The sequence below is a fragment of the Haliotis rufescens genome, unplaced genomic scaffold (genome assembly GCF_023055435.1).
Source record: "Haliotis rufescens isolate VD_foot unplaced genomic scaffold, xgHalRufe1.0.p SCAF_1, whole genome shotgun sequence".
NCBI classification, from domain to species: Eukaryota; Metazoa; Mollusca; class Gastropoda; order Lepetellida; family Haliotidae; genus Haliotis; species Haliotis rufescens.
In genome coordinates this window covers 12,667,097-12,912,159 of record NW_025963779.1, presented here as the reverse complement: position 1 = coordinate 12,912,159, position 245,063 = coordinate 12,667,097, and the positions used below count along the sequence as shown (strand labels likewise).

General features: G+C 40.0%; 9 protein-coding genes across 12 annotated transcripts; 8 read left to right on the top strand and 1 right to left on the bottom strand.

Annotated features, from left to right (window-relative positions):
- Nucleotides 1-10,996: 10,996 nt before the first annotated feature.
- LOC124148144 (cholinesterase 1-like) lies at nucleotides 10,997-31,648 on the top strand. Of its 2 annotated transcripts, XM_046519114.2 has the most exons (13): nucleotides 10,997-11,344; nucleotides 13,064-13,213; nucleotides 15,685-15,841; nucleotides 16,679-16,864; nucleotides 18,033-18,238; nucleotides 19,351-19,516; nucleotides 20,950-21,128; nucleotides 22,696-22,822; nucleotides 24,323-24,485; nucleotides 25,016-25,197; nucleotides 27,278-27,425; nucleotides 28,262-28,306; nucleotides 28,981-31,648. In XM_046519114.2, the coding sequence occupies exons 1-13, from the start codon at nucleotides 11,084-11,086 to the stop codon at nucleotides 29,051-29,053; spliced, it is 2,043 nt and encodes a 680-aa protein (XP_046375070.2). In that variant the 5' UTR covers nucleotides 10,997-11,083; the 3' UTR covers nucleotides 29,054-31,648. The 2 variants fall into 2 exon arrangements, with proteins under 2 accessions (XP_046375070.2, XP_046375077.2); XM_046519121.2 differs by lacking the exon at nucleotides 28,262-28,306 and having other exon boundaries at nucleotides 10,998-11,344.
- A 4,757-nt stretch (nucleotides 31,649-36,405) lies between these two features.
- On the top strand, nucleotides 36,406-58,407 carry LOC124148136 (transcription elongation factor B polypeptide 3-like). The gene is made up of 12 exons (XM_046519102.2): nucleotides 36,406-36,507; nucleotides 39,370-39,426; nucleotides 41,683-41,983; nucleotides 43,039-44,978; nucleotides 46,185-46,278; nucleotides 48,967-49,044; nucleotides 49,338-49,391; nucleotides 51,359-51,456; nucleotides 53,487-53,588; nucleotides 54,313-54,394; nucleotides 55,641-55,820; nucleotides 57,574-58,407. Exons 1-12 carry the CDS (start codon nucleotides 36,433-36,435, stop codon nucleotides 57,636-57,638), a joined length of 3,126 nt encoding a protein of 1,041 aa, XP_046375058.2. The 5' UTR covers nucleotides 36,406-36,432; the 3' UTR covers nucleotides 57,639-58,407.
- A 5,782-nt stretch (nucleotides 58,408-64,189) lies between these two features.
- On the top strand, nucleotides 64,190-93,802 carry LOC124148124 (cubilin-like). Of its 2 annotated transcripts, none has more exons than XM_046519090.2 (20): nucleotides 64,190-64,463; nucleotides 67,028-67,091; nucleotides 67,474-67,601; nucleotides 69,979-70,119; nucleotides 71,308-71,392; nucleotides 73,517-73,635; nucleotides 75,115-75,246; nucleotides 76,924-77,008; nucleotides 78,179-78,303; nucleotides 78,846-78,995; nucleotides 79,468-79,549; nucleotides 80,611-80,729; nucleotides 82,673-82,834; nucleotides 83,839-83,926; nucleotides 85,160-85,284; nucleotides 86,894-87,052; nucleotides 89,329-89,419; nucleotides 91,215-91,345; nucleotides 92,833-92,985; nucleotides 93,331-93,802. In XM_046519090.2, exons 1-20 carry the CDS (start codon nucleotides 64,403-64,405, stop codon nucleotides 93,441-93,443), a joined length of 2,313 nt encoding a protein of 770 aa, XP_046375046.2. In that variant the 5' UTR covers nucleotides 64,190-64,402; the 3' UTR covers nucleotides 93,444-93,802. The 2 variants fall into 2 exon arrangements, with proteins under 2 accessions (XP_046375046.2, XP_046375037.2); XM_046519081.2 differs by having other exon boundaries at nucleotides 67,471-67,601.
- An 11,146-nt stretch (nucleotides 93,803-104,948) lies between these two features.
- Nucleotides 104,949-106,569, top strand: LOC124148122 (calcium-dependent protein kinase 1-like). The gene has a single exon (XM_046519069.2). It carries the CDS (start codon nucleotides 104,992-104,994, stop codon nucleotides 105,859-105,861), a length of 870 nt encoding a protein of 289 aa, XP_046375025.2. The 5' UTR covers nucleotides 104,949-104,991; the 3' UTR covers nucleotides 105,862-106,569.
- A 5,723-nt stretch (nucleotides 106,570-112,292) lies between these two features.
- Nucleotides 112,293-135,546, top strand: LOC124148112 (deleted in malignant brain tumors 1 protein-like). Its single transcript, XM_046519056.2, has 20 exons — nucleotides 112,293-112,425; nucleotides 113,013-113,079; nucleotides 113,522-113,652; nucleotides 114,873-115,013; nucleotides 115,285-115,375; nucleotides 116,948-117,069; nucleotides 117,938-118,069; nucleotides 118,849-118,933; nucleotides 119,862-119,986; nucleotides 122,524-122,673; nucleotides 123,111-123,192; nucleotides 123,614-123,738; nucleotides 124,211-124,375; nucleotides 125,851-125,929; nucleotides 126,680-126,804; nucleotides 128,599-128,757; nucleotides 132,107-132,197; nucleotides 132,855-132,985; nucleotides 133,494-133,646; nucleotides 134,544-135,546. Exons 1-20 carry the CDS (start codon nucleotides 112,368-112,370, stop codon nucleotides 134,663-134,665), a joined length of 2,334 nt encoding a protein of 777 aa, XP_046375012.2. The 5' UTR covers nucleotides 112,293-112,367; the 3' UTR covers nucleotides 134,666-135,546.
- Nucleotides 135,547-142,669: 7,123 nt separating this feature from the next.
- On the top strand, nucleotides 142,670-159,969 carry LOC124148103 (deleted in malignant brain tumors 1 protein-like). Its single transcript, XM_046519045.2, has 11 exons — nucleotides 142,670-142,826; nucleotides 153,457-153,538; nucleotides 154,123-154,235; nucleotides 154,424-154,588; nucleotides 155,177-155,261; nucleotides 155,409-155,533; nucleotides 156,238-156,396; nucleotides 157,481-157,571; nucleotides 157,896-158,026; nucleotides 158,538-158,705; nucleotides 158,885-159,969. Exons 1-11 carry the CDS (start codon nucleotides 142,769-142,771, stop codon nucleotides 158,998-159,000), a joined length of 1,293 nt encoding a protein of 430 aa, XP_046375001.2. The 5' UTR covers nucleotides 142,670-142,768; the 3' UTR covers nucleotides 159,001-159,969.
- Nucleotides 159,970-168,396: 8,427 nt separating this feature from the next.
- Nucleotides 168,397-173,339, bottom strand: LOC124150333 (mannan-binding lectin serine protease 1-like). Its single transcript, XM_046522320.2, has 5 exons — nucleotides 173,162-173,339; nucleotides 172,248-172,320; nucleotides 171,444-171,568; nucleotides 169,642-169,800; nucleotides 168,397-168,907 (listed from the first exon to the last, which is right to left on the bottom strand). Exons 1-5 carry the CDS (start codon nucleotides 173,325-173,327, stop codon nucleotides 168,648-168,650), a joined length of 783 nt encoding a protein of 260 aa, XP_046378276.2. The 5' UTR covers nucleotides 173,328-173,339; the 3' UTR covers nucleotides 168,397-168,647.
- Nucleotides 173,340-182,864: 9,525 nt separating this feature from the next.
- On the top strand, nucleotides 182,865-206,114 carry LOC124148093 (deleted in malignant brain tumors 1 protein-like). 2 transcript variants are annotated; one of them, XM_048385151.1, is made up of 23 exons: nucleotides 182,865-182,965; nucleotides 189,771-189,837; nucleotides 190,518-190,648; nucleotides 191,717-191,857; nucleotides 193,505-193,592; nucleotides 194,758-194,876; nucleotides 195,288-195,425; nucleotides 195,942-196,023; nucleotides 196,572-196,699; nucleotides 197,326-197,475; nucleotides 198,076-198,157; nucleotides 198,435-198,547; nucleotides 198,951-199,121; nucleotides 199,352-199,433; nucleotides 199,806-199,918; nucleotides 200,563-200,727; nucleotides 201,531-201,615; nucleotides 201,783-201,907; nucleotides 202,567-202,725; nucleotides 203,762-203,852; nucleotides 204,731-204,861; nucleotides 205,452-205,619; nucleotides 205,732-206,114. In XM_048385151.1, exons 1-23 carry the CDS (start codon nucleotides 182,908-182,910, stop codon nucleotides 205,875-205,877), a joined length of 2,733 nt encoding a protein of 910 aa, XP_048241108.1. In that variant the 5' UTR covers nucleotides 182,865-182,907; the 3' UTR covers nucleotides 205,878-206,114. The 2 variants fall into 2 exon arrangements, with proteins under 2 accessions (XP_048241108.1, XP_046374990.2); XM_046519034.2 differs by lacking the exons at nucleotides 198,076-198,157; nucleotides 198,435-198,547; nucleotides 198,951-199,121.
- A 5,114-nt stretch (nucleotides 206,115-211,228) lies between these two features.
- LOC124148082 (cubilin-like) lies at nucleotides 211,229-244,856 on the top strand. The gene is made up of 26 exons (XM_046519023.2): nucleotides 211,229-211,491; nucleotides 218,996-219,077; nucleotides 222,414-222,538; nucleotides 223,757-223,906; nucleotides 224,513-224,597; nucleotides 225,181-225,308; nucleotides 226,286-226,429; nucleotides 227,693-227,777; nucleotides 228,122-228,252; nucleotides 228,533-228,679; nucleotides 229,602-229,695; nucleotides 230,168-230,289; nucleotides 230,747-230,890; nucleotides 231,546-231,636; nucleotides 231,783-231,913; nucleotides 232,561-232,743; nucleotides 233,062-233,152; nucleotides 234,477-234,604; nucleotides 235,043-235,192; nucleotides 235,688-235,757; nucleotides 238,293-238,423; nucleotides 238,818-238,964; nucleotides 240,877-240,967; nucleotides 241,375-241,499; nucleotides 241,728-241,898; nucleotides 242,543-244,856. The coding sequence occupies exons 6-26, from the start codon at nucleotides 225,251-225,253 to the stop codon at nucleotides 243,193-243,195; spliced, it is 3,087 nt and encodes a 1,028-aa protein (XP_046374979.2). The 5' UTR covers nucleotides 211,229-211,491; nucleotides 218,996-219,077; nucleotides 222,414-222,538; nucleotides 223,757-223,906; nucleotides 224,513-224,597; nucleotides 225,181-225,250; the 3' UTR covers nucleotides 243,196-244,856.
- Nucleotides 244,857-245,063: the final 207 nt, after the last annotated feature.

Here is a 245,063-nt window from a genome sequence, read left to right as displayed (position 1 = left end):
GTAGAGAAGGACATGATTATTCATTTAGCGAACACCTGGTGTCATAACTGATTTTCACAGCTATGTTGCCTTTTACACCCAATGGGATCTGTTTCGGCATACAGCTTAGAATTCGTTGTCGTAAGAGGCGACTAACGGGATCGGGTGGTCAGGCTTTTTTTATGCATGTCATCGTATCCCACTTGCGTAGATCGATGCTCATGGTACCAGCTAATGGCTCGTCTGGTGCAGACTTGATTATATACAGACCGCCGTCATATACTGTAGCTGGGATATTGCGGAATGCGGCGTTAAACAACAAACAATCAATCAACGTTTCGGATGATGGTCGAGACTGGAGTTGGAGTTTTAGATCAATTTAAATGTACAGCAGTGTTTTAAGTAAGTACTATAAAATAGCAATTAACAGAGAGAGAAATCAAAACCTTTATAAGCAAACTCAGGCTCACCATGATCATTAAGTTTAAACACTGGATGTTCTCGCTGGGTGTATTTCAACAAATATCCTCATCCACATTACGTAGAGGCATTTCGCGTGGTATTGAATAGCTTTAACATGTTTAGGATTGTGTTGAAATCCTAAACGGAATAAAGGTTATAGTCTTACGTCTATATTTCCCAGTTGTTTCGGTACTTTCAAAATGTCAGGTCACACATTGTTATTTAAGCTAAGCTTTTCAATCAATGTTTCATCGCCGTTCAGAAGGTTTATGGTAGAAATTCAGAGAAATTTACTAATTTTGACAAGTTGCTTATCAAGATGATGCGCAATGCTGTCCCACAATATGGCCCTTTTACATGGGTTTTCATCGCTGAAGACCCGGGTTCGATTCCCCACATGGGTACAATGTGTGATGCCCGCAATATTGCTAAAATATTGCTAAATGCGGCGTAACACCATACTCACTCACACACTCCAAGCTCGATACGGACATGTTTCCCTCCGTATCAAATACACCATCCGTATTAACCTGTGGATATAACTACGGTCAAGTGTAAAGTAAATACGTATGCGTGTCACGGATACGGAGGAGCAAAACCCCGGACAGGTGTGATCCCAAAGAGTATTCAAGATATAAAAGCAATTCCGTCTCCATACTACGTTTTCCAAACTCTGTAGTACAAACATATTGAACGGTTGTCAGGGAACTATTTTAAGGCCGCTTTGATGACTTGATGACCGTACAAAATGGCTGTCCCTTCTCTTTAAGATACTGAACACCTTCTTGTGAATACATCTGTCAGCGGACAAACAACCCCTCTATTTAGACCTGAGTATGATTGGAGGTCTTTGTTAGCAATTTGACTATGTTATACATGTCATCTTTACTCAATATTACCACTGACATCTTCCATACAATGATGCTTTTCAAAGTCAATATAATCAATTTCTGAGGTGAGGTGAGGTGAAATGGGGTTTAACGTCGCGTCCAAGATTATTGCACTTCTTGCAGTGTAACATGAATATCCCACTCAGACACAGCATACTGACTCCGAGCCGACCAGTCCTTGTTTAACCCTTTAATGCCGTGCTCCAGATAGGGTGACAAGTACAATCTTTTAACGTCTTTTGGTATGATGCGGCCGGGGATTGAACCCCGGACCTTTCGACCTTCTCTCCGGGCGGACGCTCTACCACTAGGCCACGGAGGCGGTCTCAATTTCTGAGAAGGGTTGGACATGTCTTCAGGTATGTTGTAAGGAGGCAATTTCCGAATTGGAACGCAGAGGATAACCCAGAAACCAGTACGTACAGAACTAAACTGCAACATCAGAACATGACTCACAATATCAATGAATAATCAATAATAAATCACATACACACGGTGTTAGGTTTACAGTAATAAATGGCAATACAATTGGTCCAATGAGAAACAGGCCATTTAATTAATGTTTGTGCACTCACAAATGTTTACAATACTTCCATTGTCAATGTGACTGTCACAGTTGACTGTCTTCAAAGAGGCATGTCTCTTTTCTTGAATGCAGAATAGTGTTCTCGACTATTCAGTGTTTCCAAATTGGTATCCAAACCGCACTTGGTAAGTACATCAGAAACAAGAGCTCGAAAAGGCCTCGAATCGCCCTCTTGGCGCTCTTATAGATCCACCCATCCTTTTAGAAACTGCCTGTCCAGAAACTTCCAGAAAGATCAAATTCACGTACACAACAAGGGCAGATAACCCTAGTTGTAGCACATAATCATTCTGGAAAGCTCCATTCGCTGCTGTTGACTGTTGTTCAATCCACAAAACCTCTCGTCACCACACGCCCCTTTTCGTAACCCGCTTTTCGGCTTGTCCCGAAATAACACGAATTGGTCACGAATGGCACAAAACCATTCTGGAAAGCCTGCTGTTGACTGAATCCGCCAATAACAGCACTTTATATTTGTTCTAGTAGTTCGATCATTTGCTGTTTCCACGGAAACAAAACACATAACAATATTGTTCATGCTTGTAAGATGTCCTTTTCAAAGATGGAAGTCAAGAATCCCGAGCTAAAGGTCTTTTCATATTTACATACAATGCCTCGCAATTTGGGACCAACTTATAGTCGAGATAACTCTGAAAACCAAAGTCCAACACTGGTAATCATCATAAACCGAGGCTTAGCTTTCGTCCGGTTTTAGGTATAATTAGCTAGTGAAAGATGTCCCTTTCATCTTATCACTGTTCGGATATTGGCGAATGATACCTCTGTCATTTTACATATCATGCTGGTCGTAAAATTCGAATTTACCAAGTATCTCAGGGCAACGTGAAACATAACAAAGAACGTAACATGCTAGCAGTACTAAGAGGCACGAATAATGACAGAGATACGCGGTACACAGCAATAAAGTTATTTACATAATATACTGAACCGCAAAAGAAACGTCACCCCAAGTAACAATGCATGAAAAGTTGTCATTTAAATATCTGGGTAATTTTTGTCAAAGTTTCTAAAATGAAACATTAGCTTGTCCGGAAAAATGAAATTTGATGATAAAAAAACAAAGCAGATGACAATAAAACCGATCGTCCAAACGCATCACGGCAACGGCCATGGTAACCCGATGCACGTGAGTTCCGTGCAAATTGAAATGCACATGCGTTCCCACATTTCTCGCCCTATAAAAATCCACCCAGATCGGATAACATTTATTCGTTATTGAATTGCTACCATATGCCAAGATTGACAAGAAATCAGCGACACGAAGTTCACGTAAGGACCATAAACAGGCTCCAGCAACGGTACCAGACCTACAACACTACAGATGACCGACCACGTTGTGGAATACCAAGGGTCACCTATCGACGTCAGGATCGTCGGATTGTGCGACAGCATCTTCAAGATCGCTTTGTTACTGCTGCGGAAACTGCTCGACAGACCATGGGGGCACACCAGTGACACATTAGTGCGGACACCGTGCGTACACAATTGACGAGCAGACACCTCCACTGTCACAGGCCACACCGAGGACACATTCTGACACCACGTCATCGGCCTGACCGTCTTCAGTGGGCAACACAGCACCAGCATTGGCGCCACCAGCAATGGAGAAGAGTCCTCTTCTCAGACGAGAGCCGCTACTGTATCTCAACATCAGATGACAGAAAATTAGTCTGGCGACGCCGTGGGAAACGTTATTTGGATGCTTGTGCTGTGGGGTGGTCCGGGCATCATGTTGTGGGGTGGAATTGGTCTTGCACAGAGGGTCGGCCCTGTGGTCTTCCAGAACATCGGTCCAAGGAGAGCCAATGGTGTCACAGCAGCTTGGTACATTGATCAAGTCTTGAGACCACACGCCATACCTCATTTTGCACGTCGCCGCAACCACGAGTTTCAGCGTGATCACGCCCGTGCCCACACTGCGAGAGCAACAAGAGACTTCCTCCAGCAGAATGGCATCAGAACCATGCAGTGGCCTGCCCTCAGTCCCGATTTAAATCCCATTGAGCACCTGTGGGACGAGATTCAAAGACGGCTGAATGACGTCCGACCAAGGCCGATAACTGCAGCTGAACTGCGTCAGGCGTTCCTCAGAGTGTGGGCTCAAATGCCTATGGCCTTCATCAACCGCCTCAGCCATTCCATGTATCGACGTTGCACGGCAGTCATCAATGCACATGGCGGACACACGAGACTGCCTTCTGATGCCATTTTCTCAGAGACTAGTGTTGTGTTTCACTTTAAGAACATTTGACACTTTAATATCAGCCTTGATGATCAGTTTGGCCAAGCTTCATCTCTTTAATATGTCTCAAAGTATGTTTACAGTGTTTGGACAAATAAGGTTTATCATATATCTATCCATGGTGACGTTTCTTTTGCGGTACAGTATATTTATTTCATGCCTGATTTTCAAACTGACTGAGAAACAATGGGGGTTATATTTTTGTTTCTTTAGTGGGTTACACGTCAATAGAAGTAAAATTGATTCTTTTGTCACCTCTAAATAAAATGGACGAAATAATTTCCATAATAATAAATGAGAGCGACAAAACCATTTCTACGATCATATGAAATCTAACAGAAGAGTCCATGGTACTATTCCGATTATTTGATAAGCATTACTTATGAATCACTGTCAAATAATGATGATACATGGTGCTTCCGAAAATGAGTCCCAAGTTGGTTTCAAATAACACTTTTTAATCAAACCATCACATTCTATGTACAACCACACAAATTTAAATTCGGTTCAATTTATTTAACATCAGAAAAGGGATTGAAATTGTATCTCTTCAACTGTTCACTACTATATTTGAGCACGGAAACCGATTCTTCATTTGTTATAATGGTTCTCACCGCCCATCTTTTCAGGAAACCAATTTTCGTCTCCTAAAGACATCATCAATTCTTTAGTCAAGATATATTTATGGTTTTCTTGAAAACGTTTTGATTGGCTGTCAGTGTCTTCACAGGTGAGAAGACGAACAAAGTCGGTACCTGTCTGATCACAGTTGAACCAAATCCTTGCCCAAAAAGGTTCAGATGTTATGTTAACTGTTGAATAATTTGATGTCACGTTTATTTCCTTACCATTGACAGCAAAAACAATGCAGTCGATTATAGACCTCGAAGTGTCAATTATGATTCCAATGTCCAATTCTTCACTGTTGCCTTTTCTTAACATCGGAAGTGGAATATCATTGTGGATTCCAGTCAAGAAGATATTCGTGTTCTTCTGGGACAGACTACAGGCGTTTGTGATGGGCTCGGGACCTGAAACGTTAGTGTTGTTCATACAACAGCTGATAACGAGAATGTGTCTATCACGGGCTGGTTCGTGGATCACGATTTTAACTCTAATCATTGCATGATAAATGATGTTGTTGGAGATGACAGGTTTGAATACAACGTTAATATAGCCCTTTTGTGGTTCGGAACAGGACCTTTCCCTGAGACCTGATAAGTAGTAGACGCCGGGGTCAAACAGACCTGAAAATAATGAATACATGAATATATGAGATGACAACTACATAGTACCTCACACTCGAGCAATGTTGCGATGATTTACATTTTATGTACATATTCTACATGGGTTCATAACATAAAGCAGAAGACTGTATACATGGTAGCGAAGTTTACATACGAACAGGGTGGACTTAAGTAGGTAAAGAGAGGTATCGTATATATCTTTCAAGGTAAGCTTAACACATCACAAGATTACATGCTATACACATATATGCTTATAACGAAGGGCGGTTATAACGAACTAAAATAAGTTGTCCCTTTGAGTTCGTAATAATAATTTACTGTACCTGGTTTGAAGAATGGTCCACAGACCCAAGACATCATAGGCTATAACTTACATTACTGTGCCAACGTCACAAAGACACCCTCAATGACTCTTTACCACATAATAGGCTTCGAACATAATCCATTACTGCATGTCAAACAAACATTTAACCCCAGCTGATTATTCTTTCATTTAGGGTGAACATGACCTTCAAAACCATTATTGTAAAAAGTATATATTTTCAAACTCACATTATTAGTGATATTCCTATAGTTCCTTTGGTTTCAAATTTGTTTTTTCCGTGTTATTTCAATAGTGAAAGAATAAAAGGGTTTCACTTTGTAAACATAACATTTGAACCATATCTTGCGCCAAATACTATGAATTGATAAAAACGTCAACTCTTACACGTTGTGTTTCCTGCTACGGGGTATGAAGGCCTGTGTTTGGCAGCTGTATTTGTTGAGGCTTTGATTGTGTTGACCACCCCTGTAGGCGCACACACTCGACCCTTGGTCCTTGACGTTAGGCACCTGTCTCCCACGGCACAAGGTTGGACACACAACATTGAGGTAAATTACAAATATGAAACTATTAAATATTTCATTAACAAAGAAAATGTAAATGTTGTTTCGAATCCAAGATTATATTATATGTAACTCTGATCTGCCTTAAATAGTTTTCAAAACGTGTTAAGCACATCGCCTCTCTCACTCCCACACTCTCTCACTGTAATCACCTTATCTGAGCTTGTTTTCCTGATGCACCAACCCTGCAGGTCTCCGGGTTCAAGAAGCTGACACAACAGTTGCTCTCGGTTGTATCCTATCTGCACAATCTGGAGACACAAGTCCAGACACTGCTTGATCCCCAGTCTACGTGTCTCGAGGACTTGGTGTTTTGTAGTGTTAGCTTCAGTTAATGGTACGAAATTAGCAAAAACCAGTATGATTAAGAAGGTAGATGAGTTCATTTCCCCTCTGTACATTGCCGCTCTGCTCGCTGTACTGACTATCTGTATAACCGATGTTGTAAGTTATCTGAATCACGTACAGGAAGTCGTCGAATTCCATTGTTATATCTATACATCATGCATATGATACATTGTGTACATAACTCTAGTACGACCGCGCATTACCTTCATTGAAAAACCTACATTGCTATAAGGTTGCAGATACCATACACCGATTTACAAGAACTGTCGTCAATCATTGTTTTTTTTAATTGTAGGTAGGTCAAAAGTGCAATGACATCTTTACAGAAACATATATATATTAATATATTAATGTCAGTGTACATTTGGGACAATATAGCATTACCCACCCTGTTGATATCAAGGGACAGAAAACTGTTTAATTAATCGGTCATGTATTTCAAAAGGTAATGTCTTTTGATGTATGACTGGAATAAAAATGGAATTAAAAAACCCACACTATACAGCTTCCAATGTAACAAAAATGCTGCCAATGCACATTTGCTTTAATCTTCTCTGGCATTTAAATAAAAACGGCAAAGCCCTTTTCCATATGTACGCGTTCGACGTCATCATGAACATGTGTTTATAAATCACTATTATATAATAATGATGCCAGGTGTTCGTGAAAGGGTGCTTGTATTATTGTCTCATTCTGTTCTCATTACAGACTGTTCTGTAATAAACAAATATCTTTGAGAAACATTGACAATAATAATCCAAGTCAAATATGATAAGGTATGCATGATATTTAATATAGGTGTGGGTGGGCGTGTGTATGCCATTGGCAGTCGTATTCCTTGAAAAATTGTATATTGTGTCATATTTTGTGTTTATATTTTCGTCAACCGATTTATAGGACCCAGGCGCGAATTGTGACGACATAGCTTCGCGAGCTATGTGTACAGTTTATTCCACTTCTCCATTAATGATGAAGTGAAATGGGGTTTAACGTCGCGTTCAAGATTATTGCACTTATATATCGACGTGCATGCAGGTGTATGTGTGGCTGCTTGTACTAGTCCGGACTGATGCCGATTTATAGTGCTAGACCACTGAGATACCATGCTGCGGTTTAACATGAATACCCCACTCAGACACAATATACTGACTCCGACCCGAGGAGTCCTTGTTTTAAGCCCTTATACCGCGCTATGCATGGTAACAAGTGCCATCTTTTAACGTCTTTTGATATGACGCGGCCGGTGATCAAACCCGGACCTTTCGCGCTACCACGAGACGATGGAGTCGGTTCTCCATTAACAGATTCGTCTGCACCATACCCGTATGTTTGACACGATGCCAGCTAACGCTACAGGGATGACATTCTGGCTGTGTACGTGAGACCATATGCAGGTGCAGTCGGACCGGACTTCATCCTCAGGGACGAGAACACACAACCTCATCGTGCCAGGGTCATTGATGTCTACTTAGATCAGGAGACCATTGTCCGCATGGAGTGGCCAGTCCGGTCACCAGACCGCAATCCTATCGAACATGTGGAACCAGCTGAAGATCGCCCTCTCACGAAGCTCTGTCCTTCCGGCATCTCTACGAGACGACGGTGCCAGGCTGTGTCGCATCAAATGGATCACATACGCGCTACTGAGAGTTTGTATTTTAGGACAATAAATGGGGGCACGGGTGGCCCAGTCGTCTAAGGCGCCGCGATTCGCTGTGTAGTGTTGCGTCCCTTGGGCACGCCAGAAACCTATGATTGTGGGTTCGAATCCCGGTTCGCCCCGATTATGTTTCTAGGTTTGTCAGCACCATACCCGTGCTCGTGGGTTTCACCGAAGTGGTACACGTCTAAGACCTGCATCACTTCGGGCTTTCCTCCCACGTTAAGCTGACACGCCGCGATATAACTGGAATACTGTTAAAAGCGGCGTTAAACCAAAATCACTCACTCACTAGAACAATAAATTTGTGTTCATGATTATTTTATGTTTCAGTTTTGGTCAGATACTCTCATTTTGGCGAGTGATCTGATTATTGGTCATGTGCTGTTTGTTTGGCATCATGTGGCACATGCCAACGGAATTGAATATACATGTCTTCACGCAATGTTGCCTTTGGCTATTTCAACAGATGCACACAATTTGACGTATTAAATTTTACAGTGGTGATCACTAGCAAACGTTGGGGGCGGCGGGGTAGCTTAATGGTTAAAGCGTTAGCTCGTCACGCCGAAAACCCGGGTTCGATTCCCAACATTGGTACATTCCGGCAATATCACGGCGGGGGACACCAGAAATTGGATTTTACACATTGTAACAATGTGGGAGATCGAACCCGGGTCTTCGTCGTGACGAGCCAACGCCTTAAACACTAAGCTACCTCTCCGCCACAGAGATTTCTGTCTCATTATCATGTGTGTGTGTGTGTGTGTGTGTGTGTGTGTGTGTGTGTGTGTGTGTGTGTGTGTGTGTGACGTACTAAAATTTTGTAAAACGAATATCGAAATGTGGCTATTTCCCGAGTGAGTGAGTTGGTTGGTTTGTTGTTTAACGCCGCACTCAGCAATATTCCAGCTATATGACGACGGTCTGTAAATAATCGAGTCTGGACCATACAATCAAGTGATTGACATCATAAGCATCAATCCACGCAATTGGGATACGATGACATGCATCAACCAAGTGAGCGAGCCTGACCACCCGATCCCGTTAGTCGCCTCTTACGACAAGCATATCGAGCGAGTGAATTGGGTTTAACGCCGCTTTTAACAGTATCCCACTTATATCGCGGCGTGTCAGCTTAATGTGGGAGGAAAGCCCGAAGTGATGCAGGTCTCAGACGTTTACCACTTCGGTGAAACCGACGTGCACGGGTATGGTGCTGACAAACCTAGAAATATAATTGGGGCGAACCGGGATTCGAACCCACAATCATAGGTTTCTGGCGCAACTCTGCACAGCGAATCGCGGCGCCTAAGACGACTGGGCCACCCGTGCCCCATTTCCTGAGCGAGAACGATGGGACTACATCTACTTGAATTCTAGCACGAGTACAGTAAAATCTTTATGATCGACGCACGGAGGTAAGAATTAATTTATAACACACACTTATCCCATATCTGTGTTATTTATTAATTTATGGACAGTTACAAGTAATAACCACGATTAATGCATAGTTGGGGCATGGTGCTCCTTCTTTTACAGGGGCTTCTATGTCCGGTTCTGGTCGACAGAAAGCATTACTACATGAATAAGAAAGAGATAATTGTTAAATTCGTGTGTCAGACCGACGTGATATAGATAGAACATTGCTTTAGCAGCAGGGTATGAAACTCCAAAAAATTTCAGCCAGACCACAGGACTGGCTAGCTGAAATACTTGCCAGCCCTGACCAAAACCTGCCTGCCCACTATAATCATATGTTTCTCAGGATAATTTAATTAAAACTTTAAATCGAATTCATTGAACATGAAGTAATGCAAGAAAAGAAATAGCAAACACTTTTTAGGTTAGATTTGTATTTAATATCCTAGAATACATCATGTAAATAATGCTTATCATCCGGAAATATTTAGAATATTTTTACATATGAAATATAACCCGACCGTCGGGCAGGGGGATTTGAAAATCTGACAGCCCGAGTTGAAATCAACCCGTCTCGGACGGTCGGGCAGGCAGGTATTTCGAACACTGTTTAGCATTCACTCCCACACACACTTTAAATTGGAACTAAAATCAGACCAGTTGTACGTAAAATGTTTGATTAGTATACCCCCTTTCCTGGTGTGTATCAATCGATCTGTTCAACAGACACTTTCTGATGTCCACACAACCTCTAGACCTAGACTGGAAATCAGCACTACAAACTACACATGTATCTTTCATAATCACACTAATTCCAAAGTGTCGTTTTTGAGAGAATGTACAGTGTACATCAATATCTTCAGCATCCGTTTAGTTTTCACAAATATTACGATTCATTCTATAAGTTTAACGGAAAACGAAACTACAGTAAAGTACGGTTATAACGAACTCAAAGGGACTACTAATTTTAGTTCGTTATAATCGTAGTTCGTTATAAGCATATATACAGCATAACTACAGCAAATAGTCGGGACTAAAAAAGTAAGTTCGTTATATCCGTCAGTTCGTTATAAGCGTGTTCGTTATAACCGTAGTTTACTATAATTCCATAAATAGTTATTAATAACGACAAACTTATGTAAACTGGTTAGCGAATACGAACAACTGACATTGAGCTGAGTAAAATCGGAATCAGATCGCACATGAGTTATCGTTCTTGACACACCTGAACACAGGTGTGGAGAAATACCTTGATCACGTGACACCTTTAAGCATAACAGCCATATTCGTTTGTGACACGAAAATGGCTGCCCAAACGCGGAAGAGAGCAGAATAATAATGATACGACTGGGCATGGGGCCCGTTGGGGCCCTAATCTTGTTGTTTGTGATGTTAATGGGTGTGGTAAAAGTGAACTCCGCCTATAGTTACAGCGGAGACTATGTAACCACTGACACTGTATACGGTAAGGTGAAAGGGGTGAGAATAAAATCCAGTCTTGGGACCAAGTTCAACTGGCGCATCAACATGTTCCTGGGGATACCCTACGCTAAACGTATCGAACAGTACAGTGATTGGCGAAGAGAGTTCAGATTTAAGGTATTTACCTGTTTATTACCTGTTTTTATTAACACTCGAGAATGTTTGTAACATTGTTACGTGATTGTATATTAAGGTACTACAAGTAATTCGGAGTAATATTTGAAATGATTGGCTAATAAGTTAAAGATACCACAGTCGGCAATATTTCACCGGGTGACAAGCGGAGATACACCTTTTGGAAGGATGGGATGGACTTGCATTTAAGATCAATGGATAAACAGTTCGTTTTTGTGGGATCAGGTTAAAATGACACCGCTTTAGTCATGTTAGAACGGTGCAAACCATGCCTGTGGACAAAATGTATGACACCAGATTTCATTGGCTACGACAAGAACACATATATGTGTGTGAGAGAGAGAGAGAGAAAAGTATTGTAATATGAAAGAATCAGGTTTTCTTTAACTTCTTTGAATTAGCTACTTAAAAGTTAATCTGGAGTGCAGGTTTAAACGGCACCTCAGCAATATAGCACTGATTTTCAGGCGAAAACAGCATCCCATTGACTTAATACGGCTACTAATTTTCGGGCGAAATAGGCACCTCTATATTTAATAACGATAATCATGATAATAACGATTTATGTTGTAGAATATGTTTTCCTTGAACAGGGACACAGTCTGTTATCCACAGAAACATTTTTGTGATGTCGGCTGCCGACAAAAATGATATATACGAAATATCTATAAAATTACTATCTATTTCCTACTTACTAAAATATATATTAAAGTCCTGAAGTCCAATTTATTGACTTTTCTGCCAGACTCAGTTTCAGCTTGACATTGAGTTAATTTGAGTAAAGGTAATTAAAACTTCAAAGCACATGATGTGTTCAAAATAAGTTTCGTTGCGCCTCCCAGTAAGAATCGGCAAATAAATTGGAGTGGAGGCTAATTTCTAATGTAAACTTGTTTTAACATTTCACAATTATTTGTGTTTGCAAGCATGGCAAGTGACCATGTGAGTTTAATTTCATTTATTTTACTTCAAGCATGTAATGTTTTCACAGTAAGTTTAGCTGCACCTGCCAAAGAGTCAGCAAGTAAATTGGAGTGGAGGCTAATTTCTAATGTAAACTCATTTTAACATTTCACAATTATTTGTGTTTGCAAGTGACCATGTGAGTTTAATTTCATGTATTTCAGTACCAAGGTAAAAAAATAATAAGGTGCCGTTTTCACCGGGCAATAGTAGCCGTTTTTGCTTTAGGCGAGGTGCCTTTTTCGCTTGGTGCCATTTTGCTGAGGTGCTGTTTTAGCTATAACCCATTTATCTGTCATGCCTGGTGGGTATTGCATTCCATTAGTGGGTTTCTTTAACTTGTTTTTATCAGTGTAAGACTTACCTGTTTGGGTGTGATATATTGTATACTGGGAGCATGGGTCGTTGCTGAAACCCCACTTAACCTGGCCTATATGTGATTGTTTACCAGTTTAAAGGCTGACCATGGTCACTGCTGTGAGAACCACATTTGCTCATACCAGAAAAACGTGGTCAATGCAGAGTGAATTTTAGTGAGTGTGTTTATCATGTTAACATAGACCATGTGTAGACAGTCGCATGCTACAATTCAAAGAATATGATTCCAGCTTATACTTTGGCATGTGTGGTATTAAACTTTAAGCATATGACATGTTCTTTCAGTGACAGTCTTGTGCTATGTTGCAGTTTGACCATAATGATTCAGAGGAACTGGCAAGTGTATGTTTTTCTGTTTAGAATGCCGAGCCCCCCTCGTGGTATGGGATCTGGGACGCCACCTACCACCGGCCGGCCTGTCCCCAGCAGTTGTGGCTCATCAGGGAGACCCTCCCCCAGTACAGCGAGACCAGTGAGGACTGTCTGTACCTCAATATCTACACACCTGATGTAAGAGACAATTAGTTAGATGATAAAATGATTTACATTTACCATTGTTTCTTCTGTTATTGAAGTGTTTCTTCTGTTATTGAAGTGTTTCTTCTGTTATTGAAGTGTTTCTTCTGGGCAGCGAGAACGTAGAGGTGGCAACACTAGTCCTGGAATGAATTGCTGTTTTATATTAACATGAGTACCTGATAATGAATCCTAATACCTGTAGATATTAAGCAACCTTTGTTGTGACCATAACAAGTACGTTGAGTTTTCCTTCATGTCGATCCCCGGGCCGCATGATACCAAAAGACGTTAGAAGATGGTACTTGTTGACATGGTTGATACCCTGTCTGGCACTCGGCATTAAGGGCCATAAACAAGGACTGGTCGGCTCGGAGTCAGTATACTGTGTCTGAGTGGGGTATTCATGTTAAACTGCGGCATAGTATCTCAGCGCTATAAATCAGCATCAGTCGGGACTAAAGTACTCATGGAAATGAAAAAAAACTGTTTTGCTGGATTTAATAATCAACACAAAGCATTACGTAGATGTAAATACGAAATAACAAAACAACTGGAAAAGTACTAGACTGGATTTGCTAGTTTTATCTCAGTGCTCAATACAAAATGTACTTTACAGAAGGTAATTTGTAGGCACCTTCAACATTCAAAAATAAAACTAAGTCCAAATTGACATGGCAGAAACAGGCTATAGGTATTATGCAAACTAGCCTGGAAAAAAGTTATCAGAACAACAATAAAAGTAACAGCTATGTTTATGTACATAATAATAATGACATGTTAGTTGTTGTTTGAGAAGGGAATATGTTACTTTTACGTACTGATATTTTGACGATGATTCACTATCCCACAATGCCACTCACAAATCACTAACCACTGACAAATAACATGCACATGGGTTTCAAGCACCTGTTTTCACCTGTCGTCAAGGTGTCATAAGTCATGGACATTTACCTTGATCTACTAACACCTGGTTATGCTCAGTTTCACAATAGTCTGTTTTGTTCATATTTTTACACACCTTTACGTGTAAAAAGACATAAAAACCTTTGATACGCTGTATTTGTGCCAAGGCCAAATTAGTATTAATTGAGTTGTTTGAATATTTATATATTTTGTATATTAACTGCATTTATTTAAAATCTGAGATTGAAAAAAAAGTGTTTTTTTTTATTTCCGTGAGTACTTTAGTATAAGCAGCCACACACACATTTGCTGTATATGTGCAATAATCTTGGACGCGACATTGAACCCCCATTTCAACTCACCTCAGCTTTATGCTGATACGGCAGTTTGTGACACGTTAAGTACTGATATAGGCAATGCTGTGCTAATACGCATGAAAACATTTCTTTCAGACTAGAGAACTATTTGGTCTTAAATATGTCAAGTTGTAGCCATATTTATAGATTGATTATTTGATTTTCATCAACATTCAAAAAGAATGTGATCCTGGAGGCATTTGTTAATAAACAAACTGGGCATCTCAGTGTATTAACTACCCACAGATGTGATACATATGAAACATGAATGTTTGGTAGGACTATATGTAAAGTGTATTTAATCAAGTACAGCAAAGACATATATACATCTGTATAAGTCTTTGAGTAAAGGGGGGCACGGGTGGCCCAGTCGTCTAAGGCGCCGCGATTCGCTGTGCAGAGTTGCGTCCCTTGGGCAGGCCAGAAACCTATGATTGTGGGTTCGAATCCCGGTTCGCCCCGATTATGTTTCTAGGTTTGTCAGCACCATACCCATGCTCGTGGGTTTCACCGAAGTGGTAAACGTCTGAGACCTGCATCACTTCGGGCTTTCCTCCCACGTTAAGCTGACACGCCGTGATATAACTGGAATACTGTTAAAAGCGGCGTTAAACCCAACTCACTCACTCACTCACTCACTCACTTGGAGTAAAGCAAGAAGGAACTACATGTGGTGATTGTATTCTGTATGTCCTTATCATGCTTATGGACAATATAATAATGTGAGTAGTGTTCAGTAGTGAGGTGGTAGAGAAGTGACTTTAATAAATAATACCTGATTTCCTGAACATGCGACCCGTGAAGATTCCGGGGTAGAATAGGTCTTCAGCAACCCATGCTTGCCATAAAAGGTGACTATGCTTGTCATAAAAGGCGACTAACGGGTTCGGGGGGTCAGGCTCGCTGACTTGGTTGATGCATGTCATCGATCCCAATTGCGTGGATCGATGCTCATGATATCAACCACTGGATTGTCTGGTCCAGACCTGATTATTTACAGACCGCCGTCATATAGCTGGAATATTGCTTAGTGCGACCTTAAACAACAAACCAAAAACCAACCAACCTGAACATTCTACAGTAGTCTGGTATATTGCTGGAACTCTGTAAGTAATTTGTATTAATAATATATCTGTCAGTGTCAATAAAGTACAAACTGAAGCTGTTTATTTACAAACATGAATTTTTATTATTTTTCTTCAGAAAATTGATGATTTTGGAGGAACTAACTTGTACCCAGTGTTGGTGTTTATCCATGGAGGAGGCTGGACCATGGGGTCTGGACAGCAGTACCCTGGCATGTTCCTAGCAGACAGATCAGTCGTCGTGGTCACATTCAACTACAGGCTGAATGCTCTAGGTTAGTACAGCGGTATCGTGGTAGTTCCTGGCAGACAGATGAGTCGTCGTGGTCACATTCAACTACAGGCTGAATGCTCTAGGTTAGTACAGCGGTATCGTGGTAGTTCCTGGCAGACAGATGAGTCGTCGTGGTCACATTCAACTACAGGCTGAATGCTCTAGGTTAGTACAGCGGTATCGTGGTAGTTCCTGGCAGACAGATGAGTCGTCGTGGTCACATTCAACTACAGGCTGAATGCTCAAGGTTAGTACAGCGGTATCCTGGTAGTTCCTGGCAGACAGATCAGTCGTCGTGGTCACATTCAACTACAGGCTGAATGCTCTAGGTTAGTACAGCGGTATCTTGGTAGTTCCTGGCAGACAGATAAGCCATAGTGGTCACATTCAACTACAGGCTGAATGCTCTAGGTTAGTACAGCGGTATCCTGGTAGTTCCTGGCAGAGATCAGTCGTAGTGGTCACATTCAACTACAGGCTGAATGCTCTAGGTTAGTACAGCGGTATCGTGGTAGTTCCTGGCAGACAGATCAGTCGTAGTGGTCAAATTCAACTACATGAATCCGCATAGCTGATTCTTACAGAAGCCTGCACATTTGCTGTTTCATTCCTTCTCAACCTTTGATCTTAAATGGACAATGAATATGCATGAATTTCGATAAATGCCCTGTGCATGACGATACATGTGAGCAGAAAGGGAATTCCCTCGACTGCAATATTGGGATTCCCAGACATTCATGTTGCCAGGATTCCAGAAAAGTAAGGTGACCTACAGAGGTGTTTGGCTCTCTTTTGTGTCAGTGTGTCAACATTTCTAATCAGCATGAAACATTTACAGGGTTTCTCAGCACTGGAGATCAGCATGCCCCTGGAAACTATGGGATGTGGGATCAGATTCGAGCGCTAGAGTTCGTGAAGCGGACAATCACCGCATTCCGTGGCAACCCCAACTTGGTGACCATCATGGGGCAGAGCGTGGGGGCCGTCAGTGTGGGGCTCCATCTGCTGTCCCCCAGGAGTGGGAGTAAGTTGCTGTCATTTGGTGCTGCGTTAACTATTTATTCATGTGTATGTACAGAGTTGTGTCCCTTAGCATTGCCAGTAACATGGAATGTATTTTGAGCACACTCATCCACTGATATGTCAATTTGTCATTTGATATATAGTGATGCCAGTGACATGGAATGTATTTTGAGCACACTCATCCACTGATATGTCAATTTGTCATTTGATATATAGTGAGTGTCAAATTCATTTCAACATGCCTGTTCTGTAGAATTTTTTGTTGTAGTTTTGTCATTTTTTTAACCTTTATGTTTGTAAAGGCTGTTGTGTCTATTGATTTGTCGTTGTGAGTATACAAAACACTTAGGTTAGCTTGGTTAGGGTCAGGTGAGCTATTTTTCAAAATATTTTGCCTGAGATCTTGTGTTCCGACAGAAAATGTGTGTTCTGATGGTAAAAGTGTTTTCTGACAGGAAATGTGTGTTCTGATGGTAAAACTGTGTTCCGACAGGAAATGTGTGTTCTAATGGTAAAAGTGTGTTCCGACAGGAAATGTGTGTTCTGATGGTAAAAGTGTGTTCCTACAGGAAATGTGTGTTCTGATGGTAATAGTGTGTTCCTACAGGAAATGTGTGTTCTGGTGGTAATAGTGTGTTCCTACAGGAAATGTGTGTTCTGATGGTAATAGTGTGTTCCAACAGGAAATGTGTGTTCTGGTGGTAAAAGTGTGTTCCTATAGGAAATGTGTGTTCTGGTGGTAAAAGTGTGTTCCGACAGGAAATGTGTGTTCTGATGGTAAAAGTGTGTTCTGACAGGAGATGTTTGTTCTGATGGTAAAAGTGTGTTCTGATGGTAAAAGTGTGTTCTGACAGGAAATGTGTGTTCTGGTAGTATGTTCCTACAGGAAATGTGTGTTCTGATGGTAATAGTGTGTTCCTACAGGAAATGTGTGTTCTAATGGTAATAGTGTGTTCCTACAGGAAATGTGTGTTCTGGTGGTAATAGTGTGTTCCTACAGGAAATGTCTGTTCTGGTGGTAAAAGTGTGTTCCTACAGGAAATGTGTGTTCTGGTGGTAAATACGTTATTCTGATTGTTAGCATGTCTTCAGATGGTAACTGTATGACCTTTAGGTAAATGCGAAGTAAGGTGGTAAGAGCGCATTCTCATGGTGAATGTGTGTTGCAGACTTGTTCCACCGTGCCATCATGATGAGTGGGTCGGACCTGAGTGAGTGGGCCATCATGCCCTCTGACGATGCCAAGAACTATGCCAAGGCCCTCGGCTATGAGGTTGGCTGCCCCACTAATGACAACCAGCGTCTCATGGAATGTCTGCGGATGTATCGTAGCTACAATGAAATCGTCAACGCCTCTGCTCGGGTCATGATGAAGGTTAGGATTGAACCATAATTATGATTCTCCAGCTATAAGTATAAATTATGATGGATGTGATTTTATAAACAGTAAATTATTCTGAACATTTTAGCCTTGGCCATATTGGCAGTCCCATCACTAATCACAAGAATTAGAATTGGTCTTCAGCAACCCACTTTTGGGTGACTAACTGGATCGGATGGTCAAACTTAATGATTTGGTTGATGTATGCTACTGTATCCCTGTTGTGTAGGTTGATGCTTATGATGTCAATCACTGGATTGTCTGCTCCAGACTCTATTAGATACAGGCTGCAGCGCATAGCTGGAATATTGCTGACTGTGGTGTTAAACAACACACAGACAAACATTGGTACCTTCTCCTAGCACAAGCACTTTTTTGTACTAACATTTAGTCACTTATAAAGAGTTTGTCAGCAAAATAATTCAGGGAGTTTTGATATTTATGAGACAGACATAACACTTTCTGTTGTGGTGTTATTTATTGTCTGACATTACCAAGGCCGAGGTGACTGTATGTAATGTTGACTTGTGTCCACAATAACTTGTGAATGTGTTACATAAGGGTAAACGTTTGTGTCTTATAACTTATGAATAAACTTCACTAGGGTCTGTGAACATTAGGTGACATTGTACATGTTCGGTGAAGATGACTACATTTTATCAGTATCAGCTTCGACAGATGTTGCTGTTGTAATCAGATATTAGTAGCTACACATTCCAGCTGTCTGACCATGACTTGTGCAATGGTAAAATCAAATCTTAGTTCTCGCTACCGCTAAACAAAGATCTGAGGACATCCCATTGCAGGTCATGTCAGAATGACCTTTCATCTGACCAATCAGAGCGTCGCTTATCAGATCATGAAAATGACAGTTGGAATGTTAATTCTGATCATGCAACCTCGAAAAATGTAACACCGGGTATCCAGAACGATACTTATGGGCTTTATGACTGTATTCATACAATCTAGACCATCTGTTAGCCATTCCAGAATGTGCCTTTGCTTGTTTTTGTTCAGGTCAGTCTGACATGACCCGTAATGGGAGGTCCTCAGATCTTTGTTTAGCGGTAGGTCTGATTTGAATGGGATTGTGACCTGTGTTTCAGCCTGGCAAGGTGGGGAACCCGTGGGGTCCCGTGGTGGACGGGCAGGTGCTCGGGGTGGATTACTCCTTCCTGCCTGACCCCCCAAACATCATACGCCGCCAGGGACGTTTCAAGAAGATGCAGGTTTTGGCAGGCCTTGTCCTGGATGAAGGCTCATTTTTTATCCGTAAGTACTATAATGCATTTTCTTTGTTATCCCCATTCAAACATTTATTGGTAGGGGATATAGAAATGGACTCCATTCATCCATACTTCATGTTTCATTTCTGGATCATAACTTGTAACCTGTTCAATATGTCTTGCTGAAACGTCATGCACACATCACTTAACCAGTGCCGTTTGATACTGTGTTTTTCTTTCAATTATATTTTTTGTGTTTCCGAGGCAACAACTTGGACATAGGTTCACTGTGGATAGGGTTTGTTCACAAACATCAGGCATGTGCTAACGTAGCTGGTGCCTTTTGATGTTCAGGAAATTTGAAGTATTTATTTTTTTTAGTTTCCAGGGCATCTTCCTGAGGCAAGGGAGTTAACTGACTATAAAAGTCCAGTTTCCACCCTTGCCGAACAAGGCTAGAATTTCTGGGCTCGATCGTAATGCCACCAATAGCGATTAAAAGTTATGTCCAATCTATGTCCCTCCTATAGACCAATCAGATTCCACCTCTCATAATACTTGCATTTGATTCCAACAAATTGGCAGCTCCGAGACAAGACGATCTGATCGATATTTTAAAATCTATATGGTGATAAAATGGGTCTTACTAGTGAAGTGCATCAAATCAGGTGAGTACCTTCATTGGAAACATGAAAAGATTTGGGAAATATATCTTGACGCCGAGTTGACGGCAAACATGCTTTGCAAATCTTGCAATCAACCAAAATCTGCACGGCAGTTTACGAACATGATGTTGATTTCGTTATGCAAGTTTGATTGGACTATGCATAGACTCATTAGTCCAGCCAAAATATAACTCATTAATTCCAGCCTAGTTCAGCAAGGGTGGAAACTGGACTTTGATGGTCAGTTAACTCCCTTGTCTCAGGAAGATGTTTCCAAGGCAAAAAGTTCAAATGACATTCAAATGAGGTTAGGGTGCATTTCCAGAGTATTGATTCATAAATCATTTAACATCTCCTGGTGAAACTTTTATTCACATCAGATGTCATACATCAAATGTCAATTCTGGAGGTTTAAACAAAAATTCTTTTTTATTGTGGAAAAATCATAATCTAGAGTCTCTATGATGCTTTGTAATAATATTATCAATCTCTTTTGAATGAAAAGTTCTGTCTATTGAAAAGTACCATTTCTGGGTCACTTGATTTGAAGATATGGAGAACATACAACATGATGAAAAGCAGTGAGGAGCGTTACTGTTGACACTTGATTCTGGATCCATCAATATCGATCACTTGTACCTACTTACAAGCTTTAGGACTAACCAGTGTTGACTGGTATAATCAGACATATACATTATTACATACATATGCTTGTGATTGTGATTTTTATAGACATCATTTAATAAAGAGGGGGTTGATATTGAAGAGTTTTATGTTTGTTTTGATACATCTTTTCTTCTGTTACCAAATGCAGCCAACCTACAAAATCTCCTGGATGGTGTGACTCCAGACCAGTTCGACAATATCTTAAAGGAATTTCTTCGTGACCGAGGTATCGTGGACATGTCCAATGCCATTGATGCTCTTTCATATGAATACACGTACTGGCCTGAGCCAAAGAACTACAGCCAAGTCAGGCAGATGTTGACAGATGTAAGTCTCCTCTCTTGAACTTATTTCTGTCTTGTGAACATTATAATAAATATAAGCTACAATATTTAACCATAATCATAAGCATCTTCTGCTAAAAGCGTAGTCCATTGTATGATTCTGAATATATCAAAAGCAAATGTTTGCAAATCACTATCAAATACTGATGATACCAGGGCCCATTTGCACAAAGCGATCTTAGCACTAAGACTATTGTAAGCCTATGTTAAAGTATGGGAGTTAAGATCATCTTAGCGCTAAGATCGCTTTGTGCAAGTGGGTCCAGGTGTCAATGAAAAGATGAGGGTATTCTGTACCGCCGGTTGCACCCCATCACTTGTAATTACCGATATCAATAGAACACTTCTGTGTATTTAAGGTACATAATATCAAGCCAAAGATATGTATTATTTATATGATTGATCAGACTGCTTCAAGTTTTGTATAGTTGAACAAATTATTTTGCATGTTTTTATTTCAATGGACAGTTCCTTAGAAAATTAGGGCCAGGTTATGGGGTGGTTTGATTCAGTTTACTCATGGGATAAGTCAGTGATCCAAGAAAGTACCTGGGAATGTTTGTCTTCAAAATTCATTGAAAAACTATCTGACAGAATCTTGTTAATATATACTACTCAAAGTTTCATAATATCAAAAACTCATCTAAACAAAATAACAATGGAAATATCCAGGTACATAAAGATTGGGTAATCCCTATAGAACCTCAATTTCATGCTGAACGGACAGAGGCTGGTATCACCTGATATCTCAGACAGGCATGTTTGGATTGGGCTGAAAATCACATCACTTGGACAGACCAGCACTTTTCTCAAGATACTGTCTTGACCTCACAGATTGTCATGCCCAAGTGTGGTGTACAAACGTAGCTGAACATGACTGCTATGGTGGGGGCTCAGTCATGATTTGGGGTGGGATCAGTAGAGCTGGGAGAATGAATCTCCATGTTCTACAGCGGAGCATGATGACAAGTCTGCGCTATAGGGATGACATTCTGGATCTATTCGTGAGACCATATGGAGGTGCAATCTGCCCGGACTTATCCTCATGTACATCGCACAACCTCATCGTGACAGAGTGGTTGATGCCTTCTTAGAATGGGAGACTTTTGTCCGTATGGAGTGGCCAGCCCGGTCACCAGACTGCATCCCTATTGAACACATGTGGAACCAGCTGCAGATCGCCATCTTACGGTGCCCTGTCCTTCTGGCAACTCTAAAGGAACTCGCAATGTCTTACTGTGTTTGGGGGGACAATGAATTTGTTTACATGATTTTCTGATGTTTCAGTTTTGGTCAGATACTATTATTGTACATTGTGGGGCACATGACAATGGACTTTTGTTCATTAAACATGTCTTCACACAATATTGTCTTTGGCTATTTGAACAGATGCACACTATTTGACATATTACCTTTTAAGGCAGTGGTCCTAAGCAAACTTGAGTAGTATAAATGTAGAGTATTTCCGATAATGCTGATCTGAAATGTATTTGTTAAAATATTTCCATCAGTCTTGTAATTGATCATGGTAACTGTGTGATGGTTTTCAGCTGATGTCGGACTACATGTTCGGGACAGGTGTCAATGAGATGATGCGATCCCAGGTTATCTACAACACAACCTATTTCTATGTGTTCAAGTATAAGTCCTGGAACGACTTCCTTCCACCATGGAGAGGTGAGGTCGTTTGTGCTCTTCTTGGTTAGATTCATCTTTCAGTAACTAACTTGTTCAAAACTTGTGAGATAAGATTAGAAGACTTAGTAAAGGTTCAAGGAGTCAATTATATCCAATTGATTTAGGCCACAATTAAATATTACTAGCTTTTCATCCATGCCAGGCTCACCCCCCAACACCCTGCCTCCTATAATTCTTTTTGTCCCAAAGTAAGTAAACTTCGTTTATGACGAACATGCTTACAACAAACTGACAATATGACAAACTGTTTCTTTTGTCTCAGCCATTTGCTGTATATATGGGGTATATATGCTTATAACTTATATTAGTGGTCCCTCTTAGCATGCTTAGTTTGTTATGGGGGGCATAGGTGGCCCAGTCATCTAAGGCTCCGCGATTCATGAATCCCAGTTTGCCCTGATGTTTCTAGGTTTGTCAGCACCATACCTGTCTGAGATCTGCATCCCTTCGGGCTTTCCTCACACGTTAAGCTGACATGCTGTGATATAACTAGAATACTGGTAAAAGCGGCATATAACCCAACTCACTCACTCACTCACTCACTCACTCACTCACTTCGTTATGCCTGTAGTTAACTGTACCTATGGACCAAGAAAATCGCTACATGTGTACTTTATGTTTAATGAAATTATTCAAATAATGTCAGGTATGATAGCAATCAACAAGCAATAAAACATTGACCATTCTGCTCCACCTGATAATCAGGACTTAGCCATGTTAACTGCATTTCCAAAAACTGTTACACGTCTGTGTTTGGAATAGATTTGTCAATAGATAGTTGACAGTTCACATACATATTTGCCTTGTGCAGTTTAATTAATCAAAAATAACGTCCAAAATATATGTATGTAAGAAAAGATACCTCCCAACTCATATTTTGTAAATAACTTTATTAAAATCTAATAATTTATTGTGGTGTGCTGAATCTCAATTTGTGTTGGTGCCTGTTGTCTGGTGGTTTGGGATTCAGAGCATAAATAGGGTACTTAGCACCCAATGTTTGTCATAACCAGCAGCTACAATTGAAGATTTAATGGTCACATTGACATATAATATTTGAGTTAAGGACCAAGATGACAGATCATAAGACCTAGCTGATTTTGACCCGTGAAGATTCCGTGTTAGAATAGGTCTTCAGCAACCCATATTTGCGTAAAGGCGACTAATGGGATCGGGTGGTCAGGCTCGCTGACTTGGTTGATACATGTCATCGATCCCAATTGCGTGGATCGATGCTCATGATGTCAATCACTGGATTGTCTGGTCCAGACTCGATTATTTTACAGACCGCTGTCATATAGCTGAAATATTGCTGAGTGCAGCGTTAAACAACAAACCAAACCAAAAAACCTAGCTGATTTTATATTCTGGAGCCCAAATGTCTGTCCTGTGCTGGATTTCTTGCAGACTACAGTAATAAAGTTGATATGGCACACAAAGTAAAACCCAACTCACTCACTCACCATTTTGGTGCTTCAGGTGTGGCACATGGACAAGACTTGCAGTATGTATTTGGGCTGCCATATTTCAACGAGACCTACATAAATATGACCGGTCTGAGACCTCGGCAGGAATATGACTTGAATGACCGCAACATCAGCGAATACATGATCAACATGTTCACTAACTTCACAACCAGAGGGTGAGTGTACATCGCACCACAATCAGCCAATCATCTACAGTTATCTTCATTTTATCACAACTGTCACATGACAGTCATCTACAGGTATCAAATGACTCTGACAGTCATTCATAGTAAGTCACCACATAACAGCCATAGCCAATGATTTTAGAACCCCATGAAGACCTGTGTTAGCATTGGCCCTCAACAGCCCATATTTGTCGCCAGAAGCATGTAACACAATCAGGTGGTCAGACTCACCCACTTGGTTGATGCATGTCATCGTATCAAACTAGATCAATGATGTCAATCACTTGATTGCTTGGCTCAGACTTGATGATGTAGACTGCCAAATTATAGCTAGAATATTGCTTAGTGTGACATTAAACAACAAATATTTCCGGATATCACACCAGTCATAGTCAATCATCGTCAGCCTTGACAACATTCATAATTTTCAGACTTCAGATTAGCTTCACAGCCAGCCATTGATAACAGTGTTTACCATGTTTAAGTTGTCCTGAATGTTAATCAGTTGTGTTGTTTTCCAGTGATCCAACCCCACGTGACCGTCCCATCAAAGACTTCCGCAATGCCACATGGTTAAGTTACAACCCCAAAAACCATAGTTACTTGAGTATTACCAACAAGTCTGAGAACCTGACCAACTTCAGACAGAAACAGTATGCCTTCTGGACAGAATACTTCCCTAAAGTCTCAGGGAGAGATTTATGTGAGTATAATGGACAACGTTTGTATGTTGGTCAATGGATGCCAGTTAACCTGAAAGTCTTATTACAAGCCTGAATAGTGATAACATGTATGGACACACCGCCAAAAAAGTTTGAAATTTTACTAGCCCATAGGATACCTTTAACATGAGACAAACTGATTTGTCCAATGACCAAGTGCCAATTTGCACCCCTGATTGGTACATGAAATGATCAGGGTTAGGCAGTGAACAATAGATGATATTGTTTCAAGATGTATGATTATCAGGTTTGGCAGTAATATAAATGCTTTTAACTGCATTGTATTCCAGCTTTTTAGAGTCAATGAATCTGTAAAAGTACTTATATGAAATAAAATGCCCCAATGAAATAAAGTTCCTTCAGATTGCCATTTGTCATGGTAAGCAAGGTTCGTTCAGATTGCCATTTGTCTTGGTGAGCAAGGTTCCTTCAGATTGACATTTGTCAAGGTAAGCAAGGTTCCTTCAGATTGACATTTGTCATGGTGAGCAAGGTTGCTTCAGATTGACATTTGTCTTGGTAAGCAAGGTTCCTTCAGATTGACATTTGTCATGGTGAGCAAGGTTCCTTCAGATTGACATTTGTCATGGTAAGCAATGTTCCTTCAGATTGACATTTGTCTTGGTAAGCAAGGTTCGTTCAGATTGACATTTGTCATGGTAAGCAAGGTTCGTTCAGATTGACATTTGTCTTGGTAAGCAAGGTTCCTTCAGATTGACATTTGTCATGGTGAGCAAGGTTCGTTCATATTAACATTTGTCATGGTAAGCAATGTTCCTTCAGATTGACATTTGTCATGGTAAGCAAGGTTCGTTCATATTGACATTTGTCTTGGTAAGCAAGGTTCCTTCAGATTGAGATTTGTCATGGTAAGCAAGGTTCCTTCAGATTGACATTTGTCATGGTGAGCAAGGTTCGTTCAGATTGACATTTGTCATGGTGAGCAAGGTTCGTTCAGATTGACATTTGTCATGGTAAGCAAGGTTCGTTCAGATTGACATTTGTCTTGGTAAGCAAGGTTCCTTCAGATTGACATTTGTCATGGTAAGCAAGGTTCCTTTTTAAAGCCATTTGTCTTGGTAAGCAAGGTTCGTTCAGGCTGACATTTGTCTTGGTAAGCAAGGTTCCTTCAGATTGCAATTTGTCATGGTAAGCAAGGTTCGTTCATATTGACATTTGTCATGGTAAGCAAGGTTCATTCAGGCTGACATTTGTCTTGGTAAGCAAGGTTCCTTTAGATTGACATTTGTCATGGTAAGCAAGGTTCGTTCATATTAACATTTGTCATGGTAAGCAAGGTTCCTTCAGATTGACATTTGTCTTGGTAAGCAAGGTTCCTTCAGATTGCAATTTGTCATGGTAAGCAAGGTTCGTTCATATTGACATTTGTCATGGTAAGCAAGGTTCGTTCAGGCTGACATTTGTCTTGGTAAGCAAGGTTCCTTCAGATTGCAATTTGTCATGGTAAGCAAGGTTTGTTCATATTAACATTTGTCATGGTAAGCAAGGTTCCTTCAGATTGACATTTGTCTTGGTAAGCAAGGTTCCTTCATATTAACATTTTTCATGGTAAGCAAGGTTCCTTCAGATTGACATTTGTCTTGGTAAGCAAGGTTCCTTCAGATTGACATTTGTCTTGGTAAGCAAGGTTCCTTCAGATTGACATTTGTCATGGTAAGCAAGGTTCCTTCAGATTGACATTTGTCATGGTGAGCAAGGTTCCTTCATATTGACATTTGTCATGGTAAGCAAGGTTCGTTCATATTGACATTTGTCATGGTAAGCAAGGTTCGTTCAGATTGACATTTGTCATGGTAAGCAAGGTTCCTTCAGATTGACATTTGTCTTGGTAAGCAAGGTTCCTTCAGATTGACATTTGTCATGGTAAGCAAGGTTCCTTCAGATTGACATTTGTCATGGTAAGCAAGGTTCGTTCATATTAACATTTGTCATGGTAAGCAAGGTTCCTTCAGGCTGACATTTGTCTTGGTAAGCAAGGTTCCTTCAGATTGACATTTGTCAAGGTAACATGGTAAATGATGATAACTCATTGTTTTACAGTTGCCTTTGGGACAACAGTATCTCCAGAAGCAGTACAGACATCATCATATGAGATCTCAACCTGGGCCCTGGTTGCAGCAGGGGCTCTCTTGATCATCATCATCATTGCCGTCTGTATTGTCCTGGCCAGAAAAACAAGGACTAAAAAGTATTGATATTGTTATCTATCTGCCTTGATAATTGTGAAGTTTGTTCACATCAGAAGTGATATTTGTCAACTATTTCATTTCATTTTTATTCTCTACTTTGCATGTCTAATTTATTTCTTATGACTGAAAAAGTATATTCCTCTAATACCATAAGTTTGAGGAATCTTTAGTATTCCCTTTTTCATTTGTAGGCTTCAATGGGTCATATATATAGTCCTGTGGATAAATTGGATTTAAATATATCATTTAATTACGTACTTTGTTTCTTCATTGTTCATTCCATCCATCTGTGTGTAGTTCCTCTTAGATTGTTTTCTGCAATGATAATGAATAAAGATAATGAATTATTACAGTGAATTCAGAGCTGCCCAATGTTTGTGCTTCCTAACCCCACATGCAAGTCGACTCATCTGTGAACTGAGTTTATTGCAGAACATAGTTCATAATACATTGTCTACTTAATAATTTTTATTCTACTTCTTATCTCAAGGTGTTGCTATCGATTAAATCATTCTAATTCTCATAGTGGGATCCTTTCAAATATCAGGATTCAATACTACAGATAAAAAAATAATTACTATTGGCTTCATGTAGCTGGTACATATCATCCTGTCCAAAGAAATCATTGGTGTGGTAACATGTATTCATATCAATATGCAGATCTTTAGATCTTCAAGAATGATATGTTCATGTACCTTTGTATCTGTGACTTACATGAGACATTGTAGAAACAAATATTGCAGTTCACAGGTCTGTCTGATTAGTGCTTTCCCTCCAAGCATTTTCCCCTCTGTTGTTACTTGCTTAAGAAGGTCCTGTGGCTTTCTTTCTTTAGTTATGAGACGAAATATAGACCAGCTAGAACCAGAGAGGCAGACAGGTAAGATTGACTTCAACTGATGCTTTAACACAGTGCTAGCTGGGGCAGGATTGTCTCCCTTGGTTCTTCCATCATGGGGCGTGTTTTAGAAGGATGAATGTGTTATGAGGAACCTGTCATCATATATCTGAAATTTCATTTGATGTTAGATAATAACATTCAAGCATTGAAGATGACATTATTGTGGTAATTATGATGTATGAGTGTCTCATCCTGCTGAACTAAACTAAACTAAAATCTGATTATTACTTTGATAAATTTTTGTGATATATTTTCAAGAGAGAATTCAAATTACAAATGATTTACTTAAAAAAGAAATGATTATCATAAGAATTCTATCCTCAAATAACTTACACCATGTCACCATTTCCTCTGTTACTAGTCTTTGTTTTGTATGGTAACTTACAAATGTGTACAACATAGATGAAAGCATAAGTGATATCAATATGAATATTTTAAGGAAGTCATTTTTTTTCAGGTGGATCTAATGTTTTCAACATTGATAGAAAGCACATGTCTTTCCTAATTCTCTTGTGAGGGCAGCTCTGAATGCCAGTTTAACATTTGTTAGGATTTATAAAGGAAACTAATCTGAAACAGATGTGCTTTGTTTCTTGATTTATACTTAATATTCTGTTTTTTGAATGACGACCTCAATTCTTGCATCATTTCAGGTACGATAAACGTGGTTACGGAGGATCGACAAACTCAAAACTTAGTAGCATGACGAATGTGTCTCGGTGCTGAGCTTGCTAAGATGCCTTACCTGCCCACCTACCTCGCACCTGTGTCGTCTCCCCTTTTACACATATTATTGATTACAGATATGCTTTGTGCAAGCAGACTTGTTTTTGCCTTAGATTAATTGATATTTTGAGCCAGACAAGTTAAAGCATGCATGTATTGTAAGATAAGACATTCCTGTTCTTTGGTAGAACTTTAGCCCATCCTGAAAACCGGAATTCTTTTTGGGTGTGTTCTCTTTCATATTTTTTTGTTCTACAAAATGCTTCAATTTTGGTATGTACTTTATCTGATGTGATGAGATTTATGAACATTCATTCACCTTTGCCTTCTGTGGAAGACATTAATACTTTATGAATTTATACGGTTGTCTCCTGCTCTGCATGGCTAGTCCACACTAAAATGTGGTCCTTGCCTTACAGTATGATACATAATGAAATGTTAAAATTATGTAGATGAAACCTGCAGATTTTGTTTTTAAGTATTCAGTGTAATATGATAATTGTTGAAGTAATGAACAAACAAATAGGCATAAATTTGCTAGTGCTGTTATTTCAAAATCTGTTTTACTTAAAAGTAGTTTGTTCATACAGAATGAGTAGATATAATTGCTCTGCTGACGTTTTCTTTCTCATTTGTTATTGTGTAACTATTACTACTGCAAGACTGTAAGGGACCAGAAAAGAAGTGTTCAGTTATACTGAACAGTCCAAGTAGTTAAGGCAGTTGAGAGTCCTATAAGAAATTGAGAGACAAGTGTGAGAATTATTTAAGTAAGACAAAAAGATTTTGCATGACATTTTTGTATATTTATCATAATGACAATTTGAATTTTCTATGAAACTGAAGTTTATAGTTGTTGCAGTAGATTTTCTATGTATCAAATTGACTTCCGATGTCATTAATACTTAGATCTTTATTTCTGACATGATACCTATCTGCATGAAGATAGGACAAACCCTCCATAGGAAGTTGTGTCAGTTGAACCCTGAGAAAACTTTGGGCTGATCTAAAATGATTTGACTTCATGTCTTTTCCACTATTCAGCAATTTTGATTTTAACAAAAGCAAACCAATATGACACAAATATTTTTTGGAAGGTACTCCATTTTGAGCCAAGATCCCATGACACATGGGAATGACTGAGTGTATTAAATATTCACACTAATATATCAGCACAGCTTTTATTGTTTCCATTCAGAACTTCTTGTTTATGTTTATATTCAAAATACAGAAATCATGCTCTGAATGCTTAGCTGGCTAGATAAATTAGAAGCCTAGATGGTGATTGGCTGATTGGAATGTCCATCAAAGGTGACCTCCTATGCAAGTTATGTCAGATCTTCATGCAGAGATGTATTCTATCATAGTAAAAGATCAGATTCTAATGATATTGACCGACTTCAAGTAAGGAAAGTTGTCAGGGGATAAATTGAAATCTCGGTGTCTTTACCTGTCAGGGTGTAAGGTGTACATGTGAATTGACTCTGTCAACTCCATGGACTGCAGAGAAATCAGTATTTATTTCCTGTACTGGTTAGGATAATTGTGTCATGAAATGTACAAATTACATCATTTGATACCCATGTCCACCATGGCCTTTTTGTATATAAAATGATAATGTAAATATTGATGACATTGATCAGTCTTTTTAGAGTAGCTGCGGTTGAGGTTGTCATTAATTGTTAAAGACACCGACAACAGGAAACTTATCTCTGAAGTGTTGCTACCACATCCATCATTGAGCCAGATTACGGGGCTATAGCTGGCTCTTCAGCATTCTCAGTTCTAGAACACTCTTTACAGTTCAGCAATCTTGAGTCTGTATCGTTGTCATATTAGTGTATTGTTTTACTTACACTTCGAAAATTAATTGAAAATATATAAGAGCAATAGTTTAAGTAGACTCTTTAGCTTCACTGTGTTATCTATACCTACATAGTTGCAATCTCAGTTACACTGATCATTTTGATTGTGATATCATTTGACGAAAAGTTTGATTTTCAATGCAGCTGTTAATGATCATGTAAATATATATGGCAGCACAAGATCATCTCATATGTTCTTTGTATTTCTCATCCAGTCCAATTGTGTTTTTTTATGAATTGTTCCTTTTTTAATTGTGTGCTGGATACAATATGAATACCCCTCTACCTTAACATTTTTATTATTTGTTCTGAGAAAACATTCCATTTTTAATATGATTTATGAAATCTTATTTTGACATGTCATTTTTCTGCTCAGTTTCACTTATTCAAAGCAATATTCATTTTTGTAATGATTTGAAAGTTATTTGATCTGCGATTAAATTAGTGACCTGATGAAAAGTCAGTGATATGAATATTGTAAGCTGAAAATGGATTGAGACCTGATGAAAACGTAACTTGAAAAACGAAAATTCTGAAACAGTATCGCAAGACAGGAAATTTTGCCTTAGAATCAGTTCATAATCATTGCTCTATACAGTGTTGGTTCCGTTATAAATATATTGTTACCAGTGTTAATTTCTACAATGTGTTTTCTTCGATACTCATGTGTATATAATTCAAGATAATTTCATAGTTTGTACATTGTCATAATAAATTCATCCTTTTGTAATCGTTGTCTTGTCATACATGACTTTAGTCACATCTTGTTCTTTGCTGTTTTCCAAGGGTTGTGGGGTAGCCAAGGCATTAAAGCATTCGCTTGTCACACTGAAGACCCGGTTCGATTCCCCACATGGGTACAGTGTGTGAAGCCCATTTCTGGTGTCACCCGCCCTGATATTGCTGGAATATTGCTAAAAGTGGTGTAAAACCATACGCACTCACTTTGCTGTTTTCCAAGGATTTACCCCGTGGGGTTCCTGGGTTAGAACAGATCCCAGCAACCAATGCTTGACCTATGATGCTACTTTTTGGTTTTTGTTGCAGCGACCGAAAAAATATCCTATCACAATTCGAGTATTCCTTCCAGCAACTCGTGGGCGGTCGGGTAGCCTAGTGGTTAAAGCGTTCGCTCGTCATGCTGAAAACCCGGGTTCGATTCCCGGCATGGCATATGCCTGTGTTATTGTGCTATCCACTGAGATACCAGTTTAATATGGATACCAGACTCAGACACATATAATACTGACTCCGAGCCGACCAACCTTGTTTTATACGAATACCCTTTTTACTAAGCGCCAGGAAGGGTAACAGAAAGTAACATATAGTTTAACCTCCTTTGGTGTGACGCGACGTGGATGGCCCCACCATCCGCTCTCCGGGAAAACGCTCTATTTACTACACCACTATTTATGAATAGATTACCGATTTCAAACTTACAATGTATATTTTTTAAAGAGGTTGGTGTTACACTTTGTGTGTGTGTGTGTGTGTGTGTGTGTGTGTGTGTGTGTGTGAGTGTGTGTGTGTGTGCGTACGGGGGTATATTGCAATACGATCACTCCGTAGAAAAGGGCATAGCTTAGCGAAACTGGGTATGCAGTCTTGTTGATAATTCACTGTCCACTCGTGTGTTTCATCTCTCCCTGCTTCTTTTTAGATCTGTCTACGCGGGAAACGCTAATTCCACACCTAAAATGATGTCATACTCTGACCATGCTCTTTCTCATCTCCAATACGACTTCAACCCCCAAAATAAAATCACGAAAAATTCGCATGTTTTTAGAAATTTGTCACAGTATCTACTATTTCACTTCCATTCACAACATTCTAGATTCCCGTTCCAATATCTAGCAATTGTGTATAAAGTGTGAGTACACCAGTTGCGATTCTGTAAAACTAACGCCAATCAAAACTTCAACGAAAGTTAATTCATATAATATAATGTCATCTATTTTTTTCTAAATTGAAATGGCTGACTGCATACTATTTCTAAAGGGTGCCAACAAATCCCAACTGTTATGCGAGAGTATGTGTAGGTTTGTATAAGTCGCAGTCCACACTATTTATGTCACGGTTGCCTGTAAATAACCAATAGTGTGTTCGAGGCTTACTCTAACTGGGTACCAACGAGGTTTGACCAGTGAAGTTCCGGTTTAGAATAGGTCTTCAGCAACTTATGCTTGCCCTAAAAGGCGACTATGCTTGTCGTGAGAGGCGACTAACGGGATCGGGAGGTCAGGCTCGCTGACTTGGTTGATGCATGTCATCGTATCTCAATTGCGTGGATAGATGCTCATGATATCAATCTCTGGATTGTCTGGTCCAGAGACAATGATCCACACCGTCGGGTCACGATGACACACGTTGAGGCAGAGAACACGTTGTGACCACGTGACCCTCTCCAATCGCAGCAAACTACAAGCACGAGGTATTGGGAACCCATTCTGCCTAGGTATCCTTAACAGCAGGAACACATCGACGAATGTTGTTGTTGCTTTAAGTGTTTAAGAGGTCGCCTTCTGCCCTAGCGATTTCGGCTGACCTGTCCTCCTTTTGAAGTCTGTGTGTGAGTAGGGTACACATATCCATTGTGAGTTTTAGTATTGATAAAATTGCTGTTTTTTTGATAAGATTAATAAGTTCGGATATTGGTACAATTTCATTCTTTTATCTTCGGTTGCCCTGTTTATATACGTTCGAGTAGCTGTTCATCTCAAACAAACCTAGAAACGTTATCGGGGCGAATAGGATTCGAACCAACAACCATTGGTTTCTGGCGTGCCCAAAGTACGCAGTTCTGCACGGCGAATTGCGTCGCCTTGAGACCTCCCCCAACCCCCACCCACCCCAACCACCCACAAACGCACACACATACATATGATATTATCAGAAATAGAGTTAGTTTGGCCCTCGCTACTGTGTGTGTCTCTTGGCTTCAGGAGATATACGACAGATAGCGGATCTAACTGCAATTCTTGTTTTAAACGAGCCCGGCCTTGAAATTCCAGCAACGAGTGAGCATTTGGAATCAGGTTGATTGCAAGATGGGCATACCTTGTCATGACGCTTTTTGTGACCGAGTCTGAGGCGTGAGATGGCTAATTGAATTTTGTGTAGAAATCTGCCATTCACTTCCATTCATAACTTTCTAGATTCCCGTTCCCATATCTAGCAATAGTGTATTAAGTGTGAGTACACCAGTTGCGATTCTGTAAAACTAACGCCAATCAAAACTTCAACGAAAGTTCATTCATATAATTTAATGTCATCTATTTTGTCCTAAATTGAAATGGCTGACTGCATACTATTTCTAAAGGGTGCCAACAAATCCCAACTGTTATGCGAGAGTATGTGTAGGTTTGTATAAGTCGCAGTCCACACTATTTATGTCACGGTAGCCTGTAAATAACCGAATCAAGACCAAGACGATTGATTGATATGTAAGAGTGAGTGAGTTATAGTTTTACATCGCATCGGCAATGATATGTAAGAAGACACCCGATCAACCTATAGCCACCGAGCCTGACCACCACATCCGGTTTAGTCACTTCTTATAGTGAGTGAGTGAGTTTGGTTTAACGCCGCTTTTAACAGTATTCCAGTTATATCGCGGCGTTTCAGCTTAATGTGGGAGGAAAGCCCGAAGTGATGCAGGTCTCAGACGTTTACCACTTCGGTGAAACCCACGAGCACGGGTATGGTGCTGACAAACCTAGAAACATAATTGGGGCGAACCGGGATTCGAACCCACAATCATAGGTTTCTGGTGTGCCCAAGGGGCGCAACTCTGCACAGCGAATCGCGGCGCCTTAGTCGACTGGGCCACCCGCAATAGAGTGTTCGAGACTTATTCTAATTGCGTCGCCTTGAGACCTCCCCCCATTCACTGGTATATCTGCTTTTTCATTTCCATGAATAGCTATGCGAGTCGGGATCCAACAAAGCTCCACCTGTTGCCCTTGGCCCGATAGTTTTGTATATTCAGGTAGAATATTATTGATTGTGTTTGGTCTCGAGTTGAGTTTCGGCCGCTGATATAACTTGTGGTGCACGTGGCGAGTGATAGGACGACTGCCTTTGCTGCCGGTAGTTCCGGTATGAGTTTTAGTGCATGATGAATTGCCTCCAATTCAGCAGTGAATACTGACTGACCGTTAGGCAGGCGGGCCGAATGTGATTGTGGTTTGGAGCTTCAACGACTGTGTACAACAATCAGAATAAGAGTCCACATATGCGGTTTAAGGAAGGATATATACTATGACAAATATTTTTTTCTAAGCCAATCAAATGACACGGAATCCCTTTCAATATATAATTATATGTTAATGAATCTCGGGAGATTACTGGTTGTAAAAACCATTCTCTTCTTGTGGTTTCTTCCAGGAATATTGTCCAGACCTAGACTGGAAATTAAGCCTATACAGTCTCCCCTGTGAATGTGACTTCTCACAATATCTCTATATCATCAATGACTATGACAATACTTTATTATCCGAAAAGGGAATTCTGTGTACAAGTAAAAGCACTAATACGTTAAACACATAGGGTTCAACATATACGATATTTAAGAACGTCAGAAAGGATCAAAAGACAGACAGTCCTAGGGTTTAACAATTTTCAAAAGATCTAAGAGCTATGTTGGTTTCAAAACGTGGCAAAAGGTATAGCCGACCTGAAAGTAGAAGTGGATACTCATTACTTTAAAAGTGTTCAGGTCTGTTAAAACTTTATGAGATAAGTTTACAATACGTTTTTCGTATAAGATTGTACGTCGTGATTTATAATGAAGTCGCAGAGCTCCATACCAACACGAAAGGGAAAAAAGTTAAAACACTTTCTGAAAACAAAGACATGAAAATGTCTTAATTTGCATATAAAATGTACTCTTAAAGTATGTTGACATTTTAAGAAAAAATCATCAGTGTTCACATTCCAGATTAATGTATTATCTATAAACGTTCTCACATAGTTATATTCTTTTACAACTTCCACAGTCCTGTTGTTCTCATACTGACAGGTATTGGTCGTCTTTTGGTGTCTGACGTCAATGGTAATTTCTTTTTGTCTTGTTTTCATTCAACGGGAGATAATTGTCCTCACGCCACATAGGTACGTCCCATATTTTGTCTGTGTAGTGTTACCCGTGTTCTCTTATTAGGCCAACCAAAGCTGCGTCGTCACCAAACTTGACAGTGAGACAACAGGTTGCTAGCTCACACAACCATTTGTCTAGGGAATGAACGCATCTTGTTTGTTTTCACGGTTTGTTTTAAGAAATGTTCGCAAAAAGACTTTTAACATCAAATTTATAGAACAACAAAATATAAACCTTTTACAAATGACGAAAGCATAGTCACGGGTAATCCGTTCGCAAGAACACTTGTTCATCTGAGTGCAAAAAATCGAGCACGGGCATGGCTCATAGGTCATAAAAGTAAACGAAGCGGCTGTATAAGTTTCTGAGACCGTTACCGGTGAATTAGAGTTATCTGCTCTTAGTAGACGTATGCAATGGCGGATCCTGAAACTTTTCACAAACTGAAGAAATATAAAGCGTATCTAGAGTCACATCCATACGGGAATAAGGTAGCATAAACATGTATGGTCGTCTCCCTCATGCACGGTGCAATAACTACGAACCAAGTATATCGATGCTAAACAGCAATTAAAAGCCACTGCACTGAAATAATCAGCGTCTATCAGCTGAGCTAAGCAAACCAAGAAACAAAAGCAAGGCTAGCAAAAAAAAAACAACCTTTACGGTTGAAATGAGTTTTTTTAATGGTTTTATGGTAATCTTCCATTTTTGAAGAAGGAATTGAGATATTCCTAAACTTCAATGGTGGTTTGAGAAACAAGCCAGGGATAAGCAGCTGATAAATGAAAGTTTGTTTTCCTTCATCTAGAAATGATTAATGATGGTACTTTGTAAACGTCGGTTGTGTGCCATTTGGAATGAAGAGTGAACCATTGAAACACACTGATTTACAGTCAAACCGATGAAAACGTAAACCACTTTACATAATGCAAGGATTTACTGTAAATATAGGCCCATAATACATGATCATTATGATAAAGACTGAGTATGTTTTCAACCGTTTGAGATAAAAGTATATAATTTTTCAGTAGCATGATATTAAACTGATTTCTGTAAATTTAAATATCATAAGTTTAATTTTCTTTTGTGCTTCCCCTGCCAACAAGCCATCCACACATTTGTTTCCCTGCCAACACATGCCATTACTGTGCCATTTTGCTGTCACTGTCTCACCGAAATTAGTATGGCGAGTAAATGTAAAAGTAATCTAAGATAACAATAAATATTAGACACCAGGGCCCACTTGCACAAAGCGATCTTAGCGCTAAGATGATCGTAACTCCCATACTTCAGCATAGGCTTACAACAGTCTTAGCGCTAAGATTGCTTTGTGCAAGTGGGCCCTGGATAGTTCAAACGATGATCTAAAAACAAAAATTAGGAAATTCAATGATCACCAAATAACAGTTCAGGGTGCCGTTCCACAAAGCGATGATAGCGTTGAGACGATTGTTAGCTCTCTACTTAACATAGACTTACAACAGTCGTAGCACTAAGTTTGTTTTGTGGAACGGGGCCCAGAACCAGCTGCCACATGAACATAATCTTCGTATTGTGCAAACTTACCTGTAATGGTTTTTACATAACTCCAACTGGCCAATCTGATACCTAGATTCTTTAGTGGGTAATGATCATGTTTTGACCATATAACAATACTTATGAAATAATGAAACAAGATCATTCCCTTTAATAGTTACAGTCCTAGGTCACATCCAGAGAAGCTGGTTTATCTGATTACAGCAACAGGCTCTCATGATATAGTCATAAGATGCCATATCATTCCTCATAAAGAATCCAGCTCTCTGACTGGCCAGTGACCATCATACACCTTGGCTGACTGGTCTGAAGATATCACGTAGTGATTGTGTTGATGTCATGCCGCTTGCTTGTCATGTCACAACTGACCCCATTCTCACTTTGAGGCTCCGCACTGAGAGCTCAAGGTCACATGCAGATCTAAATATCATGCACAAATGTTTCACAGAACATGGATTTGTCAGTTGTGAACCTGAAATGGGAAATTAATTACACATGTCACTTGCAGGGTGTATAGGAATTTACCAGCTTAAATGTTGGTTTTGTGGTTTACAAATCATTCAGCAAGTTCTATTTGTAAAATCCTATTTATTAGAGGTGTAATAATTCAGTGGCAAAATGATACCTATGCTGATACTATGGGTGCAATACGATTCATATTCCAATACAGTACTTTATTTCATAAGCTGATATGCTTTCTTTTGGCAGGTGAATCACAACCCTGAAATATTTGTTTTTAACTGTAGAAAATTGAATATGGGATAATGTAGATAATAGAGAATCTGGATAAGCTGGTTGCTAAACAGTTTCTGTTATTATTCACAAGTTTTTACACCCATATAACCTGTAATGTAATGTAATGTTTCGCATGTATTGCAGTACAGGGGTTGTAGACTAACGCTTAGTCTCTGAAAATATATAATTTTGATGGAAAGAAATAACTCCATTTAAATTGAAAAAGAGCCCCATTGAGAAGGGTGATTCAGAACCTGAACCATTAAGAATCATTAAGAGATTTTGCATTACAGAAAGAGCTGGGTGGAAGGGAAAATTATATGGTTCAGGGACTGTGAGTCAGACTACAGGGGTTGTAAATGGATGTATTGTATTGTGGGCTTCGTATCGGGATACAATACTGTTACACCACTGCTGCTCACTGCTACTGACACATGTAAGTGAAACCTTCTTTCTTTAATCCATTGGGGGCACGGGTGGCCCAGTCGTCTAAGGCGCTGCAATTCGCTGTGCAGAGTTGAGTCCCTTGGGTACGCCAGAAACCTATGATTGTGGGTTCGAATCCCGGTTCGCCCCGATTATGTTTCTAGGTTTGTCACTCACTCACTCACTCACTCACTCACTCACTCACTCACTCACTCACTCACTCACTCACTCACTCACTCACTCACTCACTCACTCACTCACTCACTCACTCACTCACTCACTCACTCACTCACTCACTCACTCACTCACTCACTCACTCACTCACTCACTCACTCACTCACTCACTCACTCACTCACTCACTCACTCACTCACTCACTCACTCACTCACTCACTCACTCACTCACTCACTCACTCACTCACTCACTCACTCACTCACTCACTCACTCACTCACTCACTCACTCACTCACTCACTCACTCACTCACTCACTCACTCACTCACTCACTCACTCACTCACTCACTCACTCACTCACTCACTCACTCACTCACTCACTCACTCACTCACTCACTCACTCACTCACTCACTCACTCACTCACTCACTCACTCACTCACTCTTACATCCATTCCTTGTAACTGTTTTCTTTCATTTCAGGTGCTGCTGGTTCTCAATAAGCTGTCCGTCCTCCAAGTTTCCATATCACTGTTGCAGGTCAGTCGAAGGGAGTGTGTCCAGTATGGGTAGTATTGAATGTGTGCTGCCATATGTCATGTATTGTGATCTGGAGCCAGGTCTGTAGCCTGTAAATCAAAGGGTATGAAGACTCGCACTCAGATCAACTGAAAATCCTATATTATCCTTCTTGTGTAAGGATTCCATCAATGAATTGCCAATGAGTAATTAACCTATGGATCTAAGCCATTCATCATTTGTATGCCTGTAAGATATGTACTTACGTCAGGTTTCGTGGAGAGGGTTTGATTATTGGAATCAATTACATCAAGGAGGTTGCTGGGGTGGCCTAGTGGTTAAATCCTGCACTTATCACGCACTTCCCCAGTCCAGATTCCTACCTTCATTGTCCCCCATCCCTGATTTCACCCATCATTGTCCCCCAACCCAGATTCCACCCATCAGTGTCCCCCACCCATCAGTGTCCCCCACCCCAGATTCCACCCATCAGTGTCCCCCACCCCATATTCCACCCATCAGTGTTCCCCAGTCCTGATTCCATCCTTCATTGTCCCACACCCCAGATTCCACCCATCATTGTCCCCCACCCCAGCTTCCACCCATCAGTGTCCCCCACCCCAGATTCCACCCATCAGTGTCCCCCACCCCATATTCCACCCATCAGTGTTCCCCAGTCCTGATTCCATCCTTCATTGTCCCACACCCCAGATTCTACCCATCAGTGTCCCCCACCCCAGATTTCACCCATCAGTGTTCCCCAGTCCTGATTCCATCCTTCATTGTCCCCCACCCCCCCTGATTCCACCCATCAGTGTTCCCAAGTCCTGATTCCATCCTTCATTGTCCCCTGCCCCAGATTCCACCCATCAGTGTCCCCCCCCCCAGATTCCACCCATCATTGTCCCCCACCCCAGATTCCACCCATCATTGTCCCCCACCCCAGATTCTACCCATCAGTGTCCCCCACCCCAGATTTCACCCATCAGTGTTCCCCAGTCCTGATTCCATCCTTCATTGTCCCCCACCCCCCCTGATTCCACCCATCAGTGTTCCCAAGTCCTGATTCCATCCTTCATTGTCTGCTGCCCCAGATTCCACCCATCAGTGTCCCCCCCCCCCAGATTCCACCCATCATTGTCCCCCACCCCAGATTCCACCCATCATTGTCCCCCACCCCAGATTCCACCCATCATTGTCCCCCACCCCAGATTCTACCCATCAGTGTCCCCCACCCCAGATTTCACCCATCAGTGTTCCCCAGTCCTGATTCCATCCTTCATTGTCCCCCCACCCCCCCTGATTCCACCCATCAGTGTTCCCCAGTCCTGATTCCATCCTTCATTGTCCCCCACCCCAGATTCCACCCATCAGTGTCCCCCACCCCAGATTCCACCCATCAGTGTCCCCCACCCCAGATTTCACCCATCAGTGTTCCCCAGTCCTGATTCCATCCTTCATTGTCCCCCACCCCCCCTGATTCCACCCATCAGTGTTCCCCAGTCCTGATTCCATCCTTCATTGTCCCCCACCCCCCCTGATTCCACCCATCAGTGTTCCCCAGTCCTGATTCCATCCTTCATTGTCCCCCACCCCCCTGATTCCACCCATCAGTGTTTCCCAGTCCTGATTCCATCCTTCATTGTCCCCCACCCCAGATTCCACCCATCATTGTCCCCCACCCCAGATTCCACCCATCAGTGTCCCACACCCCAGATTTCACCCATCAGTGTCCCCCACCCCAGATTCTACCCATCAGTGTTCCCCACCCCAGGTTCAACCCATCAGTGTTCCCCACCCCAGATTCCACCCATCAGTGTCCCCCACCCCAGATTCCACCCATCATTGTCCCCCACCCCTGATTCCATCCATCTGTGTTCCCCAGTCCTGATTCCATCCTTCATTGTCCCCCACCCCCCCTGATTCCACCCATCAGTGTACCCCAGTCCTGATGATTCCATCCTTCATTGTCCCCCACCCCTGATTCTACCCGTTTAGTGTTCCCCACCCCAGATTCCACAGATCAACGTTCCCAAGCCCTGAGTCCACCCATCAGCATTCCCCATTCAGTGTTCCTCACCCCTAATTACCCCCACCAAATGGCAATGTTTCCAACCTTGAATCCAACCACCAATGCTCCCCACTCCCCACTCCCCACTGCTTGCTACCTACTGTTGTTTGTTTTCCAACTCCCCATTCCATCAATCATTGTTCCCTTTCCTGGAACTAACCTTTGTAAACAGTGGTTGTGATATAGAAAATCACCTATATTTACAGGAAACTGGACTAGGCAAGCTAGTAAATGGATTCCGCAAGAGAGACACTGAAATAGGTGCCAGGGCAAGAGAACTGGTAGCCAGATGGAAGAATCAAGTTGCCGATGAGGCCAGCACCTCGAAGAAGAAAGGTTCCTCCAGGCGTTCACCCACTCCACCCCCCTCCCCGTCCCCCGAACGATCACCCTCCCCCTCCCCTGAACGTTCACGCTCCCCATCCCCTGAACCATCACGCTCCCCATCCCCTGAACCATCCCGCTCCCCTTCTCCTGAACCAGAACGAGAACCAGAGCATGACTCAGGTAGGTTAACATATACACTTTTCCCAGTGACCAGCCAAACTGTCATTCTATCTGCCTGTCTGCCTTGTGCTGATCTTGTGCCTTTTGCTGTTCAGGAAAGTTTATGTTTTCCATTTATTAGTTTCCAGGGTAACAGGTTGGATTTAGGTTCAGATTAGGATTGGGTTTGTTTCTAGGGCATAACTCATGAACTTTCCAATATTTCTCCCAGACATAAGGTATGCTTAAATTGCTTTATTAAGAAATTTTAAGAAAATAATTATATTTAGATTTGTGTGTTTCCAGTATTAGTTGAACTTACTTTTTAAATGAGGTTGGGGATCGTTTCCCAAACATATCTTGTCAACTGTTTGTTTCTTTGTAAATTCTTTTATGCACTTCATGCAAGTGCTGAACTGATGCCTCATGGCAATCAGGAATTTTAGAAATTTTTATTTCATGTGTTTCTGTGGCAGTAAACAGTTGGACATAGGTGAGGGTTTCAGATTGTTGGGCCTAACACATAAACCATTCATATTCCTTGAGGAAAAATAAGCACATCAGACACCATACAATATAAAGCCCTGTTTACTCCTATTGACTGGGGCTGAAGATCGCCCAGAGGACACCAAAATAAATCCCATATTGTAGTTTAGTCCCACAGACCAGTGGCTGAAGATCGCCCAGAGAGCATCAACATAAATCCCTGATTGTAGTTTAGTCCCACAGACCAGTGGCTGAAGATCGCCCAGAGAGCATCAACATAAATCCCTGATTGTAGTTTAATCCTATTGACTGGAGCTGAAGATCGCCCAGAGAACACCAACATAAATCCCATATTGTAGTTTAGTCCTATTGACTGGAGCTGAAGATCGCCCAGAGAACACCAACATAAATCCCATATTGTAGTTTAGTCCCACAGACCCAGTGGCTGAAGATCGGCCCATATCCCCAAAGATAAGTCCCTGATTATAGTTTAGTCCAATAGACTGGGAATGAAGATCACCCAGAGAACACCTAGATACGTCATTTTGGTTTGTTTTATCTTGAGTTTGACCAAGTTTTACAATTCCTAGGAGATGAATCAGACAGGAGGTATTCCTCAGCAGGAGATCAGTCTCCAGGAGACAGTGGAGGAGAAGAGGAGCAGGACTATGAGGAACCACCACGCCGACCCAAAAACATGTTTATTGACAGTGATGAGCATACCTCAGAGAGTGAGGAGGAGGAGGACGACGTGCAATCAAACGAAAGTTCACCAGAGAGAGGGAGACGTGGTTATCAGGAGAGCCCTGATAGAAAAAGGCATGGCCATAGTCCTGATAGGGGGAGACACCATTATCAGGGGAGCCCTGATAGTGGCAGTGAAGGTTATCAAGATAGTCCAGACAGGAAGAGTCATGGTTATCAAGATAGTCCAGATAGAATGAGACATGGTTATCAAGAGAGTCCAGACAGGAAGAGACATGGTTATCAGAACAGTCCAGAGAGAAAGAGACATGGTTATCAGAACAGTCCAGATAGAAAGAGACATGGTTATCAGAACAGTCCAGACAGCGGAAGACATGCATCATACAAAGAGGCAAAGAAGCAGAAATACAGGGAAAGTCCACAACACTCCCCAAAGAGGGATTTAAAACACAAATATAGAGATAGTCCACAACACTCCCCAAAGAGGGATCTTAAACACAAGCATAGAGATAGCCCACAACACTCCCCAAAGAGGGATCTTAAACATCAACATAGAGACAGCCCACAATACTCCCCAAAGATGGATGTTAAACATAAACATAGCGACAGCCGTGAAGTGTCACTTTCTAGGGAAGACAGGCACAGAATGAAGGAGAAACATGACCCCAAGAAAGAGAAGTATAGAGAAGGTTCCTCATCAGACAGGACTAAACATTCCAGTAAGGAGAAAAGTCACTCCAGTTCAAACAGACTGGAGTCTCCTAAGCCACAAGATGTTAGATCAAAACACACTGATCATCGATCATCAAAACACAGTGACAGTGGCAGTAGATCTGTGGGTAGTAATGGGAAGCCAAAGCATAGTGATCCTAAGAAACAGGAAATTAAAGATCAGAGAAAGGAACAAAAAAGTGATGTTGACAAGCACCGGAGAGATAAAGACTCCAAACCTAGTTCTTCACATTCCGGCTCTAAATCTGGCAGCGCCAAACCTTCCAAGGATGATATGTATTCCTCTGCTAGTTTGTTTACTCCGGAAAAAGATGAGAAGATTGTGTCAAAAAAGAAAGCCAAACCTGTATCAGGTCATGGAGCCTCAGTGTTTGATTTATTTAGTGTTGACAAATCTGAGAAAGTCAAAACGGTTTCGAATAAACCAAAGCCTAAACCAGTGAATCCTACAGGTGCTTCTTCCAAACCTACATTGCCTAAACCAGAGAGAACACATTCTCCTAAGCCTTCTCACTCTTCTAAAGCCAACTCTCATTCTAATGCTGTGCCTAGTAAACATGAAAAGTATTCAGTCTCAGGGAATAGTCACATGAAGTCAGAACACAGGAGTGACAAACATTCTTCCAATGTGCCGAAAAAGGACAAACATAGGGATGAGAGTCGAGAGGTGAAGGAACTTAAGGAGAGGTCTAAGCATGATGTACAACGGTCCAAAGACCGGCACTCAAAGACCAGTGCTAGTGACCCTCATTCCAAGAGTAGCAGCAGGGATAGTCATTCAGGGAGTAGTGGAGCTGTTCAGAATAGTGGGAAGGACAGTTCTAAAAGTAGTGACAAGAAGAAGAAGGTAGAAAAACGGAAACATGTGGAGTTAGATGACAACAATATGTCATTTGATGATTTTTTGAAGTGTGATACTTCATCGGCACCAAAGAGACCCAAAACGATGGCAGCACCTGTCGAGAATAAAATGAATTATGACAAGTTTAAAGTGAAGAAAAAGACAGAGATGAAACCGGTGAGGGACGAGAGTCCTGTCCTGCAACCCGAAGCAGGAACATCAGGCTTTGGGGTGCCCCCAGCACCGAAAGATGTGAGTATTGCTTACATGATTTTCCTCGGGGTCTTGTGAGTGGCACAAACTGTTGCATTGATTATGAACTTGTGTGGATCCAGTTCCTTGGTCCCCTGTAGCTCATGCTTGGCACAAGGGTTGACCATGATGATTGTGTGGTCAGGCTCTGTGATTTGGCTGCTTGTGTAACATTGTCCCTGGTACCTTGGTATGATAGTCTTGCTGGCAACGATGTCAACCACTGTTATACTTGCCCTGGCAATAGTAGTCACAGGCTGCCATGATACAGGGGGAATATTGATGCTGAGACATACGGCAACAAGCAATGTGATGTGTATCATGTTTATCAATGCTTCATTTACCCATGTTCAGTGTATTTGAAAGGAATTTGCTGTTTGTGTTGATAAATAAAGCAAAGTAAAAGAAATGTGATTTGAAAACTGAAAAACATGACAACAACATAACATAAATACTTCTGCACATGTTCTGAACTCTACAAAAGACAATAATTTTTTTAATTCTTTGGTCAGTACTTTGAGGCTTCTCCTTTTCTCATATATAGGGCTAAAAGTAATAGTCTTGGTTCTCAGGCACCGCCCGCATCATCAGGTCTGCTGCATGTTTCGTTTTTATTTCCATTTTTAATTTTTAACAAAAAAGTCTTAATACCTCAAAACAATGCGACCCAATATAGTTACTTCCCGTTACATGTGCATTGCTTTACTGTGCATCTCATGTTATGGTAATTCTAGCAATAGGAGTTTGTATGCTTGTTTATGTAGGGAGGCCCTTTCCCAGGTAGATGGTAAACAACTGTCTATTTGGTTACATACTAGTTTGAACAAGCCAAAAAATAAACCCCAAAACCACCGCCCGCCCGCACTATATTTTCAAAAATCATTGCCTGAGAACCAATTCTTATTTTTGTTTAAGTCTAGTATCAGGAAATTACATCCTTATAGATGATGACATCTATTTCAAAACTTGTGCTTACATGATAAGTGTGAGGACAGTTCAATGAATTTGCAACTCAAACTGATTTGTCATTACTTTTATGGATTAACCCAGCATGTTAACCATGTTAACATGGTTAAAGAATAAAAATAAATGTTGCCTTTAACATGTGATCAATAACTGCTAACAACTGTTATGGAAAACATGTATGTCAATATGATAAAATGAACGTGATGAGGATGTGGGTGAAGTTGTGTGTGGGTTGTCCAGGTGAGGATCACGGAGCAGGACATCCTGGGCTACCTCCCAGAGACTCACGCTCACTACAGGCCGTGGAGGTTCAACGAGGTGGAGAAGAAGCAAGGTGAGCAACTCTACAACATGCCTGTAGCTGAAACTGTGTATTCTGTCTTCTTCCTTGATTGGGGCGGTGGGGTAGCCTAGTGGTTAAAGCGTTTGCCTGCCATGCCGGTTTGATTCCCCACATGGGTACAATGTGTGAAGCACATATCTGGTGTCGCCTGCGGTGATATTGCTGGAATATTGCTAAAAGCGATATAAAACCACACTCACGCACTCACTCTTTCTTGATTTTTCAGCCGGGGTAGAATAGCTCCTCAGCAACCCATGCTTGCCGTAACAGGCGGGTATGCTTGTTGTAAGAGGCGACTAACAGGATCGAGTGGTCAGGCTCGCTGACATGGTCGATGCATGTCATCGATCCCAATTGCGTGGATCAATGCTGATGATATCAATCACTGGATTGTCTGGTCCAGACTCGATTATTTACAGTCCGCCGTCATATAGCTGGAATATTACTGAGTGTGGTGTTAAACAACAAACCAACCACCCAACCTTGATTTTTCAGTGTTATGCTTGTTATACCTCATTTCTGTTATATGGCCATCTCTGTGGTGTAGTGGATAGTATGTCCCTGGAGACCGGAAGGTCGGTAGTTTGATCTCCAGGCCGAGTTATTCCTTATGACGTTAAGAGATGGAACTTGTTGTTACCTTGCCTTGTGCTCATTATTAACATCAATGAGGGGAGAAAACATGGACTAGCTGGCTTGAGTCATATACTGTGTCTGATTGGGAAAGCCATGTTAAACTGTGGCATGGTAAATTGGTGTCTCAGTGGGCTAGCACTATAAGACTAGCATAAGACGGACAAGTACAAGATGGATTAGTACAAGCAGTCACACACACACATGCATGCACACCACTACAAGTGTAATAATCGTGAATGCAATGTAGAGTCCGACCTCACCTCACTACCATTCTATATGATGAATACAATGGACTAGTTTGCCACAAAATCTCTCTTATCACAACCGTAGAAATTCTCTTGCTTGAATTAACAAGTTAAAGTGTCTCTCCGGTACAGGATTTACTCATAGCTTTTCATTTAACATTGTGGCCTGGATGCAGTTATACAAAGCGATCTTAGTTCTAAGGTGATCGTAACTCCCATACTTTAACATACACTTACGACAGGCAAGCGCAATGGCTGTTTTGTACAACGGCACCCTGGATTGTACTACCGTACCCCTGTATATTTGCAATCAGAAAAAATTAAGTATTAACAACGTTAGAAATTGGCACTATTCCTATTGCCCTTGCCAAACAGCCCAATAGTTAAGGTGTCATAAGGAAGAGTAGAAAGTTGCCATTTGTAAAGGTTTTGCTATACGAGGGGCGTTCAATAAGTTTTGCAACTTGGGCATTTGTGTTTACACAAACAATGTCAACTTGTGGCAGGTGTGACACTGGTCATAACATCAGGTTGACACGTGTCATAACAAGTTCCAGACACAACAATAAGTTAGTTGTGATGGCTTCATTCACCTAAGGGTGGTCACAATCAAGGATTCTCTCAAACGTGAACAACTCGCTGTAATAAAGTTCCTTACATGCTCCGGTTCACAAGTCGAGAATTGCACAGGCCGCCATATGTGAATGTGGATTAGAACAGTTAAATCACCCACCTACAGCCCCCTGTGACTATTTCCTGTTCCGGCAAATGAAATCTGCCACACACGAAGACGCTTCCAGGATGACGAGGACATAAAGGCTGCCACAGAGGCATGATTAGAGGGCCAATCTGTGAATTTCTATAAAAGTGGTATTAAAAGCTTGAAGGACAAATGGAATAAGTGTATTGAGTTGAATGGAGATTATTCTGAAAAATAAAAGTGCAAAAGATATTCAGTGACTTGGTCTTATATTGAAGTTATTGAACGCCCCTCGTGTGATAGCATTATGAGGACTAGTGGACTAAAACTGTTATTTTCTATCGCCTATGCTTCATGCTAGTTGTATTTGGGACTATGTGACAAAGCAAATGGAGAACTGGTGAAATCACACCTTGTTTCAAGCCTGAAAGATTGGACAGCAAAATTTAATCCCCTGTCTTTCAAAATGGTCTCAAGGCTAAGCGTTTGTGTCAATTGTGTTCAGGGTATTTATCATATCAGAATGAAAATATATTACACTGGTTTGACCTGTTCAGTTGCCATGGCTGCAGTTACTTCAGGAACAAGACAAGAAAATTCACTTTTTCCTTCCTTTTCAGTAACCATGGTAACAGGGACACATATGGCCAATTTGCCTATGGTGCTTTAGGGAATGAGTGGCCCAAACATCTAAGCCATCTTTAGTGAAATCCTGTAGTGAAAGAATAAGTTGTTTTTTAACAATTTGAAAAGAATTTCAGTATGAGCTTAATGTAGGAGGAGAGCCCGAAGAGGTCACAGGGATTTCACAGAACCTCTTCGGGGAACCCACATGTGGAGGTGCTGCTGACAACCATAGAAGCCAAATAACGTTCACAATTCTGCACGGTTGTCTTCTGTACATCAGGCCCTCTGTGATCCCATGGAAGAATTGTAGTGGCTGGTTGTTTCTTTTCAAGAACATGTATAGACATCAAACTATTCTGAAATTAATTATGGTTTACAATTTCATGCAATAGCACATGGTGTCTACCACTGTCATTGAATTGGTTTAGCTTATCAAACATGTTTAGTGATATGTATGTCTTGTGTTTTCAGTGCATGACCCAGCGAAGGTTGGCTTCAAATCCAATACCCGCACACAGGTGTACTCAGGCAGAAAACACACCACGACAAGTAAGACAATCTTTGACAATCGTAATCCGACAGATACTGCAAGTTACAAATATTTGACAGATAATCATATATACGGGTATGTTCACACGATATGAATCATCTGATATGAAGCTCCGACTTTCATACCATTAAACACACACTATGTGAACCTATGATATACATTGTCTCAAGATCTGACATACACTCTTTGAACCTATGACAGACATTGTCACAGGCTCCGACGTTTACTCTTTGATCCACTTATGTTGAAGATGTTGTGTTTCCATGTCTGATTTCTTAACCTTTCCTTCCAGCAATGAAGCCTCTATTTGACATCTGTATGCAAGTCCTTATAGATAACATTGATTGTGAGTATCATCATGAGGTTGTTGGTCAAACAGGGATGGTTCCCCATGTAATATTTGCATAGCAGCTTTTAATATCAGTTCATTGTCTAGGACACGGACTTATTTTCATAAAAAATGTCCTGTACTTTGGTAATGATATAGAAAAATGTCTTCTACCAATGAAAAGTTAATAAGATCATGAAAATGTCCCAATGCCATCTTTGGCCAAATCGACCCGTGAAGATCCGGGGTAGAATAGGTCTTCAGCAACCCATGCTTGCTGTAAAAGGCGACTATACTTGTCGTATGAGGCCACTAATTGGATGGTGGTCAGGCTCGCTGACTTGGTTGCATGTCGTCGTATCCCAATTTCGTGGATCGATGCTCATGATGTCAGTCACTGGATTGTCTGGTTCAGACTTGTTTATTTACAGACCACTGTCATATAGCTGGAATATTGCTGAGTGCGGCGTTAACCAACAAACACATTTAGCAAAATCACTGATGTAGTACCGGGTATTGCAATATTTTTACTAGTCTGTCATACAGACCCTGAAACAAATACAGTAAACTACATTTGTAATGAACACGCTTTTAATGAACTGATGGATATAACAAACTGGGGTTTTTTGGTCCCAGCAATTTGCTGAATATGTGCTGTATACCTGCTTGTAACGAACTACGGTTATAACGAACTACGGTTATAGCGAACTAGAATTAGTGCTCCCTTTGAGTTTGTTATAACATTTTTGCTTGGTATTACGTTCTGGAGATTTTAGTATTAATGGGTGAAAATTCAAATGCTGAATATATAGGTAAGTATAGCATTACTGCCTTCTGACAATTTTGATGAAGCAGTTCTGTTCCTATATGACTATCAAGAAGCAAACTGTATAACATTTCACCAGTGTTTCAGAACCGTAGTTACAAAACATTGTGTGATGTCCAATACACAACGTTTCCACTACATAAATGTGCAACATTGTTATTACGTTGTGAAATAACGTTGCATGGTGATGTAATACCAACATTGTGACAAGGTTGTATCACAACGTTACGAATCCTCAACCTTACAACAACGTAGTGTGTTAGCTGGGATGTTCGTCTGTAGTTTAAGAGTTGTTTTGCCTTCCCACGATTCAGATTTCCTGGCATTTACTGAACACGATGTCAGAACTTAACACGTCACTTACAATATAAACCTATGAGCACGTTCTGAACTGATATTGGGGGCACGGGTGGCCCAGTTGTCTAAGGCGCTGCGATTCGCTGTGCAGAGCTTCTTCCCTTGGGCACGCCAGAAACCTATGATTGTGGGTTCGAATCCCGGTTCGCCCCGATTATGTTTCTAGGTTTGTCAGCACCATACCCGTACTCGTGGGTTTCACCGAAGTGGTAAACGTCTGAGACCTGAATCACTTCGGGCTTTCCTCCCACATTAAGCAGACATGCCGTGATATAACTGGAATATTGTTAAAAGCGGCGTTAAACCCAACTCATTCACTCACTCACTCTGAACTGATATCCACGTTATCCTTTCAGACAAGGTTTATTGGGATGAAAACTAAGATAAATGAATTGATTTCTCTGTATGTATTCATGTTATGGTCATCTGTGCTTTACAGAACAGGAATAGTAAATAGCAAAGATCTCCTTGTCTAGGGGCAGTGTGCACAGCCCCTGGGCCCCGTTCCACACAGCAATCTTAGTGCTACGATTATCGTAAGCCAATGTTAAAGTATGGGAGTTACGATCACCTGAGTTGGGTTTGTGTAACAGGACCCTTGACAGGTTTGATTCTGTACATCGCTACAATTTGTGAAGCATATTTCTGGTGTCCCTATGGTATTGCTGGAATATTGCTACAAGTGGTGTAAAACCCAACTCCCTATCTATATGTCCAACAGTCCTGTCCGACAGGATGAGTAGGACTACAGTGTTCCCTACTCAATCAGGTTCATCCCTACTCACACCCTCTATTGTTTCAGCCATTGACTATGTGGGTGGTATTCCTGCTGACATCTTGATGCCTGTGCTGAAGAGATGCACCGCCACACAGCTCTACAACATGGAGGACTGCAACCCTGTGAGTTCCACACCTTTGTCCAGTGATCCTGAGGGTATTCAGTGGCAGAATAGGTGCAATCACCCAATGCTCCCTTAGAACCTACACCGACACTTCCCTCTTAATTGTAATAAAGAGTTGTTCATCCATAAATTCTTATCCTTGCTTATCATAAATGCTGACTAAAATGTAAATTGGGAGATTACACTTAATTGCTAGTTGTGAGCCATAATGCTCTGACAGCATAAAGCGTTGTTGAAATCCAATTTTTATTATTTACTGCGTATCATGATGAAGATTCCTGGGTAGAATAGGTCTTCAGTAACCCATGCTTGCCGTAAAAGGCGACTATGCTTGTCGTAAAAGGCGACTAACGGGATCGGGTGGTCAGGCTCGCTGACTTGGTTGATGCATGTCATTGATCCCAATTGCATGGATTGATGCTAATGATATCAATCACTGTCATTGTCTGGTCCAGACTCGATTATTTACAGACCACCGTCATATAGCTGGAATATTGCTGAGTGCGGCGTTAAACAACAAACCAACCAACCTAACCATTGAAATGCTATCACCATCTGTCTGTCCAGCCACTTTTTTTTCGGGAGCATAATGCCTCAGACCATTCACTTTGCACATGTGTATCAGTCAGTTGGTGAACTGGTGCCTTTTGTTATTAAGGACATTTAAATGTTGTTGGTTATTTCATTTCAAGGAAGCAAATGGGTCTTTGTACACAAATTAACCATAGTGTCGTTAACTACTTTCTTGAGTTTTTGGCTCGACTGAATGGAGGGACCTTGCTGTAGCTGTTTACATACATTAAGATTTGCTACATTTGCGACATCTCGACTGAAACCTCTTGGTCTTAAGAGTTACGTCTTTGTGTTTATAACAATGGTTTCTTTGTAGTGGTCACAGAATTCTGATATACAATATTCATTTCCATTGAAACACATTGATTTGGTCTCCACAGCAGAACCAAACAGTGTTCAATGCTGGCTTGGAACAAAAATCAGTCAGATGCATGTAATGTCTGCATTTTCATAGATACACAGCTTTGAAAAAACTGTTATTGTGACATTTGTCTTAAGAAGATCTTGAATACCCAGTACATGATTGTTTTGCGAAAGCATGAAATTAAGAGCAATTTGACAGAAATGAATGTGTGAAAATTATGCTTGATACTCTATCCATTTTGCATGTTTTGATGACATAAAACTGTCTTTATTGATGATCTCTACGACTTTGTACTAGACTTTGTTTAGAGTTACCTCCCTTCTCTCAATTATCATCTAAGGCTCATGGAATCCTGTACAATGTTTTGGTCAACAGCTCCGATATGTGTGTGTGAAAATGAGTTTGTTGTCTGTTATTGGTTTATCAAAAAATGGCCTTAATAATTTTATTTTATGTCTTGAAATGTCCTTTAAAGGGTGGTGGAATTTTATGACTGAAAGTTTGTGAACATCTGATGTTCATTTAATTCTTTGAGCCAAGGTCATTCACTCTTCCAGGCAAATATGGAAAGGAAAAAGAGCCATGCAAATTTGTAGGATAAGATTAGTTTAATGAGGAATTGTAAGTGTTTCGTGTTTGATGGTGAAGTAGTTGTGATATTGATGGTAAAGTATATGTGTGTTTGATTGTAAAGTGTTTGAGTGATTAATAGTGTAGTTCTTGTGTGTTTAATAGTGAAGTATTTGTGTGTTTCATTGTGATTTATGTGAAGTATTTGTCCACTTGATAGTGAAGTATTTGTGTGTTTTGGTAGTAAATTACTCTTGTGTTTCATAGTGAAGGATTTGTGTGTTTCATGGTGAAGTATTTGTATGTTTGATGGTGAAGTATTTGTGTGTTTGATAGTGAATTACTCTTGTGTTTGATGGTGAAGGACTTGTGTGTTTGAAGGTGAAGTATTTGTGTGTTTGATAGTGAAGTACTTTTGTGTTTGATGGTGAAGTATTTGTGTGTTTGATAGTGAATTACTCTTGTGTTGATGATGAAGGACTTGTGTGTTTGATGGTGAAGTATTTGTGTGTTTGATTCAGCATTTTCTGGAGGATACGGACGACCTGTGGCACAAGCACTGTGAGAGAGACTTTCGGAAGGAGGGACCGGAGGAGATGGAGACATGGAGGGAGATGTACCTGGTACGTGGGGTCAGAGAGGCAGTGGCAAAGTGTTACATGTTGATGTGCCATAATCCTATGATACTGGATGCAAATACATGTCCCAGACAATGCTCACTGGTTCATCAGCAACATACCTGTCATGTGCAAGGCCAGATTTTTAGGGATGTTGATTGTGAAAAATTGGGTGGAAAAAATGGTCCATTGTTCAGAATTTTTTATGATCTTACAGTTAGATAAGAATTGGTATTTTATAAGAAAAATGAATTCTTGTCCTTGTTTGGGCCCTTATAGATATTATAAATCTAAAATCTGTTTTGTAATGATGATTTATCGTTTCAAAAATTCTGTTTTGTTTACATAAAAATCGCTTAGATTATTATTGTCAAGGTGATCTTTACTGTCTGTGGTATATAATATCCCTTGTCATTCTGATTGTATATTTTCCCGTGAATCTGTAAACCAAGCCAAAAATATGTAAGGCTTTATTTAAACAATATTTGTCATCAGGGTTTGAAACCTGAGTAGTCTGAGACACTGCATCTCTGTGTGCATGGTTGACCATTTTGCCATGCTTGGATCAGCTGATTATTGGTCCTAGTCCCTGATATGCCCAGACTGTTCCTGGACCTGTCCGCACCCTTGTGGTTTGGTTTCAAGTCATTTACGCCTATTGTGATTGTTGTTGTTGTTGTTATTGTTGTAATTTTGAGTTATTATTGAGTCCTTGTTGTTTTGCTTTCAGCGTTTGCTGGATGAAAGGGAAGCAAAGTACGAAAGACTGAAGGGACGCATGTCTAAAACTGTCAAGAAACTGGATACAACAGGTTGGCTGTTCAAGGGAGGCAACTCTTGTATGAAGTGTAGAAATGTGTTAAAGGGGAAGTGTACACACAAAAATCATTTTCTATCTTTTTCTAAACAAAACGCAATTTTAGAATTAGTTAGTATCTGTGTTTGAAAATATACACTCATTTTTTTCACAGTGAAAGTAGGAAGCTCACAATAGTGTGAAAATGATATGCCGTTATGAGGCCTTCGTTTTTCGAGCTAAACAGGCCTGAGTTATCCCCCTTAGATTATGACGTAATTGGTGCCAATTCAACTGGGTCCCTGTCTATTCTCAACGCAAAAGATATCAAGTACCTTTTAGTGGTAAAACAACATGGCCTACGACACACTCCGGCGCAGTGGTGACTCAGCATAACACTATGCTTGCTGGCATCTGAGACGCTAGAATCACACACCTGTACCTACACCACGTGAAGCAGCTCTAACAAAGCATGATGACGTCATAATGTTTATCAATTGGCACCAATGACATCATATTGTAAGGGGCATAAGCCATGGTGTTTTTGTTATGGAAATAGAACACTTGGTAAATGTGAAAAATATAAATCATTTTAATGCAAAAAATATGTCAATTATTAGTGATATTTTTATATTTTTGTCTATGACACTTCTAGGTTAACACTTTTAATGTGGAAAAAGTACAAGAAAAATAGGTTCATTTCCGTGTGAACTTGCCCTTTAAGCACCATCTTCTTGAGGCATCTATTTAAGTCCAGTTTCTTCCCTTGCCGAACTTGGCAGGAATTTCGTGGCTCAATCGTAGCGTCACCAGTGGCTATTATGATTTAAATCGCTTCTATGTCCCTCCTTATTGACCAATCAGAGTCCACCTCTCACTTCAAACCAAGTCAAGATGATCAGATCCATAATCAAGATCTATGTTGCAATAAAACAGGTCTTACCTCGCGAAGTGGATTAAATCACTTGAGCACCTTGATTAAAAACATGTAAAGATTTGGAAACCAGCTGTCAAGGCCCAGTTGAGGGTACAAATGCTTTGCAAATCCTGCAGTCAACTGAATCTGCACGTTGAAATCCATGATGTTTACAAACTGGAGGTCTAGTTTGTTGCATGATTTTGATTGGACTGTACATAGATAACAAGGGAATAACTTGTAATTTCGATTGGACTGTGCATAGGTAAAAAGGGAATAACTTGTGAACAGGTTGTGGCCACTGATCAATGATAAACTACAAGAGTATGCCATCTGTGTGTTCCAGCCAAGAAGGTGAAGCTGGCGTATGTGGACAGCGTGGCGAAGCCGCCCAGAGAAGTCAAGCGCATGCAGCAGAAGTACGGGACTGCCACCATCTCCACGGCGCCGAACAAGGGCAACGTTGATATGTGCTGGTCCCGCTCTAAAGCCCCGGTTGCTACTCGGCCTGTGCCTCCTTCGAAACGTAAGTCCTAACTGTGTTTGGTTCGAAGGGCTTAGTGGGATGAGAACACTTTAGAATCCAGGGCCCATTACACAAAGTGATCATAGCGCTACAAGTGTTGTAAGTCTATGTTGAAGTATGAGACTTACAATCACCTTAGCGCTATTATCGCGTTTTGGAAGGGGTCCGTGCATTACAGTTGTTTTTGTTTGTTTGTTTATTTGTTGTTTAACGCCGCACTCAGCATTATTCCAGCTATATGACGGCGGTCTGTATATAATCAAGTCTGGACCAGACAATCCAGTGATTGACATCATGAGCATCGATCCACACAGTTGGGATCAATGACATGCATCAACCAAGTCAGCGAGTCTGACCACTGGATCCTACTAGTTCCCTCTTACGACAAGCATAGTTGCCTGTTACGGCAAGCATGGGTTGCTAAAGATCTATTCAACCCCGAATCTTCACGGGTCGCATTACAGTTGTAAGAGTCTGCATGAAGGTGATACACTTCATGGAAATACTGTGCACAGCAGAGTTCAACTCATTCACTCACTCACCCCACATGCTCCAGTGTATTCAATGAACTTGAGAATGTGTTGTTTACTTCAGCAGGAATATGAAGATTTTAAAACGCTTATAGAAGACTTTCTAACACAAGTACAAGGATGATTTTTTGTCATCAATATTTTCAGGTCATTGCCTTTGAGTTATATTCTCTTAACAGAACAACCATATTATAAGATTGAACTGACTTGATGAAAGACTGTACATGTAACTGTGTGGTAAAGTATTCTTTCATTGATTGATTGACTATGGATTGCTAGTTATCATATCAAGTGGGTATTCCTCAATAGAGTTTATGTGATCACATATTCTCTGTCTTTTGTCATCATTGCTGGGGGCATGGGTGGCCCAGTCGTCTAAGGCGCCGTGATTTGCTGTGCAGAGCTTCTTCCCTTGGGCATGCCAGAAACCTATGATTGTGGATTCGAATCCTGGTTCGCGCCGATAGGTTTGTCAGCACCATACCCGTGCTCGTGGGTTTCACCTAAGTGGTAAACGTCTGAGACCGGGATCACTTCAGGCTTTCCTCCCACATTAAGCTGACACGCTGTGATATAACTGGAATATTGTTAAAAGTGGCGTTAAACCCAACTCACTCAGTCACTCACTTTTCATTGTTCAAATGTTTTATACCTTTGTATTTAAGCTTATTACCATAGAAATTTGCATGAAATACTGAGTTTGTCTTGCCGGGACTTGATTATTTACAGGCAGCCATGATAAGACTGGGGCAGCCCAAAACAACAAACCTTTGGAATGAATTCAGACGATACTTTGGGTTGTCTCCCTACTACCATGTCATTCCTCTAGATTCCAAATTCCAAATGTTAGGTGTGGTGTTCAGAAGGCGACAACAATATGATATTCTTATTCGGAAACTGGGATTTTTTTTGCCCCCCAAAATTGATTTGTTCTCAAATTTGACAAAAGTAAATAAATTGTTCACTGAACATGATGGATGTTGTTGAAAAATACTGTAATGTCCTGTGGGTCCTAACAAAACTGTCTTGGAGCGTGACATTGACAATATGTTCTGTCTCAAACACAAATCCCCCTCAGCCCCCCACGCCCCACCCCGAAATTCTAAATGGTCCGTCCCTAAGAATGATGAGGTTGATAAAACTGTTAGGGTTGGCATCTGAACATTGAATCAGGTAAATAACAGCCAGGCATGTGATCTTCTTGTTCTTGTTTGATGTTACAGCGATAAGGAGAGTGGCACCGATGATGCAGAAGACAATGAAGATGATCAAGAAACTGAAAAGATAGAGCAACTCTCACTCTGACCGGCAGCACTTGCAGCATTCCTTGATTAACACCACTGTCAGATGACCTATATCCCTGACAGGGACTCGGATGTGTGAACTCCAGACACAGGGCTGGACACCTTGACCAACACCTGGTATAACCAACCACCAGTCATACCAACTCAGTTGACACCTGATTGAAAATGTGCATTGTTACATGACCCGACACCTGGAGGATAACTGGTAGAAATACCAGACTAGACACCTTGATGGACACCTGATTTATAACTGGTATGGACACCAGATTGGACATGGTCAAGGGGTACTGGTAGAAATACCAGACTGGACACCTGATAGGAAACTGGTATTGTCAAATGTCTTGACACTATTTGGTGTATAAATACCACATGGAAATGTGATATAAATACCAAGCGGGACCCAAAGACTGACACATGTTCGGACACTTTGACACATGACAAAACATTAGGTTGACCACTTGATTGGTCAATGAGATTTATGTATTATTGAAAACGGCTATGAGCACCATCAAGAAAGATAAGATTGACCACAGACGTACTGATGGCAGATTTGAATTTCAGTTGGAAGACTTCAATGAATTTGCAGAGACTGATTTTGCCCCATGGCGGGGCACCTGGATTCACATTCAAATGGACATCCAACCTGGCGACATAATTATGTTGCCTGAATAATAAAGTATGTTTGGATTTCCCTTCTGTACTCATCAAACATGTCAGGCAGGACTAGAACTTGAAATAAAACTCAAAATTGCATAATTGGTAAATTTCCTTTTGTTCCTCAGATCAACTGTGTGGTGGAATGTAGTGTATACATACAAACACGTGAAGTATTGGTGACGTTTTGTTTTAGTCTTCATGCCCTTGTTTAAAGTTTCATTACATATGATTTAATCTTCACATGTCTCATTACGTATGAAAGGCCAGAGTATAATATTTATATGTCTGTAGCTGGTAGTGAGATTATTTATATGGTATTTTGACTCGAGGTTTGATCCCATTTCTCAGCTCCTTGTAGATGAAGTCGGACCTAGGCTTATGCCACACAAGCCTTCACATTGACAGTTCACCAATATCATTTAAGTTGTTTGCAGCAAAGTTTAGAGGATCCTTCTTGTAAGGGAACACACACTGCTGGTTCTGATTGTATCAAACAGCTTTCATATGATTGTATTTGTTTCATCATAATTATTGAACTGTGGCTATCACTGTTGGCCATACTATTCTGTTCAATGACAGGATGATATTAGTGGGTATCTCTGGTGAGATTTCGGGTGATCCCCTGTAACCTATGCTGGTTGTAAGAGGCGATTAAGTGGATCAGGTGGTCAGGTAGCCTCAGTGACTTGGTCGAATTTGTGTCCACGTATCCCCATAGGCATGGATGCTCATGTGATATCAGTCACTAGATTGTTTGGTCCGCCGTCATATAGCTGGAATATTGCTGAGTGCGCTGTTTAACAGCAAACAAAACAGCAATGACAGAAGTCAAAAGTTTTCAACTTCAACATATGGGGAGAAATTAGAAAGTGACGCGTACAAGAATTTGTCAGAATTATGACCGTTTTGGGCAGGGATCCTCATTAATAGCTGTATTGACTTGTGTTGGATTGGGAGAAACTTCTGACAATATCTTTGTTTTGTTATAATGTTGTAGAGATGGGGATTGTTGTGATAATGACAGTGTATTGAAGTTCGTGACAAATGAAATTATCATCTCGAGCATGTTAAAGTACAAATATTACCATAGCTTCAAAGCAAATGTGGTTAATAAGAATAATATTATCAAACTATAAACTCTATCACATAATTATATCTGTACTTCTGCTTATCAACACAGCATGCAGTATTTATCCAAATGAGTAACATGAATCACTACTGCTGTGATCACTATGATCATGATGTTGATAATAGGAAAATGTAAGGTAAATTCTTTGCTAATTGTTTCATGGAATGATTGTGTTGCAAGGATTGTAGTATTTCACAAAACTATTTTGGGGAAATTTTCTGGAGCTGAAGATTGCTAATTACGATATCCGGCATCAATTTTTTCGGAGTGTGTGGACTGGACTTGTTTCTAATTGTACAGGAATATAATTTGTTCCAAGTTTGTGTGAGATGAAAAATTGAAATTGCATTTGCTTTCTGTGAACTTTGCTGAAAGCGATGCTTATAGTATGTTTACAGTAAGTCAAGCTCAACATTCTCAGAAATTGATTGATGTCATAAATCAAGATGTCAAGTTATTTGTGAACATTTGAGAATACTTGAAAATGTGAATTTGCACCTTTAATATACATTACATATTTTCTTTTGACATTTTTTTGTAATGTAACAAGAATATTTGTTGGTGTAATTATTAGCTGTGGACCTATAAATGGTATTTGAGCAAACAATGTTTGGTCAATAAGTATGCACCACCTGTCTGTCAAGACATGAAACAAGTTGCATTTATATTCATAAACAAGATTCTCAGCCTCAGGGTTACTTAAAAAGGCTTTAAAATGGAATTATTTGTGTTTACATTTCCCTGATTTTTTTGTGTTGGATGTGTAAGCCAAGTAACAAAAAATAAAATGCTCAAAGGAAATATATTGTAACACTCGGGGCATTTAATTCCGCTGTAAATGCTATTCATGCCACAGTAAAGCTGAAATACTGCTGGGCTCAGTAACACCCTGACACACGCCACCTTCTCTGTTTCTCCCATCCAGGATTGCAGTTACCTCCCTTTCTATGTTGTTAATACAGATAAGTACATTTGTCCTCGCTGACATTTAAATCAATATTCTTTTGCATGTTCAGGAACTGGTCATATATTATGCATAAACATCTGTAGATTTAGTTTAAGAAGTCAATATTAGATGCGTTTGTCTTCACAAACCCATGAATACCTTGCACAGAATGTTGTTATGTGTTGCGGTAGGAGGTTGAAAGTCATAAGGAAACAGTATGTTCATTGGGCCACAGGTTAAGTGTCAATACTGTGTAACGTACAGGGTTTTATTTATGTTTATACTATCAAGTAAGTATATCGTTTTGAGAAGGCTTTTTTTCTCTTTTTCAAGAGGTTTGTAGGGGGTACGGGTGGCCCAGTCATCTAAGGCGCCCCGATTCGCTGTGCAGAGTTACATCCCTTGGGCACACCAGAAACCTATGATTGTGGGTTCGAATCCCGGTTCGCCCCGATTATGTTTCTAGGTTTGTTAGCACTATACCCGTGCTCGTGGGTTTCACTGAAGGGGTCTGAGAACTGCATCACATCTGGCTTTCCTCCCACATTAAGCTGACATGCCGCGATATAACTGGAATAATGTTAAAAGTGGCGTTAAACCAAACTCAACTCACTCACTCAAGAGGTTTGTAGTGGTCAGAGACTACATACAATGAATCTGACCAATTATTATGAGAAAAGTTAATTGTTACTTTACTTTGTATGAATTGTGTGATGGTATATTGTTCTTTTTCCAATAAATCAAAGAGTTGTGAAAATATAATGTTCTTTCTGGGTGTGGCTCCAGTTGGTCAAATCCATTAATAGAATTAGAAAAAAGTGTCACCTCATGCAATATCACCGTATTATACAGCTGCTGGTACAGTGATCAGCATCTTTTTGTTTCCGAATTCAACATCAGTTCAAATTTTTTCACAATCATTTGGATAGGTTTCAACCAAGTGGTGAAGTAATGCCTTTTTTGGTGGGGACTTTTATCAAGTTGGACTTGAAATAATCCCACAACTTCTCATTCAGTGTGGGAGATGACTCACAGTATTGTTTGGTGTAGAAGTAGTGTCACCAGAGAACATTATAAGTCCTTGAAGAACTGAAAGGACATGACATTCTTTTTGGCGTAGATAAACATATTTTTATTCCTAAAATCCCCGAAAACAGGAAGAAAGAAATTAACATAAAATCACTTTTGAAATATAAAAGTAATGACCGATTAATGACTGCTTGTACATGAACACATTGTTATTGTTACCATGTGTTCTTGCTTACAATTAACACTCGCCTCTATGGGGTTAATGTTTTATGGAAATAGTGCTGTCTTTTCACTTCAAGTGAAGTCATTGCTGGTGCAAGTGCGAGAGAACGAGCACAGTCAAACAGAGATAAAAGTGACTAGGCACAGTTAGTATTTCCTGTTAAAGAATTTTTCAAATATATTTTTGGAAATGTTTGATTTGTACAACTATTAAGTAAATGGGTCTTGCCTTACAGCCTTATATGAGTATTGAAGCTATTTTTCTGACAACTCCTTTGTTTGTTTGTTAGTTGTTTAACGCCGCACTCAGCAATATTTCAGCTATATGACGGCGGTCTGTAAATAATCGAGTGGACCAGACAATCCAGTGATTGACATCATAAGCGTCGATCCACGCAATTGGGATACGATGACGTGCATGAGCCAAGTCAGCGGGACTGACCACCGGATCCTGTTAGTCGCTGTAAAAGGTGACTATACTTGTCGTAAGAGGGGACTATCAGGACTGGGCCGTCAGGCTCGCTGACTTGGTTGATGTATGTCATCGTATCCCAATTGTGTGGATTGATGCTCATGATGTCAATCACTGTATTGTCTGGTCCAGACGCGACAGCTAAAAATAAAATAATGCCACTTTTAAATAATGACACTTTTTATGACTTTTATGAACAAAAGATGCAAGCATTAAAACATGACCAGTATCTTAGAACAATATTTGTCAGTTTTGTATATATGTAAATAACTCCCCTTAGATAAAATATTTATTTTGAAAGTTTCAAGGTTTCAGAGTACCTTGATGGCATGCACATATTGCTGATCATGCTGATGACAGTGCTATTGTGTGGACTGATGCATATTTTACAGTGGAATTGTTGTCAAGTCTTTTGAAATATGCTTAATCTGGGCTCAGTGTAATTTTTGTTGTTCAGCCCTGATGAAGAGTATGTATGAATGTATTTGATGTGTAATCAAATCATGAATGGTGCATCCCCGCCTGAGGGTGAAATGTTAGTGTTCAGCAGGTTTAATCACAAATTGCAGTGTTAAGGTAGACACAATTTTATGGATAACAACTTCTTTAGTACTGTAAAAAGTATAGATCCTTATGCCATTGTCAAGCAAGACAGTCGCTTTTTACAGTGTTAAAGAAGTTGTTATCAATAAAATTGTGTCTACCTTGTCATCTGTCAACTTCTAAGTAATGCCTATCAAACAAATTGCAGTGTGTTTGACACAATTCCTTTGAATTATTCCTACCTGTTTGTGATATTTCTCTGAACCTAAATGGCTGACATGTATATGTTTTGTAATATATACATACAGATTGATCTTATGTTTGTTATTAATGAGAAATGTGTTGCTGGGAATTAAACTTAAGTCATTACATTACATGTGTTGACATTCTCTAGTGGTAGGTGTCTGAATGGTTATGAAAACTGGCCATGATTTGGTGAGAGTGTCCAGGAAAGTTTTAATAAAATATGTTGTGAAGTTATGGTTAAGTTGTCAGTTTGATATTTGAAATTGGTTTTGATTTGTTTGTTTGTTGTTTAACACTGCACTCATCAATATTCCAGCTATATGACGGAGGTCTGTAAATTATTGAGTCTGGACCAGACAATCCAGTGATTGATATCATGAGCATCGATCTATGCAATTGAGATACAATGACATGCATCAACCAAGTCAGCGAGCCTGCCACACTCAGCAGTATCCCAGTTATATTGGTGATGGCGATCTGTAAATAGCCGAGTCTGGACCAGACAATCCAGTGATTGATATAGTTCATTGTCATGCTATCATCAACCAAGTCACCAGGACTAAACACTCCATCTATTTGGACCCTCTTACGACCAGCATAGGTTATGATGCAAATAAATACAGGAAGCAAATAAAATGGTAGTCGGATAAGTATCTCCACTGAGCTCATGCAAATCATGTCATGAGATAATAGGTTTCGTTTCTGTAATTCATTTGGCATACAAAAAGATGTGTTTCGTCAGGATATTAATACAGGATAAGATTTTTTAAAATGGTTACCGTATTCGACGTAATAAGCGCCCCGCTCTAATAAGCGCCCACGGCGATATTTACTAATATATTGGCTAGTGAACAATCCCAATTAGCAATCCTTCGGATTGATCAATGTACACAAGACTTATTTCTTCGCGTATAATACGCACTCGTGTGTTATATGCATTCTTAATTTTGGGCAATTAAATTCTGGGAAAATGTATCTGTCTCATATAAACATTTCAGTGTGTCAGCATAAACAACGAAATTTATCTTTCAACTCTCTTTTTTCCACCAAAATAATATTCTAATAAGAGCCCCTTATTTCTAATTTTGAGAGCGCCCTGGGCGCTTATTACGTCGAATATTGTATATTGTATATACGTCGGTATTTTATATGGTGGTTAGCTTTTTCCAGGTGTATTTTATGAACCTAAAGTGAAACGCATCTTTTACACTCTTCAGAGTATAGCTTACAGTGTTAGCCGTTCGACTTTTATAAAACACGGGATCATCGCAACCAGAGCAGAACCGAGCAAGCACTAAACAGGTCTAGCGAATCAGCGGTGTCGTAAAGCAGGGAAATACGATGTACCGTTCTCGGTGCACATGAACGCACTGTGAGGTCGTCACGACCACTGATCCCATAGACTGGTCGGGTAACTAATATCTACCATTCCTCGTCACCGACTGTGCCAACCTGTGCCACTCCTCGTCACCTGTACCGCCAACATCCAACATCTGCTGTTTTCATGATGGCGAGATATGTGCATCTCACCTTGTTTCTGCTGTTCACAACGACAACAGTTACAGGTGAGTTGTTTGTACAGGTAAACTCTAGATTAGATATCGATCGGCATGCTTGAAAATAGGGACGACCGCATTCCGAACGATCGTGTCTAACTGGTAAATCACGCGTCTTTTAGCTGAACGTGAACATTATCGTGGACGTGGGTGAAATGTATTTGTTAACTCTCTGAGTACAAGAGTAACCGACAGACAGACGAGAATGTGACCTTGACCGCGTACAGTATGTGTACATGTGTATAATAGAACGGCTTGGTGTGTCCGGACCGATCTTGTCGCAACCCATCCGTCAGCCATTGAAACATTTCTCGTGCAGTAGTATAACATTGACATACAGCCGTTACTCTTTATCATCATCCTGTTTAATGAAAATGTATTCAGTGTTTAGTTTGTTCAATTCTATTCTTGTATTGGGACGTCCGTGTCTATTTTTGGTAACGTGTTGCGAGAGAACTGGGCCATGTCGGCTGTATCACTTGTAGTCAACAGTTTAGGTTACTGATAAACACACACATATGAGATTATTCATGGAAAGACTTTTATTGTCCTATATTTATAATATTATTTCTATATCAATGCAATAATGATTAAGTAGTTGTGATATTAATGACACATCTACATGTACGTACTGATGATGATGATGATGATACCAAATTTATGGAAATGATAATATTTATTTTCGACAAATTCTCACATCCCATCACTGTTTAAGGTATGCTTGGAAAATTATTTTATGGGGATAATAATAACGGACGTAGAATCTTTATACATTTTTAGGGCAATAAAAAGGAAATGTTGAAATAAAATAGAAATTCTCACGTCATACGAAGCAGACAGTGTTTTCTGTTTGCATAAAGGAGTTCAATGCGTGTCTATTTTCCCAAAAGTGTTCCTTCCTCATCACCAATTTGATTTAAATAAAAACAGTATGAAAAGGTCCTACCTCCCTCCTAATTGTTTAAGAAAGTGTGATCAAGAAATCCATTTCTATGCAGCCTTGTAACAGATATCAGTCATGATCACGTGACATACATTTTTCAGCTCAGTGATGATCATGTGACACATACTTTTCAGCCAAGTGATGATCATGTGACACATACTTTTCAGCCAAGTGATGATCATGTGACATGTATTTGTCAGCCCAGTCATGATCATGTGACATGTACTTTTCAGCTCAATCATGATCATGTGACATGTATTTGTCAGCCAAGTCATGATCACGTGACATGTACTTTTCAACAAAGTGATGATCATGTGACATGTACTTTTCAGCCAAGTGATGATCATGTGACATGTACTTTTCATCTCAGTCATGATCATGTGACATGTACTTTTCAGCCAGTTGATGATCATGTGACATGTACTTTTCAGCCAGTTGATGATCATGTGATATGTACTTTTCAGCCAAGTGATGATCATGTGATATGTACTTTTCAGCCAAGTGATGATCATGTGATATGTACTTTTCAGCCAAGTGATGATCATGTGATATGTACTTTTCAGCCAACTGATGATCATGTGATATGTACTTTTCAGCTCACTTATGATCATGTGACATGTACTTTTCAGCCAAGTGATGATCATGTGATATGTACTTTTCAGCTCACTTATGATCATGTGACACGTACTTTTCAGCCAAGTGATGATCATGTGACATGTACTTTTCAGCCAGGTCATGATCATGTGACATGTACTTTTCAGCTCAGTCATGATCATGTGTCATGTACTTTTCAACAAAGTGATGATCATGTGACATGTATTTGTCAGCCCAGTCATGATCATGTGACATGTATTTGTCAGCCCAGTCATGATCATGTGACATGTATTTGTCAGCCCAGTCATGATCATGTGACATGTACTTTTCAGCTGTCATGATCATGTGACATGTACTTTTCAGCATCATGTGACATGTACTTTTCAGCTCATTCATGATCATGTGACATGCACTTTTCAACAAAGTGATGATCATGTGACATGTATTTGTCAGCCCAGTCATGATCATGTGACATGTATTTGTCAGCCCAGTCATGATCATGTGACATGTACTTTTCAGCTGTCATGATCATGTGACATGTACTTTTCAGCATCATGTGACATGTACTTTTCAGCTCATTCATGATCATGTGACATGCACTTTTCAACAAAGTGATGATCATGTGACATGTATTTGTCAGCCCAGTCATGATCACGTGACATGTATTTGTCAGCCAGGTCATGATCATGTGACATGTATTTGTCAGCTCAGTCATGATCATGTGACATGTATTTGTCAGCTCAGTCATGATCATGTGACATGTATTTGTCAGCTCAGTCATGATCATGTGACATGTACTTTTCAGCCAGGTGATGATCATGTGACATATACTTTTCAGCCAAGTGATGATCATGTGATATGTACTTTTCAGCCAGGTGATGATCATGTGACATGTATTTGTCAGCCAAGTGATGATCATGTGATATGTACTTTTCAGCCAGGTCATGATCATGTGACACGTACTTTTCAGTCCAGTGATGATCATGTGACATGTATTTGTCAGCCCAGTGATGATCATGTGACATGTATTTTTCAGCTCAGTCATGCGACCTGACCCTCCAAGCAGACACCAGTGGGAGTCAGAAGGCTGTAGTCGGAGGGTAAGACGCTAACTTTCTCGCTAAACACAATAATAATCTTATTCTAAAGAATTGCATCATTCCTCACATGAAGTAAACGAACACTTATGAATGTTAACGACACACGTATGGTGTGTATGATCATACAGCGTGGTTCATACACAATTGATATATGCCAAACGTATGTGCATATCTTTACGCGATTATGTGCACCTCAACATGAAAGTAAGTGGGCACAAGAAATCCCATCATGGGCTTCACGTATTGTACTCATGTTGGGAATCGAACCTGTGCCTTTGTCGTTACAGGCGTATGCTTAACCAACTAGGCTACCCAACCGCCACTTTATATATATATATTTGTGTATTTAGTACAAAATTAACATTAACAAACATTTCAGCAGCGGGATGTGCACGTGGACAATAAACAGTTCAGGATCTTCCGAGATGGTGACCTTAAATTTCCAGAACGTCAACTTAACGCAACACCCATCATGTGACGTCAGTAACAGCATCGTCGTGCATGATGGTGGTACGTATCATATAGCGGCAGAGACACGCTGACACCGTGTCGATCGGAGTATGATATATAACTCCAGCGCTTTGCCAGATACAGACATCTTCCCGGATGAATTTGCCTACTCCGTTTTCGCGGAAATACATGCAGAAAGCACACCAGTATGATTTTGCCACTCCTACATTGCCGTGTAACTAACAGAAGAATTAAATCCGATCATCATATAGCAGAAACGCTGGGTTTATTGTCATCATCCACAGGCATTAAGGGGGCACGGGTGACCCAGTCGTCTAAGGCGCCGCGATTCACTGTGCAGAGTTGCGTTCCTTGGGCACGCCAGAAACCTATGATCGTGGGTTCGAATCCCGGTTCGCCCCGATTATGTTTCTAGGTTTGTCAGCACCATACCCGTGCTCGTGGGTTTCACTGAAGGGGTAAATGTCTGAGAACTGCATCACTTCGGGCTTTCCTCCCACATTAAGCTGACACTGGAATAATGTTAAAAGCGGCGTTAAACCCAACTCACTCACTCACTCACTCACTCACTCACTCACTCACTCACTCACTCACAGGCATTACACACTCACTCACTCACTCACAGGCATTACACAATCGCTCTGTGCACAATCGGTTGGAAGCTGCAGAATTAAGGGGTTCTTCCCAGTGATAGGAATCACGATGACTGATAATAATAAAAATAAAAGCGACAAAACCCTTTCCATATTCATTTTAAAATCTCGATTCCGACTATATCATGACAACAAATAACTGTATAATCAAAAAGTGATGATACAAGGTGTTCGTGAAAAGGTGAGCGTATCCCGTCCTTCCTGTGGCACCCGTAACAAACACATGCAGAGGCAAGTCAATTGTTCACCTGAAACAAATATTGAATCATATGGTACAAGTCAAATTAGGGAATTGCACTGGACATCATTTTTTGTCCCTGAAGCATCAAATTTGGAAAGGTCCTCCACGTGTCTACCATAAAACATTTTGAAAGCTTTACCGAAGCCTTGTATGTTGTAACCTTGATCAAACAACACCTTAGCGTATGACGCTCTTTGGAATCTTGGTAGAAAGAGGATGCGAAACTGTACCTCAAAAGTTGTGAAATGTAAGCACCAAAGGCTGGAGCTGCAGGAATATTTCTCGCCATAAAGTTCTTTATGCACAGACCTAAATATGAAACAGGTCACTGGTCTCCTTTTTTCTAGTTCAGGTGGATACATCAGGAGAAAGGAAATGGCTATTTGATGGTGATTGAACGATATCAGTTCATCGATATACCTGAAGTTTAAGTTAAACTTCTTGGCCAAATTACCCTGTTTTGACTTTGCCAATCCGATTTCAAATTTCGATCCAAATGCATAAAGAAACAGATCAGCATGTCGGGGAGTACACAGGGAAACAGGCGAATAGAATGGGTGCGGCGTCATAGATTCGAAACATTGCGTCGTTAGCATCACAGTGATTGTAGATGTCCGTAGTCTTGATTGGAGATGTGGACATGAACGCTGTCACTTGTGTTTCATATCATAGTAATGCTCAGCGGCGGTTTTGATTGGCACCATCTACAGCTACTACATTGACCTCATCCGTCGTTGTGGTCGACTCACAGGGGTCCGTCATCGTGATGGACTGTTGATACAACTTGTGGTTCCTTTGCATGTAGGCTTGGTCGTCAGTTTGAAAAATCCACGATAACGATGATTACGGCCGCCACACTGAGACCTGACCTCAACCTTTTCGTCGTGTGCACTATCGTCCGGTAGCACTCCGACATTTGGACCGGCTCCGGATCCCAAAGGCTACAAAATGCATTCCGAACATGCCTAGACGATGTCAGGAAGATGTTCGTGTCCACTTGAGTCACGTCCTCAATTTAATTCATGCAATCTATTTATTATTATTATTATTATTATTATTATTATATTATTTTCCATACTATGTATATACACAGTCAGTTATTTTGTTGTATTTTGGTATTATACTGTTGTTTTATTGTTTAACGCAACACTCAGCAATATTCCAGCTATATGACGGCGGTCTGTAATTAACCTGGACCAGACAATCGAGTGATTGACATCATGAGCATCGACACACGCATTTTGAATACGATGACATGCATCAAACAAGTCAGCTAGCCTGACCACCCGATCCCGTTAGTCACCTCTTACGACAAGCATAGTAGCCTTCTACGGCAAGCATGGGTTGCTGAAGACCTATTCTACCCCGAATCTTAACGGGACTTGTATTTTACTCTGTATTTGTTAGTTGGTTGGTATACTTCAATAATCACACTATGTCCTTCAGTAACCCAACCCTAACATCTTCATCTAGCGAGGTTCCAGAGTAAGGGTGAAAGCTTGTCGATGCTTCGTCTTTACAGATTCATCCGGCGCCATCCTCGGTTTGGTTTGTGGCAACTACACAAGCTCCTTCCAAAGTTCCGGCAACGTCCTCACTGTGGTCTACCCCGCGGCTGAAGTGACGGACACAAACGCCTTTGAGCTAAAATATTACACAACAGGTTTGTGCAGCAAAATCGTGTGCATTATGAATATATTTAAATGCACCCACTGATTATACATCATATTTCCACACGAGGTATTATCCGCGTGGTTGCTGAATGGAGATTTGGGGATTGCATGTCCATAATGGCTGCTTATTATGGTTGACCAAAATTCTCTATTGTCCCTGTTTGTTCCCGTGTGTTTATATGGGTGGAGTGATGCTCACATAGTAAATCACTTCTATAAGTGGCCCAAATGAGTTGCAGTTATAACAGTTCCAGTACCTTAAACCACGTCTGACCGCAGCGGCGTCTTCTGGGATGCCGAGTTGGTGTTTCATCACCTTCACGAGTCAAGGAAGTTAGCTGACTGAAAACCTCCAGTTTCCACGCTTACTTAACTAGGCCGGAATTTCTGAATTCGATCGTAGCGCCTCCAGTGGCTATTACGAGTTATGTCCCTTCTATATCCCCCCTGTTGATCAATCATATTCCACCTCTGATATCACTTGCATTTGCTTCAAACAAAATGGCGCCCAGTGAAAATGATCTGATCGATAATTAATATCGATATTGGCATGAAAACTGTCCTTACTTCGCGAAGTGTATTAAATAACGTGAGCACCTGGAATACAAAAATGAAAATATCTGGAAAATATCTTTTGACGCTAAGGTGACGGTACACATACTTTGAGAATCCTGCAGTCGGCCGAAATCTGCACGGCAGTTTACGAACCTTATGTTGATTTCGCTACACGATTATGATTGGACTATGCATAGACTGGTTAGTCCAGCCTAATATAGCTCCATAATTCCAGCCTAGTTCGACAGGGGTGGAAACTGGACCTTTATGGTCAGATAACCCCCTTACCTCTTTAAGATGGCGTTTCATGGACATGGCCCACGCCCCTTCCCCTTTTGAAAATATGGACATGAACCTTAAATACTGCTTTCGTATCTTCTGAATGTACTCCCCACACCCAACCTCACTGAACATTAAAAATATAATATCCCACCTACCGACACACGCAGTAACAGGGCCCGCTTACACAAAGAATCCTTAGCGCTAAGATGATCGTAACTCCCATACTTTAACATAGGCTTACAATAGTCTTAGCACTAAGATCGCTTTGTGCAAGTGGGCCCAGGTCATTAGTTATGTCCTGCCATTAACATATTTACTGACTCCTAACTTTTTCCGCACAGATCTCTGTTATGGACAATCAGTGTTTGCTGTCTCAACGACAGAGTATAACATCTTTTCATATGGGTACCCTGACGGCACTTCTCGGTACGTAATCAAATGAAACCTTTGCATCGTTTAAGGAAACACACTGTACAAACATAGGTCCGTTCCTTGTCCCATAGTTTTGACGGGTTAGGTCTTAACATGTTCAGGATTATGTTTAACAGCTTAACGTGTTAAGGGTCAAAACGTGTTTAACAGCTGAATGTGTTCAGGGTCAAAAACGTGTTTAAACGCTGAATGTGTTCAGGGTAAAAAACTGCTTAACAGATGAATGTGTTCAGGGTCAAAACATGTTTAACAGCTGAATGTGTTCAGGGTCAAACCGTGTTAAACAGCTGAACGTATTAAGGGTGGCCCAGTCGTCTAAGGCGCCGCGATTCGCTGTGCAGAGTTGCGTCCCTTGGGCACGCCAGAAACCTATGATTATGGGTTCGAATCCCGGTTCGCCCCAATTATGTTTCTAGGTTTGTCAGCACCGTGCTCGTGGGTTTCACCGAAGTGGTAAACGTCTGAGACCTGCATCACTTCGGGCTTTCCTCCCACATTAAGCTGAAACACCGTGATATAACTGGAATAATGTTAAAAGCGGCGAAAAACCCAACTCACTCACTCACTATTAAGGGTCAAAACGTGTTAAACAGCTGAACGTGTTAAGGGTCAAAACATGTTAAACAGCTGAATGTGTTCAGGGTCAAACCGTGTTAAACAGCTGAACGTGTTAAGGGTCAAACCGTGTTAAACAGCTGAACGTGTTAAGGGTCAAACCGTGTTAAACAGCTGAACGTATTAAGGGTCAAACCGTGTTAAACAGCTGAACGTATTAAGGGTCAAAACCTGTTAAACAGTTGAATGTGTTCAGGGTCAAACCGTGTTAAACCGCTGAACGTGTTAAGGGTCAAACCGTGTTAAACAGCTGAACGTGTTAAGGGTCAAACCGTGTTAAACAGCTGAACGTATTAAGGGTCAAACCGTGTTAAACAGCTGAACGTATTAAGGGTCAAAACCTGTTAAACAGTTGAATGTGTTCAGGGTCAAACCGTGTTAAACCGCTGAACGTGTTAAGGGTCAAACCGTGTTAAACAGCTGAACGTATTAAGGGTCAAACCGTGTTAAACAGCTGAACGTATTAAGGGTCAAAACCTGTTAAACAGTTGAATGTGTTCAGGGTCAAGCGGTGTTAAACAGTTGAACGTGTTCAGGGTCAAACCGTGTTAAACAGCTGAACGTGTTCAGGGTCAAAACATTTTTGACAGCTGAACGTGTTAAGGGTCAAACCGTGTTAAACAGCTGAACGTATTAAGGGTCAAAACGTGTTTAACAGCTGAACGTATTAAGGGTCAAAACGTGTTTAACAGCTGAATGTGTTAAGGGTCAAAACGTGTTTAACAGCTTAACGTATTAAGGGTCAAAACATGTTTAACAGCTGAACGTGTTTAGTTTTGTATGTTTGGAGCAATAGTCCAGCTATATGATGTTGGTCTGTAAATAATCGAGTCTGGATCAGACAATCCAGTGATTGACATCATAAGCATCGATCCCGATCCCGCAAGTCGCATCTTACAAAAAGCATAGTCGCCTTCAACGTGTTAAGTGTCAAAAACTGTTTAACAGATGAACGTGAAGGATGACAAAGTAGACACAATTGATGCATAACAACTTTTTATTTACTGTAAAGGCGACGTTTCGGTATGTATCCTTATACCGTTGTATATATCTTCACGTTATGAGGTCGAGCATGCTCAAAAATGGTTCCTGTGTTTGCTCAACTGTGATATGCGTAATATTGCTTCAAAAGTAAATGGGCCAAGCTTAGATAAATTCTTTTTGTCACTGCTCCAAGACATACATTTAAATAACAATTTCAAGTGAACGATGTTTTTTATTTGTGATATCTGATGCGGCGTCAAACCCAAAAGCAGCGTAAGAAAAAAACTAATTTGAAAACGGACTATATTTCCAATAACTACAATGCCCTATGGTTAGATTTGTGTTGTTTAATCTGGAAACTAGTTCAAAGTATGACTAAGATATACATCCATGGGACTCGGAGAGAAATATGGATATTGTTGCATGTATTGGAGAAGTAAGTGCAAGTTATGTCAAGTACGAATGAAGGGTGTGATTTGGTGAGTTTGTCATTTAAGGGAATATATTGTTCTCCCATAGATCACTTGCGTGTCGTTGGAGAGTGAAGGCACCGAAAGGTCAACAGGTTCGTGTATCTATAGAAACAGCTGGTAATGTCAGCACCAGCTGTGGACATGTTCAAGTCAAATTTCTTGATGGTGAGGATTTTCAGCATTGTCGCCTCTTCACAGTTCCACAGTCATGATGACCCGTTAGTAAAGAAGCACCTGAATTGATATTTCCCAGGGTAATATGCTACGGCTGTGTTTAACCCCATGGGGACACAAGGAGAGATGGTGGTCCCATGTTGTCCGTATGCATGTCCCAAAGCCAACTACAGAGGGTCGATGATCTGACTCGGTCACTTGGCCGATTGCTTGCCATCTTCATCCGTTGACCAGAATCGTTGGTCTCCAGTCACTGATTTGCTTGGCTGACTCGTGGGGATTCCGGCTGTGAACTGGTCCCCAGCCAGACATGCTTGTCTCAAGGGACGACAAAGTATGATCTGATGGTCAACCTTGGTGACGTGTGACGTTGCACACAAAATCTATGACTGTGTTTTTAGACTCCATAATATACAGTTCGCCGCCACATAGCTGGAGTAGGGGGTACGGGTGGCCCAGTCGTCTAAGGCGCCGCGATTCGCTGTGCAGAGTTGCGTCCCTTGGGCACGCCTGAAACCTATAATTGTGGGTTCGAATCCCGGTTCACCCCGATTATGTTTCTAGGTTTGTCAGCACCATACCCGTGCTCGTGGGTTACACATTAAGCTGACACGCCGTGATATAACTGGAATAATGTTAAAAGCGGCGTTAAACCCAACTTACTCACTCATAGCTGGAGCATGGCAGATTGTAGCGTTAAACCACAAACAAATAATACTGGCAGCCGTGAAAGGTGGAGTTTGCTGGATATAACTGCTTAATTGGAATTCCAGAAGTTGTTGAGTAAGTAAGAGAACGCACGACTTTATTGATAGCATCTATTGCACATTGCGTAGGTTCTTACACTCTGGAGTGACAAAAGACAAAAACAAAGTGACGAGGGGTATATATACATGATGGCATTTTGTGATAAGCAGGAGATTAACACTGGCAAAGGTAATAGGTAATAAGTCGCACACACTTTTTTTCAGTGGCATTTTAGAAGTTGGTGTGATGAAGTAAGACAAGTTCTATGGATGAACAACTTCTTTATTACAATTAGTGCGACGTTTCGGTGTTGATGTTAATAAGTATATACACCTATGTTGTTTAGCACTAGCCATCACTTGCTTGATGAAGGTGTTATATAATTAGGATCTACACCGAAACGTCGCACTAATTGTAATAAAGAAGTTGTTCATCCATAGAACTTGTCTTACTTTAAGTCGTATACAGTTAATTGGGTGAAGCCAACTATACAAATACCGCTATATGCAATAAACCAGAACATGTTATCCATAACGTTGTACGTTTTCTTACTTGCTGGCTATAGCATGCACACCCTCACTCGAGCAGTGGTAATTTCCCTTGATCGTTAATGTTAATGCTAATACTGTGCTTTTGTGTGTATAAAGAGTCGCCGACTATTTTCGGAATATCGTAATTAACATACTAATACAATACGAACGTATTTGCCATGTTATGCTGCAGAATACGGGGAAGATGATGTCACGTGGTGTCCAGGGAAAATCAATGTCTACCAAAGTTGGAGTGAGTCGGCGTCAATGATGCTGCATATATCATCGGAGCGGAGTGTCCGTCTTAAGTACAGAACTCTCGAAGGTTCGACACTTACGATATACATAACTAAAATCATATTAAGGTCGACTTTTACACATTTTGTCAGACAACGTTACAATGTGGGCCTCATATATTGTATGAAGATATCGATGGCATTCTCCGATTGGATTGCGGCTTAAGACCCCGCAACCAGCCTCACCACATACTCATCTTTGTAGCATGGTGTCCCTTCATCAGAAATCTTGTGTAATAATTTCCAGATATTGGAGGGGGTAATTTAAAGATGTGATAAAATACATCCAGGATTCGAACCTACACTCTCAGAGTGAGGAACCTAATCGCCAGCACCTAATCCGGACCCCCTGGATCACTCCCCACTCCCACCCCCACCCCCCACCCCCCACTCCGGATCCTCCTATGATGTGAATCAGCTTTTCTTCAAAGTTTTGTCTCTAGAAGACATATTTTCTTGTTCACATCTATTACGAACTACGAATAATACATACATTATTACACCTGTATGGGCATCATACTGATTTAACGAAACTAAAGTCGGAGTTCATGTACATATATACACAGATTCTTACACTCGTTTCGTATTTTGGCGAAAAAATCATTTAAGAATCTCCATATCCCCAGTGAAAATCAGGGATGGAATTCGCTTCGTCGCCGTATCCCAGTTGCGTTGATGGATGCTCATAATGTCAGTCACTGGGTTGTCTGGTTCATACTTTTCATTACTGGAATATTGCTTAGTGCGGCGTTAAAAAACATAAAAACACAAACCAGCAATAATGTTTATAAACCCACATATGTAGGAAGACTGTAGGAAGCTTGAGGAGTTTTGCTAGAAATAGATTACTATTTTCGATTCCGACCAGGAAACATTTATTCGGCATTAATGATACATGAATTAATCTTAAGCGTCTGACAATACTGTGTAAAGATTCCAGCGCCCCTGAAACAAAAGATCAACTGCACTGGCGTTCATGGCACTGTATGTTATGTTTTATGAGGGGTGTATACAAAAATACAAATACTTGGCATCCATGAATAAATCTATAAATTGTTAAACCTAACTTTTTAAATGAAATTTGGGAAGAACAGACCACAATAGCCTCTAGATTTTGAAGCATTGAGGATCGAGCAGCTACAACGTAAATTGGGTCATTGTAACACTCTATCCGTGCTGCTACTATCGACCACTCACCGCTGTGGTGACCGCCTCCATGGTCTAGTGGTTAGGGCGTCCGCCTGGAGAGCGGAAGGTCCGGGGTTCGATCCCCGGCCGCGTCATACCCAAAGACGTTAAAAGATGGTACTTGTTGTTACCCTGTCTGGCGCTCGGCATTAAGGGGTTAAAGCAAGGACTGGTCGGCTCGGAGTCAGTATACTGTGTCTGAGTGGGGTATTCAAGTTAAACTGCGGCATGTTATCTCAGTGAGATAGCACTATAAATCGGCATCAGTCCGGTCTAGTACAAGCAGCCACACACACGCGTGCATGCACGTCGCTATATAAACCCAATTTCACTCACCTTACTGCTGTGGTAAAGCTAAATATTGCTGACTTCAACGTTAAATAACAGTTGCTCACTCACTTCTGACTTATTTTACCAATCAATGGGGTTCTAGTTGTATATATTTCGAAAGCACATCCTGCTGGAAACGTACATGCACTGAAGATTTTGTTGGATTTTTGTTTATAATTTCTATTTAGGGCCTACTTGTCGAGGTGATAATCTCAACGCAACCCAAGAGGAACAATTTCTCATGACACCGGGATATCCAAGTCCTTTTCAAAGGTACCGCCTCACCGTTTACCTGTACACGATTCTGTTTTTATACATGCGTTCATTTGTTAACAATTATACCCTTTAAATCACCACAAGACACGGGTCAGTATGTTATGTCCTATATCTCCAAATTTGAACATCTCCGTTTGTAAAATCATCGCAAATGGCCACCAAACTGTGTCAACGTTAAGTGATGTTCATTATACAAATACATTATACAATCATATCAGGTATATAAAGAAGTATCAACATGCTGAAGCAGTCGCCTTCCACGTTTACGGCAGTATGGACCGACTGAAGTTCCTCTAAAAAGTGAGGTGCGGTCGGGTAGCCTTGTGGTTAAAGAAGACTCGGGTTCGATTCCCGACATGGGTACAATGTGTGAAGCCCATTTCTGGTGTCCCCTGCCGTGATATTGTTGGAATATTGTTAAAAGTAGCGTAAACACCATACTCACTCACTCACTTTATTTCATCAGCTGATCCGAGTGTCGTACTGTGTGGTAATAAGAGATGATAATTGTGTTTCTTCATATGTTTGTGTGTAACTTAATACTTAATTGATTTATAACCAGTTCAAATATTTCTAACCCCATTATAAGTATGCACGTAACAACCCCATCATACCCTTGGACTGAGCAGAGTACGGAAGCGTAGTAGGGCCACGGTGAATTTCTTTTCGTCTAAGTATCACCTACGTTGGACTTATCATCTCCTAATAAGTCCTACGTAGGACTTCCTGTTTCCTACGTAGGACTTCCTATCTCCTACGTAGGACTTAGTATCTCCTACGTAGGAGATACTAAGTCCTACGTAGGAGATAGTTATTCTAGTCCATACTAAGTCCTAGGTAGGAGATAGTTATTCTAGTCCATACTAAGTCCTAGGTAGGAGATAGTAATTCTAGTCCATACTAAGTCCTACGTAGGAGATAGTAATTCTAGGCCATACTAAGTCCTACGTAGGACATATTAAGTCCTTCGTAGGAGATACTTTTACAAAATTAATTTCACCGTGGCCCTACTACGCTTCCGTAGCAGCGCGGTGTTCTTTTTGAGTGTAGGAATAGAAAATAATAATTGTATTTACTTGATATTGATATTTCATAACCCATAATATCATAGATGTTGTGACGAAATTAGTCCCTTTAACGCTGTGTGCATCTTTCTTTCATTCACAGTTACCTTGAATGTCGATGGACAATAAACACTCCCAACCCCAGAAGTGGTGCCATCCGGATAGATATCTTAGAAATGGATCTGGATACGGAAGGATGTATGACAGATGTCATCAGGGTGTATGACGGTAGGCCATTTTTCTCAAACCATTTATGTCACTCATAAAATACTCTCTATGGGACATGAGTGATTGCACAATATTAACCAATCTATCTACCGGGATGACTGTGTGTAAGCTAACATCTCATTTAGTTATTCTAAAAGAAATTAGTCCGTATAATAAGATGTGAATATTCCCGTGAATAACTTGTTTTATGGTATATATTGTATTGGTACTTTCTTTCATGTTTGTATATCTGGTTATATGTCAAGCGAGCTCATATCATGGCCTGTTTGTCCGTCGTCTGTCGGCCTTCATCCATCGTGAAAATATCTCTAAAACCTTTGCACAGATGAAGCTGGTTCTTCCTCTCAAATGATGACATCAAGAGGCTCGAGTCCAATTTCAACGTGGCCGCCAAGGCAGCCATATAGAAACACCTGTTTGTTTTCAGAACTTCAGTTTATATGTAGTTAGTAGTGAGTGTCTCCATTTATGTTCATTTCTTCCGGTGAAATTGTCTCTTTCATAAATTGATTCTAACCATCCACGTGCATTTTGTGTTTCAGCGATAACAAGTGCCAAGAAGCTTGTAGGGACTGCTTGCGAGGGGCCTAGGTCATTCTATGTGTACGGCCTTTCAGCAAGGATTGAGTTCAAATCGTTGAGAGAAAATAATACAAAACAAGGCTTTAAGCTGAAGTATTACTACACTACAGGTATACTAATCTATTCTGTTGTTTTGTATGTTTGTCTTTCTCACAGACTCAACACAAATACATCGACTCATCCCAACTTTTAAACCTGGCAATAAATAATGAATAGTCAATCCGCTAAGGGTTATGTCCTTTGAAATAATTTCTGCTACTGTCGCAAGATGCATTAATATGGTGACAATTTGTAAGTCACTGGGTGAAATATTTTTTATTCTATTTATGAAAACCAGTCCACCCCGAAGAACATATAAACCACACACTGCCTTATTGTGGCATCCTTTTGCTGTTTATATTAATACCTTGTTGGCTAAGAATGAGCTGTCTATAAAAATAGTCGTTAAGACCAATCAAACTAAAATAAGGTTCGCGAGCACGCTTGCAACAGCCAGTGTGTTTTGCCTTTTCACAACAAAACATATTGTATCAGCGCGTCCGACAGGTCATCTGTTAAAAGTGTGGTTATTGTTCTCTTCAGCTGAGCCATGCGGGGGCAGTCTCGTTGCCAACTCTACCATGCAGAATGTTACATCACCAGGATACCCTACCAACTATCCCAAGTAAGTGGAACAATGCATACATGTAAATGCATTGTGTTTATCTGTTCCTGTTGACTGTTCTCTTGATCACACCCCCATTTCACGCTTATCTAACGGTGTATAAAAGTTTCACACGCGTTGATGTGATTTGACACAACAGATGGCGAATATCCCCATCGCAACACTGATTTTTCACATGAACGCCCGCCCAGTTAAATTTGCACCAGGTTCCAACTTTTGCTTACTCCATACTAGACTGATGGGCGAAAGATAGTATACGGAGTTCATTTTTAATGTAATTGGAAACTGAAAGAACTGTTGTGAAATTTGATTATGTCTGTTTAACCATCACTCATTCCTGCAAGAGTTTGTGAAAAGCAATCTGTTGATGGGCTCTTTTGTGTTAATATTAATTGGTCCATTAAGGCTTGAGCAAGAAATGAATTTGTCACCTCACGAGCCCTACCTTGTTTGAAACATTAAGGCGCCGCGATTCGCTGTGCAGAGTTGCGTTCCTTGGGCACGCCAGAAACCTATGATTGTGGGTTCGAATCCCGGTTCCCCCGATTATGTTTCTAGGTTTGTCAGCACCATACCTGTGCTCGTGGGTTTCACCGAAGTGGTAAACGTCTGGGACCTGCATCACTGTAGGCTTTCCTCCCACATTAAGCTGACCAACGCGATATGACTGTGATACTGTTAAAAGCGGAGATAAACTCAACTCACTCACTCTCATCTTACGGTGGCATAGGAAGAGGGATCCTTCCTTGTGGTTGACATAAATTTAAAAGAACGTTTGGTTTTAATCCCTTTTTCTGCAAGAACTTGATCATTATACGTTCCTCAAAGTTGTCCTTATTCCAAAGATCACAGATCCCTGCTTATTTTACTGCCTTGTCGCAGCGACATAATTTGCTCAATTGACTCGGGTTTTTGTGGACATATGTGTATATGTAATGTAACGATCTCACAATTACGTAAATCTTTCTTTGTGGGGCTCAGGACTCAGGGCTCACACAACCCTCGTTCAGGGCGACATTTCTACACAACGAAACTGTATAAGGTGGTCGGTTGTTTTTCAGCTCCGTGACATGTTCCTGGACTATTTCAGCCGAGAATCCACAAGGAAACGTCATAGTCTCCTTTTTGGAAGTAGAGCTGTACAGATTATTTGAGACTGACGTTGTGAAGGTATATGACGGTACGTAAAGTTCTTCTTAGTGGACACCAACTAAGTAACGAGAGACGTAGGTCCATATACACAACTACATGTTCGTAAGTAACAGCAGGTATGCTGGTGGAGTGTAATTAAAATGTATGTGAGGAGGAGCGAGCTGGGGGAGATTTGAAATTAGGCATTCATGATATAAATGGTAATGAAAAGGTAATCTTTCAAGGTTAATCTGTGAAGCATATTGTTATTATCCAAGATTTTACATCCATTTAAACAACTGATGGGTTCTTCTACTTTTGTCCTTCAGAACCTTGGCAGGGAACACATTTCTTGGTGTTATTATTTAGGCCTCAGCCGCCACGCAATGGCGTTTTGAAATTGGTCCAAACTAGTATGAAACCAAATAAAATTAAATGTATTCATTGATGAAATGGTCCAGGTTCAAACAGCTTGTGGTGGTCACCATGGTTACTCTTCAGGCAGGAATACCAAGCTTTTGAACTGTGGTATATGATATATCCAGTGAATTAGTACTTTTCTTAACAAAAATTCACAATCTCCCCATTTACCAACGCTTATAAAACTGGTGAACAAATCTTAGAATAACACAAAACACATATCAATAACAAACATAGATATTAAAGTAATATCACAAAAAATAAAAGGGTACTCTTGAATATTTGGCTACCGAATGTTCTTGTGTATAGTGCACACCTTTTTCTCTACAAAAAAATACAGATGTGTAGAGGGGGTGCGCAAACACGCATACAATGAGTTTCGATTTTGTTTCCAAAAACAAAGACGTTACCGTGAGCAAGTCACCAAATCCGAACTGAAATATGCATGCAAGTTAATCCTGTTATTATACCCGTTTGTTTGAACATGGGTATCTGGACTTAGGTTTGCAATCTAGTACAGTAGTTTTATTCAAGGTTTCATTGTTTACATTAATTTCGGCGACATCGTTCATGAACTGATAGCACCTTTATTTACAGAAAGCATTATCCGATTAACGCTTGTAACGCAGTGAAACGAACTTTTAGTCGTTAGAGATACAATGTCTTCCAATCATTGCATGACAAAAGAAAATTAGTTAAGCTATTGGGTATTTTCTCACGAAGATAGGGAGATACTCTGTGCACAGCTGATAGATATTTCCGGCTCATTTTAGGAGAAAAATGAAAACGGTAAATCTAATCTCTGCGTATCAAACCAATGTCTAACATACAATAAATAAATATATTCAAATTTTGAATAATCATTTTTTGGGGGTGCGTTATCGCAAATTTCATATTTTCATTGACCAAGTATGAAGTACGTATGAAGACAAGTGTTCAAAGAACAGGAGCGCTAAGATGGTTAACATTACGGTGGCTGGGTTCTATCTATATTATAAATGTCCGACAGAATTACGGTATGACTACCGTCTCAATACACATATGACGTCAGCCACGACTAAGGTAAACATATAAACGACGTGATCACTCAACTGACGAAATATGCGCTGATTAATATTGTAAAATTGATGCCATGTCTTTGTATCAGAGTGTCATTAGATGTATTTGACACGCGTACTAGCTGACTATAACTAGCTTGTGATCTCAGACGCGAATCGGGCAGTTGCGATGAGTTGTCTCCCTTGGAAAACGGAAAGTGTTTAAAATAGCCACGTGATCATAACAAAAGATGCGCAATAAAGCTGTGCGCATGTAAAGTAACAGCGAGCTAAATTGCTAAATATTTTGTAATGCAGCATTTCATTGCCGAGGTCGGGTGTTCGAGTCGCGGAAAATTTGAATCTTTCATTATTTAATTAAAATATAAACGAAACATTAGGCGGTCTTTATGATGATGAGGCGGTGCCTGAGGACCAATACGATTATTTAGCCAAAGCAATAACCTTTTTTTTTCGATGACCAACTAATAATTTATGTATGGCGTAATTTGCTTTCATTACTGTATCCCGTCAGGTAACTCCACTTCCGGCTTCTTAGTGGGTCGAGTACTTGGAACGGAGAAGCCCACATTCTCCAGTCAAGAGGCGTCTCTCACCGTGGTGTTTACAACTGACAAATATTGGCAGTTTACTCTAAACAAACCAGGCTTTGTGTTTGGATACGAAGAAACACAGGGTAAATCATCTTTATATTACAAAACAACAACCTACGGACACATACTATTTAGTCCCTTTCTGTCATGATTATAGAGAAGCAATTGGCAGTCTACGTTATTATTTCAATAAAAGAAATGACCAATTCAAAATTGAAAAAAATCCATACATTTAATCTTTTGAAAAAAATGATCAGATTTTATTACTCAGTTATACGAATAGTTCACCAAAACAATTATGAAAACAATGCTTACGATAAGTATGAAAACACTGATAAATGAAGCCAAAATATGAAAAGTTTGTGCTTTATAATTAAGGTGTGACCACATTGAATTTGCCGAGTCTTAGCTAATACCATCTTCTTTGTCTGTGAGTTGGACGACGTTCTAGCATTCTTGGCTAGAGTCCCCACGTGGGAACTCAAGGTAATGCACGCGCTGAGCATTGCCACCAGCAGCATATATACCTGCACTCGTTCAGTCTTCTTCTGAAAGGACAAGGCTATGCTAAGGATCACAGCATCTGTATAATATATTTACGAAACAAAACATGTAGAAATCGTAAACAAAATATCAGGTGTGGATATAAATGAGAATGAGAGTTCGCTCGTTTCTGATTTACAATAGATCTAATTATAATGGAAAGGCTAAAATGTGTCCATAGGGTGAATTGGAGGTTTTCGGGAAGTGTTTTCATATGTTTTAAAATGAGCAAACCTTTGTCCCAATCCGTTTTTTTGTGGTTTCTCACAATGCTGACGGACTGTTTTACTCATTTTCTTACGTACTTGATAATTCCGAGGCCTTAGTTTAGTGTTGTAACAATACAAATGACAATTCCATTTGGTCAGAAATGGCCCATCCTGCTTTGTCCGGCCTCCGTGATGAAGTGGATAAGGCGTCCTATCGGAGAGCAGAAGGTCGAGCCCCTGACCGCGTCATACCAAGATACGTTAAAGGATGGTACTTGACGATTAAAAAACGGTTATCGTCTACAATTTTTTTTATAAATGTTGTTTCATTTCAGATACGCCACCTGTGCATCGTTTTGCTGAAATCAAGCTTACAAGTGCATCCACCTTGTTATCGCCAAGATTTCCAGATGGAAAAGTGAAGTAAGAGGGCATAACTCCTTCGGACAAACCTACTTATAATATCACGTGCAGAAGCTCTCAGAGCAACGCGGGGCAGGATGTTTCAAGGACAGTTGTAAAACAATGTTGTTTTTTTCCAAAACTTAATAGCTTGAAATTGCTCGACGCAGAATGACTTCGTTGCAGTTATGGCATCGACATTGTGGACATTTGTTCATTAAAAAGTGGTGGTAGTGATAATCAGAGATATGAATGCAAGATGGCACCATCTTCTATATCTCAAGGGCTCGCATTTCCCTAAACCTACACTACCCCCTGGACCCACTAAACCTACACTAACCCCTGGTTATCGCGATCCCAAATTACCCGCCCTTGATTTTCATTAATCATTTGCCGACCAATCAAACGTCGAGAAAAGGAAAAAGGCAATGGGTACAGGAGGACTTGCCAACGCCAATTTTAATGGCCATGAAAACATCCTTTCCATCAGAGAGATTCTTGAGGGCTTCTTTTCCGTTTCAGTTTTTCAATTTTGAATTTCTAGCAAACTCTATCGCAAAAATGGGACTGGCCTACATGTTGTTGATATCGCTAACTCATTCACACATTGAGGCTGGTTCGTAACTCGCTTTCTGATTGGTCCGTTAGACTGAGTGTGCGAGTGAGTGAGTTGGGTTTTACGCCACTTTTAACAGTATTCTAGTTATATCACGGCATGTCAGCTTAATGTGGGAGGAAAGCCCGAAGTGATGCAGGTCTCAGACGGTTACCACTTCGGTGAGACCCACGAGCACAGGTATGGTGCTGACAAACCTAGAAACATAATCGGGGCGAACCGGGATTCGAACCCACATAGGTTTCTGGCGTGGGACGCAACTCTGCACAGCGAATCGCGGCGGCTTTAACGACTGCCCCCCCCCCCCCCCCCCCGTGCCCCCTGTTATACTGAGTTGCGTAGCAAATCAAATTTGAATAATTTATGATCACAAAAACCACGGGAATGGAAAACGAGTCCTGGAGATATAGAGGATGAGCTGGACTATAAGTTTATTATTGCGCCGCGGAAAAGTGTTGTTTATATTCAAAGAGGTTTATATGTTGGTGTCCTTTGTCGTTAGCGATACGGAAATTAACTTTTGGAAACTTAGAAACTATTCCATGTTTGTTTGACATATGACTTGACTCGCTCAAAAAGTATTAGGTATGAGCTGATTTAAATTTATACAAAGTAAATATAGCGGCCATTTTCTTCAGAGACATTGACGCCACCTGGACAGTGCGTTCCAAATATGCCAGCTACGAAGTGCTGCTATCTTTCCTGGAGGTTGATGTTGGAGATGCTGGCGACTGCAACAACAATTACATTATGGTTTATCAAGGTACCTACATCATATCAGGTATATACAGAGGAGTCGCAGTCGCCTTCCACGTTTGCGGCAGTATGGACCGATTGAAGTTCCTCTAAATAGTGAGGTGCGGTCGGGTAGCCTAGTGGTTAAAGCGTTCGCTCGTCACGCAGAGTGATATTGCTACAAGCGGCGTAAAACCATACTCACTCACTCACTCTGAATAGTGAAGGCTGAAACAAATGAACCCACCACTCTTGCACACATCACCGGCCATTATACCTGAGACTGTAACCATTTGAACAAAGCTTAGGCCTAATTTGGGAGACTAAGCAATATCATTAAAATCAGATCTAAGTTCTCGCTGCCGGTAAAGAAAAATCTGAGGACATCCCATTACTGGTCACGTCAGAACGACCTTGAAGTCGACATCAGCCAATAAGAAAGCAGCTTTCTCGGGCTTTACGACACTAGTTCCAACCTGACGACTTCCATTTCAGACTACGCTTGAAAAATATGTTGACACAGTTCTCGATTAAAAGAATTAAAACTGAACAAACGAACATCCCGGAATGTCTAATATATGGTTGCGATTGTAGGCATGCTTCCCACCTACTGTGCAACGCCTCCTCCGTTCAAATGTTTATCCCACGGAAGCGAGAGATAATTTTGACGGAATCAGCTCTTCGGGCCGTAACTGTCGTTCGGAATACTCCGTGTTAACGTTTTCGAGGTTGCATGATTAGAAAACACATTCCGACTGTCACTTTCATGATCTGGTAAGCGACGCTTTCATTGATCGGAGGAAAAGTCGTTCTGACGTAACCCCTAACGGGATGTCCTCAGATCTTCGTTAAGCCATAGCTAAAGATCTGATTGTAATGAGATTGGGAGACTAAGCGTAGTAGACCTACACCTAGACTGACATTTGGTGCCAGATATAAAGTTATGTTACTTAAAAATATATATCTACAAAAAAAAGAGAATCCAAATGGAGCCCAGAACAATCCTTAATTTCTGAGCTGAGGCAATCCAGACTTACCAAATCATTCTAGATTTGAGTTTGACTCGTTTTTGCATTTTTTCTCTCTACGGTTTAGGAGACAGACTAATTTACGCCGTGCCAGTTGCTCTTTCTCTGTCCGTATCAACGTTGGGTGTCAGGGTATACGGACATACAAGACTGTCCATATGGCTTTGTGCGTTTTCCTTCTCCTTGCTTGACCTCAACAGGACGGGGCAGGAGCAAGAAAATACATATAATCAAAACACGTTCATTGATTCATATATTGAAAGCGGGAAAGGACTTTAGCACCTCTTACTAAATATGTCCATATAACATCGTATTTATCCATGAAGGACGTGAATGCATGTGTGTGTGTGTGTCTCCTTGTACTAGACCATATCATGTATAGTGCCAGCCCACTGAAACGCCATGCCGCAGTTTAACATGAATAACCCACTCAGACACAGTATACTGACTCCGAGCCTACCAGTCCTTGCTCTAACCCCATATTGGTACGATGCGGCAGGGTTCGAACCCTCGACCGTCCGCTGTTCGGGCAGACGTTCTACCGCTAGACTACGGGGGCGGTCCTAACAACCAAGGTTAAATGAACTATGATTACAATCTATTTCACAGGCAATACATCATCTAGTGAGTTTTCGAAGATCTGTGGTAACGAAACAGGAAAGTTCGTCAGCCGAGACAACGAACTCACTGTGGTCCTCAGGACAGACAGCAATCTGGCTAAACGAGGATTTAAAGCTGAATATTCACGACCGACATACGGAACCTTAAGTAAGTGGACAACAATAGATGACACGTCACCCAATGACCTTTGACAAATGAATCTGTTATTCAATTCAGACATCGGTGAAAATGTTTTTGTTTGTTTGTTTGTTGTTTTACGCCGCACTCAGCAATAGTCAAGCTATAAGACGGTGGTCTGTAAATAATCGAGTCTGGACCAGACAGTGATTGATATCATGAGCATCGGTCCACGCAGTTGGGACCGATGGCATGCATCAAAGAAATCAGCGAGCATGACCACCCGATCAGTCAGTCGCCTTTTACGACAAGCATGAAGTTGCTGAAGACCTATTCTACCCCGGAATCTTCACGAATATAGCTGTATGCAGTTATGCTGTTATTGAAGTAAATGTGTTATGCAAAGGTTAGTTTATTTATTGAAAGCTAGTGAAGCAAGTGTCATACATTCTTCGACTGGTTGAAGGAACCAGGCGTAACAGGCTCAAATGAATCCCTTAAAACTCCACTCTCAAATGCCTTGAGCCGAGGCTCAGGATTCTAGGCCAGAAAACACCCATCCAAGGCGAGGACCACTATCTGTTGGGCTGAAATCAACCCCCTTCTTTTACATCATCAACTTATTATCCCTTTCAGTTTTGGCATCGTGTTCTGATAGAGATGTTCATGTGGCCTTCTTACCTGAAAGGATAATACATTATTATTTGTAGACAATAGTTAGGAGTGCATTACATGATCTGTATATGTTACCTTTGAAGGAATATATGACACCAATCGCTCGTTACAGTTCTGAAAGGAGGTATAATGTTACCCTAAAAGGATCAGAATTCTCAAATCAAAGGATATTATTATTATTATTATTATATTATTATTGAACCGTATGTGTTCTTTATGGGCCGTTCTTAATATATACATGTGTAACATCAACACACGTTTGTCGTGTTTACTTATGACCTGGGGGCGGTCGGGTAGCCTAGTGGTTAAAGCGTTCGCTCGTCACGCCGAAGACCCGGGTTCGAATCCCGACATGGGTACAATGTGTGAAGCCCATTTCTGGTGTCCCCCGCCATGATATTGCTGGAATATTGCTAAAGGCGGCGTAAAACCAAACTCACTCACTCACTCACTCATGACCTGGTACCGTCTGTTGTTTCGGTATTCTGCTGATCTCCGCTTCACTAAAGATGTGCACGCGTAAAGACTATATTTTGCTGTCAGTTAAAGAATATATTCAACGCCTTATTTTACATATTGTTTAGAATTTGTTTATAAGAAGAAAACAATGTGAACGTGTGAAGGCAAAATAACTCATTGTCCCGTGTACAAATCTTACACAATGAGATGCTGAAATTACGAATACTGAAATTTACATAAATTCCTCATGTATTCGACCCATTTTCAAGCGTAAATGACCGGATTTCACAAATACCGATTATTAATAAATATTTAATACATGTAGATGCAACATATTAAAGCACTGATCAGTTTACGATGGTGGGGACTTGATTTTCGTCTGGAAAACTGTTATTCTTCAACTTTTCCGGGCGACAAAATATGTTTTAATAATAATATATTTTTATGCATATCCATTTATAATGCGCCAAAGATATGTCCTCGTGTGCACACGGTTTTCATTCTCAGCTCCCTAGGGAGTATACACAACATGCTGCGTGTTGACAGTCACATTACAATCTCATCCTCTCGGGTACTCTCGGGTACCCATTCACAAACAGAGGCATATCTCGACTAGATGATACCAAATGTGCTTCATAAAGTTCATATTTTCTTTTTAAGATAGTTCCGCGGGGGAATTTGTATTTCAAAATTTCCCATTGCAGAGATGGGCGAAATTGGTGAAATATTCTATGTATAAATGCAATGGGATGTTATTTGGTTTGTTACAAATATATTACAAATAATTTCTATTATAAATTCCTTATCAAGATGAAGTACCACTTCAAAGACCACTGGAAAATCAAGTACCAAAAGCCGTATGCGCATAAGCAAGAAACTGGGCATTTAACATTCTCACTAAAGCACATTATAATACTTGCAAGACTTTGTTTTGAAGGCGTTCTACACTATTTATTAAATATCAATATATCATATATTCGGGGGTGTCATTACCATGCCACACTTAAAGGTTTGATTACAGAGGTAACGTCCCCATATTCTGCATATAGTCTTCTCTCCACACTTTAACTGACAGGTAGTGATGCGACTGAAACATCACAGTATCATGTGGTGGTAAGGCTTATTCCTATGTATGAATGTTTCTCATTCTCATCCATGAATGATTTTATCAGAGGGTTGCAGCGGTGACACTGTGGAGAAAACAGCTCTTCTCATCGACTCCGATGATCTCTATTCGCCTATGTTTCCAGACATTTATCCCAAGTAAGTAATAGGTATTTGCAGATAGTGACAGTTGTGTAGCGGATGTGGTGTTGTGAATCAAACAATGGGTATAAGTAACGTCAAACCGACCACACCCTTGCCAGCTTCATTGTCCTGTATCAGAGGTCGTGTGTACTTGTTTGGTGAGTGTTGTGATGTTTAAGTGGAGTTTGTTGTGTCGATGTTGTGTTTTGGAGATTTGTATAGAAACTGGATATTTTTCAGACATCTTGTTAATTAAAACTATGAGTTTAAATGTATTTGAAAGAAAAGCCACCTTGCATCAATGTAATTTTTTTGACATTTTCTTGTTTTTTTCAAGTCTGAAGACTAAAATAATTGTTCAAGCATTATATGGGGCAATTTATCCGAATATCAAATGGTCTGCCCCTGATATGAATCGATAATGAATTGGAAGGCCTGTTGTATACAAGGTTTGTATTGAATATATATATATATATATATATATATATATATATATATATATATATATATATATATTCCCGAGGCCCTTGAAGCCAAGAACAAGCATATTACATGAAAAACACAACCCCTTTTATATTTGGAAATTATATGGGTTAAATCTTTTGTTGAGTAAAAGTGTAACACGTGGTCAGCAGATCAGTAACGTGTGGTCAGCGGGTCAGTAACGTGTGGTCAGCAGGTCAGTAACACGTTGTCAGCAGGTCAGTAACACTTGGCCAGTTGGTCAGTACAGGTGGTCAGCAGGTCAGTAACATGTGGCTAGTAGGTCAGTAACACGAGGCCAGTAGGTCAGTAACATGTGGTCATCAGGTCAGTAACATGTGGTCATCAGGTCAGTAACACGTGGCCAGTAGGTCAGTACAGGTGGTCATCAGGTCAGTAACACGTTGTCAGCAGGTCAGTAACGTGAGGTCAGCAGGTCAGTAACGTGTGGTCAGCAGGTCAGTAACGTGAGGTCAGCAGGTCAGTAACGTGTGGTCAGCAGGTCAGTAACGTGAGGTCAGCAGGTCTGTAACACGTGGCCAGTAGGTCCGTACAGGTGGTCAGCAGGTCAGTAACATGTGGCCAGTAGGTCAGTAAAACGTAGTCAGCAGGTCAGTAACGTGAGGAATGCAGGTCAGTAACACGTTGTCAGCAGGTCAGTAACGTGAGGTCAGCAGGTCAGTAACGTGTGGTCAGCAGGTCAGTAACGTGAGGTCAGCAGGTCAGTAACATGAGGTCAGCAGGTCAGTAACGTGTGGTCAGCAGGTCAGTAACGTGAGGTCAGCAGGTCTGTAACACGTGGCCAGTAGGTCAGTAACACGTGGCCAGTAGGTCAGTAACACGTGCCCAGTAGGTCGGTAACACGTGGCCAGTAGGTCAGTAACGTGTGGTCATGATGTCAGTAACACGTGGTCAGCAGGTCAGTAGCATGTTGTCAACAGGTCAGTAACACGTGGCCAGTAGGTCAGTAACGTGAGGTCGGCAGGTCAGTAACGTTGGTCAGTTGTCGGCCGGTCAGAAACACGTGGTCAGCAGACGTTCCAGAGTTCATCGTTCATTACCGAGCTAGACACAAAGCAGGATCATATAACTGTGAACAGACATAATCCGGTCCCTGGCTAGTAGTATAAGAGGAATTATTTTTCATGACAGGCGTTCTGAATTCCCTTGACAAATGTCAAATCTGGTGAAAACTGACCTGCTGTGGCATGCGCTGACTGCAAACAGGGCACATAAGCAGGGCTAATCAGAGGTATTATATTACTTAATTTTCACATACTTTCTCCAAGTCACATAGCAGTGTAAAGTGGTATGTTCTCTCCGTCAGCATGATGAACTGTTCCACCCTAGTGAAGTCTATCTTTGACGACCACTACATCCAGCTGGAGGTGACAGACATGAACATGCCCCACCCCGAGGACACGGGCTGCACCAGAGACTATGTGGAGTTCTTTGATGGTGAGTTGATACTACAACTGTCTACCCGAAGAAATATTAACTTTATTAAACATTTCCCCATTCATGTCATCATGTGAGGTACTACTGGAGACAGCTGTTGTTGTGCGTCCTATAACCCTGCTTTCCAGTGGCTAATTGAATTGTTGAGTAACATGTGGCAATTATTGATCGCCCAAATGGAAATATTACACAGGGAAAGCTATTCGCCTATTGTAAGGAACTATTGCACATATTTAAACACGCAGCTGTGTATTACAAAACATGCTACATCTCTGATTGAATGTCTAGATAGATATACACGACTTGAATAAGGGAGATGCAATAATTGAGTCAGCCAGCTGCCATCCATAGTCTGGCTGCCCTACAGGAAAAGTTTGCAGTTCCCACTGACAAGGCTTCGAAGCTAACCCTTATATATAAGCATCACTACAATAATTGTGTGATCAAAGACCTCGGTACTAGAGACATATAAACTAATGCCACACACAAGTATGTCATCTGAGGAAGAAATCTCTCTTAACCACTCATCAGTACTGTCAACCTTTGGCTTGACTTTGAAATCTTAAGACATGTCCATTCCATTTTTATTCTAGATTCCAAAGCTCCATAATAGTCCGTACCAAGAGAGATATATTGCAGGAGTTAGAAAATGTACCACCAAATCCTTGTCTCAACCATAATCCTTAAAACAATTTGGCAAAGAAAATTTCCGTAAGCTTCATGTAGATCGTTGATCCCTTATTACATAGTTGATCCCTTCCCTCGATATACACACCTGAACTAAAAATATAAGAGTCCAGTGGAACGGCCTCATCTGTTTCATATTTAGATCTGTGCATAAAATTCCAGAGTTTTAAAACACTCTCCACAAGACTGCATGACAGGAGGAATGACATCATCTTTCCAATGATCAACTTTCCCTTATTGTGGTGAATATTCAGCAGCCCCAGTCTTTAGTGGATACATTTCGAAGGTTTGACGTACAACCGAGCGTGCTCTTTCTACGAAGAGTTCAAGAAGAAAATCACGCGACTCTTTGTTTGATCAGGGTTACAGCATTCAAGGCCTTGGTAAAGGCTTTCAAAATCTTTTATGGTAGACGTGTGGTGGATATTTACTAACTAGATCAAAACAATGCCCTATGCAATTCCCCAGACTTGTTCATTTAGGTGAACGCTTGCCTTGCCTTTGCAGGTGTTGTGACGGAAGCCACCGTCGGGCAGGACACGCTCACCTTTTTACGAACACCTGGTATCATCAGTATTTGATGGAGATTTCGTATGATTTTGGAAAGTTTTTTGTGGCTTTTATTTACAGGTGTTGTGGCCGGACAGTCATGCACCTAATTTGCTCAATTTCCGTTCGTCAGTAACCACACATCCTTTGATCTAGGCTGCTCACACAGACCGTTGGTTTAATATCTATCCTTGAAAAGAATGGATTTTATAACTACATGCCTAAAGAACTGCTTCACGTGTGTTATGCAGGACCAAGTTCTGCTGCCCCAAGTCTGGGACGAGCCTGTGGCCAAACGCTGTTGAAAGTCCAGTCGACTGGTAATGAAGTGTTGGTCATGTTTATCTCAGACTCGAATGTCGGCGACAAAGGATATCGGATCAAATATAAGGACAATAGGGAAGGTACAGTGTCTACTCCTATTAATTTATTTCATACATGACTACTATTTGTAGACTTACTGATGTTTATTTCAACCGCTAAACTTAATGTATATATATAACAAGGTGTTCTAATGTATATGCTTATCCTGATTTGAGTGCGTTAATTTTCTAAAGAAATGCAACTGAAGGAAAGACTACTGTAATCAATACTGGTTCGTTTATATGCCCACTGGCGAATAAAATAAACACCACACTTTATCATTTCTTTCTCTTCATAATGCTGTACTTTGCTTTTAAGATTTGAAATTAACCAGAAATGACATTACATGTAATGTATGTTGTCATGTAATATGTTTGTTTTTTCAGAAACTCCATATACAATGCCAGTTGGCCTCATTGTTGGAATTACTTTCGGCTGCATTGCCATTGTAGTGGTCGCGGTTGTATGCTTCATCTGCAAATTTGGTCGTAAGGAGTGAGTGAGTTTGTTTTAGCACCGCTGGAATCCCGAAGTGATGCAGGTTGCAGGTCTACCCACCAAAAAAATGTATAAAAAAAATAACAAACTTACAAATTATAGTCAGTGCGAAACTTACAAGAAAGGTGAATAGATGAGTATATTCATGGAAATACAATGCAGCCACCTATTTCGGAAAACAAAGGGAACTTATTGCTTTAAAGATGACGAGAGTTAAAGAACAACGTCAGTTACATTGGATGGAGTCACTGGTTATTAACCAATAACGTTATTTAATGTAAGTGGAATGACAGATGACAGATGACAGATGACATATACATACATAACGTATTGCTTAAAAGAAACATTTGTGTCAAAGTTCAGTGTTGAAGTAAAAAAAGCAATGAAACATTTGTGAACGGATCACTGATAATCAGTGAAAAGGGTAAACATGTCCTGCACTACCGGTTGCACACCCGCTACTCTCGGGGGGGGGGGGGGGGGGGGGCTTAAACAAGTTTGTGTTTGTTGCCTGACTCCCTACAGCAGAACACCTGCCACACGACGGCGGCCTGAACACCATCGAGTCGAGACAATCAATTGATAGACCAGACAATTGATTTATATAATCCTTTCAAGAAGAACCGTTACAATCGAACAGTTATTATAAAGACCTAGGGATATCACCTTTGTTCTGCAAGACGTATGCAACCAGTACGATTGGTTTGGATTATTTTAAATAAACCTTTCACATACCGCATTTATATATATATATATATATATTCAGTGATGACTTGATGAGACTCATACGTGGTCCGAGTTGAAAGCGCTAGCCAATTAAAACTGTGTTCAATCTTACTCCACTTATTTAATTATTACTCTATTGTGCCTGAGAGTTAGAACTTTACTGTGCTTTTTCTATATATATATATATATATATATATATATATATATATATATATATATATATATATATATATATATATATATATATATACAAACAAATATTTATATAATCTACTGTCCATATTTTATTGCCTATTATTGTTTAATCCTAATACGAGCATATTATAAGCGTCACTAATTTTTCTACACACTTGGAACACTGGTGTCGTGTGAAGAAAGTGAATGTCTGGCGTTGATGTGTTTATTTACGTGTCAGGTTACATGTTACATTACGTATCAAACCTCAAACCTTTGCTTTCGTTGGCTTACTTTGTCAAATTGTGATGGTAAAAACGAATCTGTTATTATATTTTCTATCTTATTTCTTCACATCTTTTGACATTTTTCCTTCTTTTTTTTAAATACGTATATACATTGTTATGTATGATATTGTTTACGTCAGAAAAAAGTTATATTGTATTTGTTTAATGTTGTAGTTAGTTAAAAATCCTTATGACATTGAAATGACAAATATGCTGCATGCTTTGTATGTTTTTTAAAGTGCCATTTTTGGATCTAGCTGTGTTGGTGCTCTGATTATATATTTACACTCCTAAATCACATGTAGATAATGTTTACTGTAGTACGTTATTCCCACCAGGGAAGGTTTTAACACATATCCCGTCATGACGTCAGGTTGAATCAGTAAATCAGTTGAATTGTGTGTCACGTGACGTCTCTGACCGAAATAAGTAAGACTATTTTGAGTGTGTATTTTGTTGTGATGACACCGGTGATAAAGCAGCTTAATTACACTCATTAGATTGTATGTTGTTTAAGCTATGTTGTATTACATCTCAGGTTTTACCATGTACTGTATGCAGCTCCACATCCAGGTTTCTATCAGTTGAACACTCATTTCCGCCCACATTCCCGTCCATGTGTCCGCGATAACGTCGGTTGCCTGACAACATGTTGACAGTCTCATTTCGAAATTGTTCTCAACCCGCCCCATAAAGTGAGATCTTGCCCCACGTCTGTTTATCTCGCCTCCCCATCGTTGTGATGTGCAAACACACAAAGTCCTATTTTGTAATTTGCATATTAACGTATGCGTTTAATCTAAAATACAGCTTTGTGATGGTGACAAGTGTTGAACAACATATATACTGAATATCAACAGAATTGGTTGTCTACAATGGTAAAAATAGGTGCTCGGTAGAAGTCACTGGTCCACTGGTGCATAACATGACATGTATATATGTGTATGAGATTTTCAACAGTCTTATTTGAATGGAAACGTATACATATCTTAGGGTCAACATAAAATTGGATATTGTTGGAACCACATTTCTCAATTCAAATAAAATATGAAAAACCCTTTGCATCATCATCATTAATTATTATAGTTGTTTACGATTCTCAAGATGCATCGGGGGGCACGGGGGCCCAGTCGTCTAAGGCGCCGCGATTTGATGTGCAGAGTTGCGTCCCGTTGACACGCCAGAAACCTATGATTGTGGGTTCGAATCCCGGTTCGCCCCGATCATGTTTCTAGGTTTGTCAGCACCATACCCGTGCTCATGGGTTTCACCGAAATGATAAACGTCTGAGACCTGCATCACTTCGGGCTTTTCTCCCACATTAAGCTGACACGCCGCGATATAACTGGAATACTGTTAAAAACGGCGTTAAACCCAACTCACTCACTCACTCAAGATGCATCGAGCTTTAACCAGCCGACGTATTGTACACGGAACATTCTAAAAGTAATGATAACGATTGTGTGAAATGTCTGTTGTTACCAATCCGATATTATCTCAGAGCGTGTGATGTCACATTGTTGAGTTTTAATAAATATTTTGATATTACGTGCATATTTAATGGATATACATTCCACACTGTAAACTGTTGAACGTATTTTCATTTCTACCTCACAATAAGTAAGACTATTTTGAGTGTGTTTTTTGTTGTGATGACACCGGTGATAAAGCAGCTTAATTACACTCATTAAATTGTATGTTGTTTAAGCTATGTTGTATTACATCTCAGGTTTTACCATGTACTGTATGCAGCTCCACATCCAGGTTTCTATCAGTTGAACACTCATTTCCGCCCACATTCCCGTCCATGTGTCCGCGATAACGTCGGTTGCCTGACAACATGTTGACAGTCTCATTTCGAAATTGTTCTCAACCCGCCCCATAAAGTGAGATCTTGCCCAACGTCTGTTTATTGCGTCAGTTTTTATGAATAGTGTTCTGTCCCAAAGGGCAACTGCCTAATTGACCACTTCTGAACGTTTAAATATGACATTGCTGTACAACTCTTGGTACAGTTTTTAATGCAGAACATATGCGAGGTTGCACATGAATATGATTTTAGCAGTTAAAAAGATGAATAGTTCATACATAGAATTGTTCTGTTCTGATATCATGTCGATATTACTATGTTTAGAGCAGGCGATTGGTCAATGTTTGTTTTTCAAACCTGTAATCTTTCTTCACTAATATACTGAGGGAAACAAAAAAGGGAACACCATTTCATTGCTGTGTCCCTTTATTTATTCCCAGATTTTTACCCACAGTGACATCCATAGCTTACCATCCATAGCTCGCCATCCATAGCTTGGGAACAAAACCTGGAAAACAATAAAGGAGCACTTGTTTTTTCATGTATTCCCTTATTTGTTTCCCTCAGTATATATCCGGAATGCAACATCAAAACACAATGTATAATTACTGGAATAAAACATTTTATTTTCAATTTGTCTGAGCACGTATCTTACACAACATCTTCATGTATCATTATCAGGTATGTGTTTCTTCTTTTGCGGAGTATATGATAGAACCAACGGGATTTTGCAATAAAGTGCATAATAAATTATCTATGTAGCATTCACAATGTCTAAACTTTCAAAATATTGAAATTATATACAGTAAACTACGGTTATAACGAACTCAAAGGGACCACTAATTTTAGTTCGTTATAACCGTAGTTCGTTATAAGCATATATACAGCATATCTGTAAAAAATGGCAGGGACTAAAAACTAAGTTCGTTATATCGATCAGTTCGTTATAAGCGTGTTCGTTTTAAATAAATGATGAATAGTGAAGGCTTGTTTTGGGGTAAGGGCTCGAAAGTATTTCTTCCGAGGAAATATTTGGCCTCGGCACACCCATGCTTGTAAGAGCAGACCAAGGAGGATATTGTTGTAGATCGTTGCTCATTATTTCAGTCACTGGTTTGTCTGCTGCATCATTTACAGGCTGCCGTGATACAACGAGGATATGTTTGGTGACTGACGGAAAATCCTCTTCTTGGGCTCTTACAGCTTTTTAAAAAACATTTCAACCCCCATTTTGTTTTACTTCGTCACCACGTGATCTCGTTATTAGTCAGTCAGAGTAATATATGGTTCCGGCACGGAAGTAGAGACATCTCTTTACTTACACTGTCCAAGGCTCGTATATTACACAAGCCATTTATAATTTACAACTTTGATAACTTTCAAATGTATCTGGTCAAATCCTTGGCAAAAAAATAAAAACCTTTTTATGTTTTGTACATAACTCTTAGTGTGTCAATGTATTTATGTGAACAATAAAAATGAGAATAAGTGAGCGAACATTTATGACGTATTAAAGACATACGTATAGTGTGTACGATTAATTTATATATTATTTCTCATATATTATTGATACACGTCCATCTTTAATACATACACCCGTGCACATTTGAATATACTTACCTCAGCATGAAAGCGTGAAGCCTGTTAAATTAAATTGATTCAGTAATGTTTTACGATGCTTTTAGCCCTATTCCAGAAACAGTACAACACAAATAATGGGCTTCACACATTGTATTCATGAAGAATACCCCACAGCCACGATTTTATAAGTAATTGTACATTAAATACTACAGGAAACTCCACAACTATTTCGGCAGCGGGGCGATCACGGGGACTATAATCAACACTGTTGGTTCGGTAACCTTGAAGTTCGTGAACGACATTTTAACGCACAAGCCATTATGTGACGTCAGTAATAACAACGTCGTACATGACATGGTGGCACGTAGTTTATAACGTCACAGACACGCTGGCAGCCGTGTCGATCGAAGTATGATCTAAAACTCCAGCGCATTGCATCACATATACTTATGAAATAAAGTAAAGGATGACATGATGAGTGATGAGGAACTGTTCATGTAGTGGTCACATACAGTACCTCCCTACCTACCTACCTACCTACCTACCTCCCTCCCTCCCTCCCTACCTACCTTACTACCTACCTACCTACCTACCTACCTACCTACCTACCTCCCTACCTACCTACCTACCTACCTACCTCCCTCCCTCCCTACCTACCTACCTACCTACCTACCTACCTACCTACCTACCTACCTACCTACCTCCCTACCTACCTACCTCCCTACCTACCTACCTCCCTACCTACCCACCCACCCACCCCCCTACCTACCTACCTCCCTACCTACCTACCTACCTACCTACCTACCTACCTACCTACCTACCTACCTCCCTCCCTCCCTCCCTACCTACCTACCTACCTACCTCCCTACCTACCTACCTACCTACCTACCTCCCTCCCTCCCTCCCTACCTACCTACCTACCTACCTACCTACCTACCTACCTACCTACCTCCCTCCCTCCCTCCCTACCTACCTACCTACCTACCTACCTACCTACCTACCTACCTACCTACCTCCCTACCTACCTACCTCCCTACCTACCTACCTCCCTACCTACCCACCCACCCACCCACCCCCCTACCTACCTACCTACCTACCTACCTACCAACCTACCTACCTACCCACCCACCCACCCACCCACCCACACACCTTCCTACCTACCTACCTACCTACCATCATGTACCTACTTATCTACCTACATGTAGGGGCGGTAGGGGTAGCCTCGTGGTTAAAGCGTGCGCTAGTTACACCGAAAACACCCGGGTTCGATTCCCGATATGGGTACAATGTGTGAGGCCCATTTCGGGTGTCCCCCGCCATGATATTGCTGGGATATTTCTAAAAGCGGCGTAAAAACAATACTACCTCATGTACATATCTACTCATCCAGCTGTATGTGTCTACTTACCTTAACGTACCTATCTGCCTACATGTACCTACCTACCAAACTTCCTTATGTGACGGGCGGTCGGGTAGCCTAGTAGTTAAAGCTTTCGCTCGTCACGCCGAAGACCCTGGTTCGATTCCCGACATGGGTACAATGTGTGAAGCACATTTCTGGTGTCCCCCGCCGTGATATTGCTGGAATATTGCTAAAAGCGGCGTAAAACCATTCTCACTCTCACTCCTTATGTAACGGTGACCTGTTGTAAGACCAATGATATGATTATTGAAAGCTGAAAATGGATTGAGATCTGATGAAAACGTAACTTGAAAAACGAAAATGGCGAAACATTATCGCAAGACAGGATATTTTGTATCAGAATCAGTTCACAATCATTGTTTTATGCAGTCTTAGTTCTGATATAAATATATAGTTACCAGTGTTAATTTTTACAATGTGTTTTCTACGATACTCATTTGTACATAATGGGTACAATGTGTGAAGCCCATTTCTGGTGTCGTGATATTGCTGGAATTATGGGCTTGGAGAGAAACAAGTCCCTTCATATTTACACGAGTTGAGGGCTGTTATGGGGACGTCTTGTCCATTCTTGTGTCCTTTTTCAAACGTGAACACAAAAAAGATGACATTCTAAACCTGATGTACAGTAATTAAAGGTCAGCGTTTGCTTATATGAAGAGAAGAATTGTTCATGTATGCATCATACCTACGCACGCTGTATACTTTGTGCACAAACGTTTCACTGACGTTAACCCGCCGTACTGAATTAATTGTCACATCGACTAGTTTTTTGAATATCTGTTAATATGTTTTATTGTACCTGTTAGTATTTTATTCTTGAGTGAGTATGGTTTTATGCCGCTTTTAAAAATATTCCAGCAATATCACGACAGAAACATCAGAAATGGGCTTCACACGATGTACCCATGTGGAGAATCGAACCCGGGTGATCTGTGTAACGATTGAACCCTTTAACCACTAGGCTACCCTGCCTCCCCGTGTATTTATTAGATGCCCGTATTAATAACCTCATACAATACTGGTGTATCGTGTAAGATGCGATATTAGAAGCTAATAGAAACGTTTAAAACGATAATAGTAGCATTATGAGATTTAGAGCTTGGTAGTAAAGGGAAACTCATAAAATATTATATTGCCTTATTTGTTATTATGTTAAGTGTGAAACAGAATTACTAAGACAGCATGTTCAAAGCGAGTGTAGAATGACCTAATTTCTCAACGTACCTGGTTTATCCTTGGCGTCAGCAATATAAATATACGCTGATGATGAGAAACGGGAAGTCCAGTCGTGATATAAATAGAACATGACGTGACAGTGCGCAGCATATAAAATGGCTCTAAAAGCGGTGTAAAACAAAACTAACTTACCTCATGTACCTACCAACTCATCTACTTAACTAAATGTACCCATCTGCCTACGTGGTTGATGCATGTCATCGTATCCCAATTGTGTGGATCGATGCGCATGATGTCATTCACTGGATTGTCTGGTCAAGACTCGATTATTTACAGACCGCCGTCAAAGAGCTGGAATAGTGCTGAGTACGGCGTTAAACAACAAACAAACAAAGTAGTTCTCAACTGGTATCCCAATGAGTCAGAACCAGGTGATATTGGTGAGTGAGGCGTAAAACAACAAACAAATAAACATGCACCTACCTAGCAAATGTCCTTATGTAACAGGGACCTGTTGGAGGACCAATGATGTGATTTTTGAAAGCTGAAAATGGATTGAGATCGGATGAAAACGTAACTTGAAAAACGAAAATGTCGAAATAGTATTGCAAGACAGGAAATTTTGTATTACAATCAGTTCATACTTATTGCTCTATGCAGTCTTGGTTCTGTTATAAAAATATTGTTGCCAGTGTTAATTTCTACAAAGTCTCATGTGTATTTAATCCAAGATAATTTTAATTCATCCTTTTGTAATCGTTGTCTTGTCATATACGACTTTAGTCACATCTTGTTCTTTGCTGTTTTCCGGGGCGGTGGGGTAGCTTAGGTGTTAAAGTGTTCGCTCATCACACTGAAGACCCGGGTTCGATTCCTCACATGGGTACAATGTGCGGAGCCCATTTCTGGTGTCCCCCACCGTGATATATTGCTGGAATATTGCTGAAAGGGGCGTCAAACCATACTCACCCACTTACTCTCCTTATGTAACAACTCGGTTTCGAGAAAAACATCTCTCTATCTTTACACGAGTAGAGGGCTGTAATGGGTCAGGCTTGTTTATCCCGGTCTCATGTTTTAAACATCAACACAAAACTATTACATTCTAAACCCGATGTACAGCAAAGGTCAGGTGACACTCCAGGGACTTGTTTATGCGACAGCTTGGCTCGGGTTCCACTGCACTGTGTGATAACATCCTGAATTGAGGTCGGAGAATGCCCATAGCACTTGTCGCAGCTGGGATTCCCATCACACGAAGCCGAACATATATTACAGATAAAAACAGTAGTTAAATTATAGTTTTAAAATTATTTTAAAAAGGAGTCATCGTCATCCTGATACTACAATTATCTAGACTTTCCAAATATTGTAGACTTGCAGGGGCTGTATTGGATTTGTTTTAGAGTCTGTGACAGACTAGAAGCCGGGCTGCAACTGACAATAAAAACTACCGCAACGGAACTGTGTTACAACTACATGTATGCTTGATCATTACTTATTTTTGGACATACATAGCGTTAAATGAGTAAAAGAATTATTCATGTATCCATCATACTCACGCACAGTATATACTTTGTGTACTAACGTTTCATTAACGTTAACCTGTAATACTGAATTTATTGTCAGATCGACTATTTTGTTAATATCTGCTAATATATTTTATTGTACCTGTTAGTATAAGTGAGCGGGTGGGTATGGTTTTACGCCGCTTTGAGCAATATTCCAGCAATATCACGGTGGGGAACACCAGAAATGGGCTTCATACATTGTACCCATGTGGGGAATCGAACTCGGGTCTTCGGTGTGACGAGCGAACGCTCTAACCACTAGCCCAGCATACAAATTTCACGTTGTGGACTCCAATTTACGTGCACCAATGTTGTGTTGCGTCACTTTCACGTTATCACAACGTTATGGGAACGTTGTAGTTACTTTATTGTAACGTATTTTTACGTTGTGGTAGCGTTGTATCTTTCCTTGTAGTAACGTTGTATTTTGCGTTGTGGTAACGTTATACTATTACGTCCATGCAACGTTATTCTGTTGACTACAATAAAGGTTGTCACAACGTTGTGTGAGAAGGTTGAAATACTGAAATATGTCATGTCCATGCGACATTCTAGTGTGGACTACCATTGACGCTGTGACAACGTAGTAAAACAACGCATCATACTTACGTCCCTACGCAAAAAAGGTTGCGGTGGGGTAGTCAAGTGGTTAAAGCGTTCGCTCGTCACGCAAAAAACCCGGGTTCAGTTCCCCGCACAATGTGTGAAGCCCATTTCTGGTATCCCCTCCACCGTGATATTGCTAAAAGCGGCGTAAAACCATGCTTCCTCACTCAGAATGGGGATGTCTTTCCGGTGAAATATACCTGGAAATAACTGATCCAATTCGTGAGTTGAATATTGACTTTGAAGCGTAAGACACCTGTAGCACACCGTATTTCTTTCCACGTATTCAACAAAAGTTTGCATTGGTGACCACTGTGAATACAATCATGCTCGTTGTCAGTGCAACAGGAGTACATATGCTGTGCAAAAATGGTCCTTTATACATCATTAATCAATATGAAAAAAATAATTCATCATTTGAAATTATTTGCAAACGAACAAGTTTTTTTCTAACTGGTTAATAAACACAAGAAACAAAGCGAAAATTAACATCAATATTTATTCGTCGATGTACATAGTCTGATCGTCTTTTGTCATGTATCGCAAAGGAAACGCAAACACTTTTATCATTGAGTACAAACATTATAAGGCACAGATTACGTCATGCGCTAATCATAATACAATTTATCGTTTTAGAGTTTAGTACATGCGTCTACCAAATACTTAAATCTTTACTTTTCTATAAATGACCTACCCGAAGTAATACAGCCTTTGGGCTATGCCATAAGTGATATTAACTGATAAATACTGACTCAAATATTACACATGTGCTAAAGGCATATAATTCAGAAATTCATTGACTATAGACTATGATTGGCATATTAACCCGACGCTTTATATACAAGAACGTGGTTTAAAGCGATACCTACTGACGATGCAGGTTTTTAATCACTCAGTGCCTCGAGTTCCTTTGCTTGTTGCCTCATCAGCCTCTTCCTGTATGTTCTGTCCTTTGAATGTTGCATTTTCTGTGTATATCGTGTCATCCCAATAATCTGTGGTTCATAACGGGAGTTTTAACAACTCATTTACAATTAATTGTTTACGACTGATAGTTAAATGTCACAACGCATACCAATTATAGCAAGCATAGCAATTATAGCAATTATTTTTTCTGCTTAAAATGCTAAATAGTTTCAGCTTCGCCAGAACATAGACAGAGTCAATAATTTTGAATCGTTACATTTTCACTGTTATTTCTGATGCACTTACGATATCTGTGAGAGCAGATATATCTAATGAAGCATGCAAGAGACCCTTTCATTCAGACCGTTTACAGTGATACATTCTAGAAACACTAACAAGGTCAATTTGCACGACCACTGCCCACGTGACAAAAACAGACCTCATACGTTCAAACACAGAAACAAGATATCTCGCTAAAGATACGACGCCAGATTCCCACTTTATTTGTTTCTTTGTTTGTTGTTTAACGCCGCACTCAGCAAAAAAAAAACTGTCTGTGAATAATCGAATCTTATTATTGGATATATAGCGTTTGCTTATATGAATGGAAGAATTATTCATGTATTCATCATACTCATGCACGCTGTATACTTTGTGAACTAACGTTTCATTAACGTTAACCTGTAGTACTGAATTAATTGTCAGATCGACTAGTTTGTTTATATCTGCAAACATGTTTTATTGTACCGCCGCTTTAGAAATAGTCCAGCAATATCACAACAGGAACATCAGATATGGGCTTCACCCATGTCGGGAAGCGAACCCGGGTCCTCGACGTGACGAGCGAACGCTTTAACCGCTAGGCTACCCCACCGCCCTTTGTATTTTATTAGATTCTCGACGGCGTATTAATAACCTTAAACAATACTGGTGAATCGTGAGAGATGTTGGTGCGATATTAGAAGCAAATAAAGAAGCAAAAAACGATAACAGAAGCAACGTGACATTTAGAGCTTGATAATAAAGAGAAACAAATATAAGTTTGTATCGCCTTACTTGTTATAACGGTAAGTGTGAAACAAAATTACTAAGAAAGCATATTCAAAGCGAAAGTAGAATAACATAATTTCCAAAACGTATCTGGTTTTCCCGTGGCATCACCAATGTAAATATACGCTGATAATGAGAAACGGGAAGTCCAGACGTGATATAAATAGAACATGACCTGGCAGTGTGCAGCATATAAAACGGCTTGCAGTCAAAGCCAAAACGTAGTTACACTGTATATGCAAGCACAGAGGCGGGACACCAGTGAGAAGATGCCTTTTACCGTGGATGACTACACATTTTACGACGAGCTTGGTAGTGGGGCATTCGGGACCGTGTTCCAGGCTAAGAAGAATGGACGCGGCCGTGATTTTGCCGTGAAGCGAGTTTCCATAAAAGGGAATAATGTAGACAGAGAACTTGACTCCCAAAGTGATTTACCGAGTTGTCGCTTTGTCGTCTCACTTGTCGACCACTTCTTCTCGAATAAATACATGTATCTAGTCTTGGACTACTGCAACAGCGGGACTCTTAACGACTACATGGCCGAGCACAACGTTTCGGACAAGCGTCGGGTCAGTTTCATGCAGGACATGATAGAAGGTCTCAAACATCTTCACGATCACAGCATCGTTCACAGGGATATAAAACCGGATAACATCCTGATGCATACTCGCAAAGGAAGGAGACCAATTTGTAAGTTGTCCGATTTTGGTCTAGCTCGTTACAATGGGAGCGAAACAGATTCCTACTATGATGAAAACTACTACCTTCAGACAGGATGTGGTACAATGTATTACATCGCCCCTGAGGTGCTGACCGGACATTATACAGAGGCGTGTGACATATTCTCCCTCGGTGTGGTGTTCTACGCCATGTATGCTGAAGAAATAATGGACGACTCCGACGGTGATACTCTGATTGCAACCGTCGACAACGACACACCTTTCTACCAAGCGTCGAACAAGAGTATCAGAAGGAGGGTGAGCTGGGCTGTGGACGACAGGGCGATTGCTGAGTGTATTAAGGACATGGTTCAGAAGGACTATCACAAGCGGGTGGACATTGATGAGCTGGAGCTCAACTTCAGGATGGCTACTAAAATGTAGTGATCCTTTGATCGACGATGCCCATTGCAAACGCTGTTGTGTCATGACAAATATTCAGACTGATTAAAATGAACAATGATGTCCAGCTCATGTGAAGTCTTGTGAAATCAAAGTATCATTAAAAAAAACAACGTTTGTATATTTTCTTATTGTACATGTATTACAAAGATGTTACTAGATGTATGGTCACGTGTATACGTATTCATGCCATTAACGACTATCATGTATTTAAGTGAACATTTAATTCGACCAGATCATTTTAACGCCATATTATTCCAGATATGTTAACCGCTCTTTGAAGAAGGAGGTTAATTACTTTGTTTGTCCAAACGGGAATGCAGACAGTGACAATTATATTTAGTATTATCCTGTTCTGGACAGGCTATTCACTGGACAACTCTGAAGGACAGAGTTGATACATGACCACTCGTTTGAGAAAGACATTGTAACCATGACAGGAGATGGATGGTCAATCACTGGGAGTACACCACCCAGATAACAACTTATGGGATAAACTCTCGTCCAGGTCAAGAGGTCAGAGCTTTTAACTACTGCGTTAGTTAATTAGCAGAGACAGAGAGATAACTTGGGTAGACCAACGGCGTAAACATCCTCATCACCACACAGTGAGAAGGGTCTAAGTGGGAGTTGGAAATTGAGAGCCAGAACCACCTTGTACTTCCAGTAAATAAACCTTCTTCCTGAATTGAGAAATGTGTTGTGTTACATGCGTTATCGACAACCAAAGAGGTAATGTTTTCAACAAGATATTTGAGATCTACATATTCCGTGTATATGTTAGTGATGCTAATGGTTTAGGGAGCTTCCATTTGATTTGTATGGGCGGTATCTATTTTCCCCAACATGTATCCAACAAACGTTTTACTTACTGAGCACCATCAAACAATCAAACACTATTAACAACAACAAAAAACACAACTTTTTTACCACTATTCGTTTTGGGCATATCCCTGAACAAACTATTTATTTTACAACTCCCCTCTCACCCACCCTCACCCTAACAATAAATTGAAATGGATGCTCCCTTTGACATGACTACATTTAATATAAAAAATTCATTTCAAAATTTGAATAACACAAATGGAACAATACTATTTTTTTCAAAATAGATCAATGATACTGCGTGTGAACGAGTATGGTTTAATGCCATCCTAATGAAAAGTAAGCCCTATCATATTGCACCAATGGGAATCGAGGCGAGGTAATATGAAATGGGATTTGACGTCGCGTTCAAAATTATTCCATTTATATGGTGACGTGCATGCACGTGTGTGTATTGCTACTTTTACCAGTCCGGTAGTCAGTCTAGTTTAATGGTACTAGCCCAGTGAGATAACATGGCACGGTATAACATGGATAAATTATACTGACTTCGAGACGACCAGTCCTTGTTTTATCCCCTTAGTGACGAATGCCAGGCAGGGTAACATTAAATACTATCTTTAACGTGTTTAGGCATGCTGCGGCATGGGCAGAGATCGTACCGTGGTTTCAGGCGTGAAGAACATATATGCATTAACCACAAGACCACCCCATCGCATCTCGGCGAACGATAGTAAAATGAAAAGTCACATGACAACATCGTAAATACTAGTACTTCACGGGTGTGTATGCACAACGCATCCTTGAACAGGTACATCCACATCATCCTTGAACAGGTACAGCCAGTATGTCTTTATGCTGCCTATGAAGTGAGGCCGTATATGACCACATGGATGCCAAATGAACTCTGTCCTTGAACTTTAAGCAAACTCTACCATTTCCAGACATGACACTGAAAATAATCTCAATATCTTACCAAGAAAATAGTTTGTTCTATTTTTTAAATACTGAAAATCAGAAGCCAAAATGTTTGTATAGTCATATATAGTCATTAAATCTCAGAAGAAATATGCCTACTGAAGTATATGCTGATGAATACGATAAGGCAACGGTCAAAGTGTGACATCTACCGTATTTATTTAAATATTTAATAGGTTGAAATTTATTTGTATTGTGTATTGTTGTGTCTTTTTCTGCCAATCAGTATCTATACTGAACCGCAAAAGAAACGTCACCATGGATAGATATATGAGAAACCTTATTTGTCCCAACACTGTAAACATACTTTGAGACATATTTAAAAGATGAAACGTGGCAAAACTGATCATCAAGGTTGAAATTGAAGAGTCAAATGTTCTTAAAGTGAAACACAACTCTAGTCTCTAGGAAAATGGCATCACAAGTCAGTATCTTGAGTGTCCGCCATGTGCATTGATGACTGCCGTGCAACGTCGATACATGCATGAGGCGGTTGATGAAGGCCATAGGCCCTCGAGCCCACACTCCTAGGTTCAGCTGCAGTAGTCGGATTTGGTCGGACGTCTTTGAATCTCGTCCCACAGGTGCTCAATAGGATTTACATCGGGACTGAGGGCAGGCCACTGCATGGTTCTGATGCCATTCTGCTGGAGGACGTCTCTTGTTGCTCTTGCAGAGTGGGCACGAGCGTTATCAAGCTGAAACTCGTGGTTGCGGCGACGTGCCAAATGAGGCATGGCGTATGGGCTCAAGACTTGATCAATGTACCGAGCGTCTGTGACACCATTGCCTCTCCCCTTCTCGTTGTTCTGGAAGACCACAGGGCCGGCCCTCTGTGCAATTCCACCCCACACCATGATGCTTGGACCACCCCACGAGTCAATAACACAAGCATCCGAATAACGTTCCCCACGGCGTCGCCAGACTCTCTCTCTCTGCCATCTGCTGTTGAGATACAGGAACGGCTCTCGTCTGAGAAGAGAACTCTTCTCCACTGCTGGTGGCGCCAATGCTGGTGCTGTGTTGCCCACTGAAGACGGTCCCGGCGATGACGTGGTGTCAGAATGGGTCATCGGTGTGGTCTGTGACAGTGGAGGTGTCTGCTCGTCAATCGTCGACGCACGGTGTCCGCACTAATGCGTCGCTGGTGTGTCCCCATGGTCTGTTGAGCAGTTTCCGCAGCAGTAACAAAGTGATCTTGAAGATGCTGTCGCACAATCTGACGATCCTGACGTCGGGTGGTGACCCTTGGACTTCCACTACGTGGTCGGTCATCTGTAGTGTTGGTGGTCTAGTACCGTTGCTGGAACCTGTATATGTTCTGTACGTGGACTTGGCTACTTGCCGGGCGTTTGTCCAGCTTGCAATCATCCAAGGGCTTGGTGTCGCTGATTTCTTGTCAATATTGGCATATGGTAGCAATTCAATAACGAATGAATGTTATCCGATCTGGGTGGATATTAATAGGGCAAGAAATGGGGGAGCGCATGTGCATTTCCATTTCCACGGAGCTCACGTGCATCGGGTTACCATAGCCGTTGCCGTGATGCGTTTGGGTGATCGATTTTATTGTTATCTGCTTTGGGTTTTTTTATAATAAAATTTCATTTTTCCGGACAGGGTAATGTTAAATTTTAGAAACTTTGACCAAAAGTACCCAGATATTTAAATGACAACTTTTCATGCAATGTAACTTGGGGCGACGTTTCTTTTGTGGTTAAGTATATTTGTCTTTAAATCAACATTTCTTTCTGCCCTGGTCTATATCAAATAGATATTATTTCAGAGAGCATCTATGAAAGAATGGTTTTCTTTTCACCATGGCATGATAAATAAATCTTGACAATTGTTGCAAAATTACACAGCTAGATGAATTTAACAGATATTAAAAATTTTAGCCATTGAATGGGCAAAGTAATATTGTGATATATGCATATTTCTTGGTGATGCATATGCGGACGTACAAGAAGAAAATGCTATTCATATACAGAGTGTAGGGCATCTCATTGTTTTGGGCTGAATCCACATCCTTAATCATGATAATCTTCACTTGATAAACGAGAAACTGTATATCAACTTGTTAACATTGTTTATAGGTGTGAAATGTGTAACTTGATTACACGCAAAATATGTGCAGTGTTACCTTATATGCAGTGGACTGTCTATATATTCTTCATAGTCTGGTATTCCGACACATTACATCGTTGTCCTTGTGATCTCGGATCAGGGGTTTCGTTCATCGTGTGTTAGGTTGTGTATTGTTAAAAAGAGAAAGTATGATAAACGTGCTGTTTCGCCCTCAGGATATGCATAATTTATAAGATAAATGATATTATCTAATAAAATATGTATGTATGTAAATAGTCACTGGGGGCTCAGTCTGGGCTGTAGGGTGGGTGATTTTCATAAAAGTTGTATTAACAGCTTGAAGGACAAATGGAATAAGTGTATTGAGGTTAATGGCGATTATATTGAAAAATAAAAGTGCAAAAGATATTCTGCGACTTGGTCTTATATTGAAGTTGCAAAATTTATTGAACGCACCTCGTATGTGTGTGTGTGTGTGTGTGTGTGTGTGTGTGTGTGTGTGTGTGTGTGTGTGTGTGTGTGTGTGTGTGTGTGTTTGCTTGTTTGATACAGCTGGGAAAAAAAATAATGTTCTTAAAACAACCCACTCCACCCCCTATATATCAAATAGATCCTCTCTTATATCGCTGGGGCGGTCGGGTAGCCTAGTGGTTAAAGCGAAAGACGCCGAAGACCCGCCGTGAAATTGCTGGAATATTGCTAAAAGCGGCGTAAAACCATACTCACTCACTCACGCACTCTTATATTGCTACAGATCCCATTTCTCCACAAGGCATATATGTAGGGATGGTTTCCTTGTAACAGAACTTGTTAAACATGTACAGTACACCATTGGAGTAGTTGCCAGTTTCGATATTTGTATAAAAATAGATTTAGGAATTTATGTATATAAATTCATAATGATTTTTATTCACGAGCATATATCAAAACATCTTTACACTCTCCTGACTACAACATGTATATTTTCAATCTTTCGATTACATTCATTTTTATAACACATTAGGTCACAACATCTACAAAGGTATATATATTCATAATGATTTTTATTCACGGGCATATATCAATACATCGTTACACTTTCCTGACTACAACATGTATATTTTCAATCTTTCGATTACATTCATTTTTATAACACATTAGGTCACAACATCTACAAAGGTATATATATTTATAATTTTTTAATTTGAAGTTTACACGATATACGGCTTTTCCATTGGACGAGAGGTCGGTCACATGACCGCGAAATTGACGTTCATAAGTGTATGAACGACACAATTTGACGTTCATACGTTTTTCACGAGACCGTGTTCTTGAAATGACGTAAACACTGACGGACTACTTCCACATTCCTGGGGAAACCCCTGGGAATTCCCTAGCACGAAAACATGCATAAGCGTTCTTTCTGATCATTTAGAACCTTTATTCTTGGTTTCAGCGTTTCAATATACATTGAGAAATGCGGAGCGCGTGACTGCATGATTGTTCACGAATATCCTCGCTACGGCCCATCCTAATGAACAAACGAAGAAATGCAAATCTAAACTATCGTAGTATCGACTCGATCCGTGCCTAGGCTGACATTGACCGTCTCCAGCAATCTATGTATTTACCTTTGTGTCTGTTTGACGCATCTTTAATCACCTTTCAATGATCGGCCAGTTGATCAATGATGACTAACACATGTAACCGCCACAGATTCATTACCAACTTCGGAAATCTCTCCCGTCACGTTTATCGTGTCGGCCATTTTGACGTCTTGTAATTGATGTAAATGTATTACGACGCGCTGTCATTGTGACTGACTTACTGGGGTAGTTCTTTACAGACCTTTCTCATCTAATGAGGATATGATTTGAACACATGTGCTGCGTAAGATGTTTCTGAAGAGCAAGTTGTGCATCCATACGCCCATGTCACCTCTCTTTTTGAGGAACTATTTTACTACGCGATATAGCTGGTTGTTGTATGGCTGTCAGTGTAAACATGAAGTCACACGCACTAAATAAAATTGTGTTTAGATCTTGGCCTACATCCTTTGAGGTAAGAAATTGTGATAAAAAATTACAAGAATTGACCTTTACTTTGTGTGAGTTCATTGGAGTATGAACCTTCATAGAGTGAGGGCCAAACTGTATGAACGTCGGAGCTTGCGACGACGTTCCTACAATGTTTGGCCCTCACTTTTTGAAGGTTCATACTCCAATGAACTCACACAAAGTGAAAGTCAATTCTTGTAATTCACTCTATGAAGGTTCATACTCCAATGAACTCACACAAAGTAAAGGTCAATTCTTAAATAATGATTTTTATTCACGGGTATATATCAATACATCTTTACACTCTCCTGACTACAACATGTATATTTTCAATCTTTCGATTACATTCATTTTTATAACACATTAGGTCACAACATCTCCAAAGGCATCTGAGCAAAGGAAAAAGCGTCAGTACGTGTCTTAGAGGAAATGCGATAAACCGTACTTGGTGCAAGTGAACTGACTGCGAGGTCATCCCGACCGCTGACTTCACCACAGGCCGGATCGACAAACAGCAAACATTCCTCGTCATCGGCTGTGCTGACATCTACCGCGAGGAAGATGGCAGGATGTATGAGACTGGCGTTATTTCTGCTCTTCGCAACGACAACAGCAAAAGGCGAGTTCGTTGTATGGGGAAACTATAGACTGTAGATATTGATTGCTAGGCATGGACATGTTTTCAAAGTTGCCTTGACCTTGTTTGTGTCTATAAATATAACACGGAGCAGCTTGATCTGTCCGTCTCGACCTAGCCGATAACACTGTTCGTGATGAGCTATAACGTGGAAACACGATTGTGATGCCCTTGTACCATCCCGTTTTATGAAAACTGATTTGATACATGGCTTTAGTTTGTTCAAATATTCTCTCGTTGCGGGACGACTGTTCTATTTATAGCAACACGATGCGAAACCGTTAGGTTCAGTCACAGATACCACACATACTGGGTTGTTTGAGAAAACTGGTATACTGTCCTATATGTGATAAATATAACACATATCAGTCAGATAATTAATATTAAAGCGTTGTAACATTATTGACACCTCTATTTACACATGATGATGATATCAAATTTATGATGATTATGATAATATAATAGATTCCAGCATCCCCTGCACCTGTTAAAGGTATAATTTTGAACAAGGACAGTCTATGTATTGTTTTGTCAGTTGTGATAACAATGATATGAAATGTATTTGTCAGCCGAGGCGTGCGACGTCACCCTCCAAGTAAACGGAACAAAAATGGTTCAGGCGGCTGTCGTAGCAAGGTAAGACACACATCAACTGCGCGCTCGTGACTTAAATATAATGTCACGGTATACACCAACAATTCCGACATACAAAAATGCCTGCTTATTCATACAAAAGGTCCTAGCGATATTTATTATGCGTGAGTATTGAAATAATAACAATTATTATATGATGAATGGGAGTAACGACTGGATCAATCAGTCCGATAAACTTATATGTATAGGATAAGTTAGAACTGGATATTTCTCATAGAGGTTGTGTGGGGTGGGGTGATATTGATCTTAGGACTGTATCCTATTTTGCTGATCCCTCATTTTTATGTAACATTTTTTCAGGTCACTTGTAACATTTATTCTCTGATCGCCCCTCCCCTCCCTGTAATAAACGGCCAGACCCCTATAACCTATATATAGCTAAATGCATAATAAATCGCTCAGGAAACATCCACTTGTATTTCAGCAGCGGAACGTGCACATGGACAATCACCAATGCAAGAACTTACGGTTCGGTGCTCGTAACGTTCGAAGACGTAAACATGACCCACCACCCGTCATGTGACGTCGGTAACAGCGTCGTCGTATATGATGGTGGTATGTATTTTATAACGGCAGAGACACGTTGATAGCCGTGTCGATTGAAGTACAATGCATAACTCCAGCGCTTTGCCTTATATATGAATACATATGATTGATTTAATGCACGTGTTGTCAAGCCGAAGCCGAATGACACGCTTTCTTAAATTTAGGATTGAAGTACAATGCATAACTCCAGCGCTTTGCCTCATATATGTATACATATGATTGATTTAATGTACGTGTTGTCAAGCCGAAGCCGAATGACACGCTTTCTTAAATTTAGGATTGAAGTACAATGCATAACTCCAGCGCTTCGCCTCATATATGTATACATATGATTGATTTAATGCACGTGTTGTCAAGCCGAAGCCGAATGACACGCTTTCTTAAATTTAGGATTGAAGTACAATGCATAACTCCAGCGCTTTGCCTCATATATGTATACATATGATTGATTTAATGCACGTGTTGTCAAGCCGAAGCCGAATGACACGCTTTCTTAAATTTAGGATTGAAGTACAATGCATAACTCAAGCGCTTTGCCTCATATTTGAATACATATGATTGATTTAATGTACGTGTTGTCAAGCCGAAGCCGAATGACACGCTTTCTTAAATTTAGGATTGGGAAAGAAAATATGCTTATCAAGAAAAGTATTCATATGCAGTGAAAAGTCCCAGTCCTATTTAACAACGTTGTTAGATTGCAGCACACACGCGAAACACTATGATAAAGGTCTCCCAACATGATTTGTCACATATGTACTGTCGTGTATTGTCGTTCCCCAAGAGAATTGAATTATCGTTCTGCGCACAATCGGTTGGAAGCTGCAGAATTAAAAGGTTCACCCAAATGATTGGAATCACGATGGCTGCCACACCATCTGGACAAACTCTTTGCGGCTCTACAAGAGGATTGGCTCCGGATCACATGGGCTACCATCAGGACCATCTCCCAGAGTAGACCAGAAGATGTCCGGAAGATGCCTTCGCCCACTGTTCCGGAGTCACATCCTGACCTTGATGTTTTACTGTTCACGCCATGACCTTTGATTTTCGATCAGTTCATGCGATCTCTTATTTGTTTCCCAAAGGATATGAACAGTTAGTTTGTCCTTTTATTGTTTACTTCTGTGGTTAGTTGGTATTCTTGATAAAGTCTTCCGTAAAACCTAACATATCTAGTGAGGGTTTTGTCTTCATCTTAAGTGATTATTGATGCTTCGTCTTTACAGATTCATCCGGCGACATCCTCGGTTTGGTTTGTGGCAACTACTCAAGCAGCTTCAGAAGTTCTGGTAGCTTCCTCACCGTGCGCTACTCTGCAGCTGTTGTGACGGACACAAACGCCTTTGCTCTAGGATATATTCAATCACGTTTGTACATCAGTTTCTTGTGTAATAACAATTATTTAAAGCCACGAGTATTGATAACACAACGTAACTGTCCTCTGCATGTTTGCACGATCTGCGCCAGCGGAGTACGATTACACCCCATCATCCGACCTCCTCGTCCCATTTAACTCAACTGTTACATCGAGCATGAAGTACTGGGGACCTACTGAATCCGAAACACAACATAGTACTCGGTCCTTCTTAATCTCCTGGCATTAAATTATTTACTGACTCGTGTTGCGCACTGTTACAGTTCCGGGCACCTGTTCTGGACCTTCTGTGACAGCCGTCTCAACAACAGAGTATAACATCCTGTCATATGGGTACCCTGAAGGCTTTATAATGTAAGTAACAAATTATACCTTCGAATACTTTAAGCAAGAGGACACAGAACAATCTGTTGCATAATAAGCATGTAACATATGTTGACGTACATGTTAGTCAAATATAGATTTTGGATTCTGCACCTCCATATATGGATTTATAACCTTTATCCTGGGCTCGACCTATTATTTGTAATACAAGAGTAATTCGTGTCCGTTATTGAAGGCAATTCTGTGCCAGACACAGTGGATGATCTGAGATTGTTTTAATACACATGTACCTCAGTTATATATACAAAGAATAAAGACAGGTGCCGATTCCTTGCAGGATGCGATTGGGTGCCAGGAAACACAGTAGTCATTGTAACTTGGTATTAAGTGAAAACAAATGGCGGAACATGATGTTTGTGAATGGCGGATTATTGCTCTCGCCAAAATTAACATAAACAAAAAGTGTATACATTTATTTTTTTCAACAAACAAACTATCGAGGTGTAGACAGGTATCAGCGTTTACCCGTGATGGTTATTTGTGGCTATTCAAGCCAGATAAAGCACCCATCCTTGGTTTTATTTGGGATTAAAAAACCCGAGGGTAGCGAGGATTAGTTTAAACACGACTCGCGGATTTTGGTTGAAAATATAAAATCTCCGGCTTTTCCCGACCATGGGGTTTTACATTTTCCGATAAAACCGAGGAGGAGTGTTTTGACTAAGCTATGAACCGTGTAAGTCCAACAAATATCAGAAAGTATAAAACATGTCGGGATACGTTATAGTGAAATAACGCCTGCCAGTCAGACGCGGTATAAGAGGAATTCGATAACAGCGTAAGAGAGAAGGACAACTCTTGATCATCACCTGCCTGGGTGACTCAGTGCGGAATCAGTGGGTTGCAAAACAAAACGCGATAACTGAGGTCGCTGGTTCGATTAACGTCATTGAATTTTCGTGTGAATTTGTTTTTACTTTTTAACCAATAAAAATTAACACGAGGAGCATATTTGAAGGTTGTATATAAAATTCAACTGTACAACCTCCCAGTAGCTATAGGTCTTACGGTTGGAATGTTAAACCTCTAAGGAAGTCTCACTTTAGAGTAGTACCTGTCACAAGGTTAATATGCGATCAGACCATCCCTACAAAACAATAGGCAAAAGTTGCAGTAGGTTTTTAAGGTTATAAAATCCCAACAAAAACGGAGGAGGTGTATTTTATCTGGCGACTAATAACGATAACGTGTGAAATAGTATGTACGACTACGAGCGCTCACCTATTCAAACATATAGAATGTATTTTTTAGATCGATGCGGTTGCACATTTCTGTTTATGAATAATTTACAAGAAGGAAAAAACAAATACTCCTCTGCAGTCACTTACATACTCCAAAGCATGGTTTCAAAAACAGTTCCTTCGGTCAATAATACATCAGTGGCCAAATTGGATAATATGGGTAATATTTCTTAAAGGATTTTGTATAACATTCCGATCATGTCATCTTTTCACTTACTGTTGTTAAACAATTTCCCACAGCTGATATTCCAGCCCTGGTATATTGCGTGACATTTCACTAATGGTTGATTCTTTTCCCTAGACCATTTGATTGTTATTGGACTGTGAAAGCGCCGAAAGGCCAACGGGTTCGTGTATCCATAGAAACGGCTGGCAACGTCAGCAGCACTTGTGAAGACGTTAAAATAACATTTCTTGATTTGGGTAAGAATTTTTTGTATTTCACTTCACAATTCCACAGTCATGATGACCCGTTAGTAAAGTAGCACCTGAATTGACATTTCCCAGTATAATAGGCTACGGCTGTGTTTTACCCCATGGGGACACAAGGAGAGATGATGGTCCCATGTTTTTCGTATGCATGTCTCAAAGCCAACTACAGAGGGTCGATGATCTGACTCGGTAACTTGGCCGATTGCCTGTCATCTCTGGTCACCGATTTGCCTGGTTCTGACTCATTGGGATACCGGTTGAGAACTACTTTGTTTGTTTGTTGTTTAACGCCGCACTCAGCAATATTCCAGCTCTATGACGGCGGTCTGTAAATAATCGAGTCTGGACCAGACAATACAGTGATTGACATCATGAGCATCGATCCACGCATTTGGGATACGATGACATGCATCAACCAAGTCAGCGAGCCTGATCATCCGATCCCGTTAGTCGCCTCTTACGACAAGCATAGTTGTCTTTTACGGTTGCGAATTACTGCTTGCCGTAAGAGGCGACAGAATATGATCTGATGGTCACCCTCGATGACTGTGTGTCAACGTAAAGCGTGGGACGGTGCTCACAATATCAATCACTGTTTTTCACGGCTAGATGTAATGTACGAGTCGCTGACATACAGCTGGAATATGGCAGATGTTGGCGTTAATCAACAAACAAACAAACAAACAATACTGTCAGCCATTGTCATACAGCTGTTATAAATGAGTGTATAAAAACATTCATACTCTCATTAAGATTTTTTTATTTTTGTGTAATGTTGAGCTTTTTTGTATACAATAGTCACTATTTTCACCCTAAGATAATAACAGAATTCAAACATGTTTGCCATGTTATGTTTCAGAAAACACCGGAATGAGTGTTACATGGTGTCCAGGGAGAAGCAATGTCTACCAAAGTTGGACTAACTCAGCTTACCTTAATCTGGAGATTTCCAAGCAGCGCAGTGTCCGTCTTAAGTACAGAGCTCTTGAAGGTTTGACATTTACACTTGTAACATGGATGACTAATATAGTGGCCTTTATACAATCATATATTTCACACTGTAAATTGCCCCTGTATCTCTGTCACATACTGAATGCAGGTATCGAGGGCTTTATCCGCTTCGATTCCTGGACCCCATCAAACTCTGCTTGTGGTACGAGGAGACATAATGGATCGGGCGGTCAGGTTAGGGGATCTGGGTTATCGTAGCCCACGGAGTAGATCCTTACTCAGAATGTCAATCACTGGATTGTCCCGTCCAGACACGATTATGTAGTTGGTTGATGCATGTCATCGTATCCAAATTGCGTGGATCAATGCTCATGATGTCAATCTCTGGACTGTCATAGAGCTGGAATATTGCTGAATGCGGCGTTAAACAACAAACAAACATTGTACTTCCCTCTATCCAACCCCCACTGTTACCTCCAGGCTTCTGGTGAAGCTGTAAAATTGGAACGTGAAACATATTTAACTCACTTAGTGTTTTTTGTTCAACGCTGACCCCGCTATGTGACAGAGGCATATAATATAATCGACTCTGGACCAGACAACCTAGTGATTGATGTGAGCAGTGCCCAACGCCGTTGGGGTACGATGACACTTAATCTACCAAGCCACCGAGCCTGACCACTCGATCTATTTGGTCATTGACGTATATGACCTATTAAGGGATGTCCAGTTATATGTATTTCGAAACCACCCGCCCTGCATGACTCTTGTACAAGCATGGAATATGTTGTGCTGATTTGGTTTATGGTTTCCATCCAGGGTCTACATGCCGAGGTGATGATCTTACGGCAGCACCAGAGGAGCAATTTCTCATGACTCCGGGCTATCCAAATCCCTTTCCAAGGTACCATCTCATCGTTTACCTGTATATTATGGCGTTCCCATGCATTCGTGATTTCCAGCTATCCCCATATAATACGACAGAACACGGTCCAATACCTCTGCCTCAGATATCCCGTTTTCTACAAATCTGCGTTTCGAAATCAACTCAAATGGCTGTCAAAAGATTTTTGTATATTTTTCAGCGTTAGTGGCAAACCATTCCAAATTCATTGGCTATGGGTGGAGGTATTGCAGTCTGTTTGATTAAAAAAAGTAATCTGCTCCTGAAACATTGTCATCAGGTTTTACAAACAAGTCATTTAGTGAATCGTTCACTGGACATTTTTAATGCTGTTAGCCCAGTGGACAGAGCCTCTGCCCGGTGAGCGGCCGGTCGGCGGTTCGATCCCTGGCCGCGTCATACCGAAAGACTGTGAAAGATGAGAATTGTTGTTACCCTTCCTGGCGCTCTTCATTAGCGGAATATTACAAGGACTGTTCGGCGTCAAGAAATCAGTGTACTGTGTCTGAGTGTCTGAGTAGGGTATATATGTTACATTGCGTCATATCTCAATGGGCATGAGTCCGTTCCAGTACAAGCAGACACACACAGACACACGTGCATGGACGTCGCTGTACAGGTGCAATAATCTTAAACGTAACGTCAAACCCCATGTCTCCCCACATTCAATGCTCTTCAAACAAGCTGCGTTCCTCGAAGAAAGACATTGTGATTCCCCGACTGAAACATGGTCTGTCCCTTAAGCCATGTTCACGTCCTTCAATCCACCACTCAACATCTAATTCACCAGCTGATCTGAGCGCACCATACAGTCTTGGAATAATAGATAATACTTGCGTTACTATTAATATTTCTTAAGCCATCATATCATGGATGGAGATGACAGGCCTTTTAACAATGCGTGCATATATATTTCGTTCATTCACAGTTACCTTGAATGTCGATGGACAATAAACACTCCCAACCCAAGCAGTGGCGCCATCCGGATAGATGTTTTAGAAATGGATCTGGATACGGAAGGATGTACGACAGATGTCATCAGGGTGTATGACGGTAGGCCATTTTTCTGAAACCGATGATGTTTGCTATGTAAAGTATCGCTTTTTCCAATCACGAAATAGTATTTTGTATGCGGCTGCTTCTCAGAAAGCAGAGGAAATGTGCGAATTGAAGACCGTGTATCATTTCATGTCACGTCATGAGGTGAGCTGATTTCCTTAATTGACCTGGCCTCAAACCTGGCCTGTGTATTCCTTCTAAGGTAAAGTTCAAAAGGTCAAGGTTGTGATGGGACAGCGTCTCTTTTTAGCATATATTTTATGAATTCTTTTCTCCTACAGTCGTGACTAAATATTCTGATATTTTACGTGGTTGTTTGTCACCATGATAGTGCTCAGTGTGATGACATGCACCAAAATCGACAGTTTACCTTTTGTGAAACAAAATGATACAAATGTATGACATTATAAGAGTGGGTGAGTATGGTTTTACGCCGCTTTTAGCAATATTTCAGCAATATCACGGCGGGGGGGGGGCACCAGAAATGTGCTTCACACATTGCACCCATGTCGGGAATCGAACCCGGCTTGACGAGCGAACGCTTTAACCACTAGGCTACCCGACCGCCCCGACGTTATAAGAGTGAGTGAGTGAGTTGGGTTTAATGCCGCTTTTAACAGTATTCCAGTTATACCACGGCGTGTCAGCTTAATGTTGGAGGAAAGCCTGAAGTGATGCAGGTCCCAGACGTTTACCACTTTGTTGAAACCCACGAGCACGGGTATGGTGCTGACAAACCTAGAAACATAATCGGGGTGAACCGGGATTGGAACCCACAATCATAGGATTCTGGCTTGCCCAAGGGACGCAACTCTGCACAGTGAAACGCGGCGCCTTAGACGACTGGGCCACCCGTGCCCCCGACATTGAAGACAAGAAGGCATATAAGGCTCAAAGTGAGAAGTTTGTGATAAGGAAATTTAACAGTAATGTGTTGTAAAACTATTATACAATATCACATGTTGCATTATTTTGGTGTAAATTATTTAAAGGAACATTATTGAAATATAGATAAACGTTTCATTTTTTGTCACATTGTCCAAAATATCCGTTCAGAAAATATCTAAAATCTGATGGAAGCAGCAACTTAGTTTGACTTTTGTCACATTTCAAACTGTTGATTACGAATACAGGTGAGCTACAGTGTCATTGAACTGAGTTGCTTCGTTAGGAATGTATTATATAATTCATTCAATGTGTATGGTTATTAGGAATGACTGACAGTTTACAATTAAAAACATCTTTATCATCACAATACATATATTACTCATTCTCTCTCATTCTCTCATTCTTTCTCTCATTCTCAAGAATCCCATATCACACCCAAAACCTGCATTTATGAATAAATAATACATGTGATACTTTGACATTTCCCAAACAGTGCCCTCTGTAAAACTAGTAGTTTGCAATAATACAAGGTACAATATTCAAAGACTGTTGGTTCAATCTTTCCGCATCGTTCCTTATGTCTGTGACATGGCAACACACAAACGCACGGACGAAAGTCCGAGCGGGGCAGAGAACAAGGTGGTTCGAAACATGAAACAATTATTGGGTGAATGCAGTTTAAAGCAGTCTGCAATATTCCAGCGGCGGCGAAATATTCACGGCGGCGACACCAACGACATTTATAGCTAAAATGGCTAGAATTATCATTAAACCGCCCGCATGTTATCAAAAATGAGCGGGCCACTGTAACTTGATAATGCCCTCATATTGTTTAATGACGGGCCATTAGCACGCCCGTTGTTAGGTGACGTCTTAGGATAGGGATAGGTGACGTCACGTTCAATAGTGACGTCATCTGGTTTGTTCTATGACGTTTCCGTATTTGTAAAAGCTTGTCAGTGACATTGGTGTCGATTGTTGTAAATGTTTCAAACAAATTCCATCCATTTTAGCTATAATAACGGTAACGCTATTCTTCAGGGCATTATCATTTGGAAAAGCCCTCGGGGTTTTCAACTGACCTCCTTCGTCGGACAGTTAATGGAAGACCTCGGGTTTCTGCAAATGATAATGCCCTGAAAAATTGCGTTACCGTTATATTACCGGCCTTAGATTCGCCCACCCCGCCATCATTTGAATGACGGGGCGGTCGGGTAGCCTAATGGTTAAAGCGTTCGCTCGTCACGCCGAAGACCCGGGTTCGATTCCCGATATGGGAACAGGTGTGAAGCCCATTTAAGGTGTCCCCCGCCGTGATATCACTCACTCACTCACTCACGCACTCACTCACTCACTCACTCACCCACCCACCCACCCACCCACCCACTCACTCACTCACTCACTCACTCACTCACTCACTCACTCACTCACTCACTCACTCACTCACTCACTCACTCACTCACTCATATGAATGACACATCTGAGTTTTGGTGCTCTTCCAACAGTGCTGAAGCGGTACATAGGGACAATATAGAACATGCTGCTCTATGCTTTACATTCTGTGGCGTACTGTTCCCCAATTCTTTAAAAAATCCACCTTGCAGTCAAAATTGACTCTATTGATTCTAACCGTTGTGTTCCAGCCGTACTATCAACCAGGGAGCTTGTTGGAACTACCTGCGAGGGGCCTAGGTCATTCTATGTGTACGGCCATACAGCAGTGGTTGAGTTTAAATCATTGAGAGAAATTAATACGAAACAAGGATTTAAGCTGAAGTATTACAATACCACAGGTAATATTAACTGTAACAGTCAAACCATTTTAGTATAGTGTTTTTATGTTCGTTGTTCTCACAGACACACAAAGACGTATTCGGGGGGTCTCACCCCAGCTCTCAAACTGGTGATTAAATATTTGCATTCAGTCAGCTGAGGGTTGCGTCCTGTTAAATAACTTCTGCAATCTGTGCTGCTGAAATCGCTATGTGATATTTTTCTTCTATTTACAACCATCCAACTCTGAAAGTTTTGTAAAACACAGAAGATGAAAAATAATGTCACCTTGTAGTTTAAACCTTGTACTTAACTGTTGTAAGGTTGTAACTGTTGGAGGTTATTGCGCAGTCAAGTGTCAGAATGTTTTAATAATGAAATATATCACTTTTGATCAGTGTTCCGGTGTGTATCGGCGCGTCCGACAACTTTAGATGTGATTATTGTTCTTCTCCAGCTGAGCCATGCGGGGGGAGTCTCGTTGCCAACTCTACCATGCAGAATGGCACATCTCCAGGATACCCTGTCAACTACCCCAAGTAAGTGGAACAATGCATACTCGTAAATCTTTTAATCTGTTCCTATGAAGTTTTCTCTTGATTACACCCCCCACTTCATGCCCATCTGAGAATTCAATGTATTCAACTTTCACAGAGCCTGTTCTCTGACGTGATTGGACATGATAGATGGCAAATATCCCCATCAGAGAATACTAATGCTTGTTGAAATCATTTGTTTGCTTTTCATGGGCCACCCGCCTCATCAAATTACCCCAACCCTAAGTTTTGTGTCTAATGTGTTGTGGTCCGCATTGTCCTTTTATACTTTGAACGCAGTAAATATGGAAGAAAATAATGCGAAAATTGTTTACTGGCTTACCTGTGCCATACATACACTGCCGTGTATCCAAGGGACATCTCTACAGAACAAGCATTTAGTAATTGGACGGTTCTGTTTCAGCTCCTTCAAATGTGTCTGGACAATTTCAACCGAAAACCCGGAGGGACACGTCAAGTTGACGTTTTTAGAAGTAGAGCTGTACAATGTATTTTCATCTAGTGGTGATTTTGTGCGTGTATATGACGGTATGTATAGTTCTGCTTAGCCCCAACTTCGCAACGAGAGTTATAATTCTGTATTCGCAACTTCATGTTTGTAACTAACAGCAGGAGTGCAGGAGTGTAAATGTAAGAAGGAGCGAGCTGGTGAATATTTGAAATTATTTTCCTGAGGTATATGTCATTAAAAAGTCATCGTTGCCTGGTTGATGTTTTCGGCATATTTTCATTATCCCAGACTTTATGTAGGTTTCATCTTATCCTTTCGCCCACGGACAACCTTGACAGGGCCCCTAATGAAAGACACATTTCTTGCTGTTTGAACTTCAAACGTTAAACCATCTCTATCCTCCGCCACCCAACTCCCTTCGCTCCAGCCCCCTCAAAATAAACATAACGAAAATTCAAAGATGTGTTAAAGCAAAGAGATAACCTTAATTCCGACGAGCAAATTATCTTTAATCGATGGCACTTGTCACTTTTTTTCTGTCCCCGTCAGGTAACTCAACCTCCGGCTACCTACTGGGGAAAGTGGCAAAAACGAACAAGCCCACCTTCACCAGTCAAGAGGCGTCTCTAACCGTGTTGTTTACAACTGACTACTCTGGGCAGATAACTCTACTTGACAAACCAGGCTTTGTATTTGGATACGAAGAAACGCAGAGTAAATATAAAACTACACGAGAATAATCAGTCTCGATTATGTGTCGAAAAAAATTTCACACTGCGTAAATAGTGGCGAAAATGATATGAATAGCTCTGAAAATCAATGATGACACCAGGTGTTCGAGAAAAGAAATCTTAACTTAACAAAAACAAACTATGAATAACAGACCCTATTCATTATGATGATTAAGCAACTGACAAACAACATTATTATTTCACATAGATCAATTCCCGCTTCTTTATTGGAAAAATGTATTTTGTAATACAGAATCCAATGCATGCATCAAAAAGGTGTACAATCAATACTTAGATAAAACTGAAAACATTTATTTGCTTTCGTCTCTGTTGTTAAATACTACGAATGGTGGTTATGAAAAAGATAGAAACAGCAAAAGAAACGAATTGTGCTTTATTACCAATATACAAGCATGCCGAAATAGCATACCTCGGGTTATACCATTTCGTTAGTCGGGGTGATGGGGTAGGATGCTGGCTTAAGCGAAGTGGGTTTTTTCACATTTCTAAATGAGTCTTTGACGTTATTTGATTTACCCAGATGTAGTAAAGACATTATATATTTATGATGCCGAAAACATCAGGAACACTTCTTGAAGGTCGAACAATTGGCATTTAACACCAATGTTTACGATACTTATGTGCTTGATTTTGTCAGCAAACAAATGTGTCCTGTTATCAACCATCGGAACATGTGTCATAATTCCAGACAATATGTCAATGGTATCTGTAATTAAGAAATAAGCGACGAGCGGGAGTTGTTTATCGTTCAATAAAACACTACAGAAGAATAAACCATGAGGGGCCATATTGTAATAATGATGAATCCCTCAATAGATTCCGAACTCGGCAATGCCGGACAAGTCAATTTTATGTACAGGTGGATATTTCCCGCATATTCTCACAATCCTCACGTCGATTACCTGTACCCTTTCTCCCAATACCGATTCATTGTCATCTCTCCCGCTTTTAGGTTCGATCGTTCGGCTATCGCGTTTATCTGCGTTGCTCAGCTACATCCAAGGGGAACAACTCACAAGACACTCCGCTCTCAAAAATAACGTCATCCAAAATACGACATCATCTAGTTGCGAGCGCATGTTCGAATCTCCGGAAATTTCGTCATGTTAGAAGAATGTTTTATCATGAAATTAACCACACTTATTTATTCATTGTTCTTTGCGATTTATCGGGTAGCTATCTTATATTGTGTGTTAATAAAAAATGTAATAGTCTGTTACTTTGTATTCATAAAGCAATTGTCACTCCCAGGAGTGAATTATCTCATATTTTCTTGGTATGTAAACTGAAGCATTAAGGAGACACATTACTTTGTTACAAGTATATTGTCATCATACTTGTCAGTTGCATCTGAAACCTGCAGTGACCGAAGCGGTTATAGTGGGTAGCGGTCTACAAAAATATTTAGAAATGTTGATCAGTATCTTTTCATTCCAGACACTCCCCCCATGCATCGTCTGGTTAAAGCTCCCCCTGCGTCCACTATTTTGTCGCCAAGATATCCAGGAGAAGTGAAGTAAGGGGCATAACTGTTGTAGGTCAAACCTACGTTTAGCTGTTCATACTGTTGTGTTGCCGTAGGTCAAGAAGGCACACGCCACAGGGTGTGGACATATGACAAAACATAAGTTATTTTTCAAATCTGTTCTAGTCTATTTGGGATTCTGTGCAGATTTACTTTTTTACGATTAATACCTTAATGCATTTAAAATTGCGCCATGGGAGAGTTTGGTTTACGTTCCTAATAGTTGAAATTGAGAATGTGTTGAGAATGTGTTTTCCATTCACCTTGTAAGCAATTCACATCATGTTGTAACTAGGGAATTGGCTCCCTTATTGTTTCAACACTGTATCGTTGACGATTTGAGTTCATGATTCTTGGTTTCCCAGGGGCGGTCGGGTAGCCTAGTGGTTAAAGCGTTCGCTCGCCACGCCGAAGACCCGGGTTCGATTCCTGACATGGGTAAAATGTGTGAAGCCCATTTCTGGTGTCCCCCGCCGTGATATTGCTGGAATATTGCTAAAAGCGGCGTAAAACCACACTCACTCACTTGGTTTCCCGTCTCATATTAGCCATAGATCGACATACAATGGTTGTGAGAACACGTCCACTCGCAACAGTTTGAGCTGCTGTGTATTTACAAACACGCATACTGGCAGACGTCCCTTGGCTAGGATGTGAAATCTTATTTATCTTGTCACACTAAGCGGTAATAGATATGAGTTTTAAAATTATACAGTGTCAATAATGTGGCCATTTTTTCAGAGACATTAACGCAACGTGGACAGTGCGTTCTAAATGGGCCAGCAACCAAATGCTGTTATCATTTCTTGAAGTTGATCTTGGAGACGTCAGCGACTGTAACAACAACTACATTATGGTTTATCAAGGTAGGGATCACAATGCACACAGCACCGGCCCATTATGCCCAAGATTATGAAGGGGCCTGAAGTTAGCAGCGGGTTCGAATAACGAAAAACAAGCCAGCACTGGGTTCGTCTTACATCATCATCCAAAAGCTGTTTAAATATTCAGTACTTTTGAATAACGAAAACAAACCAGCACCGACTAATTGCTCTATCTCTGTGTGTAGCTACGTTGGCTTTGGTAAGTCCATCCATATGGTCTTATGTGTTTCTATTCTCCACGAAGAAGTGGACGGCCAGAAAAAAAGAAACAAAATTAAAACATGTTCTTTGCAATAAAGCTAATCAATTCCATTGTGTTTAGCTGGACATTAATTAGCATCCGCTGGGAGACACACCAAAACCAGATACAAAAAGGAGCAATGTATTCTAACCCCCTCAAAGTCTACTGAGCCATATTGATTGACAGTAGCTCGTATGTTATGCATATGCATTGCTCGGCTTCTGCAATATAACCGGTCAGGTTTGTGTCAATGCACCTGTAGCTGTGTACCCGGAAAGAGGAAAGCACTGTTACTGAATAACTTTATACAAAATACAAATTTGTAAAAAATTATATATCTCATGTAGCACAACAGAATATGTCTCTGTAACTGAAACTGCGCCAGACGTCATGTATTTGCAAAGGATACATGGAAGTTCGAGCTATGTCAAACTAATACTTTGACAGTCTGGGTGAAGATACAAGCACCATTCGTGATTTTCCAAGTGTTCCTAATCTTTTACTTATAAAAAGCAAATTCATTTTGTCCATATTTGGTGAAAGGTAAAAATATTTTCTAATTAACTGTTTTCTCTCATTTTGAAATAATGGACAGATAAATCGATATTGGAACTCATCACCCAAATCAAATGATTCATAAAATGAACATTTTCTTCAATTAAAGATACCTAAATAATACTTCATGGTTGAGAACACCTGACACCATAGATGGGAGACATTTCTGGCATCGTCGAAATGTTCGTTTATTAATACGGCCAGTGTTCGAAATCCCATCCAGTTCGTACACACATAAATCCATTCACAAATCGTTTCATGCATAACAGTTTGTCCATATAAAAACCAGTGATGGAGTAAAAGGACAACAGAGCAATGCTATTTTTTCAATGAATATAAATAAAGCGACAAAACCCTTTCCATATCCAATAGAAATCTCTGCATAAAGCAGATTCCATCGTACGTTTGTGGCTATATCACGAGCATGTGTTTATGAATCACTATCAAATCATTTTAGTCACTGATGCGTCAAATTTGGAAATGTCCTCCAAATGTCTACCATAAAACTTTTTGAAAGACTTACTGGGCCCTTGAAAGTTGTAACCTTGATCAAACAAGCAAGAGCAATAGTTGTATGGCGCTCTTTGAACATGCTCGATTGTATATAAAAAAGGTAAACACCAAACACGTTTGACAAGCTATCGGTGGTATCCATGTCATGTGTCTATATTTCCAAAGAATACATGGACGTTTGAGCTCTATGAAAGTAAAAGAGGAGTGGTACTTTTCATTGTTCCCTGTATATGTTTATTATAGTTTGCTTCGAGGTTTTGTCGCTTTCATTTGGTTAACAAATATATATCTGATGCTATTTCCTCTGAAACAGTAACACAAATGATTAATGTATTGTATGACTCGAGGTACCTCATCATCAAGGGCTAAATCAACGAGGGTGTAGATCTAGATACTACTGGAGTAGTATAGTTGCTTCCAGTTGACAAATTGTATGTTTCAGACTATTGTTACTATCTATTTCACAGGCAGTACATCATCCGATGTGTTTTCGAAGATCTGTGGTAACGAAACAGGTAAATTCCTCAACCAAGGCATGGAACTCTCTGTGGTCTTCAGGACAGACAGCAATCTGGCTAGAAGAGGGTTTAAGGCTACACAGGACCGGCCAAAATCCAGAACCGTTGGTAAGTAGACGACAACCGATAACACATCGCCAAATGGCTTTTGACCAATGAATCTGATTTATTGTTCACTGTGTTGGTGAGTGTGTGCTTTTACGCTGCTTATAAGCAATATTCCAGCAATATCACACGGGGGACACCAGAAATAGATTTCACACTGTACCCACTGAAACCGGGTCTTCGGAGAGACGAGCGTCTCTACCATGTCGTAACTGCGTTCTCGGGTTAACTGGACCCTACTACACTTACCTACCGTATTGTCGTTCCGCCCCCTCGTGGACAATGGGAGACTTGCCTCCACAACTTGCCTGGTCAACCAAAGGTATTTTAAGTCGAGGAGTAATTGGTCTATCAGCCCAGACTCCGAACTGTCTCCATCAGCATTCATGCGCCGGTCACTACTCTTATTGATCAACATAACACGTGGTTTATACACACAAAACTTTAATAACGCTTCAGTCCATCTTCAAAATACAACATATAAACAAGACAGGCTAGACTCGTCACAGATTGTGAAAAAGGGGTAGTAGAGATTTACTTCAGTCGCTGATAAAGCCCGTTCCACTCAGTGCTAAACGGATCTTTTTAAGGTAATTGAGTCTTGACCTTTCTTTGCCACATGTTATAATACCTCAATTTTATTCGTTAAAAGTTAGATCTGACCATGAACTCATGTGTGTCGTGATCGGACAAAATGCCAGAGCCAACGTGACCGATTGAGCATCTCTCTATTGATTTTCTGACTCCCTGCTGATTCATTAACTAATCGACGACCACGTGGAAACAATCCGATGATAAATGGGAAATGTCCTTTCTCTATCGATTCCCTTCTAAACCCAAAGTAACTGTCACGGACTTTATGTATTATGCAACCACATCCATGAAGCTATCCAAAGCTGTTACAATTTTCTAATGTTTTTGAGATGCATTTTAACCCTATAACACCACCCCACCGCAACGATTTATGGTTCAGAGCTTGGTGGGAATCAGTTTGATTCATTTGGTTATTGAAATACATTTCGTCATGCAAATAAAGCTTATTTAAGGCAAGTTTAAGAAAGTCTTCGACTGGTTGCAGGGGTTCGTGCAGAGAACAAATGTATTTTATTATGGTCAGGGACAATTTCAATATTTTATTTGATACAATAATACAAACCTACGTATTTCGAGGTAAATCAAGGCGAATGTCAGCTATTAAGTGGGTGCGTGGGTTTGGTTTTACCCCGCTTTTAGCAATATTCCAGCAATATCACGGCGGGGGACACCAGAAATGAGCTTCCGACATTGTACCCATGTCTGGAATCGAACCCGGGTCTTCGGCGTGACGAGCGAACTATTTAACTACAAGGCTACCCGACCGCCTCTCAGCTATTAAGAACTTTTAAGAACTTTTAAGAACTATTTGAAGTATTTGGCTCAGGTTGGGGTATGAATGACACTTTTTCGAGAGGCAGGTTCTTATTCGTTATTTCTATATACCAGTAAATGATTATTTCAGTTAGGTTTCTTGTCTCATTAATACAAAAAAAGATGTTCTAAAGTTTCAGATTCGCTATTGGAAAACGGGCCTAAGTAATGTTCACTTTTTCTAATAGTTAGGAAAACGACTTGGTTGTTATAATTCTCTGGAAAGGCTTGTCTTGAAAGTTTCTTGTTTTATTATCTACAGTGGATTTTGGAATCATATCAATGCAATTTGACTGACAACCTTCATTTAATAGCACGGATGACATGCACCAGCTGACCTCAGAGTCGGCCTTACTACGGTGGGAATCAGTTTGGTTAGTTATTGAAATACATGTAGTCATGCAAATGTAGTTCATTAAGGCAAGTTTCAGAAAGTCTTCGATTGTTTGCAGGGGTTCGTGCAGAGAACAAACGTAATGTATTATGGTCAGGGACAATTTCGATATTTTATTTACATGTTTCATATTATTTAATACAATAAAATAAGTGTTTCGAGGTAAATCGAAGCGAGTATCAGCTAATAAGAACTCGTCAGAACTATTTGAAGTATTTGGAAATATTTCTGTTGTCAAAACAGCTGTAAGACGTAGTACAAAATGTCAGTATATTATAATATCGGGAGCGAGCAACATTTTCGTATTTGTAATGCTTTGTTCTGACGGTCCTAATAATTATTGGTTGAAGTATGCAATGCTCCTACCATCATTGAAGTCCCATAGAGGTAGGTCACTAATGGCCATGCGATCTGAGGCACAAGGATCCGTATATATAAAATAGTCGTTAGTTCGAATCAGAGATTCATAGAAAGTGTAACTCTCGGCTTGACATCACCCTTCCCTCGAAGGTTTCATTTTGATGGATCGATTTATTCAGTCAAAGGTCACAGGCCCAAACGACATACATTTCACAAGATAATATATAGCATACAGTTTTTTAAATCAAACACAATTCTACATTGTGATACATGTATGAGGAAGATGTAATACAAATGCATCACTGATGGAGTGACGGGTATAATTAAAAAGCAAAGAGTATATATGTAGCTAGATTCAACAATGTATGATCACATTCCAAATTCATTTTTGTGACGGGTTATTATAGTACCTAGGGTGATATTGTTTTCGTTAATCTGTAAATGCTTTTCACACGAGTAAAAAATGGAACTCATTTTCCACAAACTTAAATCCGTATCGAGAGCAATAAGTTCATTATAGTCAATTCCAGATATACGCCCTAGTTCAATCATTAGGTTGAGACAACCGAATCTATATCTGTATTAGGTTTGCTTATATATTCTTAGCTGAACGCGAGTTAAAAAGTGCTTGACGTTTAAAAGAGATGTGTAGGTGGAGTAGGATGTCAAGTTTTGAGTTGTAAGGTTTCATGAACTATGTAAAAAGTCTCCAGGTTTTCATTGACTGTGTCTCTCTTCAACATTTATGCTGATACTCGGTGAGTGAGTATAGTTTTACACGGCTTTGAGCAATATCCCAGCAGTATCACGGCGGGGGACACCAGAAATGGGCTTCACACATTGTACCCATGTCGGGAAGCGAACCCGGGTCCTCGGCGTCACGATCGAACGCTTTAACCACGAGGCTACTCGACCGCCCCTGATACTTGGTGAAATAACCCAGTCTGATATACAGACTATACCCTCATAAGATATACAGTCAAACGCCGGTGTGTCGAACTCTGATGTGTCGAAGTTAAAGCTTGTTCCCTGCGTATTCCTAATTCATTCATCATTTTACGGCTGTGTCGAACCTCGGATAACTCGAAGTATTTACGTAGGTCCCTTCAACTTCAATACACCGGTGTTGGACTGTATTCACATATGTTAGTGTTTCTAATTCTCATCCATGAATTATGTGTACCATTGCAGATGGTTGCTATGGTGAGACGAATGAGGTTACAGCTTATTCATTCGGCAAAGACGATCTTGATTCGCCTTTGTATCCAAACAATTACCCAAAGTAAGTGTGCAGTCGGTGGAGGTAGTGGGCTGGCCTGGATCTAAAAGGATCACTATGATAAGACGCAGTGACATGACTTGAAGAAGCGAGTGAGTGAGTTGGGTTTAACGCCGCTTTTAACATTATTCCAGTTATATCACGGCGTGTCAGCTTAATCTGGGAGGAAAGCCCGAAGTAACACAGGTCTCAGACCATTACCACTGCGGCGAAACCCACGAGCACGTGTATAGTGCTGACAAACCTAGGAACATAATCGGGGCGAACCTGAATTGAAGAAGTCACGACAAAATAACATTCTTAAAAGGAGCATATTGCAAATCCTAAACAACATTAATTTTGCTGTTGAATTTTGCAGTCAAAATTGTGTTTGGAGCATGGGTGTAGATGTGAGTTGAAAGTTGTCAATAATAAAAACAAAATTATAATGAAGTTAATATCATACACAAGTTCTTGAAATTAAAGTCACCATAAAATACAAACAAATAACATGTTAAAAATAATTATATTTCAAATCCTATATAGAATTTTACTTTCTTTAAATAATCAGGTAACAAACAACCCATGGACTAAAGGGCATGATGATCTGTAGTACGAAAGACCATAAAATGTTTAAACATGTTCTAACAACACACCTAAGTGGTATTTTCTCTCCGTCAGCATGATGAACTGTTCCACCCTATTGAAGTCTATCTTTGACGACCACTACATCCAGCTGGAGGTGACAGACATGAACATGCCCCACCCCGAGGATACGGGCTGCACCAGAGACTATGTGGAGTTCTTTGATGGTGAGAACACCAGCTCAGATGATACAGTAACTACAAGGAAATAACCATATATTGCTCTTGGATATTTTCTATCCGAAGAAGTGTTAACCTTTCTTAGCATTCCTCGTTCATGTCATCAAGTAAGTTCATGCAAGGGCCATCTTTTGGCTTCCATATCCTTGCCTCTCAAGGACTAATTGAAAGGTTTAGTGTCATTCTTCAACGTATGGCTGCTATCGGCCGCCCTGTTGGAGACAAGGAAGGCCTGCTGTATTGAACCATCATTACACGCATACGAAACTTTGCATTATGCCCTTAACATACGCATGTGTAGAGTACACAACTTTATTAATGCAAAAAAGAGACATTACCATTAATTTCATGCATAGTCTGTATATATGCAATAAAACATTTTCGTTTTTTAATACCATTTCTTTCCCAGAAGTGAATGAAATATGTAACTACATTCCCCAAAGAATGGATTTTGTAACTACATGCCTTAAAGAACTGCTTCACGTGTGTTATGCAGGACCAAGTTCTGCTGCCCCAAGTCTGGGACGAGCCTGTGGCCAAACGCTGTTGAAAGTCCAGTCGACTGGTAATGAAGTGTTGGTCATGTTTATCTCAGACTCGAATGTCGGCGACAAAGGATATCGGATCAAATATCAGGCCGATAGGGAAGGTACAGTGTCTACTCCCAAGTTTATATTTCATAAGTGAGTGTGTGAGTGAGTATGGTTTTACGCCGCTTTTAGCAATATTCCAGCAATATCACGGCGGGGGACCCCAGAAATGGGCTTCACACAATGTACCCATCTCGGGAATCGAACCCGGGTCTTCTTCGTGACGAGCGAACGCTTTAACCACTAGGCTACCCGACCGACCCTTACATTTCATAAACAACAAGTATTTGTAGCCTTACTGTTACTCATTGTACCCTCAATACTTAATATATTTCTCTATGATGTAAAGGATATATTATCATATGCTTGTCCTTAATTAAGAATTAAATGATTCCATTTTTTAAGAAATACAACTGAATGAAAAGACCACTGTAATTAATATACATGTCATAACAACTGAATGATAACTTTGATGACGTGGCCTTACGTTTGGTATTCATTCATCATGGGTAGAACAAAATAACATTTGTCAAACATAATCCTGGCCCTCATTGTCTCTTTATTGATATGCCTAATGAGAATAAATTAGAATCACACATTTCCCTTCAAAATGCTGTACTTTGTGTATAAGTTCTAACTTAACCAACCCGTGAAGATCCGGGGTAGAATAGGTCTTCAGCAACCCATGCTGGCTTTAAAAGGCGAGTAAGTAAGAGGCGACTAACGGGATCGGGTGGTCAGGCTCGCTGACTTAGATGATGCATGCCGTAGTATCCCAATTGCGTGGATCGATGCTCATGATGTCAATCACTTGATTGTCAGGTCCAGACCGCCGTCATATAGCTGAAATATTGCTGAGTGTGGCGTTAAACAACAAATAAACAAACAATCTACATAACCATAATTGTCATTACGTGAGTAATGTAATTTGAAATGTAATATGTTAACATTTTCAGAAACTCCACATTCGGCACCAATTGGACTCATACTTGGCATTACCATCCCCTGTCTTGTCATCATAGGCGCCTATGTAACATACCTTGTTTGCAAAAAGAGGAAGGGTAGTGCGGCCATTTGAACAGTGATACAATCACATCACGGCATGTATGCTTGATGTGGGAGGAAGTCCCGAAGTGATGCAGTGAAAGATATAAGTGAAAGTAGATGCGACAAAATCTTTACCATAATCATAAGTCATATCCGTTCTTCTATTCTGACTGTCTGGAGCATATGATCAATTAGTGATGATATCAGCGGTTCGCGAAGAGATTAGCGTATCCTGCACGTATATGGTACTTGTCATAGACACACGCAAATGTAAACCAAGTGTCCATAAACATGGATGTACATCGCAAACAACAGTTACTACTTCTGGACGAAGAGGAATTTTAAGGTTGACGGTGTAGAGACGGACAACGTCAGTTATCTATGACGAAATTGCTTGAGGTAAGGACACAGTCAGTTTAATATAATGAAATTACTTGAGATAAGCGATAATGTCCGTTAAAGATAGTGGATGCACGGCCTATAGTTGAGATAAGATATAACGTCGGTTAAAAAGAATCCCGTATCGCTTACGCTGGAATGAATGAATAATGTAATCTACGTATAATTACAATAATTCATTTATGGCGTAAAATTATTTTTTTGTCAAGGTTCGGAAAAGTACAATGTGAGATTTTAAAATGGCATTGACCGAAGTCGAATAATAAAGTTTAACTCAAGTTAAGAAACACCTTATTTTATGATCAATGCTGCATTGACCGACACACTTTTAACAAATGAACAGTAACTGTTTATGATTTCAAGATCAATTTTCCAGTTAATCGTTAGAATTGAACACCCAAAGGGTATCGCCTTTGTTCAACAATACGGGTATTAGCAGGAATATTGGTTTGGATCTTTTATTTTAACAAACTATATATAACAAACTCTCCACAGACCACATATATATATATATATATATACAAAAATGACGTAAATGTTCACTTGGTGTACATGTAATATATAATAAAATAATAAAGTCCACGTTAGTCCATCATCTTCTGATGTGTAACTGTTTTTTTCAATTACACTGAAGAGCTGTCATGAGACAGCGAAAGTACTATGTCTGAAACTGATATAAAGAAGATGATGGACTAACGTGGACTTTATTATTTTATTATATATTACATGTATATAAATATATATTTATATATTATTTAACAAACTCTTCTCAGACCACACATATATATTATAACAAACTCTCCACAGACCATATATATATATATATTATTGCCTTACATGTATGGGATGCAAATATATACACTCTCCACGTGCTGCAATTCTGTTAACATACAACACCGGTGTAGAGGCGCAACGTCCCTGCAATGCTGTTTCAATGTCAGTTGTCAACGGAAACAATCGATCGCTCATTCCAAGCGGTGCTTAATCCTAAAACGAGGCTTCAGTGATATCACACACTAGGTGTTTACTACACATAACTTCTTACTGCTAGTTGTAACACTGGTGTCGTATGACAAACAGAGATCCCACTGTGATGTATTTAGGTCACATGTAATTATTCTTCAAGCCTTCCCCCAATGGTTTCCATTTAGTCAAGTCGTGATAGTTATCTGTTATGTTGTTTCCTCGCCTGTAGCCGTTGAAATATTTTAACCACGAAAAGAGAATTGCATTGTCCTTGATATTTTTTTGTTTGTGTCAGAGCAGACTAATGTATATATGTCTAACTTCAACTGCATTATGATTTGATTATTGTGTAGGATGTGAAGATTCATTGGTATGTTTTTTTACAAGTGTCGTTTTTGGGATCTAGTCGTGTTGGTGCTCTGATCATATATTTACATTCCTAAATCACATGTAGATAATGTTTAATGTAGTACGTTATTTCCACTAGGGAAGTTTTTAACACATATCCCGTCATGACGTCAGGTTGAATCACATGACGTCTCTGACCGAGCACCCGGCTTCTGTAACTGGTTTCCAGACTTTACCACGAACCTTTCAGGTACACTACCAGATCGTCGCCTCCCCATCGTTATCAGTCCAGTATAATACTTTTTATCCTTTTTTGCGTATTAAGGTATGCGTTTCGTCTAAAATACAGCTCCGTGACGGTGACAAGTGTTGAATTACATGATAACTGAGTACCAGTTTTAATATTGGTTGTCCATCCAATGGAGATACGGACTAATAGGTACTTGGTGTAGGGCATGCGTAAACACTGCCTAAACTGGGAGTCTTGTGGCCAGGCTCGGTGACATGACTGTTTGTTTGTTTCTTGTTTAACGCCGCAGTCAACAATTTTCCAGGTATATTGCGGCGGTCTGCAAATAATAGAATGATTAATAATGTGTCATATCAGGTGATGTCATCTCACACGGTAACTGGTGCTTGAACATGTGTCTCTGTTGTAAATTTTGTGATAATTTATTATCCCCCGCCACGAAGTGGAAGGGGGATATAGGAATGGGTGCCGTCCGTCCGTCCGGCCGTCCTTCCGTCCGTCCTTCCGTCACACTTCGTTTCCGGAGCAGATCTTGAAAACCGTACCATATTTCTTCACCAAACTTGGCACATAGATAGCTCTAGTGGTGAACTGGTGCCTTTTGATAGTTTGGGATTTTTAAAAAAGTTATTTTTCGAGTGTATCCATGGCAACGACTTTGATTTAGACTGAAAATGGCGGTAGTCCTCGTTTCCGGAGCAGATCTTGAAAAACGTAGTATATTTCTTTACAAAAAGGCCCCGTGAACATGGTTCACAGGAGCTAATGCATTGCACACACCGGACATGTCATATTGGCGGGGGATGTGAGTATTTCATGCTTGTTGTCTTATCGAACCGGTACAACATATCCATGGGTTTACATAACAAGCTAGATGGAACCTTATTTGTCCATTCAAAATAATGAAATACACATACCACATGAAGGATTCATAGAATAGCTGTTTACTATTAACACGTTGCCTTGAGCTTTGACAGGTCACTGAAAAGATGGTACATTGTGTATTCTAGGAATAATGGTGACGATAATGTCAAATGTCTTTTGTTACCTGTTCAGGGATTATTTATGAAAGCTATTATTGAATTTGTCACAAAATATTTGATATTATGTACAGAACCAGTGTTATTGAGATTATGCATATGTATTTTTGAAATCATAATTAGTTATATTTTATAAAAAGTTTGCCTTGTAATTTACATGTGCCGCGATCAGTGTTTTTATATTGTTAAGTTTTGCAAGCGATATTCAAAGCCGCCATTGTCAAATTATAACTTGTCGATTTCCCCAGACAGGATTCGGTCAGTGGAACATCTTGTGCGGCCAACTTCCTCGCCTTACTTCTGTGATAACGTCAGTGTGAGTGTCATTTGTTTGGGCTTCCTAGACAAGCAAATTAAAGACTGATAACACGTTGACAATCTTATTTAGAAATTGTGTTTCAATCCCACCTTTGAAAAGCGATCTTGCCTCAGGCCTTGTCTCTTACGTTTATCTCTTAATTGCGTTCCGTCCGATAAGGGATGTAGCAACTTGAAACTGCCTAATGGTCATAGAAATATATACTTGAAGGATATTTGTGTTCCGCTTGTGCTTCAGAGCTTTTTTTCAGAGGTATCCATGGACAGGGTTTCTTACTTTTAAAAGCACACTTCCACATTTCAGTTCTGAGTGAGTTAAAATGTAACGTCGCATCTGATGTGAGATTTGTATTGTGACCCTGGAGCAGATGATGTGTCCATGTTATCTGTTTCAATCTGATATTGTTTTTCTCATATGTCCTGAATGTGCTCATGAACTCTCGATTTTTAATTACTGGAATAAATCACACTGTGTATTCATTGTGTCCTTGACTATTTACTGGAAACAGAGTGACAAAACCCTCTCTGGATGCATAAGAAATATCTGCCAAAAGGCAGAGTCGATTTAAGATTCCGACTATATCATGAACCTGTGTTGGTGAATCACCAAACAGTGATGGCACCAGGTGTTCGCGAAAAGGTAAGCGTAAACTACTCTTCCCCACCGATGGCACCCGTCACAAACACATGCAAGGGCATGTCAGTTGTTCCCCTAAAAAAACAGGGACAGTATGGTACTAGGGAATTGCATCGGAAATTATTCTTGTCACTGGTGCGTCAAATTTGGAAATGTCCTCCACATGTCTACCATAAAACGTTTTGAAAGCCTTCCTGCGGCCTTGAATTTTGTAAACTTGATAAACAACTTCTCTGCAAGAGTCGTATGACGCCCTTTGTCATCTTGGTGGAAGGAGCATGTTCGTTTGTACCTCAAACGTTATGTGGGGCGGTCGGGTAGCCTAGTGGTTAAAGCGTTCGCTCGTCACGCCGAAGACCCGGGTTCGATTCCCGACATGGGTACAATGTGTGAAGCCCATTTCTGGTGTCCCCCGCCGTGATATTGCTGGAATATTGCTAAAAGCGGCGTAAAACCTCACTCACTCACTCAAACATTGTGAAATGTAGACGTAAAAGTAAAGTTGACTATTGGAAAATTGAAGTCATCCGTCTTGTCATACAGTCGTGTGGAGAGTGTTTTGTCACTCTGAATGTTTACGCATAGATCTAAATATGAAACAGGTGAGGTGGTTGCACCGGTTTCCTTTGTTTCTAGTTCAGGTGGGTAAATTAGTGTAAGGGAATTGGCTATTTGATGGTTATTGAACGATATCAGATCATCCATATTGTTTGATTAAAGTTACGCTTTACAAACCAAGAATACAAACATTGTCTTCCTCGTTGAACCTCCGCCCTTCCTCGTCTACCCAAAGAAACAAGCTACCATCGAAGAATAACACATAAGATGTCAAAGAAAAGACGCATCTAACCAAAACAACAAAGAAAAAAAGTAACAAAAGACAAAAATCAGACCCATAACCAACAGTAAACAACAGAAAACAATTCCCCAAGAGAAACAACCCCAATCAAAAGCTGAATAGTACCCGTGCGAACCAAGTTCGTATTGAACAAGAGTTCATACTTTATAAAATAAAAACGGATAAACAACTGTATGAAGTATATACTAACTGAACAAAAGAATCGGATAATGATGATATGGATCATATGGCTTTATATATTGTTAAGTCTTCTAGCTGTACACAGTGAGTCTAAAGACGGGTACATGCAGCATGCTGCCTTTACTATTGGTATTTGGCTTAACAAAGTTATGTCTCAAAGTTTCCTTTCCTTTCAAAAAACTTTTTATCTCTGAGCTCGCTTATATGGTTTTCAAGAGATTCATTCGCACTTTTATAGCGATATGTGTGTATGTGTTTGTGTGTGTGTATGTGTGAGCATGTGAGTGTGCGCTCTTCCGGACTAATGCCGGCTTTATGGTGCTAGTCCACTGAGATACCATGCCACAGTTTAACATGGATACCCAACTCAGACACAGAATACTGCCTCCGAGTCGACAGTCCGAGCAGTGTAACACTAAGTACCATCTTCTAACGTCTCTCGGTTTGACGAGGCCGGCGATCGAACCTACGACCTTCTGCTCACCGGGTACCCGTCATAAGACACCATGCCACTTCCTCCACCGACCATGTCGACCTCCTGAATGCAACACCCGGCATAACGCCCCTTGTACGTCGATACATGCAGATCCATCTCTCTTTGAAGAAGGAAACAGGAATCGTCACTAAACCTAACTCTACACAAGGCTGGGCAAACCACTGTTAATGTTATTGACATCACTGCAGCCGCTGATGTCGAAAGTTGCGGAAAAATAATGCAAACGTAGGCCTTCTTGCTCGGATTTTTGCTCGGTACAGTCTGTGCAGACATGAAATGGGACATGCACCAGGAATTTGTGTGAGTGTCCTGTTTTGAGTGAGTGAGCAAGTGAGTCGGGTTTTCTGCCGCTTTTAGCTATATTTTAGCAACATAACGGCGGGGGGACACCAGTAACAGGCTTTACAAATTGTACCCATGTGGTGAATCGAACCCATGCCTTCGGCGTAACGAGCGAACGCTTTGACCACGAGGCTACCCAGCTAACACATTACGTTTTCACAACGTTGTCGAGAGGTTGTGGATTGGTAACGTTGTGATATAATAATATTCCACAAAGTTATTATTACGTTGCTATGGAACGTTAGTTCACAACGTAATACCAACGTTGCATATTTACGTTGTAAAAACGTTGTGCATCGGACATCACACAACACACATGATTCAAGATGAAGATGTTCACCCTCAGTTAAAAATACTGAAAACACCAGACCGTAATTCCTCTGTCTTTGTTACGGTGTTAGAACGAATGGTGTCAGCTTTTTGTCACTCGCATGTGTTTCGCTTTACTATCCTTGCATACTTTGCTCTCATGGCCAGCTGGCATGGATCATTCGTGACCAACTCGTGTTATTCCGTGACAAGCCCATTCGTCACCACTCGCCCCTTCCGTAACCTGCAAGAAGACTCGTCCCTCTATCGATGAATGTTATGTGCGAAATTACGACAAACCAATCATAATGCGCGTATGATTTCAAGTTCTTCGTCAAAGAATCCCTCAGAAATAATTTTTGATTTTACACATGTCTTGCATTTAAAAATATACCCAAGACACAGTTAAATGTGTTCAATCATGATACAGCATTAAAATTTTTATCCTCAGTTAAAAATACTGAAAACACCAGACCGTAATTCCTCTGTCCTTGTTAACGTTAGTATAACGTTACTTAGCAACGCAATTACAACGTTGCTAAAATGCGCTGAGAACGTTGTGCATCGGACATCTAACAACGCTAGATGTTAACATCTGTAAACAGCTATTAACACATGATGTGGATGTATCTTACTTATGTCAGCTTTATTATATAGATGTTATAAGTTGTTTCCTATGCGTTGCTTGACAGATAGTGTCACATTTGAGCGTGCAGTTTTTGCGCGGGTGTGAGAGAAACCCTTGCTGGTCGAAAGGGAACATCTCTGTAGAGAACTCGCGATCGACATAGCAGTGATTAAAACTACTTAACAATTTCACTATGCCATTGAAACTATTATTGCCTTAAGATTTGCGTGAAAGCTGCTGTGATCTCTTGATATTGCTTATTTAGGTAATTGTTTTTAATCCATAAATTGTTTTCATTCTCGTGCAATTTGTCAGAGTGCATGAAACAAAATGGCGTGCTAAATGGCGGAGTGTTATATCAGCGCTGTCTTGTTGTTCTCAGTAACATAATTACATTAACTGATCATATCACTACATTGTACATGTATTAATTAACAAGGTGTGGATTAATAATCTGTTTATAATGATGAGTTTATTTAGGTCATAATATAACCCCGCACACTTGCATGGGCACGATAATCGCATGTGTAATGTATAAAACTCATATAAATCATATAAATCGCTCCCGGCTTGAGTCCTCCATGTGTGTGAATGCACGACGTGACCCTTTTCCCCACTGTGTGCTGTAAACGCTAGAATTCTTGTTTTGTTGACCTATTTGTCAGTATATATGCTATTATCTCCCTCGTCTACGGACGACTATAAAATGTACAAGTAACAGGATGTCCGTAATGTTAAAATAACTTGATATTATCCATGCCACGAGGTGCATTGACATATCAAATATTTAAATTATTCCTGCTTTGGGAACTGTTTCCACCTTTGAAAAATCGCAAAACCAACGCCTCTTACATAGTGGAAATCTTGCGCCGTATCTTCAGTGAGATATCGTGTTACGGTGTTAGAACGAATGGGGTCTGCTTTTTGTCACTCGCATGTGTTCCGCTTTACTATCCTTGCATAACATGCTCTCATGGCCAGCTGGCATGGGCATTCGTAACCTGCAAGAAGAGGCTTGTCCCGGAATAACACGAGTTGGTCACGAATGTTGGCATGGGAAGAGAGGAAGAGAACGTCGATAGGCACATTTGACATTCGGGTGTTTCCGTAATCGGCGGAAATGGCAATGCGTTTTTTTACGTTTTTCTTACGTTTTTTACGTCACAAAGCTTTTGTTACATAAGAATGATTTTACACCTAAAATCATTATTGCGTTTACGTTCGTATAATCCTTTGATCAATCATTTTCCAAGCAGCAGACCACGTGACAAGTATGCACAAATGTGTTTAATTTTTCACCTGCGCACATAAACAGACACGAGTGGCAGACGGCTAGAAGCGTGGCTAGTCAAAGCTTTGACGATGGCAAGGTTTATGGATTTAGCGTGTTGTCTGCTTTTCACAACAACCATAGCTAAAGGTATGACCAGTATTATCAATATTGTCCGGTTGTCATATAATTTCATCAACATACATAATAGTAATACACAATGAAACCCGTTAGTCCGGAAACCTTGCATTCCGGACGATTACAGAGCAGATTAACATGCCATAGATTACTTTCAGTCATGATTAGCGACGATTTGTTAATCAACACGATTTTACTCGTCCGGATTCCCAATACTGTCCAGATTCGCGAGGTTTCACTGTAGTTGCTAGGGCCTATTTTGTTATTTTATATTGAGATTATATAGAGTGTAAGGTGTTCTAGTGTCAGGAATGCGTCGTCCTGATTTGTCTTGCATGAATACACAGTAAACATGCTAACGTAGTGTGACCTTGACAATGAGCGACCATATGTGTCTAGACTGTCCAGACAACAACGATTAATAATACTGTCATTGTTAGCTCCGTATTGTGTCAGAACAGAACGCGATCTCAGTAGCAGTTATCTGTGCTGAGTCAGCTAGACAGACAGACAGACAGATATTGTATTTTAGTCTCACCCCGCTGTACACCATTATTACATTATAATGGATATTAAAATAATAGGCCATTCCTGATGGAATTGTGAGAGACTGTAGTAAAAGATAATATACAACCTATATACGAGTACTATTATAACATCAGTGATAAAACATGTTTCTCCTTCGTTGTAAAATATAAAAGCAGGTTTGTTTTTTGTAGATTTTCACCGGACATTAAAAAGCATAGCTTGTATAATTTTAAATGAACTATTAAAATAACAGGCATTTTATGAGATTAAAACGTTCATCGTCGTAAACAGGACAATTCAATATAACATGGACTTCGTCTTCTGTCACACTTCTGTTACGCTGGTCGACAGGAAGGTTTCCAGATCGCCCGGTTTTACGTAGTTTTCCATGCCATGTTTTGAAAAAAACAAACGGTATGTTGTAGGTTTACCGGTGTTGCTCAATAACCTTTCTGACCAAGAAACCAACTGTCGATCAGCCCATATTTTCAATTCATCATTCACAATTGATTTCGGCAAGCACACAAGAATATTAATACATATTTCTGGTGATACAACTACAAATGAATGATTTGGTGTAGACTTTAAAACTGTACTCCAGTAGTAAATGATATTCAGTTTCGACTACTTATAAGTCTCATAGCTGACGTGTTCTTTCTTCATAAGGTAGTTGTTCCCATCGACTGTATTGAAAGGAAGTTCAGATGCTCTTTATAGCAATAACAATCTTCATGATTCTCTGGGTGTTACAAGCAATCAAATAATATTCTGTGTTTGGTAAATATTTAAACCCTTTATACGTGGTTAATGTTCTGAAATCGCATACCGCATTGATACCATTCTTGTCGATAAAAGCCTTTGATTCTTTGTGTATGTAAAACGTGCTTCATCTGCAACATCTTGCGAAAGCCAAACCAATATCCTTACTTAATCAAAATATTCCGAATATAAGTGGCCCACGTTGATCTGATTTGTTGATATAGATACACGATATAGATTTGTTTAGGGTATGTGTTAGGAGACCGGTTGTTCCAATATATGCACTACAGTCAATATGTATAGAATTACGTCCCGTCACCAAGAGCCGTAACATGTGAAACTTGTCAGATAATGTTTACAGAATATGGAACTGTTCGATGATTGCTCTTTTCTAAACTCCCCATATTTCTGATCCCTCCAATAGAATTGGTCTAATGTATCGAATCTTTCATGTTAATGTCGCCATATTTCCATTTTACCGTTCTTTTCACGATGCCTCTATTCCTGAAACAAGTATTTCCGTCTTGTCTTGGTTTATTTCTAGTCCCCATTTAGTGCAAAAGGTCCTCAAGATGTCTATCTTTTGTTGTAGGCATATAACACTATCATGAGAAATACCGAGGTTATCTTCATAGAATAATGCAATATCCAGGAACTCTTGACCAATAAATATTCCTCGCAGCTCTTATTCTTTATTCGTAACTTCTAGCGGGACAATAAATAATGAGAACAGTTAAATTAAAGGAGACATATTGAATGAAAGCTTCTTAAAACACGTTAAATGTTTACCCCCCCCCCCCCCCCACCCCCACCCCATACCCCCGCTAAAAATCCTAATTTTATTGTTATCTTAAAAGAAACAATCTTATCTCACCACTACCAACCACAAGCGCGTATGAATATCGAAATCCCGCAGTAGGCTAAGCTGTAGTTGTGACGTCACAGCGGGTCCATACGCCATTGTCCTTTGTTTACAGTACATTAATTTACATGAAAATGAAGTGATTGTCCGTTATTCTCGGTGCATTGAATTCGAAGACGCGAAATGGGTTATTGTGTTGCGTGGGGTGTACCAGTTCATTAAACAAACGTGACACTTAAGATTTCCAAGCGAAAAGAGAAGGAAAGTTTGGATACAGTGATACAGTCAGCGTGGAGAACAGAAATGGAATTCCACTGGAAATGCTCTTTTGCCCCTGCTAACAGGGAAGCCTTGTTAAAACATTAAATAATAATGTTTCGAAAACAAAATTTCGAAAAAGCGTCACAAGAAGCATTATGAACTGAATTATTCATTACACACATTGGCCGCTATCAGCGGCAATAGATGTACAGCATTGATACATCAACATAGACATCACTATATACAAATATACAATATATATCAACAGATATACCGAGCAGTGGCTTCAGTAAATAAAGATACAGAGTTCAGTTACGAGACCTAGTGATAGGTTAAATAGCAAAATTATAATTTTACAAAATTTGAATGATTTTCCAAGTGTTCCTAATATTTTTCTATTAAAAAGCAATTCATTTTGTACATATTTGGTGAAAGGTAAAAATATTTTCTAATTAACTGTTTTCTCTCATTTTGAAATAGTGGACAGATAAATCGATAGTGGAACTCATCACCCAAATCAAATGATCCATAAAATGAACATTTTCTTCAAATAAAGATACCTAAATAATACTTCATGGTTGAGAACATCTGACACCCTAGATGGGAGACATTTCTGGCATCGTCGAAATGTGCGTTTATTAATACGGCCAGTGTTCGAAATCCCATCCAGTTCGTACACACATAAATCCATTCACAAATCATTCATGCATTACAGTTTGTCCATATAAAAACCAGTGATGGAGTAAAAGGACAACAGAGCAATGCTATTTTTTCAATGAATATAAATAAAGCGACAAAACCTGTTCCATATCCAATAGAAATCTACACGGCTCATGTTTTGTCCTAAAATAGATTTTCCTTTGAAAATTATGGACACCTCAGAAATGAGGGCTTTTGAAGATATAATTCTACCTAACTTGTCACATAGTTTGACGTAGGTCTATCAACGAATTTTTTTTTCAAAATCTTATTATTTTTTTTATGACGCTGACAATTTCAAGCACTTAACCCAAAGAGTATTTTAGGAAAGACAGATATGTTTTTGATTGAAAATGCAACTGTCCTTCACAATTCTTGTTTCACGATGGAAGGGGCACTTTTTATACACACCAGCTGAGGAACGTGTGATACTGTGATAGCATACAAGGGAAAACAGGTTTGCAGCATTACATGTATGTGCATGATAAACTACATAAGGTGACAAGTCATGGAGTGTGGCTGACATGAAAGAATACACCTGGCAAGGGTAATCATGTATACAGGCACATTTCTTTTCACTCCAACCAGAAGACTGAGACATATGGACCTTTTCTGACTGGATATTCTGAAGCCCACAAAATGATCAAGGAGTCAGATCCAAGGCTGGTGATGATCTGCATTTATTTTGATTTTTTTATACATGACATTGACTGACGGAAGACACCCTATTGACCACAGTTCACAATGGCCAATAGTCCTTCAAGGACATGAGACTCGCTGTCAGACTTCCGAGCATGCTGTAACAAACCTGGAAAGTCCTGCCAGACTAATTACACATTATTGCATTGGTGAGATGTCGAGATGAAAGATAATAATCGAAAATTGATCAGTTACACAGTGCTAATGCATTGAACAATATATAATGTCTATAAAAATAATCATTGTTAAAAAATAAATACTTAAAAAAAAATATATGAATTAAATGTTAAAAGCTGTGAACAGCTGTAGATAATTAAGCCCTAACAAATGTATCATCAATACACAATATTGGAGGTAATTTCATTTATGGAATACATATATTAATGTTATGTGAAAATGTTCTAAATCATGCTGAGCCTAAAATCTGTAAATGTATACTCTCAAACATCATTCTAAAAGCCTAATTTCAATGTAGAAATTAATACTGAAAATAATTATGTCGTATGTTATATGTCAACGGTTAAAAGACATTTTTCTCAGGTTTGGCATAGTGATTTATTTGAAAGCCCCTAAATTGCTTATCATGCACAGTTTAAAACATCCATTTTATGTGAGAACTATTTGAGTAGTATTACTGTGAATAAATTCAGAACCAATTGACTCGTTTTCGGTTTGGCTCTCACAATTTTGAAATTGAACGTGGACGAAAATATAATATACTTCGTGAATTTAGAAAATGTCAAGTTTGTAACTTGAATCATATCGAAAATAAATATCAATTTGTGTTAATTTGTCTAGCTTATAGCCGTCTTAGGCAAAGATACATAGAATCTAAATTGTACATCTTTCCAAATATTTTGAACTTTAATACACTACTGTCATCGCATGACCCTATTATCAATATGAATACAGCAAAATACTTGTTTTATGCCAATGCTGTAAGAACACAAATATTCCAACATTTGTAATATGCAATTATGTTAAAACTGCTTTTGTTAAAAAGCAAAGAAATGTATTATATCTTATATTGTTTGCACCTAAATTGTATTTCGTCTGTCCTAAAATAAAGTACTGAATAAAGTGAAGTGAAGTGAAACGTGAAATTGCATGGGGCCTATTGATTCATCGTCTACCGTTTCCGGGTCACGGGAGCATGCAAGGTCAAACGGATTTAACAATACGCCAATTGTATCGTCAAAGTCACATTGTTATTTCAGATTAGTGGTTATTACTGATACTATGTAGTGATTTGTGTTTATTCTGGATGTGACAGGCGGAAAATTGCAAAACTTACTGTTATTGTTTTGTGACGAAAGATTATCAGCAGACTACTCCTGACTGTGACATCACATCCGGTGACCTTTGCACTCACTTACGATGACCCGTGAAGATCCGGGGTAGAATAAGTCTTCAGCAACTTATACTTGTCGTAAGAGGCGACCACCGGGATCGGGTGGTCAGGCTCGCTGACTTGGTTGATGCATGACATCGATCCCAATTGAGTAGATCGATGCTCATGATGTCAATCACTGGATTGTCTGGTCAAGACTTGATTATGTAAAGACCACTGTCATATAGCTGGAATATTTCTGAGTGCGGCGTTAAACATCAAACAAACAAACAAACACTTACGATTTTTACGATCTCTATTTTCGTTTCTCTCTCTCTTCATATTAAACGGAAAATGACAAATGAAACACTCTGCGAATAAAAAGATCGTCGGCTTTCACCAAGGCATACATATGAAGGAAATTTAAACTTTGTTGATATTAAAATAGCAATAAGTTATGCTGATGTCGGGCGAAGCGCGCCATGTTTGATTTTCGTACGTCAGCTAACATTACGACACGAGATTTATACTTTTGTATATAGAAACTAATCAATCAAAACACCTGAAATTGGGATCAGTGAATAGTTATAAGTCGTTTATTGTATCCAGCAAATTTTATAACATGATACGTTAGATTAACCCTAATATTCTCATTTCTGCAACTGACACGATGACCTCGAAAAATAGGGCTTATTCTATTTAACGTTTGGATAATAAATTTACTGAAATGGTTCATAATTTACCATCGGGCCTTTTTTTGCTGATACAAACATGCGAATTTATGGTCGGTTAAATTTAAGACAATTTATACAGGCTCCTAAAATACTACAAAACGCATTCCACATTCAATCACGTAATTCAGGTGAGTTCAAGAAAATTTACAAATTGTATGTTCGTTTTGGTCTTAACCTCTGTATGTTTGAAAATGTCCGAACATTTTTATATAATAATGTGTTCCTTTCTATCAGGCATAAATGTGCGAAATATTGGTTCATTCGTCCCATGTTTAAAGAAACCTCGACTGTTTGAAAGCACCCATCCTCTTTAGGAGCGCTAGATAGGAAGGGTAAGAAGTGTGAAAACAATTCAGCATGCTAAAGATTTAAAACGTTAAAACAATGGTCTTATGAAACATTGCACATAGAAACCCTCGAAAATCTTGTATAAACCGCATGTGTTAGCTGGGGTGTACCTTGCATATCGAGGCATCTGCCTGGAGGGAGAGTTAGAATAACTGGAGGAACTTGCTTCCTAAAAACATAGCATTCACTTATTCATTGCATTTAATAATCCATGACTGACTAGCATCGTACACAATTACAAAGGACCATGAAACTTGCCTAGATTACATGCTCAGGCAAAATGTTTGGCACAGTTTTGGGGTACATAAATTCATATAATTAGTTCATGTTCTTGCATTCTTGAAATGTGTTCATTTCTGCAGGGAAAGCCTCTCTGACGTTCTTCACCACACATGCAGGATGAATTTATCTACTTTTTTAAGGAAGTCTTTGGTAAATAATAAAACACACCACGCACAGCGATTTGTAATTAATTAATAGACATAATCTGGCTGATGCGTGAACAATCATCCACACCGCACGGGTCAATTAAAGTCCGTTTTGTGACAAAATTTACATCTAATTAAATGATATTCTTATGGAACACGACTCGATATTGTTATAAGGTTAAAAATGCATCTCTTAAACATTAGAAAATGGTAACAAATAAAACCGTTATAGCTGCAATGAGGAGTTGCATTAGACATATTTTGTGACAGAGAACTTTTAGTTCGAAAGGAATCAATAGATAAAAGACATTTCACATTTATCACAAGGTATTCTGGACATTTCATAATTATATCCTACACCAGGAGATCTGACTTGGTTGTGGTTCAGGGAAATTTGACAGCCAGCAAATCGCTACATGAATCAAATTCTTCAACCTCACCTTCTTCCAATCACTGACCGCCAGAGGGAACAGGACAACGCTCCACCGGCACACCGCTCGTGTCACGGTGAATACCTTCATAATGACAACATCAACGTCTTGCCCTGGCCGTCGAGATCTCCAGATCTCAACCCAATCGAACACCTCTGGAATGAACTCGATCGACGTGTACGTCAACGTCAGAACACACCGCAGACACTCACACAACTGGGCAACGTGTTACAAGCAGAATGGCGCAGAATTCCGCAGGACTGATTTCGTACACTTATCTAGTCAGTGCCGAGGAGATGCAGAGCCGTGATTGCTGCCCGGAGCGGTCACACAAGATACTGAGTTCAGCGCAATCTTGTGGCCTTAGGTGACATGACAGTGAACAGTTTTCAATGCCACTGTACAACGACAACATGTTACTATCGAGGTCCAACATTTCATTTTTATATCTATGATATTAAATATATCTACTTTATTAGGTACAATAAATTTACTAAAAATCGACGTGTGCGGTTTTTTTAAGAGTGTATATACAACACATGGCCGGGATTAAAAGATAAGTTCGTTATATCGATCGGTAAGTTCGTTTTAAGCGTGTTCGTTATACACGTAGTTTACTGTATATCCGTAGAGGTCATTTTCGAATTATCGAGTTGATGGAGGTCGAGGTTGGGAGATTTCGTTGTACCATTACCTCATGCTGAAATACCTTAAGACCGTTCTGTGAACAAAAGTAAAAAAACAACATATGACCCAGACAAAAACCCATTGAAAATGTTCCTTCAAGTATGGTACGATAAGCTATTCTTGACATTTTATATTTTTGTGGGAAGATGCCCTTGGCCGTCACTTTCCTTGACAAGTTGTATCATGGTTTCATAATTGTGTGGTTCGATTCCTATATTTTCGAAAACCGATTTATAGGATCCAGGCGCTAACCACATGATGCAGTTTCATCCACTTCTCCATTTATAGTTTGGTCAGCAATAGGTGTGTCAGCACCATGCCCGTTTGTTTCCCCCAAGAGGTATAAGACGGACATTAGTTTGGGCTGTCACTAACTCTCCTTGACCAGGGTTTTGAGACATAGCACAAGTTGAGGTATATAACTGATGTCTGTTAGAACGCCTTCCACTCATTGTTTGTTACCACTGGGTGCATTGATACCCGCCAGGAAATATAAGACGTCAACGTCAGTGTATAATCAGTCTCGATTATCCGACGAAACTGAAATAAATTTGTTTTGCAATACATAGAAATGCAGTTTTAAAGGTCTCGGCTCAAACATTCTTTTTGTACTTTTTGAACAAATGATAAATGCTAACAAACGTTTCCCCCGTTTGATAACCAATACCGTTTTTTATGATTACTCAACGAAAATGTGATTTAAATAAGACCAATTTATTTATGTTAGTGAATATTTATAATTTTGAACAGAGGTAATGATAAAAATATCGCTTTACTTTACTGGTCCATCAGTTGATTGTCTGGTTTGTTTACAGGCCGCCGTCGCATGGCAGGAGTAGTGCGGTGCCATATGAGGCCATAAATACTTTAATCCAACTATGGAAATTGTACGAAAGGCGGGTGCTACTGGTAGGGCAGTACATCACTGATTTTTAGTGATTCATTCATATAATTTTCTGCGCAATGTTGCTTTTTACGCCCTTTGGAATCTGTTTCAGCGCATATTTGCCACGATTATTATATGGCGTTGACGTTTTATATTTATCATAGTAATATACTGAACCGCAATAGAAACGTCACCATGGATAGATATATTTGTCTAAACACTGTAAACATACTTTGAGACATATTAAAAAGATGAAACTTGGCAAAACTGATCATCAAGGTTGAAATTAAAGTGTCAAATGCTCTTAAAGTGACACACAACTCTAGTCTCTGAGAAAATGGCATCACAAGTCAGTATCCTGTGTGTCCGCCATGTGCATTAATGACTGCCGTGCAACGTAGATACATGGAATAGATGAGGCGGTTGATGAAGGCCATAGGCACTTGAGCCAACACTCTGAGGAATGCTTGACGCAGTTCCGCTGCAGTTGTCGGCTTTGGTCGGACGTCACTCAGCCGTCTTTGAATCTCGTCCCACGGGAACTCAATGGGATTTAAATCGTGACTGAGGGTTCTGCCACTGCATGGTTCTGATGCCATTCTGCTGGAGGAAGTCTCTTGCTGCTCTCGCAGTGTTGGCACGGGTGTGATCATGCTGAAACTCCTGGTTGCGGCGACGTGCCAAATAAGGTCTTGATCAATGTACCGAGCTGTTGTGACACCATTGCCTCTCCCTGGACCGATGTTCTGGAAGACCACAGGGCCGACCCTCTGTGCAAGACCAATTCCACCCCACACCATGATGCTCGGACCTCCCCACCCCACGGTGATGTCGTGGTGTCAGAATGGGTCCTCGGTGTGGCCTGTGACAGTGGAGGTGTCTGCTCGTCAATCGTCGACGAACGGTGTCCGCACTGAGGTGTCGCTGGTGTGTCCCCATGGTCTGTCGAGCGGTTTCCGCAGCACTAACAAGGCGATCTTGAAGGTGGACTTGAAATGCATTGGCTACTTGCCAGGAGGTTTGTCCAGCTTGCAATCGTCCAAGGGCTTGGTGTCGCTGATTTCTTGTCAATCTTGGCATGTGGTAGCAATTCAATAACGATTGAATGTTATCCGATCTGGGTGGATTTTTATAGGTCAAGAAATGGTGGAACGCATGTGCATTTCAATTTGCACGGAACTCACGTGCATCGGGTTACCATAGCCGTTGCCGTGATGCGTTATTGTCATCGGCTTTGTTTTTTTATCATCAAATCTCATTTTTCCGGACAAGATAATGTTAGATTTTAGAAACTTTGACAAAAAATACCCAGATATTTAAATGACAACTTTTTATGCAATGTTACTTGGGGTGACGTTTCTTTTGCGGTTCAGTATTGTTTCAAGGACTATGTATAAAAACCTTCTTGGATCAGAGAATATGTATAAAATATACCTGAAAATGTTATACGTAATCAGTCTTTAAGGTGATTTATTACTACACCTGAGATAAAAAAAATAATTGTAACAATTATATCTAGAGAGGGTACTGTTTTAATTTTGTCTGTCTCACATACTGAATGTGTCCTGGCACGCTCATTCAAAGAGGTAAGCTTGGCGATTGGGCTTTGCAAATCATAGTGCTAAACTGTGTTGAGGAAGTCCTCGGGCGTGATAACTGGATCGTATAGCCATGCTGGATATGTCGACTATACGACCCAGTTTTTAAACCCGAGGACTTTATAAACACAAATCCCAGACGTCCCTTCCATGCCTTCTTTGTTTTAAGAACATGGACACATAACCATTCGACAAACCCCGATTTAATGAACTTCATCAGTTAAATTAGACATTTAGATGTTTTTAATTCGTCTATCAGGCCCTGACATTTATTACTGTTCATATAATATTACATCAAAACTATTGTTGTGTATAGCTATGTTACTGAAAAGATCTACATGCATCATATAACAGCATTCAACAGTGCCTCATCCTGCTTGATCTATCTGCAGCTCAGCAATGCGGGGGAAGTCTCGTTGCCACCTCTACAACGCAGAATGTTACATCACCAGGATACCCCGCCAACTACCCCAAGTAGGTAACCATGAATCAGTGCACTGTGTTTATGTTCTGCAGTAAACGGGTTATCAAACTTGTTGGCAGTATGCTACATGTTCTACTGTTTGTTGGTCCGCCGTGATTGCCCCTCAGACATACGGTTCCTGTAGTTGAGCATGACAGTCAGAGACCATATAGTTCAGAGAGGTACCAATTCCCATTTCCAAATGATTGGATGACCGTGACAGCTTCGCGGAATGTGAATGTTGTGTGTCAATGTATGTATATGCCTGTAATATTCACCTTGTTCTGTCTCCATCCAAGTCAGTCATATGATGAAGTTGAGCTATGCCTCCAGCCAAACACCATATACTTCCGAGAGTCCCCCTTTCTCACCCACCAAAACCTATTGTGTGGCAATACAGTGGGTGTACTTTCTGTTGTTTGTGGGTCTGGAAGAATTCACTTTGCTCTGCATCTATGCAAGATTGTATTCAAATCTCATAAGACAGTCGCATGATTAAGTTGAGCTATGTTCAAGATCGTCTCGTTGACAAAGTCCCCCATCCCCACCGCCTCCCAAATATATTTACAGTGGTGATTGGTTGACCGTGTTTCAGCTCCGTGGAATGTGTCTGGACAATTTCGACCGCCAGCCCAGAAAACAAAGTCAGAGTAACGTTTCCGGAAGCAGTGCTCCTTGACGGTTTGGATGTGGTGAGAGTGTATGATGGTATGTATCTTTATACTTCGTAGATATGTGAATGTTTATATGCACGATTACTGTGTCATCCCTTCGCAGGGTATTGACTGTAAGCTATTCCTATTATACATTAATTTTCTGCGACGACCTCAGTGACCGTGGTGATGATTCTGACAAACATCCAATGCTTCGTGGTGACTGTATTATTATTATGACAGGTGACGCTACATCCGGCTACTTACTGGGGCAAGTGTCTGGAAACAATGGAAATCCCACCTTCACTGGTCAAGAGGTGTCTCTTACCTTGGTATTTACAGCTACCGACAATGGACAGAGGCCTAGTACTAAAGTAGGATTTGTGTTTGGATACATGGAAACACAGGGTAAATCATCAAATGCATTTTTGGATAGTACGAAAGGAGGATTAAGATAAATTAATTAAGTTTCTTAGAAGAATTGAAATGTATATGATGTTGCGTTACTATATCACAAGGTAATGTCTTTGATGATACTCTATACTAATACATGATTTCCTCTTCAGCAACCCATGCTTGCCATGAAAGGCGATTATGCTTGTCGTAAGAGGCGACTAACGGGATCGGGTGGTCATGTTCGCTGACTTGGTTTGATGCATGTCATCAATCCCAATTGAGAGGATCGATGCTCATGCATATGATATCAGTCACTGGATTGTCTGGTCCAGACTCGATTATTTACAGACCGCCGTCATATATTGCTGAGTGCGGCGTTAAACAACAAAACAACCAACCAACAAATACATGATTTCACTGCTATTAATTAATTTGTTATTTAAGAATAAATTAACACCGAAATCCATTTACTCAATTACTAATGCATCCAACAGCTGGATAATCAGTTTGTTTAATTATACATGTCAGTGTCACTTATACCAAAACGGTGATAATGTAAAAGGTGAAGTATAATATTGAGGAACTATGGCTTAATTTCAGTCACTGGACCCTTGCGTCGATCAGTTGAAGCACAGCGTAATCAATCCGTCTTGGTTTCACCCAGATTCCCAGGTGGAAATGTAAAGTAAGGAAACGTAACACTTGTAGGTCAAACATACCAAGGATATGTTTAACCTAATGAAATCTTATTTCCATATACATGCTTATAAGAGTATTGGTAATGAGTTGTGTTAAATTCATACAATGTCAATATGGCGGCCATTTTCTTCAGAGACATGGACGCCATCTGGACAGTGCGTCCCACAATATCCACCTACGAAGTGCTGTTATCATTCGTTGAGGTTGATGTTGGAGACGTCAGCGACTGTAACAACAACTACATTACAGTGTATCAAGGTAGGTGTGACACTGACAAATCGGATGACTAAATCTGCAGGAAGACAAAACGCACGAAAGCGTTCACATGTGCTGTATTGATTTTTTTTATTGAGGAAGAAAGATGCAATTATTTTAAATCTGAACAATTTGGAAACAGCTTATTAGTGTTGAAACCCCCGTCACACTGGTCAAATGATTTGTACAAACCTGGAGCGAGAAACTAATCCAGGATCTTTAATGGATGAACACTTCACACTATTTTCCCAAACATTTCGAAACTCCAATCAGATTAAACAGAATAGACAGATACCAATAGTAGTGCCAAGGGTGCCTTTTTGAGCCCAGTAGACAGACTCTATTTTTCCATGTAGTAAAAGCGAAACAAAGTAATAGCATTTAAATTCGTCTATTAACTATCCCTTATAGATGAAAACAAACCAGGGTTTGTTTAAAGCCGCACTCAGCAATATTCCAGCTATATGACGGCGGTCTGTAAATAATCGAGTCTGGATCTGACAATCCAGTGATTGACATCATGAGCATCGATCCACGCAATTTGGATACGATGACATGCATCAACCAAGTCAGCGAGCCTGACCACCCGATCCCGTTAGTCCCATTTTACGGTACAACCCAGAGTTAATTGAGAGCATATGCGTAAAGTTGTGTCTTGTATTTTCAGTTGGGGCAATATGTATAACAATTATTTATTTATATCACAGGCAATACATCATCTGGTGTGTTTTCAAAGATATGTGGCAACGAAACAGGTGTATTCCTCAGCCGAAACAGCCAGCTATCTGTGGTCTTCAGGACAGACAGCAATCTGGCTAAACGAGGCTTTAAAGCTGAATATGAAAAGTATGGATTTGGAAGCTTCCGTGAGTGGGAAACATCTGGCGAAAGTTATCATCGAAAGATGGTTAATCGTTATAATCAAGGAAGGCATGCTCAGTAGCAAGCGTTAAGGGATAAAACACTCTAGTGTTTATTTAGGCGTCTAGAGGTTTGGTAATCCGTGATCTATTTAGAAAGGTGAATGGTCAGACGTTCTAAGAGCGGTAAATTCCAATTACGGCTCCGTAAATCGTGCTTCAACTATCGGTATCCAATTAAAATAAATTGCCAATCAGATCTCTGTAATATCGGATACGAAACCTGCATTCAGATCTAAAATGTGACAGGTACGATGCACATTAACTTCCTACTAAACACGTTTGAGATCAAAACATTGGGCCTCGTTCTTCTTTACATCTGAGAGGTTATGACATGTTGTCCATGTAGTACATATTATTCTTGACATGGCCCTCAGATAGTGAAGTCGATATTGCTAATGAAAAACACGGCCCACTTAGCTTCATATCTCGGTGTTAAGTCCAACAAATAAGCCAAGGACACTCTGCACACATGATAACAATGAGAACACTGATGACATGGTAATGCTATCCTTGAATGAGTGAAGTGAACATGCCTGTCTGAATCTCCACCATGCATTACACGATACAGAAAAGTCCTATCTGTGGTACGGGTCTCAATGCTGTGTTCCTAAGTTTTGCCAGACTCCAGTTGCCATGGGTTCGAATCTCAGAACTGCCACGACTACGATCCACCACGACTTTGTATCCACCATATACTGGTGCTCGATGGTCGAGATATTACTGAACTACTGACAAAGCAGTGTTAAACCTAGACCAGTTTCTCACTCTGAGGCATATATGTAACAGATCAAACTAGACATTGTTAATGCTTTACTCATATGTTCCAAAGATATACTGGAGTCGTTAAAAATGTTCAACTGTATCCAAACCTCAAATTCTAATGTTGAAAATTCTTAAGTATTATGACAGGCAGATTGGTTGTTTTTTTTATTTATAAACTCTAGCATGATTAGTCCTTGAACAACATACATGTATTCCAATACAGGATTTTCCCCTCTCATCCATGTAATATTTGTGTTATTTGCAGCCGGTTGTTTTGGTTTCCCGAAAGAAGTGCGTGTTTATGCCAACACTAAGAAGGATCTTGAATCGCCATTGTATCCCAACAAATACCCAAAGTAAGCAATCTAGGTTTATATGGTCGATTGTTTAATCCGCTGGTTTTGTTCGTGCGCGACTTATTTTGCTAAGTGGATATAGCAAAGCACATCATACCCTCACATACACATGAAACACAACTCAACATTGGTTCAAACGTTAACTACCTGTACATGGAATATGACCAGACAATTTCATTTTCTTGATTTGCGGAATTTCTTGGTCGACAAGCTTAGTCGCAGTAGGCAAACTTGTAAAAGTAAAAATATTGTCGTGAACATACAATTGAAGTACATATTTATACCGCTTGCTATACACCTATAGTGGTGTGTTCTCTCCGTCAGCATGATGAACTGTACCTTTCTGATGAAACCTGTCTTGAACGACATCAACGTCCAACTGGAGGTGACAGACATGAACATGCCCTACACCGAGGACACGGGCTGCACCAGAGACTACGTAGAGTTCTTTGATGGTGAGAACATGATCTTACACTCGATGCATTACGTTAACGGGGATTGTTTCGCACTAGTCTGGTTTGCATGGCGAAGATTACTTACAGAGCATATTATTTCATAGGATTTCCCTACTTTGCTTGATAAGATTTGTATGTATGGACAAAGTAACCACAACAAGGCACATATTTCACTATGTGAAAGGCATTTAGAAGTGATTCATAAGGAAGAGAATTTATGGATGTCAACTTCATTATTATGAGGAACACAAGTTGAACGTTTCGGAGTATATACTTACTCCTTCATCAGGTGAATGAAAGCCCTAATTTGTCATACTGCTCCAAATGCTGAACCATAAATGATGTAGATTTGTGCTGGTATTTCAGTACACAATATATAATATATGGCGGAGTGCATTTTGTAGCTTAAGTGTGTTCAATAATGTCTTTGAAAACGATGAAAATGATTAAAAATCATTTTGAGATCAACTATCTGGCGTTGTCTTTAGTAACAAATGTCATTATGATTCAGGTCCGAGTTCTGCTTCGCCAAGTCTGGGTCGAGCCTGTGGCCAAACAAAGTTAACAGTTACGTCAAAACATGCTGGCCAAGACGTGCTGGTCATGTTTATCTCTGACTCGAATGAAGGGGGCAAAGGATATATGTTGAAATACACAGCTGTCAAACTAACTGGTCAAGGTATGTGTACCCATTACTGGTATTTCTCAGATGTGTTATGACTTATGTTATTCCTCAGACTGAACATATGATAGAAATTATAGTACCATACCGTGGCCCTAGGATTTATATGCATGTTAAATCATCTAATATATGATAACTTCTGTACTATCTAATACATCGGCCTTGTGCATTTTCAGATACTGAATCTTCAACTCCAGTTGGCCTCATAGTTGGTATCGTCGTTGGCTGCCTTGCTTTGATCCTACTGGTTGTCATTGTTGTCATCATAAGGAAAAGGGCAATGAGGAAGTGATCACTGGAGCAACGAGAAATACACCACCAGACCCAGCATGGAAAATGAAGGCTATTTGCAGTGAGTGAGTGAATGAGTATGGTTTTACGCCGCTTTTAGCAATATTCCAGCAATATCACGGCGGTGGACACCAGAAATGGGCTTCACACAATGCAAGGCTATTTGGAACTATTTCATTCTCCAAAGTCAAATAACCTATGATATTAATGCTTACGGGTTGGTAAGACAACACTTACAGAAAATTGGAAATCACCAATTACCGATATTGGCCACGTGTGGTAGTTGAACAGTGGAATGATAACAACATCTAGTGACAACGTGGGTTAAAGATAATGGAGTCACATACTAAAACTTACTAAATAACAAATTAAATTGAATCACATGTAATTTAGGTTGAGGAAAATGATGCATGGGTTTTTATTGTTTGTTAGTTGTTTAACGCCGCACTCAGCAATATTCGAGCTATATCACGGCGGTTGCACGAGTTGCTGAAGACCTATTCTACCCCGGATCTTCACGGGTCTCATCTTGATTTCAGGGCTTTATTAAGTCACTTTCAGATATAAACATGATGTAGCTTAAGATTAGGCATGATGTCCAGGTGGGTATGTGAGTATGGTTTTACGCCTCTTTTAGCAATATTCCAGCAATATCACTCGGGGACACCAGAAATGAGCAGGTTTACTTTGAGAAAGTAATGGAGCCAAAGATATCTCCAACATGATCCTCTAACAGTATCCTTTGTATCGTTGCATAAACATGGGCTACAGATATCAAGAATTTATTATGTTCGTTTTGTTTGAAGTTTGTTTGGAAATCCAAGGCGTTGGTGAGACTGAATGGTTCTTAAATGAATGTATCCGCCGTGTTAAATATTGTCAGACACAAACATGTTATTCGGAGGTGTCGAGTTACTCAAAACTAGAATTGAATTCAGTGTTAAAGAGCTCGTTTACATAAGAGCCATGCCGAATATTATCACATGGAAAGAGACGCATATGCTTACTTTTATTAACCATTGGTTAATTGGACATTATGCATGATATCGGGGGGAGGGGGGGGGGGGGGGGGGGGGGGGGGACTGATGTCGATAAGACACTTCGGTTTTGTCCATCGGATTTGGAGAACAGATGGAACAAGTGTATTGAACTGCAAGGGGACTATATTTCAGATATTCAGCGGAATGGTGCATATCCTTACCTTAATCCAACCTTACCTTAATCAAATATGCAAATAGAACAGCTTATTAGTGCTCAGTAGAGCACCGATTGGTACCCGAAGAAGGTGTCAACAAACTTGAAGGCAGATTACAAGACAAAGGCTTTTAGGTCAGAGGAGTGTGATGAAACCTATCGGTACGCGTTGGGTCGTGTCGGCCTTTGACGAAGTGTTGCGTGGGTGGCATCTGTCTGGAGTGGTCAATGATTGACACGAGTGGGTACAACTTTGACCCCAGCAATGATAACTCACCAGATGCATTTTGGAGACATAAATGCGAAGTTTCATTCATGTGACATGGTGATGTCACTCGCATTTTTCGCATTTAATTCATTCTCGCATTAATTTCAAGATTTACCGTATGTATGCTAGGCTCAGAACGTTTTTACACCTCTCGTAGTTAACCTAATAAATAGCGTATGGAAGGGGACTTGAATTCATTGAACACAAAAAGGTACAATAAGATTAAGAGTTCGGCTATGCTAAATCATTGAGGCGGTCGTTTGCTAAATGGATTACGATTGTGTTACGCAGACTAACATAGAGCTGAACTGAACTTTTACATTAAACCCAGACGACAAGCTGTGGCATAAGAGGCACACTATTTCCAATGTAATTGTTAAATATATTATGTATAATGTATGCATGTACATAGCTGCTCTTGGTGGTGGCGTATATTAACACACATAAAAAAACATACCGAACTTAGGGCATTCGTGGTTTCTATACAAATGTCATGTTATTCATTTTCAAAATGTAGCCATAATTTTTAGATAATTTTCTGTATGTTCAGTATTTGGGGATAGTAAAAAGATAATTTTTATTTATTTTGTATACATTTGGCTCAACATGAACATATTTACAAACAAAACATTTCCTATCTTGAACAATAAAGTTTAAGAAACAAAAACCAAACAAACAACATTTCCTATCTTTTCCAAATGCTTGACATAAAATAGATGGTGAAATTCGTTTCCGACGTCATTGAGATTGCATGAGTTACATTTCCTATATTTTCCATCTTCCGGCCTCAACCGGCAGATGGTGATTTGACGGCCTGAAATTTAGTAAACTTCGCCAGTTAGTTTTTTGCAAATAAAATAATACTTTTCAAATTTTAAATCTAGAGACGTCAAAATATCATGTATTACCCATTATGAAGAATCATATGTTTGTTACCCATGTTTGCTTGTTTGTTACTTTGAATGTTCTGTGGTATATATTAACCCTAGTTGGTATAAAAATACCTTTTATACGTTTTATACCTTTCATTACATGTTTCCAATATACTGTCATACACTACAAGAGATAGTGTTGAAGCTTTTCCATTTAAGACTTTACCCCCAGCACAAAATATCTGCTTTAAGCTCTCCATAAATCATACAATTTGGAGTACTTTTCGGAGTGAACGTACATATTTAAAGAATAGAAAATGTATATTTTCAACACAAAATGTGTTTTCAAAACCCATACTTAGCAACCATAAAGAAGAATAGGAGTACCTAAATTATTAAAAAAGTCTTAAAATACAACCAACTTACAGATTTAGATTTTCACCTTGTCTTAAAACGAAAAACATGGCTCAGGTTGCCTTTTCATCAGAATGTGCTTTGTCTTAGTTGGTTTGTTTTCAGAAAGGTGACGTCAAGGTATTGGTTAGAATCAACATCATGCGCTATGCATGACGAGCTGGGTGTTGAACTGCCCTGACACTCTGTTAACCGTGATATTGATTGTTAGCAGAGGCAAAGCTGTGTAATGTTTTCAATAATAAAATATTTACAAATAAGTATTTGTATAGCCCAGTGAGCATTCACTCGAATGTAATGTGCCTCATTATGAATGGACATGTTTTTATAATGTACTTTCATTATTTATATCATTATCAATGCTTGGTCAGTAAACACTATATACATGTTTACATTTAGGCCGTGTGTTGTAAAGATCTTCAGTGATCCTTTCATAGACTTTTCACCGTTTTGTTGTCTTTTGGGCGCAATCGAATAATATCTCTTTCGAGGGAAAAAGGTTTTTATATTGTACTACTGTCGCAAGCGGGCATATTTCCCACATCAAAAGTATTATATTATCCATGATGTATACCCAGGGGCATTTAGTAATCTGGCGCATTATAAATTGAGGTATTATTATATTGCATTTTCTTTCATTTTATCATATCAATGTTTGGTAAGTAAACACTATACAAGTCTACATGTGTGTCTTATGTTGTGTGAGGTACTTATACTAGGGCAGCAAAGTCCAAAGTATTTGATTATCACTGATCACTTAAAAGTGGCCGATAAGCCTTTTACTTTACACCGAGTCGTGTAAGCACACACACACACACACACACACACACACACACACACACACACACACACACACACACACACACACACACACACACACACATATATAGGCGACTAACGGGATCGGGTGGTCAGACTCACTGACTTGGTGATGCACGTCATCGTATCCAATTGCATGGATCGATGCTCATAATGTCTATCACTGGATTGTCTGGTCCAGACTCGATTACTTACAGACCGCCGTCAATAGAGCTGGAATATTGCACAGAGTGGCGTTAAACAACATGAAACAAACAAACAAACAAACATAAGCGACTAACGGGACCGAATGTGATCATGATGACGATGTACGCAATAATATCTATGAATGACAACTATACACGCACACTGATATTGTCAAACATCAATTAGCAATACCATGACATGTGTAAGTATTAACTGTTATTAAGAAACAGTTTGTCGTGTCCCATAAGGAAAAAACATATCTTCTTTCCATAAATTCTTCACTCACAGCATTATTTGTTGAAAACTGTGATGTGAAAGGTGAGCAAGGCGGCTGCTCAAACACATTCACATCACACGACTGTGTTAATGATGTAGTAGTATCCTTGTATCTTGTGTATTTGTGTACTGCACCACCACGTCATACCAAAAGACATTAAACGATGGTACTTGTTGTTACCCTGTCTGGCGCCCGACATTAAGGGGCCAAAACAAGGACTGGTCGGCTCGGAATCAGTATGCTGTGTCTGAGTGGGGTATTAATGTTAAACTGCGGCATGGTATCTCAGTGAGCTAGCGCTATAAATCGGGATCAGTCGGCATCAGTATATATAAGTGCAATAATCTTGGACGCAACGTTAAACCAAATTTCACCTCACCTATTTGTGTACTGCGGTGTACCTGAACTGCATGCCCCCCCCCCCCCCCCCCCCCCCCCCCCCATCACTCCTGTCCGGCGCCCCACTGACGTCCACGGCAGCGTCGGTATGACAGGCTTAATTAGGACGTCTTAATGTAGCCTACGTGAGTGGATCAGGCCTCAGACCAGTGTTTGGCGTTTATCTATGTGTTTCGTGTACCACCTGTCGCATGTCATGGAGTCCCTGACCTAGACGGAGGTGTTTCTTGAAACTGTCTAATGGCTAATCTGATATATGACTCAGATACTTGTACGGCTTGCAATGCAATTTTTTTGAAAATATAAAGCCTGTGATGTGTCCATAACACATTAACACGAACACTCTTTTAATTTACGTTAACCATCGAACATATATACGTCCAACAGAGAAAAAGTCTCATATATCACAAAATTCCATATATCTTTTAGAATATCTACATGACATTGATTTCAGTTTGGAAAATGTCTGTGTTACCACAGATACGTACTTACTGGTTGGTTTGCTGTTTAACGCCGCACTCAGCAATGTTCCAGCCATATGACGGCGGTCTGTAAATAATCGAGTCTGGACCGGACAATCCAGTGATTGATATAATGAGCATCGATCCACGCAATTTGGATACGATGACATGCATCAACCAAAACAGCGAGCCTAACCACCGATGCCGTTAGTCGCCTCTTACCACAAGCATAGTCGCCTTTTACGGCAAGCATGGGTTGGTGAAGAGCTATTCTACCCCGGCTCCTCACGAGTCTGAAATGTTAGTACAAGAACGTTGTAATTTCGTCATATGGCCACAAGTATTAAGTCATGTAAATAATATTTCCCATAGAGTGAGTCAGTTGGTTTAACGCCGCTTTGAACAGTATTTCAGTTCTATCACGGCGTGTCAGCTTGATGTGAGAGGAAAGCTCGAAGTAAATCAGGTCCCATACGTCTTAGTAATTCAGGTCTCAGGTCTTACTAGGATGCAAAGAAACCGAGGAAGCAAGAAAAAGTAGTCAAATAACTATCGTGAAATGGTTACGCAATATATCATCAGAAAATCCATTTCGGTTTCTGTGTGTCACTATGCGTATTTCAGTTTGGAAAAAAACATCAAATATTTTTCGTAGACAAACATTAGCACAGAATACGATTTTAGAAGATACAGTATATTGCTTCGTGGTTTTCCTCGTGTATATTACCAGCACGGCTTGACGGGGGGCTACTCAGTTATGTCTGGTAACAACGGGGTCTAGTGGGACAGGTGCTGCAGGGTCGTACAACGCATGCTCTCTACATTTTATCAAGGTTTAATATATCAAATTGTTCGGTTGTGATTATATCAACATATCAGGATCGCTATGGAGGCAACCACTATGGGTGATACAGGGTTGAGTACATGATGTTTGTCACATGATGCTACTTCAGTACGATCGGTGAGGCTTAGTGACTTATCTAGTGTCATGGCGGTGGCGTGGGGCGGTGATATTGCTATCCACCACTGATTTGTTTGCTTTCGACTCATTTTACAGGCTACCGAGATGTAGTCGAAAAGTTGCTGTCTACCGCGTAAAACAACATGAACGCTATTTGGGCGTTCCTAGCTTGTATATATCAGAAACAGTCTGCTGTTTGACTAATGTTGACTAATTTGTCATTTGGAAATTTCAACAATGGCTGTAATTTTCAAATGGTACCTACATCCAACTTTCTCATAAACTGTAGATACCAGTGCACAGCCGGATGCATAACAGAAGACAAACTCCGTATTGAAAGCCGCAGGAACATGGGGACCCTGCCTAGGCATACGCTTTGTCACATACATGCAAGTTGAAAAACACAGGTACAACTTCAGTCACTTCGCGTGGTTGCTGCCTCGACAAGGTTGCGATGACCGGGGCTCCAGTCTGGTGCAGTCTGCCCACCTTGGTCATGATGAAGCATGAGCGTTATAAGACCTGACACATACTTGCTGTGTGGTGCGTGAGATTAAAGCCCATGATACACATGGCGTAATTTATGTCTGGCACCAAAAGGCCTGCCCACAAACCTGTCACACGCACAGACATAAATCCTCAAACTTTCCCGCCATCTGCGTTGTTGCCAAAGAAACGTTAATAACGTCACCTTTCCGTTGGAATTAAAAAAACAATTAAATGAAATAAACTAAGGATAATAGAGTGAGTGAGTGAGTATGGCTTTACGCCGCTTTTAGCAATATTCCAGCAATATCACGGCAATATCGTGACGAGCGAACGCTTTAACCACTAGGCTACCCGACCGTCTCAAGGATAATAGAAAGTTTTGATATGGCCTTCATACATTTACTTAACATTGGTTGATGCGATTCATGTCGTGTATCACCCAGTATCATAAGCGAGCATATATTGCTCATATTTTAATTATCTTAACAGACAACATGCAGTTGTGACATAAGGAGCGGCATGGACCTATATAACGGTTATTCAGCTCCGTGGGTACGGTTATACGAAAGGCAAATCCCTTCCAATCCGTCTTGTCCATGTGGGGGGCACGGGTGGCCCAGTCGTCTAAGGCCCCGCGATTCGCTGTGCAGATTTGCGTCCCTTGGGTGCACCAGAAACCTATGATTGTGGGTTCGAATCCCGGTTCGCCTCGATTATGTTTCTATGTTTGTCAGCACCATACCCGTGCTGGTGGGTGGCACCGAAGTATTAAACGTCTGAGACCTGCATCACTTCAGCGTTCCTCCCACATTAAGCTGACACGCCGCGATATAACTGGAATACTGTTTAAGTCGGCGTTAAACCCAACTCACTCACTCACTCTTGTCCATGTGGAGACCCATTTGAAGATGTTAAACCTTTTATGCTCGAATATACATTATATTAATAGTACCTTATATTACAATAAGATAATACAATAACATATATGGTCAATATCCATATCTGACTCGAAAACAAGTATCATTGATATATCATGTTCTTTCATTACATGCTTCGAATTTCCTATTCCCCCACTGCTTTGAGACCATTAAAACTAAGAACTTAAATTTTGGAAACACTGGTCATGGTTCGTTGCACCAGAGTGTAATCTATCCCAGTAAGGGCATTGTCATAGCACGGTCTCATTCTAGGTAATGAAAAATAAGATAATTTAATTATTGGACAGAGACAGGACAACTATTTTTACATCACTGGGACTACTCATATTTCATTGGATAAAAGATGAAACATTTTGATTTTGTCCTTAGATAGTTTATTAATTAATTGTAACTGTGAACTGTACTGTAGACCTTACGGCCTTTCTACAAGTAAAACGTCTGTCTGTTTGATATGGATATACATCAATATAAAGTGAATGACATCAAACATTAGCTAACCAACTACTACTCAACAATGATTGTAGTCGTCTATGGAAATTTTGGGTAACCAACCTGTGCACACTGACTTTGATAGAGACATGGTTAGAATTGCATGAATGTGTTATATAAGGTATCCTTATCCATCATGAGCACCAATTGATAAGCCGCTGAGTGATCGGGAACCACAATGGTGCTGTGCTGTGCTGTGCTGTGTGTGTGTGTGTGTGTGTGTGTGTGTGTGTTTGTGTGTGTGTGTGTGTGTGTGTGTGTGTGTGTGTGTGTGTGTGTGTGTGTGTGTGTGTGTGTGAAGAATGTGTTCAAGAATATTTTGTATTTCTAAAAGGAACACTAGATTTCATAACTGTAAAAAGAGAACATAAAAAATTACTGTCAATGGTTCTTTTCCATCGTTAATGAACTGTCTGAATTATTCCAAATGGTATGCGCACACATGCAAATGTCATTAATTTGGTTTGGTGTCACTACCCACTGGCATATACGAGGGTCCTGATGGGTTTTAATGCTTAACGTAAAACACCCTTCAAACACTATCGTAAACGTAAAATTCATCTTTTTTTTCGTAACTGCTTAACGGAAATACCAAAAAATAGCTGCTTAACGTGAATAAATATTTTACTGCTTATCGTAAAATGATTAAAATGGTCAAAAACAGCCTGTCTTCAAGACCCAAATGCTTCGCCACAGAAAGCAGGCTGCGCAACTGACGCAGGGGACCAGTCTAGAATGTTTAGCGATTTTGAGATTTTATCCGGTATTAAAAATATGAATTGTCAGGATGAAACGAAAGCAGAATTAAAAGTCCCATGTCCCGACATGGCCGATTTAGGAATCGTTTCGGATCGAAATTACAAATTTAGATTCAACTTGACAGCTTTTACCGCGGTTGAAGGATGACAGATTGACAGCACTGGAGGTGAATTTGAACATAATCAACTGTGTGTTGAGCTTTGTCAAAGACGGTGAAAAGCTGGAACAGTGCACGGCTAGGCTTCCTCTTGATCCCGAGGCACATGCACCCTTTGATAAGTTTAAGAAACATGTACAATAGGGACACAAAGAGAAATTTTATTGAAAAAGAAGAAAAATAACTGCTTCATGAAAAAGTAACCTAAATTTTACTGCTTACTGCTTATGGGACACACACACACACACACACCCCCCATCAGGACCCTCATATACGACAGAACATACCTGCCAGGATGATGGACTGATATGGACACTGGAGGAAAGGAGTGCATTACTACAACAATTCCAAACATTCCAAAACCAGGTATACATGTAAATATAACCAAATGATATATCAACATTCATACCAACGCTATTGCAAACCTCAAGAATTGGGCTTTGTCGTGTAGTGGATAACAAACAGATGACAGATAATAAACAGGGATCAAATATCACTCAAAAGCGTTATGAATGCGGGGGCATGGGTGGTCCAGTCGTCTAAGGCGCTGCGATTCGCTGTGCAGAGTTGCGTCCCTTGGGCACGCCAGAAACCTATGACTGTGGGTTCGAAACCCGGTTCGCCCCGATTAGGATTCAAGGTTTGTCAGCACCATACCCGTGCTCGTGGGTTTCACCTAAGTGGTAAACGTCTGAGACCTGCATCACTTTGGGCTTTCCTCCCACATTAAGCTGACATGCAGTAATATAACTGGAATACTGTTAAAAAGCGGCGTTAAACCCAACTCACTCACTCATGAATTCAGTCAAAATACTTGGAAGAAACGTAAACGCTTCGATGACGTTTTCAGATGCTATGGGTTCACGATGATGCCCAACCCCCGTCTGTGATGTGGCAGAGGGATCTCCCTAAATTTACATGAAAAGAGGATCATAATTATATTCCACTTGCTGCCCACGTCCAAATCATATGTGTTCAACGTTGTATGGCGGAGGGGGTTCAGTACAGCTCGGCACGGTCTTAGAGTTGTGTGATGAAGGCGGACAAGCTGTCGCGTCACTCGCGTAAATCTCACAAATGCTGCTTTCATGGATTCTTTCCTTGATGTATATGTTGTGAGAGTCAAAGTACTTATATTTCAGAAAACCTACGACGACAAGTAACAGCATGGTGCCATAAACAGAACAGATGACAATTATATTCTGTTTGTATTCCATGTCGTTTTCTGAAACAGAGATTCACAACATTCAGATTCTTTAAATTAAAGGGTCGTTTGGAGGTTCGTGGTTAAGGCACATTGTCTTCACATCAGGTTCGGCCCCCTAATGCAAACAGCTTGTGAAACCCATTGCGGATGTCCCGTGATTTTCCTGTAATCTAGGAGAACGGTGCGAATAACCATTCATACATGTACAAACTTATTATTAACTTGATGATCACGGATCTAAAGCAACATTTAAAGCCATAGGTCACTTGTTTACCAATTCACGTATTATAATAAAGTCACTCAGCGCTTATTTGAAGGTAACGCGTTCAGGATGACTACCCTACTTTACAGTAAATCTTACTGGCTATAGCCATGATGGTACAGGGGCGGTGGGGTAGCCTAGCGGTTAAAGTGTTCGCTCGGCCACCGAAGACCCAGGTTCGACTCCCCACATGGGTACAATGTGTAAAACCCATTTCTGGTGTCCCCCGCCGTGATATTGCTTGAATGTTGCTTTAAAGCGGCGTAAAACAATACTCACTCAGAGTACAATACTCGTGTGTTTGTGGTGTGATATCGTAATACCGGTATACTTTAATATAAATGTGAATCTAAAATGATAAGTCAGCATATATCTATATGTTCAAGATAGCAGCACCTATTTTCATCTGAACATTACCCATGACATTTTACATTTGTTTGTATTCTCATTTGGAAATTATAGAAATTAGTTATAGCGTGAATGCACTCACTTTCAATGGAATAGTACATGATACAAAATCCAGATCGGGAGACGTTAGCGTTTGTAATGAGTATTAACAGGGCGCTACTCTCAGAGGTAGTGATGTCTCCAGGAGACGTGGAACCACAGAAGCGACCAAGATGGCGGCTAGTGTCCTCGTCTAATCCATCTGCAAACCAGGTATCGAGTCATGAGGAAATATATCATTGTCATTAACCAGGTATCGAGTCATGAGGAAATATATCATTGTCATAAGCCAGGCATCGGGTCATGAGGAAATATATCATTGTCATAAACCAGGTATCGAGTCATGAGGAAATATATCATTGTCATAAACAAGGTATCCAATCATGAGGAAATATATCATTGTCATAAACCAGGTATCGAGTCATGAGGAAATATATCATTGTCATAAACCAGGTATCGCGTCATGAGGAAATATATCATTGTCATTAACCAGGTATCGAGTCATGAGGAACTATATATTATTGTCATAAGCCAGGCATCGAGTCATGAGGAAATATATCATTGTCATAAACCAGGTATCGAGTCATGAGGAAATATATCATTGTCATAAACAAGGTATCCAATCATGAGGAAATATATCATTGTCATAAACCAGGTATCGAGTCATGAGGAAATATATCATTGTCATAAACCAGGTATCGCGTCATGAGGAAATATATCATTGTCATTAACCAGGTATCGAGTCATGAGGAAATATATCATTGTCATTAACCAGGTATCGAGTTATGAGGAAATATATCATTGTCATAAACCAGGTATCGAGTTATGAGGAAATATATCATTGTCATAAACCAGGTATCGAGTCATGAGGAAATATATCATTGTCATAAACCAGGTATCGAATCATGAGGAAATATGTCATTGTCACAAACCAGGTATCGAGTCATGGGAAAATATCTCATGCTCACAAACCAGGTATCGTGTCATGAAAAAAATACACCATTGTCATAAACCAGGTATCGAGTCTTGGGAAAATATCTCATGCTCACAAACCAGACATCGTGTCATGGGAAAATACATCATTGTCATAAACCAGGTATCGAGTCATGAGGAAGTATATCATTGTCATAAACAGGTATAGAGTCATGGGAAAATATATCATTGTCACAAATCAGGCATCATGCAATGGGAAAATATATCCAGGTAACAAACCAGATATCGTGTCATGGGAAAAAAACATCATTGTCACAAACCTGTGTTTGGTGTGTCTGGCGGTCTGGCAACCTACTGGTCAAAGCAATCGGTCGTCACACCATTGCTCGATTCCCCACAAAGGCATAATGCTTGAAGCCCATTTGTAGCCGCCGATGTGTGATTGACGGTGGGCGTAAGGGGGATAAAACAAGGGCAGATCGGCTTGAAGTCCATGTTAAACTGCGGCATCGTATCTCAGTGGGCTGGCACTATGTAATCAGCATTAGTCCGTCCGCACAAGCAGCCACACAGACACACAGCCACATAGACAGACACACAGACAGACAGACATTCACAGACAGACACACACATACACAGACAGAGAGACACACACAAACACACACACACACACACACACACACACACACGCACGTGCATGCACGTCGCAATATAAGAGCACTAATCATGAAGGCGACGTTAAACCTCATTTCACCTCAACATACACTGTAACCACCTGATCCTCAGCTCAGACCACATGCATGTCGTAATGGAAACATATTCTGGCTCGGGATACCCAGGTGCGTTCGATATAACTGCGAACACGTGTAAATCGGGTTGACATTATATTACTCGGGGATTCCCTTCACTCACCATCGTAAACATCAAGATAGTCTCGTGTACACCTGGCAGAACCCTCGAGATCGAAATGGGTGAAGGTTATATGGAGGGCGCTGTCAGGATCTCTGGCGTGTATGACCAAAGACCATCTGATGTCACTGAAATGAAGCGGAGCTGTCAGAGTTCGTCATTAATGATCTCATGGCGTGGTGCCGGTGTGCCTGCTCTGGTCTAAAATAAGCATGCACCATACCGATCGCAGGACCAATGTGACGTGATGGTGATGAGGAAGGAAATTATCCGACCAAAGACATATTACCTGTAACTTAGGAGTGATCTTTTTACCTTGAATAGAATACATGGAATACTTTGCCGAATAACGATTTGCAGGCTTGTCGGCAATATGACCGACCATTGACGACGTGAGGTCTTAAGCAATTGGGTCTCACGTACTCACTAGACCACCGAGGCTCACCTGCCCCAGTGACAGCTGAGACAATTGGTCTAAGGGACCGACCATTTGATATTCTTAAAACAATAATAATGCTTCAGACCGTTTGAAAAACAGAATTTGCCTGTGACATTTTTGGAAGGTATTTAAACAAATTCAGGCTCATAATTTTAAATTAAAAAATTCTGGTTTGTAGCTGTAGCTGAAAAATATCTAATCTCGATGTAAAATACAAACCCCCCTCACTCCCCTTCCACAAGCACGCACGCATGCACGCACGCACGCATACACACACGCACGCACGCACGCACGCACACACACAGAGGATTATGAAATGGTCGGTCCCTAAACCTTGTTATGTATGCAGAAGAGATGGTACTACCTACTTGGGGTAGTCTTTCGGATAGTTAAGGGAACATATTTGACGAGTAGAAGACGGGAGACCCTCTGTTCTTGCAGCTGAAACATATTTGTGCATTATATTTTAAGTGATGGACATCAATAAAAAGTAATATGACTTCATCACAGACATATTTTGAAATCGTATTCTGTATTATTGTTGTAAAGTTGCCATATTCATACTGACATACTGAATCGGAAATAGATTATCTAATGACATGCTTTACAATTGTAACTGTTCCATGGTAATGGTCATTGGAAGTTTAGGACTGAATGTATACACGTCAAGACCTTGCAAATCAGCGAATAATCTTTTTAAGATATAAAGATGGTTGGTTGGTTGGTTTTTTAACGCCGCACTCAGCAATATTCCAGCTATATGACGGCGGTCTGTAAATAATCGAGTCTGGACCAGACGATCCAGTGATTTATATCATGAGCATCGATCCACGCAATTTTGATCGATGACCACCCGATCCCGTTAGATATAAAGAATACATATATACCATCTAATATGTAATAGACACAAATTGAAAGAGTTCGACCATAAGTAGCTAAAGCATGCTTTTCATTATCTTGTATTGTCAAGAAATATTTCATTGTACTACACGCCAGCTCGTACAGATTACAATACCTTGGACAAACACCAGCTGTTTATATGACATATCAAGAAGGCACCGTCGTGAACCCTGTATCTTCACATAAATGTACATCTCGAAAGAGTCGATACAAATGTACCAAAATCACTTCTTAGACGTGAGACTGACTTGTCGAACAAAAGGAAATATTTGTCGAATAAATTAGAAAAGTTATTCTTACCCAGGGTCCCATGAATGATTTATGACAAATCTCTTTGATGTGTATATGATGCCTACTGATGTCTGCAGGCATGAATGGTTACCTTCTGTCAGCAGCCAGAGCAGTGATGCCAGCAGCATCGGACACACGACAGTAACGAACTTCATCTTGCGCTGGACGCGGCTTGTTTGAGTCATCAACCACGGCAGTGTGTGGACTAAAACATGATACCACAAGTGAGAATCATCAGTGAAGCATGTAAAGCACATATGTATGCACACAAGGGTCCTACATGCGTCTGTGTACACAACGGTTGTCGCTGAGTACATACCCATGTATAATTAAGATAGAGCTCGAGATTCCGTACGCGTCAGGTAAATCAGTCCAAACTATACCATGAACCATTCCAGGTGAAATTATCAGGATCGACGGCGAATCATTGGTAATAGATATGCCACTTTAAATTTTCCACATGGAGTTATGATGGATTGTAATTGTAGTTATGTGACTTTATGTTACGTCGGACTCTATTCCACCATTGCATCCACAGGACGTGGGCATTCAAATAATATATCCTGGGCCAGAAATGTCAGTGATGGATATTATGAACAACGTCCTACGCTGTTGGGGTAAGGGGACAAGCATTTAATCAAGTTACCGAGCCTGACCACCCGATCCATTTTTATAGGTTTCTGGGGTCCAACTCGAACCCGGAAACCCCAGGGGGCAGTTTATGGTTTGTGTGTGGACCATGTGAAATTGAAATAACCTGGGATCACGTGTGTGGCTGCTTATCGCCAGCGGGTTCTTACTTGTTCAGGATAAGTTATCTGTAGATAAGACAGGTATTTGAAATATGCCTCTATGCATAACGATTTGGGGCGGTCGGGTAGCCTAGTGGTTAAAGCGTTCGCTCGTCACGCTGAAGACCCGGGTTCGATTCCCGACATGGGTACAATGTGTGAAGCCCATTTCTGGTGTCCCCCGCCGTGATATTGCTGGAATATTGCTAAAAGCGGCGTAAAACCATACTCACTCACTCACTCACTCATAACGATTTATTGTGATAATTATTATCATTATTTACAAATTGTCTGGTTTATTAAACGTCAAAGCGTGTAGCACTAACAGAATTAAGTGGGGTCCAGAGAATACACTGTGTGTGCTTGTACCTGTACGTGAGTGAGTGTGTATAGTTTTACGCCGCTTTTAGCAATATTCCAGCAATATCACGAACCCGGGTCTTCGGTGTGACGAGCGAACGCTTTAACCACTAGGCTACCCGACCGCCCCTGTACCTGTGCGTGTATCCTAGTGTATTATATTACCTTCACGCCTTCTCCTTGAGACAAGAGTGTTCACTAGCCTACTAGTATATCAAAGTCTAGTTTCTATCTTTATCACATCAAGCCTACTTTTCTGTGCTAAAATATGAGCGGACTTTCGCACATATCGATAGTGCAATCAGGGAATGTTTCACATAACCAACATCCGCGTTCCGAAAACGGTCGCTGCTATGGCCACAGCCATCGCCTGTCGAATTGGCGCTGTAATTATCAAAAACATTAAGCAGAGATTAATATTTTCGAAGTGGTTCAAAGTTTTCAAGTCAGCACCATACTTGTGCTCGTGGGTTTCACTGGAGTGGTAAACGTCTGAGACCATTCGTCACCACTCGCTCCTTTCCGTAACCTGCAAGAAGATCGCTATTCGGCTTGTCCCGGAATAACACGAGTTGGTCACGAATGCGTCTTAGACCTGTATCACTTCGGGCTTTCCTGCCACATTAAGCTGACCTTCGCCATGGGTGAGAGTACTTTCGGGCACACGCCATGTTCACGATTAACAATATGGTTAGGGAGACACGCCTTCTCTACGGTTAACTCGTTAGTTACGGACACACGTTAATGCCAGTTACGCCTTCTCCATGGATAAAACGTGTTGGGTAGACATGCCTTCTCCATGGATAAAACGTGTTGGGTAGACATGCCTTCTCCATGGATAACACGTGTTGGGTAGATACGCCTTCTCCATGGATAACACGTGTTTGATAGACATGCCTTCTCCATGGATAACACGTGTTGGGTAGACATGCCTTCTCCATGATAAAACGTGTTGGGTAGACATGCATTCTCCATGGATAACACGTGTTGGGTAGACATGCATTCTCCATGGATAACACGTGTTGGGTAGACATGCATTCTCCATGGATAACACGTGTTGGGTAGATACGCCTTCTCCATGGATAAAACGTGTTTGATAGACATGCCTTCTCAATGGATAACACGTGTTGGGTAGATACGCCTTCTCCATGAATAACACGTGTTGGGTAGATACGCCTTCTCCATGGATAAAACGTGTTGGTAGACATGCCTTCTCCATGGATAACACGTGTTGGGTAGACATGCATTCTCCATGGATAAAACGTGTTGGGTAAACATGCATTCTCTATGGCTAATACTAGTTTTTTGTCATCATGTTATAGCAGACACTGAAAACGTCGACTGAAAAGAGTATAGCTTGCCTCAACATACGAATAATATAACACTCCTATTAACTGTTCATAGCCCTTCTTATTGCAGTTGACAGGGTATATCTATCAGTATTACATTATAACAAAATACGTTATATTCCTTTTGAGATAAATGAAAGTCCACACATGTAATTATTTTCCAATGTGACGTTGTACAAACCAGTCCCTTTATCAAGTACGTGATTAATATCTGGTTAGGGCATGGTAACAAGGCATTAATTGCATATATAGAGATGCTGGTGCCTTTATCGAGGACGTGATTAATATCTGGTCTGGGCATGGTCATTAGGCTCAGATAACAGAAGCTTGTACCTTTATCAAGGACGAGTTAGAAAAATGCTTTTCTGACTTCATTTAATAAGTACGAAACATTGCGTCATTTCACGATTCGTCCGTATAAACGAATTTCCGAAAAACTGAAACCAGCTTCTTACTGGAAGAGTTACTTCCCTTCAATTATGCAACTCATGACAGATGACAGAGCAAACAGATACATCCACTCAATCTTTATTCAAGACAAAAATCTGTTATTGAAGTTTGAACTGTACAATATTATCAAAAACATCGCAACTGACACTGACTAGCCTAATAAGTTACGTTTACAGGTAACAGGAGGTTAAACTTAAGTATTTTCGTGTGTTGTCATGCATATGTGAAACGGCCTATAGCCTGAGGTGATACCTAACACCTGTCCCGAGGTGATGACCTTACACTTGCCTGTGCATTATCACAGGTGCAAATGTTACCGGAGTGGTGGTGAACTTAAAATATTGCTGTTTTTGTTCTTTATTGAGATATGCGTTGACGGGGATAGCAATTTCAGATATGTACTGCATTAGTTTTGCTTGGGAAAAAATGGAATAGGAATGGTAAGAAATGGGATGAGCATTGGAAGGTTGTTGAATAAAGAAGTATTTGTTGTTCTGCAGATGGTTTCTTCAGCCATCATGACTCAGCTGATGACGTATCTGAATCTGTACTAGCACCCAAGGGAAGGATAATGGGAGGAATAAATCTGATATCTACGCCGTCATGTTGGCGGTACTGAAGGTGAAATGGGGTTTAACGTCGCGTCCAAGATTATAGCACTTATATAGCGACGTGCATGCACGTGTGTGTTTGGCTGCTTGTGCAAGACCGGACTGATGCAGATTCATAGTGTTAGCCCACAGAGATACCATGCCGCAGTTTAACATGAATATTCCACTCAGACACAGGATACTGACTCCGAGCCGACCAGTCCTTGTTTTAGCCCTTAAATGCCGAGCGCCAGACAGGGTAACAACAAGTACCATCTTTTAACGTCTTTTGGTATGACGCTGTCGGGGATCGAACCCCGAACCTTCCGCTCTCCGGGCGGACGCTCTAGCACTAGACCACGGAGGCGGTCTTGTGTTTGAATGTTTTGTGATGTCTTGCTACGAACCTTTTACAGTTAGACCAGGTCGGCTCACCAGGGTTGCGCTCACAATGACTGACAGACATACATAAGACAACGTGACCTTGTTGCGTTTTCAAGACATCTCTCTGCTGGCTCCTTTTTCAGTAGAATTTTCTCCATTAGAAACTTACATTTCGGATGGTCTGAAGTCGACATTGCGAGGTCTCAGATATTCCTGCATGGTCGTCTTCAGACAACTCATGGTTGCCGCGATAGTATCTGGTACCCGGACGTAATGATTGGTTGGTTGGTTGGTTGGTTTGTTGTTTAACGCCACACTCAGCAATATTCCAGCTATATGATGGTGGTCTGTAAATAATAGAGTTTGGACCAGACAATCCAGTGATTGACATCATGCGCATTGACCCACGCAACTGGGATACGATGACATGCATCAACCAAGTCAGCGAACCTGACTACCCGATCCCGTTAGTCGCCTCTTCCGACATGCATAGTGGCCTCTTACGGCAAACATTGGTTGCTGACGGCCTATTCTACTCCAGATTAAAATGTCAGAATAACATGTTCCTACTAATAATGATATTGATATCATTCAGATTAAAAGTTAAACTCACGCATGAATCTTTACATTAGGCTATTTACTTGTAGTAGGCTGTAAGTAAGTGAGATTACAGTTTTCATGCGGTACAGAAAACCTGGTAAAATGTCTCTCAAAGCACGATATCATGTAACATGTTCAGTCTCCAGAGCTGTCAAAGCTTTAGCCAAGAGAACTAGACTTACGTTTAGTCTCTGAAATGAAACTATTTGGGGATTAGTTTTGTTAAATGGTATTTTGATATAAAACGGAAACAGAAGATATTTAGACTTGCCAAAGTACTTGAGACTTGATTTGGAATATTACGGACATTTATGATTCAAGATTTGTATGAAATACTAAATTCGAACAGCAAACACGACACACTGTGCTGACCGCTTCGATCGTTCCTCCAATGTATAACGCAGGAAAAAATATTTATATTATGTAAACATCATTTATGTCACGGTAATCATACAAAATGTGGTTTGTATTCCAAGAAGTCATACAAAATACATTCTATTTTTCTTTCTTACACGGCAGTGTTACGTTTCGTCACCAAAACTGTCACACTGGAATATGTTTCAGCAACACCTTATCTTTCAAAGTTTGGGGCAGTAAAATGGAATCAGTGACTTTCTGTATGTTCTTTCCTACGAGGCGTCTCAGTCTGAAACAACAGATATCTTGGAGAAGATGTGGGTTCATCGCCACCCGCCTCATGTGCAACAAGAGTTTTCTCCCTTCTGCAGTTCTGATGAGGGGTGAATCTTTCACTTGAGTCTGGTTGTACTGGAATGCCTCGAAGTTAGGTATATACCCTGCATCTAGTAGCATGGTCCCTATGTTGACGTGTCTGGTGTAAGGGGACTGGTCTAAAAGGAAATGATGAAGCAACTGAGTGAACGGTGTTTCCCCCTCCACATTTGCCATGTCTAGTCTGACATTCAAATCCACGATTAAATACCTCGCAATGTCGTAGTAACCATGGTACACTGCCATATGGACAGGCGTGTTTCCCCACACATATGGAAATTCACCGTAGTCAACACTGGCTCCATATTTAATAACTATCTTCACGGTATCAATGTCTCCCTGTTCAATGGCTGCACACAGGTGGGTTTCCCCTCTACTGTCCCCGTCAATATCGGCTCCCCTGTCAACCAGGGCAGTAATACAGTCATCACTCCCAGCCATTATTGCCATGCCAAGTGGGGTTATGTCTGTCTTGGCGCGGGCTTCTACATCGACTCCATGGACGTCAACCAACGTCTTCACAACGTCTGCTTGGTTGCTGAGACACGCATCGTGGATAGGCAGCTTCATGAAGTACAACGTAGAGGGGTCAAAGCCGAGCTCAATCATGCTGTTCAAGACATCCAGACGGCCTGTCCTGGCAGCAATATTTAATGGGAATGCGTCAAGCTCATCTAAAGTCCGTATTTGTGACAAAATCTTCGGGACGTAAGCCACTTTGCCGCATTTCGCCGGTGTAAAATCCAGTTTTTCAATACACTGTAGCACCGCATTCTTGTCCCCATCGATAATCACTTTGTTCAGTTCACGCATTTCATTGTACAGACTTTCATGTCGGATATAGTAATTCTTCGTACTTAACTGCTGCGTCACCTCTTCAAGACTGTCGTCGCTCATGTTTAAGAAAACTGTTGTGTGTTCGCCAACTTTGTTGTTGTCGGAAGTGAAGCTGTTATAAGCTCCTCACAGCGATGCCTCGTTCCTGGAGATCTCTATGCTCTACCGGGATGATAACGAAACGTCGCGCAATGGAGCTTGAAGCTGTTTAATCAAAGGGAGGCCACTCTATTTTCAAAATGCATTTTCTTAACAGGTTGACTTTGTAATGATGATCACTTGAGTTCGAAAACTACAACATGTCAATTTTATTTTTTAAAACTTGTTCATATTTTTATTTTTTATTCTTACTATAATAGATACTCGTGTATCGATCATTAGTCTTTGAGTGGCATTTAAAAGTTTGACCTGACCGAGCAGGATGTCTCATTGCTCTCCTCTTTCTCTTCACATTTAGCTCAATCACCTTGTTTTCACCTTCATCAGTTTCTCCACCTCGTTAATTCTATTATTGTGTTATCTTCGTACATTAACCCTACCCTATAAACATAACCTGACCATATACAAACCTACATGCATAATCATTTATTCACCCGAACATGGCGAAGGGGCTAGAAGAAGCACCGAAACTTCGCGGCAAGACGCATTGAGCAACCCATCAATACTTTTATATCCTCATACTGATTTGTAAAATAATAATAATAATAATATAAGAAGAATTATAACAGGTCTGATATAGGGAGACCTATTAAAAAAATGAAGTAACTGTGTAAACTCTCTCCTCCATATTTGCCATGTCTCTAAAATTCTAATTCATGATTAAATAGCTTGCAATGTCTTGTCACCAAAGTACACTGCATCACAGGCGTCTTTCCCCACACACAATAAAAAATAACCATAGTTAACACTACCTCCATATTTGATTTGCATCTTCACGGTATCAATGTCTCGGGCTCGGAGGGGGCACGGGTGGCCCAGCCGTCTAAGGCGCCGCGATTCGCTGTGTAGAGTTGCGTCCCTTGAGCACGCCAGAAACCTATGATTATGGGTTCGAATCCCGGTTCGCCCCAATTATGTTTCTAGGTTTGTCCGCACCATACCCTTGCTCGTGGGTTTCACCGAAGTGTTAAACGTCTGAGACCTGCATCACTTCGGGCTTTCTTCCCACATTAGGCTGACACGCCGCGATATACCTGGAATACTGTTAAAAGCGGCGTTAAACCCAACTCACTCACTCACTCGGGCTCGGGCTCATGGCAGTTCTGATTCAACTCCACGATCAGCGGATCCTGGTTCAAATATGATGCACAGAAGCACTGATACATCAGTCAATTCAATTAATCATTATCAACAATAAAAGTGAACATGGCCATGGAAAAGGATGCACATATGCAATCATTTCTCATCATAAATGTCTTTCTTCACCTTCGTTTAATTAAGACTGAATCGATTGTTATCGGAGCACATACACAAACTCGAGGTGAAGACGGCTACAAACGTTCCTAGTCAACGTTAGTACACCATGCAAATATTAATCTCTTGCGAATTTAACTCCCATGGTGGACAGAATTTTGGTACTTGAGTGAGTGAGTGAGTATGGTTTTACGCCGCTTTTAGCAATATTCCAGCAATATCACGGCGGGAGTTACCAGATATGGGCTTCACACATTGCACCCATGTCGGGAATCGAACCCGGGTCTTCAGCGTGACGAGCGAACGCTTTAACCACTAGCCTACCCGACCGCCCCAGGTACTTGAAATTGACATTCAATAAAACTGCGTTTAAAGACCCCTTTTGTCCGGAAAACCCGGTTACCGGGCGATTGTGGTTATGAACGTCAACCTGTATACAGTGGACATCGTGGTGTAGTGTATAGAGCATCTGCCAAGAGAGCGGAAGGTCTGTGGTTCGAACCCTGGCCGCATCATACCAAAAGAAGTTAAAAGATGGTACTTGTTTTTACCCTGCCTGGTGATCGGTATTAACATGATTCAGGGGATAAAGCATGGATTGGTCGGCTCGGAGGCAGTTAACTGTGTCTGTGTGGAGTATCCATGTTAAACTGCATCATGGTATCTTAGTTGGCTTGCACTAAAAAACCCGACATATTAGTTCGGACAAGTACAGTCGCACACACACACACACACACACACACACACACACACACACACACACACACACACACACACACACACACACACACACACGTGCGTGGCGTGTCATTTTGACACTTTCAAGGAAAGTCGATTAATCTCTGTGGACGATTATTTCTGTCAATTTTATTAATTCTACTTGTCATACAGTTGTGATGTGTATCCTTTGTGCATGGACGGGCGATGCGGCGTCTCCGCCCGCGCAGACGTTTATATGTCTACGTTGCATTCTGACACCCTGTGTGTACACGTACCAATATCTATACTGGCACCCAGTGTGTGTACATATACCACTATATATAGCTACGTTGTATAATGACACCCTGTGTCTATATGCACCGACATACACAGCTATTTTCCATACAGACACCCGGTATGTGTACATGTACCAATAGTTACAACTATGTTGTATACTGACACCCTGTGTGTTCATGGACCTGTATATGCACCTATGATCTATAAATGTATGACCCGTGAAGATCTGCGGTAGAACAGGTCATCAGCAAAAAGGCGACTATGTTTGCCGTAAAAGGCGACTATGTTTGCCGTAAAAGGCGACTATGTTTGTCGTAAAAGGCGACTATGTTTGTCGTAAAAGGCGACTATGTTTGCCGTAAAAGGCGACTATGTTTGCCGTAAAAGGCGACTATGTTTGCCGTAAAAGGCGACTATGTTTGTCGTAAAAGGCGACAATGTTTGCCGTAAAAGGCGACTATGTTTGCCGTAAAAGGCGACAATGTTTGTCGTAAAAGGCGACTATGTTTGCCGTAAAAGGCGACTATGTTTGCCGTAAAAGACGACTATGTTTGCCGTAAAAGGCGACTATGTTTGCCGTAAAAGTCGACTATGTTTGCCGTAAAAGGCGACAATGTTTGCCGTAAAAGGCGACTATGTTTGCCGTAAAAGGCGACTATGTTTGCCGCAAGAGGCGACTAACGGGATCGGTTGGTCGGGCTTGCTGATTTGGTTGATGCATTAATCGTATCCCAATTGCGTGGATTGATGCTCGTTATATCAATCACTGGATTGTGTCCAGACTCGATTAATTACAGACCGCCAACATATAGCTAGAATATTGCTGAGTGCGGCGTTAAACAACAACAAACAAACGAAAAACAAATTTTATTACAGTCTCCAGGAATAGCCTATGTATTTTAATCCAAAGGTGTGATTATAATGTAATAATGGTGTACAGCGGGATGAGACTGAAATAAAACATCTGCCCGCCGTCATATAGCTGGAATGTTGCTGAGTGCGGCAACAAACAAACAAACAAATCTATAAAATTAATGTATCTCACGAAACAATATATGCACCTATGTTCTATACTGTTACCTTATACTTACACATACCAATATATACGGCAAAGTTGTACACTGACATCCTCGGTGTACAAGTACCAATATATACTGCTATGTTCTGTACTGACAACCTGTGTTTTCATTTGTACGAACACTCCTCGGTTTGGGATGATACGGTAAAACCTACAGCGAGGGAAAAGCCCGAGGGCTTATCCGAGCTCGAAGTTTTCCATTTTCAACCCAAGCCGAGGAGGAGTGTTTTAAATATAACGTAACTGTCACTTTGACAATGGGACGTTTTATGAATCTGGCGTTTTGTCTGCTTTACACAACAACCATAGCTAAAGGTATGACCTGTATACTGTCTATGAGTGTTGTGTGTTCTTACATTATAACATGTTATCATCATTCACATTGATATAAAGCGAAACCCCGTTGGTGCGGAAACCTCGCCTTCGGGACGATTTATAAACAGGTTTACATTTACAATGTACTTGCAATGTTGCTCTTATCCGTGATTGTCGATGATTCGTTAATCCTGTTTGTTAATCTATTTTACCCTAAAGGTAATACTGTCCAGACTCACAGGGTATCACTGTATTTGCTCAGCCTGTTTTGTTACTCTATATTGAGTTATTATAAAGTGTATAATAGAGTTGTGTTAGGAATGCAATAGCTGCATCATGCCCTCGTTATACCCTTCATGCTTGAATAGCCAGTAAACAGGTTTGTGTGATGTGACCTTGGCCGTGAGTGAATGTGTTTATCTCAACAGTGTAGACAGCAACCTTTAATTATTCTGTCATTGCACATTAGAATATGTAAATAATAACTCTTTGACTATCACAGGTCAGGAAACTGCATTTGATTGTGTAAGCAATTTCACTTTAGAATCTGTAAATGATAACTCTTTGAATATTTTGCCTGCAGTTGATTGTTTTGTTGTATGCAGATGATGCTGTCTTATTCAGTGAAGACCCTGCAGACCTACAACCATCAGTTGACAATTTGCATAGATATTATTCACGGTGGAAATTAAATGTAAACTTGTCCAAAACCAAGTTTGTCTGGAAGCGGGCCTGAACTATAATACTCAATACACCACAAAACTAAAATAATAGTTATAGCCTTTATTCCCGTAATACAACGTCACCAGAAAGTCTTTAAACTATACATTATATAATCAAAAGAAATAGAAGAAAATGCACCAACAGGAAGTGACGTCAGCAGAAGAAACGTATTTCTTCTGCTGATAGTTATTATTTTGTGGTGTGTACTAACTACTGTTTACTGAAACCTACGTTATCAACACACCACAAAATTAAAATAATAGTTAAAGCCTAAATATAGAACTACTACCAGATATTTAACAGAAAATGCATGCATTCTGCAAAATGTATATATGAAATTAACGTTTTATGTAATAGACATCATCGAAACATCATAAATGCAAACAATAAACTTCATTTTGTCAAAACATCAGTCGTGTAAGAGGCAGGGGTTTTACTGTGTACATAGTGGTCAAAGAACACTGATTTTGTCTTCCAACGACTTATGCGCATAATTGTATCTGGTTCAAACCCCATGTCTATAGCCTTAGTCGCCCCCGTCGGCCGAAAAGATTTAGCTGTATAACATCCACCTTAACCTGCAAATCTGATTGCTTCGTTTAGGATCGAACCGACTGTAGCAGCAGTTATTGCCTTGTAAGTTCGTTGTAGAAATACTGGCATATCCTGTTTGGGACTAACACCATTTCTCCGTTCTCTGTACACTTTAAGAGCTTCAACTGGGTTAACTTTTCTCTCTGATCCTGGTGGGAGATGTACCTCGAATCCTGACCTGTCAGCGTCCTTCTTTATACCATGCAACCATATGGTTGCGCTATCATCATCATGGAAAAGTACATCATCAGTTGAAAATACCACTTTTTTTCACATTGTCATTGGGATCAAACACAACGACTTTAGGGGCTATGTCCGAGGGTCTCAACATTAATGTTAAAGACAACAATACAATAACCTTTAACCTTAACAATTTAAGCTGTAGATGCAGATTGTTTGGCCATTGACGAAATAAATTGATAAACGGTTCCACAGGCATGATCTTTGACCGTTTACGGGGTTGTAGAGTATTAGATTTAATCAATGCTTTGATCATATTGACTTCGTAATCTGACTCCTCGTTCGCACATTTGAACAAGTGAGTGAGAGCAGCGACTGTTGTCTTTGTTTGAGATAATGGTCTAGATGAACTATCAGCTATTGAGCACAAAAAGTCAACTATAGTTATTTCATCACATCTCGGAAATGACCGTTCATTATCATGACACAATTGTTGTAGTTTCTGAATAGCTCCGTTGTACACTTTAAGAGTGCTTGGTGGCAGACAAAGTGGTAGTTGACTTATGGCCCTGTCTGACCAACCTTTTTGTTCTAGATTCCGTCTCCACACACTCTCCAGGCGTATAGGCGCCATTTGTGATTTCTCAAAGGTTCCACCTTTCTCGTTGAACTTAGAATTGTCCAGGAGGTCTTTGGAATTCGAATTGGGGGACAGGTCAATATCTTTCTCAATTTGTGAAACCACGGCCTGTTTCTCCACGCAGGTGCTATGATAGTCGCGATTACTTTTTCCTGGATGACCTTGTCTATGACCTTTGGTAATAGACGGAAGGGCGGATTCACAAAGTTGTTGTGAATCCCCCAGTTTGCTTGAGACAAAGCGTTCACTCCTGAACTGCCCGGGTCCCAAAATCGACTGTTGTATGTTCCCAGCTGAGCATCTGACATGGTCGCAAACCGGTCTATTGAGTGGGGTCCCCACAGTTTGTCTATGTATTGAAATAGGGCTGGATTCAGTTGCCACTCGTATAGGTCTGGGAGACGACTGAGAGCATCTGCTTCTAAATTCTTGCATCCAGCCAGGAAGCCTGCTTGAATATGAAGGTCGTACATGTGAGCCACCATCCATATTGATTTCATGATATTTGTCAGGGGCAGACTTGGACCTCCCAGTTGATTTATGTAGCATACTGCAGATATGTTGTCAGACAGAATCTTCACAACTTTTCCTTTTAAACTTGGACCAAAGGTGTGCAACGCCATGATAATGGCTAACATCTCTCTGTTGTTTGAGTGAAGTCTGCTTATCTGTGGAGGCCAGCATCCTGCTGCCTGTTTCCCGTTGCATACCGCGCCGTAACCTGTCGAACTTGCGTCGGTAACTATTTGCACTTCAGGTTGTCGAATGATTATGCTTTGTCCATTCCAGTTATCAAGAGCAGTAAACCACCACAACATATTCTCCTTAGCTGGCGAATCTAGTGTCAATTTATCGCCCCAACTATTTCTTCTACTAAGAAGTCTGTATGTATTTCTGAGCATTAGTTTCCCTGGGGCAACAGCCCGGAACATTGATACACACTGACCAGAGATGCGAGCCAACTCTCTGGCCTCAATCCTAGGTAAATCAATACAACGCCTTATGTCTTTTTTCAGTTTCCTTACCCGTGATGATGGGATTCTCAACTGAGATTCAACTCAATTCTCCGTCTGTGCACACTATTTAACCCAAATAAGACTTGGTGTTGCTTGGCTCTAAGTCAGACTTATCCCAATTGATAAAAAACCCAAGCTTTGAAAGAGTGTTCACTAACTGTTCGTTTTGTGCAGGAGTACTCATAAGTAGAATGTCATCTACATAACACACAACTCTCAATCCAAGAGATCGCAGATACGTAACAACTGGTTTGAATATTTTACAAAAATAGTATGGAGCTATTGATAAGCCAAATGGGAGAACCTTCCATCGATAAAATGTATTTTGACACTGAAACCCAAGATAATCTCTGTCATCTTGGTGTATGGGTATATGATAAAATCCGTTTTTAATGTCAAGGGTAACTAAACTATCACCTGCTTTAACACACTGTCTAACCGTTCTAATGTCCTCACATTGGTATCCCTGTTTTAAGCATGCACTGTTCAGCTCCCGTAAATCATGTAGCAATCGTAATTTCCCCCCCCCCCCCTTTTTAGGCGATACACATTTTGGTTTTCGACAGCATATCTCAATTGCTCCCGAACACGACAATGCCCGAATTTCACTTGTCACAAATTGATATTGTTTATTACTGAATTTGTGGTTAGACAGCTGAAAAGTTTGTGGTTCTTTAGTAAATGGTATTTTTAGGCCACCATAAACCCATTTACAAACATTATCTGGAGCTCCTATCTCACGCCATGCATCTTTGTGTCGTTGAATATTACCTGCCTTGAAATGTAGGGTCGTTTTTGGAAAACACATTTAAAACATCAAATGTAAAATACCTAATCGAAATGTTTTAAAGCCGAAACATACAAATATTTCTAAATGAACATAAACTAAGACACTTGCATAAAATAAAAATAAATAAAAAATAAACATAATAATAGAGAAAGAAATTAAAACATATCAGTCTAAGGGAGGTAATCCAACCTCTAACTAACACAAATGGAAATCTAGTATATACAAAACAAGGGAGACTACTTTTGTCATCTTATACGCTCTCTTGGCAATTTTCAAACGTTTAACAATTTTATACAATGTTATAAAGAATATATTTAATGTCTGACTCCAGTAAAATCAAAGTTTCTTCCTTGACCGCTGACATTTTATAACTGGAATTTGTTGCAATGTCTTTCGATATTTATTGTCCCCCTTCATTATCGCGAGTGGTAGGGATGTTTCGACCCGTGAACACGTCTTGTGAAGAATGTGCTTGTCGAAAGTTAAAGTCACCGCGTCCAAATCCACGTGATCTGAATCCTCGGCCTCTTTGTCGGAACGGAAAGCGTCCACGGTAGGATCCCCGATCTTGCTGTACTGATACTGAAGCTACGGCTGCAGCGTTTCTCAGGTCGTTTATTGTGTCTGGAGTAAAACCAGAGGTATTTCTTCTAAATGTTCTGAACAATCGTGCGGTTTCAGGGTTAACAACACCACCAACTAAAAGAGCAGCATATTCATCTTGTAGATAACGAATATTAGCTAACAGTACAACATAAAGATCCTGAATATTCTCACTGTCATTTGACTCAATGCTTTGTAATATTTTCAAACCGGTTTCAATATACCGCGCACACTTTGCTATAATAGAATAGGTTGTTTGGTCCTGGCGTTTTATTCCTCCGCGAGAATCCTGCAGTTTGTGATCGGCAGCTAGCTTGACACGTTGATAACTGTCCTTGATTACTTGAATTTCAGACTGCACATTAACTGCATTCGTCGCATGTTGTCGTGTTGTGCCGGTGGCGACTTCAGCGTTGCTAAAACCGGGACTCGGTGAACTCGACGCACCTTGGGGAGCATGTCCGCCATTTTGGGCATTCAATTCCAGAGACTGTTGTATCAATGCGTTGGTATGCTGTTGACTCCGCAATAAACATTCGAGAGTATCTTTTATATCTTTCCTGATATCATCTTGATAGCTTTTCTCAGGACAGTGTTCCTCAAAAGACATACTAAACTAGTAAAACCTACTATATTTTTGTTGCAACAGCGTAGGTCGACTCGCTGGCGACGTTGCACCAACAGGAAGTGACGTCAGCAGAAGAAACGTATTTCTTCTGCTGATAATTATTATTTTGTGGTGTGTACTAACTACTGTTCACCTTCGGCAGTCAAGCTATAGAAATTGTCGATAATTATACTTACCTTGAAAAGTTGCACAGAAACGGCAGATTTGTAGAATTATAGCAGAAAATGCAACAAAAGCTATGTTCTCATTATTGAAAAAGCACGCAATATTAATTTGCCTTTGGATTGTTTAATATCCACATTTGACACTTTGATTGACCCTATCCTAATGTACTGTTTTGAAATCTGGGCTTTTAAAAACATTTAATAAATCGAAAAGGTTCTTTTAAAATTACTTAAACTGGCAGCAGGTCTTATGATTTATGAGGAACTCCGAAGGGAACCCCTCTATATCAAAATGTACAAAGGTGTTATTCTATTCTGGCATTAAATGGCAATCTACACTATTTACAATCTACAGTTTAATCAAAATCCAAAATTAACAAATATTATTAATAAATTCATCACCCGTAACTACGTTGGCATCTCTGAAAAACGTACATGGACATCTTTTGTCAAGAAAATATTAAACAACTGTGGACTCGGTGACAACCCATCATGGCTAGCTGTGAGAGTTGAAGAAATACTGAAAGATCAGTTCCTGTAGAACTGGCACAGTTCCATTACTGAGTGTCTTAAGGGTGTATAAAATGTTTAAAGAAAATGTAACCTTTGTTTTCTTTATCTACCTGAAAACGTTTATCACCCTATCTTAAAATTAGAACTACAAACCATAACTTACCAATTGAAATTGGACGCTGGTCTGATGTCTCAAGAGTGGAACGTTTGTGTAATTTACGTAGTTCTCCGGCGGTTGGTGACAAGTTTCATAACCTATGTTACCTATTCAGATGTGAAGCGCTTCTCCAGTGGCGGTCTTTGTCCATATCTAAAGATATCTCCGAATGGACTTATATGTATATATTGAAAAAAAAGTTTTTTCCAGCATCAGAGTAAAAGATATGAAACACTTGTCGGATGAGATTCTTGTCACTTTAATCTGGTCATATTTCATTGTAACTTTTATTCACTCTATGTATATTCACAATACCCCTGTCATTTATTATATGTGAACTAATATTATAATTTGTTTCCATGTACCACCGTTGGTTTGTCTTTCTGAGAATAAACTGAACTGAACTGACCAGAACTGGACTGTTAGTCAGTATTGCGTCACAACAGGATTTAGGAAAACGATATGTGATCCGACATTTCGTCTAAACTAAAATGCTAGAAACGTTTTGTTTTGTATAATATTCCTATAATTGTTGCAGGAAATACTATGGCTACTCATGGCAACATGAAGCAAGTCACGGTTCGCGCCTCTATTCCTAATAAGCTAGGAAACATACAACATGATGCTTTCTAACACTGTTCAATGATGTTGATGTAACGATATCAGTAATATTTCAACAACCGCTGCATCTCAAACGTGGTGCATGTAGTAGTAAGCATGCATGATGATGATGATGATGATGATGATGAATTATTTTTCTTGACAAAGATATCAATCATTTGAAATCTTTTTGTCAGCCAAATGGTGTGATGAGACCTTCCTTGCAACACCCATGGACAGTCTGAAGGAACCTGTGGTTGGACGGTAAGATAGATAGCATTAGGAGCTTGGCCTTCGAGCATATTTTAATTGTTTCTTTTTTCCATTTTGGATGTATGACTCAATTATTCAGTGTTCATAGTGTGTGAGTCACTGTTTGCATACATCACATCGTCATCACCGTAGGAGGAATATAGGAGGTTGAGTGGATTTAGTTTTAGGATGTCATTATCAGGGCGAATCTGGAATTCCAACCCCCAACCAACGTATCCTGGCATGCAAGGAATGCACCTCTGCAAAGTGCTTTCCGGCGCCTGAGACAGGGCCACGAATTCTTAAGACACGTGTTCGATACGTTACATAAGTATTTCTACCCATATCTGACTTGCAAGAGTTGATTTAGTGATTTGTGCATCGTAAAATATATGGTCATATATCATTCACATTCATTGATCGTTATGCACAGACTTGAGCGCACATAAATACATAACGTCAACATCAATCAGTCTCGATTACATGCCGAAACAGATTCCTTTGGTCGTAAATAGCGAAATAGTGGTGAAACTAATATAAATAACATATGAACATATGGATCACTGCAAATGGTGATGAAAACCAGGTGTTCAAATCTACACATGTATACCGACACCTTAGAGTGTTAATACTAATTGTTGTTTGCGTTGTTAGAGGAGACTACTAACTTGATAAGTGCACTACCTTTTCAGAAGAGGGACGTGCACAATGTCAATAAAGGGTAAAGCTGCAATCGGCGCTATAATCGTGACTTTCAAGAATGTCAACTTGACGTACCACGCGACATGTGACGTCAGTAACAGCATCGCCGTACACGATGGCGGTAAGAACACTACAACGGCAATATTACGTACATATATGTGCATGTGTTTTTAATAGGTCCTACATGATAGCTTAATTAGTAAGATGATGTCCTTCAATAGTATAGTGATATCATTCAATAGTGAAGTGATATCCTTCAGTTGTCAAGTGATATGCTTCAATAGTCAAGTGACATCCTTCAATTGTCGAGTGATATCTTTCAATAGTCATGTGATATCCTTCAACAGTCAAGGGACATCTTTCAATAGTCAGATAATATCCTTCAATTGTCAAGTGATATCCTTCAGTAGTCCAGTGATATCCTCCAGTAGTCCAGTGATATCCTTCAATAATCAAGTGACATCCTTCAATTGTCGAGTGATATCTTTCAATAGTCATGTGATATCCTTCAACAGTCAAGTGACATCTTTCAATAGTCAGATAATATCCTTCAATTGTCAAGTGATATCCTTCAGTAGTCCAGTGATATCCTCCAGTAGTCCAGTGATATCCTTCAATATTTAAGTGATATCTTTCAATAGTCATGTGATATCCTTCAACAGTCAAGTGATATCCGTCAAAAGTCAAGTAATATCCTTCAATAGTCAAGTGATATCCTTCAATAGTCAAGTGACATCCTTCAATAATCAAGTGACATCCTTCAAAGGTCAGGTGATATTCAAAAATCGCAAAGTATCCTCCAATAGTCAAAGGTTATGAAGTCCATAGTACGATGATATCCTTCAGTTGTCAGATGATATCTGTCAATAATCATATGATATCATCCAATAGTCATAACCATCAGGGGAAATGGGTTATCCTAGTGGTTAAAGCGTTTGCTCGTCACGCGGAAGGCCCGGGTGACAATATAATTATGAAGCCCATTTCTGGTGTCCCTTCTTGATATTGCTGGAATATTGGTAAAAGCGGCGTAAAACCCAACTCACTTTCTCACTCACTCAGATCTATCGATAACACGAACCTTAAAGCTTCGCTCACTTCCAAATCAAATCATTTAAACATGAGGCCATGTTCGATAATAAGGGTACAAGCTCCATCATGAATGCTTTTTGGTGCCTCTTCTTTACAGATTCATCCGGCGCCATCCTCGGTTTGGTTTGTGGCAACTACACAAGCACCTTCCAAAGTTCCGGCAACGTCCTCACTCTGCGCTATCCCTCGGCTGAAGTAACGGACACAAACGCATTTGATCTAGAATATCGACAATCGGGTTTGTACGGCAATTCCTTGGATAATATGTACTATAGAAAGGTACATATACATGTACATATACATGCAATAATCACTAGTTGTCGCCCAAGGTGGCTGTAATGGGGATTGGATGTCACGAATGGCTGCTGATTATGGTTTACAAAAGCTCAAACTGTCGACTGTGACTTGTCTTCTTTCCCTTATATTACACTTCGCATAGTGTCATTATTATATAAGGGACAGTACACCCATATTCAAATTATCCGAATGACTAAGGGAAACTCTGCTCGAGCCGGAAGTATTGTGACCACCGTGTATTGTTTTCCTTTGTTTGATACAAACTGCTATTATATGACCATATACAGTACCGATATCGTATTAAGCTATATATTGAGATAAATGAGTAGACCTATCGAAGGTTCACTGTACACATAATAGGAAGTAAGAAACAACACTCACAGGGACGGTAATGCAGTAAATCCGAGTCCTAAAGTGAGCACCACTTTCGGATTCCAGTAACCGATGTTGGTAAGAAGTGACAAAATGGATGGGATGGCCAAACTGGGTGTCTTGTTTTGCGCCTCATCGTACCCTATCCGCTAGATCGCAGCTCATAATATCAATCACTGTTTGTCTGGTCACTCGATTGTTTGCCAACCGCCGTCAATTAGTTGGAATACTGGTGAGTGCGGCGTTAAACAACACACGCACAAACAAACAATTTCCAGTAGGACAATAACACAATCACAGAGGCAGTGGCGCTTCACCTTACAGTTTATAACAAAGCTCTCACGCGTTTGTTCGCCTAAAAATCACCCGTCTAGCGAATGCAAAACAAGGACAGATAAGTATGTTTTTAATAGAGCCTATTGTCTGAGACCAGAATCAGACGCAACCCCTTGGTATAGTCGGTCTTTTGCGCCGGGAGATCGAGATCAAAGCCAACTCTACGTTCTACTTGTATGTTATTAACCTTTCTGTTGTCACTGGGTAGTTAATCTACCCTTGTCTTGTCTTGTGACCGCACTGCTTCCTCGCTTTATTTCCGACATAGTAGTTAGTTCGACAATACTAGGTATATGCATTTAACTTACATGTTACAGGGGTATGTCCAATAATATGTATAATCCCTGAGGGGGCACGGCTGGCCCAGTCGTCTAAGGCCCCGCGATTCGCTGTGCAGAGTTGCGTCCCTTGGGCAGGCCAGAAACCCATGATTGTGGGTTCGAATCCCGGTTCGCCCCGATAATGTTTCTAGGTTTGTCAGCACCATACCCGTGCTCCTGGGTTTCACCGAAGTGGTAAACGTCTGATACCTGCATCACTTCGGGCTTTCCTCCCACATTAAGCTGACACGCCGCGATGTAACTGGAATACTGTTAAAAGCGGCGTTAAACCGAACTCACTCACTCACTCACTCACTATAATCCCTGAAATGTTCAGTACATAGTTTTCATGTCTGATTCACTCGGGCAATATACATAATCCCTAAATGTCAAGTATTATAATATTCCCTCAAGTTTTTTTTAGATATATTCCCTGACATTAGATCCTTCTTCATGTTATATTTAAGTATACAGCTTGATAATATTATATTATGGATGTCAAATTCTTATTTACCTGTTTGTACAATGTATATAGCTAATGTTTTTCAAATCATTTACAGACATCAGCTGTTATGGGCCTTCGGTGACCGCCGTGTCATCCACAGAGTACAGCATCTTTTCTGTCGGGTACCCTGTTGGTGTTCTGGTGTAAGTAATCAGCTTGCAACGGTCGTTCGTGAGAACCTTTCACTTCCTACTGGAGAGAGGCTGGCTACTCAGGGCATGAGCAGTGCTTGCTTCCTGACGGGCGTTTGTACCATCCAAGCCATTGAAAATGATAGACGCTCAGGTCATCCTGCTTGCCAGATGTATCCTCCTTTACAGTTGCATGAAACAATCAACAACAGAACGAGACTTGTAGCTTTAATTTAACCACTGCTGCATAAAACCTGTAGTTACCACGTCGTTCATACATTCATGTAAGCTACAGTCCGTTTGACTCCAAATGAGAACGATGTATTGCAAAATAACTCGAAATCCAGAAAAGTGTATGAAACATCAATACGGTACTTGACCATGAATACCCTGTACCCAACAAAATCTGAATTTATTTATTTTAAGACCCATGACGGATGAAGTTCTTTAAGAAACTATCATGTAATTTTGTATAGAAATGTGTACATGACACGTAGGAGGACAAACCGCGGAAGGAACAGTGCAAGCACGCATGCACTGCACGTTCTGTGGTAGGGAAAATGAGTCAAACGGACTGTATCTGTGAATCATATTTACGTGTTAGTAGAAATGAATCTCCTGTGCACAGTTAAAGCATGATCTGATAAAAAAATATGGTATCCTAAGGTATCCTAAGGTCACCTGCAAACAGCTTGTGTTTTAAGTATTTTAAAGAAGATATATTTAATTCGTTTTATGTAATCATTGACTTCTTACCTCTAAAACTGCATTATGTATAAGGCTTTTACATTAGATGACTTGCTTCAAAGTAAGAAGTAACACATCTACACACGGTGGTCACTTGACTGTGAGGGAAACATTATGGTGAGTGATTGAGATTTACATCGCATGGCCAATATTTTCAGCCATGTAGCGTTGATAACAGTAAAACAGTAACACAAATATTTAAGTTGAAGTTTAAAACAAACCACATCAAAATTTAAACACATAATTACTCAAGAAGTTAGGGTGTATGAATTAATACAAGGCCATAGACCAACATCAAACAAAGCTAGACCATCTTATGGGGATCATGGTGAAATTACTACTGATGTATTAACTTGAATAAGTAAATGAATAAGTAAATAAATGGCTGTGGTCTCTCGTTCATATTTTCTAAATTATCATTCTTCTACAGATCGCGCTCGTGCTATTGGTTTGTGAGGGCACCCGAAGGTCAGCGAGTTCGTGTCTCCATAGAAACCGCTGGTGATGTCATCAGCACGTGTCAAGACGTCAACATCAGATTTGGAAACTGTAATGATTTTTCAGTATTTGTACATAATCAAGTTTCTAAACGAAAAATATAGAATGGCAAATTCTCTCACACATGGTGACTCTTAAATGGCGCTAAAGTAACAACCGAATTGATATTCCCTCTATTGATGAAGTGAACGTTTTTTTCGCATTTTAAGCATACTCCATTTATCCGGGCTTGTCGGCTTTCCCTTTTCGCGAACACCTGGTGCCATTACTTGTTTTCAGGGATCCATTCATATTATTTCCCGCGCTTTTTTTTTTATCGTTTTCGCTATACTCATGACTGTTTTTTCCATGGCATTGACGTTTTATATACAATGTATATTTGTTTTGAGGCAATGGTAAGCTTTTTGGAAAAAAAGTGCTTCTGAGCAATGATGATGTAACCTTTTCCATTTTATGCTACAGCTTACAGGTACTTGAAGAATGGGTATGTTTGGTGCCCTGGGAAGACCAATGTCTATCAAAGTTGGGGGTTCATGGCATTACTGCGGTTGAAGATACCACCGGGTTTGAGTATACGTGCCAAGTATAGAGCCCTCGAAGGTTCGCCATACACTGATACTTTAGCCTTAAATCAGTCTTGCTTGACAACGGTATAAGGATCTGTAACAAAACGTCGCTTTTTACAGTATTTAAAAAGTTGTTATCCATAAGATTGTGTCTACCCTGTACTTTAGCATTTCTAACAAATCTGTACATCACTGTGATGCGCCCTTCACATATGATTTGCTGCATTTATACCTTCATGTAATCATCGAGCTATGCAAATGGTTAGGAGATGTGACAGCGTTGTGCTTTCCGGCGTGGACAGTGTTTCAGTTTATCCGCCATGTAGCCAGCTTCATGCGAGAGGAGGGCCCGAAGTGATGAAGGTCGGGGACGTGTACCATTGTGATGAAACCAATGATCACGGGTATGGTGCTGACAAACCAAGAAACATAATCAAGGCGGATATTGGATTCGAACCTACGACCGTAGTTTTCTGGGAAGCCTAAAGGGCGACATTCTGCAAAGCAATTGTAGGCCACCCATTAAACGATTTAAATGATTTCTTTTCAGGGTCTACATGTCGTGGTGATTTCCGGGCAACACAAGAGGAACAATTCCTTATGACACCGGGATACCCAAATCCTTTTCCAAGGTACCGCTTCACCGTTTACCTGTACACGATGCAAAGGATTGATAAACGTCTGATATTTGCAATCTTTGATCAGCTTCTCCCTTATTGCATTTAAGTTACCTTTTCAGTTGAACTCAATTCAACACAAACACAGCCTTGCTAAGTTTAGGGTAACAGCAATCAAGACAGTGCAATGTTTACTATGTTAATTGTTAGTTTTGTTACAAACGTTTTCTTAAGTTGTTGTACTGCTGACGTGACCTAGAATCTATTGTGATGTTTTAAGACCACGCGTTACTTGAGGTCTTCCAACCTACTGGTATGACTATTCTTTATCAAGCGAGTTTACTAATTGTGTAACTTTTCAATCCAAACAACGTAGATATACAAGGCAAATAAGTGATAATCTGCATGTATATTTCATGTATCTATAGGTAAATTGTTTGATAGGCATTGCTTAGAAGTTGACGGATGGCAAAATAGACATAATTTATCTATACCGAAAAGTCGCCTTTACAGTAAAATATAGAAGTGGTTATCCATAAATTGTGTCTACTTGGTATCCATAGTTACCTTGAATGTCGATGGGAGATAAAATCCCCTGACCCCACCAGTGGCAGTATCCGGATAGATGTCCTAGAAATGGAGCTCGTGGAGACGGATGGGTGTTCGTCAGATGTCATCAGGATTTATGATGGTAATCGTTGTCTGAAACCGACAGTTGTAAACCACATGATCAGCATTTCTATTTGCGAAAAACATATATTTGACTATGTAAGGAAATTTATTATTCATTTTGCATGTCACTATATGTAACTTTATATATAGATGAAGGTTGTACCCCGTGGGGCGTCTGGGTTAAAATTACCGCCCCCCCCCCCCCCCACCCCCCCCCCCCCCCCCCCCCACCCCCCCTTGCTTGTCGTAAGAGGCAACGCTATGGGCTGGTGGTCAGATTCGGTGACTTGGTCCTCGCCTTCATGAGACGTTGCTCATTATATGCATCACTGGATTATGTGGTCCAGACTTGATTATTTACAGGCCGCCATCATATAGCTGGAGCATGTCCGTGCTCGGCGGTAAACAACAAATAAGCTAAAGGCTACATATTTACTGAGTTATTATATGATCTATTATATTCTATGTACAAAACGTACTATCATCACTAACACTTGGTTTTATGGGCAGTTGTTGGTGACAAAGAATGTACTTTCTCACTCGTTTGTTGCCACCACGTTCTCACGACCACGTAAAACATAGTTATATATATACTTTATTTGGAACTTTTCCTTCAAAATGCAATGACTATCCTTTGTGTTTTAGGGAAATCAAGATACAATAGGCTTGTTGCAACAGCTTGTCGAGGACCTGCAACATTCTATGTGTATGGACATTCAGCAATGGTCCAGTTCAAATCATTGAGAGATCGTAATACTAAATCAGGTTTTAAGCTGAAGTATTACTATACCAGAGGTATGTTATACCGAGTAAGGGTACTGTTGTTTGTTTTAGCTTTGTCCTTTCTCCCAGACCCATAACAGATACTTACTTTATCCTGGCACACTCTTCTTATTTTGGTAAACTTGGCGAAGTAGAAAAACAACTTTAACAAGTTATTCCATGAGTATTATCCTAGACTTTCACTGCGATGCATGTGACGAGGCTTAGCAAATCATAGCAAGAAATATGTTGGTATATACTGAACCAAACAAAGTTAGATATTAAGGATACAGAATATCCCCCAAAATATCGAGGCCTAGCATTTTTTCAGTATATATACTGTGCGATCAAGATATAAAACCCGAGGACTTCATCAACAAAAATCCCAGGCTGCCCCCTAGGACGCTGTCACATGGTTGACAAAGAAAACGCCAATCTAATGAACTCGATCAGTTAAGTAAGAAATTTAGATTCAGCCCATGACGTTTATTCTTGTTTATATTATATTCTAATTAAAAAACAACAACAACATTGTTGTGAAAGATATTATTACTGAGAGGATATGCATGTACCTTGTATCAGTGTCGTCATTCATCAGTTAGTTGTACATATTAATTCTTGATCTGCCTCCAGCTGAGCCATGCGGGGGAAGTCTCGTTGCCACCTCTACAACGCAGAATGTTACATCACCAGGATACCCCGCCAACTATCCCAAGTAGGTAACCATGAATTAGTGCACTGTGTTTATGTTCTGCGGCCCTTGAATTGACACATTCATGTATGGCAATACCGTGCGTGTACGTCCTGATTGTGGGTCTGGCATCATTCACTTTGCTCAAGATCCATTCAAGAATGTATTCAAATCTCACAAGTCAGCCGCATGATCAAGTTGAGCTATGCCTCCAACTGAAGGTCATATACTTCAGAGACTCCCCCATCCTCATCCACACCCAAAATATGTATACATTGTTGATTGATTGATTGTGTTTCAGCTCCGTGGAATGTGTCTGGGCCATTTCGGCCGACAACCCAAAAAGCAAAGTCCGGGTAACGTTTCTGGAGGCAGTGCTGCTTGACGCAATGGATGTGGTGAGAGTATATGATGGTATGCATCTTTATACTTGTACATAATACGTTGTGACGTAGGACCAAACCGACATCACCATAACTGTAAATAAGCTTGAGCAGATTGGGTTATTCTGATCTCTTATTGTCATCTATTAGTACAATTACCTGTTATTAATAAACCTGTGAACCTATTACCACATTTTTTTAATTAATTTATTCTTATGTAATGACACCTTGATCATTGGAACACAGCTCCGTGACGACGTTTTATATTCTAAAATGTTTGGGTACATGTTTGATCGATTATAATGAGTTTTTCGGACCCCTCAGGAGGAACTATCGTAGTTAATTTTACAGAGAAATATCAGTCGTGTTCCCTTCATCAACGTTGCCATTATGACGAACATATATTCATTATTCCTATTTCTTCACACTGTTAGGCAACTCTACCTCCGGCTACTTACTGGGACAAGTGTCTGGAACGAACAAACCCTCCTTCACCAGTCAAGAGGCGTCACTTAGCTTGGTGTTTATAACTAACGAAAGGGGACAGACGTATATTCCTGAACTTGCTAAATCAGGATTTGTATTTGGATACGTGGAAATACAGGGTAAATCGAATAAAGATACATATGTATCGTATACATTTAAATAATGATCACTGGTTTGTCTGGTCCAGTCTCGACTATTTACAGACCGCCTTCATGTAGCTGGAATACAGTAAAGTGTGCCGTTAAACAAACAACATGAAAAGTATTGAAGAAAAGCCTTCAGTGTGTGAATCAGCATTTCTCATAGGACATCAAATAGTTGTACATATTAATTCTTGATCTGCCTCCAGCTGAACCATGCGGGGGAAGTCTCGTTGCCACCTCTACAACGCAGAATGTTACATCACCAGGATACCCCGCCAACTACCCCAAGTAGGTAACCATGAATTAGTGCACTGTATTTATGTTCAGCAGTAAACGGGTTATCAACCTTGATGAATGGTGGCAGTGTGCTTCATGTTCTACTGTTCGTTGGTCCGCCGTGATTCCCCCTCAGACGGTTCCTGTAGTTGGGCATGATAGACAGTCATTGACAGTCAGAGACCATATAGTTCAGAGAGTCACCAATCCAAGTGATTGGATGACCATAACAGCTTCGCGGAATGTTGAATGTTGTGTGTCAATATTGTACATACACATGTAAAATTCACATTGTTCTATATTCAAAGACCACATACTTTGAGTGTCCCCTCATCACCACTACGTAAACATGTCTACATTCATGATTGGTTGATTGTGTTTCAGCCCCTTGGAATGTGTCTGGACCATTTCGGCCGACAGCCCAGAAAACAAAGTCAGAGTAACGTTTCTGGAAGCAGGTCTACTTGACGGTACAGATGTTGTGAGAGTGTATGATGGTATGTGCACTTGGTACATAATAAGTTATGGCGAACTTCCAAACAGACATGTACATTATTGAAAACAAACTTGTGTGTGTGTGTGTATGGATGTTTTTATGAATAATTATTGTGTCGACTCTTCGCTGGGTATTGTGAATACATCAATGTATGGTATTCCTATATTAAACAACGTACTTGTGTCACTACCTGCATATTGTTGATTTACAACCATTGGTAGAATTCAACAAACATTCTTTATGTAAATACTGTCAAATTGGTCATTATCCGTCTTGTCCTGCTGCTTGTTTCTGGACCAAATTTGGTTAAACTGTTCAATAAAATGAACTCCACATGGTAACGTCAGCAAAACTAATAATAACGCACTTAAACAAAGTAGACACCATGCTTAAACTTCAACACCGTAATGGTTCCCTGTGGTGACTGGCGAATATAAATGATGTTCCACAATGACAACTATTTCTCCATGTTGATGTGCATATACCGATGAATACACTTATTTGGTCCACCGTATTTTGCTCGTTTCCGTGTTTTTTAGATCCTTGGTAGAGAATCCCCCTCCTCTGAGGAAATAAACCATAACCATCATGAGGATTCTGACAAACATCCAATGCTTCGTGGTGACTGTATTATTATTATGACAGGTGACGCTACATCCGGCTACTTACTGGGGCAAGTGTCTGGAAACAATGGAAATCCCACCTTCACTGGTCAAGAGGCGTCTCTTACCTTGGTATTTACAGCTACAGACAATGGACAGAAGCCTAGTACTCAAGTAGGATTTGTGTTTGGATACGTGGAAACACAGGGTAAATCATTAAATACATCTTTGGTTACGAAACTTAAGGACGATTAAGGTGAATTAATGAATATTAACGTTAATTGGCGACAACGGTACGTGCCGTGACCAAGAAACATTGGACTATTTGTTATCTAACATCCAGAGCCTATATCACGAGGTAAAGTGTTGTGAATTTGATAATACTCTGTACCGATACATGATTTCACTGCTATTAACAATTAATTAAAAGTGTAAATAATGCTAGTTATGATGAAAAAAATACTTCTACTCATACCGATTGTGTGATATCGAGAGAATCAAGTTCATATTAAAAATAAACCGACCCTCGCAACAGCTCTTGGTACATCTGGTGTGTTGTCCATTGCGTCAACCCACGTGTCCTGGATCTTGTTCTGGGGGAGTAGGGGTAGGCCACTTACATTAATTCACTTACATTAATCTTTTTTTTTTTTTAAACTTTCCTTTAAGTCCCCTAATCCCCTAAAGCTATACCCCTTTCATTTCTACTACCTCTACTCCAGACCTTAATTTCTCCTTTAGGTGAGTTCATAATGCCAGACAGGTAAATGCCGCGTGTTGTTTTAACTAATTGTAGGGGAACTGGGTTGCAGGGGAAATGGGATGTAGGGGTTTTGGGAGATAACCCTGTGAAATACTGTTCAGAACAGCGTAAAAAACACTCACTCACTCAGCGGGATACATCACTCCAGTATAAGCAATTTGATAATGATACATATAAGCTTCAGTTCTACCAATGATAATCTAAGAGATAAATGATACATATATTGATTCAGTATGTTTGAATTACAGTCACGCCACTCTTGCAACGTTCAATTGAAGCTCAGCTTGAAGAAACCGTTTTGATGTCACCCAGATTCCCGGGAGGAAAAGTGAAGTAAGGGAACATAACAATTGTCAGTTTTAGCATCCCCAAGAGGTTAACATCGCGTGATTTGAATAATATATGTTTAATATGTTTAAATCTAATTTACATAACATACTTATTAACGTATGTAGTTGTTTTAATTTATACAATGTCAATACGGCGGCCATTTTCTTCAGAGACATAAACGCTACCTGGACAGTGCGTTCTAAATGGGACAGCTACGAGGTACTGTTATCATTCCTTGAGGTTGATGTTGGTGACGTCAGCGACTGTAACAACAACTACATTTCAGTGTATCAAGGTAGGTGTGACAGTGACAAATCGGATGACTAAGTCTGCAGGAAGACAAAACGCACGAAAATAAACACATAGGCTATATTCACCTTATTTTGAGGAAGAAAGATACAAATCTAAACAATATGGACACATTTCATTGATGCTGAAAGCCCCTGCACACTGGTCAAATGCCAAAGTTTTCTTTCGTTATGTTCGTCAGGGAAATCAATTCATAAAATTATACCTTGGAAAATACACTAATCTTGGATTTCAAACAAGTGACGCTTCACGATATTTAGCCAAACAGCTCTGAACTGTAATAAGATTGAAAACCGATAATATCTTCATCAGCTGGTTCGCTAGTGTCAGAGTCGACAGATATAAATAGTGGTGCCAGGTGCCCCCTTGGGGCCATCGCGAAATCCAGTAGTAATATCCCCCATGTAGTAAAAGTGAAAGAACGAAATGGCATATAAACGCGTCTGTTAATGATAGAATAGACGATTATCAGACAGCTGAAACGATGATGTGATCGATGAAAAATTATGTGATTGCTGAAAAGATAGTGTGATCGCTGAAAAGTCTAACCCGTCGATAATTAGGTTTATTTGCGCGAGGTCTCGGTTTTCTTGTATTCTCGGTTCATATGTCATAAGTTTAACAATTATGACATTTATATTACAGGATATTCATCATCTGGTCAGATTTCAAAGATCTGTGATAACGAAACAGGTACATTCCTCAGCCGAGACAGAGAACTCTCCGTGGTCTTCAGGACAGACAGCAAACTGGCTAGACGAGGGTTTAAAGCTGAATATAAAATGTCGAAATTTGGAACCTTTGGTAAGTGGGAAATAAGTTTCGGGAGGTGTTAAGTAATAAGAACGTAACTGTCATGTAAACTGTCAGGGAGAGGCCCCGAGAAGTTTAATAACCCGAGATCGTATTTAGGAAGGTGAATGCTTAAAAGTTCTGAAGAATGGAAACCTCGGAGCTTGGAAACTTAATAAAACGACCCCGCATTCCGTTATCCGTATCCCATAATAATATATTCCCACTAAGACCAATATAATATTGGCTACGAAACCTCCATTGAGATCTACATGTAAACTATGGCAGGAACGAGACACATTCGAGTCCTACAACACCTCTTTGGGATCCAAACATTCTTTATGCTTGCAAGGTTGTGACCTATTGTCCATGCAGTACATATTATTCTTGGCATGGCGTTGAAACAGTCAAGTAGATAATGCTGAAGAGAAACTCGGCCCACTCAGCTTCATATCGCGGTGTTGAGTTCAGTGAAAAAGCCCCGGAAATATTTTGGACAGGTGAAAACAGTGAGAACACTGATGACATGGTAATAGCACCCTTGACCGAGTGAAGTACATGCATGTCTGAATCTCCCCCTAGCATTACACGATACAGAAACGTCACATGGGGGTACGGATATCATGGTGTTGTCTTCCTTTGTTGTGCCAGTTTCCAGTGACCATAGGTTCAAATCTCAGAAGTGCCGCGTCTATGATCTGTGGTTTGTATCCACTATATACTAGTTCTCTATGGTCGTGATATTAATAAACTATTGTCAAATTCAGAATTAAACCTAGTCCAATTTTTCACTCTGTGTCGAATATGTTACAGATCCAATTTGACATTCATAATGCTTTACTCATATGTTCCAAAAATAGACTGGAGACGTTAAAAATGTTCAACTGTATCCAAACCTCAAATTCTAATGTTGAAAATTCTTAAGTATTCTGACAGGCAGATTGTTTCTTTTTGATAAACCATAACATGATTAGTCCTTGAACAACATACATGTATTCCAATACAGGATTTCCCCCTCTTATCCATGCAATATTTGTGTTATTTGCAGCCGGTTGTTTTGGTTTCCCGAATGAAGTGCGTGTTTATCCCAACACTAAGGGGAATCTAGAATCGCCATTGTATCCCAACAAATACCCAAAGTAAGCAATCAAGGTTTATATGGTGGATTGTTTGATCCACTGCTTTGATTAGATTATATACCGACGCACATTGCACCTTAACATACACAACTAAAACGTTAACACTGGTTCAACACTGTTATCGACTGTTATCTTCGTTGACATGCACTCTTACAAGACAATTTCTTTTCTTGATTTGCGAACTTTCGTGGTCGATATGCATAGTCTGAGAGGGTAATTTATTCATACCACAGTTTTAAACGTACTATATCTGTTTATTTTAACTGATGGCTAAATTGCGTACCATCACCAGCAGCTGAAGGGATGGTTTCAATCGTAAATCCCGAACCGTGATGGTAGCAGAAGTATCGTAAGTCCCCACGGTCCCCACGGTCCCAAGTATGGTGGCCTAATTTTGGCTGCTGGGGATATATAAGCCCGTTTTAATAATGTAGTGTTATGTACAGTGATGTATTTTTATGGTTCCATGTTAGTTTTAAATATCAATCTGTGATGAATCTAGTTATTTCACTGTCCGTTGTTGACAGGACTTCACACTTAAAAAATATTTATTATGTATAACCTTTGAAGGTCACAATTTGGTTGAAATACTGCCGATGTTACTTTAAATTTTAATTCACCAACTCACTCCCTCAGAGCTTATAAAACTTGTCAAAATATTGTCTCGAACATGCAATTGAAAATACAGGTATATATCAGCGTTAGAAATTGGCACTAGTCCTATAGTCGATGCCAAACTGCCCAATAGGACTCGTAGAAATTTGCACTTTTTAATGGTTTTGCTATGTGTTGTCTAATGGGCTTAAACTGTTAGCTTCTGTCGCTGATATATTGACACCGTTTGTTCTACACCTAACGTGGTATGTTCTCTCCGACAGCTTGATGAACTGTTCCACCCTATTGAAGTCTATCTTTGACGACCACTACATCCAGCTGGAGGTGACAGACATGAACATGCCCCACCCCGAGGACACGGGCTGCACCAGAGACTTTGTGGAGTTCTTTGATGGTGAGAACATGATCTTTCACTCGATTCTTCACGTAACCGACAGCGTGGATTGTTGCTCATGCTATGAATTACTAACCTGGTTTGCATTGCGAAGATGATTTACACCCGAAGGAATCTGTTTCTGCGGATAATCGACACAGGTTAATCTCTGGCGTTGACATCATATATTTACAGTACAGAGTGTGTCATGGAGCTTCCCAACTTTGAATGTGTTTCCATGTGTGAATAACATAACCATAAGCAGAACCTTATTTGGTCATACTGCTCCAGCCGCCTCCGTGGTCTAGTGGTAGAGCGTCTGCCCGGTCACGTCGACGTCATACTAATAGACGTTAAAAGATGGTACTTGTTGTCACCCTCCCGCACGCTAAACACTAAGGGGATAAAACAAAGACTGGTCGGCTCTGATTTGGGTATTCATCTTAAACTTCGGCATGGTATTTCATTGGACTAGAACTGTAAAATCGGCATTAGTCCGGTCTAGTCCGCCGCGGTGTAAGTGCAATAATCTGATGAACATGATTTCAAAATGTTATTGAGTTAGCGTTCACGTATCAACAATAAAAAATACAAATGTCACTATGATTCAGGTCCGAGTTCTGCTTCGCCAAGTCTGGGTCGAGCCTGTGGCCAAACAAAGTTAACAGTTACGTCAAAACATGCTGGCCAAGACGTGCTGGTCATGTTTATCTCTGACTCGAATAAAGGTGGCAACGGGTATATGATCAAATACTCAGCTGTAAAAGAAGTTGGTCAAGGTATGTGTACCCAATACTGGTATTTCTCAGATGTGTTATGACATATGTTATTCCTCAGACTGAACATATGATGTTCTCAACTATCTAATACATCGGCCTTGTGCATTTTCAGATACTGAATCTTCAACTCCAGTTGGCCTCACACTTGGTATCATCGTTGGTTGCCTTGCTTTGATCCTACTGGTTGGCATCGTTGTCATCATAAGGAGAAGGTCAATGAGGAAGTGGTCACTGGAACAACGTGAAATACACCGTTAGTCTCATCATGGAAAATGAAGGCTATTTGGAACTATTTATATCTCCAAAGCTAAACAGCGTGGTCACTATCCCCTGCTCGTGGGGCACATTTGAATTTTGGAATTCATATAGAAGTGAATATACATGGAGAAAGGGAGGGTAACTCCAGACAAATACGGCATTAAAGTCTTGACTGGAACGTTGTGTAAATGGCCTGACTGCAATCACTTAAAGATTATTAAATCCACTGCGAGCAAGCGCCACAAAATTGTGGTTTGTGTTTACATCTCAATTAGGTAATTATGGTAACGGTTCTCAGATAACCCTGTGTTGATCTTTTTGTATAAAGTCCAACAAAGCATAACAATGTCAGTAGTACGTTGATATGGGTATAAAGTTCCTTAGAAAATATATTTAGAAAAATTATGGATATATACTGAACCGCAAAAGAAACGTCAACATGGATATATATGAGAAACCTTATTTGTCCAAACACTGTAAACATACTTTGAGACATATTAAAAAGATGAAACTTGGCAAAACTGATCATCAAGGTTGAAATGAAAGTTTTGTTCTTGAAGTGAAACCCAAAACTAGTCTCTGACAAAATGGCATCACAAGTCAGAATCTCGTGTGTCCGCCATGTGCATTGATGACTGCCATGCAACGTCGATACATGGAATGGATGAGGCGGTTGGTGAAGGCCATAGGCACTTGAGCCCACACTCTGAGGAACGCGTGACGCAGTTCAGCTGCAGTTGTCGGCCTTGGACGGACGTCATTCAGCCATCTGTGAATCTCGTCCCAAAGGAGCTCAATGGGATTTAAATCGGGACTGAGGGCAGGCCATTGCATGGTTCTGATGCCATTCTGCTGGAGGAAGTCTCTTGTTGCTCTTGTCAATCGTCGACGTAATGTGTCCGCACTAATGTGTCGCTGGTGTGTCCCCATGGCCTGTCGAGCAGTTTCCGCAGCAGTAACAAAGCGATCTTGAAGATGCTGTCGCACAATCTGACGATTCTGACGTCGGGTGGTCTGGTGCCGTTGCTGGAGCCTGTATATGGTCCTTAGGTGGACTTGAAATGCATTGGCTACTTGCCGGGCGGTTTGTCCAGCTTGCAATCGTCCAAGGGCTTGGTGTCCCTGATTTCTTGTCAATCATGGCATGTGGCAGCAATTTAATAACGAATGAATGTTATCCGATCTGGGTGGATTTGTATAGGGCAAGAAACGGGGGAACGCATGTGCATTTCAATCTGGGAAATGCACGGAACTCACGTGCATCGGGTTACCATGGCCGTTGCCATGATGCGTTTGGGCGATCGTTTTTCTTGTCATCTGCTTTGTTTTTTTATCATCAAATTTCCTTTTTGCGGACAAGGTAATGTTAAATTTAAGAAACTTTGACAAAAATTACCCAGATATATAAATGACAACGTTTCATGCAATGTTACTTGGGGTGATGTTTCTTTTGCGGTTCAGTATATGATCAAGAAATGAACACAACAACCCATCTGATTTTTAAGTTACGCTCTGGTAATGAAAGCAACCTGTATTTTAGTTTAACTTGTTGCCATGGAAACAGTCAAAGGGGAGGGTAACGCATGGGTGTTCGAAACATATGTGAAGTTTCATGATAAGATATAAAACTGTTTTTGAGTTGTGCTCCGGAATGAATGATACATTTACACGTGTTTGAGCCTAAGTCCGCTTTGTTGCCAAGGAAACACCAACAAAATGTTATTTTAGAAACACCAAAACATCAAAAGGCACCACTTCATCATGTGTAGAAAGTAGGGTAGATAGAAAGAGGTAATTTAATTATCATGGCGACAACTGTCGTCTCTTAAACAGTTTGAAAAGCATTTCAGCAAGCAATTTTTATTATTTCATTGAGTAAATAAATATCGGCCTTTAATTGCTTATTCTGTAGCTACGCTATATGGATATACAACATAACTATACAAAATGACCTCATCATATCGATTGGATATTCATCTTCTTTGTCCAGCTCCAAGGTTATTGTTGTAAATAACGATCCAGTACATAACAATTTAAACATTATGCTTTTGTTATAAAGATATTGATTACATGTTCTTCATTGGAAAGGGGGGGGGGGGGACCAAAGTTGAACTGTAGGCCTAAGCAACCGAATCAGGCGTCCTTTGGTATGAATATGGAAAGGATTTTGTCGCTTTTATTTACCCATTGCACGAAATGATAATAACACTGCTGTTCAAACACACTGAGAATCACTCCCTCAATCTACCACACGGAGAACGTTTCCAAAACTGTGTCAGCACCAGAAATAGTACAGTCAACAAAAGGGAAATGTCTTGTCATGGTGTGCGTGTACTGGTGCACATTATTCGTGTATACTAACTTCATGTTTTATTGAAATAGGGTAACCATTGCAAAAGCGTGACTACATGTGGTGTGTGTGACCCGTGAAGATTCCGGGGTAGAATAGGTCTTCAGCAACCCATGATTGCCGTAAAAGGTGACTATGCTTGTCGTAAAAGGCGACTAACGGGATCGGATGGTCAGGCTCGCTGACTTGGTTGATGCATGTCATCGATCCCATTTGCGTGGATCGATGCTCATGATATCAATCACTGGATTGTCAGGTCCAGAATCGATTATTTACAGACCGCCGTCATATAGCTGGACTATTGCTGGGTGCGGCGTTAAACAACAAACCAACCAACCAACCAACATGTGGTGTGTGAATCAGTTTGCGATACTTTTACGAAATTTAGCGACTCAATATACCGTCGTAATACGACACACCTTATCATCCAGACATAATCGGTAGTATGGTATATAAAACAGCTACGTGATAAATCGCAAAGAACAATGAAGAACGAAGCGTGGTTTATTTCACGATAAAACATTGTTTCATCATGACGTCATTTCTGGAGATTCGAATATTGCGCTCGTAACGTGATGACGTCATTTATTGGACGACGTTGTTTTAGAGAGGGAAGCGTCTATTAAGTTGCTCCCCATGGGTGTAGCTAGGCTACGGAGATAAACGCAGTGGCCGAACGATCACATCCAAAAGTGGGAGAGATGTGGCAATCGGTATTAGGAGAAAATGTACAGATAAAAGGATTGTAAGAATATGCGGGAAATAACAAACTTAACCCCCCTGTTCGTAAAATGGACTTGTCCGACATTTCCAATCAATCAATGTTTTATTCCAACAAGCCACCATAGGTGGTACAGGAACAATACATATAAAGTTATAACATAAACAATAAATTGTAGTGATCGCTTGGTAAATTGTAGATTATAGTGTTGTACTCATCTTCTGACAGCATTATTAATAATTCTTATAAATCTTGAGATATTTTTCACGATTAAGCAATTATGTGAGGTTAACAAAACTTTGAGCTTTGCGAGATTCGGCCATTTACAAAGATATATATAATATATAATGGGATCTCATGGTATCAAAAAAGGAGCATTTAAATAAATAATGAAACTCTACGGCCATCGCCGGTGAGCTACATAGGTTACAATTTCTATTGATTCTGGGTATATTTTTCCAGCGGCCTGTCTCTACAGGTAAATAATGATTCGATGTCCGAAATGACATAATAGGTCGAGAGAAATAATCAGGTAGCAGGAGGTATTTTTCAAACGACGGTAGATCTTTGAACAATTTATAGTAATTACCTTTTGAACTTTTATCTATATCATCCCTCCATTGTTGTATAAAATTATCTTTAAATACTGTTTCTACCATAGAGACAAGCCACTGTTTACAAACGCAACCAGGATTATCAAATACATAGGTCAAGCCACACATGTTTAAAATACTTTTTATGTGACATATCCATACGTTACTATTACTAATATTGAGGGTGTGATCTAATTTGAACAGTTTGAGGATGCGTGATGACAACTTGAAAGGAGAAGATATGGTTTCTAAATTATACCAAAATGAGATCATACTTTTAGCAATTGTAATGTTCACAGGAAAATGTCCAAGTTCACCGTAAACCATAAAGTTAGGAGTTGATGATCGCAAACCAGTAGCAAACTTTAGAAATTAAAGGTGAAACTTTTCAATGTTTATAACATTTTCACAACCTCATATGTCCCCAATGTCGGATTCTTTTCAGGGAGTTATCATTATTCAAATTTGGGAAACTATTTTTAAAGCGTGTACAGTTTATCAACATCCTTAAAGAGGCTGTACATAATGTTGATATCTCAATACACAAATCCCACTCGTCGTTTATTTCTTAAAAATCGGCTCTCAGCTTGTCTTGAAATGTGAATAACTCGAATGGAGCAACTTGTGTAGGGAAGTTTCGCTATGTGCATATGAGGGATATTTATAGTTTCATTATTATGTTCACCATTTCAGTATAACAAACGTCAGTATGATAAATTTGTAAACGTTGCCCTATGTGAGCGATACACAAACATGGGTACACACACACTCAAACAAACGCCCACGCTACAACACATGCAACAATTGGACGCGCATTGTGCTTGCGAATATAACCTAGTATTTTGGAACCACGGTACGTTATATTCAAGAATATGTAGTTACACACACAGGCTTCGTTAACTCGGAACTCGAGGATATGTTTGTCAACAAAACAATAGCATGAGATGAAAGAATACCTATTTCTACTTAAGTCTCGACACTTCTCTTGTCTCGAACTATGTACGAGGTTCCAAGGATTTCGAGTTGAGGTTTCCCATACGTAGTTTCAGCAGGGACTATAACATTTCATACTCCGAATATCATTCGTACATTACTATACAGATAATACCTGACGACGTCAATATGCGAAACAAGGACCCGAGGATCAGAACCCTCCGGTCAGACCGCCGACGGGGTTGGGTCGAGGGTCCTTGTTTTCGCATATTGACCTCGTCAGAAGTATCCATTCGTTATACCGAAATTCATTTTTAAGTTTATGGAGCCCTTAAACCGTTCTCTGTTTAATAACAGTAACCGAGCTACGAACCGTGAAAGGTTAGTAATAGACGCCATCTTGTTTTCTAGCAGACGGGTCAATATGTATCACGTGACAGATCAATATACTGATCATGCAACTAGTCAACATTTGCATTTCGTGTCAGATACGTGATTTTGGAGCCTACATTGAAATGCCTTGTTTCGTCGCGTGGTACGAATTAACCAATGGAATTGGAAGATTTTCAATAAAGTTATAAAAAATACCATATTGTACAATTTTCCACCTGCTACACATTGTGATCGACAGATATATTTATTTAACCCAAATGCATTCATCAGCTGAGATCTTGCTCAAGACGTGCGTCATTGGCCTTGCGCAATATTCGTGGCTTGTTTCTCAACGTATCGTTCACCTGCCCGCCGTTGCCTTTACAATAGAGCTTCTGTCAACAAACGGCCAATGCTTTCATTCCTTCCCGAAACCGGTGACTAGCCTGGCCTACTTTTCGAGTGACCTGATAAACAAGAATCGTTGACGCGATATCAGTCTGTATTCCGACTCCCTATCAACCCGTGTGGTAGAGTGGTATATGTGGCCAGTGTATTCAGGTGTGGGGTGGAGGATGGATGTACCTTTAGGCTGTGTGGTTCTGTCAATTCTTTGTTTCTTCTGTGGAATACATACAATATCAGGTCGGTTTCAGTGATGTATAGCTTTCAGTACATGTATTTGAATGTATTGAGATAAGATGTTTTGAAGTCAACAAACAGGCCTGTAGCGATCTACACACGCCTGCCATAACCAAGGACCTATATGGGTTCGTGCTATAACGAACCTCGTGGTGTATCTCAACGATTTTATCTTGCAAGTTTAACAGGGACCCTAGTGGCTCCTGATAACGTGTCTAGGGGGAAGGTATATTCGATAATTGACTGTGGTTAGTAACACACTGTATCCTGCGTCTATTGATTCGTCCTGCCAAGGTTAAATGAAAGTGTGTCGTTCCAGACATTGTACGATATACATTAAGAAGATTGAGATATATCCCGTCGCTTTTCAACATGATGCGCGATGTTATCCCATGCTTTACATAGACTTGTCACACCTTACTCACAGGCGCATGAACAAAAATAATGAAAATCATGTTGCTGATAGTAGAGCAGGTCACGCGTACACATTTCGCAAACACCTGCTGTCATCACTGATTATGCCGTCACCAAGCTGCTTTTAACGACCAATGCAATATGTTTCGGCAGATATTCCAAAAGTATTCTCTGGCTTTCACGTATCCAATGTGAGGTGGGGTGACACGGGGACACGTCGCGTTCAGGGTCATTGTATATAGCGACGGGCACGTACCTGTGATTGTACGTACGTGTGTCTGCTTGTACTAGTCAGGATTCATGCCGATATTATTGTGCAAGCCCACTGAGATACCTTGCCAAGTAGTGTTTGTTGGGCTGTTTATCAATACCTTACTTTGATACGAATGTATGAACCTGTAAGTGAAACGGAACTTATCACTACCATGCTGTTCTCAAACCACCGAAGCGTTTGTGTCCAGTGAAACAGTACTTTCTCCGAAGTTTTTTGGTTTTGTTTCTTTTATGCTCAAGAAAGATGCGATGGTTTTACAATTAACCTTCAAAGACTCACATGGCGAAAGGTACAGGGCTTGGTGTGATAATAACATTACTTAGAATAATATGTACCAAAATAACAGTTTAAATATCAATTAACTTGTTCTGAGAATAAGCTGTTTTAAAAAAAATTAAATCTAAATTATTCTTACGTGTGCCTTGTGGCATTATTAGTATAATATCCAAGTTCTTTCACAAAATTATCAAGTTATTATTATACAGTTAACTTTTATTACTCTTGAGCGATATAATAATAATAATAATAATAATAATAATAATAATAATATAGTTTATTAATGTGTCATGTGTACATAATACACCTGGCCATTACTGGCCTAGAAGACACCTAAATTTATACAATCAATAAAATACATAAATAAAACATTATAACTAATAATATCTTTATATGCATACAGCAACCCACTTTATATTATATCATTACATTACTATTTAAAAAGGGCCTTGGGTTTGATGTTTCCTTTACAGAAGTTTTACAAATTGCACTTTTTTTACGTATTGCAACGATCTGTAATGAGCACGGCCTTACCTCTCAAAACGTTTTGACAGTTTATCATACGAATTCATGCACGTGTACACCACTTCATTGGCGTTATTTTCCACAACATTAAAGTTTAGTTAGTTTCTTTTTCATTTCCCATTTTATGTCTCGTTGATACATCACACTGGACAATTACGTGACACTAGGTATGCAATATACAGGTGCACATGCGCGTATTTTAATGGAAAAAAATATTCGTCTTTCCTTGCATAACGCCTGGCTGAATATCTCACATTCTAAAGAAATCTCGAAATAATTATTTAATTATATGCGGTGTCTGACAAATGAACTGACAAATGGGAATTATGTTTACAGGCGACTGAGGAAAACTTGAGTGTATTTTATGACACTAAAGCAACTTTTAAATTTAAATGTTTTGCCACTTTTGGTATGAAAATGGTAACAATTCAGAAAAAACAACAGCTTTCTTATGATAATTCGCATATTCTCATTAGTACGTTGTATCTAATTACAGTGTCGGCCTTATTTACAGGTGATTCTACAATACCTGCTCTCGGTCAATTACAATCTGCCACACCATGCGTGAATAAATAGTTATGCAGGTGTTGCTGTGGGCAAATACCTAGCCGGTATATGTGTATTTGTGTGTGTGGATACATGTATTACATATTTTCGTTGATATGTGGATATATTAAGCACAAAGACAAAAAATGTTTATGAAAGATGAATTACTGCCCTGATATATTCAACGAGATGTGTATCATCGTATAATGGGCCATTCAATGAAAGTAAGTTTGGACGCGATATTGAAGGAGCCGCCCAATATACACAGTGTCGTCCGATGAACTCCCACCCCACCCTGTCAGTAAGCGTTATGTAATCGGTACACAAATATATTTGATGCGGTGTAAGTGTGGAAGGAGTTTGAATTACAGACAGACAGATATTTTATTTACGTCTCACCTAAATATCATTTACATAAAGATATAAATATATATTATATCTAAATGAGCCACTCCTATAGAAATTATGAGACGAAAACGTTAAAATATACAAAATAAAGATTACTAAAATACAAATAAATAAAATGTAAATGTACACACAAAAGTTAAACACACTGTACAGTATATCAAATATCTTACCGTATGTTTAAAATAGCCTTGCGAGAATAAAACACAATTTAACATAATCTTTTTGAAGATGAAAATCATGACACACATCAACACATTTTGTTAAAAGCTCTTTACGGACATCATTATAAACTGGACATTGAAGTGGAACATGCAGCTCATCTTGCACACAATCTGTACAATTAAAACATACTCTCTCACTTACCGGAAGGTTATTATAGCGCCCAGTTTCCAGTTTTGTCGGTGCAACCCCACAACTTAATACGGCGAGAGCTTTTCTGTTTTGTCTTGACATCGGAAGTTTATTGTAGTGTTCCACACTGTAATCTTTCTTGAACTGGTTGTGTAGCCTTAGTTTATTACCTCCCTTGCCTCTGACACTGTTATCCTGATTTATTGCACTTTCCCACTTTTCTCGGAACTTTTTAAAAACTTCGTCTCTGACCTCCATGGCAATACGTCTGTAGTGGTAATTATTTTCTGTGGGAATAAAAACTTCTTTTCCAAGGGTTTTATACTTAAAATGAACTCTAAAATTCCAATTCTTCTTATTTTTAAAATCGTAGTTGTTAGCCCAAATAAAAACTCTTCTTGACAGTCTGTAGTCTTACAAGGAACTTAGACGTTTATAAAACTTAGACACGGTCTCCCATTGACGAACTCTTGGCGGTGTCCATCCCATGTCTCCAGACACGGGGTTGTTAGGGGCGAATTTTCGGAGTCCCATAAAAACCCGCATCGCTTTATTTTGTACAGCGTTGACACAAGATAGATCGTACTGTCCCCATATCGCAGAACCATACTGTACAGCAGACCACACCATCGAATTATAAAGTTTTGTATAGGTTTCGTGTTGCATACCACCACGTGCCTACAAGGTCAATGCCGTACTAATAACCTAGTGACGCACGTAACAACGACTGTCAATCTGTCTGCAACAGCTACCATACCATCATCCCTGTCTCAACTGGCGTATTAACGGCTTATTCAATATATCAATTGTAGAAAGTTCGTTAACAGACTAACATATGTCGTATACAGTCCTCTTGTTTGATAAAAAAGTAAGTACACCAACTGGGAATTCAACTGGATGTTACCTTCCTTATATCAGCTAACAGCCCTGTTTGTGAAAATATGTACCAGGCATACGATTTAAAGACTAATAAAATCAATTGTAAGACCGCATGGACCATAAAAACGAATAAAATCTGTCTTTGTATCATCTCTTGTGTATTAGATGATGGTAATGACCTGAAATGTTATACTATAACGTTAGATTAAGAAGGAGAAACATTAAAGTGTTTTATAATACTTGGGCAATAAGCAATAAGATGTAGCAACATAAACATGCATGGAATGGAATAGGGAAAATGGTGAAAACAAATTGAAATAGGTTTAAATAAATATTATTGTACTAAACAACTTGCAAAAGCGGTGCCCAAAATTGTTTCACCGTGTTATGTGTGTTGTAGACTGAAGACTAGCAAGTAATTGTCATGCTGTACGCATGGTTCCATATACTAATTCAGATATACAACCGGTATGAAACTGAGAACTGAGATGCAAAGTATAACCTGCATTTACACACGGAAGTAGAATACTTGTGTGTATGCCCTCTCCTCTGAAAATTGTATCACTAAAGTATTCGCATTGTAATAAATATAGTAATAATAAAACTTTTTTATTTGGTAGGTCTCCGACAGATCATATTTTTTACACCTTTGATTGAGGTACATGTAGTCTAGTCACTGTCGCTAATGTATCTGCATGTTAGAAATTTCAAATGTCCTGTTGTGGCTAAAATAAGGCAGTTTCTTTTATCGGGTATAAATAATTGATTCGTCTTGTCACGCAGTCATTTCTACTTGATCGAGTGATTTTGCATACATAACACGTTCTTCAATCGGGGTACTGTTGTAACGTCCAGTTTCTATGTGAAGCGGCGCACCGGCATCTTGAAAGGGCGCTTCTGTGTGACCGCTGTTACCATTTTCATACTAAAAGGGGCAATGCATTTAAAAGTTGCTTTTGTGTCACAATATTCACTCAAGATTTCCTCAACCGCATGTAAACACAATTCCCATTTGTCAGTTCGACACCGCATGTAATTAAATAATTATTTCGAGATTTCGTTAGAAAAGACGAACCGTTTTTTGCCCTTAAAATACGCGAACGCGTACCTGTATATTGCATACCTAGTGTCACGTAATTGCCCAGTGTGATGTATCAACGAGACATAATATAAAACGGGAAATGAAAAAGAAACTAAGAAAACTTTAATGTTGTGGAAAATAACGCGTATTCGTATGATAAACTGTCAAAACGTTTTGAGAGGTAAGGCCGTGCTCATTAAAGATCGTTACAATTTGTAAAACAGGTGAAATCTGTAAAACTTCTATAAAGGAAGCATCCAACCAAAGGCCCTTTTTGAATAGTAATGTTATGATATAATATATTATATATTTCATGATACAATATATTTTACACACAATTAATTGTTGCTTTAAAGGGACTGACGAAAACATGGGCGAAATATTTTAATAACGCCGTAAAATAGTTGAATTAAGTTAAAATGAGTTAAATAATATTTCATGAAACTGCTAAGACCTTTATGTATTTGCGAAACAAAACCACGAGTTTTGAGCAAAAGAAAATATTCTCGCCAATGGGCGAAATATTTCAATAACGCTATAAAATAGTTGAATTAAGTTAAAATGAGTTAAACTATGTGACATGAAACTTCTAAGAACACCTTTATGTATTCGCGACACTAAAACACAGGATTTGAGCAAAGGAAAATATTCTCGCCCATTGGCCAAACCTTTTTCTCGCCCATGGGCGAAATATTTCAATATCGCTATAAAATAGTTAAATTAAGTAAAATTGAGTTATATTATGTGCCATGGAAATTGTAAGAACACCTGCATGTATTTGCGAAACAAAGAAATACGTTTTGAGCAAAGGGCCGGCCCGTGGGCAAAACCTTTTTCTCGCCAATGGGCGAAATATTTCAATAACGCTATAAAATCGTTGAATTAAGTTAAAATGAGTTAAATTTTGTGTCATGATACTTGAAATAAATACATTTATGTATTTGCGAAACAAAAACATGAGTTTTAAGTAAAGGAACATATTCTCGCCCATGGGCCTACCCCTGGTCAACTCTTCGCCCATGGGCAGGCCCATGGGCGACATAGTGTAAATACTGAGTTTTTGAACAATTCTTTTTCATTTTTTCTTCCTTGGTATGTTCCCATGAAAACAACATGTTTAATTTTGTAACTACCTTTGACCGAGACTGGGTAAAGACCGTAGAGTTTCTGGACTATTGGGTTTCCAGAATTAAAATGGGACGTGTTACACAATTCTGCTAATAATAATACGGGCAATTGGCTGTAATCTCCTTTACAAACCTTTGAATGCTATTCCTACAAAATCTAATTTTCTGCTTAATATAAAAAACATATAACTTAGAAATTCCAGCAAAAAAGTACTTTGTTTACAGTTATCAATCATTTACCCGTTCATATTATATACAAACAGCTTGTGTTTAAACTATATCATAATATGATTCCCTGTAATAAATACCAACATAAGATAAATATTAAAGACTCTGATGTCGGTGAAGAATGTGGTCAAGTGGATACACTCCAACACTATATTTTACTATCATAACGTCAATAGATTTTGGAAATATTTTTTGATATTTCAAAAGCAATTTATTCAGATTTAGTGATACAGGATTGTTGCCAGTGTGTCTTAGGGTTCATACTAAAATATTCATACTAAAATATTCTCATTTTCAATCCGTTTACTATCTCCGAAGTTTTAAATGGTTATATGTAGCAAAATACAATATCCTTGTAACATAAATGGTCTGTCAACAACCTACACGGTAAGTATGAAGACATAGTATACTATGTATGTCATATTGACATTTACATGGGGGAGGAAGATGTAAATTTGGGAGGAACATTTAACACAGCTAAAAAAATGCACTCGTGGGGTTCCTCATGTTTATGACAGCGTCACCTATGGGGCATGATGCGCTCACCTTTTCGCGAACACCTGGTGTCATCACTATTTCGTAGGGTTAATGGGGTAGCCTTGGATTTAAAGCGTTCGCTCGTCACTCGTAGGGCTCGGGTTCGAAACCCCACAAGGGTACAATGTGTTTGAAGCCCAATTTTGATCTACCTCTTCGTGATATTGCTGGAATATTGCTCAAGGCGGCATGAAACTATACTCATTCACTTACTGTTTGATGCTTACAATAAAGGCGGAATCATACGTTGATTCTGCATTTGGAAGAGATTTCATATTTTTATGGAATGTTTTTTTGTAGCTTTTATTATTTGCTTACTAATAGTTTGCAGATTGTGTCAGCATTTGTAATTGCTATAAATACCGTCACCGTGCTTGCACAAGCTATCAACTCACATGTTTACAAATAGGATCATATAACATGCTCCTTACAGGGACAAATGCTATGAATATTCCATACCCAATTGGCATACCGCTATTATTGTAACCATGCCAACCACTGCGCCGTCGATATTCACTGAAAATCATGGCCCCATGATATCTGTGTTTAATAATAAACATAACGTTGATGCAAAACCTTCCAGCTGTTGCAACACAAGTATTAATTTAATAGATTAAGATAGTTTTTAGAAATGAATGTGCGTTATACCTCTGCAATTGGACAGTTTTCAATTGATCAACACGAATGTGTAAAATGGATGAACTCCAAATGAATTGTTTCAAGTGGGTATATACATGGATGTAGATGAACCGTTATGCGATCAACGTTTGGTGCGTCCTGTCGTGTTTGCATTTATATGTCTCAAGACAAACATGTACAGGTTAAACAGTTTGCCTCAAACAGTTTGTTTGTTTCATGTAGGTGAAGTGTGTTATCAAAACCTGACAGCAACGGACAACCCCCAGATTTTCACCTCGCCTGGATATCCATTAAAATATGCGCCGTGAGTATGTCAACTGCCAGCAGATATAATCTAGTGTCAGATTATCTGCCAAAATTCTTAAAATATATATAGATAGATAAGGTGACAGTGAAAGTGGTCCAGGTCTTTGTGAAAGAGATAATATGGAACATGTCATGTCAGGAAACCACAACCTGCATCCCATTCCCATCCTGGAAACATAACAGGACGAGTATCGCAGTAAATAATGTTTATTTGGGCAAGAATTTAATCAAACAGTGATGTTCAAATTAGTTTATATATTGACTATCGAACATAGGCCAAATAATTATTAACAAATCCTGACAACTTCAGAATATTTGGGGGCCACGGGTGGCCCAGTCGTCTGAGGCGCCGCGATTCGGTGTGCAGAGTTGCGTCCCTTGGGCACGCCAGAAACCTATGATTGTGGGTTCGAATCCCGGTTCGCCCCGATTATGTTTCTAGGTTTGTCAGCACCATACCCGTGCTCGTGGGTTTCACCGAAGTGGTAAACGTCTGAGACCTGCATCACTCCGGGCTTTCCTCCCACATTAAGCTAACACGCCGCGATATAACTAGAATACTGTTAAAAGCGGCGTAAAACCCAACTCGCTCACTCAGAATATTTGCTGAGAGCGAAGTTCTAGAGTAGAGCTTAGCTCATTTTCAATCTCAATGTATCATTAAAGAGGCACAATCACAATCATTACCCTTGATAGAGAATGCTTGAACTTTGTTTTACGCCGCAATCAGGACTATATGATATGTATCAAGGTAGGTCAGGGTCAGACTCGCTGTGAACATGAGCAATGACTGACGTTATCGGACAAGATCACACTTAAATAAATCAGATCATGACCACCGGATTGACTTAAGTGGTATCCTTCCCAAATAAAGTTACATGTACAAAGCATATCATTGCTTTATTCCTTTCAGCAGTATGTTTTTGAAATGATCTTATTGCACCATGATTAGGTGTCTGTTACGACTAACAGTTATGGGCTGGGGCTATTATTACCCGAAAGCCACGCGGCTCACCCCTCTCGTTACAGGTTAACATCATATACATATATTCATGTCTAGTTAACATGTCAAATTTATAAATGTCGTACACATTTATGTTTTATTATATTAATAAAATCAATTACAATTGGTTTTGTGTTTACATGGTTATACACGAATGAAACCAAACAATGTGATATACAGCTATGATATATCTTCTTGTGATATATACATTCAATATACATTTATTGTGCATGTCACATCGATGTGAATGGCAAAAAGGTTAACGAAATACCAACATCCAAAAAACATTTCCAGGACGTCAACCATACGAAGGTGACATGGCATACGTATAAATATACCTCAGGTGTAAATTAAAATGTGCCCTGTACATTCGCATGGAGACCAGATCGCTTGTAAAAGAGACGGTACTATTGCGAGAGTCTTTTTGGGGCCAATGAGATATACATAATTTAGGAAATGAGGAAAGCCTGTACAAAACAGTATGAGAATATGAGAATTTCAACTATTGCATGTTTGGGATTTTTGAAAAATACTCAATGCATAGGTAAGCCTAAAAGAGGTAAAAAAGGCTGATTTTATCGGGAAATGTCGTTATAATATGTTGACATAAGCAAGGCTTTGACCCAAGCTTATTTTCCATGAAAGAAAGATAAAAAACGTACTCTTGGATATTAGGCTTGCTCGTACGTAGATCTTCTTTTGAAGGTTAAAAAAAGAAATCATTTTACCCATGTTTATGTATTTGGTCCTGCCAGAAGTAAACAACCTGCAAGTGAAAGAAGAAAGGCTAGCTGTCAGCCATTTGAATGTCTGATAATTTACCCACATTCCAGTCTGTCTGCAAAATATCTAGTGGTTTAAATATGTCCTTTAGACATCAGGTTAAGCCTATGTATGTAAGCGTATTTAGTACTTTCGTGAAAGATCAGGAGATGATGTCATTAATGTCATATACATGGGGTTATTATATGAGTATGTATTATTGTGATTTTGCGAAACGAATTTCGAATTCTGTGTACTTATGCTTACATAAAACCTGTCAATGTTGCAATGATATCGGCCCGAAACGTTTAATTACGTGTTATGAAATATAACGAACACGAAAATGGTTTTGAAGAGAAGCTGACGCTGCTACGTTTAAATGTAAACGTATTTTACAATGATAATGTATGATTCAAACTGTGTTCTTATCAGGATGTTATATAGGTCAGTGTAATTTGTAACAACACACAGCACACCCGTCATGTTTTTTGGTGTGTAGGGCCTGAAGGCGTATCCTAATCACGTCGCAATGTGTCTTATGTGTTCTGTCAACATGGTCGACCATTAACGTTTGTTTGAATATCCTGTAACCGTCATACACATCGACGAAGTGTGCGGACCAGCATCTGATTACCAGTTAGTTTTGTTTCTTTGTTTGTTTGTTTGTTGTTTCACGCCGCACTCAGCCATAGGCCAGCTATATGACTGCGGTCTGTAAATAATCGAGACTGGACCAGCCAATCAAGTGATTGACGACATCATGAGCATCCACGCAATTGGGATACGATGACATGCATTAACCAAGTCAGCGATCCTGACCACCCGATCCAGTTAGTCGTCTCTTACGTCAAGCAAAGTCGCCTCTTACGGCAAGCATGGGTGCTGATTATCAGTTAGAGATCAATACTAACATTCTCAGCTGTATAACTACAACGGTAATGTTAAATATGTTTGTATAATCTTGGTGGGCTGTAGTTAGTGCCTTCATAACACAGATGTTTTCCTGACGTTTCATTACCTAATCTTGTTGTGTCAATTGTCGGGCGCTGTGCATAAACGTTGAAAAAGAAAGTAGACACCCATGTTTTATGATAGCTAATATTGAAACAAACAGAACATGGTTGTTCGCAAGATGTATTTTATACGGGTATCATATTTGCGTTTTGGATCTCAAGTTTGCATTGTTTGGGCAAATGTACTCATCCCAGTAACGTTTGTTTGTAATACTGTAATTTTCCCGGCACTTAACTTGTCAGCGTTTCTAATATACATGACAGTACATGTTATTCTATAACATATACAGTATAAGCGTATGGCATTCTGTCGGCCTCGGCAAAACTAAGTTAAAGGGATGTTTGGTCCATGGTTGGAGAACCTATGTATGGGATGGTTTTGTAAATATACTCCGGCATGAGAAAAAGTCATTGATCCATTTTTGAGTAAATATTGCCCACCTTCTTTCAAGCCTTCAACCTTCAACCCTACCGATACACCTTATGAACCGATGAGTATATGAACATCAAAAGCTTTAATCGTATAGCACTGTTGCATTTTATTGGTTTTTTTTAGCAATCTTAGATGCATGTGGCATATTCGTGCATCAGACCCAACCAAGGTGGTTGTTCTGGAGACGTTGGACTCGATGATTCATACTTCTATCGATTGCAGAGAAGATACTGCAAGCGTATTTAAGGGTAAGACCAATCTCATTGGGTGAGACGAAGTACCGAAGTACACATTCACTGAATCACCTGCCTGAATTCTAAAATGCTTGTCAATTGCTTCTTTGAAAGAGGACACAAAGTACTGTTTATATTGTGAGTAAAACATGAGTTGATGTTGTTCGATTCATAATCAATATTAAAGACATTCACAAATACTACTTGTTAACTGACCCGTGAAGATTCCGGGGTAGAATAGGTCTTCAGTAACCCATGCTTGCCGTAAAAAGCGTCTATGCTTGTCGTGAAAGGCGACTAACGGGATCAGGTGGTCAGGCTCGCTGACTTGGTTGATGCATGTCATTGATCCCAATTGCGCGGATCGATGCTCATGATGTCAATCGCTGTATTGTCTGGTTCAGACTCGATTATTTACAGACCGCCGTCATATAGCTGGAATATTTCTGAGATCGGCGTTAAACAACAAACAAACAAACAAACTTGTTAACTACTTGTTTGATACATACAATGATTCCTTGTTGTCATATATTGGTGATCCAGTCTCATTAAGGTTAATCAACATGGTTTGTCGTGTTTAGTGGGTTACATGTGTATCAACCGACCTCGATTTGTTTCGCTAAAGTGGTGGACGCGTACGATCCTCGTATTTTGTCTTTTCTCTTTAAGGATACTGACATTCTGTAATGACTGAAATAATGTAATAAGTAAGTGCTCAATTTGAAAACAAAATGGGCTTGGCAGTGTACCAGTTGGATGGTTGAAATCTCATGGACAGTATATTTGATACAGTACGGCCAATGTGGCGTACACCTGTAGATATACTCAGAAACGCGATCCATAGAAACATATAGAGAAGTATGTACGTAAAGAAGAGATGTTACTAATGTTTACCACTTAATGACAAAACTAACAATAAGTCAAGTGTCACCACAGAGTGACTTATACTTGTCACGATATGCTGCGCGTGATTTCCAAACTTTACACGCTCATCCTGCATGAGATAGATGGTGCATCTTGAGTCATGGATCTATGACGTCACATATGATGCGTTCATGAGCGTCGGTTCACACAACATACCAGTGTGTTCGTTTGTGCATCGAACCAATCTTATATCTCTTGAATATGAGTAATTCTTCATATATTAATCAACATGTAGGGTATTCGCGTTTCTTTTGTCGGTGAGTATGTAAAGAGTGACCCATTGACTTATAATGTCTTTACTGGCAACAGGCCCATCTGCTCAACTCTCCGTAATGGTAAGGAAGTGGTGTGGGGACCTTCGATACTACTTAGACGCCTCCAATAGCTACTTCCTGTTCTTCCGCAGTAATTCCAAGTAGGAGAACAGAGGATTTCAAGTCCGCTACTACCAAGCGTCGGGTGAGTGATATTAATGTAATTTCAGAACATTCCATATTGAGTATTAAACACGTCTCGCTTCTTTAACTCTGGAAAGCATTTGCCCAGAAGCTCTATCGATGTGACCAGACCTAGCGAATAATAATAAATTTAAATATGCTACTTTCATGGGCTTGTGTGAACCCATGTCTTTGTTAGAACCCATGTTGAAATTTGTTCATCCTAATGACCGTGAAAGATCACAACGAGGAGAGATTATGGGCAAATTTGTTTCCAAATAAATACTTAAGGAGTTTTAAATTCTTTTAAAAATATTTATTTATTTATATATTTATTTATTCGTGCATTCATTCATTCATTTACAAATAAATGCAAATTTATTAATGGATTTTAATAATGAAAGAATATTTTTCTGAAGATGATTTCTCAGATATTGATAATTGAATACGCACCAAAAGACTAATAACCGATAGAAACGCTTCCTATTATTAATTAGAGTGACATTGGATATTAGAAGCATTATAAGTTGCCTTTTTATTTATATTCATTATATTGTAAACAATTATTTTGCCATCAGTATATTGGCACTTCTGTATTTATAAGTGTTCACTGATGTTTGTGCTTCAGGCAGTGGACCATGTAACCGTGATCTTGTGGCTACCAGAAATGCCCAGGACCTGATATCACCTGGATACCCCGTGGGATATTTCCAGTACGTCTTTCACCTACACTGTACCCATAAACACTTATGCACAACCCTATAGTGATTCCGGGGTAGAATGGGTCCACAGCAACCTATAATTGTATTAGGAGACTTGTGTGGATCGGATGATTAGACTCGGAGACTGTTGGTCACTGGTTTGTCTGATCAATACTCCAATAAGTGCACGCTACCGCCATAAAGCTTGAATGTTGCTGAGTGCGGCATGAAACATGAAAGTTATTGTATGATAAAAAATGAGTGAGAATACCTTTAATCTGAGGCTTCAAAAAGAAATGTTGTGTTTAGTGTGTTTACAATGTACATGTGTATCTTACTGAACCCTAAACAACCAGGTTATTTACCTGCGTCGTGTTTGCACATGGTCAGTTAATTAGAGTCTACCTCGGTGATTTTCGCCAAAGTGGTAAACATGTACAACTTATGCTGTTTGGTTGTCTTCAAACGTTCACTTGAAATGAACCGTGTCATATCTGAAAAACCGCTGTCATTAGCGTTAGGTTATCCACTCAGTTGCATATAAGAGGTAAAGGGGTTATGCAGTTCTATCATCCCTTGTTTGGGTCTGTTTCAGTGACCTATCATGCATCTACACCATCCGGGCACAACAATCGACTGACCGGATACAGATAGACGTGGTGGACATGCATATTGAGAACTCTCTCACTTGTGAAGATGACAACATTACTATCGTTGATCCAAGTAGGTGGGACAGTCTCGTCTCATGTCCACATGTGTATACCAGACTATTACAACAACACTGAACCGACACACATTCAAGAAAAATGTACGATACGAATTAATCTTTAGGTTACTAAAAAGTTGAATATGTGCCAACCAGCCTTGTGATGGACCGAAAATCTGGTTACTCTGAGGTCTGGTTGAGTAAGGTTTTTGATAGAGTTGCATCGCTTACTTTCTCGATATAAAAACGTAAGATCGCAAAAAACGTTAATTATTTGCGATTACATGAGTCTACTCTGCTTCACAATTTTGAGAAGGTATCTTGATATAAATATAAAACGTCAATGCCAGAGAAGAACCATTCTTGATTATCCAACGAAACAGATTCCATTGGTTGCGAAGGGCAAACACTATTGAAAATGATATTAATGGATCAAACTTATTCCAAATTTAAAAATTCCAAAAATTCAATATAAGCAACCCCTAAAAGCCCCCTCTTGGGTTGCACACACCACTTTCACCCTTTTCGCAAAACACTAAATGGCCCGGCCAGGCCCGTGTGCGAAATACGCTACAGTCGGAAAGCGCACGTTAAATCTCCTAGAACAGTCAGTCAGTCAGCCAGAGAAGAACCATTCTTGATTATCCAACGAAACAGATTCCATTGGTTGCGAAGGGCAAACACTATTGAAAATGACATCAATGGATCAAACAAACTTTGATGAAACACGTTATCCATTCTTTTTAACATCTGTTTTGTGAACTTTTAACTTAGCAATCGAATACATACCACGCATACGTGATGGTTACACGTAGTTACATAGGACATGCCGTAACAGGTAATCGGACTATTTTCAAAGTAACAGTATTATGTAGTACAATAATAAGTATGATGATATGGACGATTTGAATTTGATTTGATCCCGATATTATAACTTATATTGTCAACGTTTCCACAAAGAGTTTCATCATAGCTGTTGATGTCGTTTCTCTAGTTCTTGCAGCACATGTTGTGGGGACTATCTGTGGGCAAATGACACCGTCATATCAGAGCAGTGGACCTAACCTTCAGATAACGTTCAACTCGAACAGTGTCAAGGAAACCAAAGGTTTTATGATCAAATACAAGAGCATTTTAAGTAAGTGCATTTAATCTTTTCAGTTTTTGAAAACCAGTTTTTTTATAATCTCTTTATGCTTCATACTGTGTGATCATTACCTACTGAGGAACATGTATAATCTTCAACTTAGAAAATTAATTGGACAATGGGTATGATGTTCAATGAAAACCTTCCACTCAAAGAAGGTGAATATGTATTCATATGTATAATATGTAAACCCCTCATAATCCAAATAATGTCATTTATGATTTTGATTGTGTTTTGTAATCAAACGTCCTATACCAGTATTATATAATAAGCATATGTAATAATAATAATAATTTATTACTTGCCCGTGAAGAGATCAACCGTGTAATAAACATACAGCTGTAGTACACATTGTGTAATAGCAAAACGCGTGCTTATGTACTCTCGGAACACGTTTCACGAACAAATATTGAAAGCTCTCATCATCCCTTGGCTAATTCAACGACATTGCGTGTGGAGTTGATAGATCATTGAGAGGAGCTTATGCACACTCGATGACCCCAGCAACCTTGTTGCTAGGCTGACGTAACATGGCATTGTTTCGCCGATGGATCTTGCAACAAAATTCCACAAATAACGCCATCGGGAATTGTGGCGTTATTGTAAACTTTGAGGTGCAAGGCCCGTTCCACAAGGCGATCGTATTGTAGCGCAACGGCTGTCGTTAGTCTAAGTTGCGATAGTCTTAGCCCTACGATAAGTTTGTGAATTCTAAAGGTGGACCGTTGTATGGTATTAAATTCATACGTTTCAACTTTTGACGTGTTTGAAGTATTATTCTGTTAAACTCAATTGGACTATGCCGTGGATGGTGTAGGTGTCAGCCTATTCATACTCAACAGTATAATTCTAAAAACGTTATAAATGGCAAGTAATAAATAAAATACTAAACTCGCTCCAGTGTAAAACCAATTTTATGAAACTCGTGAATAGTTGTGCTATTACACGGGAGCTCGTTTAGTATTCTTTATTTGAAAGTTGAAGCAAACAGCTGGAGCATGTTAGCAGGTCTGAGGCTTCGATGAACATGGTTTGTGACCCCTGTGTAGAGTATGACTTCAATTGAGAACATTTGAAGGAGGTAATGTGGAACAAATAATGGCAAGATGTTCAAACAAATGTGACATGGTGCTCTGCGAAGGTAAATATGTATTTGTATTAAAGTGGGAAAAAGCTTTTTTCAAATAATGCCATATATGTTTGTGAGTGTGAGTGTTATCCAGTATTTTAGGTCGAGTGTTCCTCATGTTTTAGATTCAGACTGTCGAAATGATAAGCTGATCGCGACTGATGTTGATTCCTACCTTGTATCACCAGGCTATCCCAGTCGTTATTACAGGTAAGGCGTGTCAGTCAAAATGGAATCTCTCTACTTCAACGTAGTCACATGATCTATAAACCATGTAGTGATGTTAAAACTAAATATACATTGTCCTACCCTGGCATTTTATAGATCAACAAATATTTATTTGATGACAAACATTAATTTTTCAAAATAATATTTCTTCTTGAAAAATGCAAAAATTGTGATCCATAGAAAATTAACTACTCCCATTGCCCTTGTTGACATATAATATTTCTTCTTGAAAAATGCAAAAGTTGTGATCCATAGAAAATTAACTACTCCCATTGCCCTTGTTGACATGGAGTGAAATGTGGAATGTATCAATCTGCTCTTCTCAGCAACCTTGCGTGTAGATGGACAATATCAAGTAATGACCCACGAAGAACGATAGAGGTCGAGGTCATGCATGTAGGAATATCCGGCACACCTCCCGCCTGTAACGATGACAAACTTGAAGTGGATTACCTTCGTAGGTTATATTTACATTTTCCAAGCCATACATTTACAACCATATTCCAACAACAAGTTTCACATTTGTGTTATTATTGGGATCAACGTGGTACGTTGTTTTCACAACATGCCATTAAGAGATTATATCAATTGAGTGACGTACATATCATTTCCTCCTTTATAACTAATCAAGGAGTTTGTAAATTTGTTCAGGACAACATTTTAATGACAACTGTTAGTGTGTTCTGAAACTAACTCTCTATACTTTCATGTTTCAATGTTTAATTGATTTTACACAGATTCGTCCTCGCCAAACGAGGTGATATGCGGTTCAAGTACCCCGACGCAAAGATTTGTTAGCATGGGTAACACTTTGCTAATCACATTCACTTCAGACAGTGCCAACGAAGGCCAAGGATTTTATATACGATATCGTCAGGTACAAGGTAGGTTTTCTCCAGATATGAAGAAAACAAACAGTGGCTGTAAATAAAGTTATATTCCTCACTAAGGGTAAGATGGTATTAAATGTTTGTCCTTTGTCATGTTGTTCAAGAGTTCATCCTGAATTTCCCGAACAGATAAAATTAAGTTACCCTGAAAGTATTGTCATATATGTGTAACGTGAGAACAATAAACTGTTGTCCACTATTACAACTCGTTCAAAAAGGTTCATCTAGTTTTAAAAAGTACAAAACCTTACCTTCTTGGCCATCCTCGTGATCAGAGTGAGTGAGTGAGTTTGACTTAACGCTCCTTTTAAGTTTCAGTAATATCACAGCCTGTCAGCTTAAAATATGGGATTTATTTGTTGTTTAACGCCGCACTCAGTAATATCAAGGCTATCTGTAAATTATCAAGTCTGGACCAGATCAGTGATCGATATCATGAGCATCGATCCACACAATTGGGATACGATGACATGCATCAACGAAGTCAGCGAGCCTGACCACCCGATCCCGTTAGACGCCTCTTTCGACGCGCACGGGTTGCTGTAGAACTATTCTAATCTGGATCTTGAAGGGCAGCTAAATATGGGAGGAAAACCCGAATTGATCCAGATCTTAGACCGTAACCACTGCGGTGAAACCTTCGAGAAAGGACATGGTACTGACGAACCTGGAAACAATCAAGTCGATTGTAAGCGAAAATGCACAGGGAAATCCGGCGCATTAGATGAGTGGGTCACCTGTGCCCCTTCTCTTGAGAATTGACCAATTGTTCAAAGGGAAATTCCGTTCAATTTAAGCCCCAGCCAAAGCAAAGCCCGTGTCATACCATAGGAGCAATTTATGTTTTACCCGTTTTGTTTGTGATAAATGTAGTATACATACGTATATGGTTCATACTCAGTAATCGACATTTCAGGCAACACATCTTCTGCCTCCTGTAATCAGACATTGACTGCAACTGGAACAGAACAGGTTCTTACATCCCCTGGATATCCACACATTTCACTCATGTAAGTTTCCGTTTTTTTGTCTTCCTTAACGCGAATCAATAATGTGTTTCAGTCCATTGACTGTCGTAGTACCCCATTATTTTGATGGAGATATGGCAAGTATAGTTTAAAATTCCTTAGTTTGTAGATGTGATGAAACACTGATTATGATATCTGGGTTGGCTTTGTTTCCAAACCAAATAATCTTAAGCAGGTCTTCAGTCATAATTCGTTTGTAATTATGATACGTTAAATGAGTTACCAGATGATTTCAATGTGAAAGGCACCGTACAGAGTTCACAGTAAATACCTTTTATTTGACGTTTTAAACTTTGATTGTAAGTTGGGTTCCATACAATGACTGTATAATGACAAGCTTAATACAACGTATGCACGGAATAATAGTGATACGAAAACATATAAATATCCCACTGTAGTTCATCTCACCTGTCTCTAGGACATGTATTACCAAAGTCTCCTTTCTTCGATACAGGTCACAAACCTGTTCCTACACTATAAGGGCACAAAGCGGTTATCATATCAGAGTGACCCTGAATGACCTGGATATTGAACGCGCCAGAGTCTGCCGATATGACAGCTTGGCAATATCAGACGGTAGGTAACGATATGATAAACAAATAGAAAAGGAACTATTAGGTCTGTGTGCATGTAATATCCTCTGTACATGTGTTACTGGTGTAAGAACATCTCCTCAAAGCATAGCCATTGACATTAACACTCTGCATAGTAACCCTGAAAACTTAAATACGAATCTTTCTGTTTTAATTATCATGCACGCACTTCCATACAACTTGCCCAGTAATGCAGTGAAGAACCAACATACTCCATTGTATTTAATATTTTAGTATGACAAAAGTGTTATCAATCCATCAGCGTTCTGAAATTATGTCCTATTGATTAAAATCCATTCAAAGCAAGCTTGGCAACAAGTCAAAAACGTTCGAAAAATAGTCCTGGCACCACCGTTATTTTCGAAGGCGTGTTCTCAATGTACAAAGTTTATGCTGAAGCGATTATCTGTCTTCAAGACCCTGTTGTTCGCTGTGCTTAGGTACGTCGACTCTGGATGAGTTATGGTGTGGGAAAAGTGCTGGAGAGGTTGTGAACAGTCAGAGGAACGACATCACAGTGACCTACAGTATAGATAACTCCAACAATGGACATGGTTTTTCCCTGAAGTACTCCGCAGTCAGAGGTAGGTTTCTCCTGCGAGCATGCAAGCTCGATACAATCGATAAACTGTACACTACTGCGAAGATAAAGTCATCGATCGGGATCGTGAGTCATTTGTTCAAAACAAAACAAACATCCACACGGCCGCGACCGTGCTCTGATCGGGTTGTCAGGCACGCTGACGTTGTTGAAGCATGCCATCGTATCCCAATTGCGTGGATCGATGCTCATAATATCAATCACTGGATTGTCTGGTCCAGACTCGATTATTTACAGACGGCCGTAATATGGCTGGAATGTTGCTGAGTGCGGCGTTAAACAAGTGAAACCATATGATAATTTTATCATACATCATGGTTTTAAATTGTATAAATGTATCTATTTGAAAGTGAATGCAATAATTTTCACCTTGTTACGGGTCTGATCATTTGGGGTGAAACGAAACATCATGAGGTTTCATACGATGATACCATATAAGATATGATTTTTGTCTGAATGATACAAATGATACACTTGCTAAAGTGAATTCCTTACTACTCGTTTTTGAACTCTCAGTCAAATATCGCCAAAGATGTTGCAATTAACTAGAAATAGCCGCTAGGAAGAAGTGTCCACGCAAACCGGAAAGATGTGACCCTTTTCTCCAAATAACACACTGTCATCTTCCACAAAAACAGAAACTGCAAGCAGCGTACAGACAATGACATTGCCCACACGAAGCACTCCACTCTACCTGTCTTCTCCTGGATTTGAAAAGCGATACCCTCGGTATGTGCATTATAATTATTCTTTCACTAAGCAAATATCGTAAATATATCCATTCTAACGAATTAAAAGATATATGCAGGATTTCATACATTTCATGTAAATCTTACAGTAAGTGTTATATTAATCCATTCCCTTGAATTTTGAAGAGGCATCACCTACACCTACATCTTAACTGCCGATCCTCGACAACAAATAAGATTGCGTGTAAAGGAATCGTATCTTCGTTACAACACAGCGAACGGAGCCTGTCTCAGCCAAAGGGTCAGGCTTTATGACGGTGAGACAAACCAGGCTTCACAAAACAGGTGTCATACTATTTTTATAATAATGATGATGATGATGATGATGATGATTCACAAAACAGGTGTCATATTATTTTTATAATAATGATGATGATGATGATGATGATGATAATATAAAAGCGACAAAACCCTTTCCATACATATCCCAAGCATTATAAACATAATACAAGCATAATAAGGCAAATTGTACTGAAAATATCAAGATTGCCTCTGAGCCTTACTCAAGGAGTTATGACATGTCTGATAACGTGTATACTAATCATTGAGTGAGTGAGTTTGCACCACTTTTGGCAGTATTCCTTCGTATCTGGGAGGGGTAATTGGAAATCGGCATCACACATTGTACTCATTTGAAATAGAACCCATGACTTTGGCGTGACGAGTGAACTCTTTAACCCCCAGAACACATGATCGTTTGAAAACCAGATTCATCCTGATTACGTTTCCAGGTTTGTATGCACCATACCTGCGTCGTAGGTTCTACTAAACTTGCCAACGTCTCAGGCCTGAATCACGTCAGGCTTTTCTCCCACATTAAGCTGACATGATGTGATATAACTGGAATACTGTCCAATTCGGCGAAAAGCCAAACTCGCTCAGTCAGTATAATATCATTTTACAGGCCCATCTTCAGCCAGTTTACAGTTAAAGTCTATGAACACAAGGCAATACGGCTGGTGTGCCTTGGACTTGCCAGTCTTCGTCAGCAGCAGCAACTACATGACCATGGCGTATAAAACATCCAATTCTGCAGACCATGCGAGAATTGGCTTTGTTCTAACGTATGAGCACGGGAACTTCAATGGTATGTTTATCACATATACAAATTTCAGTGTATGTATAATATCGACTCGTGCCGATAGAAACCTGTAACACATTATGTTACATATTTTGAATTAGGAATTTGAAACACATATATTGGTGAGTTTATAAACTTACAACAACATGTGATTCGTTCGATCAGCCTTTACCCCGAAGGAAAATCGTGACGGCATCACTAACTCTATTTTGCGAACCATCTTTATATTTGTTTATGCAGGTTTAATTGCACATTTGTTTGTGGCATCAATATTTGTATTATGTACGCGATTGGTATTAAATGACATTAACTTCATTATACCAGATATGTATCCATATACGTGTGGCGGAATATACCTGGCTTCATCACAGGGGACCGCAATCACCTCACCAAACTACCCACAGAACTACGACAGGTAAGACAGATATTAATCGAAAATAAAGAATTGACTTTAGTTCTGCCCCCTAAAATAAAACAAAGCATTCTTAAAACCTGTATTTTTTAAGTCAAAAACATTTTTGATCACAATTAGGTGACATAGATATGCATGTGTCAAAAAGGATACAACATATACTCTTCTAACAAACATATGTATTTAATACTGATGAGGATCATTTATTAGCACTGAGGAAACTATTGTTGGTTTGTTGTTTAACGCCGCACTCAGCAATATTCCAGCTATATGACGGCGGTCTGTAACTAATAGAGTCTGGACCAGACAAACCAGTGATTAATATCATGAGCATCGATCCACGCAAATGGTATGGTATGGTATGGTTTGTTGTTTAACGCCGCACTCAGCAATATTACAGCTATATGACGGCGGTCTGTAACTAATCGAGTCTGGACCAGACAAACCAGTGATTAATATCATGAGCATCGATCCACGCAATTGGGATCGATGACATGCATCAACCAAGTCAGCGAGTCTGACCACCCGATCCCGTTAGTCGCCTTTTACGACAAGCATAGTGGCCTTTTACGGCAAGCATGGGTTGCTGAAGACCTATTCTACCCTGGAATCTTCACGGGTCCCACGCAGTTGGGATCGATGACATGCATAACCAAGTCAGCGAGCCTGACCACCCGATCCCGTTAGTCGCCTTTTACGACAAGCATCGTCGCCTTTTACGGCAAGCATGGGTTGCTGAAGACCTATTCTACCCTGGAATCTTCACGGGTCCCACGCAATTGGGATCGATGACATGCATAAACCAAGTCAGCGAGCCTGACCACCCGATCCCGTTAGTCGCCTTTTACGATAAGCATAGTCGCCTTTTACGGCAAACATGGGTTGCTGAAGACCTCTTCTACCCCGGAATCTTCACGGGTCTTGAGGGAACTGATACAGGTGAAATCATTTCTGTAATTCTGACTGAGCATTATAGGTTTGCTTTTGATGTTGATTGGCTAGATTGAAGGATCGGAGGTGTTAACTTTATAGTTTGCGAAGATTCCATTAGCAGCATGACTTCATTTCGGCGCAATATTGAGAATAGTTGAAGATGACGTCATAGCGACAAGGCTCGAAACGACTTCCTAAAAGCTAATCCACTCGGGATAGATAATTCCTCGTTAATTATCCCCAGTTCTAGGTCGTTATATCACGAACACTTGGTGTCTTCACATTCATGTTATGTTATGTTTCATTACTATTTTGCCTTTTCGCCCAATGGAATATGTTTTAGCATATGTTTCTCTGGCTTTGGCGTTTTATACATATTTGATAATACTTTCAGTAACTTGATCTGCAAGTGGATCATTTGGGCGGCTTCGAATACGACCGAGATCAGACTTGCTGGCAACTTCTCCCTTGTGGGCGGCATTGGTGCTAACTGTGGTGGAGATTATCTGACCGTGTACGATGGTGCGTCCGTGTGACCATAGTAATCTAAATATACTTTCTGTAATTAGGCTGCATTGGGGGGACCCGTGAAGATCCGGGGTAGAATACGTCTTCAGCAACCCATACTTGCCGTAAAAGGCGACTATGCTTGTCGTAAAAGGCGACTAACGGGATCGGGTAGTCAGGCTCGCTGACTTGGTTGATGCATTTCATCGATCCCAATTGCGTGGATCGATGCTCATGATGTCAATCACTGGATTGTCTGGTCCAGACTCGAATATTTTACAGACCGCCGTCATATAGCTGGAATATTGCTGAGTGCGGCGTTAAAAACCAACCAACCATCCAACTGCATTGAGGGCACACGTTTCCCAGCCTCTCGCAAAGATTTAAGACAATGTTTCACGTGTCATTCATGAAAATATATAAGGATGTAAATATCCAACATATGTTTTTCAGGGGCCGCGGAACCAACTAACTTTTTGAGCAAGTTGTGTGGGACAAGCTCTGATACTCTTCAGTCGACCGGGAACCTTCTTACTATTGTCATGAAAACTGATTCAGGCTACAACGGGAAAGGATTTAGGTTCTTGTTTTACGAAACTACAGGTACAACAAGAAGTGGCATTTCCTTGGTTCTTGAATGGTGTATTTGAACATTTGATAACAAATTTGTTGACCTTATTGTTGTCCGGTAAATTGAAATTATAAACAATACAGCAAACCGATGTATAATGTTTTTGTTGATTCTTCAGTATCATATATTTTCATTACCAACAGTTGATACAATAAAACGTCATTTAGTAACATATAGGTCGGTGGTGCTAGATATAAAATTGGGCACAAAGGTAGTCCAGTTTTCGGTAATCGCTTTGCTGGTACGAATCCCTCAGGTATACCTAAAACCAATGATGGTGGATTTGAATCCGTCTCTGTGCGCGTGCTTGCGTGCGTCTTGGGGGTAGAATGGGGGTTTGAGGCAAAATTCAGTCAGTGCACTATCTGTAATAGCACTTCATGTGTACGCCAACAGTTTCAAAGCGTCGTCTCGTGTAGCTTTGGGGGCACTAAAATTATTTTCTTCAATAAGGTTCAATTTTTCAGATCCCCTTCCATGTGGTGGCTCTCTGGCGGCGTCGTTGACGAATTCTTACCTCCGACAAAGGATTCGCCCGTAAGTGTTTGCACAGACTTGAGGTACAATTTGGCAAATAAGTGGGAGGGCGGCAAGATGACACTGTGGCTTGAGTTCTTCAACGTTGTGTATGTTGGTAACGAATCATATATACTGAACAACAAAAGTTCCTGTGACATTGAATAAGATTTAATGCAAAGTTATGTTTTTTACCAAATCTTAAACTATTTCGGTTTGCAACAGATAAAAGACTCCTGAAAGTTTTCCAATGGTTTAATTTGCCATGCTTACTTCAGAAAAAGCGTGATTTCATAAAAAAACCATGAACATGCCAAAATGTCCATTTACAAATCAATAGCGCGTTTGTCCACCTTTGGTTGCGATGCAAGCAACAAATCTTCGTCTCATGGAATGGAATGAGTCTCATGGAATGAGTCCTGTGGGATATCTGTCCATATGTGCCGGAGCATGCATCTCATCCCACATGTGCTCGATTGGTGAGAGACCAGGGGAGCGAGCCGGCCAGAGGATGACATTCACGTTGTTTTGTTGAAGAAAATCCCGAACAAGTCGAGCATTATGAGGCCGGGCGTTGCCATGTTGAAAGGTAATGCCTGGGCCATGACGACGCAAAAACGGTAGAACAACGGGGCCGATGATCTCGTCGCGGTAGCGCTGTTCATTGAGGTTTCCCTCTACCACAATCAAACAGGTCCACTGTCTTGCTGTAATCCCACCCCATACCATAACGCTGCCGCCCCAGAACCGATCTTCTTCCATGACACAATGATTGACGTAACGTTCACCTCGACGTCGGTACACTCGAATCCGTCCATCTCTGTGGCTGAGGTGAAAACGAGACTCGTCAGTGAATAGAACTTGTCCCCACTGCATGGCCGTCCAGAGTAGATGCTGTCTGCACCACTGTAGACGTGCTTGACGGTGGTTTCCTGTCAAAATGGGACGTCTGGCGGGTCTTCTAGATCTGGCGACAATCCCTGCACATCTGAGGCGACGACGTACGGTTTGTGAAGATATTCGTCGAAGGCCAGGGATGTTGCTGGTTGGAATCGATTTCGTAGGTGTGTTCTTCGAATCGAGTTGTCTTGTTGATTATTGGTTACGCGTGCCCTTCAACTCCGAGGATGATCTTTGACTGCATTCGTCTGTTGCCAACGCTGCCATTACCACCAAATGGTGTTTCTGTGGACGTTAAATTGTCTTGCAACATCACGTTGACTCGATCCTGCTTCAAGCATACCATTGGCTCGCAGACGCTCATTTTCGGACAGGCGTGGCATTTAGTAATGTTGAATAATTGCGTAATTTTGTTGTTTTTCTGAGTGGTTGTTGTCAGCACGATGCTTAACAATGCATATGGAATCCCGTTAACGCACATGTTTTATACCCATTCTTGGATAGTGAAATGTATGGGGCTTGCATAAAAGTCAACTTTTGAATGGAATGCATTCTTTTCTATGGCAGTGGCGTTTTTGTGACTTGATTCCATTCATGTACTACAATATTGAAAGCCAAACTTTACTTGGTTGAAAAATACACTATAATATTGGTGTCACAGGAACTGTTGTTGTTGAGTATATATGGACATATTCTCGGTTTAGTAATTATACCTTAAAGCAAGGTTTATAACTGTTGTGAACTTCGAGAGCCAACAGTTGTATTAACTATATCCTCGTTGGAATTCAGGGGAAGAACTGTTACCAAGCAACCAAAACTTGTCATACCAGGCGATAAATCAGATCGAAAGGTCAAACTGGGTTGATTGCGTGTCACTATACCTCGATGACGTTGGAATTTGCTTATAATACCAATCACTGGTTTATCAGGTCCAGATTTGATTATCTACAGATTACTGTCGTCTTCTTGGAAAAATGCAAACTGCAGCGTTACAATACAAACAATAAAAACATATTTCTCGGGCGGCTGTGTTGACTAGTAGTTCACGCTCGACTCTACGCTGAAGACCAAGTCCTACACGTAGAATTACACTAACTCAATTCAATATATGGTTTTGACGAAACACCCCATTTTCCCGGGGCAAGGGAGTTATCTGACTGTAAAAGTCCAGTTTCCACCCTTTCCGAACTAGGGTAGAGTTATGGAGTTATATTTTTGGTTGACCAAAGAGTCCATGCATAGTATAATCGACGAAATCGACATCCGGTTAATAAAAACGTTGCAAATACCGTGCAGATATCGGTCGATTGAAGGATTTAGAAAGTGTACAGTCAACTGAGCGTCGACAGATATTTTTTTAATCAAGGAACTCAAGTGATTTGATGCATTTCCCGAGGTGAGACACGTTTATTTACAATATAGATCTTGATTATCGATCAGATCATCTTGACTGGGAGCCGCCAGTTTGCATGAATCAAATGCAAGTGATATGAGAGGTGGAATCCGAGGTACATAGAAGGGACATAACTCTTAATAGCCACTGTTAGCGGTACGATCAAGCCACGTGGAAACTAGACTTCCACAGTTAACTCCCTGGCCTCGGGAATATAGACTCACCTTTTCATGATCAAAATAAGTCTTATTTCTTTGTTGCAGAAACACTTCATGTGAATGGGTATTTACAAGAGAATCAAACGATACCTACATCAAACTTAAACTGTTAAGTTATGATATCGGGATGCGGAACAACGGCACGTGTGGCGCGGATCATGTAGCAATATATGATGGTAATATAGCATGATAATATACTTTGTCCCCTCAACTAATTGTGTTTCCATGTTATCCCCCATGAGATATGCGCACCAGTAAAATGGGGTAAAATGTTGCTATTGAAACCTAATTGGTTACATCTTGGTCTTTCTTGACAAGTGCTTAGTTGTACACACAGACGGAAGATTGGTTAATCGGTGAAGTCTTATGATCATCAACATAATCATTTTTATTTTTTATCGTTCAATATTACTTCTTTGACCCCTTCCTGACTTAAGTAACTTTTGATTTGGTGTATATGTATTAGCATCAACCTTGAGAAGAATGACTGCCATCACCTTCCCGTCACATATGATTCTTCTACATCCAAACCTTGTCGTATCAGTTATTATTTTTTTCTTTTGCATGCAGGTAACTCTGAAGCAAGTACCCGTATCGCTTTATTGTGTGGATACAGGTCAGTTGCAACTTTCGTTGGAACTGGTGGTCAGATGATGGTCAAGCTGGTGACAGGAGCGTCCCCTGTAGGATATGGCTTCAATATAGAATACAGCTCATGTAAGTTTATTACATGGTTTTGAATATTTCCGAAATATTGGGAGATGTGAAAATATGAACTTGAATGTATTTTTAATAACACTACGAGGTACGATGATCCATGCAACGCAATATACATTATTGTAACGTCATATCAAGAATTGGGAGAAGAAATGAAGTATGTAACAGTACAAGTAATATATATGAAGAATGTACAAAATGTAAATATTATTCCTCTGAAATTGTGATTGTGTTATTTTAAAAGAGAGGTATATTCATTTTGACTCTAATTGATAATCTTGATATTAAAACGTATGTTTAAATAAAGATGATGGAAGGCCATGAGATGCTCGCATGTTTCTTATTGCAGATAAGGGTGATATTGACGAAGTAAAGTACTGTTATAGATCTTTTAAAGTATTTTTATAACATTAATAATATCTTGAACACGCTGAGACAATATCAATATCTCATATGCCTATTTTCACAACAATCATAGGGAATACCTTACCGAGAAACCAGTTCGGGTATTTACAATGACAAAACAAATGTCAGTGAGAAATGAAACAAAGGCGATGTTTGTTTTATTAGAGAAAACAGGAAATATTAACTTGTATCTTGATTGCATGTTATCGGCATTAATTTTGGTAGAGTGACTGCCTCGACTTTTATATATGGTTCGGAAATTGAGGATTTGAAAATGCAAACCTTGAAGGAGTACATTTACAATTTCTTAAAATTGCAGCTGGTATATTTGCTATAAAAGAATAAACGCATTATCACATTTTGGCATAAACTCGCAACAAATAAGGATGTCCTAAACATTTCATACCAGCTTAACATCTCAATGGACCCATGTTTTTTGGTGAAAAACATACTAAATGATTGTTGTCTTACCGAATTCGAATTGTTTAATAACCCGTTAATATGTTCTGCACTGTTGCTGGTTTCAAAGGTGGAAGAAGTAATAAACGGTCAATATCTGAAAAACTGACACAGCTCTATCACGGAAAGTGTAGTGGTCTGATACTACCAACAATTTAAAGAAAATTTTACCTTTTGAGAAATATCTCTTCCCACCAAAATATATACCTTAGAATATTCTCAAATTCAAAAGTCATAAACAACACTTTCCCACTGAATAGTACTATGCACAATGTGGCCTTTTACCATAAAGAACTACATTCATTTATTTTCAAGTGCTGCGTGAGTTTGTAAATAAATGAATAAATACATTATAAGAAATCCGTTTTGTCTTTCCCCCAAACTTATATAGGGGTGATAGGTAGTTATTAGCAGTCAGTGAATCATGAAACATGTGTATTGTAACAGTAGTCATCATAGAGGGACACCTATTTCAGAATCTTCGAATTTTTCTGAAGAAAATCAAAACCACTTATTAAATTATTAATTCATTCAATCAATATTAGTCATCCTCTTATATGTTCTCTTAATCGACATACTTTTAATAATAAAACATGTTGCACTTACGGAGATATTGACGTTTTCCAAATTATGAGTGTTAGTGCTTCGCACTTCATTATGATCGTATAAATAGTTCTAGACACATCATATGTACAAGTATTCTGTGAATTTTTCTTATATCTTTCATCTTTTTTTATTTCTCTACATGTTTAGATCTGAGTATGATGGGCAATTGCACTGTAGGAAAAGTATATTTAACATATGAATAGTTTACACGAAGTTGAATAATGAACACATAGCATGAGGATAAAATACAAACGTATAGGGTGGTCATTTTGTGCCGGAAACAAATATCGTTGGTTCGAATTCCAGTTTCGTCCTGAATATATTTCTTGGGGATTTAACTGAAATACTGTTCAGAGCGGTGTTTCATGAAACTCAAAAACGCGCATCTTTGGTACCAGTACGTTTCATCCTTGAGCTTGTATCAGTACTTCCTTGATTTCAGCGGCCGCAGAAAGATGTTCCACAAAGGATCGCAGGGCTACAGGACTTGTGGCTTACCTTCAATCTCCCTCATATCCCAATCAATATGAATCGTAAGTATTCTAGGTGTGTATGTGGGTACAATTTTATTGAAGTAATGACTGTTCACGCCGCACTCAGCAATACAGCTGTATAACGGCGGCCTGTAAATGATCCAAACGAGTCAAGGTAGCAAACATTACAGAATCATGCACATACTTCTGTGTTTTTTTTCCTAGGCAGGGGTGGAAAACGGACTTTTATATTCAGTTAACCTCTGGAAGATACTCATCGTATAACTTTTCATGACCGCAACACTCATGTAAATATCACGTTTTGTCAGGACTTTCAAGGAGAAAACCAAACATCCTTTGTTTATTCATACAATGACGACGTATGTGTCCATTTAATGAAGTCCAACCTTCAGTTTCACAGCATTTGTGACATTTTCGGGTTAATTACTTGTTATTATGTTCCTCAGGAATCTTCGCTGCACATGGCTCATCGACACTGGCAAAGCGGACTATATAGTTATGTTTAACATCCTGCTAGCAAGTATTGTCTACTCGGACGGCTGTAAGGATGACTATCTGGCAGCCTATGACGGTGGGTGTCGTTGCGCTATGCCAAAATTACACATGAAGACGTGCGATGTAAACTATAAAAAAAACACCATAAACACCAACGCGTATGCCGACGGATATATTTAAATGTATCTTTTAAATTTAACGGCACTTTCTTGTATTGGCGCATACATGAATGATGTCCCATAAATAAAGTGCAATATGTTACAGTGTCTTAGGTTCTATGGACTTGCTATAATTCTATGCACAGGCATGTCCGAGGCAAGCAGCGTCCAGTTGGGTAAATGGTGTCAGAGCGTTGACAGAACAGAGACACAACATTCAACTCAACAATATGTGACCATTGTCTTTCACACAAACGAAGATGTGTCCGGTGGTGGCTTCAGGCTGAGTTACTGGAGAGATGCCAAAGCCATAGAAGGTACGCAGTAAACACATTCACAAACATCAAATTACTCGGAGTTTCAATGCAATGACATGTGCCAGGATACCATGATGCCTCATGCGTCTGTTGTTTTGATTGATGACCCTCTTGGAAAAAAACAGAACAAAGTTATATAACTCATTGCAAAGGATGTATGACAAGGAATATGTCTGGACAACTAGATTTACGTGATTTAACAAAACGATGTATGATTAAATAGTAGTCCTTAAAACCCCTTCAACCCTGCTATTGTTGAATGTAGAGTCAAGTGAATTTTCCAATATCTCAGAATAAGCAGGATTGCGACTTAAGATTTTTTTCTACAGGAGAAGGTAGAGACAGAGCAATCCTGTGGTGAAACATCTGTCTTGGGTCAGGATCTTGTACACAGTTATATTTACTCCTGCAGGCGATAGTTATGTCTAACCCTATTCACCCGTTAATCCTAAACTCAACTGATCACGCGATACGTACGTAATTTACCATGTTTAACAACTTTCATGAACACTTATTTCAATACCTGACACCACTGATGTGTTGGACCAACACATGCATTTGTGTTCGGCGTATTCTAATTTATATTGATAAAAGGGATTTTTTGTAAGTTTAGCCTCATTTACATTTTGTATAATATATTTCAGGTGGCTCTGGAGCTCTTGGTACAAACGTTGGAGCAATTGTTGGAGGGATCTTTGGTGGCCTCATACTTTTGGCTGTCGTCATCGTCGTCATCGTCTGTGTGGTCAAAAGGCCTCTGTCCAAAGGTGCGAACAGTTCCTATGGAGGAGGTCAAGCCGCTCCTGCCGTGACGTACCAGCCACAGCGTGCAACTGCGTATATGCATCCACCGTCCACTAGTCCTAATGCATATGCTTACGACAATCGAACGTACAATGCAATACCGCATGACCATTTCCCTCAATATAACGCGCATCCAAAACACCAAGGATCAAACTACAAAGTTCAGGATCATGAGTATTCTCAACCAGGACCTGTTCATGATCATGAATATGCTCATTTAGGACATGTTCAAGGGCATGATTATTCTCGGGCAGGGCCTAATCAAGCAAATACATATTCTCAGCCACGGCCTGTTGAGCGGGATGAATATTCTCAGGCAGGGCCTTTTGATCGGGATGAATATTCTCAGTCAGGGCCTGTTGAGAGGGATGAATATTCTCAGTCAGGGCCTGTTCAACAAAATGGGTATTCACAGGCAATACACATGAGCCCTCCGAGATATGACGACATACAATCAGCGGGCAACAACGATCTGAGTGTCTCTTACATTTGAGTCTTCATCAAATCTAAAGCAGAAAAAACACTCCTGGTGTATTCTGATACGAGCTGTATCTGAAGATGACATTTAGTTATAATGTGAACACATATATACACCCAGGAACATTTGACTGTAAAACACACATGTGCATCTATGTGACCAGGAGATTTTAAACCCAAAAGAACAACTTGTACATTAGCCAAAATAGTTCATATTTGTCGGACAAGAGGTGTTATATTTTTATCATCATATGTTTTGTAATTGTCAACCTCGGTTGTAAACATTCGAGTCCTTCAGTTTTCGCCCACGTTCCCGAAATCGTTTTTAATTTTATAACTGTTTGAGATATTACTATTTATTTGCATACATTTTGTGTAAAATATATGTATATTATTCTTGTAATTAAATGTATCATCTTAATATTTAACAGCTATGGTTGGTTCCAGTGATCGGCTGAAGTAGTCTCTCGATCTACTGGTGCTCAGTCTTCAAAAGTAGCTCAGTTCATTCCGAAATTAGTTTATGGTTTAAATCCAATAAAACAAAACTTTTTCTTCTAGAATACTTACGTAAACACTTTGCTCGAAATATTACTTGGTATATTACATCCATCTAAATTACTGTCATTTCATATATTTGGTGTTTAATCGCATTCTTCTCGCTCGAGCTATTGGCGTCGTCTGCTACATGTATTTCCGGAAGTGACGTCAGCTGCAGAAATAACAGACTCAACGTAAGTTGTTTGGCCGAGCGAATTTACAGTATAGATTCCATGGACGTTTATTATAGTTTTTTTAATTATAATAATTACATTAGTGCATCGTAATTATTATTTTAATTTATATTGTCTGTTCTGCTCGATTATTTACACACCGCCGTCATATTGATGGGATATTGCTGAGTTGGTGTCAGACAATAAACAAACGTAATATTATGTATCAACTGTTACATAAACGGGTGAAATATCAACCAGTTTTCCCATCTACATGTGATAAATACTTGTATTATTTGTTATTAAACACGTGAAGCATCAATAGGTGATATTATCCAAGTTATAAATACATATATTGTTATTAACCGAGTGAAACATAAACCGACAAAGGAGACACAATTTATGGGTGAGCATAAACCGGTTTCCAACCTATGTTGTACATATAGAGAATCTCTCTCAAGTGTCTTTTGATATCAAATATATATTTTCCACAGTTGCTAAAAGTGGAGAAACTCCGAGGCTTGCCGGGGAGTTTTTTCCACTTTTATCAGCGAGTGTTGATATATTGATATCAGAAGACACGCGGGTGAAATTGTATTCATCATCCGACATCATTCTGCCAACCTTTTCAGTTTGTAGAAAGTAATAACAGTGTCTGAAGTGTAAAAAGTACTGCTAACAGCTTCAGTAGCAGAGCCATTAGTGGTGTCATTTGATTGTGACGTCATGGTAACCAGGAATGTCACTATGGTCTACAAATCATTGTGATGCAATTTCATTGCAGCGATATCTACAATGTAGCTATCGCATGATCTCACCCAAGCGATATCTCACGTGGGAGCCAGTTTGGGATGATAAATATGTGTTATGCATCAGCTATTAGTAACCGAGTGTTCCTTTGCATCCATGTTAATAATAAATATATGTACTATGTATCAACTGTTTTTAAACTAGTGAAACATCAGTCGATGTTATACTTGGGCGTATTCTTTAGATCAGCTGTTATTTAGAAGACCTCCGTGGTCTAGTGGTAGAGCGTCATACCAAAAGACGTTAAAAGATGGTACTTGTTACCCTGACTGTTGCCCGGCATTAAGGGTCTGAAAGAAGGACTGGTCGGCTCAGAGTCAGTATACTGTGTCTGAATGGGGTATTTATGTTAGATGACAGT

What these genes read in the sequence shown, in the direction of transcription:
- LOC124148082 (XM_046519023.2), top strand. Translation starts at nt 225,251, where the DNA reads ATGCATATTGAGAACTCTCTCACTTGTGAAGATGACAACATTACTATC. An exon ending in GAAGTACTCCGCAGTCAGAG is followed by an intron (nt 230,891 to 231,545) that starts GTAGGTTTCTCC and finishes CCACAAAAACAG; the next exon opens with AAACTGCAAGCAGCGTACAG. An exon ending in TTTGAAAAGCGATACCCTCG is followed by an intron (nt 231,637 to 231,782) that starts GTATGTGCATTA and finishes TGAATTTTGAAG; the next exon opens with AGGCATCACCTACACCTACA.
- LOC124148103 (XM_046519045.2), top strand. Translation starts at nt 142,769, where the DNA reads ATGGCAAGGTTTATGGATTTAGCGTGTTGTCTGCTTTTCACAACAACC. An exon ending in TTCCCAGGTGGAAATGTAAA is followed by an intron (nt 155,262 to 155,408) that starts GTAAGGAAACGT and finishes CATTTTCTTCAG; the next exon opens with AGACATGGACGCCATCTGGA. An exon ending in CTACGTAGAGTTCTTTGATG is followed by an intron (nt 158,027 to 158,537) that starts GTGAGAACATGA and finishes ATTATGATTCAG; the next exon opens with GTCCGAGTTCTGCTTCGCCA.
- LOC124148122 (XM_046519069.2), top strand. Translation starts at nt 104,992, where the DNA reads ATGCAAGCACAGAGGCGGGACACCAGTGAGAAGATGCCTTTTACCGTG.
- LOC124148144 (XM_046519114.2), top strand. Translation starts at nt 11,084, where the DNA reads ATGATACGACTGGGCATGGGGCCCGTTGGGGCCCTAATCTTGTTGTTT. An exon ending in TGAAGGCTCATTTTTTATCC is followed by an intron (nt 19,517 to 20,949) that starts GTAAGTACTATA and finishes TACCAAATGCAG; the next exon opens with CCAACCTACAAAATCTCCTG. An exon ending in ACTAACTTCACAACCAGAGG is followed by an intron (nt 24,486 to 25,015) that starts GTGAGTGTACAT and finishes GTTGTTTTCCAG; the next exon opens with TGATCCAACCCCACGTGACC.
- LOC124148093 (XM_048385151.1), top strand. Translation starts at nt 182,908, where the DNA reads ATGGGACGTTTTATGAATCTGGCGTTTTGTCTGCTTTACACAACAACC. An exon ending in CACAACAACCATAGCTAAAG is followed by an intron (nt 182,966 to 189,770) that starts GTATGACCTGTA and finishes TCTTTTTGTCAG; the next exon opens with CCAAATGGTGTGATGAGACC. An exon ending in CAACATCAGATTTGGAAACT is followed by an intron (nt 194,877 to 195,287) that starts GTAATGATTTTT and finishes TTTATGCTACAG; the next exon opens with CTTACAGGTACTTGAAGAAT.
- LOC124150333 (XM_046522320.2), bottom strand. Translation starts at nt 173,327, where the DNA reads ATGTGCTTTACATGCTTCACTGATGATTCTCACTTGTGGTATCATGTT. An exon ending in GCTCTGGCTGCTGACAGAAG is followed by an intron (nt 172,321 to 173,161) that starts GTAACCATTCAT and finishes AATATGTTTCAG; the next exon opens with CTGCAAGAACAGAGGGTCTC. An exon ending in TATCCGAAAGACTACCCCAA is followed by an intron (nt 171,569 to 172,247) that starts GTAGGTAGTACC and finishes GCTTCATTTCAG; the next exon opens with TGACATCAGATGGTCTTTGG.
- LOC124148136 (XM_046519102.2), top strand. Translation starts at nt 36,433, where the DNA reads ATGGCGGATCCTGAAACTTTTCACAAACTGAAGAAATATAAAGCGTAT. An exon ending in CGAGGTGGAGAAGAAGCAAG is followed by an intron (nt 46,279 to 48,966) that starts GTGAGCAACTCT and finishes TTGTGTTTTCAG; the next exon opens with TGCATGACCCAGCGAAGGTT. An exon ending in CATGGAGGGAGATGTACCTG is followed by an intron (nt 53,589 to 54,312) that starts GTACGTGGGGTC and finishes TTTTGCTTTCAG; the next exon opens with CGTTTGCTGGATGAAAGGGA.
- LOC124148124 (XM_046519081.2), top strand. Translation starts at nt 64,403, where the DNA reads ATGATGGCGAGATATGTGCATCTCACCTTGTTTCTGCTGTTCACAACG. An exon ending in CACAACGACAACAGTTACAG is followed by an intron (nt 64,464 to 67,027) that starts GTGAGTTGTTTG and finishes TGTATTTTTCAG; the next exon opens with CTCAGTCATGCGACCTGACC. An exon ending in CGTTGTGAAGGTATATGACG is followed by an intron (nt 80,730 to 82,672) that starts GTACGTAAAGTT and finishes GTATCCCGTCAG; the next exon opens with GTAACTCCACTTCCGGCTTC.
- LOC124148112 (XM_046519056.2), top strand. Translation starts at nt 112,368, where the DNA reads ATGGCAGGATGTATGAGACTGGCGTTATTTCTGCTCTTCGCAACGACA. An exon ending in TAAGTACAGAGCTCTTGAAG is followed by an intron (nt 118,070 to 118,848) that starts GTTTGACATTTA and finishes GTTTCCATCCAG; the next exon opens with GGTCTACATGCCGAGGTGAT. An exon ending in CTATGTGGAGTTCTTTGATG is followed by an intron (nt 132,986 to 133,493) that starts GTGAGAACACCA and finishes TGTGTTATGCAG; the next exon opens with GACCAAGTTCTGCTGCCCCA.